This window comes from Melopsittacus undulatus, chromosome 9 (assembly GCF_012275295.1).
Source record: "Melopsittacus undulatus isolate bMelUnd1 chromosome 9, bMelUnd1.mat.Z, whole genome shotgun sequence".
NCBI lineage: Eukaryota > Metazoa > Chordata > Aves > Psittaciformes > Psittaculidae > Melopsittacus > Melopsittacus undulatus.
In genome coordinates, this window is record NC_047535.1 from 38374126 (window position 1) to 38583741 (window position 209616).

General features: G+C 50.1%; 7 protein-coding genes and 1 pseudogene across 13 annotated transcripts; 6 read left to right on the plus strand and 2 right to left on the minus strand.

Moving 5' to 3' along the window:
• The first annotated feature begins 1174 nt into the window (after window positions 1-1174).
• Window positions 1175-71189, plus strand: RAD54L2 (RAD54 like 2). Of its 4 annotated transcripts, XM_034066080.1 has the most exons (23): window positions 2753-2836; window positions 23206-23412; window positions 48422-48620; window positions 49948-50087; window positions 51693-51824; window positions 52581-52813; window positions 53284-53466; window positions 53741-53874; window positions 55139-55335; window positions 55842-56184; window positions 57778-57955; window positions 58529-58780; window positions 59381-59499; window positions 59807-59922; window positions 60907-61006; window positions 61352-61557; window positions 63311-63486; window positions 64224-64420; window positions 64535-64731; window positions 65201-65290; window positions 65845-65937; window positions 66140-66604; window positions 69192-71189. In XM_034066080.1, the coding sequence occupies exons 2-23, from the start codon at window positions 23262-23264 to the stop codon at window positions 69257-69259; spliced, it is 3969 nt and encodes a 1322-aa protein (XP_033921971.1). In that variant the 5' UTR covers window positions 2753-2836; window positions 23206-23261; the 3' UTR covers window positions 69260-71189. The 4 variants fall into 4 exon arrangements, with proteins under 4 accessions (XP_033921969.1, XP_033921971.1, XP_030898201.2 ...); XM_034066078.1 differs by lacking the exons at window positions 2753-2836; window positions 69192-71189 and adding an exon at window positions 1175-1285 and having other exon boundaries at window positions 66140-67613; XM_031042341.2 differs by lacking the exon at window positions 69192-71189 and having other exon boundaries at window positions 66140-67613.
• Window positions 71190-71634: 445 nt separating this feature from the next.
• On the minus strand, window positions 71635-94588 carry SEMA3F (semaphorin 3F). Its single transcript, XM_005141597.3, has 18 exons — window positions 94171-94588; window positions 82597-82801; window positions 78140-78300; window positions 77425-77487; window positions 77082-77201; window positions 76686-76788; window positions 76121-76249; window positions 75673-75818; window positions 75365-75479; window positions 75176-75245; window positions 74684-74828; window positions 74383-74605; window positions 74181-74269; window positions 73753-73794; window positions 73397-73554; window positions 73166-73230; window positions 72845-72975; window positions 71635-72760 (listed from the first exon to the last, which is right to left on the minus strand). Exons 2-18 carry the CDS (start codon window positions 82718-82720, stop codon window positions 72344-72346), a joined length of 2301 nt encoding a protein of 766 aa, XP_005141654.2. The 5' UTR covers window positions 82721-82801; window positions 94171-94588; the 3' UTR covers window positions 71635-72343.
• A 6760-nt stretch (window positions 94589-101348) lies between these two features.
• RBM6 (RNA binding motif protein 6) lies at window positions 101349-159916 on the minus strand. Of its 2 annotated transcripts, none has more exons than XM_005141573.3 (23): window positions 159856-159916; window positions 154848-154969; window positions 151459-152797; window positions 150813-150902; window positions 149785-149854; window positions 137389-137462; window positions 117902-117976; window positions 116155-116215; window positions 115033-115101; window positions 113734-113985; window positions 113076-113236; window positions 112297-112394; window positions 111789-111831; window positions 111163-111223; window positions 110113-110204; window positions 109257-109436; window positions 108142-108231; window positions 107260-107349; window positions 106367-106636; window positions 105724-105798; window positions 105043-105140; window positions 103714-103825; window positions 101349-101623 (listed from the first exon to the last, which is right to left on the minus strand). In XM_005141573.3, the coding sequence occupies exons 2-23, from the start codon at window positions 154889-154891 to the stop codon at window positions 101498-101500; spliced, it is 3570 nt and encodes a 1189-aa protein (XP_005141630.2). In that variant the 5' UTR covers window positions 154892-154969; window positions 159856-159916; the 3' UTR covers window positions 101349-101497. The 2 variants fall into 2 exon arrangements, with proteins under 2 accessions (XP_005141630.2, XP_033921973.1); XM_034066082.1 differs by having other exon boundaries at window positions 151459-153022.
• Window positions 159917-160238: 322 nt separating this feature from the next.
• Window positions 160239-165123, plus strand: MON1A (MON1 homolog A, secretory trafficking associated). 2 transcript variants are annotated; one of them, XM_034066477.1, is made up of 6 exons: window positions 160239-160366; window positions 161275-161416; window positions 161687-162154; window positions 162353-163118; window positions 163208-163355; window positions 163791-165123. In XM_034066477.1, exons 2-6 carry the CDS (start codon window positions 161290-161292, stop codon window positions 163929-163931), a joined length of 1650 nt encoding a protein of 549 aa, XP_033922368.1. In that variant the 5' UTR covers window positions 160239-160366; window positions 161275-161289; the 3' UTR covers window positions 163932-165123. The 2 variants fall into 2 exon arrangements, with proteins under 2 accessions (XP_033922368.1, XP_033922369.1); XM_034066478.1 differs by lacking the exon at window positions 163208-163355 and having other exon boundaries at window positions 163791-163907.
• Window positions 165124-166397: 1274 nt separating this feature from the next.
• On the plus strand, window positions 166398-174758 carry MST1R (macrophage stimulating 1 receptor). Of its 2 annotated transcripts, none has more exons than XM_034066496.1 (21): window positions 166398-166526; window positions 167023-168328; window positions 169440-169628; window positions 169712-169837; window positions 169915-170085; window positions 170247-170416; window positions 170506-170692; window positions 170793-170938; window positions 171019-171201; window positions 171365-171458; window positions 171551-171778; window positions 171858-172004; window positions 172078-172237; window positions 172318-172410; window positions 172484-172711; window positions 172968-173048; window positions 173124-173305; window positions 173378-173487; window positions 173601-173766; window positions 173841-173977; window positions 174055-174758. In XM_034066496.1, the coding sequence occupies exons 2-21, from the start codon at window positions 167111-167113 to the stop codon at window positions 174332-174334; spliced, it is 4296 nt and encodes a 1431-aa protein (XP_033922387.1). In that variant the 5' UTR covers window positions 166398-166526; window positions 167023-167110; the 3' UTR covers window positions 174335-174758. The 2 variants fall into 2 exon arrangements, with proteins under 2 accessions (XP_033922387.1, XP_033922388.1); XM_034066497.1 differs by having other exon boundaries at window positions 171040-171201.
• Window positions 174759-178238: 3480 nt separating this feature from the next.
• On the plus strand, window positions 178239-179199 carry LOC101877367 (actin-1-like; annotated as a pseudogene).
• Window positions 179200-181770: 2571 nt separating this feature from the next.
• CAMKV (CaM kinase like vesicle associated) lies at window positions 181771-188684 on the plus strand. The gene is made up of 11 exons (XM_034066307.1): window positions 181771-181837; window positions 184796-184904; window positions 186045-186176; window positions 186256-186330; window positions 186405-186543; window positions 186623-186743; window positions 187161-187236; window positions 187319-187455; window positions 187538-187616; window positions 187690-187777; window positions 187967-188684. Exons 2-11 carry the CDS (start codon window positions 184810-184812, stop codon window positions 188264-188266), a joined length of 1242 nt encoding a protein of 413 aa, XP_033922198.1. The 5' UTR covers window positions 181771-181837; window positions 184796-184809; the 3' UTR covers window positions 188267-188684.
• A 468-nt stretch (window positions 188685-189152) lies between these two features.
• TRAIP (TRAF interacting protein) lies at window positions 189153-209405 on the plus strand. The gene is made up of 15 exons (XM_005141593.3): window positions 189153-189330; window positions 190317-190374; window positions 191649-191732; window positions 195698-195737; window positions 198332-198459; window positions 201115-201209; window positions 201680-201793; window positions 202723-202810; window positions 204500-204589; window positions 204814-204902; window positions 205742-205897; window positions 206098-206146; window positions 206628-206753; window positions 207291-207341; window positions 208138-209405. The coding sequence occupies exons 1-15, from the start codon at window positions 189233-189235 to the stop codon at window positions 208264-208266; spliced, it is 1395 nt and encodes a 464-aa protein (XP_005141650.2). The 5' UTR covers window positions 189153-189232; the 3' UTR covers window positions 208267-209405.
• The last annotated feature ends 211 nt before the right edge of the window (window positions 209406-209616 follow it).

The following is a 209616-nucleotide window of genomic DNA, read 5'->3' on the forward strand; positions in this document are numbered from 1 at the left end:
CTGCTGTTGTACAGGATAAGCAGCATGCTCTCGGTGTGGTGTCAGCAGTGTGTCCTGGCAGTGACAAAGGCTACGGGTGTGCTGGGCTGTGTCTGTCCCTGGGACCACAGCCAGCTGGTGGAGGTGAGCAAAGAGATTCCTTTTACTCAGCACTCATTAGATCACATCTGAAATGCTGTGTGTGATTTTGGACACCCCCCAGGCTGTGAAGGAGGTGAATTTAAGCAAGTCATGTGGAGGTTGTGAAAAGGTTGGGGTGTTAAGTGGGTGGGTTGAGCCGCAGGAGGGTTTGGGGGGACTCTGGTGGTCATCAGGTACCCATTGGGAGGGTATGGAGCTGAAGGAGCCAGATTCATAGAATCATAGAATAGTTAGGATTGGAAAGGACCTGAAGATCATCTAGTTCCAACCCCCCTGCCATGGGCAGGGACACCTCACACTAAACCATATCACCCAAGGCTTCATCCAACCTGGTCTTGAACACTGCCAGGGATGTCAGGAGCATGAGAAGTGGTGGTTGTAAATGTAAACGGGTCTTGCCTGGATATGAGGGAAAGTTTCCTCCTCTGAGGAAAGCAGCCTGGTGTTGGAGTTGGGAGCTCAGAGGCTGGTGGAGCTTCACACCTTATGGGTTTAAGACCAGACAGGATAAGGCCCAGAGCTGAGCTCTACAGTCCCTACCTTGAAGGGGGAACGGAGGAGAAGACCCCCTGAAGTCCACCAACCTCAGTTACCATGGCACTCTCTGCCTGGTTAGCAGCATCCCTCGGGGAGGGGGCTATCCCCATCTCCATGCAGTAACTCTCCACAGCCGACGGCACCAGCACAAGCAGCGGAAGCTCCCGTCAGTGACCAAGGCGGCTCCCGCCGTTACCCACTCCAGCCCCTAGGTGGGCTCCGGGACTGCCATCCCCACTGCCGGCCTGCCCGGGTGGTGGATGGGGCCGGCGGGACTCGGGCTGGCCGCGAGGAGCAGCCCCGTCCCGCTGCCAGCGGCTCCTGACGGCCACCGAGGAGAGCCGGGCCCCTCAGGGCCGGGGCTCGCCGCCTTCCCTCCAGCTGGGGAGGGGGGAACCTTTCTGCGCCCTGCGGAACCTTTGCGGCGGAGGCGCCTGTTGCTGCCCGGGGGATCCTGCGGCTGCTCCGGCGGGGGGTGGGGGGGGCCGGACGCTGGGTGATGCGGCCCCCGAGCGGCGGCTGAGCGCCGAGACCGGCACGGAGGCGGGCGGGCGGCCGCCAGCTCCCGGGGCCCGCAGCCCCCCGCAGCCCCCCGCCCCCCGCCGAGGTGAGAGCCCAGCGCTGCGGCGCCGAGGGGGAGCCGCCGCCACAATGGGAGCGAGCCGGGAAGGGGCGCGCCGGAGGAGGCCCGCGGCTGCCCGCCCCGCCCCACCGGGGTGTGTGGAGAGCAGCGTGGGGCTCCGGCCGCCCGGCCCGGGGGGGGCTACGGCGGTGGGGGAACGGGCACCCGGGCCGGGGGTCAGTGGGACAACGGCCGCCGGGCCCGGGAGAGCGAGTGGGGGTGGTGGGAAACGGCCCCTCAGCCTGAGGGGACTGGGGGGTGTTGCTGCCGCCGGGCCCGGGGGTGGGAGGCCGGCGGGGCGATGGTCCCGGCTGCAGGGAAGCGGCGGGACAGCGGCGCCGGGCCGGGGGGGGGGCGGGTCCCGGTGCCGGTGCAGCGGCCGGAGCTGAGCCTGGGGGAGCGGGGAGCGCTGAGCTGCTCCCGGGGCAGGGGGAGGCTGGGCGGACAGTGCCGGGGTCCGCAGGGCAGGGCGGCTCTGGCAGCATCCTGCCGAGGTTCGGTCGGTGCACCCCGGGTTTCCGGGCCTAAGCGAGGTTCTGATTTTGGGGGGCCGGGGCTTCTGGAGTGGAAGGAGGGTCCGGGGCCAGCGGGGCCTGACGGTGTCAGGCTGTGCCCGTGTGCGGTGGTTGTCACACTGCCGCGGTGACTGAACGGCAGCGATCTGTAGATGGGTAAAGTAATAATTCAGTGGCCGAGAGGGACTCGCTAGTGACCTTTGGAGGGGGAGGTTCGGTGTGTTGAGCGGTTACCGCTTCTTATTTGATCCTCTCACCACTTTTTAACCTGCTCCCTGCGTGGAGAGGTTTGGGGGTGACTTTTGCTGGTGGCTACGTTAGTGACTGAAGTTCCTGTGCTCACGTCTGGGAGATGCTCTAAGCTCCACTGATTCCCCTGCCTGCCCCTTCATTGATTTGTACAAACCTGGTTCTTTGAAAAGTTCTTAGTAAATCAGTGCACAGTCTGTATGCAGCTGGGGAGTTTTTATTAATAAAAAAAGGAAAAAGGAGCTCTTTCCCCCCTCTTTTATGCTAATAAGATGCTAATGATCACAATTGGTTGCCTTTTTAACTTTCTTAAAGTTGGATATTCTTTGCGGAATATTCTTTGTATGGTTATCCAAGAATCTTGCTTAGCGAATAATTGCTTAACCTATAGGAAATCACTGCAGAAACTTCTGTATTGATGCGAGATGTTCCTGCTGCCTGGTTGAAGGTGGTAACTCCTCTCCTGGACTCAGAGTAATGGACCTTGTGTGGACTCTCTGCTTCAGTGCAAAATCAATTAGTTTAGAATAAACAGCTGTTGTTTTGATAGCTCTGCTTTAGGGGCAGTAGCCCCCAGCAGAGAGATGAAACCAAACCAGCCCACTGAGACCACTGCAGGTGCTTTTGATGGAGCTCTGGTGTGGCCTTGGTTTGCTAAGTGAGGTTTCTTTCCCTAGGTGTGAAGCTATACATCCTGAATACACAGAGTGAACAGCATAGCTTCTTATCCTGTGACCTATGATCATCAGACAATAGGGGTTGTTCATTAACGGTAGGTGCTGAATGTGAAATTTCCAAGAAAGATGCAGTTGCAGCTTTAAAGAGGAGCTGTTGTGTGATGTTTTCTGGGTTGGCAGTGCCTCACACTGAATACCACCTTCTCCTCCTCCAGAAAAGCTGTATGTTTTAGCCTCTGTGTTCCAGTTGTACTATACTGGGGTAACTGGTAACTTCTGCATCCCTAAAATATCTTGAAATTCCAGTTCTTATGTTCGAGAGTATTGCAGATCCTGGATGGGAACATCATGTACTCTTTAGAGGAGATGAACCAAACAATGTGTTTTCCATCTCATATCAATAATGGTGCCATTTCAGTGGAGATTTGAAAAGTATAATCTAGCATAGAGAATTGTAACAGGCCATTACAGTGTTCTCTGGGATCCAAGCTGATGTCATAGAGTAATTCGTGTTGGAAACAGCCTCAGGAGGTGTCTAGTCCAATCTGTTGCTCAAAGTGGCATAAGCATTACATTCAGGGCAGGGCTTTGTTCTCTCAGGTCTTAAACCCTCCAAAGACAAAAGATTAATCAGTCTCTGCATCCCTCTTCCAGTGCTTGACTGTCCTCTCAGGGAAAACTGTTTATTTAATGTCAGGTCACAATCTCTGCTGTTGCAGTTTGCCTCTTGTCCTCCTGCCACACACCTCTGTGCACAGTCCTCTTGATAACCTCTGTATAGTACAGGAGATAAGCAGTCAGCTCCCTGGGGAGCCTTTTCTTCTTCAGTCTGGATGAACCCATCCCTCACAGCCCCTCTGCATCAAGCAAGTGCTCTATCCCCCTGAACATCTTGGTAACCCTCCAATGAATTTGCTCTGGTTTATCTATGCCTTTCTTGTAGTGGGGGTGTTTGAAACTCTACGTGGTGTTTCAGATGGCTCCAAAAGTGGCAAGTGAGAAGGCGTGATGGCTTCCTTTGCTCAGACAGGCTGTGGTCTTGATACAGCTCAGCATGCTGTTAGCTTGCGTCACAGCCAGGGCACATTGCTGTCCACCACATATTCCATTCTGCGTTTATGGGTGCATATACATGTATGTACATGTATGTATTTATATACATGTGCATACAACTGTTTGTCTGTCATCATCCTCCTGTGCATCTATGAAAAGAGCCTTATTAATGTGTATCTGTGTATATATGTGTGTATGTATACACACGTGTCAAATTACACTTTCCGCAGCACTGAACAGTTGCTTTTCCTTCCTTTCCACACATTCCTGTTGTTGCTAGTGGTGACCATTGACTACCTGGCCTTCCCTAGCTCTTGTACTGTTGCACATCCCCTGGCTGGTTGTGCCTCCCAGCCAGCAGGTCTGTCTGTAGCCTTGCCTTGACTTTGTTTCTCAAAATTCCATTGTTTCAAATACCTCTGAGATGTATCAGGTTACCAGGCTAGGAAGGGAGTGGCAGTGGAGCAAGGCTTTTCCCATGAGGACTGAGTTGAATCCCATTTGATTAAATTCAAATCCAGAATGTAATAACGTAGGAAGTGTGTTTTCAAATAGTGTTGTTTATGGGTGTGAGTTAAGTGAAACATTTAGATGCAGTTTTTGAAGGAGGCAGTTAGCTGCAGTGCACTTATGTTCATGTAAATTCTTGGAACTTGTTTTCCTCAGGTGCTTAGAAGTTTTGGGGAGATAATACCCCATAGCATAACTATTCTCTGCTAACTTTCTTATTTTAAACTGAATTCTGGAGAACTTGGTTCCTGCAGAGGTTAAGTGCCATTTGATATTCCTATGTGCTTGGTTCAGATATAATTCTGAGACATGTGTTTTCTGCTTACACAAACTGATTTCTGCATAATATTTTCCTGATTGTCAACTGTGTTTGAGTTAATTACAGCCAGGTTTGCTTCAGAGAATGCTCATTGCAAAACAGGAATTTGTTGTGTTTAAGTTATATTTTTAGCTACATAGAAATAAAAGAATCTATAGAGAGCTGTGGTTTTCCCCTGCCCCCCAGATCAGTGTTTATTAAGAGTGCTTGCACCAACACAGAAGTAGAAATCAGACTTGTAGAATAGCATGTGTAGAATCTGATATGCAAGTAATTCAGAACAATGAATGGAAATTTCTTGTTAACTTTTAGAAACCTTTAGTTTCTAGGGGTTTATGTTTATTAAGAAACAATCCTAGAGATGAAGATAAATGATAAAGTAACACCATTTGTTGTTTTGAGAAACGGGCAGAATTAGCTGATGAATTCGAGTGTCATTACATACTGTGATAAAGAAGAAGGTGAAATTACAGGTATCTGTGAGAGGGGAAAAACTGTTGAACAAGCACCTTGAGAAGCTGTTTGGACTTTCTGAGAACATGGTGGTGGTGCTTTGTTGTTGGTTTGTTGTTTCTCTAAGTCATTTTCTTTTAAACTAGCTAGCTAGTGACTTTAAGTAATGCTAAGAAAGTTACTGATCGATATTTCTTATGTGGTTACCAGCAAATGCTAATTCATGTATTTGTTAACAAAATAATTTTATCTGAGTTTGGGAGGGGGAATGGTGAAAACGTAGGCATGCAGATAGAAAACTTATCAAGAATCATTGCTTTAAAAAATACCTCAAACTATAGAAAATAGGCTTTTAGAAGTTCTTGAAGGTCAGACAGACCGTTGACTTGATTTTATGTCTGAAGTGGAGTAGTAAAATGTCAGTTTAGTCCTGTGAGCAAGACTAATTCACTGCAATTGTAATCTCCTAGCAGCTGTGATAATTTAAATCTTGTTCTTGCTCAGTGGGAATGCTGGAGTTCAGGTCAGCCTGACACCTCCAGAAAGCTTGTGGCATTTTGAAGGTAACTAGAACTCATTTGAAAGAGGAGAAAGAAAAAAAGTATTACATGACTTAAATTTAATAACATCATTTTCAGCATGCTCTAAAATGTGCAAGTAGGAGCGGTGATTTGAAGCACTCTGTGGTGGCCTGCCAGCTTGTCCCAGAGCTGCTCTTCTGCAGGTGTATCTGAAGTTTGAATGCAGGAACAAAGAATGGGAGAATGAATCAACTTTCATTAGTGACAGCTGACTATTCAAACATTAGAGAAGACATAAAGGCTGGTATGAGCCTGTCTAGAGGAAGTATTGATTCTCTGCTTGAGAAAAATGCTGAATAACGTAATGACTGAAGATACCATTTAAGGATGCAGAAATCTGAAGTAGAAGACTTTTAGCCAGTTGCTTCAAAAAGAAGCTGAAGAAATCTGTTAAGTTGCCCTAGTGTGGCTTGTAGTATAAACACAGAATACAATGTTCAAACTTTATAAACAGTGCCCTATACTACTGTCCTAAATCCTAGGACTTTTTGAGCTGTGCTGTGCAGTTGCCATTAGTTTCTTCAACACCTGTCTGAAAAGCAGGAGAGCTGATGAGATGAACTTGCTGGTATGACTTGATGTGACTCTGTCCTCTTCCTCTGCTACATTGCACACATGATAGAAGCCATAGTAGATGCAATACACTGGCACAAGACACTTGATTACCAAGTGCAGAACCCTTCCATTACTTGGCTGATATGGCTGATCAGGTACAAAGAGTTTGTAGGGCAAGCAGTGTATAGGTAAAACTAAAATGTAGTGGAGGTAATGGAATCTTGACTTGATCTTTCTTCCCTCAACAGTGAAAAATTTTACCTAAAATTTCTGCTTGCAAAGAAAGCTTTTTGAGCCCATCAGAACTGTGGAAATGATATTTTAGAGATGTGATGATTCATCAGAGATTTCCTCCAGTCTTTGATCATCGCAGGTTTTACTCAGGTTATCAGCATCCATTAAGTGTGGGGGTTTTATATTTGGAGTTGTTGATTCTGGAATGAATAGGTTGTTGAAGTATTGTTTTCATGTGAATTACTCTGGTTGTTGTACCCAAAGACAACAACAACCAACCAAACCCCAAAGCAAACAAAATCTATGAACCTGACAAAGCCTTGGAAGGGACTGTGGACTGGAGGTACTCACACAGCCTACAAAGTCAACTTGGAGAATGGGATGTTACTCAAAAAGGAACTGGTTCAGGAGGGTTGCTGGTAGGATTCACTCAAAATTCTTGAAGTCAAAGAGACTGTTAAATGACTGGCGAGTGCCAGTGCTCTGGAGGATCAAAGATTGTAATTAAAGCTCTTGTATCAAACATGCATTTAAGTAAGGGATTTGTGTGATAATTGCATTCCCAGGCCTCTTCCAATGATAATCAATGAGGATGTTGTTGGAAAGTGAATCTTGTTTAACAGATACAATTTTGTGTATGTTCAGTGGGTCAAAATCTAGATTAAACATAGTGGATGTGAGAAACAGAATATGAATGGAGGATTTTTCGGGGATTTATAGTAGATCCAGGGCTTTGTAGTATTTTTATCAGTGGCCTGGAAGAAAACATGATGTTAGAGCTGATCAAATTTGTGGATTATGTAAAGGTTACGCTGAGTGGTGAAGCATGAAGAAGGAATGGCAGCTGTGCAGTGTCCTCTGAGTTGTTTGGGTAACTGGGTCTAATATTGTCAAATATGTTTTTATAGAGCTGGAGCACAGCTATGTGTGTTATGGAAAAGACTGCAGGCTGTAGGTCTAGATTAAAGAACTGTTCTTCCAGAAACCAGTGACCTTGGAAAGGATGGCAAGAGCATAGCAGGTACATGGCAGTATGTGAGTCCTCAGAGTAACACTGTAGATATGAGGGCTACTAAAATAAGCTAATTACTTTTTCAATACTAATGTATATCCATAGTAACAGGATATACTGAATAAGGTCAGGGAGGTGAGATCTGCCTGGGAATATTTTGACCAGGTTTACTATTAGTGTTTTTAAAGAGGTGTGCAAAAGCAACAAAGATGTAGTGCTCAGTGTTGCTTGGCTGATTAAGTCACTCATGATAAGAATTTTTCTTAAAGTGCTCAATTGGTTTAGCTTATCTCAAAGTATTTAAAAGTTACTCAATTTTCTTCGGCCAAAATAGGCTGTGTACCAAAGGGCTCTTTAGTTCAGTGGGAAAAGCTGTGATAGCAGCCAGTGTCTGGAAGTTAGAAAGATTATTTCAAATTAGGAAGAAGGCACAGATTGTTAAAATGAATGTGATTAAGCACGGAAGGCATTAGGAAGATGCTTGTAACTAGTATGGGAAATTAGGATGTCTCCATCTCTTGAAGTCATCATGTCGGGATGAAATATCGCTTGCAGGATATGCATGAGCAATATTTGCACAGGTACACTGTATGTGTGCTTGTAGATCTACAAGTGTAGATGCCGCTGTACAAATGCAAGAGAACTTGAACATGCCAAACAGATCTTACCCAGTTGTGTTCAGACTAGGTCTCTCTGCTTGCCCAAACTGGAATTAGTTGAATGGTCTGATTATGATAGCTGTTAATTTTCTGTCAAGGGAATAACTATACTCATATGAACCACTGTAATTGTTGCTGATGTGGTAAGAAGGGGCTGTATGGGGAAGGACAGGGATGACTGTTTCATTTCCTGAACAAACTGAAATATCTACTTGCAGGTTCTTGGTGGCATGTCAGGACAGTTGGTTGGGATAATTTCCTAAACCCTTCTGGGAGGGTGATGGGAACTAGTCCAGTTGTGACAGCACCTTACTCCTGGTAGGCATCTTTCCAGATATCTTGATCATCTCCCCATCATAGAATGAGTGTGTACCCAGTCATGTGATGGATAAAGGGCAGTGGGAAACATAGCCTGCAGGAGCTGGATGCTTTCCTTGTGGCACATTGCTGCTAGATGGGCTTTTCCCCAGGTGCTCCTTCAGCTTCAGTAGGAAATGGGTGTGTACACCAGACATCTATTGTGCAGAAAAGGTGCTTCCAGCAAATGTCAGACAAAATATGTATGTTTAGTTGCTCTGGTTTTGGGGAAAGGCAGGTGCTATAGCAAGTGACTGACTTATCATTGAAAGAGACTGTCCTGTTGGAAGAAGTCATCTCCTTGGAGCATTTTCCAGCCAAGTGCTCCCTTTCCCCCTCTGTCGATTATATTATTATCTTATCAAGGCAGGCAAGGTCTTGTATTCCGTTCTTTGCACTCTTGGGCTGTCCTGTGCAGGACTTAGATATAAAATCCTTTTGTCGAGGGAAGCTGTTTATATCTTAATCTTTGAAATTCTTTGCTTCTTAGAGGGGGGGTGTCTTTTCTAACTGTTACCTCATCTGATTCATTTTGCTAACAAAGAGAAAGCAGTGAAGAGAGACGGAAGTGGTTATAAATGAAGAGTTTCTTTGCTTGCAGTCTTACAAGGACCCCCTTTTTCTGTAAGTAATCTTCTGGCTTCTCTTTACATTTGCTTCTGCTCAAGGAGTGTTTTAAGTTAGAAAGTCCTTCCCCACATGTGCATTTTTCTCCTTGCCCCTGTGGCTGTTGCAGGCAGTTGCATCACTAGAGGGCTGGTGGAGTCCTGCATCTGGCTGTCGGGTCTCATGCCTCAGTGCAAGCTTTTGAGAGTTGATACAGCTCGTTGTGTAGCCCTGAGATTTCAGTGATTGGCAAAAGAAAGGCAGCAATGATGAGTTACAATCATAATCATAGTCTAGACAGCATTTTTGAGCTCTGTATGTCATTCTGGAGGGCTGTCAGCCTCCACAGCAGACCAGACTCAAGAGGAGACAAAGCCTGAACTTAAAGCTCCTTTCTCTTTTATTTTTGTCTTATAGGTAATCATTGTGAACTAGAATGGCTCTGAAAGTAATGATCCTTCTTTTCTATTTTTTTTTTTGCTATTCTCTGTCAGTTTTCTAATATTTTGGGGTATAGTTTTACTTAAAATATACTCTCATGTACTTTAAATGGAATTCTCTAGTTTTTTCAAGTCTTGCTGATTTCACTACAGCTGTTGTTGTTATTGTGGAAAAATTACACCACAAGAACTGCAGAAGAGTGAGAGCTGAAAACGAAGCTGTAATTTAGCAAACATTTCTGCTGATTTCCTTATGGAAACTCCAGAATGGAGTTCATAACCCAACTTTGAATCCGGACACCCTTTCTAGATTTTCAGAAGTAATGAATCTTCCTTTTGAACTTCAAATTTGTATTTTTAAAAACTTAGTAAAAAACTCCTCAACTTTACCTTACAGAAAACGGATTTGAAAGTTGAATTTTGAGATGCCTTTTCCTTAAATAAAAATAATCCTGCCATCTCACCTTCATTTTTGACTGTCCAGGTTTCAGGTTCGCTAGGATGTGCTAGGTACATGCTAGCCAAAAGAAACTCAACCCTACCCTTTAATGGGTTTTTTGAGCTCTTACAGATTCTCAGTTTTGTTTTCTTCATGGGTGGCTTTTTGATTTGTGTTTACTGTCTTAGAAAATAAGAAAGGATGTGGCACAGGGGAAGCAAACAAGTTTTTGGCTGTTACTCTGTGAAACCCCATCACTTCCATGCTGCTGCTCCCCATGAGTATTATCAGCTAACTCCACTTCTCTTGGTATTTATGGTAGGGAAGATTGAGGGGCAACAGAGTTAGTTGTCCAGGAGTCTGGATGAAGTTTTGGGGATGGGCAAGGATTGTAGAACTCGGGAGATTTCAGGTTCATCTGCTTTGTTATGTCTTACAGTGTTGGAACTCCTCCTTCATCCTATACCAGTCAGGTATCTTTCTCTTGGCTGCTGAGGAGACCTGTCTGTTCTCAGCTATCTCTTTGCTTGTCTGTGACATTAGTATTAGGTTGTAAAATGTCTAAGGGGGTTACGTGTGGCCTGGGTTAGTAAATGGGGACCAAGAGCAGTGGTTTGTGGAGTGGCAACTTCATTGGTAACAGGAGAAAGAATAGGGAAAATCTGTTAGGATTTCATGACAAAGATCATTATGCCTCCTTGAGCAGATTGGGTGAAGTTCAAGCATCAAGTGAAACAAGCACAAAGCCGGCAGGGAATGTGTGAGAGGCTATGTATGCCAGTATGTATTTATGGCTGGAACTCTACAGTGGCCCTAGGTTGCACAGGATGGGTTGGGGTGTCTCGCTGTTGCAGGAACATTAGTCTTCAAGTGCAGAAAGCAATGCATGCCAGGAGCTGGGCTTTTTAAGCAGACAGCAAAGTATAGTGTAGATTGTGAGCAAAGCAAAGGTGTTTGACATCACGCATAAAATAAAACATTGATGCCCTGCAGATCTCAGGGAAAGGTCTATTTTCTAGGACAGCCCAGGAATGTCTACTTATCCCAGATGTAATAAAATACAACATGAAAACAAAGGCAGAGGGATAAAGCAAGTGATTTTCTTTTATTTAAGTACTAAAAATTAGCCCTTGATCTCAGGCAAGGGCATCATGGCCAAAGCAGATCCCTCTTAATGAGGTGAAAGAAATTACCCATTTGTTCTAATGGTGCAGGTTGCACTGCTTCCCTTTGATACCACACAGATGTTCCTTTCAGAAGTCCTGCTTGAGTGCATTTAGAACACATGCTCTTACTTGGGGAAGTTTCTGTCAGTGCTAGTTACTAGTTTCTCTAGCTCAGGGCAGGTTATCTTCCTGCTCCCCAGAATGGAGCATTATCCATTCATTGCCTCTTTAATGCCAGTACCCAAATGTAATTGCAAGGACCTGTTCACAGAGGCTATAGTTAAATATTAAGGACTTACATGGGGAGATCTATTGGTATTTTGCTTTGAGCTCTGAGCAGTTTAAAAGTGGTTGCTGTGAGGAGATGTGCACAGCAAAGGTGTCCAACTGCATGGTATATTTGATGATACTTTTGCCCTTTGAATGGCAGTTGCATTGATTTGTTAATTAAAAAAGAAACAAACCCAAAATGAACTTCAAAAATAGATACCCTTGCACACAAACCACATAACGATGCCGTGACTATTTTAAGGAGGAGACAACTGAGAGGACTAAGTATGAGAATGTTCATATCTTGTCTCAGATACATGCACCATCCTTTTGATTGATGTTTGTATTGAAGGTAAGGAAACTTTGTCACAAGGACCACCTCACTTGCTCAAATCAAAATGCTATCCCTCCCCTGTACTGCAGTAGCATTCTGGCTACTCTCCATGGCCCTGTGAACAGTGATACCAGCTTAGACAGGCCATACCCAGGGCTGCATATTCCCACCCTCTGACCGTTTCAACCCCTGTGCCTGCACAGCTCTTCTTGGAACTTTGGACTAAAATGCATATGGGAGCGGAATTTTGCTTGCAGGTTGGTTTTCAGCTGAATCAGTTTGCTGTTCAACCATGCAGATAGTTGTGCTGGCGCAGTACACGAGCTGTGTGCTGGTGGGAAAGAGCAGCTGCTGCAGAGAGTGTGTCTGAGGCCTGAGAAGCTGCAATCAGCAAGAGGGAAAATGGGTAATTTAATGAAGGCCAAATCTTTATTATCCTTCTGGTGCCTTCGAAATCTGAAAACTGTTTGTCAATGTCAGGGCATGTCACTGTCTCTCTAATTGGTAGGATTAGCATCAGGTTTTGGTTGCCATCTTCTGTTTGTTACTCTCTTTAGTCTTTGCATTTATTATTTGCATCACTCATAGATGAAAGTGAAAGAAACTCCATTTGTAGTGTAGTGTAACTGTCCAGAGGTTTAGATTACTTTTGCTGCATTGCTACTGGTCTGAAAAGGTGGCTGGCTCTGGCTTCTCCTTTCTGGAAGTTGTGCAAGAATTGTATATTCCGTCCTTAAAGAAGTGCCAGGGTTATGGAGTGCATCTTGGCTACCAAACACCGGGCATGGGAAATAAGGAAAATGAGCTTGTTTTTGCAGGGAATGTTGGGGTGTGGGAGGTAGCAGGAACAAAGAGTATTTCTTAAATCAAGAAGTTGTTGTAGGAGTGGTGTCATTGGTTGGGTTTTTAAGTTTCTTGTCCGTACGTGTCAACAAATTGAGGGGACAGGACCAAAAAAAGAAACCTTACAAAATCAGTGCCTTGCAACACTTGGTGAATGAAGTGTACCACAAACCCTAAGCTGGAAAGCAAGTGCCTCGAAAACTGGGTGGCAAGATGACTATTGCATAGAATAAAGAAGGTTTGGGGTTGAAGAAGTTAGCTGCTTCTGAGATGAGGTATGTGGAGAAAAGTTGTTATCCCAGAAGAGAACTTTTCCTAGAATGTTGTCCTGTTATCTCTGGAGGGGAATTTCCTGGGGAAGCTGGTTTACGCTGGAGGGAAGCTCTTGGCTCTGGACAATGCACAGCAATACTTACCTTAGCCAGCATTTTTAAGTTTCTGTCTGCTGTAACTTCACATCCTGTTCTCCAAGGAATATGAGCAGCTAAGGTCTTTACGGTGTAACCTGAATTGGTTTGTAATGGCAATAGTTAACTGCTTCAGAGAAAGGAGACCCAGATAATGAGCAGAGAATGCTGAGGAAATGAGTGATCTGCTTTGTCATGAACACTCCCTAAGCAAATGTTTTTTTCTGACTCTCCCTTAAAAAAACCCAAACAACCTAAACCAAAGAAGTGCCTTTCTCTTCCTCCTGTACTTACCATAGCACTTGTGAAAAACCAGAGAGGAGATCTTATATTTCAACCAAATCAATGCTTCTGGTCAGTGAAATGCTTGTTTTAACAGAATAAGATGAGTAGTTAGCCTCTGCTGCTGGTGTGGAACCTTTTTGTGAATATAAATATGTATCTTTATATACACATATGCATGCTTTTCTTGTAATGAAAAGGTACATCCTCTAGGAAGTCTTTAACTTTTCTTATTTGCTTTCTTCATTCCTAACAGAATTAAATGAATTAAATCGAGTGAGATTTTACAGGGCTGCTGGTAGATCTGCTCTGGAAATGCCTGCTGTGTAACTAGTTTTCTCTGTTAAAGGATGCTGTTAATCACAGCCAAGAACTCATGACAAAAGAAGAGTTCTAGTTACTATTCAAATTGGAGTTCAACCCAAATCAATAATGATCAAGAATTCCTACAAATTAGACAAATGGGTAGTCAGTAAAATGACTTGGCAACCTTGATTCAAGGCTAATAACTCAATAATCCAGCTAATAATTGAAGAGGAGAGGAGGAAAAAATAGAGATGGGACAAGAAATTCTGTTCCTGTTATATTTTGGGATAAATAGGCTGCTGAGTGTAGGGATGTTGACTTCTTACAGCATATGGCCCCCTTTGCTTGGGATGGTAACGTGTCAACAGGACGCTGGGAGAACTGGCTTGCCTGCAGTTCTTTCTGTACGTGCTCGCTGGGTACGGCTGCCAGTCAGGCAGCATTTGCAAATGCTAAATGAGCGTGGATAGAAAAAGTGGTCACTTGGGGAAAGCAGTTGACTGAAACTTGCACTCGACTTTGAGAGAAAGCATACCCAAAAGGTTAACGTTTTTTTAAAGATCACAGCTGAATGCTCTGTATCATTCTGCTTCTGAATCTTGGAAACATAACATTTGGATTCTGCATGGGTATGAATATCTCTACAGTACTGTCTGTTCAGTAAGAACAAGTACTACAAAAGACATTCCTAACATTTATGAAAGAGGATTTATACATTTGGGAGATAGTGACATTTTTACTGTAAAAGAATCATGTCTAATAGCCAGCAGCTAATTCTGTAGCTGACTGTTGTGGTGCTTATTCACCATACTGATTTTTAGTATTTCCTAGTACATTCCTTTTCAACTGCACCTTCTTTTCTTAGCACTGGATATGCTTGTGCCTGTTCCTAATGGCAGTTCATGTCCTGGTTCGCGTTTGTTGGGACTGGACAGTTGGATATGTTTACCAAAAGGGTATGGTGACCCACAGGGTATATTATCTTTCTGTTAATATTTGCATATCTCCTTAGCCAAACTTGCATTGTGCTGCTTTTAAAGCTCTAAGTAAGCTGAAGTATGTGGAGTCGTACAATCCCAAGCTTAGAATCACAGAATGATTTAGGTTGAAAAAGACCTTAAATTCATCTAGTTCCAACCCCCATGCTGTGGGCAGGAACCCCTCGCACTAGACCATGTCATTCAAGGCTCTGTCCAACCTGGCCTTGAATAGTGCCAGGGACAGGACATTTACAGCCTCCTTGAGCAGCCTGTTCCAGTGCCTCACCACCCTCACAGTAAAGAACTTCTTCCTTACATCTAACCCTGATTAAGTTTAAACCCATCACCCACTGTCCTGTCACTACAGTCCCTAGTGAAGAGTCCCTCTCCAGCATGTTTGTAGCCTCCTTCAGATACTGGAAGGCTGCTATGAGGTCTCCACGCAGCCTTCTCTTCTCCAGGTTGAACAGCCCCAGCTTTCTCAGCCTGTCTTCATGTGGTAGGTGTTCCAGCCCCTGATCACCCTCATGGCCTCTTCTGGACTTGCTCTAACAAACAATAAATTTATAAGCTAAAAATGTAATAATTACATCACGAGACTCATAGCTCAGTCTCTTCTGTGAAATAATACCTATTATCTCCAAGTGGGATGTTTTCTGTGTGTGTATGCAAATGATCCCCTAACAGTACTGTGTGGTGAGAGGCAGTAAGCTCCATTCTTCTGCCTTACAGGCCTGTCCAAACCATTGGGAGGTTTTGAGCCAGCAAAATGCAACTAAAGTGGTGCTTCCATTACAAAGGACAAAACCACAGGAGGCTATTTCATCCAGTTTCTTTCCATGTGAGCTGCCTGTAGTGTCAATCTTAAGTATTACTGAAACAAATATATTTGTGCAGTATAGGTGAGGATCTATGTGGGTGTTTTATTTTGACCTATTTAGTGGGAAAGGCAAAAACCAACAGATTTTGGTGACTTTGTTCTCAAAACCAGCAGAAGAGTGACCTTTATAAGTGGCACTGCATATTATAAGTTTTCCCAGCACTGTGCAATCAGTATGTTCTGTTGGAAGGAATGACTCTGAAAGAAACCCGTTTCTGACAGTTCTTAATCTTCTAATGGATTCTTAATCCACAGTGGAATCCAATAAAAATTAGTTTAATGTCTGATTGCTTGACAGACTGCAGCAACTTGGGTCTAACATATGCTAATTGTCATCTTTGTATCATGCGAGTTCAAAATTGTTTATTTCCATTTCCTCCTACTTCAGGATTTTTTGGTTTTCTTCTTTCTTTTTTCGCTGATGTTCAAGTCTCTTTGGTAAACTGTAGGTGGCATAAGTAATGCTTTCTCGTCGCTAGTGTAATTATCATTGCTGGAGGTGGGATAGGGAATAAAGAGGAACAAAACCATGTTAAATTCTTCCTTTTTCTAAAAACTGCATCAACCAGAACCTCAGGTTTTAGTCCAGTTCTGAAAATGAAGAAAAGCTGAGGCACCAAAAACAAATTTCCAGACCTCTTCAGCTCTTTCTGGAGAAATGCAGACGTACGACTAAAGGAATTGTTAAGCTGTGTTTACTTTGCACACTGTCATCAACAGATCACATTGTGACTGGTGTCTGTCTCAGAGGAGATGGTGAGTTGCTCTGGCCTGCTGCTGCTGGTGGGAAAGCTTATTTCCTGAGCAGAGACAGTCAGAAGCAGTGAATCATTCCCCTATAATGAGATGTGCTGCTCTGGGAGGCAAAGGGAGAAGAGTGTGTGTATGGGGGGAGACTGAGAAAACAGGCTAGATCAACTAGGCCTTTCAGCATTGGGAAAACATGCAGTGTTCCTCATTTTGAAAGATGAGAACATTATTTATGGGCTATTTCAGTCTCTTTCTGTGGGATACTCTTCAAGGAAGTAAGCCATAATGTTAGCATATCTTAATGACCAAAGCCATAGTTTGTCTTCATCAAGTGACAGTGACTGATCTTTACTTGAGAAGGAGGTTAGCTCATTGCTTTTTCACTCCTCTCTGTTCCACTGCTTCTGTTTATGTAATTTATTCTTGATTTATTACATAACTTCTTCTCTGGCACCTATGTATGTGTAACAAGAGCTTAAACTCCTAGAGGGATCTTTCAGTTATCTGGGTCTTTCTTGCTTGTGGGAATTGGCTCATGTCTTGACATGGTTTGGGTACTCACAAAGAGAAGGCTTGGCATGCCTCTCTCATGAGCTGACTTCTAAAATCTATCTTTTGGGATCTGAGAATGGTTATCATTGCAGAGTAGGCAGATTTGCACCAAACTATTCTGCCATATAAAATGTATTGAATATAGTTTGGGATCCTGACACGCTATGCCCTACTATCAAGCCTTCCCCATCATTTGAAATCTTTTATTTGTATTTTACTTCCCTTACGAGTACTGGTTGGTTTTGTATAGCTGTAGCACCATGAGCAAAATACATAGAAGCCACTTCCAAGTGTGTTTCTATGTTGAAATGCTGTTTGCTTTGAAAGCAGAAACAGGGATCAAGGAAAGAAAGTTCCCTTTTCTCAACATTTTCAGGAATGCACGTCCTATTTATACAGAAGTTGCCAGAGCTAAAAACAACTGGAAGTTCTGTGCAGTAAGAGACAAGATTTTTGTTCATTTGTGATAGTGTTGATCCAGATGCATATCAGTAATCACTGGAAGCAAAGCCATTCACATGCTTCTTACCTCAGCCTGAGCTTTTATGGAGCACAAAACACCTTCTAGATAGTGTGATTCACAGGTAAAGAATACTTTGAGCTGATTTATAGGAAGTCAGTTTCTACTTTAATATGAATAAATAAAAACACTTTTAAAAGCAATGCAACATTGTTAGTGAAATTATTGTATACTTACATATACATAAACATTGAAGGATATCTGCTGGCTCTGTCCAGAGGTAAAGAGCTTGTCAGTGCCTTACAGCATCTGTGTGGAAGTGAGCACTGATGCTTTGTGCCAAAGTATTGAGGCTTTTTCTTTAAAGGTTACAAAATGTTGGCACTCCTGGCAGTAGGATGTACCCACATCCCTGCCGGGGATAGAAGACGCGGTGGCAGGAGGCTCCTGCAGGAGCTGATGGATGACCAGTGTGTGCCACTGCCACCACCAGTTCAGGCTGTGGCAGATCTGCAGATGCTGCTGTTGACTTGCACTAGCTCTTTTTGTTCAGGATCACAGTGGGAGCCAGGCCTTATGTAATGTTCATTGTCACATTCTCCGTTCCAGCAGTCATGTCAGCAGAGGGGAAGGATTAGCTCTCCCTTTCTTTCTTAATGGGTTGGTTTTAGGGTGGTTGGTTGGTTTGGGGTTTTTTTTGTTTTTGTTTTTGTTTTTTTATTATTATTCTGCTTTCTCCCACCCTTTCTTGCAGCAGCTTTTGTTAATCTTGTTCTCAGGGAGCAACCAGTTTCAGGCTGTTTTTAGTAGAGCATTGCCTTTTAGGAAGGCGATTGTTAACCTAGAGAGAATGAAAGAGTAAATCCTGCAACTCTCCAGGACTGATACACTGAAGTGTTTTTTAAAGCAGTCTGTTATTTTTATTCTTGATTCCTGCTCCCCACAGATCACAGTGGGCTCCTTAATATTCGCCTCAAACGTGGGTGAATACTAAATACATTGTGCCTATGTTTATGTGGGGTGGGGAGAAGCATCCCTTCTTGCTCAGAAGGCTGGTTCAGGGCAAGCAGATGCTCTCCAGTTGATGATTTTACAGGCTGCTGCTTTGTCTTTTCTTCAGTTTAATATTCCTGTAAATAAACATATCACTTATAGAGGGGATCAATGCCACTTAGTTTTGTGGTGATTTGAGCAGGAGGAAATGAAGGAGAATTGTTTTCTTCCTTCCCAGCTAGCAGTGTGTGGCCACCAGTTACCTGTGAGTCACAGCTGAAAAACAGTATTGCTCGAGTCCTAACAGTCTCAGACTGCGAAGGAAGAAGGGATTTAAATCACGAAGTAATCAATTAAGGCTTGCTTTAAAGGCAATTTGTGGGAGTTATAGCTGGGGAAAGAAGTTCCTGTGGGTTTTTCAGTCAGCACTCAAGTTCACTTTGTTAAAAACATGTAGGAGATCTGCAAGTTTAGTGTTGGTCAGTAACACTGTTGGCTCTTCTTTGAGAAAATATCCTTTTGAGTGTTTCCCTTCACTGTTTTTTATGTGATAATGTAAAAATAGAGATGTTAGTGTTATATAATGTCAAATAGAGAAGTTCTAGTATTTGTTAGACTCAAAGTACCCAACCCCACTGATCTCAGATTTATTTCTTACTGCATTTTTGAATGGAACAGGAAAGTATTACTGGTTATTTTGCAATAACATTGCAAGTTATTGCTTGCAAACTGTTACAAGATTCTTTTATCATACAGAGAAGCTTAAGGTCATGACTTTTTTAGCGATGCATCTGTATGCTTTATAGTAATTTTCCATTAGTTACTGAAGGCTACCTGTAAGCTATCAAAACTGTGCTAGCAGCAATCTAACAAAAAGATGAGATTTCTCCACATGAGCCAGCTGTTACTTTTGTACGCATCCAGTTCGAAGTGTTTCTGTGAGAGCTGAGTGTATAAGAGGAGTCTTATGGCCCCAACCATCCCACCATTTTGCTGCCAAAGAAAAAAGATAAAGGAAATTATTATTACCATAAAACGTGGTTTTACATAGCAGAAACTGAAGAGCATTTTGCAGCACTGACTTTGAAATACCTGGTTTTATTAAACTGTCTGTGCAAATCCTCTTGTGATTTGCCAGCGCGCTCAATCCTGTTCCTATGGCCAGGCACCACAATGACTGAAGTGAGGTCTTGGTTACAAAACAGGCTTTAAGGGACAAATCTTGATGAGTCCCAGATATTGGGCTTGGCTGGAGATTGGAGAGGTGATGGAATCCTCTTTACTATTCAGCACTGTAGTAGCATTAGTGTTAAACCTGGAGGCTTCCTGGAGGCCCAAGGGAATCCTGCTCCTCCTTGGCCAGGTGGAGAAGGACTCTAATCTGCCCTGCCCTGCATCTTTCATTGTCTACATTTGTAGTAGTTAATTAAATAATAGTGTAGTTGATAGTGTTGGTGAGTACTCTGATGCAAGTAAAAATGATGTACAGAAATCACCAGATCCCATGATGATTGCTGGGTTTTTTTACTTAATAGCATGGCTTATGGCATGTGTGACCCTGCAGTGAAGAACTATCACTCTCTACTTCATATGTAAGAAAAAATGGTGACTATTTTTTTTCAAGCTGTTACAGAGTGAAAGAACAACCCAAGGACAACAAATGTGCAAGCTCTTGAAGTTTCTTCATCCAGAGCTGGCCCTTCTTCCTGTGCCTGCTGAGGAGGCAGCAGCCATCATCGCATGACATTTACTTGCTATCTGAAACATTCTACCTTAAAAAAGCAAAGGCCCAAAAACTTTGAAACTATTTTTATCATTGTTGAAAGACAGGACATAATACACGGGAGAGGCTGTCTTAGATGTTAATTTGATGTGCAGTTGATTGCAGGGTTTAACTTCCTGGGTAGGATAAACATGACAGCTCTCTTCTCCTCCCTGAATAGGCAAGAGGAATTCTTCAGTGTTTTCACCCAGTACCCCAGCAGCCTCACCATGTATTGGACTGGCCGCTGCACTCTATGGACTTCTGGCTTTCTGTGGTGAACCGTGGCGTGGCTGGCTTGGTTTGTGTTTTGTGGTGCTGGTAAACCCTCCTTACACATAATGCTTGAGGTGCAGCATCCCATTTTGCATCAGGGCAGAGGGTTTGTGGATTGGTTTAATGAGGGACAGCCAAAAAGTCCAGACAAACAGTAACTTTGATTAGTGAAGGTAATCTGTTTATCTCTCACAAAGTGCCCTTCCTACAGTGATTAAATGTTGAGTGTGGTGCGCCTGTGTGTGCAAAGGCAAGAGACGGGGCATGTTGGAGTAAGTCGGCCATAAAACAGTAGCGGCAGCTACAATCTGGCCCTGTTGTGTAATTCCCCTTGGTGGAAGGCTCTGAACTGGGTCAGATCGGTGTGGGAAACGAGGGCAGTCTCGTGGTGTGTAATGTGTACCTGCCTGTCCTGCCATGTCCCTGCTGTGTGCTCCAGTGCCACCAGGCAGGGTGGGAGCCCTCCTGAGACCCTGGGCTTAAGCAATAGAGAGCAGCTGTGGAGCTGCCAGAGCTGAGTAGCAGGATGGGAAGGAGGAAGCCAGACAGCAGCATGACAATAGGCACAGAGGAGTTAACCATCTTTGTTTCACCCAGCTTCTGTGAGATTTAATTAAGTCTTTTCGAAAGCTTCTTTTTAATTCTCCTGCATATGGCTGGGGCTGCTGAATGGATGTCAGGAGTTACCTTATAAAGAACATGTACTCACTGCTAAACAAAAATAAAGCATAGATTAGAGCCCTTTTGTATTCCAGTCTGAGATACAGCTGCTCTCCACTGAGGTTGATTTTATTTATAGCAATACAAAGACTTCTATTCTTTCCTTTAAACAGTTTTCAGAAAGTGTTTTGTGGTGGGGTTTTTCCCCCCCCTTTTTCTTGTTCTTTTTTAAGGATCTGCGACAAATGATGAAACATGAGAGATGACACACAGAAGGATGCTGATGGGAGAAACTGTATCATGCGTTATTCTTTGACCTGGAGTGTTTAGTGGCATTCAGCCCTTCTGCTTTTCCTGTTTGTAGATGAGAATTCATTCCTGCTGTTTTGGTAGTGGTTGTATTTCTTCTTTTTTATTTGTTTTGTTGGGGTTTTTTTGGGAGGTTGGTGCTTAGTTTAATGGGGTAGTAAAACATGGATATTTTTTAGTATGCTTCTGTTGGTACGGTTTCCAGCAGATTGCATGCGCGGTGCTTTATAGCACAGTATAGACAACATGGGAATAAATAAATCTCTCTGAAATCCCAGGTGACCAGCAAAGACCCACAAAGGTAACACTACTGCCCATCTCCTGGAGCACATGCACCTTTACAGTTACAGGTTTGAGTGCAACCTGTGAAGTGTGAAGAAAAGTCTGTTTTCCGTAGGGCTGAATATCAGCCAAAAGAGCCCTATGGTTGCTATTTAAAAGTAAAAATAAACCACTGTTTTGAAATACATGTAGACTTCAGCACACCATTTGTCAGGAAAAACTTCTGATAATAGACTGATTTGTGCCTGCAGTCCTTGACTGAAGTCATCAGGCATCAGAAATAAGCGGTGCTGCAGGTCCCTATATTGCAGCAGGCTGACAGCAGCAGGGCTCGGTACCTGCCTACCAGCAGGCCACAGAAGCTGAATTAATCTCTTTGGCTTGTGTAAACTGGCACAGTTCCACTGAGCTAATTTAGATTTTGGCCTTTTCTACCATCTGCTCGACAAAGCCAACTTATTTTGTGTGGCATGTGTAATAGTGTAGGGACTTCAGTTGTCTGCCTGGTGGCAAAGTGCTCCTGGGACCTAGTGGCGAAAGGCTTCCCATTCCAATATCAATCTCCACAAAGCCTGTCCTTCCCTCGTCTTTATTTTCTTTCAGACACTCTTCAATGTTATTGAGGAGCTGAGAGAGGCAAAGCAGGAACTGATGAGTTCAGCTGGAATAATTCAGCATGCTTGACAGTTAGATTTTCAGCCCTGCTTACAGGGGTGTTGAGTTGTGTCTTTAACCTTCAAGTTCCTGAGCTCATCTGCTTACTGCTGAAACACAGCTGAAAATGGTTTTTTTCTGGGTTTGTAGATATATGTGCTGCCTTCTCTGCTTCCAAGTCCTCTTTTATTTTTAATTTAAGTGGTTGATTAGTTCTCAAGCATTTTATAGTTTACATTGGAAATATGGTGTAAGTAGGGGGCACTGGAAAATGAGTGATGAGGAAATGTTTCCCTCATCTTTCTTTAAAGCTTTCTGGGGAATGTGTGGGTAGTAGTTCTTCTGAGGCTTGCTTTTTGAACACATCCTTTGCTTTATGTTCCTTGAGATCAAGATGCTTTCTTTATTTTCCTTTCGTGGTTGTGCCTCTTTCTTTGCATCCATCTTATGCAGCTCTTCTCTGATAATTCATTGTGTATGAAAGAAGAGTACACAGGAGTACCATCGTTGTCCAGAAGTGACAGTGCCTGTTGTGAGGAGATAAACTTGTGACTTTGTGATTGCCTTGGCCCTTTCTTTAGGCTTTGTTGTTTTGTACCATGATTTCTGCTGTGATGCACTGGAGTGGTGTAACAGAGGAATTGCACAGTGAGCTCCAATTCTTGTTCTGTGGGATTCTGTAACTGACTTTTTTTCCTATGCTTCACGTTTGGATGGTAGTGTTCAGAAGTTGTTCACATCATTCATTTATTTTACATCTTTGTATAATCAGACATTGATACTAGGGATCTTTCTGCTGTATACATGTCAAAGATACCAACAGAGAGATGCTTTTTTTAGAGATTAGTCAATATGTTGGTTCTGATACTGATTCTACAATGCTGGGCCGATATCATTATGATACATTGCTTATGGTATCCATTTTCTACACAAGATTTTGTGTGCAGCTTGATGTAACTGTTATTTAAACGACTGATGGCAGATTTGTGCTTTTATATGCAGTAATCCGTCTGTGATCTTGAGTCTTGAGGCTCACAGGTTGGGATTCACTGGGCTCATTATTCACCTCTTTTCTCGCAGGGCTGCCTCACGGTAGAACATGAGCAGGTAATGCACAAGGAGCATCACTGGGAATCATGTCAGACGAGTCAATCTCAGGGAGTGATCCGGACCTGGACCCGGACTTGGAGCAGGAGGATATGGAAGAGGAGGAGGAGGAAGATGAGGAGGAGGCGATGGAGGAGGACAATGATGGGGATGACGAGGAGGACTTACTTGATGAGAGTGGTGAGTGGGGTTGTGGATCTCTGCATACATTTGTTATACAAAACTGGTGTTACTAATTTTGGTGAGTGACACATAGGTAGATTGCATAAGGGTTAGAGTTTGTCCAGTGCTTGGTAGGGAGAAGTGCTTATGTGGGTGTTCAGTTTAAATAGGGATTTAATGTAGGTTAAACTTGGACTTCTGGACACAAAAAAATAGAATTTCAGCATAAAAACAAGCCACAGACATAAATTGGAAAGAGGAGAGAATTTTTAAAATAGCTACAGATTTTGGGAAAGCCATTGTATAAAGAAGTAAATAAATCAGTTTAGTTACTTATATTATTAACAGGATCTGGTGTCATTAAACATGTTTGCATCAGTGGTTTGCCTGTAGATAAACAATTTAATGGATGCTATGGGCAATTATTGATTACTTACAATAATCGTCTTTTAACAGCTGGAAAATGTTCCTTTCTGACAGCACCCAGGTTGAGTTTATTTTTGTTTCGTTGACAATATGAAAGGTGCCTGTACTAAGTAAGTTACCACCTTCTATCCTCACCTAGTTGTAGCTGCCCCACTGTCCTCTTCAGTTGGCAGCAGTATAGCTGTTGTGGACCTGTGCTGTGCAGGTTATGTTTGAGCTAGATTAGATAACTGTGAGGTTCCTGGCATGATCCTAGCAATAGGATTGTTGATCTAGCAGAAGGGCTGATGTTTGAGGGCACGTAGACAAGAGTACATGGCTCAGGTGGGAATTCCCCATGCTGTATTTGCCAACAACCTTCTTCTATCATAAAACTGCAGCCCAAGCCTAAGGGAATGCTGTGTTTCCTTCTTTTAAAATTGTGATTTTTAATCATTTCAAAGGATGAGCAGAGTTTGGAATGCACCAAGTTAAACCTACCAAGAATAGAATGCATTTAAAGACAGACACTTCTAGTTACTAAAGTATTTTTATTTTCAAAGTACATTGTTGTCTTCAGATATTCTTTAGTTGTTATGTTTGTGGGGTTTTTTTTTCCCAGGAGATAGCTATAGGCCAGTAGATTACTTTGTTTCAAAGAGACTGATGGTGACCTTCTCACTTTGTTTACAGGAACCTGCACCCAAGGGAGCAATAGGAAGTGTGATGTAGCCAACTTATTAACAGAGAGGAGTGGCTATATGTCATGTCCAAGTGGGTCATTCCCCATGGCTATTTTACTATAGACCTATGTGTTTTATCATCTACATCTATATTATTGTGGCTAAATACTTATAATTGTCAGGATTATTCTTTCCAAAGCAAGTAAAATTAATATAGGTTTATCAGAACATCACTAGCTGTAATGACAGCTGTTTATTTTCATCTTAAAATGCCAGAAAAATGTTTATGCTTTATATTTCTTTAGTGACTAATTAAAAATAAATTTTGACAAATGTAGGAAATAATAAATGTAGGAAGAGTAAAAAGGCAATTTACATATAACTAACACGAAATGTCTTTATAGTTGTCCTTTAGGTACAGACAGAACTCTCTCGTGCACAATCTGAGCAAAGCTAGATTGCATCTGAGGTTTCAGATTGTTTCAGCTTTAGTTCTGCGAGCCAGAATAGCAGGATGCTTTCTGTATAATTATTGCTTTCTGTGGAAATGTCCACTCGGCTTCTCCTGATACCTCTTCACAGCTGCATACTGCCTCAGAAATGTCATTTGATATCTGTATTACCTTAGATCTAATATAAAAACAGTCTCCTGCTATTTGGCCTATGAAATACATCCAACTTCAGAATTAAGAGGATCATTTTATTTTCCCCATCTGATGTTTATAGTCCTGTCTCTTTGTCAATGACCCTTGTTCGTAAAAATCACCTTGGCAACACGCAGTTACTTTTAGTCACAAGAAGAAAGTTCTGATGTTTATAATATGGAGTTTAATAGCTTAAGTTTAATAATTTCTGTTAAAACTTTGTTCTCCCTGTTGCCAGATGTGGTGTTCTCCTCTTCTTGTATTGCGGTTGTTCCGTAGATGTTCCAGTGGGGATCCTGGGGGATCCTTCCCTTGTGGGCAGGCTCTTGTGTATTTCTAGCACTACAAGATTTGGAAGATTATTAATCTATCACTGTTATTTCCTTGGAAGGGCAACAGGCTTCAAATATGTTTTCTCCAAACTGAAACTGGTGGCTTGTTTTAAATTACAGTGATTATAGCAATTATAAACCTAATGTTTTTACTGCTTGCTTGCAAAATAGTGGCTTTGTTTTAGGAATGTAGGTTTTCCATGTTTTGATGGTGACTCAAATTACTTCCAGGGTTCATGTAATGTTACCTGCACAACTGATGGTGGATAGCATAGTCTCAGACTTAGCAGTGACTTATGTTTTGCATGTTTAACCCAGTTTTATCCTTTTAATATATGGTGTGTGTGGAATTAATACTTGTGGTGTTTTCAGTTTCAGAATTTTCTTGGATTTCTTGTTACATTCTGTTAATGAAGAGTTTTGGTGTTTTTCTCATTTCTTCTCCAGATTTTGTTTGCATTTAGTATCGGCTGTCCCATAGGTGGTCTAGAGTTTTCCTTAGTTTGGAATTCTGTGGTATTGCTTTGATAAAACAGTTCCTAAGTATTCTCCCTCTGCCCTCAAGAAAGAGGAGTACAGAAGGGGAGTTTCCTGAATGTTTCTGAACAAGTGAGAGCTAATAAGCGCACAGCTTACATCCTTTGTGCAATTCTTCAGTGGTGATCAGTTAAAGAACCTTAGCATTATGTTTAGGGGCTCTTAAACGTAAGAGCCCCTTTTCTAGAACAGTTCTTCCAGGATATACCTACCCTGACACTTATAACCCCTTCCCAGTGGCTGCCAGACTGTACACCCACTCTAGCAGCACGCTTCAGTCCTAGCCGGAGGCTTGCACTGGTTTTCAAGCCTTGTCATCCCTGCCCACTGCATCTGTTTTCTCATCACTTGTGGGTAGCTGCACTTGTTTTATCATGTTTGATTTTGTGATACGAGTGCGTGACGGCTAAGAACTTTTTTTGCTAACTCCATAAATCGTTTTCACTCGAAATGTGATGTACTGATGACTGTAGAGATAAAGGGCTGTTTCAAGTCCTGCACTTCTTCTCTGATCCGGGTGGTTGCTCAGGGCTGTGCAGAACTCCATAGGAATAAAAGCTAATTTGAGCAAAGAGGAAACAAACATCCACTATGATTTTACAGATCATTTCAAATGCTGGGACTGTTTATACCTCAGAGCTTTCTTGGGGAAAGCTGTTTAGTGTTTGAATGAATCCCACTGTCGTGCTCTGTTTTTCCACCTTCTGAATGTCTTTGGATTTTTCTGATTGAAGTCTCTGGAGTTCATCATCTCATATACATATTGCTGTAATTCTGTTATTAATAGTGATTGCAAGTTGCTTGTTTTCTTACCTCTGAGTATATGGGTTAAACGCTTTTTTGAAGTGTAGTTCAGGGGGAAAAGTGTAAAGGGCTGGTTGTTTCAGTTCTCTTGAAAGATGCCTTAAGGAGCACAGGCATTCAGACACTGTTGTCAAAGACTTCTAGTTGTGTTTGCATTACAGGGTGTGTGGTACAGCACACAGGGATGTAGGAGTGGATAATTTTCCAGTACCTTCTTAATGTACAGATGTATCAGGCAGCACCAGCTTATAGCATGTTAGATGCTGCTGTTGTGATATGATAATCTCCATGCAATTGGTCTTGTCTTCTGCCTGTGTTGTCCGCTTTGCCCATTTTCTGTCTTCTCTTCCCCTCTTTCTTTCCGCAGGGCTGGGGGCATGCTAGCTGCATGCCATCTCTGACTAGTGGAGAAGAGAAGATGGAGGCAGTGCTCCCTCTTCCCACTTCAGACTCATTCTGTTACTCCTCCTTGCTGGCAAAGTGCTGGAGCTAAACAAAACTGATTTATGTTGGATTTCCATGGACATATGGACCCTTAAAGAGGAGTGAATGAGGAGCACAGTTGTGGTGGTGGTACAGAATCCCAAGTCCCAGTAGAGTAGAGGACATGCAGCTGCTTATGCTCTTTTGCTCTGCAGCTTCTTAATAGAGTGAAGGCACCAGGCAAAAGTCTCAGAACCTCTGAAGGTTTGGCACAGGAGTTTAGTAAGGGGAAAAAGATCCTTTTTCTCACCCTCATCTCCTAAAGCTGTGCTAATCCCTGCCTTTGACATGTGATAGTATCATGACAGATTCAAACAGAGCTACCTATTGTGTCTGGAGCATTATCCAGAATGTATTTCAATGGCTGTATTTTGTTTGAACTTGAGTGTGCAACTGGGCACTCGCAGTTTTGAGTTTCCCAAGGTAGCAAGGTGGGAGTTCTTGACTTCAGCTGACAGCCACTGTTGATTCAGGTTTGAAAAGCTCTTGCTTTCCTCAAGCTCCTTCAGGAGGAAAGCCTGTTTATTTAAAGGAGTACTGCTGGATCGGCTCTGTGTACAATTTTCACTTGCTGGTTGGGAAAAAAACGTTGCATGAAATTATAGCAAGAATGGATTTTGTTTAACGTGATGATGTTCCTCTGTGGGTCATCATCATGCATCAGGAGGTGCAATTACACTGAAAGTGAAATCGATTTGTAGCTGCCTAGATAATTTCCTTGTCTAACCTGATGGGAAAAGTCAGTAGCTAACACCATCCTTACTGGGAAGTTCATTGGTGCCTGGGGCCAATAAACCCTGAAATTATTCTGGAAGTCTGTTTTTAAAGTCATGTGGAAGGTTGGGGTTAAGATATTTTTGAATGATACATGAATGCATCCTTGAGGTGCGGGGAAATGCTGCTCATTTGGAAGGTTGTGTTATTCATGTGCTTCCCAGCCCAGAGGTGTTCCAACTTTTCTTCTTCCCCACAAAGTGCTGGAACAAAACAAAACCATGGTGTGTGTGGGAGTCCCCAGCAGGATGTGTGGGGTTGGGAAAAGAGCAAACTTTTGTCCTTACAGTTGAAGAGGAGGAAGTCTTTGGTATAAATCTGTTCACTTAGCAGCCTCCTCCTGCTCATGTACATGGGTTTTTGTTTCTCATGTGAAGTTCTTAATGTAAATTAAGTCATGTTATACTAACCTGTATGAAACTTGAGAGGCAGAGGATGAGTGTGGAGACAGTCTCGTCAATAATACCCTGCTAAATGGTATGCTGTTCTGTATCATTTTATATCCAAATTTAGGCATACCCATAATGCTGGGGGAAAAAAAATAAGATAAAACCTGGGGAACTGCTGTTAGAAAGTAATTCACTTTTTACTTCAATTGGGCTGTCCTTCTTTTATTGGTAGATGGAGATTAGCTCCAGCAACCTGAAATCTTTTTGCCTTCTATTTTTTATCAGGATGCGCATTTTCTCTTGGAAAACAACAATTTTAAGTTTTCTTCCTTATGTAGTAGAAATGAAATGCATCCCTCAAGAAGAGGAGGAACGAATACATATTTGTTTCTTTAATCTCTCAATTCCTTTTAGAAAGTAGCCTTTCACAGCTGTGTCTTTGGGTGGTTATTGAGGGTAAATGGGCAGACCGAGGTCCAGGCAGCTTCTGGCACTATAGATGCTCCTTGAGGAACCCTTTAATGAAATGCTTCCATCTGCTGCATTACATGGGTATAGTGGACTTGACTGCTGCTTGTTTTCTGCTTCAGGCTGGTGGTAACATGTGCTTCGATCTCTTGCCCTTGTTGTTTAACTGGAGGCTGGTGGCAGGCGCTAAGGAAAGGTGCAGGCCTGTTGGGGTAAGCTTGGAGTGCAGAGGAGGCTTTTGTTGATGAAAGTGGATGAGTTGGAGAAAAAAGCATGGAAAGAAACAAAAGTCTTTGCTTCCCTAAAAACAGAAAAGCACTGAGGGTGGCCATGAGGGTTGCTTCTTTAAGCTTGGTTGTGTTCTGTGTGTACGTACGCCAGAGTGATGGGTGCCAGTAAATGCTAATCCTATAATTTAATCTGCAAGTTACTGTTTGCAGAGTGGAAAAGTGGATTTCTGGGGGGAAGAGAAGCGTGGTGATTGACATCTTTCCATCTTTTCCTTCTTGATGGACTTTCTTATCTTGATTCCTTTATTTTGATTATTTGTGGCTGGATGCAGCTCCCTCTAGAATCCACCAGTACTATTTCTAATGAAGCTAAAGGGCAGATCCTGGGGGAAGCAAGCCTCTTCTCAAGAGTTTGTTGGCTCCACAAAGATCCTAATCTTTGTAAGTCTGGGAAACCAAACCTGAACTTCTGTGTACCACTGTGCACTTAGCTGTGCTTAAACAATTAGACAGATTTTAATGCTTGTAGTGGCTTTTCTTAGACTGCCAATAATTGCATGCAAGGTGATGTCATGTGTGATATCAGAGATACAAAAGTAATTGCTACATGTGAAAACTTACTTGTGAATTAATATCCTGCATATTGGGATGTGTTTAAACTTTATCAAATTGTTATGGGAAACTGTTACCTTAGCAAATGATCCTTATGAATCAGAGTGTTTAAATATGCTTTATCAAACTCTGGAGCTCAACATCAAGTCAGCTGTTTGTGGGTAACTCAGCAAACATGAGTCCAGCTGCAGATACTGGATGCATTTATTGGGTGAATTGCTATAACTAAGAGATTGAGGGGGTTTTATTGTTTTCTCAGTCCCTAAAAGGGATAAGAGCATCTCCGAAGTTGCTTTCCGTCTGTTAAGCATACGCTCTCCACCTCTGCAAATGCTATATTGGACGCTTCTGTTTTCCCAAGACTCAGAAAGTTGGGAGCTGGCTGTCTTCAGTGTTTCCACAGTCCAGCCGAATAAATAGGAAAAATATAGTTAGTATCAAAGGTGAAAAGAGACTGGATACTAGCACTTGCAATTTTAGCAATCCTGGTTACTCAGTAATGTAGAAAGGTTAAACTGAAATTGCAGAGAAGAAGGTTTGCCTCTCATTTAGGCAACAGCCCAACTGATTTCTCTGGGAACTTTGCTTTATTACAGAAGGCTGAGTATTTTACTCATTATTTTAACTCTGTCGATTTCCCAGTAATACAGTCTGTCTTTCACAAGGAATGGTGTTTCTGTGTGCTGACCTACCCAGCTAGCAAGTGTCTGTGCACCCAGCACGTTGTACAGGAGCTGCTAATGCCCAGCACCCAGCTCCCTTGAAAGTGGGTTTACTGGATTCACTAAAGGGTGACATTAAAAACAGAGTCCTCGTGGGTGCTTTGCTGGGAACAGCCAGTACTGTGTACTTTGTCAGCTCCCTTTGTGCCAAACCCAAAGCTGCATGTTGCCTTTGGGGGCATTTTGCTTGACTGGGGCACTTTAGGCTGCTGGAGAGCGACAGAGTTCTCTTGTCTACAGGCTGTTTGCCCATAAATCAGGGAGGAATAGGGGCAGGTAACAGGCATGGAGAGGAGTATGGAGGAGTGGTGCCTGGGCTTTGTGGGGTTTTACTGACTGACTCCAGCATTTTAACTAACCCTGTGAACTAGGTTATTCTAGGTTATTCTCAGCAGGGTGAGGTGTGGCTTGACAGCTTCGGTGGGGAGGAAGGATGAGATCCTGACAGTGCTGTCCCCTAGCCCCCTTCGCAGGGAATTACAGACTGACGATGCTGCAGGTCAGTCGCGGAGCCCTTCACCGTCTGCCTACTCTGCCTGAAAGTGCGGACTGTCCCGGTGTCCTCTGCTTATCCTAAACAGGGGGAAGCTCCGAATGTAAACGGTGGTGACTCCTCTGCCTGCCTCCCAGGCATTCTGACAGCGGCTTCCTTTTTGAGAGGGTGGCACAAAGTCTGGCATAGTCTCCATGTTATATAACCTGGAGTAATGACTTGCTTTACTTCTTTAAAAGGAGGTGATGACGCCAGAGCTCTGCTTCCTTCAGACCTATCGGCTGGGCGCAGGAACTGCCTCACCTCCTCAAATGATGTGCTGGTGTAACTAGCCACGCTTTTTACCCCCCTCTTTTCTTCCTGCTTCCCTTTGGTATATTGCATATGAGGGAGTACAAAATAGACATCTTTCTGTGTGGTTCATCGCTTTGCATTGTGTGTGTGTGTATATATATATATATATATATATGGACATAGATTTTTTCAATTTTTTTTTTACCTGTAGTTACAGGCTCTCTTAAAGCTGCCACAAATGTGAGAATAGCATGGCTTCATGGGTAGAAGGGTCAATGAGTAAGCAGTTATTAGCTATTAGTTATTAACAAAGAATTCTTCCAAGTCTTCAGTGGAGAGAAGCATCTTGTTTCTTCCTGCTTTTCTCATAGGCTTTACAGGATATGGGGGTTGTGCTTTATTAGCCAAAAACTTGCTTTTCTCTTTTCCCAAAGCAGCCAGAGAATCTGTAAGGAAGAACAGTCACACTTACTTCTCTGTCATGTTTGGTACCTTTTTCCCTATGTATGTTTTCAAGAGCAAGCATTGTAGCTTGCTCATAGATATCATACTCTGTCATGTGCCACTTCTGCAACCATGATGAAATCACAAGAAAATTAAGTAGCCAATTTGTAATGTGGTATTTTCCCTCTAGGACAGGTAAGAAGTGGCAAAGCGATTTTGCCAAGGTCACCCAATGAATGTGATGAAGTCGAAACAAAAATCCTCTGCTTTACAATTTAGGTAGTGCCCCTCTTATTTTCAGATGTACTGAGTGAAACACTTCCTTGTTTTGCATTTTAGTTGCAATTATGCCAGGGGTCCCTATTTTTATTTTTCCTTCATTTATCTGGTATTGTGCTGGTTTTAATGACTGGTTAACTAAAATGTGTATGTTGTACAGGTGTAATATTTCCAGCCAAGAAGCAGCAGCAAGTTTGGAAGAAGGGGAAACTGTTTTAATTAAATTGGAACTATTCTTAAGATTTTAAAATACAACATCACATTATATCGTATTACTGTTCTTGGCTTTGTTATTGGCTTTTAGTTTCCTGCTTAGGCTTTATAGAAAACAGCAACAGTGAACATTCAGAAGTGTCTGGCTCATGGTTTGGCTCAAAGTTTTTTGATGCGAGACCCATTTAGTTTAGTAACAGTTGTTTGTACGACAGATGTTGAAAAGGTCTTGTTCACATTTTCTTCAATATGCAGTTCACTGACTCAGTCCCAGAAAAGTTCTAAGTAGGAGTTGGAAGACATTATTTTCACTTGCAAATACGCAAATAGGAATGAGACGGGAGAAAGCTGCAAGAGAAAATCTTTCGGGGTGAGCAAAAACTTGTAGTTTAGATCTCTGTCAAAACAAATTTTGCAATTAAAACATCTGTCGGTAATCTTCATCTGTGTAAAATACTTAATTACTTGAACTATTAGAAGCAATTTAAAAATGGCACTTTTGTGTACTCTTAGCTTGTGATTTATGTCAAATTTGCACTTAAATGAAAACTGAAATGAAATTACAGTTATAAAAAATCACTCTTCTGTGGTGCACAAATACCTCGTGTCATCTTCAGCAGCAGAAGTGTATTGAGTTATAGGAAGAGATGATAATCGGCTTCTTGAATGTAACTGGGATTGTAACTCAGTGGATTTAGCTTAAGATGATGATAAATATCTATGATATAAATCCTCCCACTTAAAATCAGTACATCTTGTTTTCTTCAGTGCATTTAAACAACCTTTGAAAACCTGGGACTTTAGTGTGAAGCAGTGTTTTGCCACAGTGACAGAGTGAAAAGTATTTGCAGAAGGCACTTCATTTTGTCACTATTTGTATTTTGTGTGATACACAAACATCACTACCACCCCACTCTCCATTATGATTTAGAGTGTGGTACCAAGGTTTATATGAACACAAATCAGATGAGAAAAAAACAGATTAATAAATTTTATGCCTTAGATTTCAGTCCAAAACTCACTAAAGTCAATTGAAAGACTCCTCTGTTTTTCTATGGTTGGTTTAGATCTTACTCAAAAAGAGTTTCTATTTACAGTGCAGTGTTTGCTTAAAAACCAAATGATTCTTAAAGCCCAGCAATACTCTGTTCCCAACAGATAATATTGTAGAGTTCAAGTTTGATTCCAGCTGACCTGTTTTAGGATGATGAACACCACCTTAAACCATAACCAACTCAAACCTGATATTCTTATGTGTTTTCCATGTTGCTAAAACAAGATGAAGACAGGACAAGGAAAGTGTCCTTCACAGTATTTGTACATGCTACTAGCAGATAGCAGCTGATGATCAGAGTGAAATTTGGCTGTCAAGCCTAGTTTGTATTTAATAACTTACAAACAACTCAGGTTTGCAGCAGCTTCTCTACTTATTGGAGATCAGTGGAGTGTGTAGATGTGGAGCACACCTGTGAGAAAGCTGTAGTATGGGGAAGGGAGTATGCAGCCAGCATGGAGTGGTTGAAGATACGCAGGGAATGTCTCTTCTGTTCTGCAGGGTGGCAGTGAAGATGAAGAGCACACAGGGTGGTCGTTGGAGAGAAGGGAACAACTCGGGTTAATGTTGAGCAGTCCTGGAGCTGCTTGGCCTGCAGAGTAAGGGGGGGGGGGGGGGGCAGTGGGTTGAGAGAACCAGGTTCAAAGTGAAGAACAGGTATGGGGACAGGGAAGGAGCTACTCCAGCTGGAGAAGAACTTGTAATGGGTTTTGTAATATTTTGTTGAACTTTTTTAGTTGAACTGAGCTTAGTTAATTCCTCTCTTGCCCATCTCCAATGGTCTCTGCTATACAGAGGAGCTAGTGTCCTGAGAAACTTTACAATTGAGCTTCTTGTGTGTGTAGGCAGATTTAGGTGCAAGTTTCAACCATTAAGAATTTGCAGTGCTCGGGGATGCTGACACTGCTGGTGAAAAGGCTTGTCAGTTGAATAAAAACCATGTTCAGAAGGGCCTTTGTATTGATATTCTATGAAAATACAAGCTTTATAGTGACTTTTTTTCCCCTTAACAAGGGAATCTCATATGTTGTTGCAAGGGAACCTCTCAAGTGACAGCAGTTTCTTGAGAAGCCTCTTCTGATGTATAGCACAGTCGTACAATTGCAGAGAGCTGATGATTTGAGCATGAGGTAGGTGAGGCATGACAGCTAGGTAAGATTTCAGACCATGCTGGGGAGGGAGAGCATTCTTCCTTACCAGCAAGGCTGGCCTCACAGAAAAGCTATTCAGTAAATGGGCTTTTCAGTAACAAGATTATCTTCCATGAGGAGATAATTTTATAAACTGATTGTTTCCGGCAGATTTAATTCTTGGCTGTGTGGATATGTATTTATCATGGCTAACAGTGATGGCCTCACCAGTAGGCTGCTTTGAGTAGAAAAGTGCTAAAGAAATTCCTTTCTGCTTTGCACACTGAGATGAAGAAGGAAATTCCCTTTTTATTGCTGTGTGCAGGTATAAGCCACCTGTTTCCCCCAGTGTATTGAACTTCCATTTTCCTTGTGCTTGATAGCTGTAATAAGTATGTGTTGTGTTTTAACCCCAGCAGGCAGCTGAGCCCCACGCAGTCACTCATTCACTCCCCCCTGATGGGATGGGGGAGAGAATCGGAAGAATAAAAGTGAGAAAACTTGTGGGTTGAGATAAAGACAGTTTAAGAGGTAAAGCAAAATAAGGAATTAATTCACCACTTCCCATGGCCAGGCAGGTGTTCAGCCATCCCCAGGAAGGCAGGGCTCCATTCATGTACCCATGACTTGGGAAGACAAATGGTATCACTCCCAACATTCCCCGCTTCCTTCTTCTACCCCCAGTTTTGTATGCTGAGAATGATGTCCTATATCATCATGCGATCTATATAGGGTGTATGATATCCCTTGGGTCAGTTTGGGTCAGCTGTATCCCCTCCCAGCTCCTTGTGCACACCCAGCCTCTTCGCTGGTGGGGTGAGGAGCAGTAAAGGCTTTGATGCTCTGTAACTGCTCAGCAGTAACTAAAACATCCCTGAATTATCAACACTGTTTCCAGCACAAATACAAAACAGATCCCATCCTAGCTACTATGAAGAAAATTAACTCTATCCCAGCCAAAACCAGCACAGCATGCCTTGGAAGGTACCCAGTTATATTTACACAAATATTGTCTTTAACCCTTGCTCCCCAGTTTCATGAATCTGTTAGGTCAAATGCTGAGGTTGTCTAATTATTTATTCCAACCCTACAAAGTCCTTATAAGGTCTGTTTGCAAGATCCTCAGCTATGTACTTAATATATTTGTCCCTCTTCCCCCTTTATAAACGGTGTATGTTTTTGTGTACCAGCCAGGCTGTTTGAATCTGTGACATAGGTGAAAGGCTGTCTTGTTACCAAGCCTCTTAATTTTAATACATTTCCTCTTTTCTTTGGTAAGATTTATATGGCTCTAATGATGAATATAGCACCTTTGGTTTGTTTCAGAGTTGTTTGTTTCACAGTACCATGAAGGATATTTTGATGGTAACAAGCATTCACTGCATCCTACCACCCTCTTGAATGAACAGTCTAATAAAAATGGCTGGAGTCACAAAAAGGGTAACATGGCTCTGCCTTGCCTGTGTTTGCAGACCTTTAAATCAACTGGTACTGTTGTGAGTGCTGCTTGTTACGCTGGAGTCCTGCAGATCAGAGCTAGGGCTCTTCAGTCTTGCTTTGGGCTTTTTGGGCCCATCCTGGTTTTCCTGACTTGCACTTGGCAGTTGTTTCAAGCAAAAAGCTGACTTCATTATGTGGACAAATGCTTGCTAGCAGTGAGTGGATTTCATTATGTGTCTATCAGCCCAGGTTTGCTCTTTGTTACTGACATTGGGTATGCCTGTGAAAGGAATCAGGCATGGAAGAAGACTGTAGCACTGAAGAAGGTTAAGTGTGATGGTTAGCCTTTAAGGGTTCAGCCACAGCTTTAAAGTTCTTATTCTCTCCTGTACTTACTCTATCTTGTACCTGTCCTTCTGGCGCAGATGGACAATGTGGAGGAAGGCTTGCTTAGATTAACTTGCACTCCACACATTCAGACAGGTTGTTTCCTAAAACCAGAGAAATCTCATTCGTTGTCCATTTGCTGCAGTAAGAGCCTTCTGCAGACAGAACAAGCTTGTACAGCAGTACAAGCTGCTGATTTAACAAAGAGAACAGGGTGCTCTCTTGCCTGTTGCCGTGCAAACAGGTTGCAGGCTTCCCTCTGGTTTCAGTCTCTGTTGTCTAGCTTTCTTGGAAGTTAGCAGGCAAATACTGATAGAATCACAGATACCACAATTGTTCTCAAAGCCAAAAGGCTGTGCTTCTTTTTAAGCTCACTCCCTCCTCTTTTCCTTTTGTGCTGTGAAACCTGGGAGCAGGATAACGTCCCGGCTCTGGAGGTGCTGTTGTCTGTTGGGATTCCCCTTGCGCGGGGCCCCGTCGGAGCCTGACGGTTATGTAAGGATTTTTATTTTATTCCCAGTCTTGGTCTCTGCCACTAGTTGAACTGGATCAGGGCTGAGTGAATGGGATCCGATCTGTTGCTCCCGAGGAGAGACCTCCCCAGTACACACCCACCCAGCCTCCCTGCTCTCTCCTCTCCCGGCTATAACTGGGGTTGCTCTGGCTGATCGGGAACACGTTCCGAAGCCAAACCGGGCGGGCAGTGCAGCCCCAGGCGCCTGTCCCCAGTGGGGCAGGAGCTACCTGGGGCAGGACTGTGTTGTTTGACTCCCCAGGCAGGGGAGGAGATAGTCGCAATTTTTATTTAGGCTGAACACGAGGCATATTTAAGCAGTTATATAAGTGACCCGGACCGTCTCGGCTGGGTGCAGGAGGATATGTGCGTACTGATTCCCGTCACACCGGCTGGGTGGATTCAAGCACTAGCAGCTATTTACCAAAGTTATTTTCAGAACCCTTAAGTGCAGGTTTCGCTGCCTGTACCCTGGACTGTTTTATCAGGAGGCATTTCCCGCTTGCAGCCTGAACAGCCAGTGGGAGTGGATTTAGTGTTCGCTGGGCTGTGGGCAGAGATAAGGAGTTCTCAGGAGTGACTGGAAACTTTTGTCTTGAAGAGCCTGACACAAGAATAGCAGAAGGCTGAGAGTGTGCAGCCTCATAGAACGAGTGCTGCGGCAGAGGTCTTGCCTCAGTGCACAGAGCAGCATGTTACTCTTGGATGAGTCTCAGCAGTTTCCAGGTAGGACACAGGTTGATTTTTTTTGTGGGTTGTTTTCCCCCCTTCCCTGTTTTCTTTTGCCTCTTGTTTTCCTGTTACAGACCATTCATTTACCTGCCCCTGTGCTGGAGCACCCTACCTAGGGGCTAACAAAGTGCCTCAGGAACCCAGACTCTCTGTGGGGCTCAGGTTTTAATTTACTACCTACCAGGCAGGGCTGGAAGTGGTTAAGTTTTCAGAGTCTTGCAGTGCTTGTTGGTTTGATGAAGGGAATATGAGAAGGAAGCTTGTTTTCTCTTTGTGCTTTTAGTTCTGAAGACTTTGATGTGACACTCTGAGTCTGGCTGTTATTGTTTCTGCCACTGTCATATTGTAATGCTGCAAGAGTAATTTTTAGCAAGAGAGGAGGCAGTTATTAATATCAATGTGTTGTATCAGTCTGATTTTTATATCTGATGTCCTCTTTCCCACCTCTTTAACTTTTTGTGTATACTTTCTCCTAACATTCTACTTCATAAGAGTTTCAAGAGCTTCTTTTGCCGGTGAAACACATGGTGACTTGCTGACCAGGCAGCAGTTTGGGCACTGGGCAGAGCTGTTGGTGCTTGCTCCAGGTCCCTTAGTGCCTAACAAACTAAGAACTACTTGGCTCTTTTTTTCCCCTCTATCAAATAGAAGATGCTGATGAAACCCTGACATGAGTTTACAGTTTTGGGCTGGCTGCTGTTTAGTTTGCTTGCTGGTGGGAGGATGTTGTGTGCTAGAGAAAAAACTTCATTCAGCTTTGAAGAACTTTCTAAATTTGTAATATAACTTGTTACTTTGAGGTCAGGTACTTGAGGCTGCCAAGCTTTTTCCACCTTGTGCACGTGACAAATACCTCCAAAGTTCATGCTATGCACTTAATAGGTCAGAACTGGTTCCCAGGAGCTCCAGCTCAGAGTTTCCAGTTTGTTGTAGGAGTCCAGTGCAGCATGGTCCTCATGAGGAGTTTTGATGGAAATAAGCCATGCAGTATTTGTTGAAGGGAGTGGATTCTAGCAAAAAATCCTCCCTCTTTTCTTTCTTTCTGATTTCTGTGGTTGTGGTGGCAGGACAAAGCAGCAAATTCTGTGAGCGTGTGAACTGAGAAAGGAATTACGATACAAAATGAGTTTAGATAAATGAGGAATCTGGGTGATACAAGTGGCTTATGTAACTCAGTCTAGATAATATGTATAAAAAAGAGAAGACAGGAGGGAAAGATGGTTTTGGAAATGAGACTGTAGGTCATTGGTGAAGGAAGAATGCAAGGTTAGAGACCTTGTAAAAATTTCTGTCTTAAGGTTATTTTGGGGTCAGTTGTACAAACCTAAGAGAGCAAGAGTGCAAATGAGCTCTTTGCACAGCATTGCTTGTCAAGCCATAAAGTCTAGAGCAAGGTTTATCACAGGCTGTTCTACCAGTGGGAAAAGTACCTCTGTTTGAGGTAGCCAATCTAATGTGGCTGTGCTCTGAGTGGTAGATCCAAGAGGGTCTCCATCCCACTTCTCCTTTGCCTTTTGTCCCCAGAGAGGATGATGAAACTGCACAAGGTCACAAAGTGAGTCAGGGGCAGAACTGACACATCACATTCTTCCCTGCCCTTGTGCTTCAGCCATGGCTCAGCGCTTCTTTTCTTCTTTGGTTTATGTGGCTTTTTCTCACTCCAGGTGCCTGAACACTTCTTTGGGGTCTTCAAAGTAGCAAGCACTTGTATATGCAGTGCTTTGCTATCTGTTTATTATTTTATAAGTGTTTTTGTGAAGTTAGAGAGGATTTTAGCTTTTTGATATCACCCACCAGGTTTGTTGCAGTATATTACCTGTTGCCCTGCAAGACAAATGTCTTTAAATAAGAGCTCTGTCTCTTCCCCATATACACATATGCTTCTTTTTTGACTGTAGAAGTAGTTGTAATTTTAGCAGCATTATGAAGGCACCAGTGCTTGCTTTGTTTATTTGTTTGGTGTTTTTTCAGGCTGCAATGTATTTAGTTTTTGGGGTGTCACATGCTGTGGATGGGGCTGTCTTTGTGACATTGTGGCTTCAATTTGTGTGCGTCTGAGTGCCATGAACAACTTTGCAGCCCTTTGTCAAACTCCTTTAGCAGCACATGAAGCAGTACCAATATTTTGAAAAGGAAAACTCGAAACAGATTGTTCTTTGAGTGATGGTGTTTCATCCTGCTCTCATTAGCTTTCTCCAGTGCTCTCGGTCACTTTTCTGGCTGCAGCTGATGGGACAAGTGCCAGTGGAATGTGGTGGCACACAGGCTCAAACTCAACAATTTGCATTTTTTACCCAAGTGATGCCTCCCTAATTAAACAGAGTCCTTAAAAATTCCTCTGAAATTACTTCAGAGACTGAAGCAGAAAAGGGGAATGCAGCTGAAGTTCTGTGCGTTGTTACAGTTCTGAAAACATCCACAACTATGTTTTGGTTTTCCAAGTAAGAAATTATATTTAAGGAGAGGAAGGAGGTCCTGTTGGTCAGAGCATAGGACAGGGAGCCAGCAGCTTGGAGTTACTCAGCACTGATGCCTACCTGATTTCTCTGCTTTAGTTTCCTCCCCTGCAAGATGGACAGGAGAGTGTATCACAGGTTATTGTAATAACCGTGTCATGCTTGTGAAATCCTTTGACACTGAACTAAAATGCAAATGCCAGGTATTATACTTCTGAAATCTCTCATATCATTGCCATGATGAACAACAACAAAGGAGCACGGGGATGCTGAAGGATACTTTATGCTGGGTGTATTTCCCATGCTGCTCTTTTAAATCAGGAGTATCAGTTGTCTCATGTTCCCCCCCCCCATGCTGTTAACAGGTCCTGAACAAAGCTATGGTGAGGGTTTAAAGCAGAGATTGAAGCTCGGATTGTGTTTGTTGTTTGTTTGCCATTTTGGTGGCCTTGGAAGTGTGTGGCAGCAATAATCCCTTCTTTATTATTTCTCATTGCTCTGAGGGTGTTCTGGTATAAAGCTAATACACAACCCCCAGCTACCTAGTGTAAACTAATGCTTATGTAATCATTGCATAATGCAGAATGCTTGCTCCCCTACTCGTCCTCTTTTCTTAGTCCCTGAAATTTATCCCTAGAAGAGTCACGGTTGCAGCCAGCTGGATTCACTGTGCTGGGAACAGTCAAGCCCCCGTATGCATCTATTTTCTGAAGTTGGGAGGGGAAATTTCTCTCTGTTACCTAAATCAATACTTACCCACCTTAATAGAATGGAGCAGATTTATAATTTGATTTTTTGTAAAGTTTTGAACTCTTGTGAAAACAAGGAAGATCTAATAGTTAAATCTGATTACTGGTGGTTTAGATCCCTGTTGTAATTTTTGTAGCCTGGCTGACAACTATATTCTGGGTTACTAGTTAACTGGGATAGCCACAAAGGGGAGATTTCAGCTCCCTCCTGTGCACAGCTTGTTGAAAACTTCCCAGCACTCGAGCCTGGAACACTTCCTGACTCCGGTGCAGTAGTTTTATGTAACTCGGTTGCTCTCGCACACCCCCGGCTAAAGGACAAATGTAACCCATCCCTGCTTCACTCCCTGTGTTTCCTGGCTTTGTTTCCTCATCTTGACTACTGCCCACAGTGCTTGCGTGAGAGAAGGGAGGCTCCTGTGAAGGAGGCAGTTTACGTTTTAGGTTTGAGGTTCTTAAGAGAAGTAATTCTGATTACGTACATAGGAGAGGGATGCCAGGTAGCAGTGTCACCATTCTCCAGTTCTGGCCATCTCGGAGCACTACGAAAATGCCCGATTTTAAATTTCACAACCCCACTTTGAGCATATCAGAGCTGGGAACAGGAGGAGGTTCCTGGTGCTCCGGAGTTACCAACCACCTTTGCTCCTGGTGGTGCCGGCGAGAGGGAGGACAACCTGCCGGGCTCGTGCAGGGGCTGTGGTGTCATGGGGTGCTGGTGGCTGCCAGCCCGTGCCATACAGCCGTTATATAAGTGCTCTTTGGGGTTTATATAACCCGGGTCTCAGTGTCCGCAGTGCTGAGGCCCCGCCAGAACAAGATCTCTTGGGTATTTGGGGCCCGGTTCTGCTTGCATAATCCCAGGGTTAGAAGATATATTGTCTGTCACCAAAGTTGGCTGTCTGATGTTCCAGTTTGCCTCTCAGCACTTCTTGGCTGCTTCCTTTCCCTTTGGTTTTTGGGTGGTATCTCCCTTGCTCCTGCCCTTCAATTCTGCTGCCTTTTGTTCCTAAAGTATTCCTTCAGGCCAGGAAAGGAGTTTTATTCTGCAGCATAACTTTGTCAGTAACTGATATGCTGAAAGACCTCTGAAGGGAAAAAAGAAGGGCAGTGCTGCCTCATAATTTATCTTTTAAAGTTTTCCATCGACTGGGGCTTAGTTCCTGCCCAAGAAGGAGTCTGGAGATGGGTTTGGCTTCTGTGTGTTCCTGGTCTGGCTCCCTCCCTGCTCTCTGGCCCGCAGAGCCTGTGCTGGTGGTGTTTTCTTCAGAGCTCATTTCACATCTCTCCCCTCCATCCTGTGGTCCTGGACTGGGAATGAAGGCAGCCTGCCATCTCTCACCAGCAGTCTGCATATTCCACGTAGGTGTCTTGAACCCTTAGCGGCCGATCGCTTTACAGATACCTAGAGAAATTAAATATGTGTTACTCAAACTTCAAGCCGTGCTATTTGTTATACCAATATGTCAGTCGCTGTGTCTGGTTACAGTGACATGTCAGAGCAAAAGTCCTGAGGTGTTTAACTCCGAGATAAATCAGCAACGGGGATGAAGATGTTAGAGCTGATGTACGTGCTGCTTGACAGGCAAGGGAAGCTTCTCCTGGGAGCAGGCAAGCTCGGAGGCTGGGCAGACTCAGCCCAAAGGATGCCTTTGTGTCTCGCACTACTGTGGCTGTGACTCAGCAGGACACCGACCGCTGCAGCCAGCACAGAGCTGGGGTGAGAGCAGTGGTGGACATCAGTGATCAGTCCTCTGATCAGTGGGCTGTGTTTCGCTGGAGTCGAGTGGGGACTGCACGCAGCGAGGGGCTGGGGGCTGCCAGGGCGCAGCACGAAGGAGAGGACATCCCTGATGGGCACCCTGATGAGTGCAGGGGTACCCCACACGGGCAGGAAACCACGGGTGCAGTCAGAAGGCTGATCCCTGCTCGTTGCCAGCTCTCGTGCTGGCAATGAGCGGGCAGCTGGAGAAGGCCAAGAGGTGTCCAGTGCAGGGTGCTGCTACATGGGCACAGGGAGGCTGTGCTGGGTTATGTAAAGCTTACATAATTAATGCTTTGTTGAACAGCCGTGGTCAGGAGGAGCGTCCTGCCCTCTGAGACTGAGCCCCATTATTTTCTGAGGAGAACAGAGCCTTGTTGCTAATTAGCTGCCCTGATAGTGGCTGCAGGGGGTGGCCATAGCCCTGAGTCCCCCAAGGGGCTGTGTTCCACTCCATTCACTCTGTGGGTGGCTTTCCTCATGCTTCTGGAGGAAGGAACCAGGTGCTGATGTGTGTCAGGCCCTGGGAGGGGGCTTTGTGGCTCTCCTGGGTGTTCCAACAGGTAGGAAGGAGTCTGAGCTTTCCTTCTTGCTTTTGCCTACACTGTCCTTGAGAGGTTTCGCAAGCAATTTCCTGCCTCCAGCCGTGCGGTGTCAATGCTGCCGTTGTGAGAGGGTGCTCTGTGCAGACACCCCTCCTCCCTTCGTGCCTGACATCCATGCACCAGTTGCATACAGGGAAAAATTAAATATTTTCAGAATATTCTATGTTCCACAGCTGAATGCAGAATGAGCCAGAGCACTCTGGCTCTTGCCAGCCTCTGAGATGATTGCTATGCCACAGTCAGAGAGCTGCTGTTCCTCAAGTGTCACGTACAGTTGAGCTGTGGCATCAGCTACAACACCTCTCCAGTGCCCAGTGCACTGGGAAAGCATCATGTAACCCCAGAGAACATCTTCCATCCTGTCAGTGCCTTTGCAGTCAGGCTTGCTCTGCAGATTCCCTTCTCTAGCCTTTGGCACAGTTGTAGTTCAGTGTGTCAGTGGCTGCGAGTGTTGCAGCTGGAGCTGTGCAATTAGTCTTGCTTGTGCCATCCCTCAGTGCTCCTCCCATTCCTGCTTTGACAGCTCAGTACCGGCTGTGGTAGTACCAGCTAGTGCTAGCTAGTCTCTGACAAGCCTTTGCCCACAAAGTGCACGAAGTTCCCAGAACGCCTACAATAATACTTAACTGCTCCTTGCTCATTGTGCAGGACAAATGACAGCTCCCAAAGCAAGAATTAACTCCTCGCTGTTCTTTGTGCAGCTACCTTCCTCACCGTGTGTACACACCTCTGTCCTTAGGATAGGAAATAATTCCCAAAGGCTCAGCAGAATAGTGCTATTCAGTAATCTGAGTTTCCATAATGAAATGATTTTAGAAATAAACAAGTGTCTGCTTTTCAGTGGTGTGCCTTCCCTGGAGATGCTGATGTTACTCTGGCAGAGAAGTTGGCCTCCTAGGAGGATGGTGTACTTCCTAGCAAGCCACATTAGCTACCTAGTAACTGAGAGGTAAGGAAGTAATCATCTTACACAGTGTTTTGTCCATTGAGGGGTCTCTTGGACCTTCTTGAGCAACAGCCTCAGGTAGGGGACCTTCAGGTCTTACCCTGAATGGCGATTTCTGTACCTCTGGGAGTGCTAGACTGTTTCTGGAGCTGAGCTGTGGAAGTCCACTTGCGTGTGTACAAACACATGGGCTTACCAAGGTCTGCCTTAAAGTGTGGAGATTGGATGCAACTATAACACTGTTTCTCACACCTTGGTGTCAGGAGACTGTGTTAGTTAAAGAAATCTCACACCTCAAATAAACATACCTGCTGTTTCGTGACACTTCACAGCAACCTGTGCCTCTTCACAGAGCAAAGGCTGTGTGTGTCAAGAGCAATTCATTGCTGAATTGAAGATGCTAGAGAATATTCTCCAGGCTGCTTCCCATGCTGTTTTAAGGGAAGTTTGAGAGTACTCTGCAAGGAGGTGATGAGGTGAGTTTTATAAGTGTGGGTGCAATAGAAAGTGCCCAACTGTGGGACAAATCATTAGCTCTGTCAGGCGTCATGAGTCACACCTGTGTGCAGTGTTTAGGGGCAGCTCCAGCAGTCACACCACATAGGGTGCATCAAAAGCAGAGCAGAATGAGAGCAGTCACGACTCTATTCCTTACAGACACTTCCAAAGTGTAATACACAAGTGTTGGTCGAGAAGCCAAACACCTCCCCCTGCTTGTATGTACAGCTGGGGGTGGTGGTTGCTGCTGCTTATTGAGCAAAGAAAACTGGCAACCCCTGGTCTGCAGTACAAACCAGAACCATGCTGCAGTCACGTCTGTTGATTTTAATAGTGCAGGCACATATAAACCTTTAAAGTGCATGATAGAATAGTTGTGCCCCTCTTGGTGATCAGGGTGCCTTGCAGGATAGGGTGCCTGGGTACGTGCAGTGTCTAACCCAGGACCTGCACAGTGGGAACTGCTTGGGTACCTCTCAAATGGAGAGCTGTAACCCACCTGAAGAAGCTTCTTGAAGCATTGCTGTTATCACCACTACCCCCAGGGAACCCTCTGTAGATCTGGTACATCTTCTGATGAGCACAGTGCAACACATACAATAGAGCTGGTGTGAACCCAGTAGTTGTTTGTGTTCCAGCTGATTCTCAGTGCCCACAGTGTGTAAGCATGGATGGGTTTACATCCTCACTGGCCATCACAACTGACCCATGGCTGTCACCTGCTGAGCAGATTTGGGCCACTCTTTCACCCAGCTGTGCTTTGGCATATGTGGCTGATCTCCCTGTGTAAGGCTGTGCTGGGTTGTTACCTGTGGGCTGGTGGCAATGCTTTTCTTATTCAGGCAGTGTGGGTAACTGCTCGCATCTTCCTAGAGTGCACTAACAGCATGAGCATGATCAGGCAGTTGTCAACATGCAAACATGGCTGACGAATTGATGAATTTGTGTGTTGTGTAAAATCTACGTGTATAGCCATGTCAGAGTAATGTGTTGAGCTCCTGTTACAAAACCATAATTGCATTTCTCTTGTAGATTTAGTCTTGGCAAAATTGGGGCAGGTATTATTCCATTGATTACCTGATGGGACCTGTTCAACGAGGTTGTTCCCACACTCACTCCAACCCAACTACAACTTTGTCTTGTACAAAATAGGCTTTTGTGTATGTATTTATTGCTTCCTGTTGTGCTCCTGTCCCAGTGTGCATCCCAGTTACACAGCTTGGAGCTCACCGTCCTGGAGCACAGCCACACGGCTGCAGCAGGGAGCCTTGCTGTTCACAGGCTGTGTACACAATCAGGAGTTTAGTACAAAACAGCAACCAAACCATTCCAGCTAGTAACTGCCAGCTTGTGTCACAGATGTGGTGGGAGCTGTTGCATGGTTAAACTTGTGATTTTATCACTGAGTTACTTAAGCTTTGTTGAAAGTGGCTTTATTCATTATAGTGGCAAGGATGAGCCCAGCCTCAGGAAGCGGGCTGTCCTCTGTGCACTGATTGCTGCACCTCAATCAGTGTGATGTTTGTCACTAGTTTGGAAGATATCTCAGTGTCTAGATACGTATGTGTCAGGAATGTGGGCTGAGGCACAGATTATGTTCCTCACCTCAGAACTTGTATTGACAGGACAAACATCAGCTTGAGCAGACATGGCTGTGGCAGATGAGAGCTTGTACTCAGTGCAGGACCAAATTTATCATCAGATTTTGGGCATCAGGCTCCTGGTCACATAAGTCATATTTAAAAACACCCTGTCTGATCCAGCTGTGCAAAGGTTTTGCCAGAGCTTGTGTTACATATGTTTAAGAGGAAAGAAAAGGTAAAATGCAGAGGTGGAATGAGTCTACATAGGAATTGGACAAATAAGAAAACATAGGAAGGAGACATGTAGTGACCTCACCTTTAGGCTGCTGAGCCCTTGGGTTTTGTTAGCATCACCCCCATCCTGAAGGCACCCTTTCCCAGCATGGCAGAGTCACTGCTGAAGGAGGTGACGTGGGTAATTGCTGGGGTGTGGGGAGAAAAGTGCTTCCTCTTCCGAACAAGCATGACTTTGTGCTCGCCGCTGCCTTGTCAAGGTCCCCTGGGCCGAGGGTGAGATGGCAGCAGTGTAACCATGGCAGTGTTTGTCTCCGGTTTAATGACTCATCCCAGAGCGTGTGGTCACGTGTGCAGCCTCCCTGCTTCCCTTTGCCCTATTTCATCCAGTCTTTTGATCTAGTTATATAAGTAGGAGTCAAGAGGGCCAGGGGGAAGGAAACAGTGTCCAGGAATTGCAGGTAGTGTGACTGAATCTTGCCCATAGCTCAAATAGCAGAGCTGTTGGCTGGGAAGCCTGGGAAACTGGGTTTATTCCCAGCACACTTCTCTGTCTGCAAGTGAATGTGTTGTGTCATATCTGAGCTTGGAAGTTTAAGAAGGCATGGTGGGAAGACAGGGCTCCAAGACCTTGGCTGTGGCAGGAGAACTACTATGGTTGTAGCAGCAAACCCTTTTGCCTTTAGCTTCACATGCAGTGTAATTCTTTCTTGCATTCATCATGAGATCTGTTTCATCCCATAAGCTGTGGATACCTGTTTTTCCAGTATAAGTAGGACTTGCTGGGGCTGATGTTTGCAGAAATGTTTGAGCTGCTCTGCTGGTATTGATCCATGGTGGGATGAGCCCTGAAGTCCTAAAGGAATTCTGATAGACTTTGAGCAAATGCTGGAGCAGGTCTGGTGGCATGTCTGGAGAGGAAGCTTGCAAAATTGGTACTTTTGACTGAGGCGTGGATTTAGTTCTTGTCATCTCAATTTTAAGAGGTGATACCTGTGGTAAGGTTAATTTAATAAGCATATTAACATGGCAGCTGTAGAGCCTGTATGTGGAATGTGCTGTACTGAAGCATCCTTCATTTAAGCTCCCAGCTCTTTGCCTCCACATCCCAGAGTCACAGTGTGAATTTTGTTGGTTCTGTATTACTTCATCTGCTACATTCTCCTGCACTAAAGTTGTCTTTTCTTCATAATTCTAAGTGTCAGTCCAGTTCAGTCATTAGCTCAGATACACTGTATAAGAAAGCTGGTTATGAGATGAGGTTCAGGGTCTCTCTTTGCCTGACACAAGGGGACAAGATGCTTCAAAGAAGCTATTATAATGCTTGTCAAAACCAGTTTACTTCAAGGGAAGCTTTTGCTAAGAAACATTTTCTTTCTGTGTTCTGCAAGTATTAGTTTGGTCACTGACAGCCTGTTGAAGAGCAAAATGTCACATAGAACAAGGTGTCATTTCACATAGTGCTTAGGACTGAAATCAGCCACTAGTGGAAGTCTGAAAACAGTAGAATGCAGGTAAAAAGGAATGCATGTGATTTATAATGTGGAAAGAGTATTGCCACTTACTTCTTGTTTTTAAAAAAGCTTGCCAGAACTTACCATTTAAATCATGAGTGGAGTCTGGTGATAAAACCCGAGAGTGGGCTGCTAAGCTATGGCCCAGTGTTTGAACCGCATAACCTCTTGTGTGGTATGTCCTATTGACTTGGAAGGTGGTTGCAGGTGTCATTTAAATGGAAATTTCCACTCCTCTTGAATGATGTGTAACAAAGAAAGAGATTTGAGTTCCTTGTTTTCATCAGAGCTCATCAGACCCATGTAGGAAAACAGGCCTTTGGGGCAGCAAGTGCTCTACATGGGCTGAAATAGTTTTGCCTTGTTTTCTTGTTGGGATGCTTTTGGGTTGTGTGTTACTCTTGGCTTTCACTGGGAACAGAGCCTTCACTGTGAAACTTAACACACTTTGACTGGATGTCGGAGATAACCCCAGTCTGCACTTTGAGAGAAACAGGCTTGTAAATGAGTGTGGGTAGGGATTGTTGGTTTCCATTCAGCTCAAATACTGACAAACGCTCAGGTAAAAGCCAGCCTGGCAAAGTTGTTCTCATGTTATTACCTCCTTGTCTTTTCAGACCAACCCCAGGAAGCTGTGTTCAGCAGTGACCATGTTGAGCACACAGAGGATGGAGAATGGCAGCGCTCTACTTCAACTACCTCATCTCAGAGTGAGCGGGCAGAGCGACACTTGCAGAACCAGCACAAGAGCCTGGCCTCTGAGGACACCAAAAAGAAGAGGGCTCAGAAACCGTCTCACATGCGGAGGAACATAAGGTAAGCAGAGCAGGACAGAAGGAACTAGGGTCCTATTATAGCCCTTTGGGTAAAAACAAAATCTCTGGACTTTGCTTCCGCTGCTGGCAAACCAGATGGCTTTTCTTTTCCAAAACCTTAGGATTTCACTAGTGGGAGTAGTATGTTCTCAGACTGGAGTGCTGCATGTGGGTGCAGACTTGTTTGGTATTTCAGAAGAGTGAATATTTGGATATGGAATATATTGCAAAAATGGTGTATTTGTGGCTGGCTTTTAAAACATGTAATTGAAAAACAGCACCACCGTTAAGTAAATATCCAGTTTCAGATATTTGCTGATGAGGATCCTCTTCCAAAGAGCCTAAAATATAGTCCTCCTCTCTACTATCTTGGTTAATTGTTGGCAGGATGCTGTGACTGAAATGTTGGAAATCAATTTCACCTGGATTTTATAAGGCAGTAATTGCATAAGTCACCACATACATCCTGGGACAGGCTGTGAAATGGTAATTCCCTTTGAAATTCTGTTCAAGGGGATCTAAAATGCTAAAAGAAGTCACAATGGAGCAGGAACTCCTGTGGCAGCAAGTAGCTCTTTTGCCCTGTATGTAATGCCCTGGTGGTCTTTGGTTCATACTTAAGCAGGTTGATTTTCTTAAAGCCATTGACTAGGCCTTGGAAAGTGGGTTGGGTGGATTTAAAGGTTAGTTTCAGGGAGCTGCATTTTAGCACTCCTGCTGCTGCACCCCTCCTCTGGCAAAAGAGCCTTCATTTCTAGGCAGCACATGTGAAACTGAAGAGGGAGCAACTTCTGGAAGTAATGAGAATTACCTGTAAAGTTAAGATGTTTTGAGAGCATCCTTTGAAACAATTGCTAAAGCCATTAGAATTCCTAGTTCCTGAAAATAGTATGTCAGGGGAGAATCAAGGTGATGAGGTTTTTGTGAGTGAATTGATGCTTTTTTATCTTATTTGCATGACTTTGTGCGTTTTCTGCTTATAAACTACATAGCAATAAATAACATCCTTTCAGGTGGATGAAATTGTCAGCGATAACCTAGTTTAAGGATATTCTTACCCCCTCACACTTTTCCTTCCTTCATTATTTTGCTTCTGTCAAACTTTCGTCTTTTCCTTGACTAATAGTAGCATTACCTATAGTTGGGAAGCATAGGCCTGAAATAGCTGTAGAATTTGTCTATAGAATTTGGAGATGATGTTTCTAGTCTGTGTAGCTGACAGACTATCTTCAATTTGTCAATCATCTTTTGAGCCAGCAGTACAACCATTCATGTTTTTGGAAGAAACAGAGTGTAACTAAATCATGGTTTTCTGCTCCTGTGTTCAGAAAGCTGTTGCGTGAGGACCAACTGGAAGCTGTGACAAAAACAGCCCAACAGGAAGAGTTGGAGAGAAGGAAACGGCTAGAGCAGCAGCGGAAGGATTATCCAGCCACTATACCAACTGTACCCCTAGAGTTTCTTCCTGGTAAGTAGTGGGAGATGTCACCAGAAGCAAGAAGAAGAAGGCAGTGCTGTGCTTGTCCATGATAAGACATGGAGTAATGTTTTTAAACTAAAAGAAGGTAGATTCAGGCTAGATACAAGGGATTTTAATTTTTTTTATGATGAGGGTGATGAGATACTGGCACAGGTTGCCTATAGAGAAGTGGTAGATGTCCCATCCCTGGAAACATTCAGGGCCAGGCTGGATGTGGCTCTGGGCAACCTGATCTAGTTGAAGATGTCCCTGCTCATTGTAGGGGGGTTAGACTACGTGACCTTTAAAGATCCCTTCCAACCCAAGCCATTCTATAACTCTATGCTGCGCTTGGACTTTCAAGTGTAAACTCTTGAAAGAGCAGTTCCAAACCACTTGTAGGTTCAGTGTAGTAACTCAGAACTTGTAGTTAGTGTGCAGTGTAGTTACTCAGAAGTGAGTTCCACTTCTGAGTTAGTCCTGAATTAAGATGCTGTGGCTGTATGGTGAAAGGTAACTTTTGTTGAAGATATTTTGACAAGTTAATTGCATGTAAGCAGGATGCTGGAACAGGTCTCGCATGTCTTTCCAACTGCTGTGGAACCTTAAACTAATGGTCTTGGCAGAATTGCTGTGACCTTGACCCAGGTCATACTTATACTGTGGACGATGTGGTAATTCATAGATCTGGTACTAGGGATGGTAGAATAATAGGTTTAGGTGCACACATGTTCATGGTGTAAACTTGTCCTTTCTTGCATTTTTCAGCAAGCAGTGAAATAGGCAGTATAAATGGTGAAGAATCACCCTTATCTTCTGGTGGATATGTCATCTTGCATTGTCTTATAAGCTGGTGATTTCAGTGCTAGATTTTATAGCACAGCCTCTAAGACTGGTGTAAAGGGCAGAGAAGTGCAGTTGGAAGTTGTGGTGGGGGTAAGCAGTTCTTGAGTTGACTTTGCCTCTGGAGAAAATGTATATTCTTCCTCACGTGCAAGCATTCAAAACATTTTTACCAGTAGGGGAGAAGGAATAAGAGTTATTTAAAAGAGTTTAACTCTTGCAGAGTAGGTTGCAGCCCTTGAAGAACATCGTTGCTTGCTGAGTCACTGCAGTAGTGCTGATTTGGTCCCATTAGCTAGGCTCTCCCCACATGGCAGCACTTAAACATGCAAACAAATGGTCTTGATCAGCAAAAGTTGTTTATGATATGTGGGATGTAATTATTACAGTGTCCCTACTAACAAAGGGCCATTATCATCCCTTCAGCAATTGGTACTTTCTCTGCTGGAGGAAGAATGGCTTTTACTCCTGAGAACCCCCCCAAAAAAAGGGACTTTCGCAAGTTGCATGGTTGGTGTACCCTATTCAGGATATGCAGTAGAGAGGGTGCCTTCAGCAATGGGCTATTGTTAGGCATATTGAGAAAGAAGGAGATTGTGACCCAGGAAGCTGAGTCATAGCAGTATTGTAGACAGTGAGAGTCTGTTATGGAAAATTCCAGGGATAAGTTATTGAAGCAAAAGTGGAAGAAAATACTGTCTGGTTTCTGAACAGTTTTGTCTCCTTCCCCATTATTATGAATTACTTATTGTTTGTAATTTATGTTTGTAGAGGACATAGTTTTCAGAACAGCTGAGGCTACCCAGCTCCCTCCTCAGGTCCTGGCTGAGGAAGTAATCTGCCTAGATAGTACCAGCAGTGGCAGTGAAGATGATGCTAAAGGAAAAAATAGCATTAAAGATGGTAAGTGACCAATTGCCTTGGCCTGCTCTTCTTCTCTGCTGTTTATTTAGCCACAGATCTCCTGTTTTCATCTAGTCAGATGCTCCAGCAGTGAATCACTGCAAATTTTTGTAGGCCTATTGGTTTCCAAATAAACGGCCAGTTCTGGACTTTGAGATTTATAAAATGGCCTGTCAGGCACTCTTGCAAACTTGTGTTTATCTCTGCTTTATAAATGCACTTAATTTTGCTCAGAGCTCTACTGAAGAACGCTTATATGAGATGTGGCATCATCTGCCATGTATAAAAGAAGCATCAGAGTATTCAGATCTGCAACTGAAAGTGGTCTTTGTGTCCCTTATCCCATATGGATCTAACCTGACACTTCTGTGCCACTCTGGTAGAGTGTCTGGCTTCCTTGATGGTCCTTAGACATTATATCAACAGATAAAATGCGTGTCTGGGTTTGGGAATTAAGAAGACATGTGGAGGAGACTTACAGAAACTGTCTCATGTTCTGTTTGGATCAGCTCAGGGTAATGTTCTCAGAAACATGGGGGAACTCATGGAAACTTATGCCTTTATGTGCTGGTCTGAGGGGCCTGATGTGTGCCTGTATTGTGCCTGCTTGTTCAGATAGGTCATTTAGGTGAGTGTGGAACTATAAAAGATGGTAGCCTTATTTTCCTGATATGATTTTATTTTCTTGGCAGCATGGTAATTCTGATGACAAGTTAACCTTTACCCTTATTCTCTCCTTTTTTGATTACATTACAGAAGTGATTGAGCTGAGTTCAGGAGAGGATGATGCCCTCCAAATTGTGGACAGCAGTGACTCTGGCAATGAAGGGGAGGAGGATGGCAATGAAGAGAGCAGTGGCTCTCATGTGAATGATGCCTTAAATCAGTCAGATGCTCTGGGGCAAGTCATTGTCAATATCAACCATCCACCAAATGAGGAGGACATTTTCCTAGCTCCCCAGCTTGCACATGCAGTAAAACCTCATCAGGTAGGTTTTAATAGTCTTGAAAATGCAATGAATTCAGGTAATTGTAATCTCAACAGAACTTCTTTGATGAGCTCTGTGATCACTCTGGTTGTGGTGCTGGCTGTTGTGGACAGGCAAATGATAAGGACAAATTAAAGGAAGGCCAGGGCTATTGTTATCATCAGACCTTTGCAAATTTAGATGAACACTTTAAAAATAGAATTATATTTATACTCAAACTAATCAACCCCAATTCAGATTCTCTGGCTACAAATGAATTTTGATTTTTTGTTATATTCTCAGGAAGTTTTATGAGTATCTAAAAATATTTTCTGAGCTCTCCCTAGATTAGAGTACTGTAGTGAACTTGAAACATCCCCTTTATATCTTCATGGTTTATGCAATCCTGATGTGCTTACCATTCTAAATTCATACTCACCTTGGGTTTTTTCCTCCTGCAATTCTAATATTTTTTATACTTTTCTGTCCAGATTGGTGGGATCCGATTCCTGTATGACAACTTGGTTGAGTCTTTGGAGAGATTTAAAACCAGCAGTGGGTTTGGATGCATTTTAGCACATAGCATGGGCCTGGGGAAGACAATACAGGTCATCTCTTTCTTGGATGTACTTTTTCGGCACACGGAGGCAAAGACTGTTCTTGCCATTGTACCTGTAAGTAGCCATGTGAAGGGCTGGCTGAGGAGCTTCTTTGCCCTACTTCTTTCTTAGCATAGAGAAAAACAATTATTTGTCCCATCTCATGACAAGCTCTGTCACACCCTTGCTGCTCTTCTCCCTCTTTCATCCCCTGTGTCCCTGAGTTTCCATGCTGTGGTGTGCTCCTGTCTGGGCACAGTTGGGTGTCATTCCTTGTTCTCATTTTTACTCTTAAAATCCTGAGTACTTCGGTTGAGTTTTTAATCCTTCCATGGCTAACTTTTTTCAGGTGAATACGCTCCAAAACTGGCTAGCAGAATTCAACATGTGGCTCCCAGCACCTGAAAACCTTCCTGCTGATTATAACTCCAAAGAGGTCCAGCCCCGCACCTTCAAAGTCCACATCCTGAATGATGAACACAAGTAGGTGCCACTAAAAGCCCTTTTGAGCCCTTTAACTGCATCTTATGGAACTGTTATAAGTATTGCTGTTGCAGACTGTTTAGTTTGGGGTAATTCTGTGCCCTTGCCTCCCAGATCTTTCCCACTCTGCATTTATTGTGGATACCATCTTTGAAGAGAGGATTTTGGTACCTGGGAAAGAATAACTGCCATTCATTCAGTGTTTATATCTTGTAATTCCTTCTCACACTGTTCTTCTATATATGCTGAGGTCAGGAACCCAGTTCCAGAGACAGAGCTGCTTCTTGCAGAGAGGTGCAGAAGTGCTATGGTTTGTTTCTGGTGGTACATTGTTAGTTCTGTCAGAATCTTGGGATTCCTGAGGCATGTGCCCCCTCTACCACATGTCTCTCATTTTGAATGTGGGTTGTTTTTCTTCATGAGATTTTTCACACACACTGGGATTCCTCTACCCAACACTGTGACTTTCTGTGAATTCTGTTGTCCTTGAGGGATTCTGGCAAGGTATACAAAGCCTCCTTGTCCAGAAAGGAGAGATTAGTGATTGCAGTTACAGCTTGGTCTGAAGTGTATTCTTGGCTCATGGGTCTCTGCTTCCTTTCTGGGTCATTTGTCTTGCATGGCTCAGGACAATGTAGTGATCCTAAGGAGGAACTCTCAGTTTATCACATATGTTCGTACACTTATCTGCTGAGATCTGCACCTTCTGGGTGGAATTGTACTTTGAATCTGCTGATGCTACTTCAACCATATGTTTACTATTGGATAGGATCTGGTGTGCTTTGGGAGGATTGAATGAGGACAGTGTCTTGATTTGAACCAATTCTGAGCAGGCTGGCAGAGAAGGAATAAGTATGGGACACTAGCATTGGAAGAGATGACAAGACGGGATAAACAACTAGACAATTCCAACTGTGTACATTAGAAAATGTTTTTTTGCAGAGGTCATCTCCTTAACAGCTCTTTAAAAAGATGCTCTTGAATTTGATATGCTTTTGTCCATGACAAAGTTCTACAGCTCAGTTTCTGTCAGGATTTGTCATTCTCAACCTTGCTACTGTGACATATAAGAGATGACTTTTTCTCTCTACCGAATTGTGTCCTGAAGAAACGTCATTCTATTCCTCTGTCTGGTTTGATGTGAGAAAGTGCTTTAATTAATTGAACAGGTTTCTTATTCTCTCAGCAGACTCCAATCCAGTGGTTCAAACTGAAACTGGAGAGAAAGCTTACAGCTTATTTGGCTGATTGGTTTGTTTTGCAGGACAACAGCTGCACGTGCAAAGGTGGTGAATGACTGGGTGACAGATGGTGGTGTGCTGCTGATGGGATATGAGATGTACCGTCTTCTCTCACTGAAGAAGTCCTTTGCCACTGGCAGGAAGAAGAAAACAAAGAAACAAGCTGGCCCTGTCATTATTGACTTGGATGAAGAAGACCGGCAGCAAGAGCTTCTGAAAGGTGGGAGGCCAGTCCTTGAGAGAGATAAAGAATGTGATCCTGTTGATCAGCTCTGGCAGCACAGGGAAACAACCTATAACTTACTTTTAGCATCCCCCACACAATCAAATTCTGCTGGACAGGATCATGTCTGTGGAAACAGAAAGTTGTTGAGCTTTGGTTTAGTCTTTTGTTTCTTGCAATAGCTGCAAGTAAGTATAGAAGTCTGAACTTGGGAATTTGTCTGTGTGAGATTTGCCAGTCTGATGTGATGCAAGAAACCCAAATTGATAGAGTGCAGGTCATTGAGCAGAAATCAAGGCACAGTTATGTCTGGTCATTACCACATTATGCTAAATTGGAGCTAGTCACATTTTATCTCCTGAATCAGCCTTGCTTTCTGTCACTCATGAATACCGCTCTTTTTCAGAACTGCCCCTCTTTTTGTTTGTCAAGTTGGTGACCATATAAAACCAGAACTTTGTCTTATTCAGCTCTAACTAAGACTTAATTTTCCTTGTCCTCAGGGATTGAGAAAGCTTTATCTCGCCCTGGCCCAGATGTGGTTATCTGTGACGAGGGACACCGGATAAAGAACTGCCATGCCAGCACTTCACAGGCCCTGAAGAACATCCGCTCCCGCCGGCGGGTTGTGCTGACTGGCTACCCGCTCCAGAACAACCTCATTGAGTATTGGTGCATGGTAGACTTCGTCCGACCTGACTTTCTAGGTTCTCGTCAGGAATTCAGCAACATGTTTGAGCGCCCTATTCTGAATGGGCAGTGTATTGACAGCACCCCTCAAGACGTCCGTCTCATGAGGTATCGCAGTCATGTCCTGCATAGCCTGCTGGAAGGCTTTGTGCAGCGGTGAGTCCACAAGGAGTTCTTGATGGTAGTCCATGCAAAGAGTTCTTTCATCCCAAATTAGCCTGCTTGTTTGCTGAGTTTATTGCAATACTGCTGATCTTCACTGCCTTATAAAATCATAGAATCATTTAGCCTGGAAAAGACCCTTAAGATCATAGAGTCCAGCTGTTAACACAGCCAAGTCCACCACTAAACTATTGACCTTAAATGCCACATCTACACATATTTTGGATACCTGTGGGGATAGTGACTGAATCACTTCCCTGGGCAGCCTATTCCAATGCTTGACAACCCTTTTGATGAAGAAATTTTTCTAATACCCAACCTAAACCTCTCCTGGCACAGCTTAAGGCCCTTTCCTCTTGCCCTGTCACTTGTTACGTGGGAAAAGAGACCAACAGCCACCTCATTACAGTCTCTGTTCATGTAGCTGTGGAGAGCAATAAGCTTTCCCCTGAGCCTCCTTTTCTCCAGTCTAAACAGCCCCAGTTCATTCAGGTGCTTCTCATACAACTTCTGGTCTAGATCCTTCACCAACTTTGTTGCTGTTCTTTGGACCCACTTCAGCACCTGTGTCTCTCTTGCAGTGAGGGGTCCAGAACTGAACACAAGATTCAAGGTTTGGCCTCAGCAGCACCAAATACAGGGGGATGTTCACTGCATTGGTCCTGCTGGCCACATTGTTGCTGATATAAGCCAAGATATTCAACTGGCTGTTGGCCAAGACCCCCCACGTCCTCTTCGTCTGGGGAGCTTTCAAGCCACTCTGCCCCAAGCCTTTAGTGGTGCATGGGGTTGTTGTGACTCAAGAGCAGGACAGAGCACTGAGCTTTGTTGAACCTCATGCAATTGAGCTTAGCCCATCAATCCAGCTTCTTAGGCTTGAGTTTTAAACAGGTACCTTAACTGTGTTTGTGGGAGGATCTTAAGCATACAGAAGACATTCTTGGGTTAGCAGCTCCGTATTTACCTCAGAATCCCTGTCTTGTTCAATCTGTCGACTGTAAAGTGGTCCCTATGGCTCTGTTTTGCCTTGTGGGTAAAAGTAAAGTTGGTTTGCTTTGGTACCACAGTCTCTGATAATGGAGAACAATATCCCTAACTGCACAAGTAATTTCAGTTTTATTTTGATGAAATGTGCAGTTCTTGACATCCTTTACCCAAGGATCTGAAAGTGTTTCATGAACCTTCAGTCATGAAAAGTGACAGTGACTCCACTGCTCTGGAAACAGATCAGCTTTGTTTCTCAGGTGAGGGTTCTAAGATGCTGGACCAGTGATTTGGATGGAGATTTTAGCCATTGGCAGAGCTAAAAAGAAATAATGAAAAACAGGACTTCATCACCCTCTTAACACCATGACCTGTGATAGAAGATTACAACATTCGAGATCTCTGTAATTGTGCTTACAGTTGGTTTTGGCTTCAGGGAGAGTATCTTGCAAGTGTTGTGCGTTAGAGAAGTATGCAACTAGAGGTCTTTCCCTGCAGCCAGGTGGGCAAGAAGTCAAAATCTTACCCTACAGGCACCCACAGAGAGATCAGATTGGGAAATTCCCTTCCCTCTATTAATCTCTCTCTTTATTTCCTCCACAGGCGAGGCCACAGTGTGCTGAAGGTTCAGCTCCCATCTAAGGAAGAACATGTCATTTTGGTACGTCTGTCAAAGATCCAGCGGGCCCTTTATACGGAGTTCATGAACCGGTTCCGAGATGCAGGCAACAGTGGCTGGCTAGGACTCAACCCACTCAAAGCTTTCTGTGTCTGTTGTAAGGTAGGTTTTGGCAGGAGTTGTAATTAAATATTCTAGGATGTAAGGGAAAGACAAGAATAGGAGTCCAAACGTGACTGACCAGGCACATCTTCTCCCCAGAGTGCCCTGCAGTGGCCTAGCAGAATTGTTATCCCCACTTTCAGAAGCAGGGTGCAGGGATGTTAAATGTCTTTTTCATATTTGTGTAAGAAACCTGCAGCCATCAGCTGGTACTTTATCGATTTACCTGCTGCAGTGCAAACAAGCAGCTTCCTCTGTGTTTGTCCTGTGTGGGATGCACGGTGGCCTTTTAGTTTGTTCTCAATGAAAGAATTGAGCAGTTTTAAAGTTGGGGCAGCCTGAGTTAAGATGGTTTATACCTTGTGTTGTGGCAGAGTCACGTTTCCTGTTTTCAGTACCTTAATGCAGTCAGACTTGTTTTCTTTGCAATGCCTTGCAGTTCCATGTGGGGATGGTGAGATGATTGAACTATTACTTCTTTCCTTTGAATAGCTGTGGGATCTTTCAGTCCACAATCATTGGCAAGCAGCAGGCCAGTGCAGGCGTAACAACTTTCTTTTGTTACCCCTTCAGATCTGGAACCATCCAGATGTGTTGTATGAAGCTCTGCAAAAGCAAAATCTGGCAAACGAGCAGGATTTAGATGTGGATGACCTTGGCACAGCAAGTACTAATTCCCGCTGCCAGCCTCAGGGAATTAAAGTCAAAACAGAGAGTAATGCTTTGGCATCACCAGCTGGAGAAGCTACCAACAGCAAGTTCCTCCAGAGTGTTGGCTTCAACCCTTTTCAGGAGAGAGCAAATCAGGTCGTTACTTATGAGTGGGTGAGTACCAGTTGTAGAAAACTCTTCATTTGGAGTGTTATGATAAACATCAGTTAGATGCTTTGGAAGACTGTACCTCTTTTTGTTAAGGCATTTTTCTGAAGTAGGACAAAGAAAGGACTCTTCTCTTGAAGAGTTGGGAATTTCTCTTTACCACATGGCATCTTGCTAAGCATGTCTGCAAGGTGTTAGGGTGGAGTTTGGGGGACTCTCCTGAGGCTGGAGTGCAGGCAGCACTCTTTTATACCATTGATTTCATCTGACCAAAAAGGGTGTGGACTTCGTTGTTTGAAAAAGGTGTTAGGGTAAAGTTTAATCTAGATAAGATGGTGGTAAATTTAGTGGGCTGGAGGAGAGGTCTTGGGATAAAGAGTCATGAGAGGTTAAGAGGGTGCTCATTCATCCATACTCCCAGAAATCGGTCATCTGCAGCTTCTGGAATGTGAGGTAGGCAGCAGTAGTTGGGAGTAACATTGTCACCTCAACCAACTGAATGTTTGTAACCTCTCTGCAATGACTTATTTCTCTCACCAACATTCACTGTTGAACTGAACAGTGAATGAGCAACTCCACCTGTAACAGTCTCCTGTTTCTTGGTAGGCCAAAGACATCTTGTGTGATTACCAGACGGGAGTCTTGGAGAACTCACCTAAGATGGTGTTACTCTTCCACCTCATTGAAGAAAGTGTGAAGCTTGGAGACAAGATCTTGGTCTTCAGGTAAGCGAAGTTTCAACCACTGATCCTACAGTCACTAAATGCTGGAGTAGTTGGACCCCTCCTGGTACTAGGAGGTTGTCACACAAGGTGAATAGTGTGGCAGTTCCCCTTTTCTCCTTTGTTGTATTAAATCCTGGTTTTCCTCCATGGATTTTATACTTCTGCCACTATCATTTATTACTGAGAAGTGTGCCGCTGCAAATGGGGTTTGACTACCACCAGTGCTGGCATGGTTGGGAAAGAGTTTTGATTCTCCTCCTTTGCTGCTGTGTGGGCTTTCTCCTGACGAGAGATCTTGATTTTGCAGCCAGAGCTTGTCTACCTTATCTGTCATTGAAGAGTTTTTGGCGAAAAGACCAATGCCAAGTCCTCCAGGCTCAGATGGAGGTGTTCACAACTGGGTCCGAAACATCAACTATTACAGTGAGTGCAGCCAATCCTTCTCTCTTTCGGGGTGACATTGTTTGATCCTCTGTGATGGACTAATTCCTGAAAGTCACCTACCATCTTGTAATTGTCCCTGTGCATGAAAATGCTCTTTTGAAGCATTCTTCTGATGAAGTTTCTTTCAGATTTTCTACTTTAGGTGCTTGAGAAGACAAAGTCAGTGAGATAGCAAATAATTGATAATTTCTAAATCCTCTTTTCAACATCTTATTTAGAAGATGTTAGACATATTTAGCAACTCACCTACTAGTGTTTTTTTAAGTTGCAGAAGATGCTTTTTATTTCCCATTTGGCTATCTTCTAGATCTTGCTTCCCAAGCCAGAATCACTGTTGAATGCTTTCACTAGCTCAGGGCTGTTAATTCCTCCTCCCTTCTTCCCCAGCTTTAAATCTTGTTCTGGCATGGGCTGTTGTTTTGTGTGGCTACTTTACAAGCCAGGACTGAGAGGAGCAGTGAATATGGTGTTCCTGACTTTTGCAGAGCTGCCAGAAGTAAGCTGCTGCCGAGGAACAGAGATATGATACCCCCCTGCACTCCTTTAGGCCAGTACTCTCTGTGCTCAAATCCAGTCTTTGGGGTTTTGCCAAAGGCTTTCATAATTTTGCTTTCTCTTGTTCCTGCTGTTCTTGCTTGCTATCCATCTTGTCTAATACAGAACCTTAATGGGCTTGGTGTTTTGTAGCTCTCCCAGTCCTGGTCTTGCCAAGTTTGAGTAATGTTTCACTTGATCTTTCAGTTGAACAAAATCCCAGCCTGGTTGTCTGTATTGCACCTGCCTGGCTGGGCAAATTAGAGGTACAGAGTGGTCCACCTGAGGTCCTGGAGTGCATGACTCAAGGAAGACCTGTAATTGGTTGGGAGCAAGTTACAAAGCTCGGTGTTTGAGAAGTGGGTTCATTCTGGTGGGATTCCCCCAAACATAAAAAGCTTTTAAATGTGTCTTCAATTTCCTTTTCAGGACTGGATGGCAGCACCTCTGCCTCAGAAAGGGAACGACTGATTAACCAGTTTAATGATCTCAGCAACACCTCTGTTTGGCTCTTTCTTTTGTCCACACGGTAAGTTGGCTGGAGCAGAAAGCCAAAGTGGAGGACTCACACACTGATGCTCTGTATGCATATGAGGTTTCAGTTCTTAACTTTCATCATAACATGGTCTCAGGACTCTATGGGATGATAGTGCCATCTGCTTCTGAATTCCCTAGGGGTGTAGAATTTTAGCCTTAGTCCTCTGCAACACTTAACAACAGTCTTGGAAACCAAACATGGGTTTGAAGTTACCTGCATGATTGGAGGGAATGTTCCATAGGCATTTCATGGGCTCTTGGCTGTGATGATTGTCCCTGCCTAGAAGCTTTGAAAATTGGCCAAGGCAGCAATTTGAAATTTGCCTCTCATTTCCAGGGCTGGGTGTTTGGGTGTTAACCTCATTGGAGCAAACAGAGTGGTGGTGTTTGATGCTTCTTGGAACCCGTGTCATGACGCCCAGGCCGTGTGCCGAGTGTACCGCTACGGGCAGAAGAAGCCGTGCCACATTTACAGACTGGTTTCTGATTACACTCTCGAGAAGAAGATCTATGACCGTCAGATCTCCAAGCAGGGCATGTCAGGTAATGTTGAGGGACATGGCACTTCACTCTTAGTTTTCAGTCCTTTTAGATCCTTTAAGTTCCATTTCTGTGGTTTTCATAACTTCTGGTTTTATAAGGTTGAGAAACAGACAGCCAAAGAAGTGACAGAGATACCATCCTAGGGCTGTCTTTGACATTTATGAGTTGAAAGTGACATGACATCCTCTAAGCAATTCATGGGAGAGCAGTAGGGGTTGTAGAGCCAGCATCCTGCAGCAGAGTTGTGAACAGCCTGTCTTAAACTGGACATTACTCATTAAATAGTTCTATGCTTCAATTTCTCCAGCAGCAAGAGGGAGGAAATTGTGAAATTAAAATACATATTGATACTTTTGACTGATAGTGCTTACGTAAGGGCCAAGAATAATTAATTCATTCCAGTTCTGACCTGTGCTTGTACCAGAAATACCTTTTGTGCTGGCTTGTGCCAGCTGTCAAGCTGCTCTCATAGAGCATGCAGCTGAGGGTTGGGATGACCCAGAAGGAGTTCTACTGCCCATGTCCTTCTTTGTCTCTAAATCTAACTCCAGAGACAGCAGCCCAGCCTGATCAGTATGCTGTCTTGCACTTGAGGTGGAGATCCCTGGCAGCTGGCCTGGCTCCCAAGAGAGTCCTGACTATGGATGTTTTCTCCATGTGCTCCCATTTGCCCTATGTGCAGGAACAAATGTCCAAGGAAAACTTTCAGGCTCTTGTGGGCGAGGAACCATTGTTGTATTTCTGAGCTTTCAACAGAGTTACGAAAATTTCAGCTCCTGGTTATTAACTTGAGCTTTTTTAGTGGGAATTTTGGGAGGGCACATACTCACATAGCTGCAGCTCTGTCTCAGGGTTTGTCTGTTTTCCATTTTGTGATGTGAGATGGGACATCATCTGTAATTAGCTTTGTGTTTGTGTATGCCAGGAGCCCAGTGATTGCATTGCTGTGCAGTGTGGAGGACAAGGCATTTGTCAGCATGATTTGGTCAAACAGGCTTATCTCTGAACATGGCTGATGATTTTTCCTCCTGCCCTGACATTTGCAGAAGGATTCTGAGGATGGTGCAGATGGCAGTGAGGGAGCTCTATTAGGGCAGGAGTGTAGGAAGGTGTCCTGGGTTCAGCAGTAGCAGTCATGTTTTCTCCTTCTTGGTAGCTGGTGCAGTGCTGTGTTTTGACTTTTGGCCTGGGAACAGTGCTGATAGCACCGATGTTTTGAGTTACTGCTCAAATGTTTACCCTGGCCAAGGACTTTGTGAGCCTCATGCTCTGCCAGGGAGGAGGGGAGGCCAGGAGGAAGCAGAGACAGGACACCTGACCCAAGCTAGCCAAAGAGGTATTCCATACCATAGCACATCATGCCCAGGATGTAACCGTGAGTTACCCGGAAGGGCTGGAGCTCTGGGGGGATGGAGGAGGTATCGGTCAGTGCTCGGTCGAGCAGGGTGGAGTGAGTTATCAGTTGGCAGGTGGTGAGGTGTTGTATTCTCTTCACTTGTTATTTTCTTTATCATTATTATTATTATTGGTGGTAGCAGTAGTGATTTGTGTTATACCTTAGTTATTAAACTGTTCTTATCTCAGCCTGTGGGAGCTACATTCTTTGGATTCTCCTCCCCAACTCTCTGGGAGTTGGGGGAGCAAGGGGGGGGAGTGAGTGAATGAGCTGTGTGGTTGGATTTCAACCATGATGGAAGGGCAGCACTACCTGTAACTTCCCTTCTTTGCTCACTCCACTCCCTCTCTTTTCCAGATCGGGTGGTGGATGATCTGAACCCAGTATTGAACTTTACTCGACGGGAGGTAGAGAACCTGCTGCATTTTGTGGAAGAGGAATCTGACCCTGCTCAGCTCTCCCTCAATCCAAGCAAGATAAAGGAATCTGTTCTACAATTAGCCTGTCTCAAATATCCTCACCTCATCACCAAGGTAAGACCAGCCTGCTTCCTTGCTGGCATAGGCAGCAGCAGGTCTGAAGGAGTCTGACTGTGTGATGGTGACATGGTGGCCAGGAGGATACATGTGTGTGCTGGTGCAAATAGGTAAAAAATCCTCTACAGAGGGCCCTAAGAGCCTTGCAGTGTCTTCTGCACATTTAGAGCCACCTCTGTCCCGATTAGGTTTGGGCGCAGGTTGTAGGGCATCCCTTTCTTCAACTTGGTGTGCTGGGTGAGAAGGTGGCAGTGGCATGTCCCAGCTTGCTGCCACCTCTCTTCCTGATGTGGCTTTAAAACAAAGCTGTGACAGCCAGCACTTGCCTGTGTTGTCAAGAGTTCCCCTGGCAGGGTGGTGCTGCAGAGTGTGCCTGTGTCTGAGTGCCATGGGGCTCTAGTGTCTAGTGTCTTGGTAGTCCCTGTGCTTGTGCTCAGCTTGGCCTTTGGCTTGTGGGTTTTACTGTGTGCTCATGGTAAGCAATGACCTTGGCTGGGCAGGCTTAGTGATGGCTTAGCTGTCTCTCTCACTCTTCAAGCTGAGCTTTGGTCACATCCAAGCATTGCCCCACGCATGCTTTGCCATGCTCAGCTCTGCCTCCAGCTTCCCTCTCCGCTGCTGCTGCCTGGGGTGGAGACAGTGCTGATGCAGGAACCGGGTGGCTACCATTTGAGGCATGTTGGTTCCCTCTTGTGGTGTGTTGGTGTCAAAACTTCGGTGCTGTGGGGTTGCAGGAGCCTTTTCAGCATGAGTCACTGCTGATCGACCGGAAGGAGCACAAGCTGACCAAGGCAGAGAAGAAAGCAGCCAAGAAGAGCTACGAGGAGGAAAAGCGAGCATCCGTCCCCTATACCCGGCCGTCCTACGCACAGTATTACCCAGCCAGTGACCAGAGTCTGACGAGCATCCCTGCCTTTAGCCAGAGGAACTGGTGAGAACCTGCCTCTTCCTTTTCTTCTCGTGCTGTAGACGTGAAATGAAGAGGCAGAGGATGCTTATCCCTGTCAGTTGGGGCACTGCACTTTCCTCCTTCTTCTCTCACTAGGCGACCAGCCCTCAAGGGTGAGGACAAGCCAGTGGCAAGTGTCCGCCCAGTTCAATCCACTCCCATTCCTATGATGCCTCGGCATGTCCCCATAGGCAATGCAGGATCAACCTCAAGTTCCAACCCTGCTGTCAACTTTCCCATCAACTATCTACAGCGAGCTGGTGTCTTTGTGCAGAAGATTGTCACCACCACAGGTGAGTGGCTGATGTTCACAATGAGTTCAGTTGTGATGCCCATGGTGAATTGAGGAGTTGCTGATGCCCTCATGGGCTGTAGGCAGATGGCCATCAGAACCACTGGTACAACCTCTGCATTTGAGTGGTTCCTCTGTACCTGGGGGACTTTCCCTGCAGGTATCCAAAGGGGATGGGCCTAGTGGGTTGTTTAGAGCGAATTTCCCGTTAGAGGGCCTTAAGTACTGTCACAAATTGTCTTTGTTGGAACATGGGAGATGCTGTGCCAGAGCAGCATGGCTTTTGCTTCCTTGGAGCCTCTGCTCCCTTCTGATGCTGCTCAGAAATCAACCCAGGGCTTGCTTTTAGCAGCACATATAGAAGAAACAACTGCACTGAAGCTAAGGGGTTTGGTGGTACACCTCCCCACTCCTGACTGTGGATGGTGGGTGATTTCATGGGCACTGTTCTGTTTCTTCTCCACTGCCAGATATTGTGATTCCTGGTACGAACACATCCACTGATGTACAGGCAAGAATCAGTGCTGGAGAGAGCATCCACATCATACGAGGGACAAAAGGTAAGGCTCTGTCTTGGTAAGACTTGTGGATAGGGTCCTAGCCAATGCTAATTAGCAAAGACAAGGATGTAAAAACATGAATCAGTCCCTTGAGAAGAAAAGAAACAAGAAGGGGAGGAGATCTAGACTTTCAGTGGCTTGCTTGCAGCCCATGCTTTGGGTGTGCTACCATAGCTGATGCGTCAGGACTATTGCAGCAGTGGCTGCTCATGCCTTTGAGAGGAGCTGTTGAACTTTGTGGCTTGGTGTCTCATTTTCACAACACATACTGCATGTACTGTGGCAGGGAAACACTTCCTGGTGCTCCCAGAGCAAACTTAGTCTCAAGCATGAAGTTCCACATTTCTCTCCCACAGCACATTGGGAGGGGGAGCTCCAACACAGGAAAGCTGAAAGTGGAAGTGAGGAATGAAGAAGGTGGCAGAAACCCCTCACTGACCTCCATGCATGATCTGTGGGCTGGCCTTCTGCAGCACTGCTGTCCTATTCCTGTCCAGGCAGTCTCACAGGCTCATGGATTCAGGATGAATGAAGTTGTGCTGCCTTTGTTCTAGGGACGTATATCCGGACCAGCGATGGGCGGATTTTTGCTATCCGGACCACTGGGAAGCCAAAGGGCAACGAAGACCGTCGAACAGCTGCCTCAGGTAGGGGCTTGTGAGCGCTGTGTGGGGCTTACCCATGTGCTTTCCTACCTGAGTGTCTGGGGTGGTGTTCCTTGGCTGTATTTCATCATGCCTGTGTTCAGAGCAGGCCCCACAGTCTCCCCATGATCATCCCCACCTTCCTTTCCGCTGTTGCCTCTCGGCCCCCAGGTTTTTCTCAGCTCCTCCATCTCTTTGTTTCCAGGCTCCCAGAGCTCCTCACTGGAGTCCACAAGCAATGGCAGACACAGTGCCTCATCACCACAGCTCCCCAGCGCAGAGGAGCTCACTCGGCCCATATCCCCTGACAGCCCCGAGATCATCAGCGAGCTGCAGCAGTACGCAGAGGCAGCGGCTGCCCGGGAGTCCCGACACAGCTCTCCCAGCACCAATGCAGCGCAAGCCCTCCCTGCCCGCACAGACAATGCGCCGGGCTTAGCAGCCCGAGGAGCTGAGCAGCATGTGGGGATTCACTGCATGGCTCCCTCCGTGTCTTCAGCCCTGCCAGCCACCAGCCAGCACGTGGATGCCCACTCGGTGTTGGACTTACGGGGCAACAAGCGCAAGTCAACCTCACCGTCGGCTCCAGAGGAGCAAGCCCGCAGGCAGCAGAAGAAGCGGCAGTTGCCATCGTCCGTGCAGCCGTACGAACACGGGTACCCCGTCTCTGGTGGGTTCACCATGCCTCCTGTCTCTTTAAACCACAACCTAACCCATCCATTTGCCTCCCAACCAGGAAACTCCTTATACATGGGCACTGGCTCCTCTTATTACCAGCTGCCCAATTTACTCCCAGACCCTCATCTGGTGTTCCCTGTGACTACTGACCCTCTGCTGACAGCCGGCACCGCCAGCTCTTCTGCTGCTACCTCAGTCACCGCCAGCGTCCCCTCATTCATGCTAAACCCTTCTCTGACAGGGGTGCTGCCCAATTACTCGCTTCCCTTCACGCAGTCACTCCTGCCCGAGCCCAGGATGTTTGCTCCTTTCCCAGCCCCTGTCTTGCCTAGCAGCCTTCCCAGGAGCATGGCATCTGCCTACCCTGGCTACATGTCCCCTCACTCGGGCTACCCGGCTGGGGGCCTCCTTCGGTCCCAGGTGCCTCAGTTTGAATCCCAGGAGGTCCCAGAGGTGGGATGCAGCTCTAATGACGAGGACAAAGACGACGATGTTATAGAGATCACAGGGAAATAATGGGCCCAGCTCCTACTTGGTCTCAGCTCTGCCAGGAGGCAAAAGTTGCAGGACCTTTTTGGGAGTCAGGATTTCCCCTCTGGGCCATGGCAGCGGGTGGAGAAAGATGCGAAGGGTGTGACATGGGAGCGGTTTTGTTCTTTTCATTTTGTTTCATTGTTGTTTTAGCTGTCAAGGATCTGAACTGTATTAGGGGCTGGGAGATGGGAGGAGGATAGAGTTGGACCCGTGAGGACCTGAGGGCCGAGGGGAGCAAGAGCCAGGGGAGGAGGGGAGCAGCAATGCAAACCATAGGAGTGCCTCCCTCCCATGCTCTGTCTGTCTGTCTGTCACTGTTCTCTGTCTTGTCTGGAAGGGGGAGGCTTGGTGCTGCAAGTCTCAAAGCCCTTCTCTGGCCTGGAGGCACAGGCTTGACCACTGGCAGGGCCGAGCTCCCTTTCACACGAACTGCCTTATCTGTGAACTCTCACTCCGGGAGGTGTGGGCTGCGGGTGGGGGGGTGACTCCAGCAGAGGCTGGGGACGAAGTGTTTTTACTGGGGAGGGAGTGGGGGGGCTTCTGCATCGTGTATGGGGGGGTGGGATTGATGTAAGAAAAAGAAGAGAAAGAAACAAAACACCCCACAAACAATTTGTGATCCTCTTCAAATTCTCATGGAACTGGTGTGAGGGCTCCAGGCAGCCCCTGCCACAGTAGTGAGGGCAGGGCTCTGGTGGGGGCTCCCCTGGACCCTTCAGGAGGGTCCCATCCAAGGTAGGTTGGTCCTGTGGTTCTGATGCCAGCTCTGTGTGCCAGATGAGTGGAGCAATCCCAGATGTCTCAGTGGCCATTAGAGGGGAATCCTGGTGACTTCCCCTGTTCTGTGGCTTTTCCATGGCCATGTCTCACCCAGCTGTGGCCCACCACAGGAGGTGAGCTCCCTGCTGCTTCTGAACAGTTCAAGGCAAGGGAGAAGGTTGGGGGGGGACACACACTGGACCCAGTGCTGGTTGCTGTTGAATCTGTGATTGGAGCAACTTCCCCCTGCACAGAATCTCTACATTAATTTATTTCATGAAGGCATAATATTTATTGTTTGGAGGAGTCTTTCTTTCTACTTTTAAATTAATTTGCATATTAAAAAATAAAATGCTGGTCTCCATCATGCAGTGGTTGCTTGTTGGGTTGTCTGTGTGGGGAGAAGCAGCCGGTTGACCAAAGCATAGCCTAGAAGCATGGCCAGCTGCAGAGGTTGCCTGTTTCTGAGCCGTATCATGTTGGCTGGATGTGCCCATCAGGGGATCATGTCAGAGCAGGGAGGAGCAGCTCTGCGTGTTCTGCAGCAGCTGGAAAGAGGATGGAGTCCTCTTGTTGTGCTGGGGCAAGTAGAAAGGCTGGAAAGCCTCCCATGCTCATTCCCAGTGAGGAGGAGGGCTGTGGTGCATGCGGAGTTAGGAAGGCAGAGCTCCTGTGCTTGGCTCAGACCTGCTCTGCACATGGGAGCAGAGGCTGGCCCTAGCCCTGAAGGCAAACATGCTGGCTGCTTACCTTGGTGCAGGGCTCCTAAGGAGAGGCTGGGCTACCCAGCTGGACTTGGTGTGTGTGACTGTGTGTGAACGTGTTAGGATGGAGACTTGGAATCCAGGAATCTCTGTGTTGAATCTGGGCATTACCAGGCAGATGCGCTCCCTTCCTTGTGTGGGATGTTCCTGGGACCTTAGAGCACTTGTAGGGGACCTCTCGGGCTGTGGAAGCCGCAGTCCCCAGTGTCTGCTGGGACCAACGAGGAGTAGGAAAGGGTAGGATGTCCTGGCATCCTCCATCAAAGGGGCGATGGAAGCTTGGGACCTCCCTTCCTGAGCGAGAGAGAGGGGTGTGTGTGCACGGGTGCATTACAAAATCATAATAAAAGATGTTATGGGGCTTTCCTAGTGTCTTTCTCTGTTCAGTGGACATTGTCTGTCAAACATAACCACACCATTCATAGAAGCCTTAGATCAAGAGTTTAGCTATGCAAATTATTTTAATTATTTTTTGAAAAAAACAAACATTAAAATAGTGCTTTCTTCTTTAACATATCCTAGGAGTTGAAAACCGAGGGGTTCTGAGCAAACTGCTGGACAACTTGTCTTTGGATGCACCATGGAAATAAAAATCAAACCCCCCCACAAAAGTAACAAAGCAAATTAACTGATGGTGTTCATGCGAGTTTCTCCAAAGACTTGACAGTGCTGCATCTGTGAGTCGTGCCCTCCTGTGCTCTGTGTGTCCACCTCATGCACAACCCTGTGACACTGATTGTATGACGAGCTTGCCCAGATGTCCGTTGCATTCCTGTGAGGCTCTCAGTTTTCCGGTGGATTTGGGGAATGGACCTAGGCAAGGGCTTTCCTTGTCGAGTTAGCAAGTGTTGAGACCTGCGGGTGCATGTGGGAGGCCGGAGTGGGAGCAGCCCCTCACCGCTGCCCTGCTGCAGCCCTTGTCCTCATGGGTGGCAGTCAGGGCAGTGGGATTCACCCGAGGGACCCTCCCAAGTCCTCTGTGGCTGTGCTGGGACAAGGCATAAAACTGCAGCAGGGGCAGTTACACTGGGGCTCTGGATGTGGTACCTGTGCTGTTTTCTCTGCTCCTTGCCTCTACAGGAGAGCACCTGGGGCTCCCTCGGTGGGCCCTGGTGCATCCCAAGCTGCTGTCTAATCTCTGTGGGTTCCTTGGCACAGCCCGATCCCTGTGGCTGTAGGAGCTGGTGGTGGACAGAGCTCGGCTGCTTGCAGGGTGCACACTTGAGCAATGGGCTGGCAGTTCACCAGAGTGAAGTGCAAGGGCTCTTCTGGCTCCTGCATGGCCATGGCAGTTTAAAGACCACTCATTGCCCTCCCATGCTGTGTCTGTCCCCTGGTGCATCCAGTTGCGAGGGGTTTCCTTGTGCTGGGGTACATCTGTAGCTCCAGACAGCTGCAGCATGGTGACCCTGCACTGCAAGCATCCAAGTTAGAGCCCCAGCCACCTATCCTGAGCACAGTGGGGCCATGCAGCACTTCTGTCTCCCTCACCAACCCCATGCACTCCCTCAGAGCCTCGGCTAAGGGGTGGTCGCAGAGGTAACTGATACCCTGCCTGGGGGCTGGCAGCAGCTTCGGATGCTCCAAGGTAACCAGAGGCACCTGCAGCATGGTGGGAAGGATTTCCTCCACCCCACAAATGCCATGAGGGTGTGCGGGTTATGATAGGGCTTTCCAAGTGGGGGGACCTTACTGAGCCCTAAAACCCCTCTCCTATGGGACTTCTCCCCCTCATCTGCTCTCCCCAGCTCTTACTCCGTTTCAGTACATGGTTGTGCTGCAGAGGGTTCTGTCTGGGTTTCCCTGAGCCCAGAACAAAGGCTTTCCCTGCATGGGTTAACTTTTGCTTTTGCTGCTGAGTTTCTGTCTCCCAATGACCGGATGGAAGCAGCTGCCAGTTGGCAGCAGGGCTTTGGGTGATGCTGAGGGCAGCAGTGCAGGACTCTGCTGAGGGGTTTAGACACTGAAGAAGGTCTCTGAGCACAGGGCTGTGGGGGTGTCCAGCTGCCCCCACATTGGCACCCAGCCCTCAGCTCTCCTCTTAAGGTGGGAGGTTTCCACTCCTGGGCACAGTTGGGTGAAGGCTGGGTACTGCTGCAGGACATAATGCCCTGGGCAAGGAGAGGGACTGTGGCTATGCCTCAGTCTTGGTGTTCTTGTTGCTTCCTACTGGTGTGCCCTGGGGGTATTGGGAAGGTCTATGGGGAGGGGGCAATGCAGCCCAGCCTGGCCCATGGATTGGGCAGGATCTGCTGCACACTGACCCCACTGGGGTGCCTGGGTGGGGTGGATGCAGGTACTCACAGAAAGCCGATATTCCAGCAAGCAAAGGATGGGATTTCCATTGGGGCTTCACTTCATATTTTGGCTTAATGATGTCAGCAAATTGGTGAATGCAAGAGAATTGCTGTTGGTTTGTGGGTGGCTTCCAGGCCAACAGGGACAAGTTCAGCAAATACCTTCATGGCTGGTGTTTGTCGCCACACTGGAGTGAACTTTGTTAATCCAGTCTTGGAAGGACCGGGGTGGGAGGGCTGGGGCGGGGGGCAGAGGTTAAGAGGGGAACATAGTCCAGTTAGGATACAGTGAGGTGATGGCTCCTTGTGACTCAGAGCAAGTGCTCCCTTTGAGGGGACACAGTGGAAGGGAGGAAGAGCATCCTGCCTTCTCCCAGACCACAGGGCTGCTTGTGGCACCGGGCTCGGAGCTGCAGTCTCTGGCAGCCCCAGGGAGCCTGGAGGAATCCATCGCTGAGTCTCATCTGGGGTTTTCTGTTGGTTTGGGGTTCTTTTTCTGGTTTTTTCTTTTCTTTTTCACTACCGCCTTAGTTTGTGGCCTGTCTTTTTGTGGTTGGAAAGAGGAGTCTCACTAGCAGGGTGGGTTGGTCGGATGGCCCCACACGTGATCGTGTGCTTCCCTCTTCTCTGTATTGAACGGGATGCACTCGCCTGATCTCCCAGAACAGAGACTTTGAACAATTTGTTGTTTATATGATGTATTTATTTTTACTTGTGTTTCATGTCATTTTTTAAAAAAATAATAAATTGTAAGTTGGTATAAGTGCCTGGTGGCTCTCTTTTATTTGTGTTTGTAAAATACATGTCAGAATTAACCAGCTGGTGTGGTCTGAAGTGGAGCAGAGCTGAGTATGGGCATCTCTTCAAACCCCAGGTGCCCAGGCCCAACAAGGAGCTTTGCCCTACTACCTCCAGTGGCATTTGGAATCCACTGGTACCTCTGCAGCCGCCCAGGTGAGCACCCCACCGGAGCCTGCTCCCTCTGGAAGGGAGGGAGGCTGGGGGCACAATGTCCATGGCAGGGCTGGATGCTGCTGAGTGTTGGAGAACCATCTATGGAAGCTCACAATTTCCCTTCTCTGTCCTCTGTGCTTATTATTGCTGCTGATAACAATTGTCATGAAGGGGCAGGGGGAAACAAGGAGAATAAATATCCTGCAGGGTGTAAATAGCTTTGAGTCTCGGAGCCGGTGCGGGCTGCGTGCCCTGGCTCCAGCGTGCCCTGTGGGCAGCACGGAGGGGACTGGCAGGTCTGAGGTAGTAACAGCGAGGCGCTTTGTGCACAGGAAGCTGAGGCGTCTCGGAGCTGATCCTGTGAGCGAGAAGGGCCCCGGGCAGAGCGCGGAGGGAGCAGCGGCGGCTCCGGCTCCTCTGCCCTCACAGGGGCTGGCGGTGCCGCCGCACCCGGCCGCTCTTGCTGTCCGGGGATGGGTGCTGCCACTTCTGGTGCCAGGCTTTCTGCCGCTGCCTCTCCTGCAGCCGCAGGGCGTTGCAGTAGACATCCAGGCTGGTGCCCGGTGCCCCCAGGGCCCGAGGGAAGCCCTTGTAGCCGGGGTGCAGGTCAATGCGGGGCCGGGGGCTCTGGTGCGTCCCTCCCAGCTCGGGTCCCTTGCTCCGCTTGTAGGGTGGCAGCTCCATGGCCTCATGCCTGATGACGCGGAGGCTGTACCGGGTGAGGGGCCGGGAGAAGGAGCGCTCCATGGCCTGGCACTCGTAGGTGCCCGCATCCTCCGGAGCCAGCTGCCGGATCAGCAGCCCCTGCTCCAGCACCGAGAAGTGCCCGTTGCTCCGGACCTGCGGCAAAGGCAGAGCACCGTGGGTCAGCCCCTGGGACAGAGCCACCCCTGGACCTCCTCCCACTGCCCTGTCCCCTCGTACCTCGCTCAGGTCCATGTCCTCTCCGTGCCGCATCAGCCACCGCACAGTGGTCTGCGGGGAGCGCGCCAGGCACTCGAGGAACGTTGAGTTCTTCTCCACCCCAAACACCAGCTTCTCCACAGCAGCGGTTCCTGTGCGGGACAGGACAGGGGAAGGGGTGAGTACACAGCGGGAGCTGTGTGTGACAGGTGAGGAGGGAGGGAAGCACGGAGCTCCCAGCACAGGCTCTGCGGTGGACACTGGGGTCCCAGCTCCGTGCTGGCCCTGGGCAGAGCTGGTGCCTGCAGCTGGCTCCCCGGGGAGGCTGGGGCTGGGGCTCACCCTCTGCAGTGTCCTGGCACTGGCTGAGCGGGTCAGACTTCAGCACGTCCTGGCAGCGAGCACGCCTGTGAGGCAGAGACAGGGCTGTGGGACCCCTCATGACAGAGCAGCCAGAGAGGAAGGAGGGCAGGGGGGAAGGAGGGGTCTGGGCTGGTGGATAAAGCTCGCCCTTCCCTGCTCCAAACACCATCCCTTTGCATGGGAGCAGGGTTGGTGCGGGTTCACATTCACCTCTTCTCGGTGAGCACGTGTGGGGCGCAGGTCCTGCTGTCCCAGGTGCAGTAAGGGTCCCTGGCCAAGCAGCAGTCGGTGCAGGTTTTGCCGTAGAGCTCGCAGCGGTAGAGGGAGAGCTGGATCAGCCCGTGGGTGCTGCTCACAAAGAGCTCCTGCTGCTCCCGCAAGAACAGAACCAGTCAGTACCCATGGCTGGGGACTGGGGCAAGCTGCGGAACCTGCCGTGCTGGGGCAGGGGCACTGGGACGCAGGGGGAGAGTGAAGCAGAGCCCCCCAGGCTGCCCTGGCAGGATCCCATTCCCTAAACGTGCAAGCCCTGGGGCAGAGGGGCTGGGGCAGGAGGGAGGACTCACCCGCTTCGGTGACAGCTTCATGTCCAGGATGGGAGAAGGCACCTGGAAGGGAAGGGGATGGAGCTGCAGCCCTGTGGGGACCTCCTGGGTGCCCCAGCCTGCCAGTGGGGCTGGGACCCTGGCCCTGGTCACTGCTCCCAGTTCCTCCGGCTCCATATGAGCAGCTTGGGCTGGCCCTGCTCCATGTGGCCCTGCCTGCAGCCACACTTTCAAACCTGGGTTCAGCCCCCCCATTTCAGTTCAAGCTCTGGTGTGCACCCCTGTGCCCCAAGGGCCTGGATCGGGAGCTGGGCGATGACATGGCTCCAGTGCTCCTGCTTCCCTTCCATGGTAACTGCATGGGCTGCCACCGACAGAGGCGAGGGACCCAAAGGAGGGCAGTGTCCTGCTGCAGGAGCTTGGAGGGAGGATGCCCTGGCCTTCCGTACCTTAGTGACGCTGATCTCCTCCAGGCTGATCACCTCGGTGCCACGGCTCACGCCACCGGCCAGCCCCACCTTCAGGACTTTACCTTCATCTGTGAACGCAGCGGGAGAAGGAGCTGTCAGGGCTGGTGTGCCCTGCTGACAGCATCCCTGTGGGACAGCATCCCTATGGGGACAGCATCCCCAGGGCTGTGTGAGTTCCCACCTGTGCCGAGGAAGAGCACGTCGTAGTGCCGGTTCTCGGTCTCCAGCCTGTGCACCAGCAGGCGCCGCAGCCGGTAGGGAACGTTGACCCTGGCCAGGACGGGCTGGCGGCCCTGCGGGTACACGGGCTCCCACATCAGCTGGTGGGTGCGCATGAAGCTGATCACCTCGTCGGGGAAGTCCTTCGTGGATTGCAGGAGGGGGTCATATGTCTCGCTGGGGCACTGCATGGAGGCACAGGGGCTGCATCAGGGCCAGGCTGCTCTGTGCTGCCCGCTCCCACCCTGCTCCCAGCCCCTTACCGTGCCGGGGCGGGGGTAGGGGACACGGCCCTTGTATTCTACCCAGCGGTAGTCGAATCCCTCCTTGTGTGCGAAGGGGCCGCTGAAGGCGGCTCTAACGGCAGCCATGGAGTAGACGCAGACAGCAGAGCCGCTGAAGACACCGCTGTGGGGAACGTGGGAGTCTCAGTGTCCCTGCTGCTCCACAGGGACACCCCTGAGCCCACCCAGCTCCTGTCAGCCCTGGAGCTGCGCATGGAGTCCCTTTGGCACAGCCGGTCCAGCCTGGGCAACTGCTGGTCATGCCAACACCAAACCTGGTGGCTTGGCAAATGGATTGGTGAACCAGCGGCAGGGAAAGCAGTGACTTGGCTGGTGGCCCTTCCTCTGCCAGCAGGCTGCCTCTCTTGCCCTTCTGCCCATCCAGGGCTCCCCTTCTCCCCATGGAGCAGCACTGGTGAGGGGCTGGTGGTCTGCACTGCCCCAGGTAGGGGGTAGCACAGCCCTGCTCACCTGGAGACCGTGAAGAGCCCAAAGATGAGGGGGTTCTGGGGGTCCCGGGTGTGGAGGAGGAAAACATCCTCTGCAACAAGAGGGGTGGATGTGAGGCACAGGAGCTGGAGCACCAGTCCAGGGGATGTAGTGAGCGTTCTCAGTGCCAGCCCCACCTCCATGGGGCTGTAGGCTGGGCTGTGCACTCACCCAGCTGGTCGAAGTGTGTCTCGGTGCCGTGGGGCCCGGGGATGGAGCACACCAGACGGGCCTTGAGGAATGTGCTCCAGCGGTTGATGAGGCTGTGCTTCCCTCCGACGTCATTCTGCGGCACCAACAGGCAGGTTCAGCCCTCTCTGAGCCCCCCCCACACCTCCTGCTCCTCCAGCCCCACAGCAGGTCACCCCCAGCCTTCTTTGTCACCCTCATGTGCTGCTGTTGGACCCGGCTTGGCCCAGAGGAGGTGAATCCCACCTGGTGGGACACCAGCCATAGCCTGCTGGCCTCTGGTGACTGACCTTGCAGACACGGGCCACCCTGGCATGGATGTGCCGCCTCTCCCACTGCCCAGCTTCCATGGCTGTCTCACGGAAGAAGATGTAGACCTTGTCATCATGTGGGTTGTAGGTATCAGGGATGGCATAGGCACCGACGAATGCGGGCTCTGCAGGGGGAAGGAACAGCACAATGTGTCCCTGTGCCCTGATCCGACCCTGTGGTACTGCCCTTGGGAGCAGTGTGAGATGCTGAGGGTACAGAGGGAGCCCCATGGCAGAGCCCTGTGGCAGAGCCCCATTCCTGGTGCTCAGGCTGCAGACTGTGTGCTGGAGCTTGAGTCCCACCAGAGGCTTCATTGGTGCCTCCCCCCAGAGAGGTGAAGAGAACCAGGCCACTGAGCTCTGGGCCCAGTGCTGGCCCCATCCTCTCCCCAGCAGGCAGGAGAGCCCCCATAGCCCCTGTTCCTACCATGCAGCCAGTGGTCCTGGTTCTGCTCCGTCCGGATGTAGCTCTGCTCGGCCCCATGGACCCAGGTCCGGAAGAAGGCAGCACTGCTGCCCATGAAGTCACTGGAGGTACCAGAATACAGCTCCCCATCTGCGGGTCAGAGGGGTGCTGGGTGGGTTGGGTGCCACTGATGGAAGTCTCCCCTGTGTCCCCAGAGGTGCAGGGAGGGTGGAGGTCGCAGAGCCTGGCTGGGAGCCCCCTCTGTACCCATGACCCAGCACAGCTGCTGCCTGGCCCTTCCCCAGTGCTGGTACAAGGTGGGCAGGCTGCTGCTGCTGCTGCTGCTGCTGCTGCTGCACTCCCTATGTGTGCACTGCTCCATCTACACCTGCACTTGTGATTCTGTGCAGGAACTGGGTCACGAGCCGGGCCAGGAGCAGGCTCTGCAGGATGGCTCCTCTTGCCCCACACACTTGGGCACCAGCCCAGGACCACAGGAGGAGCAGGCACTGCTGCCAGCGCCTCCCAGCACAGACCATTCCCAGCACTCCCACCTTCAGCATCCTCTGCTTCCTGCTCCTCTTACCCACAAGGAGTCCTGTGAAGGGTTCATGGGGGCTGTATGGGCACCGTCCTCGCCCCGATTCCAAGGAGTGAGTCACCAGCCGCATGGTGGGAGCTCCAGGACCCTGCCAGAGCCAAAGGGGAGGTGTCAGCCATGGGGGAGGCTGGAAACAAGCTGGGTATATGGAGAAGAGCTGGAAGTGCTCGGCTCTGATGAGCAGGTCCCCACGACCTCGTGTTCTCCCCATGGAGGGCACCCTGGCACTGCCACACCAGGGCTGCTTCTTGCCATACTCAGCAAGGACACGTAAGTGCCAGAGACCACCAGGCTGGCTCCTCTGGCCCCAGGGCTCCCTATACCCCCACTTGCTGAAAGTGGGGTCTCAATGGGTGTGGGTCTGGCCAGGGTGTCCCTCACCTTCCCCCGGGCTCCCAGCTGGATGAAGGCACAGACGGGCTGGTAGGAGCCGGTCCCGCAGGCAAACACATGGGTCCTGTTGAAGGGCTGGAGGAGGCGGATGAAGTTGGCACACTCTGTCTGCGCGAGGGGAGATGTTTGTTATTGACCTGAGCCCAGGTCTGGGCGCTCATGCCCAGCTCCATGGTGTCTACTTGGGATGCAGGAGCTTGGCCAGGTCTTGCCCTGGCAGCTGGCAAAGCTGAGCTAGATTCTGGCCGGCTCAACAGCCTCATGTCAGGCAGGGCGCAGGGCTCCATTATAGGGTGATGTTGGTGTTTAATACCCGTGGTAAGCTGCTTACCTCCACATTCTTCCCAGCCAGCTGGCAATGCTCCACCTGCTCCCGGGAGGCTGGCCAGAAAACCTGCAACACAAAGACCCCCGATGCAGCCCTGCTTTCCTTGACCAGGGGCACTGATGGGAATGCGCTTGGCCAAAGGGACCAGGCTTAGGCACACGGTGAGGGCTGCTCTGCAGTGGCTCTGACACTCTTGGGTCCCCAGGGCCTGGCTGAGCTTGGCAGGCAGCCTGCAAACAGGACCAGAGGGAATCTGGCACGGGGTCAGAGCTGGGTGGGCCACGGCACACCCGTCAGTGGGCAGGCGATCCTGGATCCCAGCCCATGGGAACGCCAGGCTGCAGAGCCTTAATGGGCTTTTCTTTTGTTGGGCTGGAGCCGCACACCCGCCAGCAGGATGTCTTGGGATGACATTAGTGGTCTCACTGCTGGAGCTCCTGCAGCAGCAGCAGGGATAGGTGGGATAACAGAGCTCCGGGCACTGCCCTTGCACCGCACCCGGGGTCCACCCAGGTCTCCTGGCCCTGTCCCTCCCCGGCGTCAGCCGGTCCCAGTGGGGCTCAGCACCGCCAGGGATGGGTTGACCCCACTGATTGAGACATCCTGGTGTAAATGTGTCCCTGGTGGTGTCAGAGCAGCCCAGCTCGGAGCACATCCACCTCCACGCCCCGGCATGGAACCAGGAGCGGCTCCTGGGGAGGAAGAGGCCAGCACTGACCTTCTCAGGCTCTCTGCTGGGATGGTCCAGGTGGAGCAGGAAGATGTGGTTTTTCGCTCCCACCATCAGCCAGGCCCTGTCTTCATCCACCAAAAGGGCTTGGAAATCCATCCCGTCCGCTGAGGCCAGCAACAGGCGAGAGCTGTTGGATTTCAGCAGATCTGTGGAGCACATTGTGGGAGACAGAAACCCATCCATGAGCAGCACAAGAAGCAGCCAGATGCCTCGTGCTGCCCCTCTCCAGGACAGCTGTGGCTGCCCACCTCTGTCTGAAGGAATACAACTTTCCAGCCAATGCCCTAACAAAAACCCACTATCTTGGTGCCCAAAGCTCAGCATGAAGCCTCCTCCCATGAGCCTACCTGGAGGAAACAGTGAGTAACCCCTGCAAAGAGCAAACTGTGCTGACCATGCTCTGGGCTGGTTTGCTGGGTTGGGGGCCCAAGGAACCCAGGCTCCATTTCAGAGGAGCTCTTGGAGTCCTAAAGCCTCTGCACCCTGAAACCATGGAGAGAGGGCTGAGAGGAGAATTGCTTGCTGTAACTCTGGGCATGTTTTCCTGGGCTTCAGAACAGAAGAGTTTACATTAAAAACGGGGTTTGGCTATCTGCTGGGGCAAAGCATCCCTCCAAGGGAAGGCTATGTGCCACCACAGCCCAATCGGGACACCCCAAGGCCTTTCAGTGTGCCATGGACCTAGCTCCATGTGGAGCAGAGACATGGCAGTGGGAAAGGCTCTGCTGCTCAGGCGGCCTGAGGTGGCCGGCGTGGCCCCTACAGCAGACACGTGGGTGTGTGAGAGGCACAATAAGCTCTTGTCTCCTGGTTAACCGCTCCTGAAACAACATCCCTGGGGCGGTGATGTGCAGCACCAGGTTTGGGGCTGGCTGCTGGGGCGAGCATCCCACAGCACTGCCACAGCAACTGCTGCACCGGATATGGGATCACAGCAGCTGCCATCCCAGCAAGTGCCTGTTCACAGGGATAAAGGCAGGGGAGGCCACCGGTGAGGTTGGACCTTACAGCTTCCAGAAGTCACAGCACACTGCTTTCCTCTTCAAAAGTGGTGGGATACAGCTAGGGACAGGCTGGCTACACTGCAAAGGCTGCTCTTGCCTTTGGTGCTGTGCAGGAAAAGGTGCAAATACAGAGCCATAGGAAGGGGATATGGAGACAGACTGCTGCTGGATGGGAGGTGGAGCAGGGCTGGAAACCCCAGGGTGATCCATAAAACCCAGGCTGAGAAATGACCCCAAATCGTGTGGCTTGGAGCAGTGTGTCAGAGCAGAGGGGGGGAAGCTGTCAAGGGAATGGGTGATGGGTCACGGGTGGACGTGCGGCCCCGGGTGCAGGTGGGGTGTACGTGGGCACGGGCACGGCTCCATCCGAAGGGAACCGGCTGACCCGGAGCCTGCGTCTCTCTTCCTTCCACCCCGTTTCCAGGGCAGAGGGGAAGCGGGGCCAGTGCCTGAGGGCTGGAAATGCCACTGACGTCTGCTGGTCCCTGCGGGGAAGGACCTGCTGGGCCGCAGGCAGGGATCGCTGCCCGGATCCGCCGCAGCCAGGCTCGCTCCCAGCTGGCGCTTCCTTCTCCCCTTCCTGCAGGGTCAGGGACACAAACCCTCCCGGCTGCCTCAGGGAGCTCCTGGCCCTCCTCCTGTTCCCACAACTGTTGTGCACAGTCCCACTTCATCCCCCCTATTCTTGGGTGCTGCAGGGCTCTTCTCTGGGTGCCATGGGTAAAGGGCAGCCTATTTCCAAGCCATTTCCCACCAGCTGAAAGGGATTAACAGCTGAATTCCTGTCCCTGCCTGTGGGCCATTGTCACTGCTGGGTCCCAAGTGGGCTGCTGTGCATCACCCACCCTCCTGTGTCTGCGATCACTGCCAGCACCTGCCCAATCCAGGGGGAAATGTCGGGCAAGTCATTGGGAAGTTGAGTTGGGGTGGGAGGGAAGGTCAATGGGTCCAGTTAAGTAGATCTGCCTTAATCATGAGGACAAGGTCAGGCAGGATGATAGAGGAGCCCTCCCTGCTGCTCTGATAGTCCATGGGAGGATCCAGGGAGGATGCCCTGCACTGGCACCATGAGCCCTCTGGCAGGGTTAATGACAATGAGGGTCTGAGCCTGACTCTGTGGCAGCTCTGCTCCCTCACCGAGGGGATGTTGAGTGCCACACACATAAGGTATTTGATCCAAACCCCAACGTCGAGGCAGGGGAACCAGGCAGTCCCTGCAGCAGCTGCACGGTGGCTAAACCGATGGGTGAGCACAGAGAAACATCCTCTCCTTTGTGTTCATTGTCTCCCAAGGACACGGTGTTTTTGTTTATTGTCAGGACCACTGTAACCTCCTCATCCCATCCATCATCTCCGCCTGCCCCTCGGCTACAGCATCCTCTGTGCAGGGCGACCCTGGGCTTCCTGGGGTCACAGCCCGGCTGTGCTGCAGGGCTGTCCTCTCCCCTTCCCCCAGCCACCACACAGGGCAGACCATGGAGGACATCCCCAAAGCCGCGGGGAAGCTTGGTGCTAAACCTGGCTCCAGCCTCTCGCTGCTGTTGGCTGATAAGAGATGTGCCAGTGCAGCCTGGTGCTGATAACCAGAGACCCACCAGCCACTTGCTGCATAGAGATGGCTTCTGGGTCCTGCCCAGCTGGGCTAGCTGCAGATCAGAGGACCCATTTGCCAGCTCCTCACTGTGCCTGCCCTGGTCACTGCAGTAAGAGGAGCTGGGAGTCACGCTGTGGGTTCCATGGCTTTGGAAAAGAGAGGCTCGGCTCCGGGCAGCACCAGGGCTGACCCAGCCTGACCCAGAGCACTCGGAGGCTGCCTTTCACAGGCAGGGATTGCTGGTGTGCTATTATAAACCTCCCTGGCAGGGTGGGAGCCACTGCTGTTGTTCCTGGCCCCGTGCCCCATGCCCCATCCTTCCTTTGCTCTCCCAGCCTTTGGTGCTGTCATTTCCTTCTCTCAAGCCTCTTGCATCTTCTCCTCCAGCCCCACCAAGGGCTCTGCCTGCCTCCCCCATGCTGGGATCTGAGGGTAAGGCTGATCCTGTAGACGCACTCTCAAAGGCCTCCTTTTATTTATTTATTTTAGGGGGTTTTAAACCTAAACTTCTCAAGACATTGTGTCCTTGAACCTGCCCCGTGCTGTCCGTGAGTCACATCCCCTGCCATTGTTCACGTTGTCCTTGAGCCCTCCTGATGCTGGGAGCTTCCTCTTCTGCCTCTGCCCAAGACTTGAGGGCTTTTGGCATGTTTGGCCCCAGCACACTGTGGGGCTTTGAAGTCAGCAGTCCCTCTGTGCTCCTGCAGCCTTGCTCTGCCTCCTCTGGCTCCAAGGAAAGGCAGACCCTGCACAGTGTTTCCAGTCTGGGTTAGCAGGATCAACTCCCTGCAGGGATATCCTGCATCCCTGAGAGGTCCATCTCTCTTCAGCCACAAGCTGGGGGCATCAATCACCTCTCTGGCTGGAGAGAAGCTTCTCAGGGTGATGGAGCAGGCCAAGGGGATGGCACCAGAGGTTTGAGTGCAATAGGCTTGGAAAAGCTGCACTGCAGGCTCACAGCTGGGAGAAGGGCTGGTTGAACCCTGGGGACCTGCTGAGCTGCCTGTCCTCCAAAGCAGGTTGCTCTTTTTCACACAGGAGAAGCTGAAAGCAGGTAAATTGGCCAAGCCTGTGCTGCAGGTCCAAGGCAGGGTGACCAGCCGCAGGGCTCTGCTCTAACTGCTCAGGTCATTCCCCTGCAGAGATCCTTCCCTTTCTGCACTTCTCTGCTGGGCTGTGCACTGCGCTCCCTGTCATTCTGCTCTCATTGCACCTTCACATCACTGAAAGCAGCCCCTCCTTTGCATCAGCAACCTGTGCCTCCCCTGAAGAGCTCGCAATCTCAATAGGCAAGACAGATGTAGGGGAAAAGGGTAAAGTGCAGCAGGGAAATGATCAGGATCAGCCTCTCCTCGCAGGAAAGGAGAGGTAAAGGCAGGAGGGCTGTGCTGGGGCAGGGCTGTGCTGGTGGGAGGAAGGGGAAGGGGCCAGCAGCACTGCCTGGGGCTCAGAGTCCCCACTGCACTGGGAGCATGAAGACAGGGGACATTCCCCTGGGGCTGCCCACGTCAGCCCAGCCCAGGACACACTGGAAGGTGCCCGGAGTGAGTCTGAGCAGGAGACATCCTTTCTGGTGCCTGTGTTGTGGCGGACCAGGGCAGGGCATTCCCTGCTCAACATCCTTCTCTGATGGCAGCAGCACCAGTGCAGCATTCTCAGGTGCTGTGCTTGGAGCTGCACCTATTAAACATCCCAAGGGCCCAACATGTGGAGATGTTGCAGCTACAGCAGTGGGGCTATTGCCTGCCTGGCTGCCCCCTTAGCTCCCTGCCTATAGGGCACTCTCCCAGCCCTCCCAAGCAGGATGCAGACCCCAAGGACACCCATCTGGGCAGCCCCCTTACCTTTGTAGGCAAGACGAAGGCGCGGGGCATGCTGCTTCCATGCCTTGCTGCTGCCCAGCTGCTGCAGGAGGAGGCAGAGCAGGAGTGCAGAGAGGGGCAGGCTGCGGCGAGGTTCAGGATGCATTCTGGTGCTCAGCAGTGGGAAGGGGACACCTCGTCCTCACAGCACCATGGTCCAGCGCTGAGATGCCACCTCTGCTGCCAGCTGCAAGCAGAGAAGGGGGAAGGCTGCACTGCAGTGGGCTGTGTGCTGGTCAGGACCCTCAGCACACCAGCCCCTGGCTGCAGAGGGAGCTGCAGGGATGGTGAGTGATGGTGTGTGACGAGGCACAGCTCCGGGACCCTGCAGCACCCACAAGCGCCTGTCAGTGGTTATCAGAGCAGAGCACCCGCAGGGCTCCGGGAGACAAGGCTTGTCTGGAGGAGCTCCTGCAGCCCGAACTGGCTGTGCTGGGAGGGAAAGCAGGGCCAAGGAGGCGGGTGTCTCACTGGCTGGGCTGTCCTTGCAGCCTCAGCGGTCATTGATGGTTGGGTGAGGAGCATTCCTGAACACCTCCATTGCTGTGAGCTGTGCTGGTCCCTGCATCCCCCGCCTCTGAGAGCTGTGCCCACAGGCCCGGTGTGGATACTGTGGCTGTGAGACCCATGCATTGGCTGCACTGCCTGCCATGCAGGATCTCCAGCACGTTTCATGTCCAGGGACTCCAGAGGATCAGCTATTACAGCCTGTCCAGGGGAGGTGCCATGTGAGGCCGGCATGCCCATGGTGTGTGGTACTCAGGAGTGTTTGGATGTGAGCATCCTGGGGCTGACTGATGCGAGAGGAGTGGTGCAGAGTGCCTGGGGAGCAGGACACACTCCACAGGCTCTCAGGGCTTGGCTCCTCTGCTAAATACCTGCTCCGCTCCCAGTGCTTGACCAGGGCCTGGTGAGGGATCCCAAATATTCACCGTATCTCAGCATGGGGTTAAATCTTGTCCCTCTGACTGAAGGGGGAGTTAAAGTTTTGGAGCACTGTCCATAAATACCACTTCTATGATCCCCTCAGCATCAACCACGGCTCTGTGTGCACAGGATACATCACTAGGGCCGGCAGCTCTGGTCACCACAGACCTCTCTGAGGCCACCAGCATCCGCTGGCTCTGGGATGCTGCCGGCAGGAAGGACTCTCTTACATTCACACTCCCACAGGGATGTGCAGGATTTCACAGCCTCCTTCGCCAGCTCCCACACCTCCTGTGGGGAGCAGGGCCAGCCTGCCAGCAATCTGCAGTTAATTCAGGCAATTTAGGTGCTTTTCCCTGCTTGTAAAAGTCCCTGGCCCTAACTGGCAGCTGTGAGTAACTCCCCCTCTTGCTGCATATGAAGTTCTTCCAGTTCCATGGCTGAAAGAGTTTAAATGAGCTTTTTGGCTCATTCCTGGCCAGAGGCTCTTGGCTCTGGGAGCAGGGGATTTCTGCCATCCGGTGGAGGGCTGTAGGAGGGATAGTGAGGCCAAGCCTCTCAGGCTGCCTTGGTCTCTGCCTTCCACAAGAAGGAGCACTCACTCTGCTTAGGGCGCAGGTTTCGGGCTTGTGCAGTGGGGGTTTCTCTCCGTGCCGGCAGAGAGGGAGCAGGCAGCAGCCCCTTGGCATAGCTCCTCACTTGCCCATTCCCTGCCCTTGCTGCTGCCTTGCTTTCACTCTGGCCAGCACAACCTGCTGCTGATCCCATCCGGGACACCTGGCACCACCGTGGACCTGGGTGCAGCCTCAGGGTGGTGGTTGTGCTGTTTTCTGTCTCTTTAGTTGGATTCTAGAGGAGGGGGTTTCCCAGGTAGGAACCCATCAGCCACAATGGGGACCCGCTGACAGGGAGTGCTGCCCTCATTTCCTTCCCAAACACCTTCCCAGTGGCTTTCCTGTGCTGGGGATGCTCCAGCACTTTTAGCTCTTCCCCACACTCAGCCGCCTGCAGTGGAGTCTCCCATACCCATGCTGCAAACCCGCAGCCATGCCCTGAGCACTGCAATCCTGGGGTCATCACAAGGATGTGCCTGGGATGTGACAGGGATGTTTCTTCCTTGCCCATGTGCATTCGGTTGCTGAAGGACTTGGGAAACTGCTGGCCTCTAATTGCAGCTTTCTATAAATGGAGCAGAGCCTGTGCTAGGCTTAGGTTTGAGCTAAGCCAGCCCTGGAGGAACCTTCCATGACCCAGAGCTCCAGGGGATGCCGGGGTGGGTTGGGATTCTGAGGATGGCAGGCAGGGCACTGCTACTGCCTCAGGACACACACATGCATGGCCACAGGGTGAGCTCTAAGGATGCTTCACATGCCTGCAGCAGGAGCTGGGGCAATGGGGCAGGCACGCAGGCCACGTACAGCTGGGTTATACCAGCACTTCGGCTCCTCACCCTGCTACAGGCAGGTTTGATGGTGGCAGGAGCCACAGGGACACACAGGAGGAACCCTGAGCTTGGCTGCAGGGTCAGGGATGGTGAGGATCGTGCTGGAGGGGGCAAGGGAAGACAAGTTGTCAGAGGATAACTTGCAGTGAGAAAGGCTTCCCCTGTGGGTCATTCTTTACCAAGACTTCAGGGCTCCCCTGGGTCATGTCCAGGCAGCAGTGAGGGACTTGTCACATCCTTCCCCTGATGCACAGCCAAATCCCAGCCTCAGCATCCCTCACTGTGCCAGTCAGAGCAGGGACACTGGGGGAACCCGCTGTGGGGCCACGGCCCCTGCTGTAAACCTCTGCCCAAATCTGCCTGGAGGTGAAGGGCTTGGCAGAGGCAGAGTTTACACTGAGAGGGGGAGCGCGGGTGTCTGCTGGATGGAAACAAGCTGTGGATGATGAATCCAGGGTTAAATTAAACACTCCCGACAGCTTTAAATAATCAAGTGTCCTGAGCAGCAACTATTTCCATCTCGGTTTGGAGAGGGAAGTGCTGATGAGGGCAGGCTGCTGGGTAAGGGGATGTCTGGGGGTGAAGGCTTCATGCTCTGGGCACCACACAGTGTGAGGAGGGGAACATGGGTGATTGCAGCCCTGTTCTGGGGGTCAGCAGTCATCAGGAGTGTCTTGCTGTAGGTGACAGGGGTGGTGACACTATGGCACCAGTCTGACTTTGTGTCAGTAGTCTACCAGATGGCCTGGTCCCAGTGGTGTCCTCCCCCCCACTGGTGACCTGCACAAGCCCAACAGGTTTAAGGCTCTGTGCTGTCACCTCAAGTCACCATCTCATGGCATGGTGCTGAACTTTATCTTTGGAGACAAAGTCCCCTGGGAGGTTTTGCCTTAGACTGAGCAGCACAGAGAAAAGACAAATCCCTCCTGTTTGAGACATGCGGGTACGGGAGGGAATTGTTTATCCCTGAAAGCACCAATTTCCTCCTATTTGCTGGGATGCGTTGGACAGTGTAAAACAGCCCCAATTTCAGAGGGGGAAGGGCCTGGCAGTGGATTTATCAGGCTCTGGATTATCTCCCAGGAGGGAAGAGCACACTGAACTCGAGCTCTCCAGCGACCCTGTGGCACTGAGAGCATCCCCCGTGCTGCCTCCCTGCCCGGCGCACTCGCCATGTGCTCCAGCACTCTCACAGGCCCCGATTGTGTCCCAGCTAATCCCCACACACCATTTGCAGCCTGGTGCCTTCTTCAGTTACACTGCGGGGCCACGGGCAGGGGGTGAAATGTGGCCCCAGCAGCTGGGGGACCTCAAGGGAGAGGAGCCGGGGGGAGGAGAGGAGCTGCCCCCCATGTCAGCATTCAGCTCCAGGGGATGGAGAACTGTGCTAGGGCCTGAGCTGAGGACGGAGCTGAGACCCTCTCCCCCTTCCTGAGCACCCAAGCCTGGCTCCTGCTCTCCATGCTCTTGAGGCTGTCCTGTCTCCTCCTGGGACAAAGGAGTCTCACCCCAGCAAAGAAACCGAGGGGCAAAGCCAGGCAAGGAGGTCCAGCAGTCAAAGCAGCCATGTCCCTCAATCTCCTCTGCCACAGCTCAGCCCGGTCCCACCCCTGCACACACATCTGGTGCACACCACACAGTCCATACTGTGCGAGCACGGGGCCACATGTGCAGGGAGTGTGCACAGCTGGAGCTGTTGGTGTGTGCCTTGGTGTGCACCCTGCCTGTGGCTGTCCCTCATCCCAGAGCCCCTCCTGCCCCCCTGCCTACCCCTGCAGGCACAGAACTCTCCCTGAGAGCCCGGCTGGGATGAGGCTGCTCCGCTCCATCCCGCTCGGGATGATGGATGCCCCGGCAGCTGCACCGGAGCAGCTGTCGCGCTTCTCCAGCCGGGGGAACAAAGGTATCAGGGGGAGCCCTCAGCTCCCTCCTGCCTTCCTTGCGCTGCCCGGCTGGGGCAGGACCAGCACCGGGATCCTGCAGTGCTGAGCTGATTGTGGGAGGGGGATGTGATGCTCCTGCAGTGTAACAGCAGAGCTGGGACCACAGAAACTAACACCAGAGCTCAGACTGCTTGGGGGCACCATGGTGTGTGCTGTGAAACGGCTGTTCCAGCAAATCCCGCAGCGACACAGGTCAACGTGCCCATGCAGAGCCCCAGGGATGGGGGGAGCAGAGTCTGGAGGGTTTGAACAGAGGAAATGATGAACAGCAGCAGGAGGCTGACGCTGCTCAAGTAAGTTTCTCTGCTATCAGCCGGCCAGGCTGGCCAGCAGGCTCCCTTCCAACCGGGACATCTCCTGACAGCCTCCTACACTCCTGACTCCAGAGATTAAAGCCCATGGTCACAATTAGCCCCAGCTCACCCTTCCTTGCCAACCAGCACTGCCAAAGCATGCCAAGCACCAAGGAGTCCTGGCTGCTGCTGGCACACTGCAGCCCATCAGCACATCACCCCTGCCAGGCTCTTCACTAATTGTACTGGTGATAATGGTGATGGGACAGGGACAGCTCTGTGTCTGTGTGTTGTCAGGGGGACTTCACTGCCTGTGCTGACACTTCAAAGCTCCATCTGGGACCATATCCTTTGAAAGCAAACAGGGAATTGCCAAGCCCAAAGCTGGCCAGGATATTAATAACTGTTTATGAAGGGATAAGGAGCTGGCTTCACTTAACATCCTGCTAATCCCTTTCTCGGGAGGCCGCTGGCTCAGGCCCTACCTTTCCCTTGCTACCGAGGGAGGTGAAGTCTGCTCTGGCTTGGCTCCCAGGCGTCAGTCTGGGAAGGTGGCCCAGCGGCTGGGCTTTTCTCACTGCACCGTCATGGACATGGTGATGGACATGGTGATGGACATGGTGATGGACATGGTGATGGACATGGTGAAGGGCTGGGCTGGCCCATGCTGTCAGACACTGCTTCCTACAGGGCTTTTTGGTGTTCCTGAATGTGGTGCTTGAGCCAGGCAGTGCCAGCTGAGCAACCTCTGTCATTCCTGCCTCTAATTCACCCCAAGGACATCCAGCACCAGGGAGGCAGCAAGTCCAGAGGCAAATTCAGAGGAAGATGCTGGGCTCCTCCGTAGACAAAGCAGAAAGTCAGTGAGGTGGGACAAGTGTGCAGCAAGCATGTCTCATGCTGAGCAGCAGCCATACAGCTCAGCCCAGCCAGGATTCATAGGATCACAGAGTCACAGAATTAGTTTGTGCTGGAAGGGACCTTCAAAAGTCACCCAGTCAAACCTCCCTGCAGTGAGGATTAACTTGGACTACGAAACCCCAGATTAAGCTCTGCATTGGTGGGCATATTGAGCTCCCAGCCTGCCTCCTGATGCAATTGAGAAGCTTAAAATTCTCTCACTTTTGGGCAGGGACTAGCCACCCTCTGATGTTGAGTTAAAGCACCCAAATAAGGTAGCTCAAAGGCTCTGTGCTGCCCGCTCCCCTGCCAGCCCAGATTCCCAAAGCCTTGGGAGTCCCCAGGGGCAGCGCCGCATTCCTCAGAGCCATTTATACCACAGTTCCAAGGGCTGAAACCCACCCTTGTCACCTGTCTGCCACATGGCCTGACATTCAATACAGCCCTTGGAGACTTGGGGAGCTCAGGAGATGGGCTCTGGGCTCCAGAACTTCCAGGCTGTGTCTGGGTGAATCACACACGTACCAAAGCCTGGCAGGGGCTGCAGGGCCAGGAGTCAGCATGAACTGTGGCCAGGGATGGGTTTGCTAATGCTTCTTGCCGGCTGAAAGCTTCAGCTTGGAAGAGGGGCCGGGTGACACAGAGGGTTCTTTTACAGGGATTGCCAGCTTGACCAGCTTGAACCTGGGCAGGCTCAGCCATCACCTTGTGTCACGGGGGCCTGGCCCTTTGGTGGTGCCTGGAAAAGATGTGATGGGTTTGGTCAGGGTCCTGGTGGATGTACCAGCATCAATGGGGTCTGTCTGAAGTACCCCATCAGGGAGCTAAGGGCTGGAGGCAGCTCCATCCCTAGGATGTCTCATGAGAGACTGAGCCCTGGGGAGAACAGGTGCATCCCTGCTCCTTGGGCAGGCAGGCTGCAGCCTTTCCCAGCACTCCCAAGCCACAGTCTATTGCTACCTTAACCAGGGCATTTTGCAGCAAACTGCACAATTTAACACACGTTTCCCTAATTCAAATCGGATCTTCTAGATCTGCTTCCCACCTCCAGACCTATCAGGCAGGGATGCTCAGCACCTCTCAGATTGCTGTTTACTTCACCACTTTTCCCTAGCTACAATCCCACTCCCTGCAGGAGCTGGCTGTGAAGCACCTGCTCTGCTGCTCAGTGACCCGGCTCATCCACTGCCCCATGGCCAGGCAGCGACAGGGCTGCCGGTCACACTCCCAGGGCCTCTCACTGTCCCAGCCAGGCCTCCCCTGGCTCTTGAAAGCGCTGCAGTGTTTTCTTTTCATCAAGGGGATCCCTGCTCCCTGCTCTCCCCATCCCGCTGCTCTAATTGGAACAGGCTGGGCAGGCGTGGGGGCTCTGCTGGAGAAAGTATTTTAATGAGGATGGAGGTGCCTGCCCCGTTATCTGCTTCTTCTCACAGCCTCTTGGCTGGGCTCCTCGGTAATTACAGCCTGCCTTGCCGGGTAAGCTCTGCCTTGCGAGCCTCGGACCCCTGCGGAGCACCACGCTCCGGCAGCGGCTGCCCTTTGCTCCGGAGCTGCGGGACACGGCTTGGCCACAGCAGCGCTGCCGCGCTGGGACTATGGGGGGGCTGAGCCAGGCGGAGCTCCCGGCCAGGCAAAGGGAGCTGTCTTGGATGAAGCCTTGGGTGATATAGTTTAGTGTGAGGTGTCCCTGCCCATGGCAGGGGGGTTGGAACTGGATGATCTTAAGGTCCTTTTTAACCCGAACTATTCTATGATTCTGTGAGTCTAAGGCTGCAGTGGGGAGTTTCTGAGGGTCAGGAATCAGCAGCGGCAATAGGGATGGACGCGGGGCTGTTCACCCCAGCTGGCTGCTCCTGTACTCCTCCCCAGCAGGGCAGCTCCGGGCTGAGCTGAAGATCAAGGCACATCTGTCAGCGCTGGGGCCGCTCACTCACCCCCTGCTGCTGCAGCTCTTGGGCAAGGGGAGCCAGCAGGCTGGCAGCAGCATGCCCTAGGGCAGAGAGCTCCCATCACAACCAGCTAGCTGCTTGGCCAGAACAGAGCTACCCCAACCCAGTGCATTGTTACCTGCTCACAGCACCACTCCCGGGGTCAGTATTTCCAGCTGGCCAGGGCAGCCCAAAAACGACCACCTCCTGTACCACAGTAAAGGCACTGGTCCCAGGACACATCATTCCTGTCCAGCCCTTATTTCATGCGAAGGCATCTCCCTCCTCCATACACTCCTGTGCACAGCATCGCGCTGTGGAAGGCCCACCATGGCTCTCATGCGGTGTGGAGCTGAGTCACAGATAGACTGAGTGACCTACCCATGGCCAAATGGAAACTGTAGCAGAGCAGAGATTGTAGAATCATCCAATAGTTTGTGTTGGAAGGGGCCTTAAAACTCATCCAGCTCCAACCCCTTGCCATGGGCAGGGACACCTTCCAATAGACCAGGTTGACCCAAGCCCCAGCCAGCCTGGCCTCAAACACTGCCAGGGATGGGGCAACCACAGCTTCTCTGAGCACCCTGTGCCACCGCCTCAGCACCCTCACAGGGAAGAGCTTCTGCCTGAGATCTAATCTAAATATACTCTTTCAATAGGATGGACCCCAAGTGTCCCATCTCCCTCCAAACAGCAGCTCATCCTCCTACAGCACAGACCAGCTCAGCACTAAGCCTGACTCCACCATCGCCTGTGCACAAACGTGATGCTGCAGCACATGGTGGCAGAGCTGTCACCACTGCCTGTGTGGGAGCACGCACCGTGGGAAGACCAGCCCTGCTCTCAGTGGACAATGGGCAGATTGAAACTGAAAGCCTTTTAGTGGATGGGGTTTTTTACACTACAAAATGCTCAAGTGGAATTAGCTGACATCAGTGGTCTCCTCCCGGAAAACAAGGAAACAAACCTGGACTCGACGGTGGGAGAAGCAGCGTGGTTCCTGCACACAATAAATGGCAGCTCGCCAGCACATGAGACAAGAACAATAACTCCGCACGGCCGTGTGCCTGTGAACAGCATTGTTTGAGGGAAACCATGCCCTGGGCAGGCTCCAAATGGACTGAGGGTGACGTTGGCAATAACCGTGCTCTGTGCCATGCCATCCCCATGGCAGAGCCTGGAGCACGTGTGGTGTGCCTGCAGGTACAGCAGAGCCAGGGGTGGATCAGGGGGTGCTGTGGGGTTGTTGAACATGGAGATGACAGAGCCCAAATATCCTACAGTACCCAAATCATGGAATAATGAAGACTTATCTCTGCTGGGAATATGGAGCTCCTGGGTACCATGAAATCACTGTCATTCCTTGCCATCCAGCTACAAGTAGATGCTGGGGGTTTATAGCTGGGATTTGGATAATATAATCTTTAGGGAGGCAGAATGACCTCATCCCCTGTGCTTTGAGCCCAGCTCTGCAACACTGAACTGGTCAGTTTGCTACTCTCTGCTTCAGTTTCCCCAGACAAAAGATGTGGGAGAAGGTGCAGCCAGTTCCTGCGAGCAGGGCAGAAGGGAAAAGTCACTGTGGGGGAGAAAGGGTGGTTCAAAGGAACCAGAAAGGGTCAAAGCTGGATGCCTAATGCAGAACAACAATGCTGTTTTCACCCTCTTCTCCATTACAGCCTGTTCTCTGCAGGAGCTCTTTGCCATCCCACAAAGGGTGATCTCCTGAGCAGACCTCTCAGGGGACGGCTCCTAAAAGAGGGCAGTGAGGCTGTGTGCCCCCATTCCCCACCCAAAAGCCATTCCCAGCTGTTCCCAAGGCCAGGAGTTTGCTCAGCTGACTGATCTCTCTGTCTTTGCTTTCAACAGCAGGTTTGTAACTGTGAGAGCCTGTAAAGACCTCATTACCCCATGCTCTTGAAGCTGCCGCTTGCTGTAATCTCAGCTGGATCAGGGACAGCCCAAACTTGGAGGAAGAGGCAGCTCCAGAGTGCGGGAGCCAACGTTTACAATAAATCCTCATCCTTGCTGTAAACAGCCCCTGAGAGGGTGTCACAGGAACACAGCAGAGTGAGGCAGCCAGAAACCCTCACTGGTGAGAGCCTCTGCCAGCCCAGCCGGCTCAAGGCCTTGCTTTAACAAAGAGCATCATTAGCAGTGAGCTGTGCCAAGGACCCCGGGCTTGGCTCCCACTCCCTCTGCTTAAGCTCCATGTGCTGGATGCTGCTGCTTGGCAGCCCTGCTGCCTGGCATCAGCTCTTATTGAGCCAGAGGAGATGGTCCAGGCCATGGCACCCCATCTCCAGCCTCCATACACAAGCACATTGCTGTTTGGGAGAACAATTTAGACCCCTGGGGGGTTTTCTGTTTAATTCTCAACCTAAGGAAACCAGAGCAAATGATCCCTGTCTTGCACCCTTGTGGAATTCAGTGAGATTAGATTAGGGATGAATTCTTCCCATATTTCTTATAGAGCTGATATCTCTGTCCTGGCTTTCCGATTGACTTCCCCATCCCTGCCTCATAAATCACAAGGGTGTTTGTGTCTCTGTTCTTTTCAATACCATTAACTCTGCAGGAGAAACCTATGCTACAGCAACCCATCGTGTCAGACCAGTGACCTGTGGGGCTGCCAGACCCCCTCCCCTTGAAGGCTGTGCGAGGACCGGCAGCGGGAAGCTGGGACATGCTCCACTTGGCAAAGAGAATGCTCCCCATGGCTTGCACATGGGTCGCGTGGCCGGCATGTGTGCGGGATAGCTGCGGTTCTGTGACCCAGCCTCCTGCAGCACATTCCCCCTTCCCTTGGACACACGCCTGCATCAGAAAGTGCTGCTTTCCAGCTTAGCAGACATTCCATGTGAGTGCTCAGCAGCCGGATTAGTGCAGTGGTTCCTTACGGGCAATAAACTGCTTAACTAAACACAGCCATGGCAGCAACATCAGGCTCGGGGCTTGTTGAACTTCAGCTACACCCTGCCTGTGAGATGCCTCCTCATGATGTGCAGTGGAGGGTGCACCCCTTGGCCAGGCTGCCCGGCTGCCATAGCCATTCCCGCACACTTTCAGGAGCCATAATTCATGCCAGAGATGGTCTTATTTCAAGGTGAGGAAGAAACAACCCTCCTTGTCTCAACATACGTTTGTGAAGTGCTTTGTTATTTGTTTTCAGACACAAGCAAACATTTCACTTTCTCCCTCCCACCCTCAGCCTGAGCATCACAACCCCATCCCACTGGGAAATCCACCCATCACATTCAAAGCATGCAAGGCTCCCAACTCCCATCCATCCCTACCCAGGCTCTGCAATGCTTCCAGGCAGAAGGCTCATCAGTTAAAGGATGCCTTTAGAGAGCACCTGGCATTTCTCAGGCTCTGTTTCTTTTCTGCCTTCTGTGTTGTATGTCCTGAGGTTTCTGAGAGGTGAGGCCTTGCAGAGAGAGAGGTTGAAGAAACACAATTGCCCTGTCCTGACAGATTTAATGAAACCCAAACATGGGACAATCCCTCCATGGATCAGAGAAGCTATTTCTTCTTGTAGGACCAAGGCTGTCACAACTGATCAGAGGCAAATGATTGATTTTTATTTGGAGGGGATGGAGAATATCCAACAAAACTGTCTTTGGGCAGTGGAAAAGTCCCCAGCATGGGATAGGCATTAGCAACAATCTGGCCAAATAGGACCTGGGGCTGTTAAACCTGAGCAGCAAAGCAGAGTGTCAAAGGGAAGAAGCCCCAAAGAAAACAGCTCTGGAGACAAAGAGCTTTACCATAGTGACAAACAATAAAACCTTCTGGAATCCAAGTTAAGGCATTCATAGATATAACCAGAAAAGATCATTACAGCAAACTCTTCCCTGCATACGATGGCAAACGGAGCAGCAGAAGGAGCTCTGCTCTCTGTAGGAGCGGGGGAAAGTCAAGCTCCTCACGAGTTACTCTGCACACAGATCTGAACCTCAGTAAAGCAAAGTGTAGGAGCCAAGCGCGCAGCGGGTCAGACCCGCTCCGGCCGCCGGGGCCGAGCTGCTCCCGCTGGGATCGTACCCCACGGACAGGATCCCTGCAGCCGCCTCCTGCCCGGTGCCAAGCAAGGAGTGATTCAAGTCCCAGTTACTCACCAGCCAGGGAGCCCTCGGGGTCTCAGCGCCCAGCAGCCGGCCCGACCGCGAGTACCTGCGGCTGAGCTGCAGGGAGGAGCTGGGGGCAGCCGGGGCAGCCCCTCATTCATAAACCAGCCCCGGCTGCCGGCGCGCAGGGATCGGGCCGGGATCCGCGGACAGCAGTCGCCATCTAGCGGTAACCGCGCTGCTCTGGCCCAGGATGGGCACTCATGGAAAGCGGTCCGTTTGTCCCCATTGCCGCTGCCTAAGGCACACCGAAGGGGCTGGGATCGCAGAACAGCCCATCGGGTGCATCGCTCCTTTTTATTCCTTGTAAGTTGTGAATCCAAACTGCATCGGTGTGAAGGGGGACCAGCAGCACACAGGAACCGTCCTGCTGCTGCCTGGCAAGGCGAATTTAGGAAGGAAAGCTCTGGTTCACAAGTGCTCAAGAGCAAAATGCTAGGGAAAGGGAAATGTGGGATGATTCAGGCTCTGATGGCTGTGTACAGTGTGGCAGGAGCAGATCCGTACATCCAAGGACCCAACACACACACTATACGTTTACAAGTTGTCTGGTTTTGACCCCAGGCAAGCTCTGGGCTGATGCTGCAGCCGAAACTCCCATCAGTGGCTGGGGAGCATGAGGTGCATTCCTGGAGCACATTCGATTTGGTTTCATCTGAAAGGAATCCACTTGATGCTCTCCCAAGCCTGAGCTCTCCAGGACTCAATCCAAAGCACAGAAAAGTGGGGAAAGTTGGGAGATCAGTTTCAGAAATGCACCCCTGAGCCAAGCTAATGTGCTGGAGCAGGCCCACCCCAGCAGGGCTTTGGAGAGAAGGGGCTTTGCTGTCTGACCACCCCACATCCAGAGAGATGTGTGACCCCTCTCCTAAGCAAGTACAAGCAATAGGAAGGACACGAGGGTGCAGCACTGAGGTGCAAGTGGGGCCAGAAAGGGTGTCAGGGCCTTCTGGCACTAAGTGGCTTCAGGTGGGCCCCCACATAGCCACCTGCTGCCCATTGGGCTGGGGGCTCCATTTAAGCCCAGACTTGGGCTAGGAACCTTCTCCTAAGGTGTGCTGCAGGCTCAGACTGCTCTCCTGGATGGATTTCAGGCAGACCTGTCTCCTTGATGGATGTCGAACTGGTGCTACAGGTAGCTTTGTCACCAGATGGTGATGGGACCTGTCACTACTACCATAGTGGGACTGCACACTGGTGGGTAAGGGTGACTCTCCTTGGTGGGAATCCAAACCACCCCACCACAGGATGCTTAGGCTGATCTCTTCTTCCCTCCAGATGAAGCCTGACATGATGAAATGTAAAGCGATGTGGTATGTAGGCACAGAGGCATCCTGCAGCATGGGAGCTGCTTACTGGGGTTGTCTGCAAAGGTGCTGCTTGTAGGGTGGACTGCAAACAGTGCCAGGGTGAGCTTCAAGCTGTTATCCAGCTCCCTGCCATTTCTGGACCAGCCCATCCTTCCATTGTGCAGGATGGGGGACTCTGTCCCCTGGGGGTGTTATAGTCAGTCCGCAGCTTCCTTGCAGCACACCCAAGCACTCCGCAGGGAAGTGAACTCTGCTTTAGCAGCTGGATGGGACAGGCCTCCTCCAGGCTGCAAATGGGCAGAGCAGCACACACATAGAACAACCCCTTGCTTCTGGAGGTGATGAGAAGTGCTTATGGCAGCACTGGGCTGGTCTTTGTGCTGCTGATCCACTTCAGTTCCCGGGGATGGAGCCAGCCTGGTGTGCCCCAGGGCAAGGAGCAGATGCTGGATAAATAGCAGCACAATTATAGTAAGCTGTATATCCCCCCTCCATGACTGGAAGTGCTATGGAATCATAGAACAGTTTAGGTTGCAAGGGATCTTTAGTAGTTATTGAGTCCCCCTGCAATGAGCAGGGACACTGTCAACTATATCAGGTTGCTCAAAGCTTCGTCCAACCTGACCTTGAATGTTTCCAGGATGGGGAATGTACCACCTTTCTGAGCAACCTGTGCCACTGTTTCATCTCTCATTGTAAAAACTTCTTTATATCTGGTCTGAACCTATCCTCTTCCAGTTTTAAACCATTATCCCTTGTCCTGTCAACTGCTGCTGCCTTTCTCCTCTGCTGGGAGTAACCCAGCAGCAGCTGGGTTGCCAACAGCTTATTCTCCTTTCAGCAGCACTGGTGGAGTTTGGGCACTGGGAGGTTAGTGTGGAAAGGGTTTTGTTATGGTGTTATCCCCTGGGCCAGCACTGTATCACCCATGGGGAGGGGTGCTTCTGTGGGTCAGCCTGGTGCCTGCTTGTCCCATTCAATCCTGTCCCCACACACACCCCAGCAGCGACTTGGCCAAGACATTTCCCCTTCAAAATGTGCTGGCAGAAATTATCCCTGTAGAATCTGGACAAGGGCTTGTGTCTGTGCTTATCTTGGCTATTCCGGTCATTATGGTACTTACTATAGTGTCATTCATCATCCTTTGAGTCTTTGTGCTACTAGGTGGAAGCTGAAGAGCAGTTTCACAAAGCTTATGCTTGCTGACATTTGAATGCATGGTGTCCCCAGTGCAAGGAGCACAGAACAGAATGGTCTTTGTACGCAGATGGATAAATACAGAACTTGCATTAAAATGGGGCAACATTTGAGCAACAGTCTCCTCTGAACACTGACCTGCTCCTCTTGTCTTAAAACATTAAATGAATAAAATTGTTCATGATGCTCATCTGGCATCTTCCCATATCTAACAGGAAACAAATACATTTTTATTACTCTTTGATTTCAAATATAGAGAGTTCCTATGGATTTGTTTGAAAGATGTTTGAAAAAAGGTTAATTGCAGTGTATTTGCTCCTAAAGATGTTACCAGTAGAACTGCAGCCCACTCACGTTCTGCTTGCTGGTGTCCTGTACTCTTGGGGGTGGCCTGGCACAGCTTTGCCTGTTGAGGGCTTGTCTGAGTGCCAAGCCCAGCTCAGCCATCCCTTACAAGCGCTTGTCTCAGTCTCTGTACTACCCAGTAACACGCATTTTGCATTCCCAGGTCCATGCTCATGGTGGTACCATGAGGTACCTCATCCTGTGCCCATCCCTTGGCTGGCTGCTTGGGTTGTCTGCCCACTCCAGCCAGAGCTGCAAAGGTGCCTGTTCTACAGAAGGAGCAGTCACAAGCTCCTGCCTTCGTGGACCCCTGTGCTGCCACACTGCAGGGGAAAGCAGCCCCACGGTGTATACTTGCTGCTGCCAACTTGCTCTGCTCCCTCCAGCCCATGCCCCACCTGCTGTGGGGGTCCATGGGGGGAGTTGAGCAAGAACCACACATGAGCAAGTCTGTGTCACTCTTTGAATGGAATCTGGAAAGAGCCACAGCTGAGCTACAGCAGCACTTGTTTTATTGAACCTCCAGCAGAAAGGTCCTGTTCCCACCTTGCAGAGGGACAGCTTGCATCAGTCCTTCTCTGGCTGTGCTGGAGCTGAGAGAGGCAGTCCCAGCCCCATCCTCATTCCAGCTGCACCCCTTCTCTCCTTGCAGCTGGTTACTGCTGTGGAAGGAAGCACATTCACTGGTTTCTCTCTTTCCTCCCCCTCTACAAAAGCTCCCCTCATCCCACCTAGCTGCTTTCTTCCTTTAGAAAGCACAGCTCCAGCTCTTTACATCAGTATGTTCCATTTACAAGGTCCTGAACAACTGCTGTATCAATATAACTATTGGAAATTGAAGATTAACAACTTGGGGAGGGGGAAAGTGGCTCTTGCTCCAGAGAGTCTCAGATGTCCAAAGCAGCCTCCTGCATCCCCTTTGTGGCTGACAGGGCTCAGAGATGGACCCTCCTTGGGCAGAGGCACAAGTAGAAGGTCCCTTAAGCCTCCCATCCTGGAAAGGGTGGACTTAACCTCCCCTTTGGTGTCCCCCTCCAAACCAGCCAATATGTTGCATGTTCCTAAGATCATCCCCCTGCTGAGTGTTGCCAGCAGCTGTGGTCCAGGAGCAGTGGCCTTCCTTATCCACATAGGCCATCCACTTAAACCCCTCTGCCTTTTCTGCCCAGGCTTCCTTGCACAAGTACACTTCATACCAACCTTAGTACTGGCTACTGTACTAAGTAACCAGTCCTCCTCCTGTGAATAACACCTCTGTGGCAATCAACTGCTCCATCACAGGACTGACTTAGTGGAAAAGATCACAAACTCTTATCAGGACTTTCCAACAATTCAAAATAAATAGTCATCTTCAGTCATCGCCATCACCACAGGATGGCACAAAGGCAACATGATGAATGTGGCAACAGATCTAATATAGTGATATTGGAATAATCTTGGAAATACAAACAAAATAACTCTAAGATACAAAGGCAGTTGCAATGCAGCTGTGGCTTTAGGTGACCATCCTTTAAAAAACATTGAAGACAGCAAAACCACTACACCAGTGACAGGGGTTCTACATCACCACCTGTGCTGCCATTTCCCTAAGAGGACATGACATTTTCTGGCTTGGTTCTTATTTGTCATACTTTTAGCTTCTCGCTCTATTAATCTGTTCTGGTTCATTAATAACCTCATTACAGTCACCTCATCCCAAGCCCAGAGGGGGGCTCCTCCACATTCCCTAATCCTGGGTTTTCCCTGGCTGATGTACAACATGGGTGGACATTACATAGACATGCACATCTTTAAGGGAATACACAGAGACACCTGCTGGGTTACCTTGGGGAAGAGGAATTCAGAGGAATGAAGCCAATATCAAACTGAGATAGTACCTTGATTTTCATGGCTGGTACTGGGATACTCTCTTTGGTCCAGCTGAGTGGCATTTTCAAGCTACACACACTGCACACCTTGAAATCCCACACTTCTGTAACATGGCATTATTCCAGCATCGTAAAATGCAAGTATTATTCCTGATTCCCCATCATCATTTACTATGATCCTTAGAAATACTTGATTTGTTGGCTTCTATGATTAATGTAACTAACGGGAGCTAGATCTGCCTCCAGAGAGAAAAAGGATTTCTCTTGACTGGAGACAGATGTACCCTGCAATTACAGTTTTTATTATCCATTTTTTCCCTCTTTTCCCTGCCGTCTGTTCCTGCTCCTCTCCTGTTCCTGACTTGAGCCCTGGCAATTGGCCTACAAGGAAAGTGTTGTGAAGCATCTCCTTTCACATATGCACATCACGCTGCCTACAAGCAAGCGAGCGAGCACGAAGCTAAGCCAAGGAACATATATTATTTAGTGAGGTCCATCTGTCCAAAGGAAGCTGCTCTTACGTTTATCTGGTTTATAATCTTCTAATTAATCACGTATCATCAGTTGTTAACAGGTTTTCACTAAGATGGATGTACCCACTTAGCAAATTAATAAAGCCAGATAAAGGGCTCCTGCAGTTGGTGGCTGTAAAGGCTTTGTTGGGGAATGATGCTCTGTCGGTGCTCATTTTTGGCACATGCAGATGCCCGGCCTGGGACAGCCTGTACAGCAGCTACTGGTCCGCTCCCAGATTCCCCAGTTCCCTCCAATGCCATTGGAAGTGATGTCCTGCGAAGTCATGCTTCTTTCTCCTGTGTGCATGAATCTTTGTGCCCTCATGCCACTAAAACTCCGAGGGACTACATCCCCAGGAGCCCATCACCTTCCCTGTCCTCCCCCCACAGAGTGGGACTCACACAAAGACTGAAGCCCCTGTTTGCAGCCCAGGCTTCCTTCTGCACATTATTCCAAACTCCTCACCTTCATCTGGAGATTACTGGAGTGTGAAGGGTTACTACCCTTTGAGGTTTTGCACTACTCACTGAGGTTCTAGTTTGTGGTATTTCTTCGCTAGTTCCACTGTAACAGAGCTATTGGGGGTCATCATCCATACACCCATTAAAAGAACCATTATCATCATTACATGAACCTTCCTAACCTAGACTCAGACAAGCTGCTCCTGACTGCTGGCTGTGCCATGTGGTCCCCAAGTGTATTTTATAGCACAAACATTAAAGTGCCCCTTCCTGCATCTGAACTTCCACTGCCTCTCTGCAGGAAGTTTCTTGAGCAGCTCCTCTCCCCTGGTTTGCACAGGGAGCCCCTAAACCCAACACAGAGGGGCTCTAGAAGGAGGGAGCTGTTGTAGATCTTTTCTAAGCAACACAGCTTGCCCTGGGCACAATTATCTCCCCTTACCTCCATGTACTCACCAGCATCACAGTGCTTGTCCCCACCTCCACAATCACTGGGTGCAGCACCAGGGACTGGGGTGCCAGTGAGCAAGTCCCCCAAGCTTCTCTGGAGTTGCCTGTGTTGGAGACAAGGAAATGCAGCCTGGAGAGGATGTTTGCTGCCTTTAGAAGCTGTCATCACCATTGCCCTTATCCATACAGGCCACACTCAGACTTGTCACCTGTGGTCCCTGTTCCTGTAACTCTTACCAAGACATTCCAGACATCAAAATTGTCATCTTCAGTCATCCACATTGCCACCACCACAGGATGGCACAAAGGCACATGCTGAACATGGCAAAAGCACTAGCACAGTTGTGAAAATCTTGTAAATACAAACAAAATAACTGTAAGATATAAAGGCAGGTGCAACATAGCTGGGGCTTTAGGTGACCAGCCTTTAAAAACATTAAAGACATTAAGACCACTACACCAGTGATAGAGTTTCTAACCTCCCCAGATGCCTCTGCACTCTCTGGGCTGTATCAGCAGCACTTGCTCAAAATGGCTTTTTCTCTCACAAACACAGCCCTTACCACCCTGATCCAGCATGGCTGTGTCCCTCAAGGGTCCTCAGCACCACTGCCACCAGATCCAGCCCTCCCCATGTTCAGTGGAGAGGATGGGAAAGGCTCTGGCTTGGTTGGGAAGCTCAGATATCACCCAGCATGCATTAGATTACCTTTAGCCACTAAGCTCTTGCTATTAACTGAATTCAGTTGTCCTTGCTAGCAGCCAGGAGTTACTCCTGCTCCCAGATTCCTTCCAGGTCTTGGGGCTGTCCCTTGCTCCCAGTTCACATCCTGGCCTATGAGTACAGGGCACCAGGAGGTGGCAGGAAACACACTGCAGGCAGGACCATGCATGACCAAACCTGTCCCAGACCTCCAGAACAGCTGCAGCAACCAGAGTCCTCATCAGCAGAGAGCAAAACATGCTGAGAATCTCCCAAAGCTGTGATGCTTTACAACACACCACGTTAGGCAAGAGACAAGCACTGACAAATTTTCAGTTTTATTACAAAAACTCCTAGCAGCAAAACCTGTAACAATTCCAAAAAAATAATAAGACCAAACCCCCAAAAGAACATGACACAGAGAGAAAGACAGATGGAGGAAGACAGGCTTGGGCTTTTCTGCACCCTTCACTCCAGTTCCTTATAGCGGGCAAACATGACCCTCCTCACGGCATCACGGTAGGTCTCATTGGACTGCCTCTTGCTGGGCTTCCCTGGGGCCCCCAGGCCAGGGCCCTTCCTCCGGTTTTCTCCCTGCAAACAGACACACTTTGGGTTAGTGATTTCTCCTCCTCCCTGTCTGCCCATAAAGAAAAAGCTTCCCCTGGGCTGCTTCAGGGCAGCCAACTGCTGCCATGGGGATCTGGGAGAGGAGGAACAGCAAGTGAAGTGTGCTCCTTCAAAAGCTGTTCAGGGGAAACTGTCGGCCCTCTGTGGGCAACAAAACCAGCCAACAAATGCCCAGTAGGAATGGAATCACAGGGACTGGCTGCAGCGAACAACACGAGCATATGGCTGGTGGGAGCGGGCAGCCAAAACAGGCAACAGCCGTGTGCGAGCGAGGATTGAAACAGAGCAAAGGGAAGTGCCAGCAAGAGCTGGGCTCCCAGGGAGCTGTCTGCAGTTAGCCTGCATTTGCAGAAGCTCGTCTGTTTTCTCCTCTAATAAGAGTTCCCATGGGCTCTGGTAGCTCACTTTGAATTTCAACCAGTTTTTAAGGATTGGCTTTTGCAGCCAGCATCTGAATTATTCAGTAAACCTGCCTAGAGTTAGCCCAGGAGAGCAGGCCTAAGGCTGAAAGTTTCTCTCACTTTTAAAGTCCAACTTATTTGAGTACCAGAGATGTCATCAATTAGGCCAAGAGATCAAAGTCCTGTAGGGCTGAAGTGGGCACATGGCTTTGCCCAGCATGACCTGGAAGTGAAAAGCAAGCACATCTCCAGGGCTCTTTTGGGAGGCCTTCACAGGAATTGCCCAAGAGCTTTGCTGTCAGCTCCCCCATCCAGTCTGGGAAGCCGTGATCAGAGGTCAGACTCCCAGAGCACATCACTGGAGCTGGCTCTTCAACAAAGCCCATTTTATGGCCACAGGAAACTCTCCATGAGAACTGACCAACAGCTGGGGTTGCTGTTTGCACTGAAAAGGGAATCTTGCCTCGTGTGTGTGGGCTCAAGCAAACACACGTCATGAAGCCTCAAATATTTGCCTTTAATGATACAGTTGACTGTAAGCCCAGTGTTGCAACGCAAGCTGCGCTGCCACCGCCTGCCCCTCGGGGAAGCACTGACACCACAGCAGTGAGGCAGTCCAGTGACAGACCTGCCACCACCAGCAACAGCACCACAAGTGACAGCAGCCACATGGTGCTGCTCATATGCCCTGGGCAAGGGGGACAGTCCCTGCCGCTTGTCAGATAAACCCTCTGCAGCAAATTAAAGTGCACTTGGAGACCAGCCTGTCCCAGAAGGCAGGATCTACCCAGCCCTGCCTATCCCTGCAGCCCTTTACTGATGGAGACTGCTTCTCATCAGATGATGTATCCTGGTATTACCTTTCGAAGTCTAGAGTCCAGAGCAGCAGTGAGAGCCTCACAAGCACTAGGCAGAGTAGACAAATAGCATCATGTGCCCTGTGGCTTTGGCTCTGCTCACACCTCCTCCTCCTTGGAAGTTCACCTTTTCCCCTCGCTCATGTGGCTGCAGAGCACTGAGCTGGCAACCTGCTTGCAAACCCCAGCATGGCTTCAGGCAGGTATTAATCAGATGCTATGACCTTCACTGTAACTTCACTGTTACTGTATTTTCAACACGTCAACTCCCATATAAATTCTAACCTTTTTTGACAGTATCTGAAGGGGGCCTACAGGGATGCTGGTGAGGGACTGTTCATTAGGGACTGTAGTGATAGGACAAGGGGTAACGGGTTCAAACTTAAACAGCAGAGGTTTAGATTGGATATAAGGAATAAGTTCTTTACTGTCAGGGTGGTGAGATACTGGAATGGGTTGCCCAGGGAGGTAGTGAATGCTCCATCCCTGGCAGTGTTCAAGGCCAGGTTGGATGAAGCCTTGGGTGATATAGTTTAGTGTGAGGTGTCCCTGCCCATGGCAGGGGGGTTGGAACTGGATGATCTTAAGGTCCTTTCCAACCTTAACTATTCTATGATTCTATAACTGCCAACATACTTGCAGCCCCTCCCAGCCTGCAAAGTTAATCAGTGCACATGTATTATTCCACCTAGTGGGTCTTGCAGCCTGACTTGTTCCGGCTGGGAACTCCTCCAGCCATCTTGGGGGACATTACTAGCTGCAGGTCATTGTGTTTTGAAAGGAAGGGAAGACTCACCTCCACTGGGGATGCTGTGCCCTGCTGATTGTGGCCAAAGCCTTTCTTCCACCCTGTGGACTGCAACATTCGGTTCCCTCTGTTGTTACTATCAATCCTTGGGTCATAGTCACTGCAAAAGGAGAATCAATTGTCTGGTCTTGCTTCAAACACATGCCAGGGATCTTTAGCTCAGCTAATAGCACCTTCATTGATATTCCAGCTTTTCCTAAGGGACAAGCAAGTTGCCTGCAAAAAGCACACTGGCCAAGGAAACCAACATGATGGATTCTGTGTGCAGGGCTCAGACATGTTTAACTGCAAAACTTCTTGTCCCACCTCAAGGGAAAATACACCAGGGTGCAGGAAATGAGCTCAGGCTCAAAAATATTTATGGTACAAGCAAGCCAGAAGCAGTCTGTGCTTGCATTTCTTCATCAATTTTTAGCACTAGCAAGGAAGTGAAGCGTAATCCATGCTGCTCTGCCAGATCTTCCTTTCTTCCCAGTGCTGTGGTCATGGAGCTCGATAGATGCAGTGTTGATTTGGACACCCCTTCTCCCACCTGGTCATTACACACCCAACACCATTAACCTAAACCCATAGTTTTGAAAACTGCCCAGCACAAAAATAGTTTTCTTCAGGAAAGTTCTACATTGTGGCTGCTGCTGACACCACACACAAACTGCTTTACTTTATCCACAGCTGTTCCAGGAAACAGGGAAGAGAAGATGTGGATTTTTAAGCTGCAAGACATGGAGGAAAGGTCTGCTTCTGAGGTGCTGTATCAGAAGAGGACAAGCACACAACCAGTTTTGTCTTCACCACATGCCTAGCAGTTCCTCAGCCCACTGGAACACGCGAGCTTGCAGCAGGCAGGTCTTTTGAGAGCTCCACACAGCACGCACTTTCTTCCTCCACCTACTCTGCATGAGATGGAAACAGCTCCCAGTGTTCCTCTGAGTCAGTGGAACAGATGAAACACAGCTTTGCTCTTTCTTTCAATGGCTAGATGCCAAGACAGGGGGACAGCAAGTGCCTTAAGGACAAGGTGGATGGGAACAGGTTGCATTCTGCTGCCTGCGCCTGGCCAGACACACTCAAATCCCCACAGTCTCACTCGTCAAGCACCAGGCAGCTTGTCTCTGCTTTCCCCTAAACCCTGTTCACCTCTGCATCCCTGGCCTTCTCCAAGATGTCCTGCAGCACAACAGGCTCCCCTCTGAGGAACTCTACCCATGAGAATCACAGCCTGCCTGGCTGTGACTCAGGCAGATCTACCCCACCGGCTGATTCCTGGCCTTGACACACCAGCAGCCTCAAAGAGATCTAACCAAGAGCAGCCACTACCTCTCTGAGTCCCGGTCGTATCTGAGTCGTTTCCTCTCTGGTGAATCCATCTGCTGGAATTTCTCTCTCCGGTCATTTCCTTTGTCTTTATGTCTCCCCTTCATAACAGAAAGAACAAAGTAAGCCCAGGAGCTACAAAGGATTCAACACTCCACAGGAGACCGCTCTGCAGCCAGGTCTCTACTCATCCTTAGCTGGCTGGAAATCTGTCCTGGAGACTTATTAAATGTTTCTGGGATCCACAGTCCACTTATTCTATCCTGATGGCATCTGTTGGGCTAACCCAGACCTGTGGTTGCAGCCTTCCAGTTATGGCACTGGGAGTAGAACTGCTATCCTCTGAATAACAGACAGCTACAGCTCTCCCATTCTTGCCCAGGCAGAAGCAGCCCACACACCACATTGATTTTAGATGGAAATTTGGGTCCCTCTTAGCTCAGAGCCCAACACTGGCTTGCGGGACAAAAGAACCACACTCAGAACCTTCTGGGAGGAAGACCTGCTCTGAGAAATCAGAGCACTGTCTACAGGTCCAGCTGCAGAGTGTGCCCATAGTTCAGTCTAAGACTCTTTGGGAGGCATTTGATGCCCAAGCTGCAGATACAGATGCACAAGTGGAGGGTCCAACATCCCTCTTGTGAAGAACCACAAACACAAGTCTGTCCAACACCTCAGACCCACCTCACGCTCTCTCTTCTCCAAATATGCAAGCTCCTGCTCAGATCGTTTGATCTTCATATGTATCTCCAGGTTTTGCTGAAAGGAGGAAAACAGAAGCCAGCATCAGCGGAGGATACAAGCTGTCAGGGTCAACTGCTACACCCATAAGGAGTACAGGTAGGGCAGCATGCTCTTGTACCTGCACTACACCAGGCACAGCAGCATCTCCTGCATCTACCTGTTCTCCCCCAGAGACCACAACCCCCTCCTCTCCACGGTAAGGAAGTTCTATTTTAACCTGCATGCAGTTTGGCCCTCCTAGAAGCAAGAGCTCAAAGGCAGCACAGAACATGGGGAGGCATGTGCTAAGTTCTTACTGCTATCACACTCATGTGTGCCAGCACCCGACTCTCTCCAAGGCTCAGCTATCTCGCTACAGCTTAAAAAGTCACACCTTGACATTACAGCACTTCCATGGCAGGAACAAGCAGCTCACACAATGCTTTGAACAGAGCTTTGATGGGAACTTTGCCTGCTACTGTGTCAAATTCAGCACAGCTCTTCCCACCCAACTGTTGCATTTTTCTCTGCAAATCACAATGCTGCTGAGCCAAAGGCAGCTTCCAGTACACACACAGCCCCACAGCCCCCAGCTCCCCCACACCTTGTGCAGGTTGGAAAGCTGCTGGTGCTTGATGAGCACTTCCTTGTTGGGAAACTGCCTCCTGCAGAGCAAGCAGGCCAGCTTATTCCAGTCGGTCAGCTTGTCATCGCTGGCCTTGGCCTTCCTCAGCTGCTCCTCACGTTGTGCTGGTGGATGGGGAGGCGGCAGCCACTGAGCCTGTGACTGGTCCTCCTCTTCCTCCTCCTCTTCATTGTCACTGTCTCCTCCATACTCTCCCAGAAGTCCTATCAGAGGGTTCACCACCTTGGGCTGAGGGAAGCGGCAGAAAAGCATTTTTAGCATTAGCAATTTTTAGCATCATGTCTGCCCTGCCATGTGGGGCTCTGCTTCCCCAGCCTATCTCCCCATGACTTCCATCTTTGTTCCAGCCCAGGAGCTAGGAAGCAGCATCCCAGCAACACAGGTAGGGAACAAAAAGAAGCTGACTGGACAGCATTTAAACACCACAGGGTAGAAGCCCTGCTGTTCTCTAGACAGGCTGTGCTTTGGTGCCAGGCTTTCCCAATCTGCCACACACCTAAGCACAAGAAACCGACCAAAGCTGCAGCTATTTGGCAAAGAGTTGCTGTCAGTCACTTCCTCTAGCAATGGGAAGCAGTGAGGAGGCAGCTGGAAATTTTCTGCCGGAGGACTGCTTGAGCAAGAAGACCCTGCTTAAATGCAGGTATGAAAATTCCCCACGGTAGAAGTCCACAAACAAACTGAGCACTATAAACCCAACTGCCTTCACCATTCCATCTCCAGTGCCACTTCCTTTGTCATGAGCAGCTGGCACCTTTGTCACTCAAGGTCGCAGCCAGGCTTTGGTGAGCCTCTCTAGTCCTGCACCCAGGTTCAAACAAGGCAAAGCTCAATCTTATGGAGCCACTTACCGGGGCTGCGCTCTCATCCTTTTTCACAGAGGGAGGTAATGGTTTTTTAAAGACATCTTCTGCAGAGAACTTCTCCTCTCCAGCCTCATTCTGAAACAGTCAAGACCAGGTGTTAAGACTGCCACAGCATGGACTTGGTGCACACAACAGCTAGGCACCCACTTAAACAGGCCTCCAAGGAAACCAGGCAGTTGCCAGAAGTGAGGTGATGGTTTTCGTGGGAGACATTCTCATTCTGGGGAATCCATAGCTCTCCTGGAGCTATGCCTTTGGTTTAGGGGACAGCTGCAGCAGCTCACCATGCCATCCTAGTCTGCTCCACTCTCACTCTCTGCTGGACTGTGATGTTAACAGCAGCACCAGCCATGCCTCAGACCAGTGAGGATGCTGGGGCACAGCCAGGTCACATTTGTATACCTTTGTGTGTGCACAAATGACACAGAGACCAGGAGCAGAGAAACCCACCACCCCAGGAAGAGCTGCAGCTCTGCTTGCCTGTCAGAGGCAAGACAAATCACATGTACTACAGGTGGGAAGGTGAAAGGATGACAACCCCAGTTTACTCTGCTGTGTTTGTGGCGCAGCATATGTCCAGGTTCAATCAGGGTGGTGGTGTTTCCAGGATCTTCTTTATACCAAAGAACACCCTTTATACTGGCCAAAGAAGACCAGAGACTGCAGTCACACAGCAATGCAACAGGAGGAGCCTGTGATGTTCATTTGTATGATCAGCAGCCCAAAGAGTAGCCTGGAGTGAAACTTCACATTTATATGCTTTACAGAGGTCTGTATCCCTGGCCATGCTCTAGTTTAGCAGTTCATTAGCTACTCATACTTGACTAGGGACTATGCATACTTGACTGATGCTATGCAACATCTTACCAGGCCTGTACTCTCATCCTTTTTCACAGAGGGAGGCAATGGCTTTTTGAAGACATCTTCTGCAAAGAACCTCTCTTCTCCAGGCTCATTCTGAAAAACCCAAGATTGGATATTAGGCCAGCAACAGCACAGGGGTCAGAGAATGCACAGAGCAGCCAGGAAGCCACTTCTGAGCATCCACAGAAAACAGGCAGCCATGAAAAATGATGAAAGGGTTTCTACTGGAGATGCTTTCACCCTCCAGTCATACAAGACCGTGTTTGTCCTGCATCAGTACCCTTGAAAGCAGGCATCCTCCATATCAGATGAGACTTCTTGGCTGGCTTGGTACCAATCTCAGGGACAACCTTGGGTCCCAGCTGCCCAGGACTGGTCATGCCACAGAATATATACAGATCAACAGGCAAGGAGGAAAACAAAGTTTGTGCATGCATGGCTAAATCACTTCTACAAACTCTTCTAGCGAACCTCAGGCCCATTCAGTATCATAGCAATGGGCTGTGGTCCAACATCCATGCTCAAACATCACTTTGGGCAGCTACTCCTAGCCAGCAATTCCCCATCCTGGGGAGACAGCATTTGCTCACTGGAAGCAGCACTGAAGGGCACTGCCCCAGGACTGGGCCTCTGGGAGGGACTGTACAGGATACATCTGCATTGCACTTTAGCAAAGCACTGCCTGGCTCATCTTCCTGCCTGTCCATGATGTTTGGAGGGGGCAGTGAGGGGAGAGCTGAGTCTCTGTTATTATCTGACTTGGTATGTTTAAATATCTCTGCTATTTTTTGATGGCCCTGCTATAACAGCTGGGTGCTTCCAGCAGCACGAGTAAATTGTGTGTCTCAGTTACCTAAATGTTTCTGAATCCTTTACCATAAGGAAGGAATGAGAAGCCCTCACTTAATGTCACAAGAGAAAAATTTCAGGAACTTACTCCCACTTAGCCTGACAACAATCACGTTCCTGGCCTGCTGCAGACCCATGTGTTTCATCACTTCCTCTCACTGTCCCTCCTTTTTTGAATCCTCTATAAATTACTCTATATTTTCTAACTTCTCTTACCTCAACCTCCTGGCTTCAGACCTCTGATCATTCTGATGCTTGTAGGGATTTACCTTAGCAGAAGTACTTTTCCCTTTCTCCCTTTTGTCCCTGTTGTCCCTGCTGTGTGGCTCCATCCTTTCATTTGTCCGTTCTTGGCGTTCTTGGCTCCCATGCCGCTCTTGGCTCCCGTGCCGCCGCCTCCTGCTCTCTGGAGGTGATGAACAAGCTTCTCGGTCTATTGTGACTTCTCTCTGAAAGACGCATTTGGAAAAGACTTATCCAACCCCTGCAATCTTCTTTATTGGGCTTATTGGACTGGGAGACCAGCACAGAAGGAAATGCAGAGCCTCAGACAACTGAGGGCAAAGGCTTCAGAACTTTGTTGAGGGAGGAGACAGTCTACCACAGTCAGGTCATCACAGGTACTACTCTGCTCACCCAGAGCATGGATAACTCCAGAATCACAAAACCAAGATCATAGTCCCAAAGAACCTCTGCTGAAGGCTCCTTATTGACATCCTTGTAACAATTGCTGGCTGGGGTCAGGGAGCAAATAAACCACAGATGAAACAGAGCTCTGCTGTCCATATTTGAATAGAGAGCTACATATCACAGGTCTTCAGAAAAATCTAGCAAGGATACTCTGCCTGTAAGTCTACTCAGTGAAGAGGAGACCAAAAACCACCCAAGGCAGGGCTTCAGAGGCCAAAAAGGCAGTTACAGTAACTGCTGCAAGGCACAGCTAAAGAGTTCCTAGCCTCTCATTAAGTTGGTATTTTGAAACATGTATCCCTTTTACAGGTCAGAGGACTGAGAGAAATGCTGTCCCATGCTGGCCTGTCTTCAGGATTTAGATGCAAAATCTTTCCAGAGAAGAGGCATTTGTAAAAATGCACTGTGTGTAATGTTTCCTTCCCACACACTCACCTGAGTCCTGGGGTCATAGTATGTCCCAGCTATAGGGTCGTAGTAATTCCCAGTTTCAGGATCATATATGTATGTGGACACATCTGATGGAGCTGAACAGAGAGGCAAGAGTTAACACCACAATATTCCACAGGCAGAACTTGCATTTTACAAAGACAAAAGCATGAGCAAATATTACACTAGTGATAGGATCAAGAGTGGGAAAGAAGAATTTTTCTCTCCTGGCAACAGAGGCATGAGTAGCCTCACTCACTTGACCTACATATTCTTTTCTTTAAGGAGTAAGAAGGGAAATGGGTTTTCACAATTCTTCTGGTTTAGGACTCTGGCAAAATTTCCACATCAAAACATACTCACAGGGGCTGTGCTGAGATCACCAGACCACAACACTTGATTGGACAAAGACACGAAATCCAGTAATTTCCCTAAGAATGGGGTAATGAATCCCAGGCTCTGTGTCCACCCACCCTTGTGAACAAGGAAGATTTCTGTGCTCTTTCAAACAGTCTCCTGTTTAACTGATGACACTCCCCATATCCCTTCCACCCTGTGGGTGCATGAAAGCTCTGGACAAGAAAGGGAAGCAAACTGTTTCTGCATGAAAAGCCAAGGGCCTTAAGGGTAAGTCCATAATGCGAGGACTGTTTCTCATTTCCAAAGTGTTATTAGACAGAGTTCAGCTACAAACAAGTTAGTAAAAGAATCAGGAGTGTTCTTCTAGCTACTGACACTGCCACATAAAATGCATTTTCTTCTGTCTCATCTAGTAATTGCCATGCTGATTTTATGCCATCAGTTTACCAAAACAAGGAAAAGCATGCAGCAAGTTTTCTTTATCTGCATGTAGTTTTGCACAGTAAGAGAAGAGAGAAACACATCATCAGATAGGAAAATGTGACTAAACAAAGTTGGCAACAAACCTCAGAAGTGGGTGTAGCAAACAAACCTACTCCTAGCCTTTAAAAATATTGTGGGACTGATTTCTACATGTCAGTGCCCTTTTAAGGAAGAAAAGTGTCCACAGTAGGAGTAAGGCAGAGCTTAACTTACACTGTGCTCTTGTGCGTCTCTGTGATTCGCCACCCCTCCTGTCTCTCATGCCCCTTCTGCCCTGGAGTAAGTAAACAACACAAACAGATGAGAGACTCTTTGACAAACATCATATTGCTTTACCTCCCTCTCACAGGCCCAAAGCTCAGGAAAAATATAGAGTACAAGGAAAAAAATAGAGTACAAGCAGACATAGCTTTTCACCTACAGAGAAATGGACAGTGTTGGAAAGCAGGAGACCCCTGTAGCTTCCATGAACCTTTAAATTAGGTGTTCCTGGCAATCTGAATGGAAGCCTCCAGCCCTTTCAGTATGGGAAGAGCCCAAGCACTATAGAAGAGACATTCACTCCAGGAACTGAGATCAGTCATCAATTAAATCACTTGCACAAGCACGATATAGAGTAATCCAGCCCAGAACTCCCTCCAGCAGCACCTGCGGTCTGACTTGCACATCTATGCTCATTGCAAACACTGTGTTAGGGGCAGAGTAGCAGCGAGAAGCACACCTGAGCATTATCATCCCACCTCCAAACAAATTAAACTTTCAGCAGCCCAAAAGGAGGGCTATAATCCCCAGTGCTCCCTCCCTTTCCAGTGACCTGCAGGGAAGCTGTGCAGACCTACCGGGCCATAGTAGGAATTGTCACCGTGCTCCCCATAGTCATTCCTGTTGAGATAAAGGTCGCAGGTTAATGTTTATTTGGCTTCACATTAGCCTCAGTATACTCAAAACGATCAGCAGGACCAATAAAGGCAGAAAGACCATCTTTGCTGGCCACATGTTGGATTGTGTCCATCACTGTCTCCACAAGAGTTATGACCACACTCTGCTGTGTCTGCAAAGATAACTCTCTCCAACTGCTTTCTAAAAAGCTGAACCCATTAATTCCCTCACGATGGGATTTGATGGCTGGACAGCAACAGGCCACGCAATATGATTATTAATCCCATACTGCTCAATCACCGAAGCTTTTTCTAGCTCTAATGCCTTCACCTCTCTAACACATTTTTACATTTTAGGAACATCTGTGCTAATTCATGTGCCAACCTTTAAGCACTTGGTCTGACAACACAGCTCTAGGCTTGCAGCACATCACACAAAGGACAACTCTACCACCTCATCTGTCTATACCTTCTCCTCCCTGTAGCAAGATTCACTTCCACTGTACGTCCATCAATGCAGATTGGGGGATCCAGATTCTGCAGTATCTTTAGCAACCTCATCGCCTCCTGTAAAAGAAAGGAGAATTTCACATCCATGAGAAGGAAATTAAGCTTGTTTCTCAAATCCAGCCTGCCTGAAAGGAAGGTTTTGTGCTTACATGACAACCATACTAGGACAGGAAACACAACACTCTTGTCTAATTATTAATGAAAGGTATTTAGGATGAGACAAAAGGGATCAATTCATTGTTAGGTTCTCTGCTTGTCCTATGAGTGTTTTCCACAGCCAGCTAGGGCTGCCTATTCTCCTAGGGCTACTGGACAATGCAGCAGTGTGGTTGCTGTTGCACCCCCTGGACCAATGCCAGAGAGCACAGCTCCGGAGCCTGGGAGTCACCCAGAACCAGAAAATGTGAAGCCTCCACCATGGGACTGTCTGTTAATTAAGATTCTTGCCTTCTGCAGGCAGAAATCATTGAATTCAAGTTCCCTGAAAACTAAATATCTGTGCAAGAGATGCTCAAGTTTAGGAGGGTCTACAAAGAAAGGTCTTCATGCCACAAATTCCCCAAGTATCACAACTTCTGACAACAAAGACAATCTTTACCTCCTAAAGCCAGGCAAGCAGAAGGGAGGACTCACTCCAGGACAGCTGCCTTGCACGTACAGCTACTTCTTACAGTAGTGTCTCTACTACAGACTACAGATACCAACAGAGGGAGCATGTGAAAGCAGGAAACCACTTACAGCATGCGATTCCAGTTCAATGAAGCCATAGGTTTGCCCCATCCGCCCAGCCTTGTTTTTCATGATGCGCACACTGGATGTGGAGAGACGCACGTATGGGGCCAGGAGCCCCACAATCACCTCTGGTGGGGTGAACCGAGTAATACGCTTCAGCATAATTGCTGTGAGGGCCAACAGGAGACATTGCCAGGAAGGAAAAAGGAGAAAAAGATAATTCAGATCTAAGTTTATTGTGACAGCACAGGTAAAACTAAACCCATTCAAAGCAACAGCGTGGCTTCTTGCAGTTGAGTCTGAAGGCCATCACTGTTTTTCTCTCCACTTTGCAGGATCGTCAGAGTACTGCTTCCAATTGCTAACTTTTCCTTCCCAGAAAACACAGCAGAAAGCAGGCCCCTCCTCAGAGGAGCTCAGCCCACAGTAACTTCTGGCCAGAGGCTTTTGCTGCTCTATTAACTGTGCCATCCTGAAGCCACCATGCCCTGGCTTAATTTTCTTAAAGGCAATGGGCCATGGCCTTTGGGGCTGGACTGCCCATCATTACTTCATTTGTATAATATAGAAACCTCCTCCAGAGGTTTTAGTGAAATGCTGCCCTTTCTGCAGCCTTATGGAGTGCAGGCAAGAGGAATCCAAAGCTGGGCCCTGTGCCACTCACTTCTGCTTCCTCCACCATCCTGTGGTGTGGTTTCCTCTCCTTCTCTCTGAGAAGGCAGCTCCTGGTGCCGGTCCATGTCTCGTCTCTTCTCCTGTGAAGGCCGCCGCTCTCTCCCTTCATCTCTCTTCCTTGGCTCTTGTTCCTGAGGCTGATACTCCTGCTGTGGAGTGGGAACTGGAGGCTGGAGAGGCTGCTTTGGAGATCCTGGTTGTCCTGGTAACTCCTGGTCAGGTTTTTCAAGCTTTGTCTCTGCTATTAGAGAGGAGAAACGGACTGACTCTACATAGTGTTTCAGCATGTGTTTTTCTTCTCCTATTTTCTGACAGCTGCACCAACACCCCTTAAAAAAGGCTAACCTGTTCTGCCCTTTGCATATCCTCTGTCTTAACACTCTGCAGGCACATGGTGTGTAAAGAACAAGCTAGATACTGTTCATCCTCCCACTACTCCTTTACCTGACCTCTCCTGTCACACAAGAGGCTTTTTTGGCTCCTTTTAGGACTGGCTCTTGACTGAGCAAACGTGAATCGGATCGATTTGAATATGTTCCCTCTATGTTGAGAACAGACTACATGGCAGTGATATCCTTACTATGCCTGATGTATTCTTGAGCACCCAGAGCTGAGCAGTATCAACTAGTAACTGTAATCCTATTTCTATGGTAGAGGAAAACTGGGTTCAGGCCCCTGTGGTCACCGAGTGAAATGCATCATAATACAATCACTGATTTTATCAGGCGCCTACTTACCACAGATGAGGAAGATATGTGGAAACACCCTGCCCCCCCCCGCCTATCTGTGCAATACAAAGAAGACAAATCCCACCAAGCTTCTGTGCTTGAAGGCCTCTGAAGCATCTGCCTTCGCTTTAAAAGAGATCCCTACCAAAGCTGTCAGACATCACCAGCCCTGCACCTGCTGCTGAAGTCTCTTCCCACAAAGAGAAAGAAATGAAGAGTGCAAAACCTGGCACAGTGAAGCTTCACTTTTTAATGTCCCCCAGAGCACCTCCCCACTCTTCTGTCTGGGCAGTGGGCAGCACGGCAGAACACACAGAGATTCTGCACATAAATGTTGGGAAAGCTGGACGCTGACTGGCTTGGCTGTAAGCACAGCTTGTGTTGGACAGACCTGCACCAATTCATCTGCAGTTTGCAGTGTGCAGAGTTTTGGCTACACTTGATTAGCCAAAATAAAATTTGCATATGAATCCAGTCTGCATACACAGCTGAGAAAACTGCCCATGCAAATCAAGCAGACATGAGCACAACCCCAGAGATGAGGAGAGCAATTCTCTTACTGAATTCTTGCTCAACTGGAGCATCCTCTTCCTCAGAAGCACCTCTGGACTCTGGGCCTGCTCTGCTCCCTGTAAGAGAGGTGTATTAAAGTCCATTTCAAGCCCATCAGTCACAAAGCAAGCAAGAACTCTTGCAAAGCTGCAGCAACAACTATGCCTAGAAAGTTGTTTTGTTTCACCTAGAAATTAAAGGGCAGAGAGAGATTACCTTATTACCTACATGTTTTCACAATCAACAAAAGCAGGTCAGTAAGAAGCATGCAACACAATCTGTCTTAAGGCTCTGTTTAATTTGCTCCTCGGCAGTTATATTACAACCCACAGTTGTGTTGGGCCAGCTTTGTCTTCATGACACTGATGGAGGAGCCACAGTGCAAGGAAAGCACAACCATGGGGACAGTGCTTCAGTAAATAGAGAGTTCTGCATCAGCAGTTATTTTAATGCCCTTCTGTCTGGGTATGCAGGTAAGAAATGCAAACCATGAGAAGCCTGCTCAAAGACACAGAGCCAAAGCTTACAGAGTGCCTGGAATACCTGCTCATTCCAAGGAAATCAATTCCTCAAGGGAGTACTCTGGCTCTCATGCCCTCCCACCCCAAAAAGTAGAGGTGCTAGCAGGGTTAAGGAAAAGCTGGAGGAGCAGAACTCCTTTCCATGAACAGTCAGCGAGGAAAGTTCAGCAATTCAGATCCTGGATTCACCTCTAATCTAAGAGCCTCAAAAGAATAACACCAAAACCATTCAGTTGTATCTCCCAGGGAAGGTAAGTCAAGGGGAAGCCATCAAGGGCCAGCAGTACTAGCTCACAGTGCTGGCGAACACACAACCTGCAACTCCATGGATGAAGGACAACACCAGAGTAACAGAAAGGAAAGGCTTTGTGCAGCAAGACACCTCCCATGAAGCCTCACAAGAACAGAGAACATGGTAGCAACAGATCAACAGGTAACATCTTTAGTGTGGACAGGAAAAAGGGTCTAAATGAAGCAAAACTAATAACACTCTGACACTGCCCAGACAGTCAAACAAGAAGGATACCACAGGGAAGCCAGAGGAGAAACTTGCATGTCAGGGCAGATGAAACTTCTAACCGACCAAGCACAGGGACCAGATATACTCACCATCTCTTGGGAGCTTGCAATAGGAGCAGGAAGATCTGTAGCCCACTGTACACACCTTACACTGCAATGGAAGATGGACAGCATGAAGAAGTCATGTTTTGAAGGCAGTGGGTATAATCTACTCCAGATTGCTACACAACACAGTGCTTTCAGAAGGTAACTACAGCCACAGAAAAGTTACAGGAAGAGCCTGAGAGATAGGATGGGTAATGGCAGCAGGAGCCTTGGCTGGAATGGAAATGCTCATAAAGCTTAAAGCTAGGATTGCCTTGGGAACAGGCTTTTCACACAACTTCTGAGCACAGATCACCATGGAGGTACTTCACTAGTCCCTGGTGACTAGTGAAGACATTAAGATGGGACTCTTCGCCTCTCAAGTGATGCTGGACCAAAAAGCTACATGCTAGGCACTATATTGCCAGCATCAAGTTTTCAAAGGATTCAAAGTTACCTTTGTATTCTATAATCTCAACTCACTCCTAAAGCAGTGACAAAGTCCTTATCTGAGCTAAACTGTAGATATTGATGTAATTTACTGCACAGGGAGAGTCAATGAAGAGGTGTCAGCTAACCAAAGGCTAGGGGTGTATGGGCTCAGATGTTTCTGCCACAGAGATCCACCATGGAAGGAGACAAGTACCCTGTCTTCAGAGCTCTCTCCAAACACAGCACTTCCTGTTCAAGCTCTTTGGAAATGCATTGCTTCTCTTTCATACAATTTTCTTTTTTCTTTAGCTGAAGCCCTGCATATGCTTTAGGGCACAAGGAAGCTCTTTCAGGCCCTACTTATGCACAAAACCAGTGGGGACAATATAGCTACTTCTTGTCGCACAGAGAGCTGTTGAAGAAACCACTGCCTGAAACTTCTGTCTCTACTTGATCTTTGAATTGCTGCAAGCACAGACAAGCACTGAGCAGTGGCTCTGCTGGCAGCTGAAGTGCATCCAGTTAGCCTGGATGAGGGTTTTTGTAGCCCAGTGTGTCCAGTGGTCAAGGTGGGAGTCTAACTACAACTGATCCCTTCTTACCCTGCCACAACGTCTTGTCTGCAGCAGGTGGGAGTGCAGGCAACAACCTGCTCTGGCACTTTAGGTCTTTGCTCTAGCACTCCTCCCCAGCCTTCTGCAGCCAAAAGTGCTCATTCTGGGAGAACCATGGGAAGGGCATGGAACAAAACAGGCCCTTGGGCAACTGTGCTTCTACTGAAATGTAGAATGTACCTCTAGTCTGTACTAACTGCTGCCTGGACATGGACCTATTTCCATGCTTCCTTCCTTGCTGCACTTACTACACTTAAATCCAGATCACAGGTTCCTGCATGAGACAGAGGGGTTGTTTGCACTGTTTGTGTTTTTGCTGGTGAAAGCTCTGGTTACCTGGCCAGTGAAGACACTGTGGTAACACATGTGAACCAGAGTGAAAGCCTGTTCATCCTGGTTGGCAGTGTCACTGTCTCATTTTAAGGAGAAGGGATCCACATACTACTTTCCCCACGTTAAAAGGGAACCACTGCAGAGGGAAGAAACTGCTCTGCATGTAAAACACTATCTGTACCAAAGCAACACTCACTCACATACGTGGTGTTAGAAACAAGGTAAGAAAAACCCCAGCATTTAGAAGAGCTTCAGGACATAAATATCACTCTTAAGGCTCTTCAGCTACAGAGCAAACATCTCGCCCTCCTCCCTGCTTCACTACCCTGAGAGCCAGCAGGGGAAGCACAACACAGCTCTCATCACATACTTACACGTTTGCAGCGCCAAAACTCAGGGCATGGGGTGTACTCAAGGGTCACTTCTTTGCCACCGATCGAAAGAGTTCCCTGTTGAGACAAGGGGGTAAATGACGAATGTGCCCAGCACACGCAGATGACTCAGAGGCAAAGAAAGGGGTTAAATCTCTGGTTCCTAAAGGTTTTACAAGTGGAACAAGGTGAAAAGGGGAGAAAGTCTCCCAGTTCAGTTAGCTGGAGCTCTGTCATGGAAGGGAAACTCTCTGCATCCTGCTATGGCACAGTGTAACAAAGCTGTTAGCTCCAGAGGAACTAAGCGGAAGAGGCTTTGCCACCTCCCAGGAAGAGTAGAGACAGAGTAAGCAGAGCACGAGAGGGAAGCTGCTTTAACCTGCTTTTGTCCACATACTGGAAAGGGGCACCTGGACAGCCTCCCTCACACCAGCCACCACCAGGCTGGCCTCAAGGCAGCTGTTTGAGGAATACAAGGAAAACCACTGCTGAGGTGAGAGAATTTTCATACTTGGGTTAGTCTTCATGGCACTCATGAAACCCTTCAGAGAAGTATGCCAGCATGTGGCAAGTCACTGGCTCCACAGCCAGCAGAGCTGCTGCTCCGCAGCCAGTCCTTGGTGGGGTGGCCTTGAGCACTGGTGCAGCAGCTGCAGAGGAGCTCCACTGCCTATAAAGCCACTCTGTTTTCAGCTCCACGCATGATGCTTTGGAGAGACACCAGGAGCCCAACAAATCCACAAGCTTTGCTGAAATGTAGATGATTTAAGGATGAAATGAAGTGTAGGTACAAGTTCCTCAACTCCCACCTGGAACAGCCCCTAAAAGCAGTGAATAGCAAGGATTCCTGGTGGCTCTCACCTGCTGTGGACAACAGACCATGCCTGGGCATGCAAGATGCAGGCTGAGACGCAAGTACATGGAGCTGTGAGATATTTCATGTCACTGGAGGCATTGCCAGACCATGCAGTCATTGTTTCCCAATACCACAACATGAGACTCAGTGATAATAATGAGACTCAGACCCAGGTCTCCCAAGCCTCAGGAGAGAAGGTGCTCTTCTTGCCCACTGCTGGACGGTACAGGCAGATATCAGGGAGCTGTAAATGCCCCAAGCTATTCGGGGGAGCTCTGATGAATCAGAAGCTTCCCAGGTACTCTGACCCAGTAGCCTAGTCACACAAGAGCCAACAGAGCGAACCATGAACATGAGAAAACAAGCTCCCAGAGTTATCATTCGGAAGTCATGACACACCCATGCATAAACTGCTGTGCAGAACATGAAGGAGATGCTCGGGAATATGTAGAGGGAAGAGTTCATGGCAGGGAATCACTAAGTGGCGGTACAACAATAATCCTTTAACCCCCGAGAAAAAACACAGCAAAGAAAGCTGGAGACCAAAGACACTGCCCTGTACAGTTGAGTTGCACAGCTCCCTTCTCCACAGCCTGCCTTTTATGGACCAACACCAACTTTCCTACCAGGTCTATACACATGAGGGGTTTCCTTCCTGCCATCCAGCAGTTTAGGTAGTGCTTTCCAGCATGGATTTGCCTTTGCCTTACAGAAAGTTGAGCCATTCCTAGACCTTGCTGAGAGCTGGCATTTGCACCCAGTGCTGCAACCTCAGCTGCAAGGAATCTTCTCAGGGTCTATTCACATTGTAGAGTATTGCCTACTTTTCATGCCCAGGAGAAAGTCTGCACCTTCTTTAAGGCATATGAGGAAACACAAGTGAGAAGGCGATCAAGGTTGTCCCACTGGGGCTGTTGGTGCCTCCAAGATGGACATGGTCCCTCTCCCAAGCAGGGCACCCATCACATCACACACTCAGGAGATGGGCAGTGCCAGGAGAGCAGGCTAGAAGCACCCATGCCTGCCTCAGACCCACTGAGTGCAGGCAGGGAAGAGAAGGCAGGGTGCACATCCCCATGAGCAGAGCTGCAGCCCTGAGCTGAGGAAGTGCTCGGAAACAGCAGCTCCTCAGCAGACACTTCCAGCCCTGCCTATGAGCTCCGGAAATAAGGACAACTTAGATCTGAGGACACATCCTCTGGTAAGGCAATCCGTCACACAGCTTCATCCGTCTATACAGGCAATTGAGGATAATACTTGCCAGAAAGCTTTAAGATTATTTTTGGGTTTATGGAAAATGTTTTCTAAGTGCGTGTAGTGCTGGTCTCTACTGCAAATTCAGTTCCTGGAGACTGCAGAAAGTGTCACTTGCATAATTACTCCCTGATTTCCTTAGCACCCTGCTGATTGCCTGCTTACTTTCCCAACAAGCTTTCTCTTACTGATTTCGTCCTGATAAAGTCATTTTCAAGGTTGCAATCATCATTTAACATCACAAAATGAGTCCTTCATTTAGGACACACATTGTCAGGATTCAGTGACTTTAAATTCCTCATTCCCTCATTTTGTTACTATAGAATATTTTCAGAACCTTTATTTCCTCTAGTTCCTGTCACTGTTTGTTCTTTTTATCCCTATCTTCTTCCTTTTCTCTACAGAATATTTTGGATAATACCCTAATTCTTAGTTCACAAAGATTCTCTGAGAATTGCAGGAAACAGTGCTAGGCAAAAAGAAAATGTATGCCAAAGGTATGCCATATGTACTACCTGGCACTTAGACTGTAACAATCTCTTCCATATTCATGCATTTTAGTTTGGACCTCTCTCACCAACTGACCTGCTCTACGTCCGTTAATCCTCCTGTGGGTTTTCAACCTTCTGTTCTTCTGAGCAGCTTGGCCTTTTCTCTCTAAATCAGTAAGCAACACAAATGTCCCTCTGGTCCCCCTAGTCAGGAACCTCCCCCTCAAAACGAGCAGTTCACACACAGTTACCTCACCAGTGAAGGGTTTAAAAGGCTGCCCAGCTCTGCAGCCATGGAACACTGAACTCTCAGCCATGGAAATGGCTGGATTTCCAAAGACAAGCAAAATCTACTGTTTTTTTTCAGAATTCATCAAAATCATGCCAAATTCATCAAAAACAAAGCATTGGGATTTTACTCCTGGGAGCAATGATTTATTTTGTTTGATACTGTTTGATGTCTACTCTTTGATATCTTCCAAACACAGTTAGACATATTTTTTTGCTCAGAAGTCTGATGCGGTGCTGGATTCTAAGCTAAGTGATACAACTCAGTGCAAACCATTTCAGCTAAAGCTACTAAAACACCTGCATCATCTTGAATAATAGCTGATGGCCTAGTGTGCAAATATTACTGGCAATAGACTGATCAACTGAGCAATCTCACCATGAGGTGGTTCTAGAGAGTGATGCCATGAATCCATAAACCCTGTCTGCAGACAGCACACAGCAAGTACTGATGTCTCAGAGCCCTTCACTGAGCAGAGGCAAACCCCACAAGTACAGGTTACTTCAAGAGAGGGAAAGAAAAAGGGAAAAAATCCCTTAGCCATGATAAGGGATTTCATAGCCACAGGTGATGAAATCCTTCCAAAAGCACTTTGGAGGCTGCACATCTACTGGGCAACAGAATTCCTACCAGAGTTACCAGAGCACTTTCCAAGCTCTGTCTGCAAAGACAGTTAAACTGGAAGCATTAAAAGAGTATCAGTAAGATCTAAGTGGTAAAGGTAAGCTTAACTGTAAGAAAAAAACCCCAGACCACACTCTTAGCACATGTACCACCCACCCATGAGGCTGGTTTTAACTCATCTCTAGTTTAACATCTTTGCAATCATACTAGTTTAATAAGCAAGAACTCACCTCCTGCTCTGAACAGAGCACAGCTAACTCACTGCCTGCTGCCATGTTGTGCAGTATATGAGCATGGATCACTTTGATCATGCTTCCTAGGGAAGCAAGGCAGCTCCTGACAGGGCCAGGAGACAGACTGCTGCAGGTCAGGCATGGCACGAGCTACCCACTTCATCTGCTTATCTGTCAATTAGCATTTACAGTTGGCATGCTGGGATTTCTCATGCTTGCTGACAGCCTTCTAATGATGATGACTGGGGGTTAAGGAGGGGGAGAACTTGCCAAAAAAGCATGTCTATGTTCTCCAAGACTGAGATGACAGAAGAATATAAATCATCAATGTCAAAGTTTTGCTAACTGTTTCTTTGGAAAAAAATAAATCCAAGCATCCAAGAGTGACCTAGAAAATGTGAAATGTGGAGAGCTTTCGGAGCACAGCACACTCCCGCACATCAAACCAGGCTTCTGCTTTAATTGAAGTTGGCCAAACATTAAAACCTGCAGTAAAATCTCACTTCAGAGTCTCTTAACAATGAGCTGACAGCTCTCCAAGTACCCTACCCCACAGCTCAGGCTTCAGCAGCTACCACCCAGGCTGCCAAAACTGCACGGAGAAGTGGATGTAGCAACCAGTACCACTGTGGATTGCTATGGAAGAAGTGTGCTCTGGCTCTTCCAGTAGGATGGTACTTGCATGCCACAGTCCCTTGGCACAAGAAAGGCCATGGGTACCTGACTCAGTGGAACAGCAGTCATCAGTCTCAGCTTTACAGATGACACATGGAGCAGCCACAGGTCATTTTTGGAACAGAACCAGGGCTCAGCTCTTGAGACCCCAAATCCACAAAGATTAATAAGCCAAAGTTTTCTCCTTGGCTACAATCACAGAGCAGCAACCAAGGGAGTGCACTACAAGTGAACCATAGCCAGATCTCCTCCAGCAGCTGGCTCGTGCACAAAACCAAACACCACTTCAGCTAATTACTTCCTTTTATTGTTCATAGCTTGATTAAATGGAAAATATCCATGCCATGAACTAAAAGGTTCTGATATCCTTCTTGCTGAGTAATAACCAAGTCAGAAGACTCACATGGTTCCACATGTTGAAAATTAACTTAAAATATCATTTGCAAACAGATATAAAATTGCAGACAAAGATTATGACAAAAGAATGCTTACGGGCAGCACAGCAAAGCAGTCCCATTCAAACACCAGAATTAACCTCATTTACGCAATGCTAATTCAACCCTCTTATGCATCTTTACTATAATTAGGATGGTTATTCAAATATCATTACACATCCATCATTTAAAAATTACTTAAACCAACTAATGATGTTGTTATTGCCTTGGGGAGGCAGCCTGGGAATGCAGAGGGAGCCCATGGTCCCAGCAGCACTTCCTAGAACAGGGAGCTCTCAGCACCCAAACGGTATTTCTCAGTCCTGGCCTCCACATGCACTGGTCAGGACAGTACAGGGATACAGGCAGCTGGCAGCAGCAGGAGGGTTATCTAAGTGTAACCACTAATCAAACTGCTTTCAGGTTTTCTCCTATTTGAGTATGGACTATAAATGCAAATTTAACAACCCCAACCACAACACTATGTAAATTACATAGCCAGATCCTATTCCACTGGCGTGGTGCTCATCTCTGTGCAGAGCCTGGAGAGTACAAGGCTCTCTCCCTCAAGATATTTATCTTCAGGTAAAGCAAGCAGGCAGGGTCAAGCACCAAAGGTTCCTCTAACCCACACATCCCCAGCTGCTCGTGGACTCCAGAGGCAGCAGCTTCCCAGGACAGAGCAGAGGACCAACACCTGGGAACATAAGAGACCAGCTGGATATAATTCAAAACAAGATCATCTCAGCCACAGAAACTGGCTTCCCATCCCATTTTTTACATATGTTTAAGTTTTTATCCCCAAGCTCCTTGGCAGCTGCTGTACAAGGGATTCAACTCTACAGAGCAAGAGGCAGAACATCTGCTTACCTTTGACAAAAAGCAGCTGAGAAAAGCTGTGAACTCACAAACCACAATCCATCTGTAATTAAACATTTAGAAAACAGAGCATGATGTGGAGAGATGAAGAAACAACAGTGATCCAGGCTGCTGCAGGGTACTGCAGCAGTCTGGCATTTCCTACAGGAACAGTAACTACAAGCACATTCCTAATGTAGAGGGAATTTTTCCAAGGTTTTTAGCCCCCTTCTCCAGATCTCTAACCATTTGCAGCTCAGGGACTTCTTTTTATTGGCCTAATCTACCAGGGTCCAGTACTCTCCTGCTGAGTAGCGGACAGTCATGGTAGAAGATTCAATATATACAAGGGAAAAGGATGGTCTGACAATTAGTGGATCCCTGAGGAATGGTTACGTCACCATGTGGATCCAAACGACTATGCTGTCTATTATTATTACAGGTCTCTGTCAAGACTAACACTGATGGGAATCATTCATAGGTGTTGTGTTTGTGGTCACTTAGAAAGGAGTATGTTTGGCTCCTGGGCATCAGTGATGCCATGGAGGTGAAAAGCATGTGGCATCACCTCAAAGAATTTAGCAGCAAGGTATGCATTTCAACAATGATCTGGTGCTACTAACCAGCACAGCATGCTCAGGGCTGATGGTCTTCAAGGTCAGAGGAGGCCTGAGACAGAGAGCCCAAAGATGTCACATCAATCCTGAGTTAGCAGAACATGGTTTCAGGCACATCACTGACGGGCATGTTAAATAAAATTGGCACTAACACAGAACTGAGGCATTAGGAGGATAACTTAAGAGAGCCCTAAAGATGTAGTAGCTAAATATAACAGATTAAGATGCTATATAAGGATTATTTTATCTCAGATAGCACCCAGTGCCTTTTTTTCAGCCACTGTGACACACAATTGTGACACACATTGTGACCATCCATTGTGACACACAAGTTTCCATTTCTGCTTGCTCCTAGATAGCCCTCCTCAAGCCTCATTTTCTGCCTGCTTATCCAGGACATTTGTCCGTTAGCAGAAGGTGCCAGTCTACATCCTTTAAGTACCTTCTTTCCAGACACCTCATTTAGCCTGCTGAGACACCTCCAGTTTTCTTCCTACGATTTCTGAATTCCCTGGATACCAGCCATACTCTTTTGAAGCAAGTCCCAGTATCTTTCTGTAACTCATCTCCCTCCACTGACATCCTTCTCGCAAATAGACACAGAAATTGCCTTTCAGGCTATGCCAGCTCTCTACATTTTATTTCCTGAAGTTTGAACTCCAGTTCACTTCCAAGTGAGGTCTCTCAAAGTGCTTGTCTTTTAAACACAGCATTTGCTCCACTTGTCAGCACACGCAGTCCCACTCTGAGAACTCTACCACCAAAACAGTTGGTACAGGCAAGCTCCCAATTACAGCTCCAGGAAGGATAACAGTGATGTGTTGCAGCTTGACAAAACACACAATGTGCTTCAGGCTTCTAAGGCCAGCTTTGGGTGGTAGGTGGTATGAATGGCTTCTGTATGTCACCCTGTAAGGAGGTTTCAACACATCTGAAAGTTTTATTTCATCCAGTGAAGCAAAGCCACCAGAAGTTCTAACATCTCCCTGCCCAGCTAATACTAACCTCCAGCTTCCCCCACCTTCCAAAGAGGACCCTTTGCAGATCAGCTGTACAGGATCACTGACAAAATGTGGAAGTTTTAAAATTAAATCCTTTCTTATACAGTATAAAGGGGTCAGAAGAGATTTTCTAGTGTTCAGATAGTGCAGGTCTGGGGACATCAGGAGATAACAGCTCAAATGGAGACAAGTTCTGCACTCCGGTGTTACTGTCTGTGCTCCCAGCCCACAGCTGAAGAGAAGCATGGATGGTTAAGGGCTTATTAGGGGGTAAGCAAAGAAGGTAATGCATATGATCTTCTTTCATGGCTGGACTCGATGACCTTTAAAGGTCTTTTCCAACTTAAATGATTCTATATCAAGCACTTGTTCCCAAAAAAAGCATGAATCAGGTTAATCCTCTATTTGAAAAGTATGCTTAAACTATCAAAACTTAAAGAGTATTTAAATATTTAGCATATTGAGTAACATTATCCATAGAAGGCTCTAGGGAAGGGTCCGCATAGCTCTGCCTCATCTATATTCCTTTTCTGACTCACCATGGTCTACTGCCTGGACACTGTGTTTGAACAACAGCTGCTTCAAAGGCTCCCTTTGCTCCCAACACAGGGATTTCCCTTCTCTCTCCAAAAGGCTGCTCTACTGGCTGGACATAATCCTCAATACTTTGTTATATGACCACCTTCTTCCCCAAAGGTCATCTCATCCCATAATGTTTTTAAATGATATAAAGATAAGGAAGGTTAGCACAATGCACTAATGCACCCCAGGACCTTCCTGTGCATTTCCCCATGGGGTACTTTACAATTAAGAATGGCCATTAGGAAGCTGGGAAACAATGAGAAAAGGTCCAGCTCTTTTTTCACAGTTTTGAAGCACAGTATCAAAACACTAAAGAGCAATTCCAATGTAAAATCAGGCTGGAAAGCTCTGCCTTAAAGCAGCAAACTTATCCTACACAATTCAGCCTGTTTGAAGCCTTTAGAGACCCAACACCCAACCAAAAGCAGGTTCTTTTACTGGGACGTGTAACCATGGAATTACACACCAATTCCAAGATGGCTTGACCTGCATGGTGAACAGAGCACAGGATGTTCTGTGCAGCAGCAAATGTTCACTAATGTTCAACTAAGAACACACCAACTGAGGAGAGAGCAGTACAGAGGCTCCTCCAGACACACACCCACTGAATTAAGCCCTCAGAGCCTTCACTGGCAATGCTCTCTCTGCTACCAGTGCCCATGTAAGTTTCCTGTGGGGCAGCCTCTCTGCTGAAAGGAGGAGACCCCAAAATCCTAGGAAGAGGGAGCAGCCTTGGATAAAAAGAGGGGTTTGTCCTTGGAGAATTCATTTCTGAACATCTGTAAATTCCCAGTTAATGGCAAAACTGGGTGTCTGATACTGTCTCCCAAAGGATAAGAGAAAAACCCCTGGCCAGTTGTCAGGACAAATTCATCAGCAGCACAACACTTACCTATGCCTTCTCAATGATCATTCGCAACACATCATCACATCCTTGAGGTGGCCTGACCAAACACTATATCCAGCTCCTTAACAGTCACATTTGGACAGAACAAGAGTGCAGCTGGCACATCTGGACTGGATCTGAGCAAATGCTGCCTCTTAAGAGAGTTCTTCTTAGGAGCTGCTTTAATCTCTTTGGTCAGTATTTGCCCAAGAAACCTGTCACAGTGTGAGAACAGAGCTACCTGAGCCCTTTGGAAGGAAATGAGTTTCTACTGCCTGCCTGGCTTGGGTGCAATGTCCCACTAGCGGGTGTCACAGCTCCCCACAGGACCCAGCATCACCTCCTTTAGAGAGGCTTGGAGGTTTAAGAAGTTCATTCTGGCAATTGCACTACACAATATCCAGAGGCACATCCAGATCCCTCCTTACTGTTTGGGGACTTCAGCAGTCCCCAGAACTGTTGAAGAAAGGAGCTTAGTGGCTTGTCAGGGGGCAAGAGGCAGAAGAAGCAACTCTCCTGTGTGAATATCCAGGCTCTGAGCTATGGTAGCTGACCTCAGCTCTTCAGGAAACTCTAGCCAGAGAGGGAGCATGCAGGACATCAGTTTCTACAACAACCCTGACAAGGAGGAAGAAAAAGATCATGATTCCCTGTTGTGTCAGAAGTGCCCCAGCTTAGCTGAATCCCTAAGGGATTAGAAAGTGAAACAGCACACACAGACATCATCTTAAACTGACAGATAAGCAGCATAGTAGCGGGTGGCTCAGCTATTGCCACTTGAACCTCTTTTGGGACTCTTAATACCCAGGGATGTATCAAGCCAGACAGCAACACATGGCTCAGTACAGACAGACACAGAGGTGCTGCCTGCAGCTCCTGGTGTGCAGCTGCTCATCTCAAGCACTACAGCACCAGAGACACGTTGCTTTCAGCTGCTCCTCTTGGAATTGGGTGGATTACCTGTCACTGAGAGGTGTTTATTATGCATTTTGGAATTCGCTTCTTACATTTAATGATGGGTCCAGTCTACACCCGAAAGAGGAAAAATAGGCAAGCTAGGTTAGTGCAATAGGCAGAGAAGCAGGTAGTGGTAGAAGACAAACACTGATCTCACATGAACGACGCACAGAAGAACACCTTGCCATGGATATAAAACCAAACCACCTCAGCTCTCTTCTCCAGTGATATCACAAGTTCAGAAGAATCAATCAGGCTTTCAAAACCTAGGACTATAAGCAGTAAAATACTTTAGTCATTATATCATTAATGCACAGCTTTGCATCGTGAGACACCTTAGCGAGACTTCTCAACCTGGTTTTAGATATGAAAATGCATCTTGGGATTCTAAGGACTTAAAATTACTGTCTCTGTTAAGTCTGCTCTTGAGATCCTGATGGAAAAGTACATCAAATGTTTGCTTGGGCTTTTACTGCCATCCTGGCTCAAATCTGGAACATGGAGCCCATCTGAATATTGCTAATTTCCTGCTAAGACATGGACTGCACATCACAAGAACTAAGATATGTCCCCTGCCATCTATGAAAGCAGGAGAGAATTACTTTCATCCTCTTGCTCTAAAGAAGACAGTTTCAGAAATTTCAATACTTAAATCTCCTGTTTACAGCTTCATAGCTTTGACCCTCATAAAAAATGTAATTCATTTCACGATGCACTTGATATAGACCGCTGCCCTTTGGGGAAACTTCTGGAAGCTTTTGTTCACCCTGCAGAAGACATCTCTAGCCGAACTTATAAGTAACCTGAAGTGAGGGAGATGCAAGAGGACACTTGGAAGCAGTATCTGGTAGCTGTCAATGCATACACACAGTGCAATAGGACAGCAAACCAAACCTTAAGGCAGAATGCTACTTTACATCAGACACTTCACTGCAACAAGTCGACCACGCATTGTACAGTTGCTGTCACTGCAGAAGCCAAGAAGAACTTTCCACCTCCCTCCTGCATCTCCTTGTACAAAATGGCTTCAGGATTTTCCCCCATTACCCTCTTCTGGGAGCAATCACAGCCAAAGATTCAGCAAGCTGGTCACACTGTGGTACTGAGGAGCTCTCAGTTGCTGCCCCATTCACACAGGCTGGGTTAAACAGGTTGCCAGATATGATGGAAGAAGAACTTCCTCCAGCTGAAATGAGAGAGGACCAAGGGCAGTTTGTGCCCTTCTCAGAAGTACAGGGGGCTGTTGTCTGCTAGTACCCTTGGTGCCCTTCCACCTCATGTGTTTTCTTGTCCCACACAGACGCAGAATGACAGCAACATTCCTGATCTCTGATCCTGCAGCATAGAGTGCTTCTTGTGATCTCTGTAGGTATTAAAGCTTTAATAAGAGTCTTGGAAGTGCCCTGTGGCTGCAGGGGAATGGGGCGGATAGTCACTGTGTGTCCTTCTGTATTAAATACTTGTTTCCTTGTTGACTGTGACTTATGGCTAATGATTCCATAGTCCACTCAGGCATGCCAGCCCCCATTTTCCACTGTAATCATGTTTAATTTCTAGTCACAAACATCAACAGCCCTGTTACAGTCAAATGGAAACAGAAACTCACAAATAAAAGCTGCTGCCTGCCACAGCTTTGCTCTTGCATCTTCAAGCTCAAAACATCTGAATTTCATCTTTCACCTGAGCAGAAAATGGCAAAATTCAAGGTACTCTTTTTGAAAGTATCCCAATTTAAGGTGGCCGGACTTCCATGATTTACCTTGAAAAGGCCCAACACAAACTCCAGTTGGGAAGAAAACAGACTAACATCCACATCTCTGAGGGAATTCCAGCTCTCTTTCACTGTCATAAGCATAGTTATGCAAAAAATAAAATACACGGTATCTGCAGAAAAGCAGGCAGAGAATGGGTTTTCTAAGAGAAGAAACAGTGCTTTTGCCTTCCTTAACCCCATGGAGAGTGCAGTTTGACTTTTTTCAACCTCTACACTCAACTTTTTACCTTCCTGTTCCAGCAATCCAACATCAACAGTGCACCAAGGAACGGAAAAGCAACCGCCACTGAGATAGCATAAAAGCATGAACAAACATCTGAAGCTAACAAAGACAACTCATCAAGTGAAAATTGCAACACCACTTTGGTGTGCTCCCACTTATCAAAACAGTCCAGATGGAGTTTTACTGCTGTAATCTGGCTCATAGGCTTGTAAAACGTATCTGGTGTTCCCTTCTATGTTGCTGGGATTGGGCTGAGAAAGAAAGCTGCCTCGTTCACCATGACAGCTCCTGTGCTGTGGCAAAAATCACAATGGAAAGCGGTCTTGTTCTGGAAAGGAAAGTTAAGGTGTGCTCACCAAAATGCCTCTAGTCGTGTACACTGAGCCCATACAGACATTTCCCTCTCACGGCCTGTCTTCTTTAAGTAACTTCAGTCATATCAGCATCATCCACTTCTAAGAGTACAGAGGGAATTTCTGAGAGCACATCTGAAGTTCTGTTAGTCACCAGCTTACTTAAAAGATGACTTCAAAAGCATCAAATCAAATTAGTGGCATGAGTCCTACTAACTTTCATACAGGAGCTTAATCAAGGGATTTTATATCTTAATCCAAAATCACCAGCTGACCACGTACATAATCTATCAATTGTGGTAACACACTATCTGTCCTACAGATGATTTACCATACTCCTTTGAAGCACTTTGACACTACAATGATAAACATCTTCCAAATGGTTAGACAGGAATATATTTAATAGTTTCTACAGATCTTCACAGAAAATCAACTCAATTAGAAACATACAATCTGAAAAAGCAGCCAGCAGTAAAACACTGCTCTTCATTTTAAGCTGAAACTGCACCTATTCATAGCATCTGTGACTAAGACTTCCTCCATTGTCACACAACAGTTCCATTATCACCTTAGGAGGAGAGGACCTGACAGCTACACAGAAAAGGTAGCATCTGTGTTCTACATACGCACCCAAGGACTACTTCAAATTCCCTCTGGCTCAAGGCAAAAATCTCGCCTACAAACAAATTCAAAGGATGAGTGTGCCACTCAGGATAAAGCTTTGCATATTGACAATGAAACAAAGCTATTTCTTAGATGTTGCTCTGAAAACAACTGCTCTACATTACAAGTTTAGCTCTATGGAAGGGGCAGAGAGCACACTTAGCTGTGGTACGTGTTGCACTTCATGTTCACAAGCAAAAGCTTTCAAGTACACCATTTTCCTCACTTTGAGGAACCACTGTACATGAACCCCCATGCACCTTTGGATGATGTGGTACCCAACAGGAGTAAGTGATGCACTGGATGATCATACAATCAGTCAGCCAAAGGAATGGATACCTATCTTAGCAATCACTCATGGATCAAGCTATTTAAACGAATTTCAGGAAATCACAACTATTCCTTAATGTTTGCCAGCTGAAGCTTCTGCATTGTAAATAGAACATCTATCCCAACAGAGTAAAACTTGATTGACAAAGCATTTGGTATCTACAGGGAAAGAATAGGTATTTCACAGATATATCATCACACAGATCTGTTAATGTCAATGGGCAAAAAAGCCCAACAAACCCATAGCCACAATAAATGCCCAGTGGCCAGAGGGAGGGCAGTTTCATCTTAAAGCATCCCTCCCCACCCTTTTCTATGTGGAACAACCTATTTATATAGCAGCCAAAGTGAACTTCAGCACACGGAAGAGATGATGCTGCAATATACATCAATACTTGATTCCCGAGATAACGCTGCTAGGCCATACCTATGTCCCCAGCAGCAACCAGAGATTCTAAGGAATTCTTCTTCAGCATCTGCTGCATGCTCTGAGCAGCTCACTCAGAAGCTGTCCTCTGGGACAATTCCATTACACAGCAGCAGTTTAGCAGCAGCAAATGCATACAGTCCTCATCACATGGGTAAGGCTGAAGGGAAAAAGGAGGAAAGAAAAGAGGAGGACAGGATTTTGGAATAAAAGCAGGGAGGTAGAGGGACATGACAAGCTGGGATCACACAAGTAGAGCAAGAAGATGCAGCTTCACAACTCTTCCAGTTCAAAGTGCACTTCTTTTAAAATACACAGGTTAGCATGGTTTGCTTCCTGAGGCAAGGCAGGACAGAGCTGCCAAGAAGGCAGTTGTAGGGTTGAAGGAGGAGTGTGTGAAGTCTTTGGCAGAAGATGTCTTATGACCTCCTGTGCCAATGGAAGAGAGACTAAGAGGATTCACACAGCTTGAACAGTTGAGATGACAGATGTTAAGATGCCAGAAGAGAAGGTGGTCCAGGGAAGTATTTTTAGTACCAGAATTTTTTGGCAGTTACAACAAAATCCACCCTTCTCTGCGCAGGGGAGGTCTCTGTAGCATGCAGAGATTAAGTCAGTCCTTCCAAACAGCAAAGCAGACAGTGCATTTATCACAACATCCCTGCAGGATACATATGTACACCCACACTCCCAGCCCTGTCACAGGTCAGATCCAGCTGCTTATTCACAGGCAAGTGTCTGCCCAGCACGAGGAGCCTCCCCCTGCAGACTTCTGTACTGATCTCAGAGGCTCACAGCTCCAGTTAACAACGGTACGAGGCAGTTATCAGTGAGACACAAGCAGGATTGATTCAACATGTTGAGCCTCAGTGATGTGAGACAAGGGTGAGCTCTGACAAGGTTACACGCTGAGTCAGACACAGTAAGAAAACACAGATCAGCTCTGCTGTCTGGAAATCCACTCATCTGATTACAAGGTAGACTATGAAGGGAACTTTGTATAGGTCACTGGGATCATAAAAATTACTCCATAATGCACATGTTTCCCAAAGCCTTAGGATGTTTACAGAAGAAACACTGCCTAGGTACACAAGCCTTTCCCCTCTCTAAACACATGCTCCAAGTGGAAAACTCCAAATGGCAACTCTTGAAATCCACATTTCCAAAAAGCAGGAGAGGTTTAAAAGGGGAAAAGATGTGTTCTAATGATACAACCTGAGCAGAATCCTCACACCTAATATACAAGAAAAGCAGAAGACAGTGTAGTGATAACCCAAGGAAGACGTATCAGAAGCAAGGCCATCTCCAGCACTCTTAGCCTAACACGCAAACAGATTTCAATGTATTTGTGGACACACTCAGTTGTCACCATCACCCTCAACTGCAGGCTAAACCTGAAGAGATGGAGTGACATTGTCAAACCAGTAAATAATAGATACCAGACAGGCAATAAAATACACTTAAAGCAGGTGTCATCTTCCATTGCTGAGGGCATTTTGCAGATTCTAGGAAAAAATGCCGAATTCCACAACTCTGCATACCCTACCAACAGGAAAACAAGGATTTTGATGTTTGGACACACATTTTCTTTAACAAATTGCACCACACTCCTTGCACCACAGGCTTCAAGGAACACTCCAAGGCTACAGGTCACCAGAGCAGATACATTCTCAGGATAACCACAAACTCCTTCAGTATTTAACTCAGAAGCTACAGAGTTGTGACTGGTTACTCAAAATATTTTCAGGACAGAAAGTCCTAAGCTTTGCCTGCTTGTCACAGCATCTTGTGGATTTTAACACCAACAGCTACAGTGAAAAGCCTGTGAAGTCTAATCTGTACCAGAAGCTATCTATGTTCACACTAAATGCAGAAAAGCACTGCAGTGAATGGAGAAAATGGGATTGGCTCAGAGCAGCAGCAACACACAGCTGATGCTTCCAGTTGCATGGTGGTGGGATGTGCTCAAGAAAAGTGAGCTCCCACACAATCCAGTAAGAATCCCTCTTAGCCTCCCCAGTAAGAAACAGGCAGGGAATGGAGGTGTCATTGCACTCAGCAAGCTGAACCAGGGAAACTGCTCTGACACATGCTAGCCTCAGTGCAGGAAGGCACAAGAGCAAGTCCTGGAACGACCACTCCAGCACACGCCTGTAAACCTCCACAGTGATTTACAAAGAATGTATTTTTAAAAGTCCATGCTATAGCTCTCCCATTTTTTGCCCTCTTACTTAAGAAACAGCAGGAAAGGATTATAAAGATGTTAGTTACTAGCAACAAAAGCTACGAAATACTCACACTGCCAGTGTTTCTAAGATGATTTGGAGACAATACCATATAGTCAGTCAAGACTAATCATTTGCTCCTCATCTTAAATCCTTCTGCTTCCATATGTATAACAACCAGCTCCACCTCAGTGAAAACAGTAAAACATCCAAGCAGCAGAGACAGGCTCTCTCCATTTCTCCTCCTTCACCTGCCTTCATGACATGTGACAGTGACAGTGCATGAAGGGTATTTCATTTCCCACGATTTTTTCACACCCAGTACAATCTGAATATGTGTGTTTCTCCTGCAGCTGAAGGAGGAGTGCAGAGAAATCCCAGTGCCTATGGAGAACAAGAGCCACGGGATGTACCCCCAGGTTGCTTCCAAGAAGCCATCTGGGCGCTACACCAAGCCTGAATGTAAAGAAAACGCAGTAAAACAAATGCCACACCATACTGCAACCTTCCAAAAATGAGAATAAAGGGGGAAAGATTACGTAGGGGAAACCATGTGACTTAGCAGACAGAAATCCCATTTTCCATTCAAAATACCTGTCTTTCCCTCATGGAAAGCCAGCTCATCACAGACAGAAAAAAGGTCTCCTCATCAAACGACAGCCAACTTGTAACGAAAGACCAACAGGAGCATCACCTGCCATCGGGCTGCAAGAGGGGCTGCACCCAGGCTCTGCAAAGCAACTCATGAGCCCACCTCCCCTACCAGGGCAAACAGCCCCCCATAGCCAGGAGGAGAGTGGGCAGCCAGCACCCAGCTCAGCCAAACCTGCTGCCCAACACCTCTGCACGAGCACTAACAGCAATCCATCAGTTCCACACACATCACATGGAACCCTTGAGCTGTAATAAATTGCCAACGCAACAGTCAATAAGGCAAAGCAATTAATAAGGTGGCATTTTCATTACTTTAGCTGCAGCAGTCAATACAAGTGGAATAAAACTCTCCTACAAGATTAGGGCAACACAGAGGATGGATGTTTCCTTATCACGATGTATTTAACAGGAAGCCCCCTCAAACCACAGTGGTCACATACATGTGTGAGCCCTACTGAATAGAAGGAGTTGGACCTGGTAAATCTGTAGCTAGTGAATTTGGAAATGATTTTAAAGTGGGTGCTGGTCTGGGTTGTGTAAAACAAAATGCAGGAATTATAACATATAGGGATGTAGCAAATTGTTCTTCAGGCAGGGGCAGTTGAAGAGGCATTAAATGGCAACAAAAAACACCATCTCTGCAAAATCTATTTATTCCAGCCAACAGATGACTGAGAAAGAAGCAGGTTGACTAGTGAGGGACTAGGATGTCACTGTGAGCTGACACTGGTTTGCTATTTATGCTCTCACAAGCAACTGAATTTGACAGAGATAGCTGATAACCTTCTGAAAATAACTGAACTATCAAAGAATCTGTGTCTTAGCTAACACAGGTTTTGGGTTTTGCAGCCTGTAAAAATGCAAATTAATTCTCTATCTAAGGAGACAATCTTACAACTCTACCCTGGAAGATATCAAAATTGGGTATCTATTGCCTGAGGACAACTGAATTGCACAAATCCCTTTCTGAGTATCTCTATTTGGCTTTTACTGAACACTTAGAAGTCAGCTCCCTCCCTTGCAGCAGGTCACATACAAATCTTACTACTTCATTTTTAATTTAAATAATTAGAAGGCCTATTCTCTTTCAAGTTCAATCAAGAGCAAATTAGAGACGTTAACCTCTGTGGGGTAATCCAGAGGTTACAATTCTCCTGACCAAATTCATTCACGCCAAAAAACATATTTCTTGCTTCACTAAGTATAAACTACAGTAGCTCTACTAAAACATAGTGAAATTGGCACATGTAGGCTTTGGAGATGATCCCATCCAACCACTCTATCTTTCAGGTTTCCTCTGCACACACACACATACAGCAGTAAGGAAAACTGGAAGACTTCCCACCCTCTCAGTTTTTAACATGTCCCAGATAGAGCACATGGCTGGGACCACTGCCCCCACCTCTGGCAGGATTCTGGCAGCACCATGCATGAATGTTGGAAGGGAAACACGGTAAAAAACTACTCATTCTGAAGGCCTGCTATAACTGTTGCTGGGGAGAGTTAATGTAAGCAGCACTTGAAGGCCAGCCAGCACTTCTTCATGTGCATACAGTGATTTACTGAGCATCTCTTGGCACTTAGTTCAGTTCAAGGACTGGCGCTTAACGCTCTTTGCTGTAGCAATAGAGCAAATCTGATCAAGTCAAACACCTCTCCAAATACACAGGGATGCTCCAAATGGGAGACAGACACCAACAACAAAGACAAGAGGAATTCCCAAATTCCTAGGAACTTGGGAATTGCGCAAGCGTAGGGAGACATTTTTTCCTGTGAGCAGAACTGTGGAGAGAATATGGAGAGGCATTTGGTTTAAAGGAATGTCATACGGAATTAGGTTCCTCAGTGACAACAAAATAAATTGGGAATTGTAGCAACACTGGAGAGGAAATAGAAGCTGTCACTGTGGTAAAAGTAGTAAGTCATTCTGGAGCCTTATCTCTCTGTGCTCCCCACCACCACCCCAGTGGGAATGCACCGGGCTCTTTCCCAGCAACAGAATTATTTCTGTAAAATACTTTTTAAGTTGTTATATCTCTGTAACTGAAAATAAAGGCAAATGCCAGAGCTTAGTGGGACCTTTGGAACCCCATCTGTGAAGACTCATTAACCGTAAGTACAGTTTTGCAGATGCACAGCTCTGAATCTGACTCATGACTCTCTTCCCCTGACAGCAAGACTCGGGATTCAGGTAAAGAGGCTTTAGATAACTGACATGGATTCTTACTCAGGCAAATTAGGAGGAAAAAAGCAGCAGAGAAGAGGCTTAAGCAACATAGTGAGGAAGGGGGATCAACTGTTTAGTGTTTTTAACTCGAGTGATCCATCACCTGCAGTTCCAACTCACAGAGAGAATGGCGTGAGACGGGAATCTGTTTTATCTAACAAACTTTATGCATTTTCAATAGTGGACAACTAGCCTCAAATACCAGCTCAGAGCAAAAGCTCCCCTTGGGTACTTACTCACTGGGGATTTAAGCCATTTTGCACTTTTAAGGGCTGGATATGTTCAGATTTACCAGGTACAACTGCACATAGGGTAGTCTTCATGTTTGCAGCTCTTGCTTGCAAAGGACAGGATACATGTGGGGGAGACACAATTACAACTCTCTCCCACACACGAGGCATACGGAAAAGTGGAGCGTGCAAGGCACAGCTGACTCAGAGCTGCACACCTGAGGCCTCATCTCCTGTCACATGTGTATGTACATGTGCACACACAGCCAGGGGAAGCATTTGGTGCTAACAGAGCTCTTTCCGACTGAATTTCAGTGTGAGTGCAAAAGCATCAGGCCAAAACCTGCGTTAGGAGTCTGTCAGCCCCCAGCCTCTGACTCTCCCCACTGTGCCCACATACACCAGGGAGGAGGGCAAACCATTTGGTGTCCAGCAGCTCTTTCACACTGGCATTTCTAAGCCTTTTACAAGTTTCTGGAAACAACATTTAAACCGCAGTGTTGTGTATTATACAAGAACAGATCTTCCTTTGAATGGTTCAAAAATAAACCTCATTGCCTCTCCACCACCCCACCAAAAAATAAAATTTAAAATCTTCTAGCAGCATTGACCGAAGTGTAAAGCAACCTGGTTGGCTTCCATGCATCCGATGGCCTCTTCCAAGAGTGAAAACTCCACGCAGACATAGCCATAGTCGTAACCTGGGGACAGCATTTAAATACAGACGGGAGTCATGTTAGTGCCTTGTCATAAAGAAAGCAAATCAAATATTCACTTTCCCTCCAATGACAAACCCTTTAACCACCACCCCTCTACTCCAGACCGAAAAGGAGAGAAATCAGGGACTAGCTGGATGATGATTAACTGTGCAGTTTATCATGAATGTTAATAGTACAGTGTTCCCACTTCCCCTTACACAACCCAGTGACAGGCACACCCTTCCTCAGGGCAAGAAAGAATTGCTTTGTTGTTTTCTTAAAGGCATAGTGATTTTCCATTGCTAGTTTCACATTTTGTGCTCCCCAAAGCAAGTGTCGATAAGTCATTTTGAAGTACCTTGCTGCAAATGTATTTTACATGAATAGCCAGCATTTTAATTGGGCAATATTTCAGACAGAACTAACACGATTCCTTTGCCTGCGCTATTTTTCCTTCAACACCTGCTCACTTTTGAAGTCCAATCCTTTGTATTATGAAAAAGTACAGCGGAGCAGGAATGAGAACTCCAACTTCCTCATTCTGGTATAGATGTGATTGCACATATAACAAGAGGGTGTGGGAGCTTAAGTTTAGATGCAAGAAACTAGAGAGCCTTTAATCTTCTCACTCTTTGGAAAGCTGTCATCTCAGTCTGTGGCAGAAGGGACTCACTGATGCAACCACATACTCCAGTCACCTGCCCTGAAATGTTATGTCCCCCAGAAAAGTGCAGGGTGAACACCATGGAAGCTAAGACCACCCTAAGAGCCATCCTTGATGTTCAAACTACCTCCAAGAACTGAAGTGCTAAGGAACAACCTGAAGTCACAACCTCACCCTCCACATGCCAAGGCCACCTCCAAAACTGTGCTTTCCAGATGATCGTGGGCTGAGATGCTCCTACATGAACAAACAGTGAGAGGAAAGGCTTGGTTCCCTCCTGCTGCTCTTTTGGCTGGTTAGGAATGAGAAGAAAGGCGGTCTGCGTGTGGCTTGTGCCATTTTAGGCACCTAGCTGTCCTGGTGAAGAGCTCATCTCCTCTCCTGAAGATGCGTATCTTAATACTAGTATCTTCAAACCAGGTACATATCTGGTTCCTACTGCTTCAGCCCCTCACCTTCCATAGGAAGGTAGTTCCACACACACTTCTTTCAAGCAAGGCATTCCAGTCTCCTGGAAAACAGCCCACATCTCCCCCAAGCCTACACCAAAGAATATTTGCTGCATTCCTCAAGTTTTCCTTCTCTGTTTCTTTACCATCTTTGTACTTAACCACATCAAGAGACAAAGCCACACAAAACTGTTTCATCATCAAACCCTACTGATATTTTTTTACTATTATTATTATTCTGAGAGCTCTCTGCACACACTTGTAACAACCCAATCTTTACTGTGCACATTAGCCTTCAATAACGAGACTCCAATTTAGATCTAGCTCCTCCTCTGCCCCACAGAGGAATTTATTCCCCTTCCCCATTTTATTTTAGTCAATATAATTATACTAAAAGGAAATGTATCATTTGGGTGCTCTTCAGCTCAGTGAAAGATGCAGCCCAGCAGCACACCATCTCTAGTGGGATGCAGCTAATGCAACTCAATACTCTGACATGAAGTGGGCACCTGGACCTAGAGGTACCGTTTCAGCTGACAGGATCGACAAACCCAAATTCACCCAGCTGTTCCCAGCACATCCATTCTGCTCTGCAGTTCCAGCTGCAGACTAAATCCCATTTTGGAAATGAAGCAGCTCTCCTGGCTGCAGACAGAACTGCTGCTCTCCAGGAGCACTGCTGCCCCTTGCTGGGAGACTGCTTTGCATTCCGGGCAGACATCTCGACTACTTCACTGCACAGCATGCAGGCTCACATGGCACATTTTAGAAGTCTTATCCAAATCCAGAATTCTAGATTTGAACTCTTCTTTCCCCCCTGTTTAGAAAAGTGCTGCATGAATGATATTTTTCAGCCTGATTCACCTTCACAGGAAGCTGCTGTAAACAGCAAGCCAGGATCAGTGTTATCTTACTTCCAGGTGCCTATGAAGCAGGGGGTCTCCTGACAGGCAGAAAACAAGACTGCAGAAGTTTTCACTGTTTGCTCTACAATGAGAAACAGTTTACATCCCAGTCCCCATGAAGTGAATGAGTGGTTCAGACATGGATTTAATCCAGCATGACACAACTGAGAGTTCAACGCTGAATGTTATACATAGATTAAAAAAGCTGAGATGCTTGCAGGAATGTACACTAGAGGATCCTTCCAAACATTACATGACAGATAAGGGGCAGATGAGCACATTTCTCCTTTGACACTTTCCTGCCTCTGCCCTCCCCCCCATAAGCATAGCTGCAGTAACACGCACAATGAAAACAAACCCAGAAACTGTGGCCCCATATCCTGCCAAAAAACAACTTGAGGCCAAATGTTCAACTCTTGTGGTCAGGTTGCAGAGGGACACAGCGTTCCGCAATTCACTATGGGCTGGCCTTGTACAGACAGCACTGAAGCAGTGACGCAAGACGAGAGCAGTCTGGAGCCACTGCTCCACTTCAAACCCCTGCGGAAGATCTGGGGGCACTTCACACTTTCCCCTGCCCCCAGATCCAGCCCTTTGCACAGGTCGGACAGGCAGCTCAGCACGTGAGAACTACAGAGTAACATCAGTCTTGGTGGTACAGCACCCCTGCCCTGTCCCCAGCTCCACAAGAGATCCTTCCATTTTAGACCATGATGGAGAGGCCATTGAAATGGAAGCATGTGGAACAGCAGCACTGCGACAGAGAACCTTCAAAACACAATGGCTGCTGACTTTTCTATGATCTGCAACATTCACATTACCCAGAGCACACCACTTGAAACAAAAACAAGTGACCTGAGGCTGATTCTTAAGGGAGAGCAGCTATAGAGGTTCCTGTCACCAACTGTTGTACTTTTTCCCTGCCTCCTCTGTAGGGATGGTTCAGTTCTTTGTGTAGCAGCTGCTGACCTTGTATAGTTTTATTTCTAAAGCCTTCACACACTTTGCCTGTCAGAATGCAGCAATTCAGCTGCTGTAATCAGAACAGGGCAGGGGATTTTGACAGAGGCACAGGGCCAGGCACCTAATGGCAGGAATTGGTTCAACAGGCATCCCAAGGTGAATGGGAATGCTCACTGGTATTCTTCAAGCCATTATAGTAAAACCAAAGCAATCAAACCAGCAAAGCAAAATCACTGCTGAAGACTACAGCATGGGGTTTTTGACTCAAGGTGGCCTAAATTCATATGCAAGGCTTCACATGGAGATATAAATCCTGATATGTTCTTAATTTGATTCTTCACTTACTGATCGGTACAATAATAGTTTCAGGATACACAAAAAAGAGAGTGGAGTAAGAAGTGCCTTATGTTTTGGCAGACATGTATGTGATCCACACAGACTGTCAGAAAGGAAAGAAATCAGTATTTCCCCCCACGCAAGCTCTGAGTATGCTGCAGCACAGTTACACTGTCCCCATGAACTTTCCTACAGGAACATCCTCCAACACTTGAACTCATCCAGATTTTGGCCCTAACATAGCCATAAAACATGCATGTCCTTATCCACCCATGTTTCAGGTCAACTGTGAAAAAGGACTTTTGTACCTTATTTAACTGTTTCCTCTCGTCTGCACAAGTATCACAGGCTGTATACAATGGGTGAAAGAAGAACACAGAAAGAGCACATAAAAACCAGAAGGCTTCTGTTTTAAGTGCTTCTATGTATACACATTCCTTTACAGATGTTCCCAAATCATGCTCAGTTGTTTTCTGCACTGGAAATGGGCATGACTGCTTAATACTTAGGAATAAGGACACATTTAGAGCTCCAGGAAGCTGGTCTGCAAACGTTTGAATAGCGAATACTTTGCCTCTGAAAGAGATGTGCTTCAGTGAAGTGAATTTTGTCAACAAATAGCAGGTCCCTGTTAGCATGCCATAGTTTGGCTGAAAATCCTGAAAGCCTGACTTAGAATTACTGTTCTTTTGCTTTAGATAAAAAGATCAAAGATGCGGGATTTAAAATACGACTTGCTTCTATACACACAGTTTCTACTGAGCAATTGACACACAGTAATGTGTTACTTCATGATAGTTTGATGTATCAAAGATCTAAATAAAGGAAAGCCATAATGTTGCTCTGATTGGGGCTGTAAGCAGTGTGAAGGCATCAAAAAATATCTCTGGAGTTTTAGGAGGCCAAGTGAAAAGATCATGTAATGACAGCAGCCCTGCCTATGCCAAAGCAAAGATACTTTTCAAAGAAGGCATGATGGCAACATGACAAAGGCATCCAGTCTGAGAGGTGATCCATCTTCTTGATTGTAGGAATGAGCACGCAGCAAGTCACGTTACCACCCACCCCTACAAGCTTAAGGCATTAGGTAACCATAAGTCCATGGTGAACCACCACCTGCCTTCTCAAAACCATCTGCTACAACCCCCGTCTGCTGTGGTGCAATATGAAGCTATTCTCTCTCCTCTGGCCTGGAAAGTAAGAAGATGGCCTCCTGTTAAGATAACTCCATATAACAGCTTGCCAAAAGACAAGTATGCTAAACTGGATTGCTGGGACAGCTGAGAACATGGTGGAGGTCCCTGACTCTGCCAGGAGGGCAGAAGATGATAATGATGGAGTCTCCGTAGGCAGAGAGCTTCTCAACCATCTCAACAACACCTCACTTGTGGTTTTTCTGTAGGATGCAGCAGAACTACCACAGAGGAAAAGCAGTTGCAGCCTTGGGCACTTCTTGGACTCAGAGAGATAGCACATTAAAGCAGAGCCATGGCCAACCTGCTGAACAAGTTTATTCTTGCTGCTTGCTATCTCCAGAGACAGCATGGCAAAGCCAAGTGCAGTTGAGGATATGTTCTTGCAGATGTTCATATATGTTGAGGAAGAAAGTCCTCTTGCTTGAAAAGCAACTATGACATGAAATACGTAGTGGATATGAAGGACTTCCACATGCCTTAAAGGAATTTGCAGTCTCAAACACTGTTCTTTGCACAGCTCACATAGTGGAGACAGGATTTAGCACACTGTTCTCAGAGAACCTGCTGTTCCTTGGTTTGATAGGAAGACCTACCTCATCTGGGAAAGATTCTGGCAACACGCCCATGACCCCATCCACAAATCCCTTTTCTCCAAGGAAAGATGCAGATGTAGGTCATCCCTACTAAAGAGCAAATACCCCATCACAAGAAAACACTGGAAAACATAAGTCTTTCTCTGTATCTGTATGCTATTACAGTGTACTGTTAACAGGTATAATACAATTGATGCTTCCAAGAAGCCAGGAGCTCCTGGACACACACTGTACTGCCTTTATCTGTGCTTATGCAGTGAGTCTTGTTATTGCAGCAAGGATGGGCAACAGCATAGTGCCTTCTGTGATGAGCAGAGAAAATAAAGCTGCACCCACAGTCTGAAAACTTGGAGGGACGCAGCACGAAGAGCTATCTGTGCTAACACAAGCCCAGAAGCCAAAACCAAGAGCGCTCTCAATACCAGCTGGTGGATTCTGAGCATCCATAAATTTGTCAGATCTCTTTACTGCACAGATAAATTGGTTTTCAGAGCTACTAAAGCTGAAGAGCTGTACCAGAATAAACAGGACGATCTGTGATCAGCCGTATCCTAAATTCCTTTCAAAGGCTGAGCATTTACAAGCCACACCTGGCTGCTGGGAAAAGGTCTGTCACTTCATACTGTCCCCTCTGAATAAAAAACTACTTATAAACTCATTCATGACAGTGCTGCAGAAGAGAACAGGATACAGAACACAGCTATACTCTGAAAGGCAGAGCACTACAGTTCATCCTCTTCCGTCCATCCAGGAGGACAAGACACAGAAAGAACCTGCCTGAGATGTCCTCAAAAGCAGGCACAGGCAGCCCTACAACAGTCTGAGCCCCAAATGGCTGTCAACCCTTCCAGGCACAGAAGGAGAGTAGTTTGTACACCAGCACAGAGAAGAGGAGAGAAAAAACCACAATACTAAGATTATACACACTGTAGCTTTATTAAAGACAAAGTATTACATGATATTTGTACAGAAACCTGGAATTCAAGGGGCCATCACAAAACCCCATGAGACGGCTGGAAGCTACATACCTGGGAAAGCATTGCAGACCGGAATTTGGTTTCAAAGTGTTCCTAATGTGAACCTGGTCTCCGGGATATATGATCTGTCATTTATCACACATGACTGAGAAAGCAATCAATGCAATAAAGTAAGCACACTATGAAAAGCCTTTAAGTTCTGTGCTGGAGATGCAGAAAGGGTGAGTGTGTTTGTAAAAGTGGCAACAGAGGGAAGGATTCTGCATGCCAAAAAGGCTGTGAGCATGTTTTATGGATGAACATGTTTGTTGCCTTTTCTGTAGAACAAGCCTTACAACCCTGAATCAAAGCTGATCACTATCTCAAACACTGACTTAAAACAGATTTGTGCTTTCAATTTTCGAAGCCACCACATCACAAATGAGGAAAAATGGGCAATAATGCCTTTTGCTTCCAAGAGACAATGCAATACTGCCCTGAAATCAAGCAGGACTAGCCAAAAGCCTACTGCCCACACAGCTGGGAGAACTGGCAAGGACTGGTATTGATGACTATGGATTAATTCCAAGTAAGTGTTTTTTTAGTCCTCACCAGGCTATTCTGGTTACAAACAAGAATCAACTGCTTCATGCAGATCAACGCTAAATTATTTCCTCAGCTTTCGAAAGGTGAGCCCCTGCAGACTGCAGAACTCTGCTGATGAGCACATGATCTGGTCATGCCTCAAGATGAAACTTCATGTGTGCTACAGCATCTTGTGAGCTCATGGATCATCACTTCAGCTGTCAGCAAGTGCCCGAGATCTGCATGCCCTTATTCGTGCCTGACGCAGTAGAGTGGGCCACAGCCTTCACTGTGCAAAGCACTAAACACAGCAACAGTTGACTATTCTTCCTGTGGTACATTAGCACCAGCCTTGATGGTGTGCCAAGTTGTCTTCTGTATAATGAGCACAACAGGCAAGATTCACCTCTGTGCCACAGCATATATCTGAGACATCTCACATCAACCCACAGCACATTCTTTGCACTAACCCAAAGACCGTAAGTCCTTGTGGGATCTACTCCTAATCAAACTCCATAACGTTGGTGCCAAGCCCTCATCATGAGGAAGCCACTAACTGGCCACAAATACACCCTTCAGAGGGGTTTACCCAAGGGTAATGCATCACTCCTAAAAGGAAACAAAAGGTCCCAGTTTAGCACAGTGCTGCTGCACACCTCCAGAAGCATCCTCTCCCTGTGCAGAGCAGCAGCCTCAGCTCCCCAGCCCCATCTAAGGCTGGAAGCTGCAGCACGACAGCACCTGAGGCATCAGGAACTGGGAGCAAGCACAGTATTTCACCAGCCCTTTGGCATTACCAACCCACACCCCCCCTGCATGTACGGCTACAGTGAGGGAACTAATACCTGGGCCAGGCAAATGCATAGCCATGCCTGTTACCACAGTAGCAGCTCTGCTTGAAGGGAGAGGAGCTCTTACTGCCTCGAGACTCACTCCAGCTATGGAAAATGGAGAATTTATCCCTAGTATGAAGAGGAACACCAGTCAAAAGTCTGTACCAATTTTTCCATCATGAAGTATGAAGTTCTAGACTTTAGATTAATGAGCTTTAGAAAAATGCAGCACTAAAGAATAAAAATGTAAATTTCAGAGGGCTCCTGAAACATTTCTGAAACCAGCAACTCACTGTTCTGATATACAAGAGAGACTGCACTTGAAAGAAAAAAAGCACCTTTGAAAGGTTTATCTAAGGGGCTTATTAATATTTAACAGGGCACCAATGTGGCAGAGCTCAGCAAGAACAAGCAAGATACTCCAGCTTCTTCTAGGACTCAGCCAAGGCAGTTAAAGTTTAACAAAGAGATGGATGGGGGGGCAGTTCCAAGCACAACATAAGGGCCAGGTTTGGAGAAAAGAAACAAAAAACAAATGCTGGTGCCAGAAGGTGTCTAAGTAAGCAATAAAGTACATTTAGCACCAATAGTGCTTGCTAAAACAAAAACTTTTCAACACAGAGCAGGCAGCTGCCAGTACACAGCTGCTAGGTTAGTCCAATTTTCAGGTTACACTACATTTCCTGCAGGTACCTCCACCACAGGAGGATGCCTGCCCTTCAGCATCAGCCACCTATATCCAGCTGCACATCCCTCTGCCTCCAAAAGTTTCTGCTGTTCAGAGCGCCTCCCTGCTCCAGCCATCCCATTTCCATGGGTGCTTTGCTCCTTAGGGGTGCAGCACTGTGCTGCATCCCCATCCAGGGTTCAAAAGTGAGTATGCAGAAGAGTCAGAGAGGGTTAACAAACCCAAATCTACCAATTTCTAAAGTGCTGCCCTAATTTAGAGGGTACATAAAGGAGCTAGGGTATTCCTTGCTGCCCCTTCTTATGCAGTCCAGCTCACCTCGTCTCTCCAGGTCCACTTCACAGAGCTCCCCTCTGGGCATGCTGCTCTCCATCTCTGTCAGTGTGTCCATTCTCCACCAGTTTCTCCCAGCTTAGCAAAAACACTCAGTTCTCCAGATGGGCTTGCAGAGTAAGCTAGAAAAGCCTCATGGGCTGCCAGCAATTCCTCAGGCTCGTTTTCCCTGAACAGCTTTTCTGAACTGTTGGTACCAACCCTAACATGAACCCTGGTTGGAAAACACACATTCTAAGCTTGTCCCACTACAGACTACATCCAGGAGATGTAGAACAGAAGACTCAGAGTACACTTTATGTTTTCACTTTTTACTTGTCCACCATTGCAGCATCTTTTAGGGATGAACGAGTCATAGTAAGCAGCTCTTTAAGACAAAGATAGTTCCATGTGACCTCTTCTCCAGGGCATATGTGTGTGTTCAGCCAAAGAGTTCTATGCATATCAGATACTCAACACCGTATCTCAGACTTTGCTTATGTTTGGCATTAGTCAGGAAAGCAGAAATACAGCTTGATGAGAATCAGGCAGGAGATAAGTTTAAAATATGATCAAAATCAAACCCAGGACAAGGCGTGTTCGTGTTAGATTCCTCGAAGGTCGAAAGGTATAGGTTTCAAGTTCCAGGCAGTCAGCACCAACACAGGCAGCAACAGGAGAATGACAGACACCATGCCACAAGTAGCCTGGTGCTGTTACACACTGCACTAACAGCTCCACAGATTGAGGCCCACACTGTAAACCCACATGAAAGCCTTGACATCAGAGGTAAGTACCTTCAGATGGGATAGGGGGAGCTCACAAGCCATTACTGACAACCACTTCTGAGAGAGCTTTTGCTAAGTCAACACGGATAGCATCCACAGAAGCAGCAGTAGATCCCTGGTGCTGCCTCTGAGTGAAGAAGCAAGACACACCAGGAGGTATCACATACTAAAACAGTTGATGGTCTTCGAGAAGACTCCACTATCACCTCAGGGTTTATTCTTTGTAATGATTAATTGAACAGACACAACCAAACACACTTCAAAAGGCAAGCTGACAGATAAGCCAACAATCTAATGCAGTTATTCTTGCCAAGGCTTACACATTACGTTGAAAGCAGCCCTCTTCCCCCACAAATGGATTTGATACTTTCAGTCTGAACATACAGGCACCAATTCAAAAATCCATCTGATTGAAATTATAAGTTAACATTGTGTAGGGTAATACTATAAAGTCTGACTTGGGTTTTGTCATTGTCTCTAAATATGTGCCTTTTTGATGTAAACAGAATTATTATGCCACTTCTTGGGGTCTCTCACTACCTTGATTAAAATCTAACCATTGTTTCAATCTGCAGGCTTCAGTAGCAAAATAATCTAAAGAATAAACAGCTTGAATGTGTACCAAAATCATACCAGGTATATTATCCATGCTCAGCACAATTTTCAGTGAAAAGATGCTTCCCTTAGCACATACACAGTACATAAAAAGAAAGGGCTTTATAAAGAACTTGAGCTGTGTTTTCCAAGAAAAAAAAATCAACCACATATTTTCCCCCAAAACAGAAAGAGTCTCGTGAAGATCATACAGTGGAATCATCATGCTGAAGCTGCTGAGATAAGCTTTATGATCAGCGTTATCTTTTCGTGAAGCTGATCTGAACCTCACTTATTCCAAGTTAATTGCGTGTTGTTTGTTATGGCTGTTATTGTTCTCCACCAGCTGCAGGCATTCTTCTCTCAAACACACTCCACATGCATACTCATTATTAATGTTATTTTTAACCTTTCTGGACAGCACTCCAAACTATACAACCCACTCAGACAGGCTCAGCACACACTCCTCTGAGCCAGCTTGCCACCATCCCATTGAGCCGATAGAGCAATGCAGCCATTGGGCCCAGGTGTATCCAGGAGACATTAATAATCCAGCAAGCTTGCTTCTGATTCTTATGAATATTTACATACACACCTAAAAGCATTGTTTCACTCATGGCAGGCCTCTAGTTTCAAACAGGCTTGGCCTTTCACAAGTTAATATGACTTCCATTTCACATACTTCTCTATAGGATGACCTCATGTGAAAAGCTGGATTAAATTTGCTACAGCTTCTAGTAAACCCAATGTCAAGAAGAAGTTTACAGAATTCAGGAAGCTATTATTGTCCTAGACATCTCTATCTTGCGTAAGAAGATCAGAAAGCTGTTTAAATTAGCAGCTGCATTCACAGCCTCAGGACATACTGCAAAACAAAGTCTATGGAGCATCCACGTAACCTAGGATAATGCTCCACTGCTCAAATTACTGATGTTGACAGGACCAGGTTAAACAACAGCTTTAAATAGCTCATAAAATATGAGCTAATTTTAACTTCATTCTTTCCCTTCCCACAATTGCCAGCTGAGGAGACAGACTTAAAGCAAATGCACCTTTTAGGGACAGCAAAAAAACTGCAACCCTCATATTACAAGCAACCACCAGAAGATACTAGGGCTTCTGCACATAATTTCAAACACCGTGTCTCAACCTTTGAAATGGGGAAAGGGAAGGAGGAGACAGCAGTTCTCTAATGAGGGCAAGACGTCCTAATACCATATATGAGAAGAGACTTACAAAGATATTTCCAGTTCAAGTTGATTTATTACTCAAAAGTGATGTGTTTCAGAAAAGAAACAGCTAACAAATCACATCAGCACAGGCAAAAAAATAAGGATGTTGCAATTATTGGGTTGCAGCAAGTATTGTGCGAGTGACGACAGCAATGCTCTACTATACTTAGGAAAGGGAAAAGGAAGCAAGAAAGACTGAGTGTGCCTGCTTGTTGGGCCAGACCAGATTACGTGACACAGGAGTATTCTTTAGTTCAAAGGTTCACAAGAAGGTTGTGAAATCTCCTTTGACAGCTTCCAGAAACAAAAATACACTTGAGAAATACCCACTGGTTCAGTTTCACTCCTCAGCTACTAAACATACAGGAAGCCTTTACACAATGTATGGACACCAAGAATTCCAGCTGTTTCATGTGCAACCCATGCTGGTAATAAGAAAGCACTGGTGAAGGTAGAAGCCTCTGCTTTTATAAGTTTAAGAAATACAAAGTACTGTTTACCAGGTATTTCCTACCAGTATTATCCAAACCAATCCCCAGGACTCACCCTGCATTTCCTACCATCGCACATCTCTGTTCCAGTACAACTTTCTCACAAAGCAGCCTTGTAAAATATTTCTTTCTTCAGAATCCTATACATACTGATCAGAAGTACAGCAAAACTTTATTCTTTGAATGAGGAAGAGCATCCAGACCCAGTATTTGGATATTTGCTTATAAAATTTACTTTTTCCTTTTTTTAACCTGTCTTCATGTCTAAGAAGGGTAACAGTTGGTGTTACTGAAGGAGAAATGTTAGGATGTAACAGTTTTCCTGAGGACATTATTTGTGCAGGACATGTTCCACAGTAAGACCATCTCAGAAACAAGGTATAGAACAATCCAAAATGATTTAATAATAATTGCTTTTAAATCTATTGAGGAATTAGCCTGCTGTTCCATGTCAGTATTGGCTTTACTCTTGATGGCTATTAGAACAGCCTTACTGTTTTCTTGCTGCTCTTGCGTCTCTCTAGGGGCACCAGGACATACACCTTATCTCTGAAGTAGCAGTGAGCACAGCCATCAGTTTTTAAGACAAGAGGACAAACTACAGAACCCAGTGAGCATTTTCAGTCAAAAATGCCTGCAATTATGGCACCAAAGACTTAATTAAACTGCCTAAGTGAGTGTCTGTGTGAAAAATGCCTTTTGTAAACTTGAAACTAAAAGCACTAGAAAAGCATTCTCACCTGAACTGTAATCTTTCAGTCGCAAGTCCTTCACAGGTGTTCCATCAGGTCCTCGGAAAGCATTGAGGATCTACAGGAAAACCAAGATCCACTTCAGTCTCCAAACTCAAATCTCAGAAAGTGAAGCACCTGCTAATGCACATTTCTCTCTCCCCAAGATTTCTTTTCTTTCTGAGTTAACTCAACTGAGACATTTTCCAGATTAGGTTCCAGCAGTACTGTTTTTTGAGTTTGGGAAGTATTTGGGGGTTTTGTTTAAATAAGTAGGCACCATTTACACCACAATTCAACTGTGCAAAAGTTTATTATGCTGCTTTCAGCCGGACAGCTCACCTCTGATCCTTATTTAAGGTCAGATATCTTGCTGCCATTCAGAAAATCAAAGGACATGGGGTGACTTTTCTTAGTCTTATCATCCTCTGATGGCCAAAGTTTCTGCCATGAGTTCTCCAGCATCAAGCCTCTGATCTAACCCTAGCAAAAACTGTTGCATGTAGGGATTCTCATATGTGGAACTGCCACCAAAAACACCCAACCTAATTCAAAGTGGAGGCTTTTGGAAAGGGAGCTCCTTTCACCTGGTAGCCTAGATTATTTTTTGCCTTTTTACTAAAATCAGCAGTAGCAGCAGACATCTTTTCCATCTTTATAAGATCTCATTTAAGCAATTTCAAGTAACTAAGAATAAACAAGTTCACTTCAACACTACATGTCTTCTGAGCCCAAAATATAACAACAAAATAATAATATTTGGTATATAAAGCAATGATCAAAGTAAGGCATGTTAAAGAGTCTGGAGTTGAGGCTTTTAGCCACCAACACCCCACACATGACTGCAGAAAAACTCATCACTTACAGACTCCCCAAACCCCAGAATAACAAGGTAAAAGATAACACTGCAATGACTTCTAAATCTGGATTTTTTCCTGAGGAAAATGACAGACCATCTGTACTACATTAACCAGGCTTAAAATGGTACTTTTAAAAACCCTTGAGAAAAGTTTTTGGATTAAAAACATCCCACTTACATCATCCTTTGTGGCAGTTTCAGGCACTCCTCCTAGCCGAATAAGCTTGCTTGGCTTCACATATTTGGGACAGGTCCGGTAATCTTGGTCCTTGAGTTCACAAAATCAAGATGTTTTTTACAAATGAGAGATGGTAGCACACAATTCAAACTCAACAGTAGTCATTAATTCAGTAGTTACCATCACCTTCAGATTTCAAAGTTAACTCTGAAGGATAAGCAAGCCTGCATGAGAACAGCTGTACTGTTCTACACAGGTCCACTCAGGCAAGCTGCTTTTCTATGGTAGTGCTCATAAGTACTGTCCAGGAGAAAACAACAAAATAAGCTTTTCTATGTATTATTTTCCCCCAACTCCCTCCTTCCCTCTGGTCATCTTCAACCTGTGGACTTTCTGAACCAAATCTGGTTCCATGTATTTAACAATTCCCAACTGCTAAACTGCATTTCTCTTGAGAAGAAAGTATTTGTGAGATAGAAAAGGTGCTCATTAAAACAACTTGGAGCATGAGGATGATCTCAGAGAAAGATGGTGAATTAGGATGGAAATTAAGTGATGGGATATGAACAGAAGACTCCTTCACAGCTCTTTCCATTCTTTGGGCAACACACATTTAACAGAAACATCAACTGACAAAACCACCTACCTGAAGGCTCTTATAGGGCCTAGAATCTTTGCTGGGTTTTCCTTCTGAAAAGGACTTGCCATGTTCATAATCAAACATCTGATGCCCTGGCAGCCGGTGATCCACATCGCGATACTCAATGTTTCGGTAGTCAGTGTCTTGCCTTCCAAGGAAATCCAAGCCACCTTCACCCTTTAACCCAAGATCAGAATCGGATGTTTGCTGCTCCCCCCCAGAAAGCTGCTGCTGTTGCTGCTTGTTAGAAAAGGCCTGAGGCTGCTCCTCTTGTTCCTGAAGAGTAGGAAGAGGTCCACGGCTATTTTGGAAATTGTGTGAAGCGTCGTCTTCAAGACCCAATCCATGGGATTCCTCTTTTCTGGCTGGTGCTTCTGAGTGTTGAAATTCTCCTTTTTGGCTACCAAAGGGAGTTCTATCTAGACCAAGTGTAGACTCCTCCCTCTTGCTGGTGTTTAAACCAGAGCCCTCTCTTTCTGCTAAGGGTACAGTAGATTGGTTGCGCCTAAAATCTACAAGGCTTTGATCCACAGGAGGCATTTCCCTATCTGAAAAGTCCATAGGAGGAGCCACATCTCTGCTCCTAAAATCCTGATCAGATCGGGACCTGTGCCTATTTCTGAAGTCTGATGATGGTGCATTTCTGTTTCTGAAGTCCAAATCAGAGGTGCCCACACCCCTGAAGTCCCAATCAGGTACATCCCTATTTCTGAAGTCTGAATAGGAATGCTCTCTGCCCCTGTAGTCTAACTCAGACATATCTCTCGCCCTGAAGTCTGAATGAGATCCATCTCGACCTCTAAAGTCTAGATCAAAAGAACCCCTTCCCCTGAAGTCTGATGGAGGTTCATCTCTGCCCCTGTAATCCATATTATGTGCTTCCCTATCCCTATTGTTCATACGGAATGTCTCCCTATTCCTATAGTCCACTGAAGGAACGTCCCCACCTCTGAAGTCCATAGGTGGCCCTTCTCTGTCCCTGAAGTTTCCAGGGTACATATCCCTGCCCCTGTACTCAGAAGAGTGTGGCTCCCTACCTCTGAAATCCATCTGAGACTCATCTCTGCCCTGGAAATCAGATGGTGGAAAATCTCTGCCCCTGAAATCATGGTGCCCCTCCCCACCTCTGAAGTCACTACGTGGTCCATCTCTAGCTCCAAAGCTGAAAGAAGGTTCCTCTCTGTTGGCAAACTGAGGATTGAGGAGGCCTGTGAGTGCCTGGATATCAAAAGGAAGTGATTCTCTGCCAGAGAAGTTGCCAGAGTGTCTTTCTTGAGCAAGGCTATCAAGGGAAGGAGGATATTCCCTGTTCCACCCGGGAGCAAACCTTTCTTCTTGGCTCCCACTGTAGAAATAAAGACAGTATTATTCATAACGTGCTTAGAGTCTGAAATCTACACAGCAGCACATTCTTCTCTAAACTTTTTATAGAGTTGTGTAACAGTCTAAGATCCGCAGAAGATATTGATGTTTGGCAGTTTAAGATGAGGCAGCATACGACAGATGTGAGAAAGTAAACTTGGGTACTCCCATTTCAGCACAATTTCCAGAAGCACTCAACAGGGAATACCTGCAATATTAATGGGTTAATGATGGTAGCAATCCACATAGTCCTGCACTGCACACAGCTGGGCAGCTGTTCAAGGTTCCACCAGCTGGTGTGTTTGCTCATTAGCATCACCAGCACATGCCTGTGAGGAACCACTTGAGCTTAAGTTCTCCAGGCAATATTACAAACAGCTAACTTAACACGTCATCCTGAGGCACATAAAAGCAGAGGTTACCAAACATGCTCCATTAACATACTACAGAGACTCATTTCTGTTTCCTTGTGCTGGAGCCTAAACTGGCACAATGCTGAATGCTACCAGTTCAGACTCTGAGGATGCCTCACAGGAATATGCCAACAATCAGTGCTCAAGATGATCCTGTGCTTGTGCCTCCAGACTGGCTGTCTTACACCAAGTTTACAGCACTATAGCGGTGGGCTCTCCTGAGCTTTATCTCCTTTATCTGTATAAAACCACTCAGGAAAAGGTCTCCTCCTAAAAGTGTTTTTCAAAACCCAGTGAGGTTTTGGTGGGAGGGGAGGTTTGAGATGGAGCTACCTCATTTTTCATGCAAGTGAGGCTTCAATACTTTTTTTTTATTTTTAAAATAGAATAACAAAGTATCAATACATTTCAAAATAACATCAAATGCCACTCAAAGCAGTGGACATTTCCTTAGCAACTACAGCAAATTATGTTGTTCTTTGAGTTTCACAACAGAATCACTCACCAACAGAACGCAAGATGACATTTACATAGTTAAACCACATACAGACCCCCTAAGCTACATACCCATTTCACTACCTTGAAGAACAGTAATTAAAATTTGGTATGAGGTTAGAGCTCCCCACCCAATATCATAAGCGATTATGCCAATAAAATCCACTTAAAAATCAGCAGAACTGTTATCATCACAGAACACAATCACTCCCTCATCAATACCATTAAGACATGTACTGGAGGATACTCATGTTCATAGCTCAGATCTCATCAGCTTTCTCAATACATTACAGTTGGACAATCATTGGAAGTGTCTTATTTCAGAAACCTAAGGTATGCCACGAGGCAGTACCTTTATCGCACTGATATTCAAGTAACTGAGGTAGACACATACGCAAAGGATGAAAGAATTACACACAACAGAGGAAAACCCTAGCTTTTGGTGCCGCCATTTTCATTTTTATAGCCAAAGCCCTCTTGCAAGTAGAGGCCCAACTAATAACTAGAGCAATATAAACTGAAGAAAAATATCATGCTGTGCAGGTCAGTTGCATAGGAATCTTTAAAGCAGTTCCAGTGACATTCAAAACTGCTTTATGCAGGAGTATTGCCAAGACCATGGGGATATATGATCTACTTAACCTCATGGAGAGAAATAAACTCTCAAAGTTTTCATAAGACACCGTGTGCAATGGAAGTGCCAGAACTTCAGAAGTTAAGGTAAGCGCCATGGTTGAAGAGAATCAACATCACACTATTAGGCTCTTCTCTTCTGTGTCTTAACAGTGCATAGCATCAAAACCCACATGGCATATCATCACCTTAGCTTACAACAGCTAAACTAAGCATCGCTAGAAAAGGTGGTGTGGAGAAGGAACAGAAATACTAACAGCAGCTGTTGTTAAAACCAGTAATAAATGACAAATCTTCAGAAATACAGAAAGTGACATTGTCACTTAACTTGCCTGTTCTTTGGCAATCACACCTAACTCAACACAGACCTCAGGAGTTCTACCAAAATAGCCTGTGTACAGAAGGTTGCACAGAAATGCTAACACACAAAGTTCCTATGGCTTATTGTATCATAGAATGTTGCTGAAACAAACTGTACATTCAAGTACTTACCGAAAAGAGCCCATTCTGTTGCCTTGTCGATGGTCTCCCCACATTTTGGTCTTGTCTGGTGGTTTCCAGAAATGGTTTCCAGAAATGGTTAATTCACTCTAAGAACACCAAGACAGCACAACCTGTTGAATAAACAACATGACAATAAGCCATGAAGCAAAGAACACATAACATGTGAAAAAAAAACCCTGCTGGTTAGAAAAGGGGTGTGTCAGGATTCTGATCAGGATCCACAAATATACAAGACCACATCCAGGCACAAACGAATTTAATTGTTGCCTTTCTCCATGTTCAAATTTGCAAGCATCAAATGACTTCTGAAATCAAGCTGTCAATATGGGTGGGCAAACAATGTGGTATCTGCTTTGATTAGCATAAAGCTTTCCAACATGCTGTGCTGTCTGACACTATTTGGAGCGCAGCTAGACGTGAGAAAGCCACAATCATCACCAACCAGGACCGCTGCCGAACAACAGTCTGCAATTAATGTTTAATCCAAACGATTTTTTTTTGCCAAAAGCTCCCTGTTGTTCAAGGAAACGATCACTACTATTGGTCTACTATGGTTACTCTGCCCTCAAAAACATGTAGATAACAGAGTAGACTTTGCCAATAATCATTACAGGCACTGTTCTCCAATGCTGCCCTCATCAAGCTGAGTGACGCAAATAACACTTGCCTCATCAGAGATCTAAAATTTCATCCACTTCCTCCCACCAGCAGAGAAGGTGAGGATTTCCTGGTGACTGTCAATGGGCCTTGAAATGGGAAATATTTCTACCTTTCTCCCCAAAACAAAGGTTGCAGCATAGAGCAAAATGAGGCAGCTGGCAACCTGACAGTCTCAAATCTGCTCTGGCTAATTCAGTTGCAGCAGTGTGGGAGGGCTCCTGTGCCACAAGACCAAGGTTAGACCTGGGGTTCTCATGCTACTGCAAAACAGCTCAAAAGCAGGAATTAAACTGACCGCAGTGGTTAGGTGGAACAGAAGACAGTGCAGACAGTCACTGCCAGGCCTGCCTAGAGCAGCTAATGTTGAAGAAAAGCAGATCCTGTTTCTTTTAACTTCCAAAGGTTAACACTACCAAACAGGTGGCAGGTTGACAGAGCGGCTTGTGACAGACCTCAAACCAGGGAGCAATTCCAGGTGCTGTAGCTGGCAGCCACCTGTGCAGAGCTGAAGGGAGCTACCCTGCCAAAAGGGAGCTCCTGCTCCTGCCAGAGTCCATCACCAGCCAGGCAACACTCACATGGGAGCTGGGGAGTACACAACAGTGTGCAAGCTGATGAAGGCAACCTGTACAACTACCACTGAACCACCTGCCCCATTTCTAAAGAAAGAGGATCATTCAGTTGGCCACTTGAGCCCAAGAGCACTGGCCTTCTCACGTTTTACATGGCTCTGAATGCAACAAGCAACCCCCTAATCCAGAGGACTTCCTCTGTTAACTCCATTGTATTCTCTTTCCCAGAGGTGAATCTAAGAGAACTGATACTGCACACTTCACAGAGAGCAGGTAAATGGAGATGGTTGCAGCAGTCATCATTATGGTTGGCTAGCATCAGCTGGTCCTCCTATTTATGAACTTTTGCAGCCTGCAAACACAGAATCCTAGAATTGCATAAAGGTTTGGCTTGGAAGGAACCTTAAAGCTCATCCAGTTCCAAACCCCTGATACAGGCAGGGACACTTTCCATTACAGCAGGTTGCTCCAAGCCCCATCCAACCTGCCCTTGAACACTGCCAGGGATGGGGCAGCCACAGCTTCTGTGGGCAACCCACGCCAGTTCCTCAGCACCCTCACCTACAGACCTCGTGTTTCTTTTTCTTCCTTTTTGGATTCCTCCTGCAGTTCTCATTAAGTCAACAAGCTTACCAATGCTAAAAAGAAAACAAACAGACAAACAAAAATCAAAACACAACAAACCTTTACCAGCTGGGAACTGTTTGGCATAACATTCAAATTATCAGAGGAGATAAAAATCACCGCAGGGCTGACACTGGGCCTGGCACAGATCAGCTGAGCCAAACAGCGACATCAATGAGTATGAGGTCATGGTTCAATAACACAGGCAGCAACACTGGCTCCGAGTCCCTTGCTCAGCCTGATACAATGTGCTCCCTCCACTCTGCCTTTGGCAAGGCACAATGGGTTAGCCGTGCCAGCCTGTGCTCTTCTAGCTCTGCACCATGGATGACCCTCCAAAAGAGAGTTATATTTAACCCAGGTCATTGCAATGATACAGTTTACTACACAGCCCCACAAAACAAAGTGACAGCACACTGCAGGACAGGGACAGAAGCTTCTTAGACCGGCTTCCACCAATGCCAAGATCTTCTGAAGGTATACCCTGGTACAGCTGCCGCAAAGATGCATACTGAGGAGAAGCCATCAGGATTCATCCTTCTGCTGCAGGCAGGTAACTGCCAGCTCAGCTCCCACCTCCCTGCTGGAAGGCAAAAGCTAGGAGACTGGTCAGTGAGAGCAAGGCTGTTTGCCAGAGTCACCGAGAGAGCCCGGGGCTGGGGCCAGGCCAACGTCAAAACACAGGAAAAATCCACCCTCAAGTCCTAGGAACTGTCCATCAATTAGTTTTGCCGTAACTCAGTTACAGCCATACATCTGAAGGAGACATCAACAAAGGATGTTTCAGAATGACACAGTAACGCAGCCACAGAACACATAACATGGTCCAGTCACTCACAGAGCCCAGATTTAGAGTTCAAGGCAATAATTAGCTCTTACAATTAGACTGGATATTCAGGAGGACGGATATGCATCCTGAATACTGTATTTCCCTCCTTCTACCCCAGCTGGCTCTACTTCCTGTTGGCAAAGCCTCAGCTCCACTGAAGATACAGAAGGTGCACCTCAAAGGAAGGGAAGATCTTTCATGGTCTAAGTTCCTCCAAGGACCACTGGTCCCACAGTCCTCCTAGGAGAGGCTGATGGAGCCTTGTGATTACCCCCAAAGAACTTCCTCAGGACCATGCCCTGCCCTGCCTTCCCCAGCATCCCCCAGTGCCTGGGGGTATTCCCAATTCCACTTTCCAAACCACAAATGCCAGTCCTGACAGCAGATTCCTTTGGATCTCTTATTCCAATTCCTGACATACTATGGTAAAATAATGACACTGTACATCAGAATCATGCAACTGAACCAGACTAAGAAGCTGACCTTCTTAAGGAATAACTAAAGATCTGAGGCAAGGGGCAGAGTGAGGAATGCCAGCACAGTCCTCGGGCATCTCCTCACCACCTTACACCCAGCTTCACACCTTGTTTCCCAGATCTGGGGAAGAGAGGAGAAATGAGTGACAGATTAGGTGAGGTGACATTTCAGAGATGCTAGTTTCAGAAAAATACCCTGATATTCACAACTTCTCTCCAAACAGATCTTGCCAAAGCTGCCAGACTGGGTATTTATAGAGCATGAGGAAACCAAACACGTAACTCCACAAAGGACTATGCTCAAAGAGCAGAGGAAGTAACTTACTGCAGAACAACTTTCTGCACCGAGTAAAGTTTTTGTAAGCCTGAAGAAAGGAAAAAGCCTGTGTGAAGTTCAAGTACTACAGAAGATACAAAAGAAAACCTTTCCCCAAGCTACAGAACCTGCAAGTAGCCAAGAAAGCCAGTTATTGTCAATGTTAAAATTGAAGATGTCTTATCCAGAAATATCAAAACCATGCCACTGAAATTTGAAAGCAGAGGGAGAACCATTTTGGCTCTCCCAGGTGTCAGGGTGGAGGTTTTCACTTACAAAGGGGGATGAGTGTCCTTTTCAGCTGCATGATGCTTTTTAAAACTTGTATTAGAAACAATCAGGTGGATTTCTAGCACATATACCCCCCATTATTATCCAGACTTTGCCTGTCACAAAGAACTTCACAAGTGGATTACCAGCTGGGGATTGCTGGGAGAGACTTTCACACCACCAGTACCCTGCTCTGGTAGGAAAGTGGATTCACCTTCACCGGCATTTCCAAAGTTAATACCATACACTAGCAATGACACCAAATTCTCCTGGTGCCAATTGCTCTGATAACCAAACCACGGGAGGTCACCCTCCCTTAGCTCTATAGCCCCTGAGCACTACCCAGCCTTTGCCAGTCTCCAGCACAAACCAGGCCTCAGCCTGCTCCACCTAAGCCTTCATTTACCATCCAAAATCCCATTTAGCCCATCGCAGGGCGTTACCATCAGCCAACACTATGCAACAGCCCCATCACCTTTCCCTGCAGCCCAGCACAAACCCAGCCCACTTTTTGTCCACCCCTTCCAAAACCACAAGTGTTCTGAGGCACTTTTCACAGAAGCACGTATGAAGTTGTATGACCAAGTATTGCTCAGGGCCTCAGAATAACACAGATATACACAGAAACACAACCACTGATGCTGGCACAGGCAGAAGGCCCCAGGGCTCAGCACAGCCATGCAAGACACTCCACAGTAGTCCTGCAGCAGTGTCTGAGCTCCCCAAGCCCGTGTCCCACAGGCCACTGAGGCGTGGAGCTCCAAAGAGGACATGAAGCCTGAGGCCACAGCAGGGCATGGCGCAGGGACGTGCTTCCTCACAGCTCGCAGCCAAGGCAGCCCCATCCGTGGGCTATCCCCCATCACAAGTGACCCCAAATGAGTCACCCCCCATCATGATGGCCCCACAGGAGGAACGTTCTGCTCCGCCGCCCCAGCGGCCCTGGGAAGGGCCTCCCCCCATACGCTTCTCTACCCCAGACAACCCCACGGGCACACACGTCCCCATCCCGGGAGGCCTTCAGGACGCACCTCCTTCACTCCAGGGAATATCCCTCCCCGCATGCCTGCTCTGCCCAGCCGCTGCACCCCGGGACACCGCCGGGAGCCGCGCCCGCCCCGTCACCGGGCGGCCCCACGGCAGAGCCCGCACCCGCAGGCCTCTCCCCGCACAAACCCCCACACACCCCCCGGTGCCGGCTCCTCCGGCGGGGCCACGGCCATGACGGCGGAACGAGGCCACCCCTCACCTCCTCAACCGCCGCCTCCCGCGCCGCGCCAGGCCCAGCGCCACCACAGCGAGAAGCCGGAAGTTCCGCTGAGCTCACCCCGGCCGGCGGCAGCGCACTGTACACTGGGAAATGTAGTCCCCCTCCCTAGAGCTGCACTGCCGGTCCCGCCGTTTTCTCGCCGGAGGACTACATTTCCCAGCGTGCTTCGCGCGGCGCGCGGGGCTCGCCGGGAGTTGGAGGCTCTGAGGCGCAGGGCCGAGCGGCTGGCACCGGGGTCTGCCTACAGCTCCCATGGCTCCGCGGGAGCGGCGCCCGGCCTCGGGGCGGTGAGGCCGGGCCGCGGGGGGCGGGCCCCGCCGGGGCGGGGCGCCGCGATGCCGGGGGCGCCGGGGAGACCGGGCACAGGGGCAGGGCCGGAGCTGGCCGCCCGCCGCCGGTGTCGTGCTCCCCGCCCCGCATAGGCCGTGTCGGGGGTTGCGGGCTGCCCCAGCCGCAGCTACGCCCGGCGCCGACGGGAGGAGCCACGAAGGTCGGTGTCTGCGCGTTGTCCGCCGGGGGGTCCCGAGCTCGGCGCTGCCCGCGGCACATCGGTGGTCCGGGAGCGGTGACCTGCGCCCGGCCTGGGCCGCGGGGTTGCGGGGAAGGACAGCAGGCTGGCGGCGGTGCAGCCGGGAGGGGAGGGCCGGGCGAGGACCGGGCCCTCATCCGCGGCTGTTGAGTTGTCACCGGCTTTCGGGGTCAGGGCCCGGCTCCCCCCGGCGCGGCGTTACCGGCTGGGCAGGAGGTGTGGCCGAGGTCGGTGTACAGGCTCCGTCAGCCGGCGTCGGAGGTGCAGGGCCCGTGGCTGCCAACTGTTGCGCTCGCTTGTGCCCGTGTGTGCAGTGCTGGGCTGCATCCCCCGGGCTGCGGATACGGCCGGGCTCTGCCCAGGGGGTGAGCACCGGGCAGGGGCTCCGGGGGCCTCCTTGCTCCCAGGGGGTTAAGCTGCCCGAGGTGCCTTGGCCTCAGGAGGATTGTCACCATCCTGCTCTCATCTCAGCCACCTAAGGCAGGCCGGGAAGGGCCATAAAACACACCCTTTGCAAACATGAGGCCTTTGGGTTCGTTGTGTGCAGGACCAGCCCTGTCCAGAGCCGTCTCCCTTTCCCCTCGCTGCTAGGACACTGAGCTGCTTTCCTGGCGCTCAGGGGAAATCAGGGCAAAGCCTGGATGAAAGGTGCTGGGCTGGGGGACTGGAAGGAGCTGGGGCCACGGGGGGGAGGAAATCCTGCTGGATTAGAGCAGCTTTCCTGATGGCTCACCAGGCCTCAGTGCTGCCTGCTGAGCCAGCAGGATAGGGCCGAGGATCCTGGCATGGCCCCGGTTGAGAGCAGAGCTGTTTTAGGGCCTGCTTTGTAGGTGATGGAACAGAGAACTGATACCATGTGTAATGTGCAGGTCCTGCCCCGAGGAATGGCTGCGGATGTCCACAAGAAGAAAGGCTGGGAAGTGCCCAACGGGTCCCTGACACCAGGAGATGGGCAGCACACAGAGCGGTCCGAGAGCCCCACACCAGGGCTGGCACAGGGGACGGAGCCAGGTACGGGCAGAGCTTGCTATGGGAACAAGCGAGGGGGGAAAACAAAGCAGCTCCTTGTCACGTGAGCTTGGCCCTGCACAGCCCCACAGGCAGGGGAAGATGGGCCCACTGGTGACCCCACCAGCAGCACCCAAGCTCCTGGGTGCTGTGGGATGGGAAAAGGAGGGCAGGTCCTTCCCTCCAAATCCCTGTCCCTTTTGCACCCTCTGTCCACCTGCTGCCTCAGTGTGGGGACAGGCGGACGGACGCTGCACAGCCCATTGTTCCCAGGGGCGGGCCAGGAGGGAGCCATGTTCGTGCACACCCGCTCCTATGAGGACCTGACGAGTCCCGAGGACGGAGCAGCTGTGGCGCGGAGCCCGGAGGAGAGGTGTGGGGAGCCGGGCGAGCCGACCACCATGGAGCAGATCAGCAAGGACTTTAGCGAGCTGAGCACACAGCTCACGGGCATGGCCCTCGACCTGGAGGAGGAGATGAGGCAGAGCAAGGAGGGGAAGCTGGAGCCATCCCCGCAGACCACCCGCCGAGACTCGGTGCTGTCAGGCAAGGAGGAGGAGGATGTGACCATGGACGCCTGGCGCATGCATCGGAAGCATGTCTTTGTGCTGAGCGAGGCGGGCAAGCCTGTGTACTCCCGCTACGGCTCTGAGGAGGCCCTGTCCAGCACCATGGGTGTCATGATGGCCCTGGTGTCCTTCCTGGAGGCTGAGAAAAACGCCATCCGGTCCATTCATGCAGGTATTGCCTGGGGAGGAGGGGAAATGGGATGAGGGGTGTCACGGCCAGCTGTGCTGCTGCCACTCTGGGCCACATTAGGAGTCCTCAGGGACAGATTGATTGCTGGAGGGAGAGGCTGCAGCCTGGCTCCCCCTTGCAGCCATGGGTACTCAGGCTTACAGGCTTGTCCCCGGCCCCCGGGGACTCCCTCCCAAGCAGATGGCTACAAGGTGGTGTTTGTGCGGAGGAGCCCGCTGGTGCTGGTGGCAGTGGCACGGACCCGGCAGTCGGAGCAGGAGATCGCCCACGAGCTGCTTTACATCTACTACCAGATCCTGAGCCTACTCACTTGGACCCAGCTCAACCACATCTTCCAGCAGAAGCAGAACTATGACCTACGCAGGCTCCTGGCTGGCTCCGAGCGCATCACTGACAACCTGCTGGACCTCATGGCCCACGACCCCAGCTTCCTCATGGGCGCTGTGCGCTGCCTGCCCTTGGCTGCCAGTGTGCGGGACGCTGTCAGCTCCAGCCTCCAGCAGGCCAAGGCCAAGAGCCTGGTCTTCTCCATTCTTCTGTCGGGGAACCAGCTGGTGTCTCTTGTGAGGAAGAAGGACCAGTTCCTCCACCCCATTGACCTCCATCTGCTCTTTAACCTCATCAGCTCTTCTTCCTCCTTCCGGGAGGGGGAAGCCTGGACTCCCATTTGCCTCCCAAAGTTCAACTCCAGCGGCTTTTTCCATGCCCACATTTCCTACCTGGAGCAGGAGATGGACCTGTGCCTCCTGCTGGTCTCCACTGACCGCGAGGACTTCTTCACTGTGTCTGACTGTAAGCGGCGCTTCCAGGAGCGGCTGCGGCGGCGGGGGGTGCACCATGCTCTCCAGGAGGCCCTGCGCACCCCCTTCTACAGCGTGGCCCAGGTGGGCATCCCCGACCTCCGGCACTTCATCTACAAGTCCAAGAGCTCTGGGCTCTTCACCAGGTGAGGCCCACAGGGAACGTGGGGCATGGGGCAAGCCTTCTACACAACCCCCTTCTCCAGGGGGCTAATGGGGTGCTGTGTTCCTGCAGCCCTGAGATTGAGGCACCCTACGTGCGGGAGGAGGAGAAGGAGAGGCTCTTAGGGCTCTACCAGTACCTCCACAGCCGGGCTCACAACTCTTCACGCCCCCTGAAGAACATCTACTTCACGGGCCCCCGTGAGAACCTCCTGGCTTGGGTAAGGGCCGTCTGCAGTGTTCGGGTGAGCCCATCTTCTCCTCTCCAGCATGGTGGAGTAAGGGGGTGGTGGCACAACACAGTACCACCTCTGTGGTCTCCAGGGTGGCCACCCAGTCCTTTTGGAGGTGAGCCTGCCCCGATGCCCCCCGTGCCAGGGAGGGACCGGTAGGGATCTCAGCAGCAACTGGTGAGCTGGCACCATGAGCTGTGCCATGCACTGTCCTTAATTCCCCAGTGCCATGGAGAAAACCCACTCTGGGGTTTGGTCCTCCTACTTCTGACAAACCAGAAGCCACTCATTAAGGGTACCCCATTGCCACCTCGTGTCCTTGCACTGGAGCCCCTGTGCCCATGCCCAGCAGCCCATGGGGAAGGTGCAGTGCCAGCCCCAAGCAGGACACAGACCCAGCAAGTACCCTGTTTCTTTGCCCAGGTAACCAGCGCCTTTGAGCTCTACATATGCTATAGTCCCCTGGGGACCAAGGCCGGCGCCATCAGTGCTGTCAACAAGCTCATGAAGTGGATCCGCAAGGAGGAAGACCGACTTTTCATCCTCACACCTCAGACATACTGATGGGCATTGCCCAGGGCATGGTACCAGCCAGGAGAGCTCCTGCTGTGCCGGGGAGCCCATCCCTAGGGAGGCCTGGGCCATGTGTCCAGGTGAGAGGCATGGTGGGATGATGGAGCACAGGGAAACCCACCCATGGACTGTCCAACCTGGGTGTTAGAGACAGGGTGCACAGCCAGGGGAAGGGGTGAGCAGAACTTTCATCTGCAGGCAGTGCCCCCAGCTGGGAGGGCTGCCCTTCCTCTGTGGCCTCCAACTCCATCCTTTGTTGGGAGGGTCCTTGAGTGGGGCTACTGGTACCCCAGGTTGCTGGAAGGGATCTGAGCCCCTGTGCCTGGCACCCTCCTTTCTCTGCCATCCTGTGGCTGTGTCAAGGGTGGGGGTTCACAGAAGAGATGTGGCAGTGCTCAGGGGACCCCTGTGCTGCTCTGCCTGCAGGTAGTGGCTGACACCACCCAGGCAGGGGACAGGGCTGGCCCAGGGCATTCACTGCTCTTCTCCCAGCCACGGGGGAGCCAGGCCCCCCAAGTGCCAGGCAGCCCTGGAGCCCTGCCCTGACAGGTTTGACCCCTTAGTATCTGTGTGAGCCCAGACCCTTCCCACCATGGCCATGGGAAGTATGGCTCTGGGGACACTGGTCATTAGTGTACGGGTCAACTGCTCCACTGGGACAGCAGGGTCCTGCCCACCTCCCCATGGAGACACAGAGCAGTCCAAGAGAGACTCAGGGTACCAGGGTGCCCATTGGGGTGATTGTAGGGCTGGCTCCTGGGCAGCAGACCCTAAAGGGATGTCTCAGGTACAGCCTCTTGGAGACCTGCAGGCTCTGGTGTCCCCCCCAGCCCAAGAAGGGTCTTCCCCTTTGCATGGGGGCACCTGGCCCCAAACCAGCTGCTCGAGCCAGCTATGCTGAGCTTGCTGCATGGGGGCCACCTCCTCCTGGCTGTCCCCAGGCACTAGTGTGGGGCTGAGTGGCCCTGAACACCAGCCACAGCCCGATACCGTGTTTTGGGGCTGTTTGCTGAGCACTAGGACGAGTGTTCAAAAGATGGGCAGAGCCACTGCGGTGGCAGCCAAATGCAGAGGGAGCTGGGAAGGACCGGCAGGGCTAGCACAGGGACTCCACTCCTGTATTTATGCTCCTGCCAGAGTGTAATCGCTTGTCTTTGCTCATAAACATTATCTGGACCCTAAGTCTTGAAGTGTCATTCTTGTGTGATCACTTGGGGGAGTGTGGTGGTAGGGAACTGGCAGAGCTGGGGGGTGGGTGAGATGAGAGTTTGGTCCAAGTTTGGGTCTGGTGTGAGCCAGCCCTCAGGGACCCACTGAAGGCCTGGAAATCTGCCAGGGAGCATTGGAAGGCATCCGGGGTCGTGCTGGTGGGAGCAGCAAAACCCCCGGGACGTGCTGGCCAGGACCAGCTCATGTCGAAACCGAGCAAGAGATGCGCAGCCAGAGGAAGGAGCTGTTGGGCAAGGCACAGGGCAACGTAACTGCCGGGCCTTGCACAACGCAGGGCAGCAGCCAGGCCGGGAGGGCTGGGGCTGGCCGGGTGATGAGGGCAAGGGAGCCTGGTTTCAGCGTGTTCAGCCCTTCCTGGGACCAAAGTCCTACTGGGAGCGCTGGGCAGTGCCCTGCCTGGGTGGAGGAGAAGCCCCTGTGTGCAGCTGGGCCCACAGCCCCAGTGGAACAGGGCACTTGAAGGGGCAGATCCCTCTGGTGTATCAGGATGCAAAGCATCTGCCTTCGGCCTTGGGAACAGCAAGTCCCAGCAGTGCTGGCACCTCCTGCCACCACAGGCAGCCGTTGATGGCAGGGAGGAAAGGAAAGGGACACAAACAGAAGACAAAGAATGGACACAACAGAAATAAGCCCCAGGGCTCGATGCCGATCCTGCCCCCTGGATGGAACCCAACACACGGAGCCTGCTGCCTCCCCCGAGGGCTGCCCCGACGGCCTGCAAACAAGTCGCAAGTGTGGTGCCAGCGCTGGCAGCTTCCAAGAAGCAGCAATTCCAGTATCGAGAGCTCCACCGGGGCTGGGGGCTGATGCAGGGGGCCCGGGGCCCCCCCATATGCCGGCGTGCTGGCAGCTATCTCCCCAGCACGGGGACCCTCCGACGGCCGCCCTGTCGGCGTTGGGCCGTGGCCGGCACCCGAGGCATCGTGCCAGCACCACAGCCTAAGTCCTGATCAGGGTCCCGGCTCTCACCCGTGTCCCTCCGGGCACAGCTCCAGAGCTTGTTCCCCCGGGGTGCACAGCGACCCTGCAGCACCTCGGGACCGTGTGTGCCCCGGGTTCCCCGGTACTCCCGTGCCTGTGGGCTGTGTGTGCTGGGCCGGCCCTCGGGAGCCCCGCACCGCTCGGAGGCAGGGCCCGCCCCGTCCCGCCCCTGCTGCTCCGCCGCGGCCCCGGTCCGCCCCGCCCCGGCCCGGCACGGAACAGCCCGGCCCGGCCCCGCCGCAGCGCCCAGGTGTGCTCCCGCCGCCCTGCACTGCCCAGCACAGGGCACTGGACCGGACGGGGCGGACACCCGGAGGAGCGGGCGGAGGCAGCCGGACCCGGCGGGGATCCCGGACCAGGACCCGGTCCCGGCCCCGGTAAGCTGTGGCTGGGGGGGGCAGAGGGGAGAAACCAGCCCCGGGGGTACGTCGGGGTCCGTGTCCCGGGGGCTGGCAGGGGACTTGTCCCAGTCCCGCGGGGATCCCGTGTCCCCGTTGCTGTCGCGGGGGGTTGGCAGCGGTCCCCAGCCCCGGCCCGGCCCCAGGCGGCTCCTGGCGCCCTTGTCTGCGGAGGGAGGGGGCTGGCAGAGGTCCACCGGTCCCCAGAAGGGGAGTCTTGGAGGACAGGGAAGGCTCCTGGGGTGATCAAGGGTCTGAGGAGTGGCAGCAGGCAGGATTTGATCCCCCTGCTGCAGGCAGCTTGGATTCACCTCCTGTTTATGGTGTTTGAGAAGAGGTTAGGGTTCCCAGCAACACCCACCATTCCTGGACCAAGGGCACCCCAGCACCCCCTGCCCCACACGCAGCTGACACAGTGCCCCTGGTCCTTGCCTGATGGCAGTGAGTAAAACCCTTTCTCCTGTGTTTTGGCAGATGCGATGGTGACCAATCCTCCACGTGTCCTGACCGCACTAAGTGCTGAGCACCATCGATAACCCCACACCAGTGGCACCACACAGCATGAGGCTATTGTGGTGCACGTGTCTCTTGCTGGTGCTCACCCTGGCCTCGCTGGGTGCTGGCGCCTGGCAGTGTCCCCGCATCCCTTACAGCTCCACCAGGAACTTCTCTGTCCCCTACACGCTGCCCAGCCTCGATGCTGGCAGCCCCGTGCAGAACGTTGCCATCTTCACCGACCCCACCGGCCCGGCTGCTGTCTTCGTGGCCGTCCGCAACCGGATCCTGGTGATGAGCCCCGAGCTGCGCCTCCTCTCCGTCCTCATCACCGGCCCTGTGGGCAGCGCTGAATGTGAGGTCTGCCGCCTGTGCCCAGCTGCTGTGGACAGCCCTGAGGACACCGATAACATCCTGCTGCTGCTGGATCCATTGGAGCCATGGCTGTACAGCTGTGGCACAGCACGGCACGGGCTGTGCTACCAGCACCAGCTGGAGGTGCGGAATGGCAAGGTGGCCATCGCAGCCACACACTGCCTGTACTCAGCCATGGGCAACAGCCCCGCATCCTGCCCCGACTGTGTGGCCAGCCCCCTGGGGACCAGTGCCACCGTGGTGGCCACTTCCTATGCTTCTTTCTTCTACCTTGGCTCCACCATCAACAGCAGTGTGGCGGTGCGGTACAGCCCGCAGTCGGTGTCCGTCCGCAGGCTGAAGGGCACCTTGGATGGGTTTTCAGATGACTTCCAGTGGCTGACAGTGCTGCCGCAGTACCGGGACAACTACACCATCCACTACGTGCACTCCTTCGCGGATGGGGACCACGTCTACTTCCTGATGGTGCAGCCAGAGAGGCCAGGCCTGGGGACGTACCACACGCGCCTGGCGCGACTCAGCACCCATGAGCGCGACCTCCGCCGCTACTGTGAGCTTGTCCTTGACTGCCGCTTCGAGTCCAAGCGGCGGCGGAGGCGCAGCGGTGAGGAGGGTGCTGAGCGGGACGTTGCCTACAACGTGCTGCAGGCAGCACATGCTGCCCGCCCCGGCGCACGCCTGGCCCGAGACCTCGGCATCAATGACACCGACACCGTGCTCTTTGGTGCCTTCGCCGAGAGCCACACGGAGAGCCGGGTGCCGCGAGCGGACTCAGCCGTCTGTGCCTTCCCCCTGCGCCTCCTCAACCAGGCCATGGAGGAGGGCATGGAGAAGTGCTGCGGCACCGGGCACCAGCCTCTGCTGAGGGGACTCAGCTTCTTCCAGCCAGTGGAGTACTGCCCGCACAATGTGAGTCCTCTGCCATGCGCCACATCCATCCCGGGGAGGCTGGGGTCAGCTGGGATGCGGGAAGGTGGGTTTGGAATGCTTGAAGCACTAAGGAGGCAGGGAGCCAAATAATTGTGTCCCCACCCCGGGCACCCTGTGCTCACCCAGGCTGGGTGCTACAGACACACAACCTTGCACATGGGTGCACATTCGCCTGCAGTGCATCCCTCTCCTAAGTGTGGCTTCCCAAGGGAGCCCCTGCAGTGACTGTCCCCCCGTCGGGCTGTTGGTTAACACCCTCTCCAGGGTGTTTATATGTGCGGGGGATGCCGCAGGGCTGCGGTGCTCCCAGGGCCGCTCCAACCTTACCCCTTCCCCTGCCAGCCGCAGGGCTGCGGTGCTCCCAGGGCCGCTCCAACCTTACCCCCTCCCCTGCCAGCCGCAGAGCCGCCGCCTTCACTGGGCAAATAAACCACATGCGGAAGCAGGATTAGTCACCAGGGTTTCTCCTCCCCGCAGCCGCGGGGCAGGAACGCTGTGTCCCAGGTACAAGCCCTGGCACAGCGGGATGGGCACAGACAGGAGCCCTGCAGGGCTCCCCTCTGCAGGCAGGGTCCCGGCGAGAACCCATGAGCCGAGTTTTGGTGTTCTGAGCCAGGCACAGGGCAGGGTACAGCCAAATCCCCTCCGCTTCCCGCACGGGGCTCACTGCCGCTGACTCACACCGGCAGCAGGGCGAGCCAGGGAGCGCTCCCAGCCCCACAGCTGGTAGCGGACCAGGGAGGACCCTGGACCCTCGCCGAGCTCCAGGGCTTGGAAAGGACGAGGGTTGGATTCAGGGTGTCTGCCCTGTGGTGCCAGCAGGGATAACCACATCCAGATGTGTGGGGAGGGCAGGATAACCACATCCAGATGTGTGGGGAGGGGAGGGCAGGATCTGACGCTGCGCGGGGGTTGCGGGAGGGGCCGAGGATGTGCTTTTTACCCAAGATATTCCCTGCCTGGAGGGAGTTTGGGCAACCGGTTGTCCCTGAAGTATCCTGTGGCTGGAGCCGGTGCTCACCCACGAGGCCATGGGGGGATTGGGGCACCAGGGCAGGCTTCAGGGCACCCACCCCATGCTCTGCCTCAGGTAAACCTCTCGGCACCAGTGGTCAACACCAGCTGTTGGGACAAGCCCACCCTCGTCCCTGCCGCCTCCCATAAGGTGGACTTGTTCAATGGGCAGCTGGCCGGAGTCCTCCTCACCTCCATCTTCGTCACCGCGCTGGGGGACGTCACCATGGCTCACATGGGCACAGCAGAGGGACGGGTATTCCAGGTGGGATGGGGGGGGGGCCGGGTGGGGTGGGGATCCCAGCGGGGTGTGGGGTGCGCTCAGCCCCCCGCTCTGCCCTGCTGCAGATGGTGCTCCAGCGCTCCAGCTCCTACCTCCTCACCTTGGCCAACTTCTCCCTGGGGGAGCCGGGGCCGGTGCGGGGTGCTATGGGGCTGCAGAGCCACTCGCTGTTCTTCGCTGCCGGCACCAAGGTGAGTGTGGGGCGCGGGCAGTGTGGGGTGGGTGCTGAGTCCTGTGGGCCCTGCTCACCTCCGCTCTCTGTCCCCAGGTGTGGCGCCTGAACGTCACCGGCCCCGGATGCCGCCACTTCACCACGTGCCAGCGCTGCCTGCGTGCCGAGCGCTTCATGGGCTGCGGCTGGTGCGGTGATGTCTGCACTCGCCACCACGAGTGCCAGGGGCAGTGGGTCCAGGACAGCTGCCCGCCCGTCCTCACTGACGTAGGTCTGCGCTGCCATCCCCCTGCTCCTGCATCTCCCTAGTGCTTGGATGGGAGGGAGGTGGCAAATGGGGTGGCACAGCCATCACCGGCACAGCCATCACCGGCACAGCCATCACCGGGTACCCAGGGCTCAGGGTGACGCTGGTTCCTCTCCCGCAGTTCCACCCCCAGAGTGCCCCACTGCGGGGCCGGACACGGGTGACACTGTGTGGGATGACCTTCCGCTCCCGCCCGGACCCCGACCCCTGCCGCAGCCCCCATGGAGCCTGCCGGGTGCTGGTGGGACAGCGAGGCTGCACTGTGCTGCCAGAGGAGAGCAAGAGCCACAGGTGTGTGGTGGTGCTGGGGCAGGGAGCAGCAGCAGAGGGGTCTGGGGCTGCCCCCAACCTGGGGCTGACTCCCCATCATTGTCCCGCAGACCTCTGCCCACCTCCCACCGTAAAGACTTTGTGGATGTGCTGGTGTGCGAGCTGGAGCCGGGGGGCCCAACAGCAGCAGAGGGACCTGCTGATGTGGTGCTCACTGTGGAGGAACCTGCTGGACCCTCTGGTTTCCCTGGCTTCCGTGTCCGTGGCTCTGCCACCCTTGGGGGCTTCCTCTTCGTGGTATGGCCCTGCTCTGGCTGTTACCCCCGTGTGGTCCCTGGCAGGGTTTGGGGTCGGGGGTTGGCTCACCCCCCACCCCAACAACCCCATTTCTGTGCAGGAGCCCCGTGTCAATGCCCTGCACCCCACGTTCGGCCCCCAGGGGGGTGGCACCTCCCTCTCGCTCTCTGGCACCCACCTCTTGGCAGGGAGCAGCTGGCAGGTGATGGTCAATGGCTCTGCATGTCCCCTGTCCAGGCAGCCCAGGTACAGCCCTGCCCCATCCCCGTGGGCACAGAGCGATCCCTGGCACAGGGATCCCCTGCAGCCCTGCTGTCCCCCCCCAGCCACAGCCGCCGTGTCCCCAGGCAGGGTGACGGGGCCATTCGGTGCACGACTCCTTCTGCCGGTGGCCTGGGCACAGCCCGGGTGTCCCTATGGATTGATGGGGAGGAGTTCCCGGCACCCCTGCCCTTCCAGTACCGCACCGACCCCTCAGTCTCGGCTGTCATTCCCAGCTGCAGCTATGAGTGAGTGCTGGGCTCCATTCCCTGCCCGGCTTCCCCACCACCCTGGACGGGCTGGGTGAGGTGATGGGGACCGCATGCACCCCAGGGACCATCTGCATCTTGGGGACTGCATGCACCCTGGGGGCTGTGTGCACCCCAAAGCCCTGATCCCTGTCCGCTGTAGGGGCTCAATGCTCACCATCATTGGCACTCACCTGGACTCGGTGTATCGTGCCAAGATCCGCTTTGAAGCCAGCGGTGTGAAGACCAAACCCACGGTAAGCACCAGTGCAGGAGACCATTGCCCCCATCCATGCCCTGCCCCCCCAGTTCCTGTGCCACACTGGTGCCCACATCCCTTTGCCCACAGGAGTGTGAGATCCCGCTGTCACCGGCACGGGTGCTGTGCCGCAGCCCTGCATTCCCCATGGAGAGCAAGGTGGAGATGACGTTGGGGAACCTGAGCGTGCTGCTGGACGGTGCCACCGACCGCTGGCTCTTCCGCCTCCCCTACTACCCCCGGCCCAAGGTCTTCCCCTTGGAGCAAGAGGGTGGGCGCCTCCGCCTCAAGCCTGGTGACGATGAGATCGAAGTGCACGTATGTGGGGCAATGGGGTGAGTCAGGGTGGGGAACCCACTGCTGGGGCCCCCAGGCTCAGGGTGCTGTGTCTGGGCAGCAACTGGGGCTGGATGCAGTGGCTGCCTGCATGAACATCACCATGACAGTGGGGGGCCGGGACTGCCACCCCAATGTGCTGAAGAACGAGGTGACGTGCCGCCTGCCCCGCGAGCTGCGCCTGCCCCCAGCCGGGGCCCCCGTGGAGGTAGGCACCCCCCAAGTGAGCCACCCCCCCCAGTGTCCCCCATCCCTGCCCTGCTGAGTCCCTGCTCCCCCAGATCTGTGTGAACAGTGCCTGTGAGGCGCTGGGCTGGGTGCTGTCCCCTGCCGTCTCCTTGGACCTGGCCTCCAGCCTGGCCCTGGGCATCAGTGTCACCGTCCTGGTCTGCGGCATCCTGGCTGCCATGCTGCTTCGCTGGCACTTGAGGAAGAGGAGGGGTGAGTGCTGTGCTCCCCAGCACCCTGCGGTCCCCCAGCCCTCACCTGCATCCCACTGCCCACCCCACTGCTGCCTGCAGGGACGGAGAACCTGGAGCTGCTGGTGCAGCCCGGCCGCAGCGACCCCCCTGCCACCACCCAGCGCCCTGGTGTTGACTACAGGGAGGTGCTGGGTAAGTGGGTGACACCGGAGGGGGTGCTGGGTGCTGGGTGCTTGCCCAGCCCTCACCCTTCCTGCCCCAACAGTGCTGCCCACAGCAGGCACTCCCGGCCCAGCACTGCCCCGGCCACGGTTCACTGGTGCTGGTACCGCTGCTGGTGCTGGTATGGCGGCCGGTGGCTCCCCTGTGCCCCTGCTCAGGGCCACATCCTGCTGCCTGGAGGACCTGCGGCCAGAGCTGCTGGAGGAAGTGAAGGACATCCTCATCCCTGAGGAGCGGCTCGTCACCCACCGACACCAGGTCATCGGCAAAGGTGATGCAACATCCCAGTTTGCCCAGAGAACTGTGGCTGTCCCATCCCTGGCAGTGCTCAAGGCCAGGCTGGACAGGGCTTGGAGCAACCTGATCTGGTGGAAGGTGTCCCTGCCCATGGCAGGGGTTGGGAACTGGATGAGCTTTAAGGTCCTTTCCAACCCAACCATTCTGGTATTCTATGATTCTATGAATTTAGCCATGGCATTGCCCACTCACTGTGTGCGGTGCCAGCTTTACACTGCCTGTCCCTGCAGGACACTTTGGCAGCGTCTACCATGGCACCTACTCGGACCCGCTGCTGGGGGACCTCCACTGTGCCGTCAAGTCCCTGCACCGTGAGTAGCACCCGCTGCCTGGCACAGCCCCATGGCACAGCTTGGTGCAGCGCTCCACAGCTCAGCTCTCTGCAGGCATCACCGACGTGGAGGAAGTGGAGGAGTTCCTGCGTGAGGGCATCCTCATGAAGAGCTTCCACCACCCCCAGGTGCTGTCTCTGCTGGGGGTGTGCCTGCCCCGCCATGGGCTGCCCCTCGTCGTCCTGCCCTACATGCGCCACGGGGACCTGCGCCACTTCATCCGCGCACAGGAGCGGGTATGGGGGTACCCTGCAGGTGGGGGGGGGGGTGGGACCAAGGTGTCCCCACTCACTGCTCCCACCCCACAGAGCCCCACAGTGAAGGAGCTCATCGGCTTTGGGCTGCAGGTGGCTCTGGGCATGGAGTACCTGGCCCAGAAGAAGTTTGTGCATCGGGACCTGGCAGCCAGGAACTGCATGTGAGTTCAGCCATGCCCACCAGCCCCAGACATGGGGTCACCTTATGGACCCGGGGGTGGGTATGAGGTGTGATGTCCGGTGTCTCTCCCCACCCAAAACTAATGTCCCATAGGCTGGACGAGACACTGACAGTGAAGGTGGCTGACTTCGGGCTGGCACGGGATGTATTTGGCAAGGAGTACTACAGCATCCGGCAGCACCGCCATGCCAAGCTGCCCGTCAAGTGGATGGCACTGGAGAGCCTCCAGACCCAAAAGTTCACCACCAAGTCGGATGTGGTAGGCACGACCCCCATCCCTGTCCCCATCCCCACCATGCCTCCCCCCCTCAATGGCAGCTCTCTGCTCGGCAGTGGTCCTTCGGGGTGCTCATGTGGGAGCTGCTGACACGGGGAGCATCACCATACCCCGGGGTGGACCCTTATGACATGACTCGCTACCTGCAGCGGGGGAGACGCCTGCCGCAGCCCCAACACTGCCCCGACACCCTGTGAGTGGGGCTGGGGTGGGCAGGGTGGGGTGGGGAGGTTCCAGGGGGTGCTGGTGCTGATGGGGGTATTGGGACAGGTATGGGGTGATGCTGAGCTGCTGGGCACCGGCACCGGAGGAGAGACCGTCCTTCACTGGGCTGGTGGGTGAGCTGGAGCATGTCCTGGCCACGCTGGAGGGTGAGCTCTATGTCAATCTGGCTGTCACCTATGTCAACCTGGAGCGTGGCCCCCCCTTCCCTCCTGCCCCTCTGGGGCTGTTGCCTGATGATGAAGGTGAGGATGAGGATAATGAGGAGGAGGACAAAGAGGATGAGGAAGAGGAAGAGGAGGAAGAAGAGGGGACAGCTGTGCTTTGATGGAATGCTCTGCACCGTGGGGACCACTGGATCCCCATACACTATGAGCACGCTTGACCTAGGAGGGATGCAGCGTGCAGCTGGGTGCTATGTGGCACTCTCCCTATGGGATGGGTGCTGAGAGGCAGCTGAGTGCTGTGGGATGCTATCCCATGGCTCACACCTGGACCTTGCTGAGTGCTCCCCAGGCTTGTCCCTACAACACAGGGTGTCATGGGGCTCTGTCCTGCACTGGCTGGGTTCTGGGGGCTCAGCCCCACAGTAGCTGGGTGCTGTGTGGCCCCAGGATCAGCCCCACAATAGTGAGCCTCTGCTGTGGGGCCCCGGCAGATGCCATAGGGTCAGCTGGGCTACCCATGGGTGCCTTGGTGTTTCCAGTCCCTTGGCTGCTGGAATGGCTCATTAAAACCTATTTCTGTTTTTACCAAGGGCTGGGGCTGTGTCTCTGGGGGGACCCTGCCTTGGCTGGCAGCACCCCTGTCCCCCTGTGAGGAGGGGGCTCACCCCCCAGGGGGCACCCACTGTTCCTGTACCAGCCATGGGAGGGCACCTGCACACTGGTGCTGGTGTGGCCACCTCGGACCCTGTCCCCTGGTGCCCACCACACTGGGGCCACCCTATGCACCCCTGGGACCACCACCCCCTGTGCTTAGGGGGGAACCCAGGGAGACACCAAGATAAAGGGTTTTCCTTAAAGTCCCTCTGGCCCTGTGGCCCTGCTTGCTGGTGGTCCCAAAGAGCAGTGGGTGCCAATTGTGCCCCTCACCTCTGCCCCCTTACCTGGGCGGCTGGGGGCTGTGGTGGTGAGGTGGCATCTCACAGGTACAGCACCATACACCTGGGCTTGGGGTGATGGTGCCCCCAGATCCCACTGCCCAAGGTGTGGGTCATGGTGACCATGGGATCACAGCATGATGGGTGCCTGGGCATGGGATGAGGGTGTCCTCGGGACGACAGGTGCCTGGCTGTGGGATCACTGTGCTGCTGGCATCACAGAGCTGAGGGTACAGGATTACAGCATCCATGGCATAGAGGTGCCACAGTGCCCAGGACATGCCGTTGTGGTGGCAGATATAGTGGTGCCCAGCCCAGAGTGGTACCCAGTACCAGAGTTACCCACCTGCTCAGGGTCATGGTGGGGCACGTTGTATCAGACTTGGGGGTTCCTGCCTGGTGACCCAGTGTCATTACCAGTCTCACGCAATTACATCCTAATTGTTCCAGCTGTTGCCTGTGTAGGGGATGGTGCAGCTCATGCCAGGCACTGCCCAGGAGCAGGGAGAGCAGCTGAGCCCTCACTGATCCCACTACCGGACTTTGCTCCTTTTGCTGGCAGTGATGGCAGATCTCCCATCTGCGAGGAGCTCACTGACAAGGAGACCTTCCCCACCCCAAGTGTGGGGAAGAATCCCCTAGAATGAGACACTGGAAAAGAGGAAGCCACCGGTGATGGGCATCACTCCCTTGAGCTCACATCCAGTGCTTGGGGCAGGGGGTGAGGGCATGGGGTGGGATGGGTGGATGTGCAGGGGATGCTGAAATGTGCCCCAGCCCCACAGCCATGGGCATCTCTGCTTCCTGGTCCGTGTCCAGCTGTGGGGGTCCTGCAGCCAGCACTGGCTTTAAATAAACCCTCCTCTGCTGCTCATTAAGCAGTGCTGGAGCCTGGGGCCGCGTCAGCTCCTATCAGCCAAGCTGTCCGTCTCCGCCGGTGTCTCACACCTGCACAGCTTCGTCGCCGCTCCCGCAGGGATATATTTAGCATGGCTGGATCCCAGCATCCCACAGTTCTGAGACAGTGCCTCAGTTTCCCTGCAGTGGGGCCATGCTGCTCCCCTGACCTAGTGTGGGTGCTCACTCAAGGCCAAGCAGCACCCTTTCGGCTGCGCTGCTGAGTTGCTGTAGCAACGGAAAGGGCCCAGCAGCACATGGCTGAACGGGCTGAATCAAAGCCGGGAGGTGCTGGGGGATGCTAGATGCCAGATGCAGGGATGGATGGATGGATGCATGGACAGGCACCTCGGTGTTATCCTCCTCAGCACAGGGTAGGGTGGCTGTGTTTGGGTGGCAGACGGGTGCCTGTCCCACCGTCTTGTGGCACGGTGGGGCAGCCCCAGGGACTCCCGGTGTGACAGGGCTGTCAGTGCCTGCGGTGGGGCAGCACAGTGAGCTGCTTGTTAGCTGACAAGGCTCGCATGATGGTGATGGTGACATGCTTTGAGCAGGGTGCCTGCCTCAGGCTGTCATGTGTGTCCCCTCCTAAATGTGCTGGCAGAGATGACAGATTTCATGCTAATATGCATTTATCCTGCCCTAATTATGCTGCAGGAGGTGAGGAGTGAGCACCAGGCCTTCAACGCCATGGGCTGGCATGTGCCTACATGTCTATCCCTGCCTGCCCCTCCCTGCTGCCAGCCAGGACTGGTGCTGCTGCTGCACACACAGCTACAGCACAGGGCACAGGCAGGGAACATCACAGGGTGGCATCTCACATGCCATCAGCACCCATGGCCCATCTTGAAGGTGTTTCAGAGGTGCTGCCTGGGCACGGGTGGGCACTCAAGTGGCAGCCTGAGGTGCTGCATGGCTGGGCATGGTTGGTAGAGCACCCAGCTGAGTGGTGGGCATGTGTGGCCATGGCATGTGCAGTGCCACGTCGCAGCGTGCCCACCCGCCATGGCTGCAGCAGAGCAGCCGGCACCCCGCGCCGGCAGCACGCCTTGCACACACAGCACTTTAAACGTTTTATTTGGGGAAAGTGCTGTCGTTAGCAGGAATTAATTATTAAAACCGGAGCCATCTATAAAACATGAGTGGCTGCGTGCGAGGCTGCGGGCACACGGGCAGAGCCGGGCACGGACCCGCTGCCAGCAGCGTCTGGGGATGTGCTGCAATGGCGTTTGCCCGCACCTCGGTTCTGAGCCCCTCGTGGCAAAGTGGGTGCAAAGACTGGGTGCAGACAATGGGTGCAGGCAATGGGTGCACCCATTCCTGTCCCCCCTTCATCTCCACCGCACCCAGGGATGGGGGCTGGAGGGGAGACGACCAAAACGGTGTCACACCAGCGTCGGAGCGCAGCGGTGGTCGCGGCGTCAGCCGGGCCGGGGACAGGCAGGAGGCAGCCGGCAGCGCAGAGCTGTTTTTAGCGCTGCCGGCGCTGGGGAGCGGGCGTGAGGAGCGGCTGCCGCCGAGACGGTTATAGAACCCAGCAGGTCTTGGTAATGATGGCTGCGAGCCGCGGGGGGGCTGCCTGCACCCCGGCCCCACACCTTGGCACCCCGGTCCTGCTGCCAGCCCTGTGCCTCTGCCCTGCCATCCTTGTGCTGGTACACCTGCACCCACTTGGGGCTCTGCTGGCCCCCAGGGGGCTCTGATGGACCTGGGGCATCTCTGATGGTCTCTGAGGAGCTTCAGTGATCTTTGGGGAGCTTCGGTAGCCCTTGGGGATCTCTGATGGACTCCAAGATGCTCTGGTGGTCCCCAAGCAGCTCTGCTGAGCTCCAGGGATCTTTTCTTCACCCTGAAGCCTTACAGCCTATAAGACACATCTTTTCTCCTTTTCCTGTCCCCGAGAGAGCACCCACCCTCAGTTGGCGAGGCTCACCCCATCTCAGCACCCGATCAGGACCTGTGCCAGTGTTGGTCCCAGTCTTCTCCCTCAAGATCAGTTTTCTCCCAGCAAGGAGCCCCACATGAAACTCCTTGCCCTGAGCAGCCTCCCTGTGCCCTGGTCCCTACAACCAGGGAGACTCAGGGACCCCTAAAGGTCTTCCAGTGGGAAGGGGAACCAAAGTCTGATGCTATGGGTGATGTCATCACAGTGATGCAGGCAGTTGCTATGGTGACCGAGCTCCCCCCCCCCCCCAGGGCAGAGCTCCAGGTAGCAGCGCAAGCACTGGATGCGATGGGGACCAAGCAGATGGACAGGTACAAGGCTTTGTGCACTGTAGTCATTGACACGGGGACAGGCCACACGAGGAGTGGGCTGGCTGGGGACGAGCAGCGTGGTCAGTGGTGCCCAGCCAGGCTGGGGGCAGCCCCATCCTCACCCATGGTGTGGTCACCGACTGGGATGGGCTGGAGGAGCTGTGGCACCGCATCCTCTACCAGGAGCTGTGTGTCTGCCCCGAGGAGGTGGCCGTGCTGGCCACAGACAGCCCACTTTCCCCAGTTGCCAACCGGGAGAATGTGGCTGAGCTGCTCTTCGAGGGCTTTGGGGTGCAGGCCATGCTGGTGCTGCCCCACTCCCTGCTCACCACATACTCATATGGCTGCACCACCGGCGCCTCATACACGGCAGGGGTGCGGGAAGGCTACGCACTGCCCCATGCCACCTTCCACCTGGACGTGGCTGAGGATGCCCTCACCCTCTACCTGGGCCAGCTGCTGGAGTCCTATGGGGTCCACCTCGACACTTACCCCCTGTGCTGCCTGAATGAGACCTGCAGCCACGTCCTGCCGGGTGCCACGAGGCCCCAGCCTGTCACCCCCCCAGCACCTTGGGGCTTCTTCGAGAGGATGAGCAGTTCCTCTGCCCCATTGTGCTGCTGGCCCCCACTGCCCTGGGGCTTCCAGGGCCAGGGCTCCTGGAGCAGGTGTCCCACAGCCTGCGCTGCTGTGGGAGCCCACCCGGCAGCCCCTCACCCTACCTGCTGCTGGCAGGGTGCACCACGCTGCTGCATGGCTTCCCCCAGCGCCTATCAGCAGAGCTGGGGGTCCCTGCCGTGGCCACCCCACATCACCGTGCAGCTGCCTGGTTGGGAGGGTCACTGGCCGCTGCCCTTGACGCGTTCCAGGGAGCATGGGTGCCACGGGATGTTTGTGGGGAGGGTGGCCCCACCATCGTGCATTCCTACTGCTGCTGATCCCAATAAAGGCCCGCAAGTGGCAACTGGTGGCTGCACCCCTTTATATTCTCCCTTCCCCCTCCACCAGCCCCCCGAAAGGAGGGATGGGGTTTATTTGGCCCCGTTGCCAGGCCGACACACGCAATTACCGCTGATTGCCTGACGGTTGCCATGGCGATGGCGAGCACGCAGGGATGTGGTGCCGCGTGGCGCTTGAGTCACGGACATGCTGCACGGCCCCCTGCTGCACCCCGCTGCATCCCACTGCACCCCAGCAGCATCCCCCCGGCATGGGGCTGCCAGGCCAGGCTGGTCCTGGACCCCCTCCAACACTGTCTGGGGCAGAGAGGTACAGCCAGGTGTCCTCCATCCTGTGTCCCCCCCACCCGAGCAAAGGGTCCCTAGCCTTGGCAGATCCACCTCGGCAGCCCCTCATGCCAGGAGGCCTACAGGAAATGTCACTCCAGACCAGTTAAGTCACCCTGAACGCAGCTCTGGGCTCACCATGGGCCAGTGGGAAGGGTGGTGGGTGCGTGGAGCACTGGGTGCATGGAGCACTGGATGCGCGTGGTGATGGGTGCATGGGGCAGTGGGTGAGCAGGTCAGCGGGTCAGGGCACAGCAGGGATAAATGCTGGTGGGTTCAGCAGAGCTGATCATCCCCAAATGGGGCACAAGGTGATGCGAGATCTGAACCAGAGCTGTGGCCAGGAGGGAACCAGAGGGCAGTGATGGAACCCTGGGGCAGTTCTGCCATGGCAGGAGGCTGGTGCCAGGAGGTGCTGGGCATGAGGCAGGTGGAAAGGGCTGGAGGTGCCACAAGGGACAGAGTGGCCACGAGGGATGGAGGAGTCACAAGGGATGGAGGAGCACATCCCACCCCTTGTGTTGCGAGCCGCTGCTGGGCAGTGCTGAGCCGTGCCGGGCACCTGCTGGGTAATTGTGGGTTACACTCCAGGTTCCTGCAAGGTGCAGAGATTAATAACTGTGCTGCGCTGCTGCCAGTCGCTATGATTAAACTCTTGATTAGAAGCTCAAACTACAGCTCCCTGCTAATTCCCCAGCTCTCACGCGCCGTTAATTACCCAGTACGGGTGACGATGGGCCTGGGACTTGTGGTGTGTCAGATGCAGGGGGTGCCCTGTGTTGCATCTGTCCTGGGGTGCTGGCTGCACTCCCTGTGAGCAGAGGGGAGATGCCAGCTTTAGGGATGGGATCCTGGTGTCCCCTGCCCATGGATCTGCTTGAACCAAACTTGTGGGGCTGGGGAGAGGATGTGGCCCTGTGGCAACTCAGGACCATGTAGTTTTGAGGAGCTGGAATTTGGTGGGTGCAGGGCAGAAGGGGAGGCGAGTGCTGGTGCAGCTCAGAAGTGGCACCATATGTGTGCAGCATGATGCCATGCGGGAGGCTCCATACGCAGCTGCATTGCATGGAGTGAGGTGCCCTGGGAACTAGGCCAAGGGGTGGTGGGCTCTGCTGCACGCCAGGGCTGTGCTGTCCACCCTGGGCTGGGTGCCACTCCCAGGAGGTGGGCAGTTAACAGTATTAGGGTGGCTGATTTCTTGCCCCTTTCTTCCACTTGGCCTGGGCTGTGGGGAATGGATAATCCCTGTCCATGGGGGAGCGAGTGGGGCTGCACAACTGTGGAAGGAAGACAAAGGAAGTTGCCTGGTTCCCACAGGATCATGGCACAGAAGTGGGACCATGTGTCTGCCTGTGTTCATGGTACATGTGATGCTGAGCCCACACTCAGCTCTGCTAATAACCTGCTCCTGTCCCATCTCATCCAGCCTATTTTATCCCACCCCACTCCATCCATCCTGCCCTATTCCGTCCCATCCATCCCACAACATCCCATTCCACCTTATCCTACCCCATTCTTCCCATCCATCCCATCTCTCTCATCTGTCCTGTCCCATCCCACCCACCCCATCCTATCCTGCACTATCCCATCCGGTGCAGGTGGCCATGGCCCAGCCCAGGGGACCCTGGTGCATCCGTGTGCTTTGCATCTCACTTCAGTTCCCACCACCTCAGTGAAGCCGACTGTGACACCAGAGCTGCCCCAGCTCTCAACAGGCTCAGTGTCCCTTTGGGTGAGCACCTCCTGGGGTGCACAGAAAGGCTGGGACTTGGGGGACACCGCAGACAGCTCAGGCTCACCCAGCTGGGCAGCAGCGGGGCCTGAGCACCCCACGGGGGCTCGTTGGTATTGGCACACCCCACACGTGGGTGCTGTTGGGGGTCCCGTGGGGTGCCCCTGCCCGGGTTTATGCCCTGTCCGCGTTGTGGGGCAGCTCCGGAGCCGCGGCCGCCCCGTCCCGTCGAGCTGTGGGGCGCGCCCCATAACCACGCGTGACCGTTCCCGCGGTGCCTCTCCCGCGGCCGACGGGCGGGGCGCGAAGTTTGGCAGTGACGTCACGGGAGGGGCGGGGCTCCCGGCGGGGGGCGGGGCCCCGAGGTCCCGCCCCCCCAACTTGCCGCGCCGGGCGCGCGGGGCCGCGCCGCGACGGACCGACGGCTCGGCTCGGCTCGGCTCGGCTCGGCTCGGCTCCGCACCGGCCCCGCGCCCAGGGAGCGAGGGAGGGGCGTGCGGCCCCCCCGAGCGGCGGCCCCGGGCCGCGGCCCCCCTTTGCGGTCGAAGAGGTGTGCAGGTGAGCGCGGCGCCGAGCCGGGACAGCCCCGAGCCGGGACAGAGCCGAGCGGAGCCGGTCCGTGCCGTGCCGCGGGCGGGGGGTGGGGAGCTAGGACAGGGGTGGGGGCGTTGATGGGACTTGGCACTTGTGGGCTCGATGCTGTCCCCCATCCAACCCCCTCCTATCCGCTGTGGCCCGGGACATCGCGGCCGCTCCGTGCCCGGCTCCGTGCGCGCTCCGACGGCCGCCGCTGCTGCCCCGTTCCTGCCGGCACCCCGCGTCCCGCAGACCCCGAGCCCCGACGGGCGCCCCGAAGCCCAGCTCCCCCCCGCGCCTCCCCGCTCGCCGCCCCCGTGCCGCTTCTGCGCGGAGCCCGGAAAGCCCCGTGACGGGGGAATGATGCTGGAGACCCTCGCCCCTCTCTGCCTCCGCCGGGTGTCCTCTTGTAGGTCCATGCTCCTCTCCCTGCAGCCCGCTCCCTTCCCTCTGCCGCATCACTCCGAGCCGGCCACTGCCGAGACTTCGCCCGCGGTGCGCGGCCCGGGCCGCCCCTCCGCACTATCCCGGGGGTCCCCCCGCCAGCCCGGGTGCTCCTGCGGCCAGAGCGCTGCTGGCGCAGCCCCTCCGCCTGCCGCTGCCCGCCTCCCCCCTGCGCCAGCAACACTTCGGTCCGTCTCGGCCCGGCTGCGGTTTCTCCCTCTCCCCGGTACATCCTATACCGGAGATGCTGGGAGGAATGCGGGGTGACAACGGGGACCCCCGACACAGACACGTCCAGGGCGGATGCAGGTGGAAGCCGGGCCGGGGCAGGAGCCCGGCCGGGGGTACCCGCGCCGTGGGACAGATCCGGGGTTCGGGGGGCTGGGGGGCCCCGCGGGTGAGGGCTGCGGGGCTGCGTCATCTCTTCGTGCCGTCCGCACCCAGCCACCCACTTCCCCGCTATTGTCTTACACCCGCTGTTGCTTCTTGCTCCCAAATTAGATGCTTCAGCGGGGGGGGATGTGCGCGGGTGCCGGTGCAGCACCCAACCTCCCCCCCCAGCACCCCGGGGAGGGAGCACTCCCCTTTCACCCACTGCTTGCCTGGGTGCTCCTGCCATAGTGGGGGTACTCTCACCTGTGGGGTGCAGGTATTGGCTCTGATGTGGGGCTGGGTGCCAGCCTCCCTTGTGGGGTACCCGGTGTACAGCGAGCCATCCCTCAAACCAGCCTGGGACCAGCAAAGGTGCTGGTGCTCAGTCCGAGCAGGATGGGTCCCTGCTAAATGAACGGGAACTAATTTTATGAGCGCAGATTAGCTGATCACTCGCAGAGACAGCAATAAAATCCTGATATATCATCCCGCCCGGGTCCCCTTCCTGGCTAATCCTGGCATCACGCCATTGGCGCTGGCAGCCTGCCCGCAGGACAGCCCTACCCTGCCAGCACCGAGCCTGCCACCACGCCAGCGGCTGCCGGGACAGCCCTTGTGCTCCTCTGCTGGGCATGGTGGCACGGCAGAGCTGGTGTCCTGCAGCACAGGGTCACGGAGGTGCCAGGCAGGGCATGTTTGCTGGGAAGGCTGTCGGAGGTGATGAGCGTAGGCTGGAAAGCCTCAGTCGGTCTGTGGCGTGGGTAAGGGTGTCCCATGGGTGCTCTGCTTCTCTTTTGGGACTGGGTGCACCCTTAGCGGGACAGGGATGGGTGCTTTTGCCCAACATGGGCTTTTTGGCAGGAGGGTGCCTGGATGTCGTGTGATGTGGGAGCACCCATCCTGCAAGCATTGCTCAGGCACACACAGAGGCAAGTCAGCCCCAAGGGATGGAGGCAGGAGGGAGCATTCCCCCATTCTCTGGCTCACTGCACCCATATCCCACCCAGGTTGGGGTCAGTCACCCTAGGGAGTGCTCAGGTGCATGTCCAGGGTGCTGCAGGCAGGATCCCCTTCCTCCTGGGGTCTGTGGGGCAGGAATGGTGCCGTGCACCCGCAGGTGGGTCGAGCGCTGCTGGGTGCTGCCTGTCCCTGCCCCCTCCTCCCAAGGATGTGCCGCTTTCTGCATCTCCAGCTCCCATTGCCATAGCAACAGGCTCGGCGCTTGGGTACCCGTGATGCCGGCTCCGCATCCTGCACTGCCATCCTGCCCGTGGCCCTCACCATCAGGCCCCAGGCATTGCTGCCATGGCACAACATGATGAGGCCGGCACAGCAAAGTGTGGTGGTTCAGGAACTTTAGGATCAAGCGATGTGCGCCCTCAGCATTGTGTCAGCATCCCATTGCGGGGCCCCACGCGGGCCATTCCAAGAGGGCTAGCTGGCTAGGTAGCCCTGTCTCCTTCTGAGCCATCAGAAAAGAAATCTGCTGAAATTTCCTCCCAGTAACAGGATGGGAAAGGGGAAAAAATTACTTTATGGGGCCCATTTTTTGCTGTAATGCGTCTGATCAGAGTCTGGTTTTGAAGGGTTCCTGGTAGGAAAGCAAGGGGCAAAATGTCCTTCCTACAGGGCTGGAGGAGCCAATGTGTTCCATGGCTGGTGTTCTGCCTGCTGCCAAACCAGGCTGCTGTGGTTGGGCCACTGCAGCTATTAGGGGACAGGGAGCTGAGGCTGCTGTAACTCATTGCATATGTGATGGTGTGTGGCGATGCTCTGCTGGCGGAAGAAATGTCAACATGGGGCAAAATTGGGCTGAGAAATGACAAAGGGTCTGTTCTCCTCTGCTGCCTCCCCAGTGTGTGCTCCGAGCTCTGCGCTAGCCCTGGCAACTTAAATCATTACTGATCTGCAAACAGGGGCCAGAGGGGCCAGCACCGGCAGCCCAAGCCCCGGCACAGCAGCTGGATGCCACAGGGATGAACACACATCAGTGAGGCTGGGCATGTGGTGGCCAGCGGCGGCCAGGAAGCACCATCAGCCGCTGCGCTTCGTTAGGCTTCACATTAATTACAGCTACAGGGACTGGTGGTGCTGGGTGCTCAAAGTCTCTCCCTGCCCTGCCAGCACCGGGCCCTGCGATGCCGTTTGGCTGCGTGACGCTGGGAGACAAGAAAGATTATAACCAGCCGTCCGAGGTGACCGACAGATATGACCTGGGCCAAGTCATCAAAACGTGAGTTGGTCCCTTCCTGCACCCATGGTGCCTCGGGGACCCCAACCACCTGCACGTCGCGAGCAGAGGGAGGGGACTTTGTGGGTGCTGGTCCCCAGCTGGGATGGGCAGGTTGCCTTTTGGGGTGGCTGTCCCCTCCTTTGTCCCTGTCGCTGGTGGGCACTCACCACCACCTCTGAGGAAGGCAGCTGCTGCCAGCTGCAGCTGGGTGGCTCCCTGTATCCCTCCCTCCTCCCCCCAACATTTGCAGGGATTGCAGGAATCCTGCATGATCCTGGCTCCCCCGAGTGCTCCAGGAAGCAGGAGAGCTCTGCTCCAGCAAAGGAAAATGCATTTGGGGGCAGGAGTGGAGCGCTGCTGCTTGTCCCCAACTTTTCTTGCCTTGCTGGGGGACCCTCTAGGAAGCACTCCAAAACCTGGAGCCTTCAGGCTCGTTGAGAGTGGTTTGACCCCAAAACATGCACCAGCATTTTTCCCATTGGCCTCCAAAACACTGGGACCATGTGGCCGTGGGTCACGCCTGGCAGGGTTACTCTGGGTACCTTGTTGGGTGCTGGCAGAGCTCTGCTCCATCCTTTGGGCAGCCTGGCCCAAAGCCTATGGGTTTCAGCTTCCATGCACCTAGGGCAGATGCCATAAGGGCTTTGGCACAGCCAGGGTAGCTGGAAAGCCAAAGGCTTTGTTGGAGCGGTGCTGAGGTCTGCCCCCCCGCAACCCCTCTGGGGGTTTCCTGCAGCTCTGGCCTGGCCGATGGGCTGGAGCACCATTAATAATAGAACAGAACTATTGCAGCATCCCCCTGCACCAGCGCATCTCCCCTTTTCTTTTCCTGACTGCAGCACTGACATTAATGCCGGGGTGTGCTGCTGTTCCACCTCGGCACAGGCAGCAGAGCTTGCCATGGGGGGGGGGGCTTTTTAATCAGCAAAATTCTCCCTTCCCTATAAGTTTGATTATTCCCTATCAGTTCCTTTTCACTGCTCCCTTTCCTTTATGGTATGGAGAGGATTTTAGCTGCAGCTTCCTTCCACTCCTGCAGCATCTCCCCTTGCTGGTGGTATGGGGTGATGCTGGTGGGGCTGAGGACCACCTGAACACCTCGAGCTCCTCAGGGGGATGATGCTGTGGGTGCTCTTACAGGGAAGAGTTCTGTGAGATCTTCCGGGCCAAGGAGAAGTCAACGGGGAAGCTGTACACCTGCAAGAAGTTTCTGAAGCGGGACGGGCGGAAGGTGCGGAAGGCAGCCAAAAACGAAATCATCATCCTCAAAATGTGAGTGCTAGGACTGGGGTTGGCTCCCATGCAGCTGAGCAAAGCAGGGACCCCCACCCATGCCCCTATTTCTCCACAGGGTGAAGCACCCCAACATCCTGCAGCTGGTGGACGTCTACATCACCCGCAAGGAGTATTTCATCTTCCTGGAGCTGTAAGTGTTAGTGGTGCAGGGGGGTGGCTGGGGCTGCCCCAGGGGTTGGCATTTGGAAGAGCTGCTGTTGGCAGGGCCACCGGCCGGGAGGTCTTTGACTGGATCCTGGACCAGGGCTACTACTCGGAGAAGGACACCAGCAATGTCATCCGACAGGTGCTGGAGGCTGTCGCCTACCTGCACTCACTCAAGATCGTCCACAGGAACCTCAAGGTCAGTGGTGGGGGGGTGGGAGCACCCATGGGTGCTGGCGTGCCCCCAAGCCCGGCACTCACAGCCCCTGCTCTGGCAGCTGGAGAACCTGGTGTACTACAACCGCCTGAAGAACTCCAAGATCGTCATCAGCGACTTCCACCTGGCCAAGCTGGAGAACGGGCTCATCAAGGAGCCCTGTGGCACCCCCGAGTACTTGGGTGGGTGAGAGCCGGGTGGACAGGCAGCATGGCTGGGCCCAAATCCCTGCTTCTCCTTGCTACCCTGGGGACCAGTCCTGGGGGCTCCCATTACATCCCTCCCAATGGTCATGGGTGCTCCTAGTGGATTCCTTCTGCTGCTCATCACCCCTGGGCTGATCCTGGGTGCCCCTGGTGTATCTCTCTCCTCTCTATCACCCCAGGGGCTGATCCTGGGTGCTTCCAGTGGGTCCCTCTTGCTCCCTGTCACACCCGGGGTTGATTCTGGGTGCTCACAGTGGGTCCCATTCTCTCCCCATCACCCCAGGGGCTAATCCTGGGTGCTCCCGGTGGGTCCCTCTGCTCCCCATCGCCCTGGGGACAAGGTGCCAGGGGGTTGGGGACCCCAGGGCAGGGCCACTCTCTTGTCCCTCACAGCTCCAGAGGTGGTGGGGAGGCAGCGGTACGGGCGGCCGGTGGACTGCTGGGCTATCGGTGTCATCATGTACATCCTGTGAGTGCAGGGTGAGGGATGGGGTGGCTGTGGGGGGCTGTGGGCCATGACCGGGGCTGAATTCCCCAACACTGTCCCCCAGCCTTTCGGGGAACCCCCCCTTCTATGAGGAGACGGAGGAGGAAGACTATGAGAACCACGACAAGAACCTCTTCCGCAAAATCCTGGCTGGGGACTATGAGTTTGACCCTCCATACTGGGACGACATCTCGCAGGCAGGTGAGCCCCACAGTGTGGGGGGAACACATGGGGTCCCTCAGTGTTCCCCCCAGGCACTGACTTCCTCACCCTGTACCCTCAGCCAAGGAGCTGGTGACCCGCCTGATGGAGGTGGAGCAGGACCAGCGGATTACGGCAGAGGAGGCCATCTCCCATGAGTGGTGAGGGGCGGAGGGGGCAGGAGGGGGACCGGGGGGGCTGGTGGGGGCCGCTCACCCCTCCTCACCTCCCCAGGATCTCCGGCAACGCCGCCTCTGACAAGAACATCAAGGATGGCGTCTGTGCCCAGATCGAGAAGAACTTCGCCCGGGCCAAGTGGAAGGTGAGTGGGGACGCCCGTGCCTCAGTTTCCCCTCCCAGCCGACCCCATTCCCCCGGCATGGGGCTGTCAGCCTCGGAGGATCCCTCAGCCCCCAGCAGGCATCTGCGGTGGGGAACCCGGCTCCGCACCCAGGGGCCCAGGGCCGGGGGAGCACCCGTGCCCGACGGCTCCTTGCCTCTCCCCACGCAGAAAGCGGTGCGAGTGACCACGCTCATGAAACGCCTGCGGGCGCCCGAGCAGGCAGAGACGGGCCCGGCCTCGGGTTCGGGCTCGGGCTCGGCTCCGGCTCCGGCCCGGGCCGCAGGTCCAGCCTCGCTCCTTGCCCGCGCCGCCGCCGCTGCCAAGGAGAACGCGGCCTCCGCTGCTCCCAGCCCGCCGCCCGCCGCCGCGCAGCCCGAGACCCCCGGCACGCCGCCCGCCGAGCCCACCACGTGTAACGGGGAAGGAGCCGCCGCCGCCGCCGAGCCCCCCAGCGAGCAGACCGGCTGAGCGGCGGCGGCCCCGGCATCCCCCTCTGTACATAGCCCCGGCATGGCCCCCGCGCCCCCGCCTGCGCCCCCTTTTCTACGTGCCCCGACGGAGAGCCGGCCGCGGGGCAGAGCCCTGCATGGAGCCCGTCCGACCCGCCCCCCGGCGGCTTTGCCGGTCGGTCTGTCCGTCCCTGCCCCGTCCCGCTCTCTCAGTCTGTCCCCCGCCGCCGTGTCTCGTCCCCCCCCATCCCGCCCCGGGGATGTCCAGCAGAGATACGGGGCAGCCCCCCCCGGCCGCACGCCCCGCAGGGCTGGGGTGGGGAGCTTCGCGCGGAGCCCCCCAAACACACATGCATGTGCGGGGCCGCGGGGGGGGCCCGGCGGGCAGAGCACCCGGTACCCCCGCTCCAACCGGGGGGCGCGTTGCAGGGGCGAAGGAGCACCGGGAGCCATTCCCCCCCCCCCCCCCCCCCCGCGTCGTGCCTGGAGGATCCCAAATGTTCCCCCCCGGTTCCCCCCCTCCCGGTCGCCGCTTCCCTCCCTCGCAGCTGCATGCCTGCAGGGCCGGCTCTGCCTGCGGCTGCCGCCGCGCCCCTCCTTCTCCCCCCACCCCAGGCTGTATCTGGCAAATAAAGACCCCGCTGAGGACAAACTGAGACAGCACCAGCGCCGCCTGCACCGTCTCTCTATGGGGCGAGGGGTGCCTGCAGCGGGACGGGATAAGTAACGGCCATGGGGTGACCCCCCCGAGCCCCGTTAGGCTTCGCCGTACAGGAGCGGAGAGCCCCGGGGGTGCGGCCCGCAGGACACGCCCCCCCCGTCGGGGCTCCGCCCCCCGGCTTCGGCTTTCTCCCCTTGAGGTCACATCCGCACCGGGCCGGAAGCGGCGGGTGCGCGGCCGTATTTGAACCGCGGGGTACCGCGCGGCTGCCGTGGCTGCGGGTCCGTGTCCCGCGGGGGCCGCCCGGCCCCGTCCGGCCCCGCCATGCCCATCCGCGCACACTGCACCATCTGCTCCGACTTCTTCGATAACGAGCGCGACGTGGCGGCCGTGCCCTGCGGCCACACGTTCCACTACCTCTGGTGAGGCCCCGCCTGCCGGGGACCGTCGACGGGGTTGTGGGGTTGTGTTTGCCGGTACCGGTACCGACGGCTCCGGTTCTCGCTCCGGTTGCCGTCGCTCTGATATGCCGCTTCGCTTTGCAGCGGCTTCGGGAGCTGCGGCCGCCCCCCGGCGGTGCCGTCCGCCCGCGGCCTCCTCACTGCGGAGCGGGCAGGTTGCCGTGCACGGGGTGTTGGTGTGGAGGGGCCGGTGCTGTGCTCCTGCCGCAGGGGCTCTGGAAGTGCTGGTGCTGGAAGAAGCGGTTCTCGGGCAGGAATAAACGCTGTGTGCGGGGTGGGAGCGGGTGTTTGCTTCCCGGTGCCGGCCGCCTCTTGACCAGCGGCACAGCTCGGGCTTGGGCTTCTCTAAGAGCCAGCGGAGGAGGGAGAGCTCCCGAAGGAAACCTGCCAGCTCCAGGTTGTTACCGTGCTCCAGAAATAAACCCTTCTGAGCGTGACGTGATGCCTTGGCTGCAGAATGAACTCACAGCTCTCCCGGGGAGCCCTGCAGGTTTGTGTGCATCATCGCGGAGCACAGCGGCCCAGGCTCCCTCATCCACAGATGCGTGTTTGATGTCAGCAGCACCCTTTGGAGCTGACCGTGCTGGGGATCTCAGCTGTCGTATCCTGATACAGCAGCTCCTGTGCTGTTCTTCCTGGCGATCCGTTTGCTCCTGCAATGCTGTGGTTATCCAGAGGCTCTTTCCCAGGGAGATCTGAGCTCTGTAAAGGCCCTGCCCTGGTAAAGATAAGCTCACACACTAAATTCAGCTGGGAATTGGACATGAAGGAAGGTTTGCCTGTGCTGGAGCGCAGTGTTCCTGTTAGCTGCACCTCTGGACTAAATGCATTTCTGTTTTTAGCTGTAAAAAGGAGGTGCATCCTCCTGTCTTCTGGTGAGCCAGGGGCTCTGGGAGCAGTGCTCCTGGGGTTTAAGGATTTACCAGGTGTTTCTTTTCTTTCCTCAGTCTCATCCAGTGGTTTGACACAGCACCTAGCCGAACCTGCCCGCAGTGCAGAATCCAGGTAAAATGATCCCTGTGTAACCCCTCTATGGCACAACTCTCTGCAGATGGCCTCAAGGAGCTGTGGCCTTGGCCTGGGGTGGTATGAGGAATAGGTTTAGGGTATGAAACAGTTTTCTGTCACTTCAGGGTCTTCTCAAAGGGTCAGAGAGTGACCTCCCTTCAGCAGCCTCTCCAGTCAGAGGGATGGTCTGGGGGTGCCCTGCTGCTGTTCCTGTTGTAGCTTTTCTACAAAGGGTCTCTGGATTTTCATGGCTTTTATTTGGGCTGAATAAGCATTGGCATAATGATGGAAAGGGCTGGAAGGGGTTAATCAGGCCAGGTTAATCTGACTTGTGTTTCTGGAGTACCCTACCCTTTACCATCAGGTAAGCACCCCATTCTGCTGCATGTGGTCCTTGTAATTGAGGTGCTTTGCAGCACTTGGCTCTTCTTTGAGCAAAACAAAAGCTGGAGATGGAGGAGGGATGTGAAGGAAGGATGTGCTCTGCTTCTGAGATGGGAAGCCAAGGCTTGGGGATCCAGTGGCTTAATTGGGACCTGAACTTTTCTGAAGTCCTTTGTGTCACCAGCCTTGATGCTGCCAGCAGGCCTTGGTGTGTAGCGGCTGCAGGAGATGTTGCTGCACACTCAGATGTGGGTTTTCAGGCAGCTGCAGCTTGGGATTGTTCTATGTTCATGCTTCTTTCTTCCTCTCAAGGTCTTGGCCCTTGTTCCTTCCCTGACTTGTTGATTCTCTCTGTTCTTCACTGCCTCTTACATCTCTGGGTTACCATGGAGTTATCGCGAAATAACATCTTATGTAGCAGTAACCATGCAATTAGCTGGTGTCATGACTGTATATAATACTTAAAACACAAAGCTGTAACTGCATGGGGGAGGTGTGGAGAGCTATCAAATTCAATTACAGCACCTTCTGCCTGCAGAAAGCATCACGTACTTCTGTCTTAGGATTTGGCATCATGTTAGCTCAGCGTCAGCTGCTTGGGCCTTAGCTGCCAGAGAACAGACTGCGCTTGATTCAGAAATGCCTGAATCTTTCTGCTGCAGCTCAGGAGCTTGGCTGGAGTTGCGCTCACAAAACTGAGTGGGGGGTCTGCTGCTGTGCTGATGAGCCAAAGCAGAGCATCGTCACTAACGACATTGAGCACGTGATCTGACTTGTCTTTCATGGCCTTGTGACAAGATGGTACCTTTTCCCCCCCTCCATCTGTCTTCGATATCTGTTGTGTTTTGTATCTGTGCCCATCAACCTCTTCTGTCTCCTGTGTTTAGGTCGGCAGAAAACACATCATCCATAAGCTGTTTTTTGATGTTGCCTTGGAGGAGCAGGCAGCGCCGGATGCAGAGACCTTGCAGGTAATTTGGCTATGTGGATCTGTTGTGTGATGCTTCAGCACCCTGGGAGCATGGTCTGGGCTGCCCACTCTCTGCCAGCAGCTGCTTCCTGAACTGGTGCTTGCAGTGCTGTGCTCATGTTTCAGACCTGAAGCACATCAATGTCTCCTGCCTGTCTCTGTTCTCCCTCTTAGTGCTCACCCAGTCTCAGCTCCGTTGTAAGGAAGCCTCCATATGGTGGTTTAAGAGTTCCCCCTGACCAGGACTTGTGAAGCCTCCTCTACTTCACTGCTCTTTCTTCTGGTTCTCACCTTACCTGGAAAGCTCCCAAAGCAGCATCACGCAAACATTCAACTGCTGCTTCTCCCTTGGTGTTAAAGCCTTGGCGATGAGGCTACAGAGCAATTCCAAAAGGCAGAAGAAAAATCCCAAATGCAGTTAATTGCTGCTGGTGTCTGGCTTGGTTGTGTGTGAGGTCTGCTTACTCCTTCATTACAGGAAGTGCCCTGTCCTCACTTTTGTGCAGGTGGGCTTGTTTGTGCAGACTGTAAGGAAGTGGGACAGGGTGGTGAGAATCATGGTTCCCCAAGAGAGATTAGAAATAAACTGCCTGAAGCTGCACCAGCAGTGGTGACAGTGCTGAGGCTGGTGCCTGGGGAGGATCCTGGCTGGAGCTGGGTGATGTTCTCTAAGCTCCACTTGTAGGTATAGAGAGCTGGGGTCGAGAAGGGATGGATGCAGAGTGGCTGTTCCACTGTTCCATGTTCTCCTCCTTTGCTTAGCGTGGATGAAGCATGGCTCCTTATGTCTTGGAGTTGTCTGTTCCAAAAAAATAACTGGTTGACCTTGGTATAATGGAATGCTTGTACCCTCTCATGTTTAGAATCAGCATGTGCAGCAATTACCATAATTAGCAGTTGCCATGACAATGCTATATGTATATCGTATGTTTTTAAAATAGAGCCAGCCAGACTATAATGTCAGCAGCACTGTCGTTCTCCAAGATCGCTAATAGAGGAACTGCAGGCTGAAGTGTGTGTGCTGAGGAAATGAAGATGCATCTCTGGGCACTTGAAGCTGTGTTCCTTAGAAGCAAAGCAATGGCTTGGAGCAGATAAACATTGCCTTTAGTACATATTCCGATCTGCTCTCACAAGTGTAAATACATGAGTGACTCAGAAATGGGTTGACTGGAGAAAATTGCCCTAGAAAAGCTTTCTTTTCCTACTCACCCCCAGCCCAGGATCTAAGATGGGCTCCTCCAGGCAGGCTGTGCTGAAGAACTGCTCCCGTGCTCAAAGGCAGGATTGTGCAGCCACCCCTGCACAGTAAGCTTGATGGTAACTCATCATCTCCTACACAGTTTGCTGTGTGGCTGTCAGAGCAGCATCTGGCCCCTAGTGTGCAGCTTTCCTAATGAGAGTGCTGAGGTCACTCTAAAGGCAAAGAACCAAATATTTTTGGTGTAGATTTGCGTAGTTAGTTTGTATGGGTGTTTACTGCTTCATGCACTGATTCAGCTTGCTGCTGGGCTGATGCTGGTTTGTTACACATTTCATGTGTGCTGCCTTGTTTCTGAAGGACATGAAGCACCTTAAGAACATGGTTGACTGTCAGGGGTGGGATTGGATTTAATGTCCATCTAGGCTGGAGTGATGATGGGGTATCTGTGTAGGTACAGATACCCCATCACAGAGGCAGTGATGCGGGTATCTGATACTGGGCAGGGTGGCAGTTCAGCAAAGCAAACACATGGTGGCCAATTCCCCAGCTCTTTAGAGGCTGAGAACTGGTGACATCCTCAGCCAGAAGTGATTTCACCTGAAAAAGCCTCCAAACACAGGGTTTGTTGCCAACCACTGCCTGTCCCTCCAAGAGCCTGGGCATAGAGTGGTACTTTGCTCTCAAATCAACTGGAACTGTATCTCTGCAGCCTGCAGATGTCCTGAAATGAGCATTTGGCCTCCTGCCATGGAAAGGTTGGGCTGGGGCAAGGCAGTGTGCTTCAGTGTGCTAGGAAGCAGAATATTAGCTGTGGTCCTCTCGTTGTCTTGGGAAGACGTGGTGCCAGGGCTGCTTTGCTTCCCACCACCACCATCAGCTTCAACTGGAACACTGGAGGGAACTTAATTCCCTGGAGTAGCTGCAGACCACAGGCTGAATGCTGCAACATGCCCAAGTGTTTTTGGGTGCTGAGCCTGGGTTTATCCTGTGTTGCATTTAGAGATGGTCCTTGGTGATTAGAACAGCCTCCATGTGGCTGTTTCCAGAATGGGAAAAGTGTGAGGTTTTGGGTGTAGCGCTGTGGTGAGACCATCTGGAACCTGATGCTTCCAGTTGCTTGTGATTTGGGGAGCAGAGAGCCCTTCTTCCAAAGGAAACTAGGAGACTTTATCTTCTTCAGCTAGGTGAAGAAGAGGAAAGAGGAGAATTCCTGCCTCTAAACCTGCTGGGGAGGGTAGAAACCTGGGAAGACAGCTGTCTGTGATGAGGATATATTAATTTGATCTTGGGAAAATGTGGCCTTGTAACTCAGGCTGGCAGAGAGAGGAGAGCTTCTATCAGAGGAGTGAAAATTGGGAGCAGTCTTTAGGAGCTGTGGCGGAGGATGAGGATGAGGGATTTTGGATTAAGTTGATGAATGAGGTAATGTTACATAGCTGCCTGCAGTAGCCTGGGATTTCTTTGCTATCATGCTAATTAGCACATCTTGTGAGCTCACTAATCGTTACTGAATAGGACTCTGAGGAAGCTTCTCCAGAATAGCTTCTGCAGCAGAGCTAATTCCATGTCAGCCCTCCAGATGTTGTCCCTCCAGGGTCAAATCCAAGTCAGCTCTGCTAGGTTTTGCATTTAGTCCTTCCTGCTTGCCAGGCTTTGCATCCCATATTCTCTTTCCTGCCTTTACTGTCGGTAGGAGAGCTTCACTCTGGTCCCGTCAGATCCGTGGTCACTGGCAGTGCTATTCTCAGCTCAGATTTGCATGTAGTGTTCCGGGCTGCACAGATTTGTGTGCTCTGCTTCAGTACTGTGTTGGCATTTTATTGTGGTTTTATTCCACTGCAGTTCCTGCCTGACTTGTTATGTGCTTTCCTCTGCAGTTCTCTAACACAGCTTTTAAGTCATCTTCTGTTGACTCTTTCCTGTATATATTTGTGTCTCTCTTACTCTGTTTGTTTTTCCCCCTTTTTTAATATTATATATAGATAGCCTCTCTTTATAACCTCTCTACATTTTATTTAACTATTTGCCAATGTTCATAAATCCTGTCTCTATAATTTAAACTATGGGGCATTTGCGGCCTCTTTTTGATCCTTAATGAAGGCGTTAGAAGTATTTGATGTTCCTCAGAGCCTTGTGGCACCCAGGAGACATTATGCACTCATACTGCTATGGTATGGATTGGTTTATGGGTGATCTATTTGTGGCTGTTCAACTAAGCTGTTAGCTCATATCAGCTTCCTGAATGGCAGTGTCAGTGAGGATGCTGGCTGGTGCCTTTGGACTGTGTGCTGGGTGACCTTCTCAGGTGTGTGGACATACCCCCCTGTCTCCCACCAGCACCTGATTCAAGTTCACTTCAGTTCAAAGCAACCCTTAATCCAGTTAGTCTGGCAACATCCCTGCCTTATTGCCTTGTTTAGGTAAAACATTATAAAAATTGCTCCTGTCTGATTTCCTGTGTTTCCCTGAGAGCCTTCCAAAATTATTCAGCTAAAACAAGACGACTGACAGTGTGAGAAATACAAGGTTGACAAGGCTAAGATGAAACTGCGATCTTCTCTTCTCCCCCTGAAGGATGCCAGTTGGAGGTGCTCTTTGCATACCCTGTGATAGTACTTGCTTGTAACTTGGTGCTTGCCACTACTGCGTTCCCTTCTTAGCACCTGGCTGGTGCAGATGTCCTGCTGAGAAACTTCTTGGATTCCTTTAGGATCTGGTGAAAGTTCCTCTTTCCTAATTGGGTTTTCTGTGTTGTGTTTCAGAATGAACTGGACAAGGTGAAGGCTGAACTCTCTGTGAAAGGTGAGTTCCAGCTGCCTATGGGGGTCAGCAGCCCATCATCAGCAGGTCCTGGGCTCTGCCTGTGCTAGGTGGCTTGCCTGGGCCTGAGGAGCCCTTAGATGGAGCCCACCCTTCTCTGAAGCTGAGGGTATGATGCAGGCTGCTTTTTCTAAAGGTGAGACCACCTAAAGCTGAACAAAGCTTGTTTGACAGAGCCAGAGGCCAAAGCCTGGCCCAGCTCTGCTGTAACTTGGGAGCGTTCTGCAAGCTTGGAGACATATATGCAGTTTTCTTGCTCCTCTTCCTAATCATAAGCTACTGAATTGAAGCACAGCTATATCTGGAGCAGGCTTGCTGAAAGCAAACCCCTTGGTTTGCTCACTGGGAAACTCACAGCTGCACATGGTAAAGCCTTGTTCCCTCCAACAGATCTAACTGCCCAAAAGCAGCAGTGGGAAGGCTTTGGATGTGTTTGGCTGTTGCAGTGCCACATGTGTTGCGTGAAGAGCAGACGGAGTTCAGTGTGTGTGCTTCCATTTCCCCATCTTTAATTTTAGAGGATGTTTGAGGGAGGCAGGAAAAGCAAGAGCCCTGGAGACTTGTCGATGGGTTTTAAGCATCGTCTGTAGGCAGCTTGTCATCAGAACATGAGTCATGAGCAGCAAAAGGAAAATGTCACTCTGAGTGACAGAAATCCAAAGACACACTAGCAGAAGGGGGAGAAAAAAAAGCTCTTTAAAGAATGCTGGGGGCTCACCCACGCCACAAGAGTCGTCTTTCCTCTGCCTTCCCTGCATGCACGAGACAGACATGAATAGCCAGTAGATTGAGGATTCTGTCCTTAGCCCAAGAGCAGAATTGGATGGTCTGCAAGTCTCTATTCTGAGGCCTGTTCTCTTGCCAGCTTAGTTGAGTTTAGTGACTTGGTAGAGAGCCAGATCTTCTGGGGAAGGTGTCTGGGATTCTTGCTAGGATGTTATCCAAGAAAAACTGCTCGAAGGCCTGCTCATCTTCTCGGCTTCTGGTGAGTAGAGGTTGGATTTGACATTCCCGGTCCCATTCTCTTTTCATATTGGAAATGAGAAGCTCCTTCCCACCTCCTGCCTCATTTGCTGTGGGCACTCTGCTCTCTGGTGGTTCTTGTGTATAAATTCTTCACTTTAAAGATGTGCTCTGTGCTGTGTGCTGTAGAGGAGCTGTGTAATTGCCAGCCACTGATCAGCTTGCAAATGGCTCTGGAGGTGCTGAGCTCTGAGCAGACCCAGCAGGCACTGTGGGAGGCACTCTGAATGAGCTGGAAACTAATTCCTGCAGCATGGGGAGGTTCGATTCCTGCCATCTGCCTCTGGGCAGCTGGGAGCGGAGGAGGGGGAAGCCCAAGCTCTTTTGGTAGATGTGGAGTCCCTGCAAATGAAGGGGGGTGTCTCCAGGCTGTGCTGCCTCTGGTGAGGAAGGGTTATTCACATCAATGGGGAGAAAAGGTTTTGCTAAGAAGCAAATGTTTCCCATGGCAGCTCTGTGCTTCTGCTGGGATAGGTTCCTCTCTTCTTCCCCAGTGCCATGTGTCTCTTTTACTGCTGGATTGAGCAATGAAGCTTGCTCTGCAGGTCATGATACATGGGATGTGGTGGCACAATCTGAAACTGGATTGATTGCAAGGAGAAAAAGTCTTTTTGGAAAGGCATTGATTGGCTTCCCACTACTGCCAGGCTGCAACCATGGGCAGTTTGAGCAAAGGCAAGAGATACTGAGCTGAAGACTTTAACCTGCTCTCAGCAGGGTTAAAGAGGTTCCTGCTTTCCCTCACTGCCCAACTGCTGCAAGCTTTCCAGCGATGCTGGCTGCTCCCTGCTTAGGTCTGTCAGCTTCTGATGGTGATTATTGCTTTTTGTGATGTTCTTTCCTTGCCTCAACAAATCAAATTGAATTCTGGTGGTGTTTGACACCACCTTCTCCATTGTGGTCAGAGGCATGTGCTTTGTTCCTGGATTGTGTACATGGGGAGGGACAGCAGAACTCAAAGGCTGTGCCTTGCCAAAGGTGGTCACTCTGGGGAGGCTACTTGAGCTGTGGCATGTCCTGTGGAGTCCCCAGTGCCCAGCAGAGCTCTACTTTACTGCCTCTTCCCCTTTGACGTAGGTGCAGCAGCGTGGTGGATCACTGCACGCAGCTGCTTGACAGCCCAAGAAAGGGCTTCCTGGTACGGAAGACTACACGTGGAGAGGATGGGCTCAGGGCTGTGCTCTCCACCTCTGTGACAGCTCAGTGTAACGAGAGAGAAAGGCTTTCCTTGTGCAAGCCTGGCTTTGAGAGCATGCAAGAGTTAAGATGCAGCAGCTTAATGCTAGCAAGGCTGGCACTGGAAAGCTATTAAAGGGAATTTTTTATCTTTAGTAAAGAAAATCTTGAAGCCTGCTGGCAGTGGGAGAAGCAAGTGCTCAGTATAGACCCTGGTGCAGACAGCACTTGGGGAAATGTGTCTCTACGGGAACAGCCACCTCCTGGCAGCCTGGAGCCTGAGACCGCAAGCAGTGTCTTTGTTGTGCTCCTGCTGCTGTGGGGCAGCTGAGGTCTGGGTTTCCAGGCCATGACCTTCTTCTTCTTTTCTTTTCCAGAGAAAGAAAAGCGGGAATGCCAGGCAGTTGTGGATGGGCTGAGGGACACTCTGGATGTGCGCAATGCCACAATAGAGTCGCTCCAGAAGGTGCTGGGAGAGACAGAGATGCTGTGCTCCTCTCTCAAGGTACCTTTCCTCTCTCGGCAGGACTCCAGCTCTAACAAGTGCATAGTCAGTGTTGATTTTGTTGAAGATCTCTGCAGGCCCTGCTAATAAGGAGATTGTGCTGGTGGGATTTTGGATCTGGTGCCTTGAGATGCCTCTGTTGATCTCTGAACGGCCAGAGGGCAGCGGAGCTGGGTTTTCATTTTGGCTTTATTAATCTGAAGCGAGTGGTGTTGCTGGCCTTGAGGTCCTGTGTGTGCTCCACCTGGGGGTGATTCAGAGGTGTGAAAGCCAAGCCTGTGGTCTGTGTACAGGTGGCTACATGCTGGTGGCCCTGGGGGGGGTGGGAGAGAAGTCCAGCCTGGGGGATGCTGGCTGAGCCTTGCTAATGGGGTGGCAGTGCTGATCATAAAGGTAGCAGCAAGAACAGAGAGTGGGAACTGGTCCCAGTGCCCCATTGCTGAAACACTGGCTCCCTGCGGTAGAATGTTCTCCTGAAATGGGTTTAGGCCAGGCGGGATTCAAGGAAAATTAGTTTCTTAGTTCGATTGGAGGAGAAGTCAAACTGAAATATACGGAGGGGGAGTTGCAAGCTTCAGCTGAGTGGGATTTGATCCAGCTAACTCTCCTGTCTGTATTCTGTTGCCAGGGCTTCTGTTTAGTTAGGCTAGTAATGTGTGAAGTCCAGGGATCAAATATTCCTGTTGTGTTTCAGCGTGCAGTGACTCAGTGTGTAGTCATGTACTGTGTGTAAACAGCAAGTGGAAGAGCAGGAGCTGCTTTATCAAGGTGTCTTGTAGTGAGCAGAACAGCTTTGCCTGGCTGGGATGGGCACTGCTGTGTGAAGAGGACATGATGGACACAAGAAGAGGGGGTTCAGGCATGTGGGGTTGTGAGTTGCAGACTGAAAGGCGTGCAAGGGGTTGGCTGTACTTCTTAACATCTCTGCTGCTTGCACCTTTGCCCAATAGCCTGAGCTGCATCATGTTCCTTCACCTGCGAGGCCAAGTAGTCCAGGGAGACCTCACAGATGTTGTTGCTGGGTTGTCTTGCTTATGTCACCTGCAGCTGAGCTCCTGTGGGAGGAACCAGCCCTGGAGGTCTGCCTGCCACTACCAGTGTGGGGCTGTCACAGGGCAGAAGCACAGATACAGGAAGGAATTGATGCCCGGCAGGCCTTGCTGTAAGGGGCCTTGCCAGGGATGCTCATGGGATCCTGGGTATAGCAGGATCAGGTATACCAGTGGCAGGATACTCCTGATGCTCCCTATTCCTGCAGAAACAACTGTGATGGTGGAAGCTGGTGTTTGCTGCTCAAGTCAACAACGCTGTGCTTGGCTTTCCTGCCTTGGTACCTCAGAGGATGCTCTGTGGTTATCTTGCCTGCTGCAGAACCCTCTGTGTGTGCTTAAGTCCCTTAAGGGAAGCTGGGCAGGAAGCAAGGATTAGGGGCCTGAAGGTGTCTTTTTCTGTGGTGTACAGGGCATTCTAGCTGAATGCCAAGCACTGTCTTATACTGCATCATTAAAGATTAAAGCACTAAACTTCTGCAGTGAAAATATAGATTTAATTAGCCATGGTGCAGGTCAAGCCCACAGGCTGCAAACCATTCCTGTCTTCTGCTAGCACTGTATAATGCTGCTGAACCTTTGTGTCAGAGTTTGCTGCCCTTTCAGGCATGTCTGGGGCTGGGGACTGCTCCAACCTGGCACAAAACACTGCTTCGGGGACCTGAAGTGTAGAGAGCTCTGGTTAAGGAGAGCCGAGGATGGGCTCTGCCTTAGCAAGAGTAACATGGGAGCCTGCAGCACTGTCCCTCTGCTAAGTCCCAGCAGTTTCACAGCTGTTTGGTTTCTGTGGTAGAGAGTAGATAAAATCCTTTAACTTCTGCATGGAAGGGAGCCTTACGAGTGATGATCTTCTGCCAGGCTCTCCCTGGAGTCAGCACTGTGCTGAAACCAAGCCCAGAGCCCTTTGCAGGCACTGTGCAAGGTGCCCAGGCACACACAAACCTAGACAATGTGGATGCATTCGATTGATGCTAATCCTGGGCAGCTTCCCCCTGTCCACACTGCAGATCTGTGCTTTTCCAGCTCAGCCAAGGTTCTCTGTTACTGCTGCCTGCTACTGGAGAGCCTGGCAAGGGGATGCCTGCAGTGGGCTTACAGCCTCTCCAGGCAGGTGAGAGAAGTTCCCCAGGTGAGTGTCCGGTTTGGCTGAAGTCTCCTGGAAGAGATGCACTCAGCAATTCCTATTTATGCTCTGCGCAGCTAACAGAAGGAGAATTGGGAGGGAGAATAAAGAGATCAGCTATGTATGGAGGAGAAGGTAATAGCAAGGTTTGCTTGCTGTGGGTTTGCTTTTGACAAACTGTCACTGCATACAGGGGACTGCACAGCCCCACAGATGCTTCCAGCTGAATAGAGGCTATGGTGTGTTTTCGGCACCAGATTCATCTTGTGATGAGCACTGAAACCCTGCAGCACTTGCAAGGAGCAGAGCTGGGGGTGCAGCAGGGAGGGAGCTAAATTCTCCATAATCCTGGGCTGCTGAGGTGGTGATAGCATTAAGAGCCAATGTATGCTCCCAGCTGCCCGCAGTGCGCATAAGCCAGGATGTTTCTCTAACAATCCCTGGAGCCTTCCTAACGGTCTGTGTGCACTTGCTTCTCTGCAGAAGCAGATGAAATTCCTGGAGCAGCAGCAGGAGGATAACAGAAGTTCAAAGGAGGAGGCCCGCCGCCTGCGAAACAAGCTGAAGACCATGGAGCGGTGAGATCCCAGCTCTGGGCCTTGCTGGTGGGCTGCATGCCTCTCCCCTTCTCTGGGAGGGAGGGGAGGGTCCTGCTGTGCCTGCTGCAACCTCCACATGCTGGCTCATCTCACCCCGTGAGGTTGGAAACTGGTGCATTGTAGCAGGTCTGTCTGTGCTGTTGCCCCTGTTATGTTTCCAGACAGTTTCAGGAGGGACAGAATCCCAGCCCAGGAATGCAGTCAGCCCCAGAGCTGGGACATTGGCTCCATGTGCATTATGTGTGTGTGCAGCTGCCCCTTCTCTAGTCTGTCCATGCAGGGCTCTTTGTCCCTAGCAAAAAGCCCTGCTTGTGGTTGTGCAGTTGTGTCTCTTCTCCCACAACATCCAGAGAGCCTGCAGCAGGAGTTTAGGCTGCACCAGCCCCTTGGGGGTCTCTCTCCCAGCTGCCTGTGACTCATGAGCTGAGGGGGCTATTTCTTTTGTGCAGCATCGAGCTGTTGCTTCAGAGCCAGCGCCCTGAAGTGGAGGAGATGATCAGAGAGATGGGAGTCGGGCAGGCAGCGGTGGAGCAGCTTGCGATCTACTGTGTCTCGCTGAAAAAGTAGGTGCTGTGGGCTTGGCACTTGGCTCATGCTGTCCTGGGTGTGCCATGGGAGAACCCTCTGCCAAGTAGCAGCAGGTACATGAGCAATGTAGGGCTCTTGCTGCCTGCTTGGGCCTCCACTGGCTTTTGACTGACAGATCCTGGGGACCTAGATTGGAGCCTGTCACACTGAACTGTTCCCATTGTCACTGTAGTGACACGTGTGTCACCATAGGAACTGTCTCCAGAGTTGTCAGTGCACCTATAAGGTGATTATTATTATTCCTTCCGTTTCCCTCTCCTGCCTGGGGGGAAATGAGTGGATATGGGGTGCTGGGTTGTACCCTCTGCTGCCCTGCACTGTGCAGCTGTGCCTCAATTGCTCTCCAGTAAGGAGGATCTGCAGTGCTGCCCTCCCCTACCTGGAAATCCATCTGGTCCTGCTGGGCAAAACCACAGCTTTTTTTGGGTCCGTTCTGATGGCAGCTGAATAATTGCAGCTTTGATACAAAGCTGTAATGAGGCAAGTGTCCCTGTGGTGTAATTGGGAATGAATGTGCATGGCCAAGAGTGTGATGTCTCTGAGAAGTCACTCAAAGCTCCTTTGCTGCCAGCATGGAGGCTGCTCTGTCTGCTTGTCTTTTCCAGTGGCAACAGAAATGTTTCTGGAATTGGCTTCCATTTTGTTGGTGAAATCTGTTCAGGCCCTCTTCTCAGGCATGGTATTCCATGCAGCTTTTGTCTTCCCCATGGTGTATTGGAATGGATGACTCACTGTTGGGCAGTCTTGGGGTACTTGATTCTGTTCCCAAAGGCCTTTGGGTCCTCTGGGTTTTCTATGGTGGCTCTGCAGTTGTGGAGATTCAAATTAAGGGTCTTAGCTTGTCTCTGAGAAGTTCTAGCTCAGTCCTCTCACAAATGGAATGCCTCTTCTGGTATCTTTACAGGGAATATGAAAACTTGAAGGAGGCTCGGAAGATATCTAGTGAGATGACAGAGAAACTGAAGAAGGAGCTATTTGCTGTCAATAGCAAGGTAAAGGGAAAGTGGGAGTTCTGAGGGTGACATCTGGGCTGGTAGATACCGGTCAATAACTGTGGCCCAAGCCCTCTGCAGTGACCCCCTCCCGCATTGAACGGTATTTGAGTGGTACTGGTGCTGTGGAGGTGTCAGGCTGGGGTTTCTGGAGCAGGGTGTGATCATAGAATCATAGAATAGTTAGGATTGGAAAGGACCTCAAGATCATCCAGTTCCAACCCCCCTGCCATGGGCAGGGACACCTCACACTAAACAATATCACCCAAGGCTTCATCCAACCTGGTCTTGAACACTGCCAGGGATGATGTGAGTGAGCAGCTCCTGGGCTGCTCACTCGTCAGTCTCGGGAAGACTGGTGGGGCAGTGTGTGCAGAGCCAGCCAGAGCTTGGCAGGGAGCCTGGGCTGGAAGGCAGCAGCCTGCAGGTGCTCTGCTGCTCCCACTGGGTTCTGGAAGCAGCCTTCATCCTGCCATGCTGCCGAGCACTCAGCTGCCAGCCCCTCCTGCTGCAGAACTGGGCCCACAGGAAAGATGGGAAGGGGTTTGGAGGCAGCACCAGTTGAGCAGGGCTTAGTACTGGCTCAGCACAGCCACAATAACACTCAGCCTTGTGCCTTCAGCCAACTGAACCAGTCCAGGGCTTCTGTATGATGCTGTGCCCAGGCAGGTGAGGTTCCCAAAGTGAGGGCACAGAAGTGGCTCTGCACAGAGCCTGCCTGGGCTGGCGCTGGCCTTGTACAGAGCTTGGAGCTGCTGATGTGCCCCTGTTGCTGTGCTTCCCATGCTCCAGGCCTGGCTGGCCTCTGTTAGTTCATGTTGGGTATTGCTTTTGTCAGTTTTGGTAGCAAGTCCCAATGAAAAGTGTGTGTGTGTAGCTTTGCTCTATGTTCCCTGGGGCATCCCCATGTGTAAGCCCACAAAGTGAGAGACTGTGGGTGGATTTGGCCTGTTTTTTGTTACTCAGCCATAGCTGTTGTCCCCTGAAATATGGAGAAGGAAGTTCTCAGATTGCTGTGCTGCTCCCCAAGTGAGGTAACCTCCTACATGAGGTGCTGCTGCTGGAATCAAACTGCTTCTGGTGGAGCTGGTGCCAAGCTGCAGTCACCAGCTTGGGTCAGGAGGATGCGAGTCAGTGCACTCAGGGCTTGGCTTGGCTGACAGAGAGCTGACTGTACCCACACTTGTGGGCTGGCCCAGACTCCTGAACCCACAAAGTCTCTGATGTGGTGGCAGTCCACTTCCCAATCCCTGCTCCTGGCATGTTTCCCTGTTGAATCAGGCTTGTCCATGTGCCAGTATCGCTGATGCACACCCGTCTTCCAGCCTGTGGTTTGCAATTCCTGTGCTTTGGTGTGTCCACAGTCCTGCAGGAACTCAGAATGCAGCCACCAAGTGTTAGAGCAGGGAAAAGCTGTCACCATCAGGCATAAATGCTCGGGAAATGTTATAGGAAGGTTTGTGTTTGGCGAGCAGCCCTGGAGATCCCTCTGCAGGCAGCATGAGGAAATGCTGAGGCATTCGGTTGCTCTGATACAGGAGAGATTGGTCAGACTGGCACAGGAAAGCTGAGCTCTTCAACAGGGGATAGTAGGATGTGCTGCAAAGCGTGCTGCATCCACAGGGACCTGTGGTCTCCCTTGTCCGACTGTAACCAGTGCTCTGCTGTTTGTGGGGGTTTATTCTGCAGCTGCAGAAAACAGTTTCAGAGTTGGAGAAGACACAGGAGGAGTTAAAAAGCACCCAGAAGGATCTGAAGAATGCAGACAAGGAGATCTTGGTGAGAATGTTATTCCTTGGTCTGCAGTAACTGGCAGCTGGCCATGGTCTGCAGCTGCAAAGCCAGGAGTTATGCTGGCTTTTGCTTGGTGACTGTTACCCAGCACATCTTAACCTCTATTTGCCCACCTCTGGGTTCCACCTGATGCTGATTTACGGGAAGGGGCAAAGTATCTGCTACTAAATCATTCCTTTTCTCACTCTGCTTTCCTTTTTCCCCTCCAGAGCTTGAAGAAGAAGATAGACATCCTGCAGGATACTCTGAAGGTTCCATCCCCAGCCAGAGAGACGCTCAGTCGACTAGTCTTTGAAAGGTTAGTGAAGTGCATCCCTAGATACAGGCAATGGATTGAGATGTCAGGTCCAAAGTAAGAGCTGACAGTTTAAGTAGCTGTGGGAGCAGAGATGTGCCAGTCTGGCAGGCAACACAGCAGCACAGGCATTTTGCTCCTTCTATCCTAGTTTGTGGGGTTTTTTCCTTGTTGCTGACAAGGTGGTGTTTGGTTTACCTGGGAAAAGGTGTGTGTTTCAGAGGGCTTGGGTCAGAATAGGCTAGGTTTTGACAAACTTTATCACTATGTCCTAACAGGGAAATATCCCTAAAGCTGTTCTTGTGGTTGTCTCAGAATTGGCCTTTCAGTGAGCATGAAGCCTTGGGTGCCATGGTTTAGTGTGAGGTGTCCCTGCCCATAGCAGGGGGGTTGGAACTGGATGATCTTAAGGTCCTTTCCAACCCTAACTATTCTATGATTCTATGTGCTGGTGTATGGGAACAGAAGATCTTGGCCAGGCAGAGGAACCTAGTCTGGAAAAAGACATCTCTTGCGTATTTACCAAGTCCTTTCTTGCAAAGGGCATGTGCTGTTGCCCTAGGACAGCAGGCTGTGTTGCATACACAAAGCAGCAGTGTGCCAGGGTACACCCTGGGCTCTGGGGGTGCTGCTCTTCCATCACAGGCCGTTTGAGGATGAACAGTAGGTTGGGATGCTGACTATAAACTCAGGGATGTGGATTGTCCTTTCTGTGGCTAGTAAGCAGAGGGGGCTGTGATCCTGGTCCCACTGCTGCCTCAGCTCAACCATGCAGCTCTGTTTGCTCTCATCTGCCGGTGGCAGGTGGTGGCCTCTGGCTGATGCTTTGCATGGCCTTGCAGCCCTGCTCCCGTGGAACTGCAGCACCCAAAGCTCCACCGCCTGGCCCACAGCGAGGAGATCAATCTAGATGCATCTTTTGATGTCGACACCCCTGAACATCAGCCCTGCAGTTCTCTCTGCAGCCCTGCAAAAAGGCAGAAGCTGGATAAAAAGCCGTGAGTTTTCCCTCCCCTTTCTGCTTCTGAAGGAGATCAAAGTCTCACTTCTGTAGGAGTTGCTGTGTGAGATCAGATAGCTCTCCAGCTGCCTGATGTCGTGCTGCAAGTTTTGTCGTCATCTGCTTGGCCTCGTCTGTCCTTGCCAGCTCCACTTGAACAATAAATCTCTGCTGATTTGCTCCTTGGGCTTCTTGCAGGCCTCCCGTGGTAAACCTGGCGAAGAAAGTTCTGAAGGAAACAGCGGAGGTAAAAGGACTACTCTTTTTCTGTATCATCTCTTTGATTCCACTGTTAATAAGCATGAGATAAAGGACCCATTTTCTCCATGTAGGAGATGCTGTCACCACAGATCAGCCCATGTGTAGAACCACTGTACATGCTTCAAAGGGCTGTGCTTGCTAGTCTCTTAGAAATGCTGCCTCAGGCCTCCTGGAATTGGGCAGGAGAGGGAGGGTGGGGACCCACGTGCTTCTTGCTGATTATCTTGCCTCAGATGTGCTTGGCATGATACAGCCTGGGGCTGTAGGGTCAGTGAAGGGGGCTGTTCTTGCAGGGTTGCTGGGTGCCATGTCCTAGCCCCAGTGGGAGGTTTGAAACTCCTGTTCTTTGGCCTAAGCAGTAACCATTACTCTGAGTAGCTGTCTGCATTATTAGTGCTTCCTGTTTATGGACTAAATTCAGCACATCATGCTGGTTAAAGGGCTTTTCTCATTGTTTTGTGGGACAGAACTGGGCAGATGATCCGGAGGATGATACACTTAAAGGACTGTTGCCAGCATTCATCAGGAACTCTGTTCTCTCCAAGAAGCCATCTTCGGGTAGCTTGCTGGGTCCGCACAGGAACGTGGGCACTGTAAGTATGACTGTCCAGTTGGTGAGCATGTCAAGGGCTGGCACTGCACGCCTCTGTCCTCAGGTGACCCTGCAGGGGGAAGCGAAGGAGGCATTTACTTTGCCACAGTGTGTGGAAAATAAATCTTGGAGCATGACCTGGCTACTTCCCAGTCCTGCAGAGCTCCAGGGATGACAGATGCTCAGTCCCTTTCTGGCAGCAGACTAAATGGCCCTTTGCATTCCATTCCTCCACCTCCTTGGAGCTTTGGGTGTTTTCCTTGTATTACTGAATCCCAGTGACAAAATCCTAAGCTGTTGCTTTGTAGTCTCAGCTTGCTGCAGAAAGTGCCCATGATACCCAAACTTCACTAATATCCTTGGGTCTGCCTTTTTTCCAAGGTGAGGGCTTAGCATCAGTACTGAGTGTTTCCAGGTGCTTGTAACCCCACCACAGAAGCTGCATCCTGCAAGGCTCCCTCTTCCCCATAACCAATGTGAGGAGAGGTAGCCAAGGCTCTGTGCTGCTGTTCCAGACTCCTTTCTTTCTCTCTCGTAGGTGCGGACAGGTTATGATGGCATGGGAGGCAGAACAAAGTTCATACAGCCTGTATCCTTTCCTGCAGCTCACAAGGTAATAGTAATGCTGTAGGACCTCTCCTCTGTTCATGTTCTTTAGACTTAGCTCATCTTGGAGTCCTGTCCACCAACCAACAAAAAAAATGGACTAGGACCCTCAAGGAACCATTAGATTTCTCTCCATCAGACTCTGAACAAGTCTGAGCTCAGCAAAGGCATCAAGGACCTGAATTTGCTGAGAGTATTATCAGTGGTGGTTCATGCAGAGTTGTGGATCAGCCAGAAATCGGTACCACTTGCAGGGACTGCCTCTGCCCTTGGAATCTCTGAGCACAGCCTCTCCTGGCTGCCTGCTCTCCAGCCTGTCTGTTCCTGTGGGATGCTGCTGCCCTGCTGTGCCTGTCCTGGTGGGCAGCCCTGCAGCAGGTGAGCAGAGGCTGCGCTGAGCTCACCCTGTGGTGGGGAAGCAGCTTTTCCTTGGGAAGGTGTAGGCTGTAGTTTCTGTGCCTTTCCCTGCACAGTGTCCTGACTCTGACATGCAGAGTGGGTCTTGAAGCCAACAGATATCCTTAAATACTCTTTTATGTGCCAAGGGTGGGTAGCACAGAAGTGGGAAGTGTTCTTTGACTCATGGGACAGGAGCATGCCTGAGCTCTACTGCTGTGAGTAGGGGGCAAAGACCAACCTGTCCTGCAGGGAGTCTTTCTGAGGGTGCCAGGGTACAGCTGGGTCCCAGGTCTGTGGTTGAGGCCCATCTGCAGCTGGTATTGGAGCACTTTTGTCTCCAGGGCATTAGTTTGTACTTTCCTTGACAATTCTACCTCCAGACAAACATGGCAGAAATCCGTCCGTTAGCAGTGAGGAGCAAGAAAAAGGTTTCCAGGCAGGTGTCTGCAGCTCCCTCCACATCTTCCTCCAGTAGCAGCCAAGCCAGACTGGACAGCTTTCTGCACTGAGAGCAGCTGGGCAGGGTGGCCGTAGCACAGACCATGCTTGCCCAGAGCCTGGCACACAAAGCAATGGGCAATGCTGTTGTGTGAATGGCTATGATTTACAAAGCACCCATGCTATGTGGTGCGTGAGACAAGTTGCCCTGCAGCAAGCAGCTGGCCTTGCAGCAAGCCAACAGGAGACCAAGCTTCTGACTAGTGCTTGGACTGATTTACCCCCTTCATTTTACTGCTTCTTCTTCCTATTTTCATGCAGAATAAACAGGGTTTTCTCATCTTCTGCCTGCTCAGAGCTCTGCAGTTGCTGCTGCTGTTGGGCTCTGACACCAGGTCAACTGCACTTCTTGGATGCAGCTGCAAGCTAGAGGTGTGGGAAGGATATCTGGGGTGTCAGTCTGGAGTAAGAGCAGGGAGCTGGACCTGCTCTATGCCTGGGGTAAAAGGTTCCAATAGGGTTTCCAAGAGGAAGAAGTGTGCAGGGACAGAACAGTGTTGGCCTGCATTGCTGCAGGGTGGCTGTGTAGTTATCATCAAACTAAACTTGCTTCTGCAGTGGGCCTGGGACAGTTGGGGTCCCCACAGCACAGCCTGGGGCATGTTCTGGTTTGAGCTATGAAGTCTGCTATGGAGTCCAAGTTCAAACTTGGCACTGAAATTGCTGACCTGGAGAGGGGGTGCTGGGGTGACCCCCTGCCCTGCTTGGGAATGGAGAGGTGGGTGTTCTGATGTGACCTCTGTTCTTGCTATGTGTTGCTGTCAAGCTAGTTTATGAATTTCTATTTTTTAATGAGACTGTAGGTGTGTTTTGTTCTTTCCTGACTGCTTTGCCTACTGCTTTGAGGGATTGGAACAGCCTGAAGAAGTGCTGAAGGTGAACAACCTCCCTTGACTGGGGGGATACTGACACAGCTGAACCTGTCTGGGTTTCCTCTGCTTGGCAATGTGGGACAGGAGCTTCCCTCTCACCCCATGGCTGAAGCAGGGCTGTTCAAGCTGCAAGGAACCGACTTGGTGAGGCACCTCCTGCTGTACAAATCCATTGTGTTTCCTGTTTTTAGCTGCTTCAGGCTGGACCCTGCAGTACCTGAGTGCCTCAACCTATGCCTTCAGGAAATAAAATATAACACTATGTGCACTTGTTAACACAACTGCCTTCTGAGCATCTTCTTCCCTACTGCAGCTCAAGGTGAAGAGCTGAGTGTGGGGTGAGGGATGTGCTGTGAAACCTTTGCTGCCAGCTCTTGGGGGACAGGCCCCTTCTTGAGGGAAGGGCTGTGATGGGGTGAAACTGTGATAAAACTGATGCCAGGCTCCAGGGCAGTGAATACAGCAGCTACCCACAGCCCATCTGCTCTG

Excerpts from the sequence above, each read along its gene's own strand:
- RAD54L2 (XM_034066078.1), top strand. The coding sequence starts at position 23,262 with ATGTCAGACGAGTCAATCTCAGGGAGTGATCCGGACCTGGACCCGGAC. Across the intron at positions 23,413-48,421 it reads GGACTTACTTGATGAGAGTG|ACCAACCCCAGGAAGCTGTG; the intron begins GTGAGTGGGGTT and ends TTGTCTTTTCAG. Across the intron at positions 57,956-58,528 it reads CTTTCTGTGTCTGTTGTAAG|ATCTGGAACCATCCAGATGT; the intron begins GTAGGTTTTGGC and ends TTACCCCTTCAG.
- SEMA3F (XM_005141597.3), bottom strand. The coding sequence starts at position 82,720 with ATGCATCCTGAACCTCGCCGCAGCCTGCCCCTCTCTGCACTCCTGCTC. Across the intron at positions 77,202-77,424 it reads TGGCTGGGAAGAATGTGGAG|ACAGAGTGTGCCAACTTCAT; the intron begins GTAAGCAGCTTA and ends CCCCTCGCGCAG. Across the intron at positions 74,270-74,382 it reads CGTGCTCTTCCTCGGCACAG|ATGAAGGTAAAGTCCTGAAG; the intron begins GTGGGAACTCAC and ends CTGCGTTCACAG.
- RBM6 (XM_005141573.3), bottom strand. The coding sequence starts at position 154,891 with ATGTGGGGAGACCATCGACAAGGCAACAGAATGGGCTCTTTTCG. Across the intron at positions 111,832-112,296 it reads CTTGCTACAGGGAGGAGAAG|GAATGACTATGGGGAGCACG; the intron begins GTATAGACAGAT and ends TTATCTCAACAG. Across the intron at positions 110,205-111,162 it reads GAGACGCACAAGAGCACAGT|CTCCATCAGATGTGTCCACA; the intron begins GTAAGTTAAGCT and ends CTCTCTGTTCAG.
- MON1A (XM_034066477.1), top strand. The coding sequence starts at position 161,290 with ATGGCTGCGGATGTCCACAAGAAGAAAGGCTGGGAAGTGCCCAACGGG. Across the intron at positions 161,417-161,686 it reads GGCACAGGGGACGGAGCCAG|GGGCGGGCCAGGAGGGAGCC; the intron begins GTACGGGCAGAG and ends CATTGTTCCCAG. Across the intron at positions 163,356-163,790 it reads GTGAGAACCTCCTGGCTTGG|GTAACCAGCGCCTTTGAGCT; the intron begins GTAAGGGCCGTC and ends TTCTTTGCCCAG.
- MST1R (XM_034066496.1), top strand. The coding sequence starts at position 167,111 with ATGAGGCTATTGTGGTGCACGTGTCTCTTGCTGGTGCTCACCCTGGCC. Across the intron at positions 172,238-172,317 it reads GCACTTGAGGAAGAGGAGGG|GGACGGAGAACCTGGAGCTG; the intron begins GTGAGTGCTGTG and ends TGCTGCCTGCAG. Across the intron at positions 173,488-173,600 it reads CTGGCAGCCAGGAACTGCAT|GCTGGACGAGACACTGACAG; the intron begins GTGAGTTCAGCC and ends AATGTCCCATAG.
- CAMKV (XM_034066307.1), top strand. The coding sequence starts at position 184,810 with ATGCCGTTTGGCTGCGTGACGCTGGGAGACAAGAAAGATTATAACCAG. Across the intron at positions 186,177-186,255 it reads GAAATCATCATCCTCAAAAT|GGTGAAGCACCCCAACATCC; the intron begins GTGAGTGCTAGG and ends ATTTCTCCACAG. Across the intron at positions 187,237-187,318 it reads GGTGTCATCATGTACATCCT|CCTTTCGGGGAACCCCCCCT; the intron begins GTGAGTGCAGGG and ends ACTGTCCCCCAG.
- TRAIP (XM_005141593.3), top strand. The coding sequence starts at position 189,233 with ATGCCCATCCGCGCACACTGCACCATCTGCTCCGACTTCTTCGATAAC. Across the intron at positions 189,331-190,316 it reads CACACGTTCCACTACCTCTG|TCTCATCCAGTGGTTTGACA; the intron begins GTGAGGCCCCGC and ends TTCTTTCCTCAG. Across the intron at positions 206,754-207,290 it reads CGCACAGGAACGTGGGCACT|GTGCGGACAGGTTATGATGG; the intron begins GTAAGTATGACT and ends TCTCTCTCGTAG.